Here is a 284,512-nt window from a genome sequence, read left to right on the forward strand (position 1 = left end):
CCATGTTTACCACTGTGTGGCATCCCCTCTTCTTTTTATAACAGTCTGCAAACGTCTGGGGACTGAGGAGACAAGCTGCTCAAGTTTAGGAATAGGAATGTTGTCCCATTCTTGTCTAATACAGGCTTCTAGTTGCTCAACTGTCTTAGGTCTTCTTTGTCGCACCTTCCTCTTTATGATGTGCCAAATGTTTTCTATGGGTGAAAGATCTGGACTGCAGGCTGGCCATTTCAGTACCCGGATTCTTCTTCTACGCAGTCATGATGTTGTAATTGATGCAGTATGTGGTCTGGTATTGTCATGTTGGAAAATGCAAGGTCTTCCCCGAAAGAGACGACGTCTGGATGGGAGCATATGTTGTTCTAGAACTTGGATATACCTTTCAGCATTAATGGTGCCTTTCCAGATGTGTAAGCTGCCCATGCCACACGCACTCATGCAACCCCATACCATCAGAGATGCAGGCTTCTGAACTGAGCACTGATATCAACTTGGGTTGTCCTTGTCCTCTTTAGACCGGATGACATGGCGTCCCAGTTTTCCAAAAAGAACTTCAAATTTTGATTCGTCTGACCACAGAACAGTTTTCCACTTTGCCACAGTCCATTTTAAATGAGCCTTGGCCCAGAGAAAACGCCTGTGCTTCTGGATCATGTTTAGATATGGCTTCTTTTTTGACCTTTAGGGTTTTAGCCGGCAACGGCGAATGGCACAGTGGACTGTGTTCACCGACAATATTTTCTGGAAGTATTCCTGAGCCCATGTTGTGATTTCCATTACAGTAGCACTTCTGTATGTGATGCAGTGCCGTCTAAGGGCCCTAAGATCACGGGCATCCAGTACGGTTTTCTGGCCTTGACACTTACACACAGAGATTGTTCCAGATTCTCTGAATCTTTGAATGATATTATGCACTGTAGATGATGATAACTTCAAATTCTTTGCAATTTTTCTCTGAGAAACTCCTTTCTGATATTGCTCCACTATTTTTCGTCGCAGCATTGGGGGGATTGGTGATCCTCTGCCCATCTTGACTTCTGAGAGACCATGCCACTCTGAAGGCTCTTTTTATACCCAATCATGTTGCCAATTGACCTAATAAGTTACAAATTGGTCCTCCAGCTGTTCCTTATATGTACATTTAACTTTTCTGGTTTCGTATTGCTACCTGTCCCAACTTTTTTGGAATGTGTAGCTCTCATGAAATCCAAAATGAGCCAATATTTGGCATGACATTTCAAAATGTCTCACTTTCAACATTTGATATGTTATCTATATTCTATTGTGAATAAAATACAAGATTATGAGATTTGTAAATTATTGCATTCCTTTTTTATTCACAATTTGTACATTGTCCCAACTTTTTTGGAATCGGGTTTCCAATGGTTTTAAATAATCTTGGCTCAGTTTTATAATTTAGGTTATTTTTTAAACAATTAAGTAAAATTAAATAAAATTGAATTTAAAAAAATTGCAATTGGTTTGTAAAAGATGAGTTTGCACATTCACTTTTTACACCGCTTTAACCATCAGGTGCCGCCAGCCTGTGGTGAATCATTTTGCAAAGAAATCAGTTAAAATGATTCCTAAACAGCCGTTTTATGCAAATTACAACAATACAGAGAGCGATCTACACAAGAATTACCTCTCTTACCTATCCGACAGAGAAGCATTTTGGGCGTCACTACTGTCACAGTATTTTCTCCATCAAACCTTTCCACTTTGTGTTTGACGTACTGATGTTCAGACTCATTATTTTTATTTATCTGTCTGCTTTCTGTTGTTTGAGCTTTTCTGCTTCAGGTACTGATTCTCCCGTTGTCTCCGCCGGTATAGTGATGGGAGGCTTTGAAAACTTTGCGAATCATTTGTTTTGAACCAGTAATTCGAAGCGCGTATCCAATAGCCAACGTCACATGATTTCAGTAAATGAGGCTTTGTTACGTCATGTTTCGAAACTTCAGTGGTTCGCCGATAGGGGGGCAATGATCTCTGTGAGACGCAATTTTCAAAGAGCGGAAATTGTCTAATTTTCAGTCTTAGCGTCAGCAAACAACACTATGCCACTAGTGTACTTACTGAAGCAGCAGCCAAAGAGCAAGGATTTTCTCTGATGCTTAGTCACATGGCAGTGAACAGGTGATCCATAATATATATAATTAAGACACTTTTTATAGAAAACTATTATGAGTACAATCTTCATTTCATGTGAAAGTGCACTGTTCAGATGGCCCTAAACAAAAATACAATTAATGGGTCAAGGGCATCATCACCTCTCTGCAGCCCAGAATGATTCTCTCTCAACAGGTTCTGGTTTATCTTGTCTTCCATCCACATTCATCTCAGGATCTGAAATTAGCAGCTCTGCATCCATATGGCACACAAGGACTTGTGTGTGTGTGAGAGAGAGAGAACAGATTGTTGTGGAAACCTTCAGTCCTGCCCTCTGAACCCCAATGCCACGGTCACCAGCAGGCGGGCAAAACGACTGCTGATAGAAGGGCAGCTGACACTCTCACACAGCTTTTAAATACACACATGCTCCAAAATTAACTTTTGCCATATCTGCCAATGGCTGGCATTACATTTATTCATTTAGCAGAAGCTTTTATCCAAAGCGACTTACCAATGAGGACAAAACAAAGGAATTCATCCAAATGAGGGAACTGATTACTCCAGTCTTCAGTGCCACGTGATCCTACAAAAATCATTCTAAAATGCCATCATCCTTCAAATATCATTCTGAAATTCCATGATCCTTCAAAAATCATTCTAAAATGCTGATTTGCTGCTCAAGAAACATTTCTTATAATTATCAACACACACATACACACATGCATCACTGGTGTGATATGATTTGAATGATATAATTAAGGATAACAACTAAAAATGTGTTGAATAAAAATACCATAATTGAGAAATTTTAATTGAGTCATTAAATCCCTCACACTCCTTAATTTTCAACAAGTTGGAATCATGAGCAAACCTTTTTATGTTTGTATGTGTATGTGGCAGGAATGCTCAAACAACTGAGAGTGCCCTGTTCTGAAGCTGCTATGATCCGTCAATCAATAAGAGTCCCTGTGTTTTCCCTTCAGTCTGGTTTCATACAGGTCGATTCACACACATACTGTATATTGACAGCTGCCATTCAAAAACATTTCAAAATCTTTGCTCTGTTTGAAACCTGTCCCAAAGGCCACATTCATGTTTTACTGCTGAATAAAATCCAACATTTTTTCTGTGGGCAGCCCACTGTCATTAAAATACACAACCACCCTTTTAGAACAAAAAAAGCAAAAACTTCCACAACACACTGAATGGGTTCATTGGACCTCAAAGAATCTGTACCTTGCTGTTTGAGTTCTACTTCATGGGTAGATCCTAATTTGGAGAGGAGGAGTGTTTCAGTTACATCAGATAAACACTGGAGTACCTCAGGGTTCGGTGCCTGGTCCTCTCGTCTTCTCAATATAAACAACAATGTAATTATATTCTTTTTTTTCTGTAATAAATTCTCTTTCTAAAGTGTACTATAGTAAATGACTGCAATGAAAAGTAAAAATGCAAAATTACTTTCGCAGCAAGTCAGAATTTCTTCATATATATTATTTGCTTCGTTCAACATTATGTTCAGCTCATACAAATATACTGGTTGTTTTAAAATCTCCAAATTGACTAAATAAAGCAAAAAAAGTGAATGAGTCATCCATGCAGAGACAAAATAACTGACATTCAATAGAGGTTTTCTGAGGTAGCGATGTTGACATTGCATAAGTTTTCATGAAAATTATTATAAATTCAAACAACAAAAAACAATTAAAATGTATACAAATTATAGACATTTAAAAAACCAAAAAGTACTAAAAGTGACAAAAACACAAAACAATTACTAAAACCAAAATGAAAAACAAAAATGTTAATATCCAAAAATATTATTAAGAAATATAATAGTACCTCAACGATGCTAAAATAACACTGCTGCTGACTGTGTTAAAAGTGCAGTATGTGATAAGTTTGTCCGCTAGAGGTCGCTAGCAGCCTATTTAAAACAAAGGCGTAGCTTGATGACGCCAAGTTTAAGAGCGGAATCTTGAGACATCGTGGTCTCCATCTCAACGGACGGTGCAAAATAATAGGGATTGGACTCGGGAACAAATCATGTTCATGGATGAGATTATTAACGTTACTGTAGTATGAAGCAAAGCAGGATCGAGTGTTGTGTTAGCTGAACGAGGCCGCTGGAGTGATTGCGCAACACACGCCTCATGAGCAGCAGGACTTTTATTATGACACAGTCGCTGGCGCCACTTCCGCTTTTCCGGTCATGAGTATGAGGTAACACAGCTCTGTTTATCATATTAGATTGAGAGTGTTGAAAATGATGTTCTAACATTACTCTGTGCGTTCGCTCGGCAGCTGCTGTGAGACACTTGTTATGCACTGCAGTAAGATCGATTAGAATATCATATTAAATGCTGGATGGCTTTGTGTTGATATGACACGATTGACAGGCGACTCCTCACACATCCCGGAGCCTTGGTTAAAATAGCAATTTTCTCACGATTTACAAATAGTTGAAAACATCTGGGATATTGTAAGTACTCAAGTGAACAAAATATATTACACTGGCCTAGTGGTTTTTGGATACTTTACTGCAAAAATATTACATATTTCACCTTTGATACCACTGTACCTCTGAAGATCTGCCCCCAGCTAACGTAGTTAGAAAAACCTGCTGCTTCCTCAAACTGGAGCTTTAGTTTGAGCAGCTGAGAAAGATGTGAAGTAAGCCATGGGTCTTGTGGAGTGAAATCAAGCAATGATAAAGAGAAAGAGCATGAATGAGGTTATCTTCTTTCTGCTGAGTGAGGCCTGTTCCTACATTGGGGGCCAAGTCTGACGCCTTGCTAGTGTGAGGACAAGGATCAGTGGGATGGTAGTTTGTTTCTTGACTCTCTGGCTTCTCATAATCCACAAGATAGTGGATAATCATTGGTAAAATTACAAATGTCTTTTAACTGACCTTGCAGAAACTGCTCATTTGAAATAATGACATACAATTTTCTAATTGACAGAGATTGCACCGTGCGATGCACTTTAATATTTAATAAAAGCATAGTCCTGATGAATAATAGATCACATAATTAAAATGATTTTTCTTAAGAATTAATTGCACTGATGTGGTCCTTGTGATATCATTAAAGCTGCAGTGATTTACTTCTCGAGCAAGTCTGAGCAGTGAGTAGGTGATTATTCAGTGTATAGCTTCATTTTTGTAATGTCTAAATTGTTTTCCTTTGGTGTCTTTCACCAGTTAAATGAGTGTTTTAAAAAGAGAGAAAGTCTTTTTTTGTGTTTAAAATACTTGATATGTAATTTAGCATGATGACCAAAATAGTCATTCATATAATGATGTTACTGGCTCAGTATCGATGTGATTTAACAGTTGCCCTAACAACCAAACATGTTCTTCACAAGAATCATTTAGAATTTGAGTTCAGTCAGTGAATCATTGCCTGCAGTGTGTGATGCCAATTAAAAAACGATTATTGCCAGGACGGTCAACACTAGTTCTGTATAATTTACCAAACCCTGCTATAACTCCAAGACTAAGGATCTATCCAGAATCTCAAATAATGAATTGAATTCAAATACATTTGTATAGCGTTTTTCATTTTTCATTATACAATGATGCCTACAAATCTCAGAGAGATAGGCAAAAACTCAATTTAACTGATGTGTGAGGGCTGTTTCATGTTGTGTGGAGGGTATTTACAAAAAAAAGGTTCTTAAAAATTGTATATATTTTTTTACTTTTTCCTCCTTTCTCATAATATTTCCATTTCCAGTTTTGTGTTCGCTCCCAAATTGCAAGGTTTTTAGGAGAATTTTTTTTTTTAATTTTTGCATTCATCCAAAAGTTTCTTTGGGGGACACACAACTTTTTCATGTAAACACAAAACCATTATAATATATATTATATACATATATATATATATATATATATATATATATATATATATATATATATATATATATATATATATATATATATAAAATACACACACACACACACACACACATATATATACAGGGCTGGATTGGGACTCATTTTCAGCCCTGGAGTTTCATGCCTTAGACCGGCCCACTTTAATTCACGACTGACTATATTAAAATAATGTAATTAAAACCTCAGTATATAAGTCTGCAATAGTGCACTGTTCTCTACAACCTTGTAAATAATTGTATTTTTCAAAAATATCTTCAAATACCCATGACAGTACAAATGATAGTACAAAAAATGCTAAATCTAGTCTAGTGGCTGTAGTTGAAAATTCATGTTATTTTTTAATTTTAACTTAATTAAGTGTTTGATTTGTAGATGGCAGTAATCGTCCACTTAACCCAGGCACATTTTTCATGTCTATCACTTTGAATGAAATTTAGAAATGTAGATCTTTATTAAAGTGGACTTAACATAAAGTTTTGCTATTTTATATAAATGTACATACTTAAATTATTACAAATTGAGGCAAATAAATAACACAAAATACCATAAGTCATACAAAATTGCACAATTTTACAGTAAAATATTAAAGTAGGCCATTACGTTTGTTTAAAAACAAAAAGTTACATGTTACAAAATCACATTTTACTGTCTGGTTAACCTAGTTGGACAGAAAAATGAATATTGTTGGCCAATGTGTAGTAGCATAGCAAGCAACATAACATAAGTGATAGGCCATATTTTATTATTTGCCTGCTATTATTACGATATTAGTAAGCTGCATACATGCCTTTATATTTTGCATGTTTTCCCCTCTTCCTTTTTATTTATTTACGTTACTTAAATCGGCCTCCGGTGGCTTAGACCTTTTGCCTTACCATAATTTAGCGTTGATTTAGAACTTGTCCTGCTGTCCCTACAGACGTCACCTCATCCCTTCTTCTCGTATACTTTTGAGTGAGTTGTCTTCTCCGAGCGCACACTCCGAGTCCCTCCCGACCCTGTTAATTTACCCACCGAGTGACCTGATACCATTGACGTTGCGTGCAAATGAGCGGTAAAAATCGCGATCACGCATTCGTTCGTTTGTTTTTTTTTTCTTGCGCGGGTGCCCCGTGCCGCCCTGGGCCGTCCAGGCCTAAATCCTTCACTGAATGTTTTTTAGGAAAAAGTCATTTGGACGCGTCCACAGTTTCTAGAACATCTATATTTCAACCCAGTGCCATGACAACAACAGCCCTCGCGGCCAAATAACTGACCGGCCCACCGGGAATTCTCCCGGTGCTCCCGATTAGCTAATCCGGGCCTGCATACATACTAGGGGTGTAACGTATTCGTACCGAACTGTTTCGGTACAGGGCTTCCGGTGCACGTGTGTGGTGAAGCATTACATTGCAACATTGTAGCCTAACCACCATTTAACCACCAATAATCACAATTAGCTCTGCGTTTTGTTACTTTCGATAAGAAACAAAGTGTCATCCTTCAAAAAGAAAATGCCGTTTTGACGCGTTTTGATGCGGCGTGACAGATCACTGTACAGGCGCCTCAGTTCAACGGAAAGTTCGGCGGAAAGACATCAGTGAAAGCTTGTAAACAATATCAGCATTTAGGCCTACCTCAGAAAAACCATTCAGTGTCCAAAGTTTGTTAGTTCACTAGAGAAATGAACTCTTTTGCTTAATATATGCACTGTATTAGCCTATATAATCATTATATTTTACCTTTTAGTGATTCTGATTAGGCTATTTAATGTTTAGTTTTCTCTCCATCTGCTGTAACGAAAACCGTACTGAACCGTGACTTCAAAACTGAGGTACGTACCACACTGTGAGTTTTGCGTATTGTTACACCCCTAATATATACACTATATTGCCAAAAGTATTGGGACGCCCCTCCAAATCATTGAATTCAGGTGTTCCAATCACTTCCATGGCCACAGGTGTATAAAATCAAGCACCGTCTGCTTCTGCAAACATTTGTGGAAGAATGGGTCGCTCTCAGGAGCTCAACATGGATGAGCAAGTTTGTTGTGGAGGAACTTGACTGGCCTGCAGCTGGGCTCTTGACAATAGTATGCATCATCAGTAAATTTGCATATATTATATTCGCTCTCATTTCAACTTTCTTCTAGTCGAGACTTTGTTCTCACTAATGGGTAAGTTAAATGCAACCCTGGCCACCGTCTAAACATCAGCTTACAGGAGCTACAACCCTCCTTTGTGTGACTATAGGCCTGTTTGAGTGGCTTCACAAAGTCTCTTCCTCTTGATGGCATAGACCACAAGCATATGCATTTTTACTCCATAGATTAAAAAGGTACTGCATTACAGGAATGACCCCGCTTGAAAAATTCTGCTCCTAGTTGGAAGTTGTAATGTAGAACTTCAATAAAATGATGTTCAAGATCATAAGTGAGAAATGGAGAGAAACAGATGAAGTTAGTGACTGTAGTAGGAAAGGTTGGATTTGTGAAATGAAACTCGGAGGCTCGGCAAAGTGTGCAAATGTTTAATGTGTGTCTGTGCATAAAGCAATAAGCAGAACAAATATCTGAGCAACAGACTCACAGGATCATGGGAGTGCATACAAATGCAGAATAAATGGCAGGATTAAGAGTGGAAATCTTTTGTGTGGTTTGAGGTAAAAATGTTCTCATTGCATTTCATGTTGCATATATCACATCCCTCTCTGTCCTACTGAAGAGCTTCCTATAGACGCATCCAACAGTCTAAAGCAGTCATTCCTAACCACAGGTACATGTACCCTTAATGGACAAAACTGATTTAGATTTTTGCTGGTATAAACTGACAACACTTTACAATAAGTTTCCATTTGGTAGTTAAATTGAACTCGCAATGAGAATTACTTCTAAAGAATTTATTAATCTCAGTTAATGTTAATTACAACATTAAAATGAAAAGTTGTATCTGTTAATATTATTTAATGGACCTGAGCTAACATTAACTAACAATGAAAAGTTTAGGTATTGGTAGGTTTAAGGGATGTAGAATATGGTCATGCAGAATAAGGCATTAATTTGTGTTTTAAAAGTACTAATAAATGGCCAATATCCTAGTAATATGCATGCTAATAAGCAACTAGTTAACAGTGAGAACTGGACCCTAAACTAAAGTGTAATTCTTCTGCAAATGTGTTGCTTAATGCATTAACTAATGGAATCTTATTGTAAAGTGTTACCTAAAAACCTATAAAACAGAAAATATGACTTACGGTATAAAATAAATATACTTGAGCCTTATTGACGTGGTAGTACAGGTGCATAAGACAGAAAAGGTTACGAAACGCTGCTTTAAAGTGCATGACATTTTATCCTGAGATTCAAAAAGCAAAAATCAATGCATGTGGTCTTTCAATAAGTACAACTGACAACTAGAAAATAAATTGATAATAAAGCTGAAATTTCTCTCCGTTCTTCCTCCCTGGAAATATAAACCCCAAATCACCCCAAAAATACAATGTGATTTATTGATACAGTACACAATGCAATTTTAAATACATAATCTCTTAGCATTTAAATATTTTCAGTAAAAATATGAAGTTGAGCAGATATTTCATCATAAATTCTTTGGATAAAAATATTGTATAAAAAACGACCCCTGAGTTTTTCCTAAAGGTTTTCTCTCTGTTTCTGGTTGGACGTTTTAAACTAAGTCATCAAATCTTGGTGGCCTACGTGATTAAAATAAATAAGAAAACATGATAAAGTGCCAGTAACTGCTGGTTTGTGCTGATTGATGTTTGATTCATGTTGTTGATGTTTGTATCTCATCATTCAGATCCACGTCGTTCTCAAACACGCAGTCCTCTTCATCACGCTGCTGCCGCGCGAAACTCACAAAAACCTGAGAGAAACAGAGAGAAACTTGTCAAATGATGTCATTTAAATGTCATGATCTTATTATCGTAAACTAAAACTATTAAAAACATTACTGTAAATTGAAATAAAGCTAAAAAAAAGAAAGAAATGCTGCCTAGTGTAAGTTTAATTACCAAAATTATTAACTGGAAATAAATAAAAACTAAAACTAACTAAAATAAAATGAAATGAAATAAAATTAAATAAAATAACACTGCTTTATAGTTATTTTGCTACAATTGCCTTTTTCTTCTGTGACATTTCTACCCTATAAAAATAGTAACTTGATCTGTTTAACATTATAGCTCCATTTCTTTCAAATGCACTACAACGAAATCAGTTCTGTGCAGTGAAAGTCACAGAATGTTTCATTTTATTTGATTGCACAATTTTTAATTCCGCAAACTCAATTTAGTAGCCATACTGACTGCATGGTGAGTGAAAAAGTTAATTCCAAACCCTGCTAGTAACCCATCAAGTGCCAGCTTTAACTGGGTCTTCCTGACATCGTCTTCAGTTTCAGTTCATTATGACTCACAGTTCCCAGCAATAGATTCATTTCTCACAAGACGTCGGATGGCAGTGAGAGACCTGCTGCATATCCCTCTCAAAAGCTCAGAAAACCAGAGATAAAATGTGCTCGGATAGAGAAGGAAGTGTTAGGGATCATAATCAGAGTTATAAAGATTGCACTAATTTTAGCTGCTTATGAGTATGATGTTCATGGATAGTCTGTACTTCAACGGTCCAGAAACAGTGCCATCCATAGAGTGTTTTTTCTGGATATACTTGCTGCTTCTATGAGATACATACAGTATGAGCAGAAACTGCAGATAGTATCTCAGGTAAAGAGAAGGATTTCACAACGGCAGGATGATTTACTGGAGTCGACGATTGTTTACTGTACAGTGTGTGGTGAGTCTGAGGACGGCAGATCAAGGAGTTGAAAAGAGAAGCTGGAGGCCTGGGTTACACTCAGACACGGCACAGGACAGAGATGTCAAGTGTGTCAGTCACATACACACATGCTTAGTATTTTCCCAGGAAAAACACCCTGTAAATTCATATCTATTTTGGTAACCAAACAGTTTGACTTCTATTGTGTGCAGAAGAAAGAAAGTAAGGCAGTTCCTCCAGTTTTTCGAAATCAACCAAATGACAATTTGCCATTTCACCTTAAAATAATAGCAAAAAAAAATCTGTAAATTACCACTACAAAATCAGTCATTTTGTTCTAAAAAATAAATACAATAATAAAATGGCTAAATCCTGGTGGGACTGATGCCAGAGTGATCATTTTGGGTGAACAATACTTTTAAATAATCGGAATCATCAAGTAAACCTCTGCGAAAAAGAAGTGCACTTAATTATACTGAATGTGCACTTGTAATGTATTTTTTCTGTTTATAATTTTAACTGTATATCAGTGTTAATTTTGGCAGCCATTTTTGATTTAGTCTAAGTCTTTATCTTCAGACGAAAATGCTCATATTGTAGTCATTTTAGCCTTTCAAATTTTAGTCGTTTTAGTCGACGAAAAGTCGTCACATTTTTGTCAAGTCTTAGTCATTACTTTTAGTCAAACTACAGTTACCAACATTAATTTTGATAGCTATTTTATATGTAGTCTTTAGACAAAATAGTCATCATAATTTTTCTCTTTAGACCAATTAATTTAAGCTTATGAAAAATTTGAATGAAGGTAACAGGCTGTATTGACGTTGCACTCTTAGCAGTAGCACTTGTGCACTTCTGCATATCCTCTTTCGGTGGTTCTCAAACTTTCTAGAGTGTCGTACATCCTTCTGTGTACCCTCTTTTCCACGTACACTGCAGTTACACATTTTTTAAAACACATTTTTTTCACACTTTATAAATACCTTTGGAAAATAAATAATGCCTTAAATACATTTTTTTTAATTCAATAAATACAATGATGATAAAAATGAAGTGATACTTTTAAATATTACATTAAAACCGCCAGTAGGCGGCCGTAAGTCACTGTTTTTATGAGTGAATCATCGAGTCATTCATTCTTTCAGTATCAAAGCAAGCGGCTGTATTTATGAATGGTTCATTGAATCATTGACGATTCGTTCAAAGCTGCAGCTTGTGTGCTGCAGTTCTGCTGTGGCTTTAGTTGCAAAAATACTGACAATACTTTTTAAAATGTACATCACCTAATATTACCCTTTTGTTTGTTGAACTGTATAAAAACAATATTTGGGAAATTATATATTATATTATATTATATTCGGGCAGTATTCTTGCTGGTATAATATGATCAACATTAAAAACAGTAACTCGCAGAAGGGTATGTTTTTGTATCGAAGAGAGTTTTAATCTTAAATCTACATACAGTCTGTGTCTCTGTTTTTCATGTTAGTAAGTGCTAAATCCCCACTTTCACAACATTATATTGTCGTGAACAGCACTAATGTAGTGCGATGCTGGCTTATGTGGGTGTAGTCAGTTTTGACCATGAAAGATGAGGTAATTTGATTGAATGTCGTGTATATACGACATTTTACCTGCTAGAAATACATGTTCACTTTTCATGTTATTTTAAGGTGGAGTAGAATAAAATGAATGGCACTTTTCATGTCAGTTTGAGAACCATTGCTGGATATCAGCCTGCATTTTGGTCTCAGATTTAGTCAGTAAACGAGCAGCACAATATAGACACTTTAATTTAAGTAGAAAATCTCAAATGAAGAGCGCTGAACTCCAGCATCGTTAAATGAAATTAGTGTAGTCTCTCATCGTCTCGTCTTAGTCAGGGAAAAAAAGGTTGTTAACATTTTTCGTCATAGTTTTCGTTAACAAAATTAACACTGCTGTATATATGTTATAATGGTAAATAATGTGTTATTCAAAATAAGGTAATATATACAACTTTTTTTTGTTGTTATTAAAAAACAATGAAGCAAGCCCAGCTCAGGTGAGAAAAAGTAATGCTACTGTAATGTAACGCATTACTTTTCATAGAAAGTAACTTATGCAATTAGTTACTTTTTTTAAGGAGTAACGCAATATTGTAATGTATTACTTTTAAAAGAAACTTTCCCCAACACTCAAGTCCTATACTAAGTGGGTCAATAAAGCATTCTGCAATAAAGCATTCTGCATTACATTTTCATTTAATTGCAATTAACATGCAATTAAGTGTATGAAAATATTATATTCATTATATTCTTTCTGTAATAAGTTCTCTTTAAAAGTATGCGAAAAGTGTACTTGTTTTTCACAAAAGGAGTCAGAATTTAAAGCAGAATCATTATGATATAATTCCTATCCTTACTTGCAGCTACTTTATATTACTAAAGATGAACGTTGAATGACACATGCATGCCTGTATTTATTTTTCTTTTGGTTTTTTTTGTGTTTGGATCAGAGATGTAATCCTCATATGTCAGGTAGGTAAGTGTTTTACCTGGTCTAGTGTGGTCTGTGACACAGAGTAATCTTCCACCTGCAGCATCTGCTGGTGTTTGTTGAGCTGGCTGAAGATGTGCGCGAGGGTTCCCTCTCCCTGCGGTATCTGGTACTGCAGTGTGTTGTGATGTTTCTCTTTCAAAGTGCTGCCAGGAAACGTGTCCCGCACAAACGACTCCACCACGCACATGTCGGCATGATCGGCACACACACGAACAATCAGTGTGTAACCTTCCCCGAACCTGCAACACACACACACACGTGCATGGAGTTAAAGCATTAACTTTATTCACAACATGGATTCGTTAGAGATCAAAGAACAGTAACCACAGATCATTTCATGCAGGTTCAAAAAAAATGGCCACAAACTTCAAAGAAGAATAAGTTCCTGGGATGTGCCTGCACACGGTCTGATAAAAGCAGGGCTATTTTTACTTTTCCTTTCTGTAAAGCATGCAATGTGTTCAGTTCTGAACTCTGCAAACAAATGAAAACAACTCACAATTCAGACTTTTTTTTTGTCTATTACACACAACTCTGAATTTATTTCTCATAATGTTAAGCTTATAACTCCCAATGTTGTGGTAATATTTGTGGTAATAACAATTTTTTCTCAGAACTGCGAGTTTATATCTCACAATTATGACTTTCACTGTTGGAATTCTAAATTAAAGGATTAGTTCACTTTTAAATAAACTTTTGCTTATAATTTACTCACCCCCATGTCATCCCAGATGTCCATGTCCATCTTTCTTCAGTCGAAAAGAAATTAAGGTTTTTGATGAAAACATTCCAGGATTTTTCTCCATACAATGGGCTTGAATGGGCACCAGACAGTTCAAGGTCCTAAAGACAGTTTCACTGCAGCTTCAAAGGGCTTTAAACTATACCAGACGATACCAGACGATGAATAAGGGTCTTATCTAGCGAAAAGATCAGTCATTTTTAAAAAATTAAAAAAAGTTTGTTTTATAAGCACAAATGTTATCCTTGCTCTGTTCTCGGATGCGCGTTCGTGACGTCACGTAATACGCAATTACGTTGAAAAGGTCACGCATGACATAGGTGGAAGTACAGATTCAGTGTTTACAACTTGAACGTGCAAATACTAAGTCAAACGCCGTTTACAAAAAAAGGTAACGTTAAAACAACAATGTTGGACGAGGATAAGATGATTTTTTCGCCTGCCCTACCTTTTTGAACCGGAATACACAGAGGAAGAAATTAGGCAGATGGAAGAGACTGCTGCGGCGACACACACCTCTCAAGCATCGGGCAGACGAAGATCTAACGAGACGTGGTGGTGCACATGTGGCAAATGCCAACCATTGCCAACAGAGGAAGAATCTAGATGCTGCTACGACTGGACCATTTCAATCCCGCCATTAGAATCAGTCGGTGAGTCCCTGTTTCCATCTCGCTGCATTACCGGACAGAATTTCCACCGTTACTGAGCAACAGCATCATAAGGGGGTCGCACACTGGACGCGAAGCTCAGCGCAGAGCCACGTCTTTAAAATTTGTTCGCATTGTTTCCTATGAGTGTAACTTACACACCGGCGGCGACATTCGGCGCCTGTCCGCGGCACCCAGGAAGTTGTTCAAAATCCTACAGCGCCACAGAGCGCCATGTACATTGTTTACATTAAATGTATATTATATTTCTCTCAAATCGTCGTTAATGTACATACTGACTTCACCCTGTGCTGCAAGATACATTAGTTTTACACTTTAACAGCTTGAATAAAGTCTAAAAATGTATAATAAATGTAGCCTTTTCTTTCTTTTTGCTTTGTTGTGCCATTTGTCCATGTACACTAACCTCAGTGTGAAATATTAAAGCATATGTAACGTTTCCCTGTTGATGCAAAACACTCCCATTGTGCAGCTCTTCTATCAGGAGTCGAGTCAAAATTGAGCTTGCGCGTATATAATGTGCGCGTCCGGTGTGCGACCCCCTTTAGAGGTGTTTTTGTTCTGATGGAGAAGGGTATGACAGTCTGATGGCACTGACAACACAGGATGGAAGAACCATTAGTTGTTTTACCTTGTTTTTGTTAACGGCGTTTGACTTACCGTGTGTCTCAATCAGCTCCCTAGTTCAGTAGTCAGGGCACTGATCAGGGAATCAGCCACATTCACTTTCATACTGATTCACGACCTAGGGAACTAGGGAGCTGATCGAGACGCAGGGTTTAGTATTTGTACGTTCAAGTTGTAAACACCGAATCTGTACTTCCGCCAATGTCAAGCGTGACCTTTTCAACGTAATTGCGTATTACGTGACGTCACGAACGCTCTTCCGAGAACAGAGCAAGGAGAACATTTGTGCTTATAAAACTTAAACTTTTTTTAATTTTTTAAAAATGACTGATCTTTTCGCTAGATAAGACCCTTATTCATCGTCTGGTATCGTCTGGTATAGTTTAAAGCCCTTTGAAGCTGCACTGAAACGGTCTTTAGGACCTTGAACCGTCTGGTGCCCATTCAAGCCCATTGTATGGAGAAAAATCCTGAAATGTTTTCATCAAAAACCTTAATTTCTTTTCGACTGAAGAAAGAAGGACATGGACATCTTGGATGACATGGGGGTGAGTAAATTATAAGTAAAAGTTTATTTAAAAGTGAACTAATCCTTTAACATCTTGCAATTATGCAATTATGATTTTTTCCTCCTCTGAATTCCCCCTAGCAATTCCGACTTTTAATTTTCTGAATTCTGAATTTTCTGAGTTAATATCTCACACTTCTGACATTTGTTAACAAAATTCTAAGTTTGCAATTCTGACTTTTTTTCTCAGAACTGCGAGTTGAACCTTTCATCCACTGAACTAGGCTTCCCTTAAAAGAGATATGAATTCAGAATTCAGAGAGGAATATAAGTCAGAAATTCAGAATTGTGAGATATAATCTTACAATAGAAAAAATGCAAAATTGCAAGCTGATGGCTCAATATTGTAAGAAATAAAGTCATAGTTGTGTTATAACAACATGATCACATGAGAATGCGTATCAATAGTACGAGTTTGTAATCTTGTAGAATATATACGGCAAAATGGGTTTTGGCGTGCTTATGGTACACGGTTTTTTGCGTGCATATGATACGCACTTTATGGCGTGTATATAACATGCTCTTGGGTAGGATGGGGGTGGGGGAGTGGGGGTTTCGTACGTATAGTACGCCATAAAGTGCGTATCATATACACGCGAAAAATTGCGTACATATATATATATATATATATATATATATATATTATATATTCTACGAGATTACAAACTCGTACTATTGATACGCATTTTCGTGTGATCGGGCTCGTTATAAACTCAGTTCTGCAAAAAAGTCAGAATTACGAGATGTTAACTCAAAATTACGAGAAATAAAATATAGAATTTTATAGAAATATAGAAAGTTGCAACTCTGGGAAAAATTCTGAATTACAAAATTCTAAGTCAGAATTGTGAGAAATAAAGTCGCAATTACTTTTTTATGGTGTAAACTGACTTTCATAAATGGCTTCAGAAGACATAGAATGCATAATTTCAGAAAAAATAATTTGCATAAACAACATTTGTAGTTCTTCAGTTCACAGTTACTTAAAGGGCAGCTTTTTTCAACATTTCTTATTTTGAATTGCATGAAAGAAATAGTCATATGGGTTTGCAGACTTGCAGAGAGAAACAGCGTCTACATTTCAGCCTTCAAAACAGTGAATCTGTGAAAAGTAGATGCAGATTTATAGTCTGTGTAAAGTGTATTGCAGTAGATTGTTGCAAAATGTAGCTGGTCTTATAAAAACTTCCTCAGCTCTTATCATCACTGGCGTATATTAGAAGCACTCTAGTGCTTTCATCCTTCTTGTTAAAGAACAAAGACACAAATGTGTGAGATCAATACACACACACAGACAAACACTGTGTGAATTGGATGAAAAACTCACCCACTAAGTACGGTGACTCTAGTAATGTAGCGATTTGATTGGTGACTGACAGGCTTACAGGTGCTTTTATTGGACGGCTGTTTAATTGTGTTTGTTTTGGAACTGATGAAGGTGTGTGTGTGTGTATGTTTACTCTAGGTTTGTGTTTATGAACACACTCAGCATCAATATGATTTTATCAGAGCAACCACTCGCTCTCAAAATAATAAAATAAAAGCACACAATGATAATGGCCGGTGTGTGTGTTAGAATGGGAGCTTTTCAGCTCTTTCAACTTCTCAGTGAAGAGATGTTTTTAGCCATTTTAGTGAGATGCCTTAATGCTCATTTGGCAGTTCACTAGACGTGAACATCAATATATCACAATTTAGCCATCAGTCATTGCGCACATCAGCACTACACAACACTTGGGTAAGTTCACCCAAAAACGAAATTTGTCATTTATTACTGACCCTCATGTAGTTCCACACCCTTAAGAACTTCGTTCATCTTCGTAACACAAATTAAGATATTTTTGATGAAATCTGAGTTTTTTTTTAATCCTCTACTGAAAGCAATGAAATTACCACATTCAAGGTCCAGAAAAGTTGTAAAAAACATTGTTAAAATAGTCAACGTGACTAAAGCACTTCAACATTAATGTTATGAAGCGACAAGAATACTTTTGTGTGCAAAAAAAAAATAAAATAAAATAACAGCTTTATTCAACAAATTTGCCTCTCCCCTGTCATTCTGCTAGTTGAACAAAGGTCTTGTGGGTTTGGGACGACATGAGGGTGAGTAATTAATGACAGAAATTTAATTTTTGGGTGAACTAACCCTTTAAACTATACATAGTGAAAGATTTTTTAGGACACATGTATGGTATATATTACGCTAATGTATTTTAATATTAAACAAACAGTCATTTATCAGAGCATTTTGATTATGACAATCTGCATTACTAAAAATATGAAACAAATGTTTTTTTTGTTTTGTTTTTTATAAATACAATTTAATTCTATATATAAACTATATATAGTTATTCTTCAAATAGGGACTCTTCCAAATATATGAATTCTTGATATGAAATAAATCAAATACATTGAAATATTGATGTTAAATTTCTTAAAAACTGTTTAATATATCTACCATGATGATGAATAAAAGATATAATTCATTACTGTCTCTGTATCAACATTCAAGTGAATTTTGATCAAATGTGTGTTATTGGTATTTTTGATGTGTGTAATTTACTCTTTGGACATTTTTTTTTTTCCTCCTCAGACAAGTTTGTTATAAGTCTTTTGATTTTTTTTTTTTTTTTTTAAATCAAAATATTCTCAAAATCAGCTTTCAAAATCTTATCTTTATATATTTAGACTACCATTCAATAGTTTGGGGACAATAAGATTTGAAAAAATTAATACTCTTATTTAAGCAAGGACACATTAAATTGATCAAAAGTGACAATAATGTTACAAAAGATTTCAATTTCAAAATGTATCATGATTTCCACAAAAATGTGAAGCAGCACACCTGTTTTCAACACTGATAATAATAAGAAATGTTTCTTGAGCAGCAAATCAGCATATTGGAATGATTTCTGAAGGATCACGTGACACTGAAGACTGGAGTAATGATGCTGACAATTCTTTGCAACACAAGAATAAATTACATTTTAAAATATATTCAAATAAACAGTGCAATTGTCAGGGTTATGTCTTGATTTTTTATGAGTTTGAGTTGGTTTTGCTCTGTTTTCCATTTCCTTTGTTCCTTGTTCTCACTTCTGGTTAGTCTCCTTGGTTTGGATAGTTATGTCAGATGTGTCTCATTACATTGATTAGTTTGTTATATATACATATATATATATCCTGTGCTTTGTTCAGTTCTTGGTTCATTCTTGTCTTATGTTTGGTTGTTCTGTTCCCATGGTTCAAGACCGTGATTAGAGTATTTTGTTTTGTTGAATAAAGAGAAGTCTGCTGCAATTAAATCCTGTACTTTTATTTCATCTTGCTGCAACCAGATGTAACAGCAATGATATTTCACAATATTACTGGTTTTATTGTATTTCTGATCACATAAATGCAGCCTTGGAGAGATTTTTGAAAACCAAAAAGATCTTATGTGAATATATGAGTAACTGAATAACATTGGACAAACAATCAGATAAGACTCTGACTTGCTATCAAAACAACTTTATATATATTTTTTTAATAAAATGGAACAGATTTTCAAAATCAGCTCTGTCATCTTCATACTGTCACTGTATTTGTTTTTAAAAAAAATGAGGATGGGGAGAGCAAGACGAGCATAACTCATCCACTTACAAAATCTACAGCACACTCACTATAAAGATGAATCAACATTAAAATGTCAGCAGAGACAAAGACAAAGTTGTCCTCGCTTTGCTGTATCAATCATGTGAAGAGTGGAGACAATATGAGAGTTTAGATCAGCACTCAGACAGCAGCACTGACACCAACAACACCGATTGCTTTTGGAAATATATGTATCAAATATTCTTGTGATCGACCGATATGGATTTTTTGATGGTTGATGCTGATATCTTGGCTGATATAAAAAGTACACTATTTAAAAATAGCAAATAACACATGCATAACAATTTCTGCAATTGGTAACACTCTACAATAAGATCCCATTAGTTTATGTTAGTTAATGCATTAATGATAAAAATCGGCCTTGGCAATATTATAAAGTATTTAGAGAAATTTATTTCCTAAATATTGTTCAGGTCAAATACATCCAGTTATATTTATTTACATGAGCATATCATGCACTAAAAACATTCAATGTGTGCAACTCAAGTGTTTGTGTTTGACAACATGAAGCTAAGTGTTTCTCCTGCTGAGTGTGTAGAGAGAAGTCAACACTGCGACCCGCGAACGCAGCGTGAGTGCCGGCGTCCTACAGATGGCAGCAGAAACACGCCGCAGGAAGAACAACGAGATGAAGAAAAGGGAAGAGACAGAACAGAGGAAGGACTAAATGAAGAACGGCTGCCGACGGAGTGAGAATCGTTGGCTGATGGAGAGGTGTAGATCTTGTCCTACTGCTTTGCTCCATTAGACACACGGAAAGAAAAGATAAAGGGGAGAGAGGGAGGAGGTCGATCAAGGGAGCAGTTCTTAATTGCCTCTTCACTCATTAATGCCCACACCTCCACAATCATTAATTACAACCAAGAGAGCGAGAGAGCAGCTAAATTCAGGCACATATTAAATGTAAAGCCTGAAACAGACTCTCAGATTTTACATTGGACATCAAAGGGCGAGTGAATGCAGTACCAAAATTGTTAATTGTTCACATGGACTACTTTTATGACATGTGTGGGGCTTTTGTGTCCTTTTAGAAGCTTAAAAGCTCCAGTTCACATTCAATTTATTTGCAAGGAAAGTGCAACTAGAAAACTATTTAACATTGATTTTGGAACGACAAGAGGGTGAGTGAATTATGTTGGAATTTTAACTTGTGAATTATTAATTTATTAAATTATGAAAATGTATTATGAATATTATCAGGACAGTCTGTGCTGCATACACTGTCATTCAAATGTTTGGGGTCAATAAGAATTTTAATGTTTTTGAAAGAAGTCTCTTATGTTCACCAAGGCTGCATTTTATGATCAAAAATACTGTTTTCTATTGGAATATATTTTTAATTGTAATTTATTTATGTGATGCAAAACTGAATTTACGGCATCATTAGTCAAGTCTTCAGTGTCACATGATCCAGAAATCATTCTAATATACTGATTTGCTGTTGTGCTGCTTCATGTTTTTTTGGAAACAGTGATACATTTTATTTAGGATTCTTTGATGAATAGAAAGATTAAAAGAACATAATTTATTTGAAATTGTTTTGTCTTTACTGTCACTTTTGATAAATTTAATGTTTAAATTGTGGGGTGCTGCAAGGATCTGTGCTAGGCCCTTTGCTATCTTCAATATATATGCTGCCACTTGGTAATATTATAAGAAAACATGGAATTAGTTTCCACTGCAATGCCGATGATACTCAGTTATACATTTCATCATGACCAGATGAAAACTATCCAAGTTGACAGAGTGTGTTAAAGATATAAAATGTTGGATGACTACTAATTTCCTTCTATTAAATTTAGATAAGACTGAGGTATTACTCAGAATACAACTTGCATTTAGAAGGATGTACTGTTACGTCATCCTCGACAGTAAAACACCTGGGTAGTACCTAGGATATCTAAGTCCACTAAAGGAGGGAGAGCATTTTCACATTTGGCTTCTAAACTCTGGAATAGCCTTCCTGAAAATGTTCGGGGCTCAGACTCACTCTCTCAGTTTAAATCTAGATTAAAGATGTATCTCTTTGGCCAAGCATTCACATAATTCATCTCATATACTTGTACTCCAGTTATATCAGATCAAATGCACATTACTATCTTTGCTTAATGTTATGAACAGCAGCTACGCTAATTATTCTCCATTGGCTTTTCTGTTTTATCTCGGAATGCCCATCCGGAGGTGTGACTAGAGAGTATATCAGCTCCAGTTTGGATCCAGCCTCTTATGAAGACTTCAGATGCCTGAACACCTGTGAGGTAATGACCCCAACCTCTGCGAGGACTTCAAAAGATGCAAATTCTGGATGTATGTATGCACCACTCCAAATTTTGCTATATATCCTAATCTTTGTTAACATGTATTTATTACTTCAATGAGCTAATTGTTTCTGCCTTAAATTAATACACTGCAAGCTAACTATGTGATTTGTATATGTACATTTCTGAAATTACATAATTTGGACACAGTCACCTCTGATAACAGATTACTCTAAATTGTAATGTTGACATGCATTTTCTGTAAAGCTACTTTGAAATGATATGTATTGTGAAAAGCGCTATACAAATAAAGGTGAATTGAATTGAATTAATGTCTATGCTTAGATAAAAGTGTGTATATATATATATATATATATATTATCCAAACCTTTTGAAATACTAGGTCCAAATTACTGTAAGCATGTCAAAAGACTAAAACACATTTGTATTAATATAAAAAATAAAATGACTAAATTCAGAGATAAATGTACTTGAGAAGCAAAACTGAGATCTCTTGAATTGTTTTTTTTTTTTTTTAGAAACAAAGGAAATTCCTGTGACTGTGTTGAATTCCTTTGAATTGCAATTCAGTAAATTCCATCATTTCATTTACAATTCTGATTCAACATTCCATTTGTCAATTCAATTCAAATTCACACTCATAAATTGAAAATTGAAAGGGAGCCTTAATTTCTTAAATTATGAATTTTGGCCAACCTGACAGACAGACAAACAGACACACACACACACCCTCACCTGCTCTTAAGGTGCTGGATGCTGCCCAGGCATTTGAACTGTCCATTCACCATGATGGCCATGCGTGAGCAGAGCGCTTCACACTCCTCCATACTGAAAGCAGACAGACACATTTATTTGCACACATGGCAGCATTAGGAAAGGTTTCCACTGACTGTTTTCATCTAATTCTGGCCGTTCCTCAGCATGAATCTCTTGAGAAACACCTTCAAAGCATCAGAGCTCAGGAACCGCTTCCAAAAACATTCAAATGAGACTCATTATGAAGCACATGAAAGCCTTTCACCTGCACAGCCAGCCAATGAGACCGAGTCAGAAAAACAAACTAATTTGCTGCCAAATTGTGAGACAAACGTACATTAGTTCAATCTCTAAACTGTCATTTTGCCAGGAATCGACACATTGCATCGATTAGCGAAAGATGTGACATATAAACGTATTAGTAATTTGTATGATAAAGGTTCATGTATGAGACGGAAGTCAAACACGCTCTGAAAATTAGGCATGAAGATCTGAACTTATAAATCATACATACATAAATACACTCATAAATCAAGTTTATTCAAATTTAGACCAGGAACAAGCTAGAGCAGAGGTGAAATGCACAGAAGAGGGTTTTATTTTGTTTTGTGTTATTTATGTAAAATAATGTGTGATTTGCATGTATGTATTTTATATACAGTAGTTGACAATTTAACAGATGAGCCCAAGCCTCAATCACTAATTCAAAAAACGGCACTTTAGAACTAGTAAGGAAGGAACGCTGAGTTGCTTCATTGAAGTTAAGCTATTATATTTTTACTTATACCATGGTCTGTCTGAATACTCAATTCTGATTGGCTGGAAGGTATGCTATCGTTCTTGCATGTTATCAAGTGGAGTATACTTTAAAAAGCGACTGTACGCATACACTAGGGTACACATAAAATAAATAAATAAAAATAATAAAAAATAATTATACCATGGGCTTTTCTGAAACTACTTTTTAGTTAGTTCTTCCCCAACACTGACCCAGAAGTGAGCTAAATCTGGGCAAAAAAACTTCCTTTTGACATTTTTTTTAACAAATGACATCCTTATTTGTAAAAATGCTAAACTTTTTTTTTTTATATAAAAATGCAGAAAGATTTCAGTTAGTGTAGGTTATAGTAGCTGCAAAACAACAGAAGTCTATGGAACGGCCCATTTAGACAGCTGAGAGTAAAGGTGTGAGATAATTACCTGTGTGAGGTGAGAATAACAGATCTACCCTCCTTAATGACACTGAGGATACAGTCCCACAGAAAACGGCGGGCCTTGGGGTCCATACCCGTGGTGGGCTCATCCTGCACAAGCACAAACACACACACACACACACACACACACACACACACACACACACACACACACACACACACACACACACACACACACACACACACACACACACACACACACACAGGACAATGTACGATGTGAAACAGTATGCATTAAACATCAGTTTACTACAGTACAGTGCTGTCACATGTCCTCATTATGTTGCATATTTAAAGTGAAGTCAAATTGATTGGTAACACTTTACAATAAGGTTACAGTTAACAGTTACAAACATTAGTTGTTAGTTCATATTAACTACATTAGTTAATATGAACTAACAATGAACAATAATGCAGCATTTATTAATCTTAGTTAATGTCAATCTCAACTTTTACTAACATATTTAAGATCAAAAGATATATTTTAAAATTAGTTAATGCAAATTTTTAATTAAAAACGCACTTGCTATTTAATCAGGATTAGGGTTTGGTTTAGGGTTAGTTGCATGTAATTATGCATAATTTACTGTTATTACTACAGTAAAAACATGTAAAATATAACAAGGACACTAAAAAAACGGGTAACACTTTATTTTACAGTGCTGTAGTTACACATCATTACATGTACTTACTATAGAAATAACAGTAAATTATGCATAATTACAAGTAACTAACCCTAAACCAAGCCCTAACCCTAACTCTATAGTAAGTACAAGTAGTTAATTAATAGTACTCAGTACTTATTTGAGTAATTACAATATAACTACGGCACTGTAAACTAAAGTGTAACCAAATAAAGTGTTACCAAAATGTACATACTACACAGTACACATGCTATTTATTGCACTAATTATAAGATAAGCATGTTAGTATGCTATTCCAAACACAATGGAAATTAGCTATAGAAATGGATAACGTGATCTCTGACCCTGAATCACAGAATCATTACATGACGACATCCCTCTGTCCTCTGCAGTGATTCAGAGCAAGACGGACACGCTGCGAGCACCTGCCTCGTAATTCCGCCTTTAATTAGCATCCGCAGAGAGCGAATCAGGAGTTATTCTGCAGGTTATGAACGCGGATTATTTCATATGAGCCTCCGTCAGGCAGAATGAGATTTTAATGCCAGCAAACAGAGGCGCGTGTGTGCGGAATGTAAAATCTCGCTTGAAAATACATTAGAAATGTCCCACGAGTGACCTGCAGTCCTGTGTTCTTTTCTTCTTTAATCTTTTCTATCGTTATTCCGCTCTTCATTTTATGTTTAATCCTCAAGGACGTTCTCTCCCGTCTGTGTGTGTGTGTATTTATTTTGTGGATAAAACTGTCCCTAGAAGTGAGCTACATCTGAAAGAAAAATGTCCTTTCAGAGACAAGGTAAAAATGATTATTAATACAATTCATACCGATCAAATCATAGTTTCATTAAAGTTTTCAGTCACACTTTACAATAGATTCTATTAACATTAGTTAATGTGTTAGTAAACATAAACTAACAATGAAAAAGCATTTATTAATCTTGTTAATTTCAACATTTACCAATACTTTATAAAAATCAAAATGTAATATTTAATGGACCTGCGCTAACATGAACTAACAATGAACAGTCTTATTTGTATTAACCGACGTTAACAAATATTAATAAATACTGTAATCAATGAATTGCAAATTATTAATGTATTAACTAACAATAACTCATAGGTCCTTATTTTAAAAAGTGTTACCCATTTTACAATAAGGTTGCATTTGTTAACTGCAATAGTTAACATGAATGAACAAGTGGCATTAACTAAGATTAATAAATACTGCAACAAATGTATTAAAGGTGCCCTAGATTAAAAAATTTAATTTACCTTGGCATAGTTAAATAACAAGAGTTCAGTACATGGACATGACATACGGTGAGTCTCAAACTCCATTGTTTCCTCCTTCTTATATAAATCTCATTTGTTTAAAAGACCTCCGAAGAACAGGCGAATCTCAACATAACACCGACTGTTACGTAACAGTCGGGGTGTACGCTCCAATATTTGCAGATGCCAGCCCATGATGTTCCCAACACTATAAAAGGCATTTGACAAGGGCAGCCAGTTAACGTCTGGAGTTGCACACAGCCGAATCATCAGACTAGGTAAGCAAGAACAACAGCGAAAAATGGCAGATGGAGCAATAATAACTGACATGATCCATGATATCATGATATTTTTACTGATATTTGTAAATTGTCTTTCTAAAAGTTTCGTTAGCATGTTGCTAATGTACTGTTAAATGAGGTTAAAGTTACCATCGTTTCTTACTGTATTCACGGAGACAAGAGAGCTGTCGCTATTTTCATTTTTTAAACACTTGCAGTCTGTATAATGTATAAACACAACTTCATTCTTTATAAATCTCTCCAACAGTGTAGCAATAGCTGTTAGCTACGGAGGACAGCCTCAAATTCACTCAGAATAAAACTTTTAACATCCAAATAAATACTTTACTCACATAATTCGAAGCATGCATGCAGCATGCATGACGAACATCTTGTAAAGATCCATTTGAGGGTTATATTAGCTGTGTGAACTTTGTAAATGCGCTGTAATATAGTCGACAGCTCGTGTGGCAGGAAGCACGCGTCTTAAAGGGGCGGCGCCGAGTGTAAATCAGTGCATTGTTAATGGTGCCCCAAAATAGGCAGTTAAAGAAATTAATTTAAAAAATCTATGGGGTATTTTGAGCTGAAACTTCACAGGCACATTCAGGAGACACTTAGACTTATATTACATCTTGTGAAAAAACATTCTTGGGCACCTTTAAGCCCCGTTCACATCGCCAGTGACACGCAGCGACAGGATCCCATTCATTTCAGTGGAGCGCTGGCGACTTCCGGCGACAAGAGCGACAGTGACCTTTAGTGACAGAATGTAGGCGTGTCAAGCGACGGGAGATGCGACAAAAGTTCAGATATTTTAACTTTATGCAAATTAGGAGCGAATTTCGCGAGCGACAAACAACAGGAGTGAAGGCTCTCTGGAACTCATGTCACTGTCTCGAGTGCAGGCAAGGCAGACAGGAATAGTTCCGGAGTGATTTCACTGTTTTATATGATTTGACTGTACATACATGGATATCATAAAATTATGTGTGGAAAAAACAACTGTCGGCATTCTTGTGAGTTTGATTCATACATTTTGTGTTGTTAATTATATGATGCTGTGAGCAGTTTAGCACTGCTGCAGTTCATATTACAGGTTCCCCTGCATAGTGTTATTAGGGACAAAAAAAGTATTATTTGTCAAATTCGAATGACGTTTTAGTATGAGTGAGCTTAATTTGTTGATAGAACGATCGTTAATCTAGTTAATGATTTAATGCATTGTATTATTTTAAGCCTAATTACTATTCAAATTACAATGATTTCGTAGTTTTATATATCATTTGTGATTGCATTTTCTATATATATGGCCAGACGTGCAGTCTACCAATGACATTAGAGCGACAGCACTAGAAACGCCAACTTCACAGTACAGAGACTAACGACATGAAGCGAAAAAGTCGCTGGCGGTGTGAACGGGGCTTTACTCATTGTTAATGTTAGTTACAATAATACATCAACTAATATTAACTAATGGGACCTTATTGTAAAGTGTTAAGAGGTTTTCTTCTAGGTGTAGGGTTATGTGTGTTGAATAGTTTCAAATCCACAAATGATTGTAAGGAGCCTCACGAAAACATAATGAGATTTGTGTTTCTACAGCATGAAGGTAAGATCTTACAGATTTTGTTTTGAAATCTTCCCAGTCTACTGACATTTCTTATGACATCCGCTTCAAACATTAATGCTCATGATAACTTTCGTTAACTCTACAATAAGTAAATCTAATTGACCAGTTAATTACTCTTCGACAGCGCGCCATAGAAATATACAGAGCTACCGCAAAAACAGAAGTTCAAACACAATATTCTAAAGATGGCTGCACACTTGTTTCTCTGGCACATAAGGTCTATAGATTCTGAAATTTTCCTGCATAGAATTTCATAAATGGAATGGGCTCCACCCATTTTCTCCCCCAGCAAATCAGTTCAGAGCTTTGAGCTTATACCCACATGAATCTGACTATATAAACCGACAATAGAGTTTGGAACTCTAAATCAGACTGAATGTCAAGGTTTGTTTTGCTTATGTTTGCTGTTAGATGTGTTTGCACTGTTAGCGCTTACACCAGACAGAAACTGTAAAGTCTCTGGAGTCATATAATCATTTCTGTGGGTGTGAATAAACATTAATCAGTGTGAATGAATAATCTAGACAGCCTGCAATGGGTATTTACATTAATGGGCATCAAATTTCCATATCTTGATAATGGCTGAAGCATTTATCATTAACTATATAGCAAGTTCAAAGATATTTGTTTGCTTTGTAGTTTGTATTATTATTTTTATTTGTTAACAAGATGCCAGCGAATCTAAATTTCTCAGGATGTTGAAAAAAGTCCTTATTGTAAATACACTGCAAACTTTTATTGTGTATATTTTAGCTCTATTATTTTTTTTCACATCACTAGACTATATAAACGACACAGAGTTAATGATCAATGTGCTGCTATAAGTTATACATGCCTTTAATTCTTGTCTTATAATACAGTAGCTAAAGGAGAAAACTGAAGTAGAAAGACATTTATGTTCTTTGTTAAAGACAGAATATATGATTATTTTAGAGTAGGAGAAATAAAAAGACTGACACTGGGTGTTAAACAGACCACTTGTGTTATTATCACTGTGTCATTTATTATGCTTTTATGCATTCATAGCATAAGATGAACTGAACGAACATCCTGTATGACATACAGCTGTACTGAAAGCACAATGAGCTGCACATTAGCTAAGTACTGCCCTAACTTTAGAGAGACTGTCAGGTTTTGATAATATGCATGCTAGATATTTCTGCACTATACAATTAACTTTATATAAAGTAAATATTTTCCAAAATATCTTGATTGCTTTGGCTTTAATACTATTACTATTTTTCCACACAGTATATGGGTCTTCATAAATAAAAAAATATATATATAAAGTAGCTGCCACTTTAATTAACCAGTCTAACTTGTTCATTATTAGTTGTGTCTTATACACATTGTAATTCAAAAGTTTTGGGGTCAGCAAGAATTTATGTATGGATTTACAATTCAAATAAATGCTGTTCTTTTGAACTTTCTATTCATCAAAGGATTCTGAATCAAATGTGTCACAATTTCTTCAAAAATATGAAGCAGTGCAACTGTTTTCAACACTGATAATAATAAAAAAAATAGCAGCAATTCAGCATATTAGAATGATTTCTGAAGGAGTAATGATGCTGAAAATTCAGCTTTGCATCACAGGAATAAATTACATTTTAAAAAATATTATAATAGAAACCAGTTATTTTAAATTGTAATAATCTTTCACAGTTTTTACTCTATTTTTGATCAAATAAATATAGACTTGGTGAACACAAGAGACTTCTTTCAAAAACATCACAAATCTTAACAACCCCAAACTTTTGAACGCTAGTGTATCTATTCTGTCATACTCCCATGTTAGTATGTAAGTTTTTTAGTAAGCCTGTTTTCTGACTGCGCGAGTCAGATTCTGATTCTGAATCTCTTACCTGTTTTATTGATTTGTGTTGGAGACTTTACTCCTTTGAACCGTTCTGTCTGGATTCTTCTGTTTGATTTCAGTCTCTGCGGTTCAGAGTTTTCTTATAGGGATTTTCACTTTTAAACAAATCTCACTTAACTGTCTTCCAATATTTTTCTAGTCATACCAAGCTCCAATATATATTTTTGGGTAAAAAAAAAATGAGAGAAAAATATATATTTTTAAAAATCCCTATCCAGTAAATCACGAATGACTGGAAATTTTTTTTTAAATATTTTGTTGGTAGGAATTGTGAGGAAAATATATATTTTTAAAAATCCTTATCCTTTGAATATTATTGTAATAATGGGGGGCTTTGGAGTCAAAAAGGATGAGAAGCAGAGTACTGAAGCCATATCACCCTGTGGCCCAAGACTGGTTGCCCTCTAAAGCTAAGCAAAGTTGAGCCTGGTTAGTACCTGGATGAGGGGCCTCTTGGGAAAACTAGGTTGCTGTTGGAAGAGGTGTTTGTCCTGTAGTCTGCGTGGGTCCTAATGCCCCAGTATATTGACGGGGACACTATACTGTCACAAGCACCGTCCTTCAGATGAGATGGTAAACCGAGGACTCTTTGTGGTCATTAAAAAAAATCCCATGGCACTTCTCGTAAAGAGTAGGGGGGTAACCTCCATTGGTCCTTATCAATTATGGCCTCCTAATAAACCTCATCCACTGAATTAGCTCTATCACTCTCTCTTCTCTTAACCTATAGCTGGTATGTGGTGAGCGCACTGGCGCCATTGTGGCTGCTGTCGCATCCTCCAAGTGGATGCTGCACACTGGTGGTGGTTGAGGAGAGACTGCCGATTTGATTGTAAAGCGCTTTTGGTGTTCCACAGTACATAAGAAAAGCGCTATATAAATTCATTCGTTAAAGTAATCTGCTTCCGTTGGCACTACGATACTCACTTCTGTACATAAATTTACATAGATGCACAATTAAAAAAATAGAAAGACTGAACAAGAACACATCCTGTGTGTTGAGCTTCTATTGTAGCTTGTGCTGGATGTGCGTATTTGAGTGCAGACAGAAGAACAGACGGAACTAAAGACACGTTTATCGACTCGCTCAGATGAATCAGTGCTGATTGTCTGAACAGTGACAAGAAGGTGAAGTGATTTGAAGTGCCAGGTGTGTGTGTGTGTGTGTGTGAGTGTGTGAGAGTGATGGGCGTGCCTTACCAGGAAGACCAGAGGAGGGCAGCCAATCAGAGCCATGGCAGTGGAGAGTTTGCGCTTGTTGCCGCCGCTGTACGTTCCTGCAGATTTCTCTGAGTATTTCACAAGGCCGAGCTTCTGAATGCCCCACTCGGCCACCTTGAAAGAGCAATAGAGAGAATATCACTGCATATCCATCAATTCATATAAACATCCACCCACTGAACACTAAAACTTTTATTTATTAAAAAAACAAAATACAAAATAAACTAAAAATCAACAGATGGCAATATGACATGTGACAATACCGATTCAAACCCATTGCTGAAAACAACTAAAACTATACTGAAATTAAAGGTCAAATTAAAAACATTATATATACATTATAGTTCAAAAGTTTGGGGTCAGCAAGATTTTTTTTTTTAATTAATTAATAATTTTATTCAGCAAATAAAAAAAGTGACAATAAAAAAAAATAAATTTATAATGTCACAAAAGATTTCTTTATCAAATAAATCTGTTACTTTGAACTTTCTATTCATCAAAGATCACGGGTCCACAAATATATGAAGCAGCACAACTGTTTTTAACATTAATAATAATAATAATAATAATAATAATAATAATTGTTTCTTGATCAGCAAATCAGCATAGCAGAATGTTTCATAAAGGATCATGTGACACTCAAGACTGGAGTAATGATGCTGAAAATTCAACTTTGCCTCACAGGAATAAATTATCATATTTATTTACATATGTTTTATAACTTTTATAACAGTAATACTGTTAAAAATTATTACAACATAATACAACATCATTAATCTGTGATGCAAAGCTGAATTTTTAGCATCATTACTCCAGTCTTTTCATGTGGAGACTCCGAGGTACCGCACAATTTTGGAGTTCACACCCCATTTGGAGATCTCCGGTCTACAGCTATATATACTTAGCAGTTTCATAACTGTAGCAGCAGACCAGCAGCCACAGAATGGAAGTAAGGAACAGAGCTTGTACTTTTCTCAGAAGTGAACTTGGTAACACTTTAGTATAGGGAACATGTATTCACTATTAACTGTGACTTTTCCCTCAATAAACTCCTAATTTACTGCTTATTAATAGTTAGTTGTTAAGTTTAGGTATTGGGTAGGATTGTATAATTAAGAATGTAGAATATGGTCATGCAGATTAAGGCATTAATATGTGCTTAATAATTACTACTAAACAGCCAAAATTCTAGTAATATGCATGCTAATAAGCACCTAGTTAAAAGACCCTGAAATAAAAGGTTACTGTGAACTTTATAACTCACAAATGCAGGTTTATATCTCACAATTCTGAGTAGGGCTGCACAATATTGGGAAAAAATTACATTGCGATATTTTTTTCCCAACAATATATATTGCGATATTGAGAGGCATCAATCCAGGCTAAAGTCAGTAATTACCATTCCATGATATTAATAATTTCACTAATAAGCAAGCTTCATTACAAGTGACAAAAAGGTCACTTAATATTTTATTCCAAAATTAGAACATTTCTGTAAACACAAAAGCAGAACACATTTTTAAGTAAAACAGCAGCTTTACACCAACCCGCCTGATTGGTTTACAACAATATAACTTAAAATAAATATATTTTTTATAAAACAACTTATAAGCATTTTGGTTCACAATCTTTTAAGTCAACTTTTCTTAGCCAAAGTGCCAAAGTAAAACAGTGTTGGTGTTGGTCATCATAATCATGGCTAAATATATGAAATAAAGAAAATGAAATAAAACTTTAATATATTTTGTATTATATCTTCTAAACAGATTAGAGAACATATTCCTGTAAACAGAAAAGCCAAACACATTTAAACAGCAGCTTTACAACACCAACCCCCCTGATTGGTTCATAACATAGCTTAAAATAAATATATTTTTTATAAAACAACTTATAAGCATTTTGGTTCACAGTCTTTTGTTTTTAAGTCAACTTTTCTTAGCAAAAGTGCCAAAGTAAAACAGTGTTGGTCATTATCATAATCACGGCTAAACAAAATGAAATAAAACTTCTAAACTGAGTATTCTTTAGCATGATCATGACCATGCATGTTTATGTATGCTGTATGAAAGGCTTCAGGGCTTGACATTAACTTTTTTGCTCACCAGCCACTGTGGCTAGTGGTTTTCCGAAGTTACTAGCCACTCAGCATTTTCACTGGCCACAATTTTAATGTTGGTAAATTACATTTTATATGATTAAAGTTGACTTTGTTATGCTTAAATTACTTTGAGTCATTTTACTTGATTTAGAAGATTTAAAACCCTTTCAAACATTTAAATGCAGATTGACCACCTAAATCAAGACTACGTTGTATATCAGCTGGTATGTAGCCTACAGGTGGGCAAGAGGTGGACAATATGAGCATTGGCTAATATGAGAAAATTGATAAGTTATTTGTGTTAGGCGATATAAAAGAACAAAGCAAATTACAAAAACAATAGTAAATTAAAAATAATATTTTTTTCAGATACAGTATGTTTATTTAACATATAACTTATAGCCTACATTTATTTAACATCGTTTGTTGTTTGATTAACATTAATGACAGACAGGTAGGCCTATTTAATCGAGCAGCTGAATGCATGAACGTAACTTATGCATATTCAATTATTACCCACCTGTTTACGTCCACTTAAGCCATAACCGACTGTATTCACGCGAGATACTCCACATGATGGACATTTAGACATCTGTGTGCACATGTATTTGACTATTCAGGCGCGAGGAGAACTGATCGCGCGCGCAACAGAGAGAGAGAGAGAGAGAGCGCACGCGAGAGAGTGCTTCTGTTGTGTGTCATCCAGCGCAATTCTGGTGCCGTTTTAAGTGATCAGACAAATTGGTGGTGTTTCCTTGTTTTGTGGCCACAACTTTATGTTGGCTGTGAGCGGTGAGCAGCGGCACAGCGAACCAATCACTGTGCAGGCACGGGGGACGTGCATGTCACCCCAGCAACAAGCCATACAACAAACTCTTGATTGTGCTACCCTGCTGCTACCGTTCTCTTAATACACCATGGGCTACTACCCTTCACATCGCATGTTCCGGCGATGTGACTATCGCTCACGCGCACATCGCGATGTCGATGTTAAAACAGAATATCGTTCAGCCCTAATTCTGAGATATAAAAGTCAGAATTGCGGGATATAAACTTACAACTGTGAGGAAAAAGTCAGAATTGCGAGCTATAAAGTTTTTTTGGCAATTATGAGTTTATATTGCACAATTCAGATTTTTTTTTCTTGCAATTTAAACAATTTGAGAGAATTATGAGGAACAAAATATATACAGTAATACAGTACTCACAAATCATTTGCAAACTATTAGTTTGTAGTCAATTCATTTTATACGGTATATTGTAGTCTCTACATTCTTAATATATCAATTGGCTTCATTCATTGTCATTGTAATTAACAAAATTATTATTGTTTAAAAAGCTCATATGTAAAGAGTTAGATAATTGTTTTTTATGCTTTATAAATACCTTATTAAGCGTAAATAGTTCCCACTTTAGATTAGGTCACAGATAATCAGAAAATGTCAGTAATTAAGTGCTTTAAACCAATTTTTATTGGACATTAATTGCATTGGAATTAAGTGTTCCTTAAGTATATATCCTTCTCTAAAACAGTTTCTGGCATTTTCTCTAGATATAATGTAATGAATGAATAGTCAAACTCTTCTCCCATTATCTTTTCAATTTCAGCCTCTACTTCTTGCCAAAAAGGTTGCATTTCCGGGCAGCCCCTAAAACATGATTAGCCATTGAGGTTCCAAATTGCCTCCAACAAAAGCCCCAACTCTGTAGTACTGGGAGTTATAAAGAATCATACTATATTCTTCCATCCAAACTCCCTCCAAGATCTTGAGTTTGTAGTATTTGCCTGTCACACATAAATCTGGCCAGTATTCTTCTGTTGTTTGAGAGTCAGATGACTCCTCACATATTTGTTTAATGTATTATGATGAATGCATCTTAGAGGCCTGTATACATCCATCTAAACTAAAAAACAGCCTTTTGTTATCTTCTAACATGCATTTAAAAAATATTGCAATGACATTTTAATCTTCAGTCACTATACTTTTTTGTTAAAATAATCTCTAACTTGGAGGTATCTATAGAAATCCTGCTTTTCTTGTCCAGTGTGTCTGAAAATACCTGATAACTCTGTAGTTTTCCATTGGAAATGACTGAACAGTAAGCCTCTCCAAACCCACTGTTCAAATCTCTCGTCCAGCCCAGCAGGTTTAAAACCTGGGTCAAATGCTATCTAATATAATACTCCAGCTTATTTCTCTAGTTTTAATTTCTTCAATAGCCTAAACCAAACTTCACTGTGAATATAGTCCAAGTGTTTAATCTGTTCAAGCTCCTTTCAGCTTGATTTTTATTTTCTATTATCAACTATACAGGTGTATATCTATTTGTGAAATTTCTAGGGTTTTCCATTTTGATTCATAACTTGGTATACACCAGCATACTAAAGGTTTTAATTGTGCTGCATAATAATAATAATAATCCTGAAGATGGTAGAGCCCTCCCCCTCTTCTCTTTCACCAAATGCAATGTCTTAAACCTTATCCTAAGTCTTCTACTCTTCCAGACAAACCTTGACATCGATATATAATTAAAGCAATTAAGCAGCAGGTGTTATTTGGGGTCTAAATATTTTGTACCATTCAGACGAATAACTGTCTGTGCCCGGTGTCTTATTTGCTTTAAACTTTGATATAACACTATTTAATTCTTCTATCATTATTTCAGCCACCAGTGCTTTATTCTGTTGTTTCCCTATTGCTGCAAAATCCACAAAATCTAAAACGTTTTGGAGTGTTGTTGAATATTTAAATTTATTTATAAATAGAGTATATAAATAGATTTCTGAATGTCTTTTAATTTGTTACATAAACTTGGTTTTTGATTTTATAATTTGTATTTTTTTGAGTGTTGTTTTCTTATCCTCCAGGAGAGAATTTTCATTGCTTTGGGTCCTGTCTCATAGTACCTTTGTTTAACAAATTTAATCTGTCTTATTTCCTCATCATATATGCCATTTAGGTCTTGTTTAACTTTATTTAATCATATCAGTATTTGTGGGTCTTTTTGTTCAGTATGTTTGATCTCCAAACTTTTCTTTTCCTCTTGTAGCTCTATTACTCTTTTCTGTTTCTCTTTTTTTAAAGAAAGCACTGACAGCAATAATTCTGCTCTAAATTACAGCCTTTGCAGCATCCCAGGGTACATGGAGACACTTCTCCATTATCATTGCAATGGAGATACATTTCAAATTCATTCTCAATCTGCTTCTGTATCGTTGTGTCATTCAAGAGTATCTTTCTAAGTGGCCAGATATATCTCTAGTCCCTATATTACAGTTTTTGATTCTATGCTGAATTATATTATCTGAATTATAATTCCTGAATACATAGAATGGCATGCTGAAGTAAAAATTTTTTTTTCCCTTGGGTGAACTTCTCTACATATATCATACCCAATTCTTTAAACATTCTTTGAACTATTTTGGGATTTGGATTCTTTTTTTTTTGTTGGAAGGATTAGTTGTATCCAGTCTAGACTTAAGCTGAACATTTAAATATCCACTGCTGTGGCTACTGAGTCAAATATTTTCTTAAAAAATGATTTGGTGCCTTTTAGTGAAGTATACACATTAAGTAACGCCACTTCTTTATTATCTTTTATCTAATTTGCATCCAACAAAATATATATCTTCCCTCTTTATCTTTAATTTCAGACATAAATTCAAAATTCACTGAATAGCCACTTCCCTCCTGTGTCCTGATTTATGAGATGAGTAATAAGTATTTTTATTTCTGAGTCTCTTTATTTTCTCATGTTCTAGTGGAGAGAGATGGGTCTACTGCCAATAAACGACCTGTATTCTTTGTCCTTTCATTTTTGCAACCGTTTGACTCCTTTTGAGTTCAGATATTCATGCAACAAAATATTCTGGTGGGGAAAGAGCCTGTGTATTTAAGTACTATTTGCAATAACATGAACATGAAGGAAATAATATTAGGCTATCACATAATACAGTATAATGGGAAACACTTTTTACACATTTATTAACTCTTTCCCAGCCAGCATTTTTTTTTAAAGCTGGCAGCCAGCACCAGCATTTTTTATCTTTTTCACAAAATGTTCATGGCCCCCAGAATATTTTATTGTACGAATATCTGAACTAGAGACTTGCACTCCCGTGGGATTCACGGGACCCAACGCAACAGAGTGTGGGGCGGGACAAGATTTGATGGGCGCGTGCGGGCGGTGATACACTACTTGTGTGTGGGTTGCGGGAGAATCAAATGATTTGCGGGACTCCCGCAAAATAGAAATATCTAAACATAAAATATCTAAAAATTAATAAATTGTAATTCATATATTGCAAAAAAGCAATAAGAACAACTAATATAAAATAAAAATGATTTTCATTCCAAAGCATATGCAAGATTATATTTAGAACTTGTGTTTGCAGCGTTGAGCAATGTAGCCAATCACAGATTTTGCGGGCGAGAGCGGGACAAAACATGAATGTTGCGGGCGGGACAATATAATTTTTTGCGGGAGCGGAACAGAATCCTGCGGGAGCGGGCAGAGACGGATTTTTCTGTCCTGAGCCTGCCTGCTCCCGCAGGATACTAATCTGTACATGCAATATATCAAAAGAAAGAACAGCCTCTTCTTTAAAAAAAAAAAAATAAATATTGCTTCCATCAACACCTCCACAGCTTGTACAGTCCTACACTATAACTCTTCATGTGTCAACATTTCTTTCTGTAATATTAGGCAGTTTTGATTTATATGCACTTTAATGTTTGATGATCATGTTATTTTACATGGGCATAAAAAATGCTTTTATTGCTTTTTTTGCTTCTGCTTCATCTGTGTTTTGATCCGGAGATAGAGATTCTGTACTCTTTCAGAAGATGCATAATAGCACCTCCTATCATGTAGCAGTGAAAACATGATTTGCCGGAAAAATTCCTTTAATGGCGGGGAAGTGTCATAAATGATGGAAAAATCCATCAATGGCAGGGAAAGAAAACATCAATTAACATTAAACATGATTTGTACATAATGTAAATTGTACATAATGATATCCATGGGCGACATTTGACTCTCGAGTTGGGGGTGCAAGAAATTTATTTATTTTTTCGAAGAAATTTCAAGTAAACAAGTTTAAGTTTGCTTGTTTATTTACTCATTTATTTAATAATTCACTTAATTTTATTATCACGGGAAATGACGCAGACGATATGTGAATCATTGTTCATCATTTTGAAACAAGCGGTGAAGAAAAATACCATGTCGCAATACTGAAAATATTTCCATTTCAAACCATGAAGCCGAGCTAATGGATATCACACAAACAATGTGCAAATTTTGTGTGAGAATTATGCAGGTGAAGAAGTCTCAAATGCCAGTCAATTATTCAGTACAGAAACTGAAAGTAAAACTGACTAAACTTTTGGCATCTGTCGCTGCATTAATGGCGCATATTCTCTTGGAGATGATGCGAGATTAATCTAATTTACTTTGTTAATATTTCTCTTGTGGCCCATAGTGAGAAAGAAATTTTCGTGAATTGAGAAGTAATTCGTGTTAGACAAGTTGTTTTTAACTGAGCAATATCTAATATTTTATTACCCTCGCAGCACGTCGGTTATGCGGTTACAGAGGTGTCAAGTAACTAAGTACAAATACTTCGTTACCTTACTTAAGTAGAAATTTCGGGTCTCTATACTTTACTGGAGTAATTATTTTTCAGACGACTTTTTACTTCTACTCCTTCCATTTTCACTCAATTATCTGTACTTTCTACTCCTTACATTTTAAAAATAGCCTCGTTACTCCTATTTCATCTCAGCTTGTTTTCATTCCGGCTTGAAAAAAACAAACAAACAAACAAACAACTATCCAGATAAATAGCGCCCTCCAGATAGAGTGAATTTGATTGTGTTTGGATGAGAATAAACATATACCATTCGGTTTGTATGCGATCCAGCGCACATGCACGTCACAAATCACGTCACACTCCAGCAAGGAGGACATAGCCAGTGTTGGGGTCGTTACTCAAAAAAGATTATTTCTTAAAAAGTTATTAACGTTATTTCTCCACTACTGGCTCATTTAGGCTATTAAGCGGGTGCTTTCTCTTCGTCCTCCGCAAATTAAGATATGTAGTTCGGTAGAGTTTGACTAAATTAGCGTATACACCGGTTTTTAAACTTTTTTTTAGCGTGACCCTGTTTATTTATGTGACCCATAGTCATATACAACCAGGTAGCTAAACAAGCCAAAACTAATTAATTTAAAACGAAACTGAAGGTAAACCTGCGTTGCTCTCATGGTGTTATACCTCTCTCTTTCACTGAAGTGGAGCAGTGCTCTTGCTGAATGGCACGATTGCACTATGGACTATTGTACCTTTTATATGTTTTTTTTTTAAACTGTATTTTATTTTTTATAACCAACAAGCTGTGATGTCACGTTTCCAGTGCTTTGTTGTGTGTGCGTGAGGTGCGGGCGCGATCAAACAGCTGTCTTTGCAGGGGACTTGCCTCATCGTCATGGCAACGGTTCATGGCCAGGTCAGATTACGTAAGGCACTGCGTTCCATTCGGAAGGGCTCATCCCTATGCCCTAATCCCTTCAAAGGGTTTACCCTCCGGAGTGAGAGCTTCGAAGGGATGAAGGGTGTAGGGGTCAAATTACTCCTTTTTTTGGAACGCACTTCTGCGTCATTTTAACGAGACAGTCGAGGAGGATAGATTGCGCAAGCTGCGCCCTTTGTTTAACGTTAGTTTATTTGTTTATTTTTGGTTTATCGCACCATAATGTATATTGTGTCTATGTATTTGAAACATTTGACTGGACAGATAAAGGGAGCTCTAAAGTATTTTTTTTTTTAAGTACAATGTCGATTTGACCATAATAATGTACTAAATCTAACTCGTATAAATATTACAGTAGGCCTATATAGAAAAATACATACATTTATAGGTAAAATTGAGCTCCGAGCCTCCTGAACCCATTCTGTGATGACAAAGAACTTCCCTGTGCAAAGGATCATGGGGGGCCCGAAGTGTCCATCAGTTGTACCCTTCGAAATCTTTCATTCCGAAGGGCCCTTTGAAGTGGCCAGTTTTGAAAACTTCGGTATGGAACAACCCTTCAATATGGCGGCCATGATTGTTTTCACTCCGAAGTGCTCTTCAGAGGGCGATATATCCCGTTTGGAATGCACCGAGAGTTTGTTGCTGTTTGTTGGATGCTCAGACGACCAAACAAACATTATTAAACATGTTCAGTCTGGTAAAAACAGACTCCGACCAACGCCAACAGGGTTATCACACCTATCCAACAAACTCCAACAGTCGAGTTTGTTGGCATTTGTCGGAGCGGTGTGAACTGAAACGGCTGAAAACTACCCACATTTGGCAGGTTGGCGGGTGTTAATGTCAAGCCTGCCCTGGGTGCACCAAAACTACCCGCATTTTTCTTGTCTGTTGCCCTCACAGATTCCTGCAGTTAAGTTTGGATGTACATTTACATTCCAATAAAGGTTATTGATGACATTTTGAGGAGGTGGAGTGCACAATAGACCCCTGTGGCACGGCCTAAGCTTTTGTCCTTAATGGCATTTTTTCCCCTACATTACTTTTACTTTTATACTTTAAGTAGTTTTGAAACCAGTACTTTTACACTTTTACTTGAGTAAAAAGCTTGAGTTGATACTTCAACTTCTACAGAAGTATTTTTAAACCCTAGTATCTATACTTCTACTTGAGTATTAAATGTGAATACTTTTGACACCAGTGTACGGTTATATGCTATGATATCGTGGAGCAAATTAATTGCAATATTAATTTAATAATAAAAGTAGCATGATAATAATAAGAATAATTTAATAATCCTGCGTGCCCGTCTGTTATACGCCACTGTGAAGGGATAAATGGCGTTCACCAGGCACGGCATCAAAGTCATTAACTGTTTTATCCAAATCCACATGAACAAGAAACTTTTACTAGACTGTGGACTAGCTTTGACTCTCTGAACAGTGGCAGCCAAATTTTTATGACCACGGACAACAGCGTGTACATGCACCCCCCCTCCCCCCAATGTCGCCCATGATGATATCTTATGCATGTACGATTGACTGAAAAGTAACCTTATTTAAAAGTATTGTAGATTTTGATCCAATCAAATTCCATGTGAAAATAGCTCATATCTAATACAAAAGTATGTGTATAGGTAGCACAACTCCATTAAGACTGTATAAGCTCTGCCTATAACTTCTGTCATGTGGCTGCTGGTCTGGTGCTGCTGTTCTGGTGCAACTGTAAATGATTAGAGAGCAATACTGCCTGTCTACAATGCGCAGAAACAAGCGGAATTCTATAGATGCTGATACAAAAGCTGAATGCTGATACTGGTGTATATCGCACTCCTGGATCACCCAATCAGATTCGAGGACCAAAACTAACTGTTGTAGAAATATTTATAATCTAATAAAAATATTATTGTATAATAATATTTTAATGTTATATTATGTGCATATTAAAATTAAATGTTACTAATAGAATAATAATATATTGAAAATGAAAACAACAAAATAACCTTGGTGTGTGTGTATGTGTTAGTGTGGATTTTGCACAAGCTAACCAGTTGTAAGGGATCAAAGACTTGTGAGACTATAGGCACACACTTTGATGGTTTCGTTGCTGAAAGGCTACAGAACCACAAACACACATACACCAACATGCACATACACATGTACACACACACAGATTCCATAGACAGAGAGTGAATTTTAGATACAAAGATTAAGGGTCTACAAAACAAAGACCGCAGGCTGTGTTACCATGGAAACCTCCTTTTCCGGAACCCCTCGGAGTCGAGCGTAGAACTCCAGGTGTTCTCTTCCCGTCAGAAGGTCATCTATGGCATCAAACTGCGGACAGTAACCCATATTCTGCTGCACCAACTGCATTTCATTGCGGATGCTGAAAAATTAAACAAGAAATCATTCTTAACACCTTAGCAACTGCATAACAACACTTTCTAGCTGGATCAAGCAGTTATTTAGTATCAATGAGATACTATTAGTTTTTGTAATATTTTGAATTTTTTTTTGTTGAAGTTTTAGTAAATTTGTTGTTTTTGTTATTTTTATTATTATTTTTAAATATGCCTCTATAGTTTTTTAAAACTTTTATTTCAGTTATGGAAATTTTACTTTCTACTGTAGTTATTTTAGAAGTTTGATGCCTCTAGTAAAATCGCACAATTCACATTTAAATGTAATTTACATATTACACTCCACCCCTTTTTTGATTTAAAAGATTAAACTGCATCCCTTGTGATTTATCTAGAGTTACTTAAAACTTTCAAAATGAGCCAGTGTGCAAATCAGACTGATTCACACAAGGAGCCCCAGGACAATAGCTCTATTTGTGCCAGTGTAAACTGCGGTATCTGCAAAGTGATTGGCAGCTGCGGTTCTCTCCACTCGAATATGTCTCGAGTTTCACAGATGACTGACACAGAGATGGCATGTGTGTTTCGCACAGATTGAATAATGAAGAGACACAACTGAGATAGAGACAGACAGGACATTCCACAAAAAAGGTACATTACTCACTAAACCATTTTTTTGTTTTGAGAATAGCTATAAGATTTGTAAAAGGGGTCTTACATGTTCAACTCCAATGAGAGTTATTCTCTGTATCAGTAAGCACCATTTGTGAACTCCCTTAAACGCCTTGTTTGTAGTCTTGAGTATTCTTCTAGGAATGCACACATCACAATAGTCCTCATTTAAATAATTCCCACCCAAAGTAGACAAAAAATAAAGGGTGAGGTCTGGTTGAGTTGCGTTATTAGAGTATTGACTCACGGTTATGGTAAGGGTCACAGTGTTGGGAGTAACACATTACATGTAACTTGAGTTACGTAATCAGATTACTTTTTTAAACTAAATAGTAAAGTAACACATTACTTTAAAAAAAAAAAAAAAAAAAAATATCCGAGTTACTTTTTCAAATATATTTTTCCCATTTATTGACCTCTACTATACATATATATATTATGGTAATATTAAGTTTGACCCTCTGAGACTGACAAACATTTGAAGATTAATAAACTCCTTTCACTGACCAATTGTGGGTAAAAAAAATAAAATAAAAAAAAATGTATTATATGACTACATTTTTACAGTAGTTTCATTTTTTAAGAGTTGCTATTTCACAAAAAGATGAGAAGAGCAACAGGAGATGCAGGTGAGTTAGGTTTGACAAAGTTAGTAGCTGAACTTTAGGGGTTTTTTTTAACCAATTTTGTAAGACTTAAATACAGCTTTATATGTAATTTCTTAATTACTACTATTGCTTTTATACAGTGTACCTGTATCCATTTAAGAAGGCATCTCCTGCTGTTGGGCTGATGTCTCCAGTCAGCATTTTAAAAGTTGTAGTTTTACCTGCACCATTTATCCCCAACAAACCAAAACACTGCAAACCACAAACACACAATGATTTAGTGAAAACATTTTTTCCACAGCAATAAATAAATAAAAAAATAATAAATAAAAGAAAAAATAATTAAAACTCAATTTTCATTCCAGTGATGACATATTTCATATCACACCACATTTAGTAGCTTTCAAAGAACTTGTGCTTTTTTTTTTTCTTTCAGCAGCCTTTAATTTGCATCACAGCAATGAATCTGTTTCTTGCTAATGATAGATGGTGGCAGGTGGTATCAGGGGAAAATACATTCTTTAGTTTAAAAAGGTAGAAATGTCTTTCTTTTTTTATTGCTGTCAAATTTTAAATTCATATTTCAAAGTAATTCCATGGGGTCTTTAGAGGCTGAAGATATTTAAAGACCTTTGGCATTATACTCTTATTAAAAAATAATGAATTTTGTTTAGATACGTTCATCTTATTAGTGCTTAAAATAAGTTTCCAGTGTGTGTCACTTACCTCTGCAGCAGGAACACCCACACAGACTTTATCCACGGCTGGAGTGAGCTTCTTACGGTACATCTGAAGAAAAAAAGTATAATCGTGTCATGCCTGTTAAGAGCTTTATTTTTTGGTAACACTTTATTTTGATGTTCCCCTTTAGACATTCTTCTAACTAGAAGTCACTTTGTAACTACATGTCAACTTATTCTACTAACCCAATCCCTACCACCTAAACTCGATAGTACAGTCAGCAATACGAGGTTGGCAATGCTAGAGCTATGTAAACAGGTCGCGTGCAAATATTTATGAATATCCAGAATTAATTGTTAATCCCGGGTTAATTATGAGTAGTGTGAAACGTGAAGCAAGATAATCCAGGATTCTGTTTACCCGGGGTTTACAATGACCCAGGGTTAACTATTCGAAGTGTGAAAAGCCAAAATGTTTTAGGTTCAAGAACAAATTAAGCGTTATATATAGCATATGTCCATCATCACAAAAAATTATTTCAATTTAAAGTGCAGCAAAGCAGTTTGAAAAGTAAAAATACATAATAAATAGGGCTGTGAATCTTTGGGTAGACAGCGATTCAATTCGATTCACGATTCATAGGTGTTCGATTTCAAATTCAGAACGATTCGATTGGAGACGATTCACATTAAAATTCAATGCGATTCGATTAATTCGATTCGATTCTGCATTTTAATATGCATTTATAGGGATATTGAAATGCTTCCCTCAGCGTGTCTTAGTCAGGGTGTGAATTACACAGCGGCCTTCAGGAGGTCAAAGAGTAAGGGCAAAAACAAACAAACAAACAAAAAACCCTTTTGTCCATTGTTAATGTTAGTTCTCAATGATGCTACATAACTTTATTTTAACAGCCTATAAAAAATTGGCACATGTGGAAATTTACATAAGCCAAAACTTAAAAAGGGCTTTACAAGTATGTTTAGGCCTAGTTCATGTTAAATATAGTGGAGGATAGTGTTAAAGAGATGAGAGCTGTGAGGGAAGGTGCAAAATGATGGCGCACAACGTCTCCATCAATTTGCGCATGTAGTAATTTAATGATTATGTATTTTAAAGCACTGAATCACTATAGAATCACGATTAATCCGATTCTTTGCATTTTACATCGATTATCGACCGAAATAAATGATTCACGATTCAAAAAACATGTTTCAAGATCAATGCATATGCATCGTCAGGGTTTGTAATCTGCATCGAGAAAACGAGTGAATCATTACACCCCTAATAATAAAGCATGTTGTTTGAGCTATAAAGTTCATTGTGAAAATGTAAAGCAATTGTTCTCTTTGTATATTCTTTGATGAATATTCTCTATAAGTTTGGGAAATAAGTGACACAGACCAGTGAGGATCTCCTACATTAAAGGGATAGTTCACCCAAAAATAAAAATTCCATCATCATTTACTCACCCTCAGATTGTTCCAAACCTGTATACATTTCTTTGTTCTGTTGAACACAAAGGAAGATCTTTTGAAGAATGTGAGAAACTGAACAGTTTTGTGGCACCATTGACTTCCATAGTATTTTTTTCCTACTATGGAAGTCAATCGTGCCCCAAAGCAGCCTGGTTAAAAACTTTCTTTAAAATATCTTCCTTTGTGTTCAGCAGAACAAAGAAATTTACACAGGTTTGGAACAACTTGGGAATGAGTAAATGATGACAGAATTTTCATTTCTGGGTGAACTATCCCTTTAACACCTGTCCGCTCTCAGCCACAGACTCATGAAGAGCGGCGCGTGATTCATGTCACACAAACGCCGTTTCTTGAGTAGAGACAGCTGCTCTCTGCCAGTTTAACAGCGCTAAGAGACGTCTGATTACAGAACAGGACAAATCAAACTCTCACTCTTAATCAATGGACACTCCCGTGAACATCTGTACACTCACACACCTGGAACCCCGAGCCTCTGTCCTGAATATACAATTCAGGGAGGAAGCTGGATTGCTGGTCTTAAGCCCGGGATATACTGCACAATTTTAGCAATCCTATAAGATCATTACTTTATCACACTGTGTGACATGGATCTATTAAACTTGGGTATGACATGCATGTGAACTGTACGATGTTGACTCGTAGGCTATGATGCAGGTTTCTATAAAAAAATAAAACGTCATCAGTATGCGCTAGTGGTTAACAAAAAGACCATGTTGAATCACACTTTGGCAGGTGTAGTTTTTGTGTGTGCTGAAAAAAAAAGAAAGTGGCAAAAGAACAATGGCTAGAGCTTTGAGGTATGCAGTTTTAGTGCCATGTCACGTTGATTTCACGTCACATTTTTATTGGCTGGTCAGTAGACGTAGGTCGTAGCAGCAAACACACTGTGCGTTGATCATGCTGAATTTCTGACACTGTCAGAAAATGATCGTAAACTATCTTTGGTCGCAAGACCGGGAAAACGTCTTTGAAACTCTCTCACTGCACGACATAGGACCACCGTTTAAGAGCCACAATTGTTTCACAATGCCAATCTTTCGTCTGGGACAGCCAAAAATCGTGCAGTGTATCCCGGGCTTTAAACTATCAATTATCTGGTTGACCAGCTGGTATCCAGGACTAATCACCAGATACTGTCCACAACTATGGCACTTTTGCAGTATGAAGCTGGTAATTCAACTTCTGGAATGAATGGAATGCAACACCACACCTCACTGACGCCACAGGAACAGGAAGTACCTTAGTGAGGTCACATATTTGGAGCAGGTCATTCTGAGCTCTGCCCTGGTGCACCCGTTCACGCTCACGAGCCACATCTTCATCCTCTCCCTCTAATGATGTAGGCAGCGACTTTATTGACCTGTGTGTAAAGATGTGTGTACAGAGCAGCCATCATGATCATGTGTTTGTGGCACGTCCTGATTTTGGTGAGTTAGACAAGTTCCTGGGTCATATTTTGTTGACCCTGGAACAATGTTCCATTAGGAAAATTTTGTCCTAACCATATCTCTACCCCTAAACCTAACCCTACCCATAAGTTATCCTTAAAATCAGAAGGAAATTATATATAAATAACAGTGATGTAGAAGCACCAAATCCTGATTTTAAGCCTAAACTTGACATAATCTGTAAACTTGTCCCTCAAATCTGACTGGTTGATTGGTTTGATGTTGTTCCAGGATCAACAAAGATGTTGACCCAGGAACATGTTGAACTCGGCAAAATCAGGTTCTGCTGTGTGAGTATATATTAGAGCTGCACGATTAATCATTAAAAGATCACTATGTGGATTCAAACACCCACACAATATTATTCCTAAATGACAACGATTTGCCTATGTCTATTAAACCTTTGACAAAAGCTGAAACATTCAAATCTGTGTTGATGCTGCCGCTGACCCAGAGAGAGCAGTTGTCATGTATAGGTATGAAACAGCTTCACAAACAGTCACAAGGTGCGGATATACAGTAAACACTGATGTCCCTTTCCACTAGCATGAACCAGGTGCTAGTTCAGAGCTAGTGCTAGTGCCAGTTCGGAGTTGGTTCAACTGACGAGCCTTCTAAGAACCAGTTTGCCTTTCCACAGGCTAGAGAGCCACCACAGAGCCAGGTCTTGCGTCACTGTATACGTCTCATATTTCACAGCTAGTGCCAAACACAAACACACCAGGCTCGTTTGAGATGCATCGGTTTCTCGCAAAGCGATCGGCGCATGACTTAAAAGCTCCGCGAGAACGATCCAAAAGTACAAGGAGTCATATGCTCTACAAACGCTCCCGCGGACCCGCGGCACTCGCCAAATTGGTCCGCGCTGCTCGGATGCATCTCGAACAATCCTTCTATCAACACTCGCGGATGTTTCACTACTGTTGATGCTCATGGCTTTGCAAACCTACATCAGCATCCAAACACGGCTCGCCGTAATTTGTATATAGACGGAGATTACGATCGAGCTGCTATTAGCTCGATTAGCTGCTATTTCAAAAATGCTGGTCACAAATTTCTTGTTGGTCACGGTAACCCCGCCCCCAGGAGCTGGTGCTTTGTGTGTCGAAAGACAAAGAACTGATTTTAAACTAGGCTCTGGCTCCGAACCAGCACTCAAACTTGGTGGAACAGTCTTGGTGGAAAAGGGGTATATGATAGTGGTCAAAATAGAGCAAATCACCTTTTGAAAGTAATGCTGGGTACACACAACAAGATAATCAGGCTGATTTTGGGCCTATTTCTCCCCTTCCGACAATCCTAGGTAATGTCCTGATTATCTTGATGGTTCTACAGATTATCTTATCAGATTTTCCTGTGGTGTGAGGTGTGTTAAGAGTGACTAAATCTGCTCGGAAGAACGTTGGAGTCACCCCCATCGCGAATCAGAAATCCTGATGTGTGGGTGGAACCCCGAGGACAAACACGCACACGCTCTGAAGATTATCACGTGAAGCGAAACAATATCCAATCAGAAAGCGAGCTGAGAGAAGAAGGAAGCATAAAAAAAGCTCCCGGGGTGAAGCACAAAGTAAAGACCATTCTCCCGCTGTCTCCGTGACTTCACCTAAACCATTTTCTTTTTTTCCGTGAATTTTCTGTCCAAAATCATTCCAAACACCATCATCGCAATTTCTTCCTGCTTACTGTCCGCCATGTTTATTCTGAAATCTCAAGAGATTTAGCGAGATTTTCCGTGTTCACAGTCGGGTCTCTGGTTGAAAAACAGTTAAATCTAGGATCTTTTGTCCTCATGTTTGTGGTCTCTCACATTTTGAAAAACTTGTAAGATTGTAAAAATCTTTTAGTGTGTACCCAGTATAACTTGGCGCTTCAAATAATGATTGTATCATTACATTGTTGTGCCACTAGGTGGCGAAAAGAGACAATGTTTTTGTGTTTAAATCATTCATTCAAGTGATTTGTTCAAAAATGCTGATTCATCGAGTAATGAAACAAGTATTTATGAGCGAGTCATTGAATCATTATTCATACTGATTTTTAAAAATAATATATAATTCATTCAAATCAATTAAACATTTTTAAATAGACTGCAAAAATTAACATTTTGCCAGAACACTTTTGTTTATTTGTCTGTTCAGATTTCTGGGAGAATCATGATCTCTATTTGAAAAGAAAAAAAGAAAAGAAAAAGAAAGATTCTCACGTTATCCAGAATCGTGCAGCTCTATACACTATGAAGAGTAGTGTTGTCAAAAGTACAGAGTTCGGTACCAAGTCGGTACTGAAATTTTAATAATGTGGCACTTTTTGCGCCATTGAGTGGATTCGTAAACACCTCTGATTGGCCACTGTGTTCACACGCTCATCAGATATGTCTGTGATTGGCTACAATGATAAACCTTCAAAAAATTGTTGTAAATACACATCAATGACTCTCCTCACTGAGTGCTTACACAGCTCGGCTGATAGATGCCTGCTTTCAAATGCTTCCACTTTCATAATGCTTTCAAATTCAAACACTCGTGTGCTTTCAAATGCTCCGTCTGTTGTTCACTGTTGCCAATCACAGACATATTCGATGAGCATGTGAACACAATGGCCAATCAGAGGTGTTTTCGAATCTGCTCAGCGCTCAAAGCGTCACATTTTTAAAATTTCAGTACTGACTTGATATTGAAGTCTGTACACTAATGAGGAGACATTCATACATCACCAGTCAAGTTATTTTTTTCTTTAAGTTTGTGAAAGAAGCCTCTTATGCTCACATTTATGCTGCATTTATCTGATCAAAAATACAGTAAAAACAGTAACATTGTGAAAATTATTACAATTAAAATTGCCATTTTCTATTGTAATTTATTTTAAAATGTAATTTATTCCTGTGAGATGCACATTACTCCAGTCTTCAGTGTCACATGATCCTACAGAAATCATTCTAATATGCTGATTTACTGATTTATTATTATCAATTATCAATTTTTGTGGAAATTTCAGTAACACTTACAGTGTTCCTGTACACATCTTACATGTACTTACTATAGTAATAACAGTAAATTATGCATAATTACAAGCAACTAACCCTAAACAAAAGCCTAACTCTGATTAGTAAGTACATGTATGTACAATTTTAGTAAGTACAATTCATATTACAAATAGTACTTACTTGTATAATTACACTGTAACAAGGGCACCTTAAAATAATGTGCAACCAAGACTTCTTTCAAAAACATTAGAAATTTTTAATTATTCCAAACTTTTGACTGGTAGTCTAGGTGCCAACAGATTTTTCTTTAGGTGTGAGGTTTTTAAACATGTAAAGATTTCTTACATTGATTTGCAGAAAAACTTGTACTGTATGAGGAGGGTCAGGGCGAACATAACTGCCCCCTGAATGGACATGGCAAACAGATTCTTGCCCACCATGTTCCAGTTGAGAGGATTTTCAAAGCGGTCTTCACCTGAAAACAGAGAACTCACTTACTGTACCACAAATATCAGATTTCAACACTGAACTACATGCTTCCACATGTGTCAATGTCTTACCCAGGTTTTTGTAGAGGGTGGCCATTGCCTGGTTTTTGGCCATGTCCATCAGGCCTCTTCCCAAACAGAAATGAGGAAACACCAGCAGAGCCTGTTTCACTATGTCATTGATTTTTGTTATATTCTGGATATAAAGACAGATGAGACAGAGAAAGGCAATGTTAGATTGGAAACACGATTCTTCAAATACACATTGTTTAACTGATTGTGACATGGTGACATGGATGGTTTTATAGTTATTTTCTAAAAATAAAAGAACATTAATTTTATCATTGTAGACTATTATTATAAATAAATTAAAATGAGCTGATTATAAATTGTGAAATATACATTTGAACTGAATACATATGTCTACCCCCGATTTTCAAAACAAAACAAAACACCCAAGAATGAGAGCATGATGCTCAATACTTCTGGCTCGCAGCTCTGTATTATTTTTGAAGTCCATAAAGTCAACAAGTAATGTCAACATTATTTTGTGGTGACAGCACATATGAGTGATTAATAAAAACTGTAATTGTGAAAAAACATAACTGCGTGTTTCAAAGTGAAAACGTGGCTCATAATAAAGTGTTCTGAGTGGTTCCATTCACAGAAAACCCTTTCCAGGTGCTTGGAATTTGGATTGCTTATAAAACGCACCACTTTCACTTAATTTTCATATTTTAAACAATTTTGTGGATAGAAAATTATAGCATTTGACCAGTATTGAGAAGCTTATTAAAAACTGTTGTCAAATGGGCAGTTGCTTCAATCGGTATTCAGCAAAAATTAAAGCTTGTGGGTTTATAGTCGACCTATGCCACATATAATATTACTGCATTAAATAATTTAAATATCCATCAATAATGCATATATATTAAGAGGAAAGTGGGTGATAGGAGTCATTTCCTTGTGTGAATGAAGTGGAACTGTATCCTCAACCTCAATCTGAAATCTAAAGTCGATAAAACATTGTTCTGATAGTCAAGCTGTCTCCAGCAGTGTGTGATTCATCAAACACACTCTCACACAGCTGAAGAAATCATGCAACAGTTTTCTTGACAAATATTGTACAAGCCTCATGCTCATACATCATCACAAACACCAGAGATGGGAAAAATCACACAGGATTTACACTGACCCATATTCTCTAAGACACACGTCCGCCATCATACACAGTTCAACACACAAACGTGTTTAGAGTTCAGCTTTAAAAACACATCTGAGAGCCTTCGTTCTGCTCCATTCAGCTGCATCTCATTCATGAACAAACTAACTGGGGCATCTAGTTCAACATTTCATGGCATAAAATCTTTGAAATGTAGCAGTTTAGTGCAGCTAACAGGACTAAATAGCAAATTTTATTGCTGTCTTTTCAAGGTTTCATGAAGATGGCTGCGCAATTATTTGTAACTATTTGAATACTCATTTATTATTTAGTACATTTGTGTACACTTTAATGTCATATATATATATATATATATATATATATATATATATATATATATATATATATATATATATATATATATATATATAATTGTAATAAACATTTAAATGAAATATTTTTTGTCATCTTTTTCTTATTTTTGTTAACAATAACCTTGGCCTAAACAAGCACACACACTCATGTATAATTCAATAAAACACCATTATTTTGATTCTCAGAAATGAAAAATGACAGATCGAGGCAGCTGTAATCAGACTGAACGCGAGTGTTAAACGGACTTTCATTACTGAAGATGACACTTTAACACCAGAGACTGTCATTCCTCATGTCTTTATCTCTCAGAGAGAGACTTCTTAAAGTCTAATCAGCTGTCTGTGAAAATGTCTGTGAAATTTTATTGAAAAATTGGTAGAGAAAAATATAGAATATTACATATGGTTACACTTTAGTTTACAATGCTGTAATTACATTGTAATTACTCAAATAAGTACTGAGTACTATTAATTAACTACATGTACTTACTATAGTGTTACAATTAGGGTTAGTTGTAATTATGCATAATTTACTGCTATTTCTATTGTAAGTACATGTAGTGACGTGTAACTATGGCACTGTAAAATAAAGTGTTACCTTATATATTATATAAAACTTTTGAGCGGTATACACACTTATTACACTACCGTTCAAAAGTTTGGGGTCAGTAAGAATTTTTATTTTTTGAAAAGAAATTAAAGAAATTAATACTTTTATTCAGCAAGGATGCATTAAATCAATCAAAAGTGACAGTAAAGACATTTATAATATTACAAAAGATTAGATTTCAAATAAACGCTGTTCTTTTGAACTTTCTATTCATCAAAGAATCCTAAAAAAAAAAAAAAAAAAAATTGTACACAAATATTTTGTACAATTGTAAACAATAAATGTTTCTTGAGCAGCAAATGATTGCTGAAGGATTATGTGACACTGAAGACTGGATTAACGATGCTGAAAATTCAGCTTTGCCAACACAAGAATAAATTACATTTTAAAATTGTAATAATATTTCACAATATTACTGTTATTACTGTATTTTTAATTAAGTAAATGCACCCTTGGTGAGCAGACGAAACTTCTTTTAAAAACATTAAAAATCTTACCGATCCCAAACTTTTGAGCGGTAGTGTGTATATATAAACACAGCTTTAACAAAGATTAATCTATATTGTATTTATCTATGCTTGTAATTTGTGTATTTGTTCTTGTTTTATTATTTACTGTTCACTTGTCTTTAATAATGTTTAAACTTTTATTTTGGCTAGTAGTTTTAGCTGTGGTATTGAAGTATCAAAGCCAATCCGTGACTCAAAAAACATAATATGGTTTTGTGATCCGTTGCACCCTTAGTTATCAATAAAATGTATTGTTCTTTGTGTGAACAAATCCTAATCATCAGGGTGGGCTGAAAGAAAGCTTTGCATGTCACAGCTGACAAGAATAACACACTCTCCAGAAAAACTAATATACCCATCATGATACCCATCATATGGCACACCTTACACATGCCTCAAGGTAAAGCTGTCAAATTGTCAGTAAATAAAGCAAATAAACAGAAATAACACAATTTATGTTTTCCACTGCAGGCTTTCAGTAAATTGTGTGCGTGCTGGAGTCTCACCGGGTCGTCAAAGAGCTCCATGACGAATGTGGCTACGCTGCCGTTGATGCCGATGAAGAGGTTGATGCAGGTCAGAACCACATACGCTGTGCTAGGAACGCTGAACAGGAAGGAGGCGGGATACATCATCGGAGTGATGGACCACCTGCGAGACAAAAACACAACTCACACTCACAAACACACTCAAACTCCAGGCAAAAAAACAACAACCACCACACACACTCACCCGTACAGCACCAGCAGCAGTATGAGTGCAGGCAGGTTGGGTGGAGAGACGTAAGATTTTTGTTGGAAACACAGGAAGATGATGATGACGATGATACATGGGATGACATAATTACACTGAAACACACATTCAAAAACACAACTGAATCAAACGTAATCCTTAAAGACACCCAATAACAATCACAACAAATGAAAAATACAATACAATAAACTTTTACGTTTATTTTAACTTTTAAATATGAATGAATCTATTATCGCAACACACTTTTGTGTTTGCTGAACAATTCATAAAAATAAATTTAAATAAATATATGCGCTGCACATTTCAGAGTGAAGCGTGGCACTGTGTTCTTTTATACTCGAGCAGCTTATGATTAGTTTTTTCATTATTTCGCCTTAATTTCTGCTTCACATGAACTCCATCTCAACTCACTTATAACGTGCATTTTAAATCATAACATGCTAAATATTTCACCAGATTTCAATGAGAAGAGTTTATAAACCTGCTGCCAACACAGAAGTGTTAAACTTGTATTGTATCTATCTAATAATAATAATAATAATAATAATATATGTTTTAAATCTTACTTTAAATTGCAATCTCAATTTTTATCAGAAAATTGCAATTATGTTTCTTCCCCAAATCATGTTGTCCTACTTTTGTGTGCATTATTTCAAATGTATCATATTTACTAACTAGACATTATCTGTTTTTTATAAATACAACTATTTTATATATGATACCATGCAGCTAGACTATGTATGCAAATAAACAGTGTTGTCCACCGGTGCAACTACTCATTTGTGGGTTCAGCACACAATACAAACTTTGTATAGATAATATTTTATGCCACATAATTATGCAGCATTTCTTTATTAATGTAGCACTCACAGTTTCAAACAATGATAAGATAAGCATGAATGAACAAATATATAGCATGTATAGATTATAAATCTTACTGTGCTTTTTGTTTTTGCAAACGTTATATTGTAAAAACTTTTTTTTTTTGCCTTGCATATGTTGCAAAGCCCTTTTTATCTCCCTTGACACTAATTGATTTATTAGCAATTTATTAGTGAAAGTGAATTCATCTCTCTCCACTGAGAATGTAACATATGACATAGACCAATGGAGGCTGTGAACAGTATTCAGCTGTAAATTGATAGAGTTTTAATAGAGTTTTAATTAGCTATCTCAGCTCCTCTTTTTAGTTCTCGAGCGCCCTTCCACTTTCCATCCATCTTTCAGAGCAGATAGAACATTAGAGGCACAGTAGCGACAACACAGTGTAAAGTGTTTCACATGTACCATGTCCCAGGCGAAGTTGGCCAGCCAGTAGATGGTAGGATTCACGCCGCTCACAAACTGCAGGTGTTTGGCCTTGCTGACGCGCTCCTGGATGAGGAAGAGGACAAAGCTGGCAGGGATGAAGGACATGGCGAAGATAACGCAAATCGACACCACCACATCCGTAGAGGTCGTGGCCCTATAAGAAATGAAAACATGATGTTGTGAGATTATGACTATGGTGAATTTACACAAGCATGTTTATATTCACATTAGTCAAACCTTAAACACATTACCATGGTTTCCACTGAAAGGCCAATCAGATTATCTCAGAGTCAAGAAAATATTTTAAGAGACTTAGGACTTTTTTTTTTTTGTCATAAAGTCGATTAAAAATCATGGAATACAAGTTTTTTTGGACTTATTTCCAGAATACAGTTCCATTTTTGGGCATAATATCGGTGATAAAGCAGATTGTGCATGCAAATAAACAGCATTCTCCACTGGTGCAACTACTCATTCCTAGGTTCTGTATGAAACAAATGTTGGCAAAGCCTTTTATGGCACATCATTAGATAGCATTGCTTTATTTATGTAGCCCTCGCAAATTAAAAAATATTGATATTGTAAACATGAACAAACAAATATATACTTATGCATTATTATAGCACCATTAAAATGCCAGTCAGGATTAAATTTAAGTCTTGTTTTGTCAAAGTCGATGCAAAGTAAATGCAATTATAAATTTACTAACTGGAAATAAAACAAAAAATAAAACTGAGCTAAAACTGAAAATAAATAAATAAATAAATAAAAAATAAAATAAAAACCTAAATAGTAATATTAAAACAGAAAAAATAATAAAAATGACAAAATCACATAAAAAAATAAAATAAAAATAAAGTATACAGGCTGTATAAGGCTGAAATACTGGCCAATATTTTGATTTTTTTCTTGATATTTTTTCTGCATTAGCTGATATGTTTTTGTTGTTGTTGTTGTTGTTGTTTGGCTGTTAAGTGTCATGAGTGGGACTTTTATTTTGATACATACTGTCTTTAACAGTTTTGTCTAACAATAGAAAGGCAAACTCAATAAGACTTTTTTTGTTGGCATTCAATTCAAAATATTTTTTTTTCTCTCTTTTTAAACATTTTCAAATAATTTATTTCCAATTATTTAAGTAAATATGTAAATATAAAAAATAAATATAATGCAGTAATTGTTATGCTTGTGCTATTTAATACTGTTCAATTAAACAGTCTGATATCATAGAACAGCTTTATATTGGCCAAAACTGCTTGTTGCCATATTACATTTCTGGGAAAATAATCACCAAATCCCAAACCAACACACTTTTCAGAGAAACAGGTTTAATAGGTAGATTAATAGGTAGGTATGTGGTTTTAAATTGAGATGCAATGAGGGTTTCTGAGAAAGGTCTTCAGTGTGTTAGAACTTACTTCGAATAAAACTCTGACTATACAACATCCACCTCACACAGGGCATTCTGGGAAATTGTTACGTTTCTTCATTTTTTTTGACACCCTGCCGTTTATGCCTAATAGATTGAATCTCTTGCTCTCTCTTCACTGATATTTAGGTGAGACCTGGTGCTGAACACACAATCTCTCACACAGTGAAGGTGATTGAGTCTCAGCACTGTATTATTCATGATTAGAGGGAACTGATGACCTCATTACAGACAGGAAGATTGTCATTTAACCTGGATGTACAACACACACACCTACACACACACACAAATCCAGCAGATAATCAGTGTGATGCTTCAAACTATGGTTCATTTTTGTCCCCTTGTTTCAAACCATTCATCTTCATACAAATATTTTGCGATCATCGTGCCATCACAAGCTGGGCTTAATTATGCATGAACACACAAAAATCCCTAAATACACATACAAACACAGGTGCGCACACACATTCAGACAGTGAATACATCTAATTTTTGCAAGGAAATTGTGTTCATCAAAGTGAGCTGTAAGTTACTTTTAATTTAATTGTTTTTGAAAGAAGTCTCTACTGCTCACCATGGCTGCATTTCTTTGATCAAAAATACAGTAAAAAAACAAAAAAGATAAATATTATAATAATTTACGTGGTCTTCCACTTCCTGGCTGAGTTACTGCTGCTCCTAAACACTTCCACTTTCCAATAATACTACTAACAGTTGATTGTGAAATATCTAGCAGGGGTGATATTTCACAAACTGTCTTATTGCAAAGGTGGCATCTTATCACAGTACAACGCTTGAATTCACAGAGCTCTCCAGAACGACTCATTTTTTTCCATAAATGTTTATAAATACAGACTGCATGGCCAAGTTTTTGAATTTATACACCTGTGGCAATGGATTTGCTTTAAAAATCTGAATTCAATAATGAAGAGGTGTGTCCTTTTGTCCATATAGTGTACATGTGTATTATAATTTAAATGCTCTAGTCGTGTGGTGTTGTATATGTCGTTGTGTATGTGTGTTTTGTGTCATACTTACAGCGCTGCAAACGATAGCTGTTCTTTAGTGAGATTAAGTGGGTGGTTGAATGTTGTGATGCCGTAGTCGCCTGCTCTGCGTCCCGCTGGCAGGTTTCCTCTGAGAATGCCATTACTGGCCACATTCAGGAACGATACGATGGAATGCCAACCCTGATTATAGAACCACACCTACACACACACGTTCATTATTATTGATAACTGAAACTAAATTAACAATCATTTTTGTTAATTGAAATAAAATAAAATATAAATATTAGATGGAAAACCTGCCATGGCAACTACCTAAAATAGAACAAGCTGAAGTTGAGGTACTATCATTACTATAGCTAAATTAAACTAAAATAAAAATATAATTTATAAAAAATAAATAAATAAATAAATAAATAAATAAAAAAAGTAATTAATGACAAAAGCGCATAATTACTTAAATTAAATTTAAACTAAACCTAAAATTAAAATTGAAAATAAAAAATAAAAGTCAAGTATAAAATAAAATATTTTATAAATATACTATATAAATAATACTAAAACAACACTGGTTCCCACTGACAATAAACTGTAATATAACACTAACAATAACATTAAAATGTATTTATACGTATATATTTTTTTTCTTTATTTATTTTTTTTGTCCTGATGACATTTTTGCTTTAGCAAAAACACATTTTACATGTTTAGCTGACAATGTTTTATTAAAAAGACTTTAAACTGTGCCCTCTGGTTATACTTCAACCCTGCTGCCATCATAATGCCCCGTTATCAAATGACACCATACTTTAAGGAAGCAAACTTTGAATGCATTAATAAATGTCTCTATATGATAAATTGATTCCTGAATCAGATTATATATAATCAGTATTTTCTTAGAAAAGGCCCAAAAGGATGATCATTAGACAAAAGACATTATTGTTAAAAGCAAATAAGTGGTGAGACAGGTCCGTGTAACGCTTCACAATTCAATTTTCAGACCATACAATGCAAATGCAAAAATGAAACCAGACGTTCATTTTTCTTGTTTTTTGGTTACCGTGACTACTGCACTGTCCTTGCTTGAGAATTCAGTCATTGAGACAGCAGGAGGAGTGGAAGGAGGATCGAGCGGGATTTTGTGTTGCTGTCGATTTGCATTGTCTTTTTATTGATAGGCCGTCCGCATTTGTCAATCATCCCCGCTTGCTATTTTGGGAAATGGACCCAGTGCTATAATTGATCAAACTCTTTCTTTTGCTGGATTTGAGCACTACGCGTGCACAGAGGAGTCACCGGGTTTTTGCGTAGTATAGAGTGACAAATCGTACCAGCGTACTTTGAGGTCAAAATGCGTACCCGCTATGCAAAATGCGTACATGTTGGCAGGTCTGCAGTAGACAGCCATAATTATGCCCTTTTACAAAGTCTTGAATTTATTTTTAGAGTCTATTAGAATAGGTTATCATGCTCAAATATTCCAAAAAAAAACTTTTTTCACATATTTGACATTGTTGCAGCACCTCTTTTCCCAGTCTGTTAGTAACGCTGTTTAGTTCCTGTCTCTATGAAACCCCTCCTTTCGAAAAGCACAATACACTCTGATTGATTGACTAGACCAGTGCGTTTTGATTGGTCAACCGCTTCGAGCGTTTTGGAAATGTCACGCCCCTTACCATAACCACGAGTTTCAACACACTACTAGAGCAACTCAACCAGACTTTGCCACATTATTTTGCATATATCTTGGGTGGGAATTATTTAAACTGAGGAATACTGTGACGTGTGCATTCCCGGAGCGTTTAAGGTAGTTCAGAAAGTGTCCTTACTGTAAAGAGAATAACTCCCTTTGGAGTGACTTTGTGCTTTGCAGCTTTGCAGACCTTTTTCATGCTCAAACAGCAGCATTACACACTAAAGAAAGTTGACAACGTAAAAAAAGCATAATAGGACCCCTCTGAATTGACAGCTAAAGTTAATATGTATTAATTAAGCATGAACTGTCACAATGCAATTTGTTAAAACTTAAAGACATTGTCACCTTTTCAAAATGGCAAAGTCTGGTTAAAATAATGACTCTGATGTACTCCTGATCTGATGTACTCCTGCTCCTGTACTCTGATCTATTCTAACATACTTGGATACTGTCTAAATATGGCCACTTCTGGCTGCTTACCTTCACATTGTCTCTGGTGCCTATCTCCAATAGTACCAACCGAATGGCCTGGAAAATTTGGTCAGTCTGGTTATACTGGACAGAGAAAAAAAAAAAAAAAGAGAGAGAGAGAGAGAGAGAGAGAGAGAGAGAGAGAGAGAGATGTTACAAAGATTTATATTTCAAATAAATGCCTTTTTTGTATTTAACTCTCTATTCAACAAAGAATCCTAAAAAATAAAAATCACAGTTTCCACATAAATAGGAAGCAGCACAACTGTTCAGCATATTAGAATGATTTTTGAAGGATCATGTGACAATGAAGACTGAAGTAATGATGCTGAAATTTTAGCTTTACATTTTCTTCAACTCATTAGAATAAACTTATTTTAAATTGTAATAATATTTCAAAATATTTCTTTTTTTTTTCTGTATTTTTAAATAAATGCAGCCCTGGTGAGCAGAATATTTGGAACTGTAGTGTATTTTACATATTTTTCACTGTTTTACTTCCCTTTTACACACACACACACACACACACAGAGACACACATATTATATATATATATATATATATATATATATATATATATATATATATATATATATATATATATATATATATATATATATATATATATATATATATATATATATATATATATATTTAATCATAATTACATTTAACTTCAGCACACATATTAACTAATACAACTGAAATTTAACACCCTTCAAACCATTAAACCAACAAAAGGCCAGAACAACTGGAAAGCACTTTCTCACTGTAATAAATATTGGCTGAATTTGACAAAACTTCTGAAAATACAGGCACACAAAGTGTTTTTTATCAGTCAGCCTGAAAACAAAGTTATATTTATAAGGTGCCAGTCAGATAAATTCCACTTCAGACAAAACAATGGAGACTGACATATCCGATATAAATGATAATGTCTAGTGCTCCCCAGGTGACACTGTAAATACACGATGAACACTAATAACTCAAAGTGAAGGTGCCAAAAACTCTCCAGTGCCTGTTTGAATGAGAGGGAGTCCTAACGTACTGCTATTAGCATTACATCCGTCCATCACAGAGCTAAGCAGCATTAAAATCCCATTAGAGGGCACAGACACTGGCACGCTGCTGGAGAGACTCGTTTGCACTCTCAAGTACAAACTCTACTCATCCTCATGGATCCAACGGCATTACATTTTGAGTCATAATTAGGGTTGCTAGTGCTAATGCTGAATGTAAATAATAAAACACAACTAGTCATAAAATTATGCATTGTTAGGATAGCAACATTTCAAAATCCAGCTTAAAAACATTAATTTATAGTGTTCATTGTTAATATCAAAGACCATGCTTTTTACTTAATTTTAAATAATTTTGTTTAGAAGTAGTACACTTATTTTGATGTTTTGACTAACATACTAAAGCACTTGTAAATAACTTAATTATAATTTTAAATGTAGTGTGTTATTTGATATTAAATTAAAAGTTCACATGTTTTGAATGTACAAAATTTCAACTTTATCCAATATCCTTTATCCATTTAAATGTGTGATTACAAATTTATTTAAATACATAACAGACAAGTTTAAATAGAAATGACAGTATAGTATAGTACATTTCAGTTTACCATAAATGCTTGTCAGTACATTTAGCAGTACATTTAACCATATTTCAAAGACAATATAAGTAATTATGAAATTACAAGTGAAGATGTACTTAAATGGGTAAAAAACACCTTGGTTATGACTGTACCAATTGGTTCCCTGAAGAGGGAATGGGATGTTGCGTCTAAGTTTACGACACTATGGGAACGCCTCTGTGTGATTGTATCTTGAAGTATGTGTGAAATCAGTCCAGTGGTGTGACACAAAGTCATAGGCGGGTGACATTATGACCAAGAAGGTATAGAGCACCCTTGAACCAAAGAATGTCAACTTCTGATGCAAGTCAGTCACATGCGCACCGGAAGTATGGCAGGGCGATGCAGCGTCTCGTTCCCTCTTTCAGCATCTCGTTCCTTCTCCAGGGTTCCCTTTCAAGGGAACTCGCGCTGCATCATAAGGGATGTCCAGCACTGCCCAAGCTGTCCAGCACCTGTCTAATGTGAATCCTGTTTGGAGCACAAATAAGACTGCAGCACCTGGGAATTTGGAGTGGAGCCCAGGTCAAGGTCATAAAGCCTGATGAATGTGTGCAGAGAGGACCAGCCCACTGCAGCACATACATCATGAAAAGAAGCCCCAGAAAGCAAGGGTTTTAAAGCTGCCATACACCTAGTAGAATGGGCTCGAACAGCTAAAGGAGAAGGCTGACCGGCCAATTCATAAGCAAGAGAGATACCCACTTGGTCATTCTCTGTTTAGATTCTGGGTACCCCTTTCTGGATGACCCAAAGCATACAAAGAGTTGATCAGACTTACGCAACGTGGCAGGTCTGTGAAAGAAAGCATCAAGTGCCCTAACTAGGCCAAGCAGATTTAATTTCCCTTGGTCTGACATATGAAGGGGCAGAGGACAGAAGACCTGCAACACTAGCTCTGGCCACATTAGTGGGGACCTTAGGAACATAACCTGGCCTAGGTTGAAGAACAGCCTTTACCATACCAGATGCAAACGAAAGGCCCTCCAGTACTAAGGCCAAATCCCAAGTCAGAACCCTTGTGTGAGCTGCAGGCCTGAGCCTCAAATTGCCAGGGAGGAAACAAGATACTAATGGGTCCCTCCTCAAAGATACACCACCCAAAAGAGTGTTATAAGCAGCTATGGCTGTCACATACACTTTTAGTGTAGAAGGGATAATCCTGCAGAGAAACATTTCAGTACTGTACCAACCGGGCAGTTAACTGGGTTTAAATGACGAATCTTGCACCATGAAGGGAACAATCTCTTCTCAAGTTTCCTTGTGAAGGGAGTTCTGGAGTAGAGAATGGTCTCAACAACCTCAGTTGAGAGACCAGCCTCTATGAGTTGGGCCCCCTCAGGGGCCATACCAACAGCTTCCATAACTCTGGGCAGGGGTGAAATATTGAGCCCCCTGCCTGAGATAGAAGGTCCCTCCTGATTGGAATCTCTCAAGGGGAGCCATTGAAGACTGAAATGGACAGATGGACACTCTCCCGACGAATTTGCTCATGAACTCCCGGGAGCAAAGTGATCAGGGGAAAGCATATAGACATAGCCTCAGCCATGTCTGCACCATGGCATCCAACCCCAGTGGAGCTGGATGCATTAGAGAGAACCACATGTAATGGGGTTGGCAGAACAGCCCTGAGGGCATCAATGAGAAGTGGCATTCTGTACTGAGGTGTAAACCACTTCCCCCCGAATGGGCTTGCCCTCAGAGGTCGGATGTTGGCATTAGGACCTCTTAGCTGAAGCCTTCAAGGGCAAGGATGACATTCCTCAGATTTGTTTTATCATTGCCAGGCTGAGGCTTCGAGCATTTTTCCGGCCCCCATTTCTTACTGTGGGGGAGCTTGAGAAGCAACCCTCTGTTTTTGTTTCGTCCTGTGTGCAAGCTGGTGTGCAGCTGGGGCTGCCCCCATCCAGTAGCCAGAGACCTTTGGTTGACGAGGGAGAACCTGCTGGAACGCCACTGCTTGCTTTTTAGCCTCATAAAACCTATCAACAACTGAGTTGATGGCGTCACTGAAGAGGCCATGAGGAGACAGAGGGGCATCCAGCAGGAAGGACTTGTTTCTCTCTTTGATGTTAGATCAAATTCATATTCTCAGAGCTCATGGAGAATATCTTTTTTTATTGTGTTTACAACGTCGGTTATAATTAGAGGATTCACGAAAAAAAAAAAAAAAAAAAAAGGATTCTGACCAAATTAAAAGATAGAGGTAATAATTAATACTAATAATACAACCTTTGTAAAATGAGCCTGAGTATAAATAGGCACTATAAAATGTATTCAAAAGGTGCAATGGAGTATAAAGAGTATAAAAATTAAGCAACAGCCAGACCTGAAATCTATTATAAACTATTAATCCTTTTTAATGCCTTTTTTCATGTTCAGTGACAATTTAAACAAGACAAACATGAAAGGACTAGTAAGCCTTAGCAAGATAATAAACTGCACTTCAAAAATACTTCAAATTTTGTCTTAAAGGTACAATTTGTGATATTTTTTTCTGCTAGAGGTCGCTAGAAGCCTATTCAAAACAAAGGCATAGTTTGATGACGCCAAGTTTTAGAGCGGAAACTTGGGACATGTGGTCTCTATCTCAACGGACGGTGCGAAAGAATAGGGATTGGAGTCTGGAAGAATTCATGTTCGTGGATGCGATTATTAACGTTACTGTAGTATGAAGCAGAGCAGGACCGAGTGTTGCGGGAGCTGAACGAGGAGCTGGAGCGATTGATCAAAACACGCCTCACGAGCAGCGGGACTTTTATTATGACACAGTCGCCGGCGCCGCTTCCGCTTTTCCGGTCATGAGTTTACGGGAGCTGTCCTTGTCGACAGAACCAGTGGCAGATGGTAAACAGTAATTATGTTCCATAAATAAGTAACACAATCCACCATAAAACATGCAAGAAGTAAATAAGGAACTGCTTGAAGCAAGCTAGTGGTTTGCTGGACACTACTTCCGCATTTGTCCACGGCACTGTTGTCATGTGGTTTCTACGTCAGTAAAGGCAGTAACAAAGGTAACTGACGTCATTGACAGGCGACTGCACTGCCCCGTGTCACTGTTTAGAATGGGAATTTTCTCATGATTTACAAGTAGTTGAAAACATTAGAGATATTGTTTGTAATCAGCTGGACAAAATATATAACACTAGCCTAGTGGTTTTTGGATATTTTACTGCAAAAATTTTACATATTGTACCTTTAAGTAGGCCTAAATAAAAGTCTTACGATCCAAGTTATAATATGTGGCCCTTTGCATTTTATGTGGTTTAAACGCAGCCCTCTTGGCCTCTGAACTTGAGTACCCCTGGTATAAATGATAAAAGTAACGCTGACTTCTCAGCTAATGATTTGAATTTGTTCTTTGCATGCTTTGAGATTCATGATTTAAGTGCTGCACTTTAGAGTTTAAACAGACACGGAGTCCCTCTGCCCCTCTGAAACTGTATCTCCCTAATATAACTAAGCAGCTGAAAGCTATACATTTTATTAAGCTCATGGACCAGATGGCATAATTATGTGTTAGAACCCTTAAACACTGTGCGGAGCAGCTCAGCATGGTGTTTTACACACTGTTCAAGCCTCACTGGATCAAGCTACAGTTCCTCAGCTATGGACAATTTCTATTGTAGTTCACATTCCTAAGTGAAAGAAGTCCTATTCTTTTAATGATTACTGTCCCATTGCGTTAACCTCATTAGTTATGAAAACTCTGGAAAGGGAAGTCAAGTCACATCTTATGAATGTAACTGATGAGAAATTAGATCCTTTACAGTTTGCTTATCGCACTAAAAAAAAAACATTTTGTGTGTCTGAAAACATTGCATTCAATTCACACTTATGTTCTTTTAATACGGCAAATGTCAACAAGGATAAGTTGCACAACATGCCTTCATCCCCCAAAAATATTAAATTAAAACATTTCACTTTTTTAATAAATTAATATTGTGTTGTGTTGGGTTGACAGTGACTTGATCTCAAATGTAAAATCAGGGACCTGAAGAAAAATTAGTAACACTTTACAATAAGGTCCTCATAGTTAACATTAGTTTTCATTGTTAGTTCATGTTAACTTATGAACAAATGGAAATTTATTGCAAAGTGTTACCAAAAAAATAAAACAAAAAAATGATTGAATTAAAAGCCGATGTGAAATTCACAAATAAAATCCTAACATATGCTTTGGGATTCATAAGATGTTTTGTAACTGTGTTTAGCAGGTTCAGTACAGCATCATATGTGCCTCTGTTACTCTTATATGCAAACTGAAGTGGATCTAACCTCGAGGTCACAGTTGAAGTTAGATGATTAGCCAAGACTCGCTCCATAGTTTTACATAGTATGGAAGTTATTGCAATAGGCCGGAAATCATTTAATATACTCACACCAGATTTTTTTGCCACAGGCCTTATTATTGAATATTTCCATAATTTCGGCACTGTATAAGTGTCTAAAAGAAACTGAAACAGCTTTGTAAAAACTACTTTTAACTGAGGAGCACAGTCTTTAAGAAGTCGGGCTTTCAAACCATCTGGGCCAGTGGTTTTGTTTGGCTTCATTTTACTAAGACTTGCAGTAACATCAGCCTCATTAATAACTATTGATGTTCCTACAAGGAGATATATTATTGCATATCACATCACATTCTGTCCTACCATTCACAGTTTCAAATCTGCCATAAAAGTTATTCAAATCATTAATAAAAGTTTGGTTTTTACTCACAAAACTATCATCCTTTTTGTTAGACCTACCCATTAATGTATTTAATCCCTCCCATGCCTGTCTTATATTGCCAGTTAAAAATGGACCTTCTATCTTATTTTTAAAATCAAATTTTGCTTTAAGAATTTTCCCCCTCAGCTGTCTCCTTTTCTCACACATTAAATCTGTATTACCGGAATGGAAGGCAATCCTCCTTTCATTAAGACAGCGTTTTAGCTGTTTCGATACCCAGGGCTTATTATTTGGGAAATTTTTCAGTTTTAATTTCAGACACAGTATCGTCACAAAAATTAATATATAACGTAATAGTGTATGTGAGTTCATCAACATCCTGACATGACTGAAAGAAAATGCCCCAATTAGTTTCCTCAAAGCAGTCCCTTAGTTGCTCTTTACATCTATCAGACTACACCTGTATTTGCTTAACAACAGGCTTTGCCCTCTTCACTACTTATATTTGGGCAAAAGATGAATTATATTATGGTCCGATTTCCCAAGGGGGGGTCTGCATACTGCTTTATAAGCATTTAATATATTTCCATAACAGAGATCAATAGTCCGGTTTAGACGCGTGGGACAGTCCACATACTGCTGAAGAGTAGGCAGATATTCCAATAAGTCACATTCATTCAAATCCCCAAGGAAATTATAAATGAAAATCATATTTTAGTTATAAATACAGTAAGGTCAAAAAGATTTAATAGAGAATGCAATTATACAGGACCTTTTCAAACCAGCTTTTACTCGCTATTTAAAAAGACAACAGTATATGAGGGAATATTTTAATGGGAAGGAATCAGCTATCTGAATTTAAGCAACAAATGTCCTTTTCTAAGTAATAAAACATTCAACACAATTACACAGAGGGAGAAACATTATCTCCATATTTGATAAGTAAATGCTAAATGAAGAGCTGGTGGGAATTTTCACATCATTTAAAAGGCCTGAAAAGCTTTGCATGCCATTAAAAAACAGTAAATAAAGCACACTTCACATCACCGACACAAGCTCAAGCTGCTCATGCATATTTAAATGGAGATTTTCCACCATGTTTTGATAAACATATATGCAAATGTAAAAATGGTAGATACTACTTGTTAATGAAAATGAATATGATGTTACCAACATCAGGATAAATAAAGCTGTCAGTAATGAAATACACTTTGTTACAATAACTACAATAAAAATGTGATAATTTGGCTTTAATCACCACTGTTATCAAAAAGAAATGACACTAATATTCTAAATTTGTTTAGACTAGGCATTTAATAAATATTGTTCATATGAACACCACTATAAGTTATATTATGCACTGCTATTTTACATTATTTATGAATGTACTAATAATAAAATGTGACTTGTCTGTTAAATCTAGGATTTGTTTGTCCTCATGTCTTATAAAATCTTTTAGTGTGTACCCAGCATAAGAGTCTTAGAAGTTTCAGAACTTATTTTCTGAAAAATACAGTAGTACAATACAGTACTACAAAATTACAGCATAATACAACATTACAACAAAAGATGTAAGATGTGCAATTTCTCTGTAAAAACCTTAAAATAACAAATCCTCATAATTGGAAAAAAGCCAGAATCAGACTGCAATAAGCTGTAAGGGTTTGGAATCACAGAAACTTAACTCTTCAGACTGATGAAAAAATTAAATCTGAGAGTCAAAAACGCCAATAATGCCACTCTTGACCAGTCACTTCTGGAGAGCATGATGTCAGTAATGTCGTAATACAGCAGCACTCTTACCTGTGAGATGTTGAAGAATAATTTGAGGTCGTTGATCACTGCTGTAATGTCAGACTCATTCAGTTTGACCTGTGAGTTCACACCACCTACAGAGATTCCTCCATATCTGCACACACACACGCACGCACAAACAAAAATTATGCTTGTTTGATCATAGTTCTGCACATGCTGTGAAATGAGTGTGTCTCATTACCGTATTTTGCCTGATTTCTGGTAGCTCTTGAGCAGGAAGTCGGTCATGTTTCGGGCCGTGATGTTCTGGAGGGTGTCTGTGCTGTTCTGAGTTCTCTACAAAAAACACACCAAATAAAACCATTAAAAAACCCACAAACACTGTAAAATGTTTTGTCAAGTAACATAAACATAAAATGTGTTAATAGTAAATAATAATTAACTAAAACTAAAATGGTGAAAAACAGTTTTTTTTTTTTACAGTTTTCGTTAACAAATAAAATAAGATATATCAGAAATTAAACTTGTCTTATTTTAGCTAGTTGCCAAAGCAACATTTTTCATTTTCAACTTGATGTACTAAAATAACAAACTAAAACTGAAAAATAAATAAACAAATGAAAACTATACAGAGGTTTAACAAAAAAAATAAATAAAAATAAAAAAGGACCAAAACACACAGCAAAATTACTAAAACTTTAAAATTGAAATGAAAACAGAAAATAAAAAAATCTCAATGATACTAAAATAAAACTGGTTGACATTTAACTTAATTAAAATAACTTATTTATTAAATTTGACTGAATAACAGTATTGTTATTGCTAACATAAATGTTTAAAAAATTGTTTTTGGTAATTTCAGTACTTTTCATGAAAGCTTAAATAAAACAAAATATAAACACTAGATGAAAAATGTTGCCTTGACAACTAACTACTGAATAAGTTTAGGATGAAGTAATAAAACTACTAAAACAGAAAATAAAAACTGAATTCAGGTCTATTTTTTTTATTATTATAGTTTTTATTATTATTTTGAATTAGTTCTTATTTTTAATAATTTCAATTAAAGTTTTAGGAATTTTGTTGTGTGTTTTGTCATTTTTGTAATTCTTTTTAAAAAATATGCTATTGTTTTTCTGGTTTTGTTTTTTCGGTTTTAGTTATCTTAGTACATCAAACTAAACTAAATGAATATGAGAAATGTTGTCTTGGCAAATTGTTAAAATAAAATAAGTTTAAGATTTTTATACATTAATTTAACTTAATTCAATTAATGCTTATTTTATTTCAAGTAAAAACAAATTTCCCTTTCAAAGTGGAACTTCAATGTGTGAAAACACGGCAAAATGTATTGGCTGAAAACAGCCAATGACGTCATTTGCGGAGTATAAGAGGGAGCCTGTAGTACACATCATCAACTCTTTGTCTGAAAGAGGCACACAGGCAGGCGCAAGGCATGGCAACAAGACACTAGGTGTGTCCCAATTCGCGTACTTGTACCTGGATGATACACTAAATTAACGGAAAAAACGAAGTGTGGAATGTTGGACACTTCATGCACTCAACTGTCACAGCTTTAATTACGTTACAGAGGGGGAGGGGTTATCAGACTCCATTGTTAAATGACAAAATAGCCTTATACAATTCATGCACTACATGAATGAGTACATAGTGCATAAGTACAAAGTGTATAAGTGCATAGTGTATAGTGCATCATTTGGGACGCAACTACTGTATCTCGTTTCCCTTCTCAGGGAATCATGGTTACATTCATAACTTGAGATGTTATTTTCTATGTTTTAGTTAATTATAATAAACACTATAAAGACTTGTAATAAAGTAAATATTCTGTTGTATGGACCTTTTTATGGCACTTGTCATTTTAGACCTTGACAGTTCCAGTCCTAATTCATTTAGAATTTTCTCCGAAATGTCCACTTTCATGTTCATTTCATGTGTGGCTTTGGGATGACACAAGTCTGAGTAAATAAAGACATAATTCTCATTTTGGATGAACTATCCCTTTAAAGGAAAATTCTATTATTTACTCCACCTCATGTTGTTCCAAACCTGTATAAATTTCCATGTTCTGCAGTACATAAAGGAAGATAATTGGAAGAATGTTTGTAACCAAGCAGATCTTGCACCCATTGACTAGCATTGTAATTTTTTTCCCTACTATGGGGAGAGATCTGCTTGGTTACAAACATTCTTCCAAATATATTCTTTTGTGTATAGCAGAACAAAAATGTTTATACAGGTTTGGAACAACGTGAGGGTGAGTAAATGATGACAACATTTTCATTTTTGGGTAAACTATCCCTTTAAATGCAACAACTGCACATTTTCATTCTTAACAGTTCATTAGATTGATGCATGCACACGCACACACAGAATCTTCCATAATGACACATCAAAACAATAAAACCATACATACATTGTTTCTTCAATTCACTATCAGTGTGAAGTTAATGACACTGACTCAGATCCACAGAAACTAGCCTAAATGAAAGAGCTCTGACACACGCACAGGGACAGGGTTACACTGTTGGAGGCTTGTGACAATGAACATCTATTATATGCTGATTCACAGAGTGGGAACAGAACGATTCTTAAAAATGCTTTTTCCTCGAAATCAAAACTGTGGTTTTGTGGCTTTTAGTTCATGTCTATCAAACCAAAATTGTCCCCTTTTCCATAAACAAAAATAGTTGCAATAGATGATGTTGACTGTATATAGAAACAACATTTTATTTTATATTTATTGCAAAATATGCATTTATATACACATAGTTAAGTAGTTTAAGAGTGTAGGGAGACTCTATTACATCATTCACATTACTTCATGGGAGTGGGTGGAGATAAATAGATATTTTGGCAGGATATGCTTCTTGCAATTATCTGGTTGGTGGAGATTTATTTTCAGAATTGTGGGTAATGTAGTTTTCACCAGGAATAGGTTGAAATAAGCTTAATTTGGTCAGAATGAAATAATACATCCTACAGTACCTGCCTTTCAACGTATGATTTTACATACCCTTGTACACCCTGCTTGCACAGACATCATAAGTCATCAGCACACTCTTTCATGCTATGCAGAGTTTATACAGACAGACCTTAATCATGGAGCACCACAAACAAACAGCAGACACCTTTAACAGTTCCTATCAAATCAAAACAACAAGCTTATGCTGCTCATGCCATAACTACCAAGAGATGGCAACCTGTGACGTTAGTAGTTGGTTCAGTCAGACTCGGAATTATGCATATCCATGTCAACAGTATCAACGGCGAAATTAATCTGCAGCAGTCAGGTACAATCTCTCTAAGTTGTTTACATTCATTAATGTTGTAATATTATGTGCTTTAAGACACAAGCTAGTTGGCATATCTTGTGACACTTTGCTGAGAGCAGCTGTGTCTTTGTGCGTCTTCATGAGTTTTGGAAGAGGCGTGGCTTTGGACGCCGATTTGCAGGGAGATTGGAATCATATGCTTTCAATGCTAGCAAGCTAAAGTTAGAATTTTCCAGATCACCTACTGCACCTTTAACAAAGGCATATACCATCGATTAACAACCTCAAGGCACACAGTACGGCTGTCTTTAAAGGTTTATAAGTTATCTTTAAAAATCAATTCCCCTATGGAGAAAATGAAAGGTTTTATACTTCCAGAACCCAACTGTTGCACTCTATTATCATACCAGCAATATCAAGCAACAAATAGTAACATAAATGCTACTGAATATTTAAAATCAAAGGTGAAGTTTATTAATATGTCCTGTATCAAATCTGAATAGGAAACAGAGTATGTCAACACAGGAACAAAAATGATCATCAAATCATTTCTTGGAGTCTTTTTTCCCACCAATTAGCTCTCTTTCCCAACCCTTGTAAATGACTGCAGCCTGCTAGATATCACATCAAATCTTCATCATCTGTCATTTACTCCTGTTCTCCTCTCCGCAAAATTAAACTGGAGCTTTGCCAACAAATCTTCCAGCCAAAAATTAGACAGAAGCTGGACTACTGTAGCAATGCGGATGTTAATGAATGCAAATACATGCAAGATATTGTCAGAAATAAGTAAATTATTTACATTATACACAATATGTAAAAAAAACTTTTCTGATCATATTTTTTTTCCAGGCACATCTTACCAATTCCAAACCACATTAATCTTAATAACTACTATTCATTTTGTATTTAATAATTTATAAGTGATATATAATTGTTCATGAAGGTGGAAAAGAAAAACTCAGGTGTGCAGAATTATTAGGTACATTTTCTTTAACAGATAAAATGACCCAAAAAAATACATTTTACTCAGACTGAAAAGCCAAAAATTATTAACCCCTTAAGCCCTGAGGGTATTTTCAGAGTTTTTTTTTTTCTTTTCTGAGTGACAAACAAAACTCGTAACTTCAAAACTGTAGCAAGGAGAGTCAAAAGGTCAGTATCATTTGAAAGGAAACTTTTTAAATTAAAAAAAAAAAAAAAAAAAATTAACTTGGACATTCTCATGCTGAGAAACTGCAAATAAACAACAAAAAAAAAAAAAGTGGAAAAAGTACATATCTTTCTAATTTAAAATGGAATATCTCGTGAAGGAAATAAGGTAGCAGGTTCATTCTTTTTTGGTGATGTTCCTCTATATATGAGCTCAAATTTTGTGGATACAATTTTCTGGTGATCACATGAAGAAATCAAAAGTCACAGCATTTGGAACAAAGGTAGGTATTTTTATTTATTTTTAAATTTAAAAAAAAAAAAATTCTGAGTGACATGCACAAAAATAATGACTTATAACTTATAATGACTTATAAAAACTCTAGCAAGGAGTGTCAAAAAGTTTTTTACATTTAAAAAAAAAGTTTTTAACAAAAATTCTTTACATATGGGTCTTACGGGGCATCACATACAAAAACTGGCTCAAGTTTAGTCAAAGCCCAAAACAATTATACACGTTGTATTCTACTCAGTGAGACCTTTCAAATGACATAACAAATGATTATCTGAGCTGTATGATGCTTTTGACACATTGTAGTACATTGTACAATTTTTTTCATAAATTATGATTTTTTTATTATTATTTTTCAGCAAATAACTCAGAAGACTGTTATATATATATATATATATATATATATATATATATATATATATATATATATATATATATATATATATATATATATATAGGCTTTATAGTGAGACAGATTGAGAGTGACTCTTGAAGGACCAGCACCACTCTTATACCACTGTTTGAAGAATTTATCTTTCAGAATCTGACAGTAAGTTTTGGGAGTTCATTTTTAGTTCATCTCCTACCCTGAAGTCTGTTGCAGAGATGGACTAAAAATGAACTTGAGTCACTCTCAATCTTTCTGTCTATAAAGCCTATAAAAAAGCAGTCTTCATGTATTGTACAATACTTCAGCTTGTGATTCTTACTAAGTGGGGGTCATTTTTTAGGATTCTTTACCTAATCTAAGTCTCTGAGATCCTGACACCTTGCATTTCTGGAGACTCCAGGTAGGTTACAGTTCAGGGAAATGGTGGTGCTGGAGACTAAAGGGTTCTTTATGGTTTCACACTTAATTCTTCACCTTAATTCTTAATTCTTTTGCAGTTAACATGTGTCTTTTCTTTTCCACCTGTTTTTGTCTGACCCCGCTGACCCATTGAGCATTTTACTGTCCAATGGTCATGCCTTAACTGCAATTTCTAGTATTGCATTAGTATTGCATCCTTCTCATGGGCATTTAATATTTATTTATTTTTTTACTTTTCTGAGTTAAATGTCTTTTATATACGGCGTTTTTCATTTCCAACCTTCATGAACAATTATTTATTCACTTATAAATGATTAAATACAAAATTAATAGTAGTTATTTAGATTAATGTGGTTTGGAATCAGTAAGATGTGCCTGGGAAAAAAAATATGATCAGAAAATCAACATACCTAATAATTCTGCACGCATTATATAATATACAATATTACTATCACATTGTTTTGGCAAATCTCCAGTTGTTTTCTATGGTATGATGTGTAAAGCTGTGATAACTAAAATAAGTCTATATTCAAATTACTCATGGCTTCGCTTTTGTGATGGATGACAAGCGCGAAAGAAGAAAAAGAAAGAAAGAAAGAAAGAAAGAAAGAAAGAAAGAAAGAAAGAAAGAAAGAAAGAAAGAAAGAAAGAAAGAAACAAACAAACAAAGAAAGAAACAAAGAAAGATGTGTGAAAGTTGCTGTGGATTTTTATACCAAAAAAAACACAGAAGTGCACTAAACAGCAGACTGATTATTGCGGCTCTCTAAAGTGCGACAGTCCTGCAGTCAAAATTAAGCTAACTCAAACTCATTTCACAGATTTAACGAACAGCTAACTACACCACTGACCTGTCATCGCCATGGAAACCAGTGTTTCATTTAAAAAACCCATGCCTCATCTCTTATCAAGGACACAGATATAAAGACAGTAAACTGAACAATGAGTCTTTACTGACTGTCTGATAGTCGATCAAAGAAACCGCTTGTGCTTGTGTCCTGTTAGCGCTACAGATGATGTCTCCATGACCGGATGGTAAATAATATATAATCAATCAAAATGCTTTCATGGGGCTGTTTGCAGTGAAATACAGTTTACAACAACATAAATTGCCCAGTAAGTGCTTAATGCAGACACAATGGATGTGAAAGATGTTTAAAAAGGTTGCTGGGCTAATGTGATGCCATTTAGCAATTTAGTGCAGTGATTTTCAGAGATACAGACGAACAAACAGGAGCACAATTAAGTGGCACAATCTGGACATTAATTACTAAAAGAAAAAGATTTTCAGTAAAAAAAAAAAAAAAAACTGTTCCAAAAAGCTATGACTTCAGAACACTTGCAGTATAGTGCACAAGTCACATGGACTATGGGAATTCCATGGGAGCTTCGAAGAATTGACAGATTTTCCTTGAACAGTATCTTAAGTGCCCCTATTATGCTATTTTAAAAGTTTTTTTTTTTTTTTTGAGGTCTCTTAGAACAGGTTTACGTGCATCCAAAGTAAAAAAAAAAACAAAAAAAACAAAAAAACACTTTAATCTTCACATAATATACATTGCAGCATCGCCACAGTGTCTGAAATGGTTCAATCAAGGATTTGGTCTTCTTAACCTCTCCTTTACGACAGCTGACTCTGCTCTGATTTCAAAACACTGCTTCGGAGCTTTGTGAATCGAATCAGTGACAGAAGATGAATGAAGGCCTTACAGGTGTAGAACAACATGAGGGTGAGTAATAAATGACATTATTTTCATTTTTGGGTGAACTAACCCTTTAATATACTGCTGTTCTAGATTTTCACTGCTGTTCTAAAAATCTTTTCACCATTACCATAAACAAGCTATGTAGCTGTTGAATCTGAGTACAGGAGCTCTAGGTTACCATAAACTAGAGGTCTAGTCTACGTGATACGCAGGTATACGCTGTATACCCACTAGGAAAGGTCAAGGATATTCTGTATACCCACGTAAAAAAACGCGAGAATACGTAACCATCCAATAAATCACAATATTTGTGATTTGTGGTTTGTAGCTTTTGACATGAAACTAATTCTCATATTTCTCAAAGTCTCATATTTCAGCCATTTTTCGGAATAAAAAACAAATACCGTTTTGGCACTCTTTAACGTGAACTGATCCTCTCCTCCGCTTTAATACCAGTTACAACGCAAAATAAACATGAATGAACATCTCAAGGTATGATAAAAGATGCAGTACAACTTACCGACATCTGTATATCATGTCTTGTATAATCGCTTAATCAGCGTTTCAATCGTGGAAAGACGTTATAATAGCTTGTAAACAATGTAACGTAACGTCACATTTACCTCAGGAGAACAAATATTCAGTGACCATAAACTCGTTAGTCAACTCTTGAGAGGAGCATATAGCTAAATATATCAACCTGGTCTCATGGCAGAGACGTACCAGTGGGCACGTAATTACGTACTCTACGCATTTTGCTTTTTTTGACCGTGACCAAGCTTGCTCGGTAGCTCGGCCGATACGGAGTCGGACTTAGGGCGAGGAGTCGACTCCCCCTGCCTGCATGGGTACGAATCCTGCGAAAAGCGACTGACCAAAAAAAAAAAAAAAAAAGAGCTCAAAGAGAGATCTAAACGAGCTGAAAAACGGACACTTCTTACGTCACGTTTGCTTTTGTTAACACTATCGGGTAGGTTTAGGCGTGGCGTCGGTGGGAAGTTATTTTAAAACGAAACGGAGCGCAAATGTCAAATTGAGAACCGTGGCGATTCGTCTAAAAAGTAGGGATGGGCGATCGATCCTAAAGTATCAATACTTTCGATACTGGCGTGGTATCAAAAAGATCGATTATCAAATGGAAGTATCGATCCTATCTGTTTTTTGTTTTTTTTGTGATTTTGGGATATTTTAATAATATTAGTACGTATTTTATTTACAATTAACTTAAATAGGAACGGCGATGGGAACTACATCTTCCGCTGTATCTCTGCTTGTCGAGACAGTGTTCGCTCACTCTGTCAAAGACAAGCAAGCACGCACAGCGCAGGATTTTAAAGGGAGACGAGTGCGTGGCTGCGGTCATGACTGAAAGAAAAAGAAGCATAATCTGGAGTTATTACACTCCAGTTAACAATGAAGCTTCGTGTGACGTTTGTCAAAAAACAATACACCACACTTTTTTCAAAAGCAAGAGATTTTGATCAGTCAAAGAAAAACAGGCTGAAGAGGAGAATGTCAACATTCACTTTGTTTCATCTCAAAAACCTATAAAGGGAAGAAATGTAGAAACGTGACAATTATTGAGAAAACGTTTGTGAGACATGTTACATTTTTTTTGTTATATTTGTTATATTTTGTTTTTAGTCTACAGTGATATCTTTGTTCATTTAATTAATAATGTTCAGTATTTTTAATAAATGTAAAAAAAAGAATCATGTCAATTGCAGTTTATTTAATATTAATGATGGCTATCAAAAAACAACATAAAATCACTCACATGAAAATATTTAATTGGAGTATCGTTATTGGTATCGATATCGTCGATACTTGTCTCGAAAGTACTTGGTATCGGATCGGAAAGAAAATGATTGGTATCGCCCATCCCTACTAAAAAGCAACGTCATAAAAACGTACCGCATTCACCCTATTATCTGCTCCGGCAAAAAACAAAACAAAAACACGCTTTTAGCGCTGCTCAGTGTACATTTCAGAGCGAAACTGCAGTGATATGTACTCACTGGTACGTATTTCGCGACTGGTACGTGCCCACGGGGACGTTTTCGTCATGAGACCAGGTTGAAATATATACACCATATTACCTATTAATTATAATTTTTAATGTTCTTCAATAGATTATATTATGCATGTTTGAATAAATCCTTCAAGTTGACAGCCACCATTTAAATGTTTACATTTCAAAAAACTAATTTTAGAGTAGAAATAATTTTAAAGTTAGTAGGCCTATTATAACTATTTTTATAAAAAATTCCATAAATGTAATTCAAGTTTGTATACAATTAATTTTAACCTTCAATATTAATGTAGTACCAACTGATTCCCATGTATATTATACAAATTTTTTTTTTCTTGAGAAAATTTGCCATGAACTGTACCTGATATACAATATATCCAAAATAACTGATATCGAATCGAGCAAGTTAGTGAATTGAAATGCATAACTATGATGACAGATTGGCAGGAAATGGTGCAAAACTGAAAACAAAGTCCAAACGGGGTGATACTGTGTGTAAGAACTGTGGACGAACCAGACAAATGAATCATTCAGATGATTCTTTCAAAACATAATTCTAATTCAGAATTGAGGTTCCGGCTCCGGTCCGTCTGCAGATAAAGCCAGGCTGATTACTTGTACGACACATGCTTGCTGATAGCAGAAGCGACATACCAAAGGGTCACCCAAGAAGACAGAGAGACAATCCAGACCCTTTAGTTTCCTTACTTCACAGGAAAGCCAAGGAGACTGTTGAACAAATAAATCTGCTTCAAAATTGTTCCAACAATTTTAACGGACTTATCAAACATCTTTTAACTACATACATTTTGCATTATGTGTCCACAAGTACTACCTGTAAACAGTTAGGCTTTAGAACACTCACAATTCGTGTAAATGCGTTAACTCTTGACTGAATGACTGGAAGTATGCCTTATTTGGACTTAATTTGATTCTTTCTCCCTTTCCTATATTCTGACTTGAATGAAATCTGTTTAAAATGTATTGTATCCCATTTAACAGCAATTATGTTAAAATGGCACTCTGCTAAAGCAGAGACAGACCGGGATGTAACACTTATGTTTTATTGGGGGCAGAGGAAGGCCCTCTTGAAACAGGACAATGTCTGATTGGCCAAGACTCCTCAGAGGTGTGACAAACAACTAAGTTTAAATGATCATATGGCAAGATAGTGAAGGAGAGAAGTTGGTTAGTAAACGAACTGGGTTTGGTTAGTTCTGGTAAGAGAAACCATGACCAGAGTACCAAGAACAATGGAGTAAATATAGCTGCAAGCAGCAATTACGGGGCCAAGCACAAAAACGGCACAAGAAGCCAGCCAACATGGCCGTGAGCATCAGACCAACAGCAGCAGTGAGCAATTAGAAAAAAAAGTTATTAGCATTTTTGTCAAGTTTGTTATAACTTTTGAGCACGAGGTGGCGCTGGTCCGAAACTTCTCAGGCTGCTTCAGGGCATTGTCCTGATGACCCATACCAAATTAATGAATTTTGGTCAAACCCATCAGAAGTTATAAGCAAAAATAGCCATTTTTCATATCTCCACTCCAGTAGGTGGCGCTGCGCCGAAACACTGTATGATGCCTCAGGTCATGCTTGTGATGCCACGTACCAAGTTTGGTCTGAATATGTCAAAGCATTGTAGAGATACAGCTTCAAGAGTAATTTTTGCATCATCTCTCAAATTCTTTGCTCCGGTATACGAAAACGGTTTGACTTATCAACTTGAAATCCATAACTTTTTGTCGGCATGGTCTGAAGATGATACGGTTCAATTTTGGTGAAAATCGGAGCAAAGGTCTAGGAGGAGTTTGAAAAAGTAGGTTTTTAAAGAAAAACAATATGGCGGACAGGAAGTTCAGCTGAATATGGCAAATTTGATATCTATGTTCTCAGCATGACCCAAGGAATCTATTGAGACCAGTTTCATTACAATCGGTAGATATTATCAAAAGTTATTAGCATTTTTGTCAATTTTGTTATAACTTTTGACCACAAGGTGGTGCTGGTCCGAAACTTCTCAGGCTCCTTCAGGGCATTGTCCTGATGAACCATACCAAATTTATGAATTTTGGTCAAACCCATCAGAAGTTATAAGCAAAAACAGCCATTTTTCATATCTCCACTCCAGTAGGTGGCGCTGTGCTGAAACATTGTATGATGCCTCAGGTCATGCTTGTGATGACACATACCAAGTTTGGTCTGAATATGATAAAGCATTGCAGAGATACAGCTTCAAGAGTCATTTTTGCATCATGCCTCAAATTCGTTGCTCTGGTATACGAAAACGGTTTGACTTATCGACTTGAAATCCATAACTTTTTGTCAGCATGGTCTGAAGATGATACGGTTCGATTTTGGTGAAAATCGGAGCAACGGTCTAGGAGGAGTTCGAAAAAGTAGGTTTTTAAAGAAAAACAATATGGCGGACAGGAAGTTCAGCTGACTATGGAAAGTTTGATATCTATGTTCTCAGCATGACCCAAGGAATCTACTGAAAACAGTTTCATTACAATCGGTTAATATAGTCAAAAGTTATTAGCATTTTTGTAAATTTTGTTATAACTTTTGACCACAAGGTGGCGCTGGTCCTAAACTTGGTATGCTCCTTCAGGGCATTGTGCTGATGACCCATACCGAGTTTCATAACGATACGCTAATGCGTTCGTAAAATACAGCATTTTAGCACCAAATTTAAAATGGCCGATGGCCAAAATGTCCAATATGGGAAAATTGGATATCATTCGACTCGGCATGATTCCCCGAATCCAACGAGACCAAATTCATGATTTTTGGCCAAACCCATCAGAAGTTATAAGTAAAAATAGCCATTTTTCATATCTCCGCACCACTAGGTGGCGCTGCGCCGAAACGCTGCATGTTGCCTCAGGTCATGCTTGTGATGACAGTTACCAAGTTTGGTCTGAATACGATAAAGCGTTGCGGAGATACAGCCTTATGTCTATTTTCGCAAGCACTACGTACAATTCGTTTGCGTGTTTTTCGAAAACGGTTTGAGAAATCAACTTGAATTCCATAACATTTTGTCGGCATGGTCTGAAGATGATCTGGTTCAATTTTCGTGAAAATTGGAGTAACGGCCTAGGAGGAGTTCGAAAAGTACGTTTTTCAGAAAATTCAAAATGGCGGAAAAATTTTCATGACGGAAAATGACGTCATATGGTGCAATCGATTCGTCTTGACCCAAGGAATCAGAGGAAAAAAGAATTTTGTTTCTAGCCCTTATGGTTCAAAAGTTATTAACATAAACATAAGTGCAACTTTGGACAGCTGATGGCGCTAGAGGGATTGAGTTAGAGACTCCAAATTTGCTATGGACAAAGGTCAGACTGTCCTCTAACTGTGTGCCAAATTTCACAACTTTCCCGCAAGCGGTTCTATGGGCTGCCATAGACTTCAAGAGCGGAAGAAGAAGCGGAAGAATAATAATAAGCGTACGGAACGCCAACAATAACAATAGGTGCCTAAGCACCTTCGGTGCTTGGCCCCTAACAAGAAGAACAGACCAGCCGCTCATTCAAGCCATCCAACCTTCACTCACTTTTCTTTTCTTTACTTAATTTTCCTTTACCGCTGAAAGTCTCGTGTCCTACGTTTCGCCGCAAAGTTTAACCAACGACTTTTGCCGCTTCAACTCCAGCGACAAAGAGACTTCCTTCATTGTTCCACACAGACCTGATCTGGACCAATCATTGACTTGGGAAACCCCTCTCTGCACGACGAGGGAAATTCACCTTTAAGTCAACGCAAGCAAGTACCTCCAGATGAAAACTGAACTGGTGCATAAATGAATGATTCATGGTTCGTTCTGGTCCTTGAAATGCATTGATAGGAATTCGGTTAATCAGATCTCTCTCTCTCTCTCTCTCTCTCTCTCTCTCTCTCTTTCAAAACTCTTTCTCTCTCATTTCCTTCTTACTGCAACGCGTATGAATGTGTGTGTGTGTGTGTGTGTGTGTATGTGCGTGCCTTTGTGTTAGATTAGTTTGTGTTAGAATAAATAAAATCTCTTGTAGATTTTAAAAGGAAAGTGTCTTGTATTATGTGCTTTATGATTTAATGTCTTAAACTGTGATCAAGTTACCGTGCTCTAATCAGTGTTTTCACGATTGTTGGATATTTATATCCGTTATAAGAGCTTATTACGGCTCGAGCAAATGAACGCTGGACGAATCAGTTGCTCGGTCGTAATCTAAACAACTCTTTATAATTCCCTAAATATTTCATTTGAGCTAATTTTACTTCCTAGGGTGTTTTCCCTACATGTGACATACTGATAACCCATCTTTCCATTATTCCCACACTCTAAAAAATGCTGGGTTAAAAACAACCCAAAATAGGTTGGAAATTGAAAATCAGACACAATTACTACAGGCAACAATAATAATTGTATTAATAATTTAATAAATGTTTATTGTTTAATTATTATATTTAATATTAATAAATGTTAATTTCCAACATATTTTGGGTTATTTTAAGCAAGCAATACAGCAATGTTTGCACAATAGTTGGGTTAAATAAAACTACCCAGCAGGTTAGGCAAACATTTAACCCAACCGCTGGGTTAAAACAACCCAATTACTTTTGCCACCTTTTAACGTTGTTTTTAACCAAAAAATTTTTTATAGTGTAATAATAGTTGCAACTTGCACCCTTAATTGTGCAATGAAACTTGCCAGCTGATAAAATATGCACCAGGGACCATAATCATATAACATCTAAGGCTATCTTAACTGGCTCAGTTAGATGGTGATTGACACTAAACAGTAGAAAATCAGTCCAGAGTCTCTTCAGCTGTAAATGTAATTGGCTGTTAAAGTCTTTTGTTGATTATAATAAATTGACATTTTGATAAAACACACATTAGCAGTCTTTCAGAATGCTCTCAATAATATGTAGCCTAGATCAGATGCATACTATATGCATTAGTGAGTGTGGTGGTGCTTATGGGGTGTTGCTCTGGGACAGTTAAGTATGAGGCTGGGAGGGAAAAATCACAGTATACTCACTACAAAAAAACTAGACTACACCACTGCCATAAACAAAAGTGGTCTGCCATTGATTGTCAGCGTAACACTTGCAAAAAGTAATGAACACGCAAAGTTGTACTTTGGCCAGTACAACCTGAAATATATTATTATTCTTAACTTTTCAATAACTTCGGTAGGCTGTACAAAAAAGGAGTTGTAACTGGCTGTTTTCTCTACAGAAAGCTGATCTCTAGTAATACGTCTAATTTTTTATTGATCATTTGATAGTAAAGGGAGGAGACCTGACGAACCACGGTCAAAGACTTTCTGCCAAATAACCAGTTTTTGTGCTGTTACACACATCAGAAAAAGTAAATAACATAGAAATAGAGTTGAGATTTTTTTTTTCACACCTAATACTTCAGGGACTTCATATGTGTGTGTTTGTGTTTGCTGCTGATCTAATTAAAGCAGCATTTGATGTATCTGAAACCCTGAGGCATCAAAAATGCCTCCATCATCTGAACACATCCATGTTTATGTTTTAAGACAAAACATCTTCTGTGTGTTTAGGACTTTACTTATGAAGCTCAAAAATCAGAGCTCAGTAAAATGTAAATATTTGCAAACTGGGTCAGCTCAGCGTGTGCGTGTATGTGTGTGTTTTCAGCAGTATATACTCAGACAAAACTTGTTTACCGAGAGAGAGAATCAGAAGAGATTCTAAGTTTAAACTCAGCGTTGTGGAGGAGTGATTTGCATATCTGCTGATACGACAGTCGCAGAGAGAACTGTGTAGTCTGTGAGATGTTACAAACTAAATGTATACATATGGTATGCATGCATGAGTTATGAGATCACCAGGATGAATCATGCTGTAAAACTGTTAGATCAGAGGCCTGTTGCATGAAGCTAGTTGAACAAACTCTGAGTTTCAAAGTTTGGAGTTGACAAATCTATATAAATCCAACCTGGATTGATCAGGCTCAACGGCCTCACAACGCTTGGTATAAACTTTCTCGTTTAATCCAGAGTTTGTAATTAACCCTGAAAGTGTGACACATCCGGCAAACAGCATGGAAGATGGAGAGCGTCCGTTTGATTCACATCTCGTGAGAGAGCCGGGCAATTCACTTCTCTTCGGAAGATTAAGAGATCGTTATGAAAAATATCATGAAATTAAATGCATTTTAAAAGCAGGAATAAACACTGCTGCTGCAGTGAAAGTTTGAGAAGGCAACTGAATGAAAATATCTGACTATATCAATGCATGTGAATCAAGCAAATAGGCCTTATAATTAATATAGTTTCACAAAGACCTCAAAAGAATACATGTAAGCTTAACTTGTTTTAAAGCTTTAAAGTTTTAAAGGTTTATATATTAATGCATGTATTATATTCATTTTAATTGGGATATTACCTTTCATGTAGTGTGTAATATAGATGTTTGACAATGTAAAAGGTCTGCAAAGTGCATGACAAGTCACCAGGAATTCCAGTCTTTTTTCCTGCACTAACCTACACAGGTTTGTAACAAATCTACATAATGCCAGCCTATGGTCTTCACTGGCCTGGAAAAGTTTTGTTTGTGTTGTCGACATGACGAGAAGATACTGTTTCCTGTGTTGCCAAAGCAAGTCTACTTTGATGCACTTCCAAAGGATGAGGACTCAGCATGGAATTGATATGGTAAAACCAACGCAATTGTTACTGTTCATATCACTGTGTATCAAGAGCTTAGGAAGAGCTGAAATTTAGATATGGTAATGGAGGTTTGGTTTCCGACACACGCTTTAAGCTGTTGACCAATCACAAAAGCCTGGGCCACCTGACCAATCAGAGCAGCGGAGGCTCTTGGAAAGGATTGGTTTAGAAAGACCAGATCCTTGATCTGTTTCAGACACTGTGAGAAAAGAGCTGATGCTGCAATGTATGATGAGAAAATGAAAGTGTTTTTTGATGTAAAACTATTGTAAAAGACCTGCAAAATAAATTCAAGAACTTTAAAATAGCATAACAGGGGCACCTTAATTTAAATGTTTCATAATCCAGGCCGATGAGATTGCTAATGTGTGGCTGACCTGTGGTGGTGGTAAACCCCCGGCTCCAGGCGGGCAGTCCGGCAGCATGATGCTCCTCTGCGGTGTGCTGCACTGGCATTCAGGCGACGGGTTCTCCATGCTCCAGTTACCCTTCTCAAATATCTCACTGACGGACGGATCCACCGCAGGAGTGAACCAATCAGTGCCTCCCGCAGGGTTACAGGGTAATTTACTGAAGTAGGAACAGGAAACGCATGGTCAGCTGCTACACCACACCACTTTTGTGTGTAATAAATGTGTGTGTTTGTTGCTCACGGTATGGGGTTGGTGCTCATGCAACGTGTTCCAAATCCCGGTGAAGTGAGCAGAGCATTTGTCACTCTCTTCACCTGATCTACACCAGGATCATCAAAACTACAACATACAAACAAGATTTGTTATCAACCAGGGAAAGTTTGTGTGCCGAATGTAGTCACCATTTACAATTAATTACCTTTAAAAGTTTGTGGTTGGTAAGATTAAGTGTCCTATGTTCACCAAGACTGCATTTATTTGATTAAAAATACAGTAAAAATAGTAATATAGTGAAAAGTTATTACAATTTAAAATAACTGTTTTCTATTTGAAAATGTAATTTATTCCTGTGATCAAAGCTGAATTTTCAGCATAATTACTCTAGTCTTTAGTGTCACATGATCCTTCAAAAATCATTCTAATATGATTATTTGCTGCTCAAGAAACATTTCTTCTTATTATTAATGTTGAAAACAGATTTTTGCTACTTTATATTTTTATAACTTTACTTATACAATAAAATTATTTTATAACAATAATTATTAATTAACAATTATTAATTTCTAACAATAAGCAATACATTTGTTAGTTATATAGTTCAATAATATGGTGGCACATGGTGCTAATTTAACATGCTCACCTGTAGAAGGTATTCTGTGGAGCACCGTACATCCAGGGCTGAAGCTCCAGATTGGGATATTCCACAAATGGAGGAACAATCAGAGAGAAGATGAGAGCCAGACACACAAAGAATGCCGGCATCACGACCTGATACACACACACACACACATTTTTATTTTAAAATTAGAGTTGGGGTTTTACATCATCAATCTGTGACACGTTCGGTGTCTGCGAGCTGCGTTATATGTGAAATAGAAATGATGGCTAGCAAAGAAAAAAAAAATCTCTGGTGTTAATTTTGTTAATTCATGCATTCTGACTTGTGTACACTGTTAAAGAGTTGCATTCTCATGCTAAACATGGCCAAAGTTTCAAAACAGTTGGATGTATGACAAAGTATTTCTGTGCCAAATACACACCTTCCAGATTTGGATACATTTCGAGATGGTCCTCACTGCAGCTGCAATCGGTGCGCGAGTGCATATAATGTAAACAACATGAACTTTTTGTTCCCTTTTTATTTATAATGATGTCGCAGCTTGCAGACAATCGCTATGCAAAAGCTGCACATGCTTGTGGCTCTTTAGCTCTGCCCACGGCAGGCACACCTCCAGGAGTTCAGCTTTTTTCGGAAAGAGTCGGTACAGCGTATTTATATTTTAAAAATATGACAAAACTAAAGACTTTTCAGAGATTTGAAGGATGCAATACTACTGTATAGGTACTCAAGATTAACATGAGATTGGCAGAAACTGTGTGTGTTTTTGTACCCTTTAAGTCTTGCCAGTTTAAATGTTCAAGTGATTTTAAATTGTTCAAGCTCAATAAGACACAAAAGACAATTGAATTCGGTACTTGCACGCTGTCTGAGACGGCGCATAAACCTGAAGTGTGCATGCCTTTCGCATCTTAATATGTTTATACACAGTGAAATACACACAAAAATGTCTTGGTGGGTATTCATGTAAACACAGTCGTTTGTCTTAGGTTAAACTAAAAAGTTTGGGAGGAGGGGTGTGGGGCGGTAAATCGGTGTCAATATACTGTCCATTAAGTCTTAAAGTGTCTTAACACCTGCTGCTGTTTGTGTCATTAATGTTAATCAAACAACAAAATAACAAAGAGAAAAACAACTCACCGATCTTGACTGAACAACTTAGTAGCTTCAATTAGAATCAATGCATATTTAATTTACACAGTGTAGAATATGCAGTGTTTTATTTTCACATTTGATTCCTTTATTAAATGTCTGTAGTATTTCATAGTTGACCTACCTGAAAAACTGGTTCATTCAATTTGTAGGCAATATATTTGATCTATTGTATTTATTTGTCTTATTGCTTGTAATTAGCAACTGTTTACATGTCATTAGATATTTGTACTCACAATAGATAGGGTTAGTTACAATAGATAGGTTTTAGTTATTGCTGCAGTATTGAAAAATCAATTGTTTAAATCTTCTAATTTTGAGACCAAAAGAAAAATAATGTTTCTAACTACTTGGAAGCAGTAGGTCACATCAAAATAACAAAAAACTGTTTTATTTATTTATTTTTTTTTAATTAACTAATTTATTGTAGTGGTGTTAGTTAAAAACTTAGTGTGGAGCCCAGAGTCCATGTCCACACTGTGAAAAAAATATATTATTATTATTATTTATTTATCATTTATTTATTTTATTTATATAATGATTATTGCTATAGCGTTTTACTATATACTTTGAAAAAAAATGGTTTATGCAGGTGTGGCTTATATAGACAGAGGGGCAGAGCTCTAACAAAATATTCATAATTTAAAAAAAATAAATAAAAAAACATAAAATAAACTGCCAATAATGTAATGTGTTAACCATAAATACATTAAAAATGCTAAAATGTCATATATATTTTTAGACACAAATGAAAACAAAGCAGTATAGGGATAGAAGTACAGTGTGTTCAATGGATTGTACAATTGTTCAGATAACAAAACATCTTTCCAATACATTTTTAGTAGATCAAAACTCAAAAAACAGTTATGAAAGTTTTGAGTTTTGAAAGTTATTTTGATCTATGACCTTTATACACACTGCCATTGTAAGGAATCTAGGTCAGTCCCTCACAACCTCATTTTTATCCACATAAAATTCAATATGGCATCTACCCTGACCAAGGACTATAGCAAACCACCTGTCATATAAAACCCCCACAAAATTCACAGCCACAAATGTGGAGAAAATAGGTGCATTTTCATCTTATCAGATACCAACATGCTGTTCTCATTCACCAGAGTAACCTGGTTACCGGTTAAATTAATATCGATGGATACAGTCAAGTACCGTTATTTCGTTTTTCACATTAATTCAATTTTAACTCAGTTTATTGTTGATTGACAACTATTAGTATGCCATTTATGGATTTATTTCCTCCAAAAGAGCAAACATTGAGCCCCCAGGCACTATCAAAACATTGAGAGTGGTCAGCTCTGATCTGTCAATCACTTTCCAGCTCAACCTATCACGTGAGTTTGGGGTGTGGCTATTTTAGTGTGGGACCATCACGAAAGCGTTACATGGCAAAAGACATTCAACTTCGGGTACAGGAGTGCAAGCCAAATGTCACTGCATTTAGACTATCAAAGATTTAACAGGTCATGAACATGTCAAAGTGAACAGTGTAGTGAATGCTACGATAGACACTTCAATACAATATCATCATGTCCCCATTCATAAAGACAAATGTACCAGTTTACTTTGATGTGTCCAGTGTAAACAGCCTCAAACAATTGTGTGCAATTTCAAAAACTGCACCTAGTGCAGACACGTTAGGGTCTTATTATAAGTGAGACGCTTACGTTCGCTCTAGACAAAGGTTGCATCTGAAATCTTAAAAATGCTGCTTTCGGGGGATACATTCCAAGGTAGGAAGGCATCAAGGTCAGGGTTGCCAGGTTTTCAAACCAAAACCCACCCAATTGATCCTCAAAACTAGCCCAATCGCATTTCAAGGGGGGGTCTCAGAGTAAAATTTGTGTTTTTCAAAAGGGTGTTTCAAAGTATGCTTTATTTTTGTAATTCTACTAGGTGCCACTAGTGTCACAGAAACTACTGTACATACTTCACTTATAAAAGGAATACAGGTTTAAAAATGAAATACACACTACTTGCATTATAAAATAGCATAGAACATTGCATAAGTACATGAATTGTGATGCACCTATTGAATGTTTATGGCACAGTGCTATTTAAGAACATTTAACATCTGGATTGTGGTTGCTTAGTGAATAACCTGTGTGTTTGTGTGCAGAAAAAAACATGTACCGAAGTGGCGCAAGTTTTAGTGAATTGCCCCTCTCCCCCATCTCTCTTTGGCAGACAAGTGTCATGTGCTTGTGTTGGCTTAGTTAAATGTGTAAAAGGGTTCAATTAAACACTTTCAAAAACTGGCACTGTCACCCTTCATTCCCAGCATAATTAATTTCTCTCTATTCTTCCACTCTGCTATCTCTCCAAATGTTCTCCTTTCATTCCATTTCTCTGCTGACAGACGGAGCGAGACCAGTGCACACAAAATCTCAGAGAGAGAGAGACAGGCTGCATAGGAGTTGACGACACGGCTTCACTCCAGCTGATTAATTACACTCCATGATTGTCCAATTAATTCAAACACCCAATTCAAACACTCTCTGTTTACACTGAGGAAAATGTAAATGTGCCGGAGACGGAGAACGCATCGGGAATAATGAAGGAGAAAACAATGGAACATCTTTCCCCTGAGAGAACCAGGGTGAGGAGCAACAGACAATACAGAAAAATGGAAAATATGCACACTGATGGTAGCTATTTGACCAAGAGCTGAGAACATGGCCCGTATTAACATACAGCTTTCATAACGGATATAAATTTGTTGCTGGAATATTTGATTCAGTTTTTGTCTCAGTCATAGAAAGTATTACTTACATATACCTCTTTATTCTCCAACCAAAATGATATAAACTTATTCGTTGCTAAAGAACATATTCATGAGCTCACAGACGATTTTTTATTTATTTTTTGTATTTTGATGGGTCAAAGCATTTGGTGGATTCACGCTTGGATTCACGCTGTAGTTCAGAACTGCCTAAACCTATTAAACAATCAATTCGCACAGCTGCAGAATGTAAAATATAGCGAGATTGACTAAAGGAAGAAAAGGAGTGGAAGAGGGTATTTACAGTGTATTTGTGCTGATATGTTTGTTGGTTTTACCTGAGCAATGATTCCTCTCCGGCTTCTACGGCCATGGTGGAATCGTTTGATAAAAAGAGCTAAAAACTGCTGCCTGATCAGATGCCAACCCATGATGACGTATGAACCTTTGCCATTCACACACATGGGGCGCTGGGTGTCTGTAATGTAAACAATAAAATCACATGGGTTATTACAGCTATTAACTATTAAAAATTATTTCAGCTGCTTCATTATTATAGCCGGCTCACTGCTACGCCCGTTTTACACCGCAAGCGTGAGCAGCACGTCAGCATATCTACATTGTCACTGCATCTACAGACTCGTGAGAGTATTCACACTGGAAGCGTTTTTGGAGTGTCACAGCAGCGGCTCCAAAGCTACATATAAGGTGCATGTCTTTACAAAGATAACTATAAATTTGTTTTTAGAAGTTGGTCGTTTATAAACTAGATAGTCTTGATAGTTTGTTAAAGGTGCTCTATTTCATTCGGAGTAACTTCCTGTTGACGTTCGAAGTGTTGTCAAACAAAATAGAAGCTAGCTAGACCCTCCCTCCTCCTCCTCCTCCTCCCCCTCCCCTCCGTGCTTCCTGAAACAGTCATGAACGCACATTTAAAATCATTCTTGTCTGTTATTGACTGGAGCATGTTTATTATGATTTGTGGTCCAGGCTGCACCAGTTTGTTTTTATTGCCATTTTCGGAGCTTGTGGCGACTACAGAGGCCGCATTTTTTTACAGTGTGTTCAGGGGACAGGCAGCTAGCGGATAGTGAGGAAATGTTTGCTGTATGTGACGAAAAATGTTTTGGCCTAAAAACGCGTGACATCACTTAGAGCACCTTTAACACGGGGAGTGTACAGCATTCGCATGTAAACTGTAAATAACAAATACAACAAAGAAAACAGCACTGATTAGCCATTTCAGTCATACTTTGATATAGAACGTGCTGTTTACTTAATTTTTTTATTATACACCATACGTTCACCCAAACTGAATAACTAAAAAAAAAAAAAAAAGTTTAAATTGAATATTTTTGATTCTTCATTTTCTTTTTCTGACATTCTTGTTAAAACACACTAGACATGTTTATTCTGTGCATTTTGAGCACTTTTTTGGTTGGGTGGGAGATGTGGTGTTCGTTTGTTCTACCTCGGTAGAAATCGCATTCCGGGGGGGAGAAATGGGAACGCGGGGGCACCGCGATGCGACCTCAAAGGGCACTTTCACTTTCGCGATCAAAGCCCCCACTCTGTGCACGCCACTGGCCACCTCACTGTTACAGCTACATTAAGTATTACAGCCACCTTACTGTTACAGCTACTGCAACTATTACAGCCACATTAACTATTACAGCCACTTCACTATTAGCTACCATAACTATGACAGCCACCTTACTGTTACATCTATGTTAACTAATACAGCCACCTCACTATACCATTATAATAAGTAGTATTGTAGTCAACTTATATTGTTTGGATGTGTTGTTATTGCAGGGCCTGTTGTGTTGTATTAATACTTTACAGTTTATGCATTTTCACAGAAAACTGAAGGACGAATTTAATTTGTGTCAAAGTAATGTCTGCAATAACAAATGCAAGCACTCCAAATTTATCCAGGCCCCACTAAAATCCACTGAACCATCACGGCAAGTGCGCATTTGCTCATTAAGAGACAGTTTGCTTCTTATATTCCATATGTGTTATTTTGTTATTATTGGTCTTGTGTACACATGCATCAGACAGACATTATGGCCGCTGTGTCACATCTTATTGTTTTTACAGCATATAGGACAATGCAATGTGCATTTTAAGATGCTGCCATGTTAAAAAGAGTGCCAATGCTGCATGTATTATTTGTATAATCTGAGCCACTCCATATCCAAGTTCAGCTCAAGTGCTGCATATTTACTTCCATACATTATGGTATCACTGTTTGGAAAAAACTGTGAAACAGCCATTAGTTTGAAGCTAGAGTACCGCAATATTACAGTAGGACCACTAAACTGTGCATCACCAGTTACAGATAACCAGTTAACTCACTTTTAAGCCCACCTCACTATTACAGCTTACAGCAAACTTAAAGGTTCTCTAAGCGATCCTGGGTGGAGTAACTTCCTGTTGATGTTCGAAGTGTTGTCAAACAAAACAGAGGCTAGCTAGACCCTCCCTCCTCCTCCTCCTCCCCCTCCCCTCCGTGCTTCCTGAAACAGTCATGAACGCGCATTTCAAATCATTCTTGTCGGTTATTGGGTGGAGCATGTTTATTATGATTCATGGTCCAGGCTGCACCAGTTTGTTTTTATTGCCGTTTTTGGAGCTTGTGGTGACTACAGAGACCGCGTTTTTACAGTGTGTTCAGGGGACAGGCAGCTAGCGGATAGTAAGGAGATGTTTGCTGTATGTGACAAAAAATGTTTTGGCCTAAAAACGTGTGACATCGCTTAGAGCTTTAATAATTAAAGCTGCTTCACCACTACAGCTAGCTCAGTGCTACAGCTGCCAGATGTCGATCATGTTTACAGATGGAAATATGGAAGGACTTTTACTTACCCTCTACACGACTAGTGAATCTAACCTTCACATCTGTTTCAAAACAAGGGGAAAAAAACAGTATAGAGCAGTGATATTAAACAAAGTCATTATTTTTTCAGTTGAATTTTTTACTTGAATTTTTTTAAAAAAAGATTAGTTTGTAAATGAAGGGGCAGTATGTTTTTCTTTTCTTTCTCTTTTCATACACATATAAGTGTTTACAATTGAGCATACCATTTTTCACAGTGTTTTCATCTTTGGATTCCAATGCTGAACTGATAGCCTGTATTCCTGATATCCTTGAGCTGCTTCTGGGCTTTTGTTCAAGATTTTCTCTCTTATCTGTAAGACATTAACACACACACAAACACACACACACACACACACACACACACACACACACACACACACACACACACACACACACACACACACACACACACACACACACACACACACACACACACAGAGACAGCAGAGGTTATTCTGGAGAAGTGCGGGTGCGATACTTTCAGCTTATTCATCTAGCCTGTTCTTATCTGAGGAAGCATTAACACACGTTTACACACAATCACACACACTCTAAGGTGAGACAGAAGAGTACAATTGCAACACTTCATCTCAGCTCTTATTCGAGTGGACCGTTCTTATCTGAGACGAACCATAAGGCCCTTAAATAGACCGAATAACGCTCTGAAGGATGCCACTGTTAGAAATAAGAGGTTTAAGATTATTTTTAACGAGATCCCAGATAATTTCAGTCTGATCTTAACAGTTTGAGTGACACATTTCAGTACAGTTGTTTGATGAAACTGCCACCATAGAGTACATCTTTGCAAAGAAGCTGTTTCTGAAGGATGAGACAGTTAAAAACTATATGGAACTGAAAATCAAACTTGTGTGAGCACAGCTAAGCACTGCTTATTTGACATGCAAAAATATTTAGAGTTTATTATTACCTATTTGCATCCATTTATTTAAATAATCATTTTCAAAATGCATTTGCTCAAATTCAACAAAGCATGAACATGGTTAAAATATGTCTAGTTTCTGGAACAAGCAATATTAATTTAGTTAAAATGCTTTAGATTGAAACAAATTTGACTTACTGAATATTTAAATACTGAAAATCTAAACCTGGTAATTGTGTTTTTTTTTTTTTGTTTTTTTAAATTAGTTAGTACGATTACAGAAATCTTACCCTTTTCATTTATGCATGACTGACACATATACTAATGCACAACATTAAGTTTATTAGATCATGTTATTAAATTTTGTAAACCAAATTGATGAAAGTTTTATATGCAATTCAAAAAAAATAAAAAATAAAAAAAATAAATAAAATAAAATTAGGCCTAAATATTTTGAGTGCATTCACACAGACATAAAATATGCCAGCAAAAATCTGATTGTCTGCATATTTAGATTTTATCCAGATGAGTTTTTCTGTCTGCACTATTAATTGCAAGTGATCAAATAAGATATGTTCAGACTAGTGTTGTCACGATACCAAAATTTTGACTTCGATACGATACCTAACTTAAATATCACGATACCGATACTTAAACGATACTACGGCAAAAACCTAAAACAGCAGGAAAAGTAAATAAATAAAATATGACAGAACTTCAACCATACCTCTCGTTTCGTCACCATAAAAGCAGTTGTGCAGTTGAGAGGAATAAACACACACTCAATGTGAAGCAGCGCACTGCACGCACACTGCCCCCTGCTGTCAAACATTAGGAAATACAACTGGCACTCAAAGTACCGGTACTAATAAAATGAAAAACCGGACCGTTTTTAAAAGCAGGGTATCGCGTTACCTTTCTAGTACCGGTATATCATGCAACACTAGTCCAGACTGCAGGCTTTTGTAATGACGTAGAGTCATTCGACATGAGTGACGGTGCAGAGCTACTCCATTGCACTACTCCAAAGAAAATTTCGGCAACAGAGAAGACTAGTATACTGTATATTGTGATGTTTCCATTCTGTAATTACAGCTGGCATTGCTGTGCAGCGAGGTGTGGTGTTTTCATCACCGGTTTTGACGTTATCATTGTGTGTCGTGCTAAGAAAGATGCAAAAGACAATTTGAAATCCGATTTGAGCAGCCAGAGTGTCCAGAATGAGAAAAAAAAATCTTATCTGTAAAAATCTTATTTGAATCACATTTCAAACCACCTCCAAATGCAGTCTGAACATAGCCAAAGAGAGGGTGGAAAATGGTCTAAAGCCTTGTTTAGACTGTTAGTTCAAATCCGATCTGATTGGAATCTGATCACATATAGTAAGTGCGAATGGCAAAAATTCACATGAAATGTGATTTTTACAAATCTGTATTGAGCTACATTCAAATGTGGTTTGAAATCCTATTCAAATTGCATTTCTGGAAATCTGTTTCAGTTTGATTGCTCTAATAAGATTTTGCGTGGTTTAGTTTGCGTGAACATGTCAGACGGTGTTATAGGAAAGAAAAATGCCAGTCGAGCAGCAAATTACAATATAATGGAGACATGCTGAATTATGAAACCACCAGAGATGACAGCATGGAATAAAGCCACACATATCAGATTCATACGTTTCTGCTGCTGCCTCATAAGACGCAGTAGTCCAGCGCGGTTGCTACACATCGTCATGTTGTAAACAAGACAATATCTGTATTGCAAACCCCTCCATGTTGCTGTTGTTGTTGATTTTGGTGAATACATACCTACACAACATCACTGCCATAGAAACCAATACAGATACAAACAAAAAAAAACAAAAGCGCCATGGGACACACAAATCAGATCAGAACAGTTGCGATACACAGTGTGGACAATAATTTAGATCAGATTTCAATCCGATACACAAATAATCAGATCTGGACTGACAGTGTGAACATAGCCTAAAATATGTCTTATACTGTAACTTACTGGAGATTGTGATACTGTATGTTAAAGTGAAAAATGGAATGACTATTTAGAAAGGATGTTACCATGAGATTCCACATCAACACCTGTGTCTTCAGCCACCTTCAGAAAGATCTGTGAAATTAAACATTTTGTTATTCCACAGCTTCATCTGGACATTTATACTACTGTTCACAAGTTTGGGGTCAGTAAGATTTTATTTAATTTTAAGAAATTATTTATTTTATTCAACAAGAATGCAATAAATTGATAAAAAGAGGCCGTAAAGACATTTATGATGTTACAAAAGATTCTATTTTAAATACATGCTGTTCTTTTGGACTTTCAATTCATCAAAGAATACTGAAAAAATAGGCAGCGGCACAACTCGTCCCCTTGAAATTATAACGTTCTGCATTCTGAGCAGTTTTGAGATATTGAGCTTCAAAGATTTCATATTCGATTCAACTTTGTACATAGAACCTTTTTGTTTTCTAAATAAAAATGTTTAAAAAAAGCATCACATAATGTAAATAAGTTGTTACAGAATAAGATTATGTGAATAACTTGTAGGGTCAAATTTTGACAAAAATGTCAAATAGAACCATATAATTCCAAGGGGACAAACTGTTTTCAACATAGATAATAATAAGAAATGTGATGCTTTGCATCACAGAAATAAATTACATTTTAAAATCACATTTATTCACATAGATAACAGTTATTTTTAATTGAAATAATATTTTACAATATGACTGTTTTTACTGAATATTTGATCAAATAAATATAGCCTTGGTAGAGAATATTAACAAATCTTACTGAAAACTGACAGAAGTTGAAAAACTGGATGTTATTTTATATAGAGTACGTTGGTAAGCATTCCTCCCAGCGCTATGATTTTTTTAAATCATGAAATTTGATATTAAAGAAAATAATTTTCTGAGGTGACCAACAGCGTTGAGCATTAAAGGGCACATATTATGCCCCTTTTTACAAGATGTAAAACAAGTCTTCGATGTCTCTAGAGTGTGTATGTGAAGTTTTAGCTCAAAATACCCCACAGATCATTTTATAGCATGTTAAAATTGCCACAAAAATTGCAACAAACAAACAGGACTATCTCATGCACTGAAAATCTCATGCATCTTGCTTTTATCCACTATTAGTAACGTTACAAGCCTGTTGTAGTGGACCCCGTCTGAATAATGCCCAAAACTGATGAAAGTCAAATGTGAAATGTAAACAGATACATATTAGATGCATTGGAGAAACTTCCTCTGTATTAGATATATGCCCATTGCATAAAGTGTTGGCCACATGAGTAAATGTCACCTATGTGACCTCTATGTGTACCTCCTCCAGGCTTGTGTCTGATATCCCGTAGCTTGTGACGCCCAAAGTGCTTTTCTCCAGGTCCAGCTCTTTAAACAGGGAAGCGAAGCTGCCGTTTCTAGCGCCTGTGTATGGCAGCACGTACACCAGCTCTTGACCCACGGCCTCCAGAAACTCGGCCTCCGGCACATGCCGCCGCACCAGTAGACTCAGATCTGCCACATCTGATCATGTGGAACATAAAAATACATTTATACATAAACATAATGGCACGGTGTGTGAATGTGTGTTTATTAGAGTGTGTGTGTGTGAGAGATGTAAACCTGGTGGGTCCAGACTGCTGATGCTGTCACTGCATATTCCCTCATCCACACTGAATTTATCACACTACAAAAAATAAAATGCAAAATTAAAAACTTACATTTCTGACCATGCTAAACTCACCACAACTATACTAGAGTATTGTGGTCGGTTGTTAGTTAATTAGTCATATCCCATCCCTACTAGTTCATCTAGATTTATTTATTTATTTTTGTTATTTCAAGCTGACAGTGTGCGGAGATGTTTTTGACAGTTTACAAGGTAAAACACTCTAGGAAAAGCTATACTTTTAAATGCATGCCATTTGAGGCTTATAAATTGTATCCTTTCATTTAATTGCAAAAGTAATTATGGTAAATCAGAGATGTCCAAACCAGGACCTGGCCTGTGATGACTTTTGATTTGGCCTGCCTTGCCCTATCATAAGGAGGAGGAAATAGAGGGAAAAACACACACTTGAAGCATATCTTCATTTCTAATTTATCTTTTTATTTTAATGTTTTTTTGTTTGTTTTTTCACATTGAAATGTAGAGAAAATAGGCAAATTTGATTTTTTAAAAATGTACGTTTTAATATAATATAGCTTGATATAATCCAAAACGTTTGGGCCACAGCCCTCAATAAAGTTTGATTTTTGATCCTTCATAATAATTTTTTTTGGCATCTCTGTGGTTAAAAAAAAAAAAAAAAAAAAAATCAGTGTTGTTACTGTTAACTAAAACTATTAAAAATTGCTTTAGTTAATTTGAATACAGATTAAATAAAATCAAATATAAATATTAGATGAAAAACTTTTATTTCAGTGAGTTGCCAAGGCAACATTTCTAATTTCTAACATTTAAAATATTTAAATTTCTAAAACTGAAATTAAATAAAGCTAAATAGAAGTTTTAAAAAAATGTATAAAAACGGCAAAAGCACAATTACTAGAACTTAAAATATTTTAAGTTTTAATACATAAAAATGTATTAAATATTTATTTATTATTACATTATTACATGTATTATTATTATTTCAATAAATATGCTAATATACCAAATACTATGATAGTATATAAATAATACTGTTTTGTTTTTTTTTGGACTGTATGGTGAAAATAAATATAACTAGTGGCCGTCATGCATGCAAACTCAATAATCAAACAAAGCTAAACCTAAGAAAAGGATTCACCTAAGGAATTGATGTACTTTTTATTAAATCTGTGAAATATTACTAATAAAGAACTAGTAGGCATTTACAAACGTTTGATTATCGTGTGAATTTTGAGTGTTGTCAAGGCCAGTTTACCTCTTTAAACCGCTGCGTGGTGACTCGATCCTGATTGGCCCGTGCAACCGTGAGATAATAGCCTCTACCATATGTTTTCTTGAGGAAAAGTGAAGAACCGCAGCAGCAGACGCGCCCATGCGAGATGATGGCAATACGATCACCCAGAATATCCGCTTCATCCATGTGATGGGTAGACAGAATTATAGTACGACCTGGAAGAGACACACACACACATCAAACAAACATACATTCAGTTCAAAAACCATAAAAATTCAGCTGAAAACGTGAATTTCTGAGGGGCTCATTCTCATTTGAATGGGATAGGATGTGTTTGAAGTGCAGGTGCACTGGAAAACAGGGTGTTCTATATATAGGCGCTTTTAAATGTGTGTGCCACTCAGATCTCAGTCTTTCGCTCCCTGTACAGAAAAGTTTCCTCTCTTTTGTATTTGCTGAAGCTCGAAGTGAAGCCAGACACCCGTGGGGTTCTACGCCGACATTATTTTTGCTCTGCCTGTGTGACGAGGCAGTGGGAGTTCAAGGCGTCTGTCCTTTGACTTGCCGAGAGCAGAAATATCATGAAATATCATGCATCTGCGCTTCTCAAAGGCAGAGAACGCAAGAACCTGGCAGAGAAACTTGTGTTTATATTGAGAGACGCTGATGTTGGACCTTGTAAAGCAACGATCTGGACACAATGAGTGACTGCTGACTATAAAACCTGACTGATAGTTGATATTGTTGGCCAAAAGTGATGTCTGACCTAGGAAAATTGACATCTTCACCCTGGTTAAATATTTTGTAAGCATATTACATAGTTGTGCCTTAAATAAATAGTTTTATTTGTGATAACGCAATGAAACATGCCAAATTGTGAAGACATTATTAATGGCAAGGCTGTCATACAAAGAAATTATGAACACATGTAAAAACAAGGGAGAACCAATGACATATTAGTAACAAAGTCAATGTATGCTTTTTCCTGTGACCTTTTTTTTTTTTTTATGCATTTGTTTTCAGTAAAATAAATTTTTTAGCTGTAGTTTGCCTTTTTCTTTTTTTTTGCCAAAAAATAGGTCAGATAAATACCTTGACCAAGTTTAGTGTTTTGTTCTTTCCTCATATTTAAAATATTCAAAACATTTTATTTTGATGGTTTAATTGAACTTGTAGGGTCAAATATAAAACAAATATCCCCTCCGGACATCACTTTTGGCCACCACTTTATGTGAAGAATCTGAAAAGCTCAAAGAAATGCACAGCTTTTTGGTTTTACCAGCACAAATACACACAAATCACACTGTATAGTCAGATGGATCTGTCTCAACACACCCATTCAGTGTGACATTCAGATAACAAACAGCACTAGAGAGCGTTGGACAGATAGAAAGAGAGAAGTAGAAATATAAAGAGAGATGACTGGTTTGATTTGTGTTGCTTTGTATTATGGAACAGTGATCCATCAAAGAAGGCAAAATGGCACAAAAAACTATGAAACAGAAAATAACAAACAATTCAGATCACTAAGTACATGCACTTTAAAAAGTTCAATTTCTGTGGAACTAAAGAAGTAACTTGCCTTTTTAAAATGTCAAGTAAACGCTCTAGTCTAACTGAAATCATAGTGGTTTTCGTGAAGTCGTACCGATAACGTGATTATAGCCTCGTCCAGCATGTACTCAGACAACAATGGACCTCAGTATTGTGCACTTGCTTCCCAAAGACAGACGCATTTCATTATTACACTACCATTCAAAAAAGTTTGGGGTCACTAAAGAAATTAATACTTTTATTCTGCAAGGATTTATTAAATTAATCAAAAATGGCAGTAAAGATATTTATAATGTGAAAAAAGATTTCTATTTCAAATAAATGCTGTTCTTTTCAACTTTCTATTCATCAAAGAATCCTGAATGTATCATGGTTTCCACAAAAATATGAAGCAGCACAACTGTTTTCAACATTGACAATAAGAAATGTTTCTTGAGCAGCAAATCAGCATATCAGAATGATTTCTGAAGGATCATATGACACTGAAGACTAATAAGTAATGATGCTGAAAAGTGAAAATTCAGCAACATTTTAAAATATATTACAGTTTTAACAATATTACTGTTTTGCATAAGCATACGTGAGCATACATAAAAGACTTTTCAAAAATTCTGTGCTTTGGCTTCATATCCACAACCTGTGAATGTAGTTGGTACAGCAGCAACCAGCTGAACTCAAACGATACAGCACCGTACAATCCACATGTCAACACTACACTCTTTGCATTACACAGCAAAAGCCAAAAAACCCTTCACCAATTTGTGTGTGTGTATGTGTGTGACAAAGAAATAGCCACTCTCAGCCCAATTAACTGCACTAGTACACATCATTTCGTTTCCTAAATTATTAATCAGACAATAATCACCTTCACTAATCAAATAATCATCAGCTGCTCTCTAATTACACATGCAATCCAGCTGAAATGGGCTGAATATGCTATTTCAGTCCCCTGAGGACTGCAGGACTTATTAGTATTGACAATAATTATAAATTGAATGTTTAACATTTTTATCACTGATTAAACAAGCTTCTGCAGTGTAGAAGAGTTTTACACTGACATCTTATGATGTGCAACCACCTAAATAAGAGAAATAGGAAACTAATTGCAAACAATATGACAAATAAATATAAAACAGAACAAAGATACAAATGAAATAAACTTTAGCTTTTTCTAAAATTTCTCGTCTACACTGAAATAACGTACGTAGCAGGTACGTGGGTAAAAACATAGATATGTATCTATAGGTGCAATATGTGTCACATGATTAAAGGGATAGTTCACCCAAAAATGAAAATTGTCATCATTTACTCACCCTCAAGTAGTTTCAAACCTGTATGAGTTTCTTTTTCTTTTTAGCATTTATTTTTCCTACTATGGTAGTACATGCGGGGCAAGATCTGTTTTCTTACTGACATTCTCCCAAATATCTTCCTTTTTGTTCAACAGAAAAAAGAAATTCATACAGATTTGGAACTATTTGAGGGTGAATAAATGATGACAGAATTTTTATTTTTGGGTGAACTATCTCTCTAACATGCATCATTCTTTGTGAATACCTCAGTTGTCACAGTCCACACTACAAATTTCAAATTTATCCACTTTGGCGAGCCTTTTCATTAGCTCTGGAGAACTGCACTGTCCTGGTGTGGATGGAAGGCCAAAACATTCATAGAGGTCTGTTTTTAAATGTATCCATATTAATGTAAACGGAGACCCAGGCAGAGTTTGTTGGAGCTAAACTCTGCAGAACATTGGCGCTCCAGTAGCAGGATTGGACTCCCATTTAAGAACGAGACATTTTCACAACCTCACCAATATAGTATGTGGGCATCAAATCATTCCTCAAAACTGGAACAAACACTGTCACAATTTATAAGAGAAAATGTGACAGGCAGAGGCAGCTGTGGCATCTCAGACAAGGTACTGGTGAGAGTCATGATGTTCTGCTCCAGTGGTCTAACCCCATATATCCTGAAAACATCTTCAGAAAAGATTGTTCTACCTCTGTTTGACACCATTGATCACCATATTCTCTGGACTGTGATGGAAAGTGTTGCCAAAGTTCTTCACATTCTGCAGCAGATCCATGATTGCATTCAAGTTTGTATGGTAGCAAGTAAGATTCAATATCTCTCTTTCTCTGTTAAGATGGGAGGAAACAAGGATTGGAACAGCTCCCATCAACTCTGATTTCTTCCTAACAGTCATAACAGTGTTAATCACCATACTGCTTAAGGCTGGAATACACACAACTTTTGTACAAGTGTTTGCCCCAATTTGCAGTCTGGACCACTGTCTGAAAGTCAGACCCGGTCTGCAGATTTCAGTTGACAGATTTCAAAGAAAATCTTGTAGCATATGATGGGAACAGTCTATGATCTTTAGCTTCAGACTTTGATTCCATCCACTCGAAGGATTCAAACACGTTTTATATTTTGAGACAATTTGAAAACATATATTGTTTACATTTGTCATGAGTCTCCTTTTTCTATTTGTGATTGTTGTGTTTGTAATGATTTGAGTGAAACAGTAATAATTTATGAAATTATTTATAGGCCTAATTTTAACTGTATAAACTATACACCGATGAGCCAAAACATTATGACCACCTGCCTAACATGTGGTTGGTTCTCTGCGAGTTGCCAAAACAGCACCGACCCGCCGAGGCATGGACTCTACAAGAGCCCTGAAGGTGTCCTGTGGTCTCTGGTACCTATGACGTTAGCAACAGATCCTCCAAGTCCTGTAGGTTGTGAGGTAAAGCCACCTTGGATTGAACTTGTTGGTCCAGCACATCCCACAGATGTTCACTTGGATTGAGAGCTGGAGAATTTGGAGGCCAGGGCAACATCTTGATTTCTTCATCATGTTCTTCAAATTATTCTTGAACAATGTGTGCAGTGTGGCAGGGTGTATTATCCTGCTGAAAGAGGCCACTTCCATCAAGGAACATCACTGTCATGAAAAGGTATACCTGGTCTGCAACAATGTTTAGGTAAGTAGCATGTGTCAAATTTATGTCCACATGAATGGCCAGACTCAGGACATTGCCCAGAGCATCACACTCCCTCTACCAGCTTGTCGTTGTCCCATAGTGCATCCAGGTACAACACACTTCACCAAGTAAACCCGAAAACACATACAAAGCCATTCACGTGATATAAAACAAAACTGAACTCATCAGACCAGGCTACGTTCTTCCACTGCTCCAAAGTCCATTTCTGACACTCACGTACCCATTGTAGGTGCTTTCGACGGTGGACAGGGGTCATTATAGGCACTCTGATTGGTCAACGGCTACACAACCCCATATGCAGCAGAGTGCGATGCACTGTGTGTCTTATGACGCATTCCTCCCATAACCATCATTTAAATATTGTGTGACTTGTACACAATAGTCACAGTAGACAGTAGACCTTTTGTTGGCTCAGACCAGACGGGATAGCCTTTGTTGCCCTCATGCATCGATGGGCCTTGGCCACCCAACACTCTGTCGCAGGTTTGTCCTTCTTCGAACCACTATTGGACAACTCTCACCACTGCTGACTGGGAGAAACCCACATGCCTTGCCATTTCAGAGGTACTATATAATAAAGTACAGTCTGTTTGGATTTAAATAGCCACTTAAAAGTCTATGACTGGATCATTTTTGCTGTGATTATTATGTTTCTAATGTGTTATATGTTTGGTAACAGTTCTTTTAACTCTTAAAGATGGAGTGTGTAGCTTTTCATTTCTTAAACAACCATGTAGGAAGACACATCATGCACAGCCATATTCCAGGATGACAAAGCTAAGATTCATCAAGCTCAAATTGTGAAAGAATGGTTGGGAGGTAACATGAAAAATCATTTTCACACATGAATTGGCACCTCTGAGTCCAGACCTTAAAATAATTGAAAGTCTTTGGGATGTGCTGCAGGAGACTTTACAGAGTGCTCGACTCTTCATATACCAATATATAATACAAGATTTGGATATACCAATACTAACAAGGGGGGGGGGGAATCACTTTACCCATATTGTGGCAGTTTTCATTATAAACAAGCCTGAAATACACAAGTACTTTTTATTTTGACATGTCTATGTTTTACTATTGCTGCTCATCCAAAAAGAAGAGGGAGATAAAATATGCACTCTTTAAGGACCCGCAGGGACTTTTTTTCTGCACACATGCTGCTAAATACATTTTGCAGTTTGCACAAATCTATTTTTTGTTGCAAATGTGAGTGAATTACTTGCACCATGGAGCCCTGTGTTTACATTTGTTCATTTCTGTTACCTTTTTTGTATTTGAGCAGCAACTCCCAGATGCCTCTGCGTGCATAGGGATCGACTCCTGCTGTTGGCTCATCCAAAATCACAACATTCGAACCACCCACAAATGCAATGGCAACAGACAGTTTCCTCTGCATCCCACCTGAATGCATACAACAGAAAGTTGCCAAATCTCCAGTGTTAGTAAGCATTGTAAGCATAATATGTATGAATGCTGCTGATGCACACACACACACAAACATAAACACACACACACACACACCTGAGAGGTTCTTGGCAAGGTCTTTGCGTTTGTGAGGTAGACCTACGTCTTTAATCATTTGATCAATTTCCTTCTTCACCTCTTTAGAGCTCCGTCCCTTCAGACAGGCATAAAAATAAATGTGTTCTTCTACTGTCAGACTGAAACAAACAAAGGGAACATCAATATACACATACAAACATAACACATGACAAATACTCACTTATAACAAACACAGACAAGAATGTGAACATAAGAGTCAAGGCAACATTTCTCACACACACACACACACACACACACACACACACACACACACACACACACACACACACACACACACACACACACACACACACACACACACACACACACACACACACACACACACACACACACACACACACACACATGTTTGTTTTTGTGAATTGTGGGGACTTTCCATAGACTTCAATGCATTTTACACTGAACAAACTGTACATTCTATCCCCCTACCCTGCCCCTACCCCTAAACCTAACCCTCACAGGAAACTGTGCAAACTTTTACTTTTTCACAAAAACTCATTCTATATGATTTATAAACCCATTTACATTGTGGGGACCGCTGGCTGGTCCCCACGATGTAGGTGAACTCAGGTTTATATTACATCATGGGGACATTTGGTCCCCACAATGTAATATAAACAAAAGCACACACACACACACACACACACACACACACACACACACACACACACACACACACACACACACACACACACACACATATATATATATACTGTATATAACCTGTAAATTAAAATAACAAATATTAATAGTTTTAGTTAACAATAACAACAGGTTAATTCAAAAGCATCACTAGTTAGGTAATAGTGAAGCTGTTGGGATAATAACTACAAATATTCACATTAGCAGGTTATCTGAAAATATTTACATGAAGAAAGCCTTTGTCATGCATGATGTATATCTTATGTTTCTTATGCATACGCATGCTGCATCGTGACAGATTAATGTCACAGTTTTAGAATAAAACTCAACTGAATCTGTGATAATTTCTTCATTGAAATACAAAAGCCGAAAAAAATAAGCAGCTCTACACTCAATGGTTTGGCGGTTCAAGTAAGTCTTAATTTCAGTAGCATGACAGATCTGGAAAAGTGCTTGAATTTCTCTTAAAAGCCTGTAAGCACCCAGTCTTCTGTCAGAATGAATTGAAGTGAACTGTGATTGCCTGAAGCTTTGAAATTTTGAGTTGAACTTTGATAGTTTTTGAATACTTGTTTTGATGTTTTTGAGTTGAACCCTGCTGTCTTCCTGTTTTTGAATTCGGTTGTTTGAGAACTAAACTGCTCTCATCAGCTTTTTTATTTTTTATTTTTTTTAATAGTTACTTATCTTGTGAGACTTTCATTAATTGTCAAACCTTCTTGTTAAGGGTGCTCCGATCAGGATTTTTGGAGCCATTCACCAATCACAGGAAGTAGCATCGGCTGATACCGATCACGGATAACAATGATGTTGTCTATTTGAAGCCTCGTTTTTTTTATCATGTAGCATTGTTTATAGGGATGTTCTGATCAGGAGTTTACAAGCATTACTTTAGGGCTTTAATTTTGTTTTGTAAAATGTGGGGAATTCCTCCTAAGTGACTCTTTTGGGGGGGATTTCCGACAGTGATCAGTAGCCGATCCATCGAAGCACCCCAACTTTCTTCTGATTTTTCAGATGTGCCAGTGCTCGGGGAACCTGAACAAATAATAATGTTTATGGACCCTGTGATAGAGACAAAGAAGATGAAAGGAGGTTTTACTCATTGAAGAGGACGTTGTGTTGTGGACACATTCCCAGGTGTGTCCTGATGGTGTCCATGTCGGTGCGGATGTCATAACCGTTAATATAAGCAGTACCAGAGGTGGGAGCAAAAAGACCTGTCAGTATTGACCTGATGAAACAACAAGAAAAACATGAGAAAATATCTGAAAATAAACAACCTCAAGAACTTAATTGTGTCTAATGTATGGAATTCAAGTTTGGGTCATGCATGTCTCTTTTTACTTTGCATTATTTTGATCTGAACTGTGGTATGTTTGTGCATAATATACACAGTTAAACATTAAAACATTTCACACAATGAAGTTTGTTAGATTTCAAAATATAGAAAAATAAATATATTGTTCAAAATGAAAAGACATGAGTCTTAGACAGTGGACAAAAAATTGCTTGTGTTTTTAAAAAACTACTCCACAGGTTAAAATGGTTAAAAACAAAAAAAATAAAAATAAAAGATTTATTTTCAGATTTGTTATACTGAAAATGGATTTTTGTTAAAGGGTTAAATGGATGTTTGTTAGTTCACCCAAAAATGCAATGTATAAAATTAAGTATTCACCCTTAATGTTGTCCCAAACCCGTAAGACCTTTGTTCATCCTCGGAACACAGATATTTTTGATGAAATCCAGTGGTTTCTGAACCACATATTGCACCCTTTGAGGTCCAGAAAGATAGTAAAGACATATTTAAAATAGTCAACATGAATACAGTGGTTCAACCTTAATGTTATGAAGCGACAAGTATACGTTTTGTGTGCAAAAACAAAAATAAAATAACGACTTTATGTAACAATTTGAACTGCCCGAACGCCAACTCATTATTGGTCGTGCTGCTCACATGTACAGCATCGGCAAATACTCAGCAGGCGTTTGGATGTAGAACAGAAGCCTGCACTGCGTTCACTACATCAACTGCGCACGACAACAGTTCAAATTGTTAAATAAAGGCGTTATTATTTTTTTTTTTTTGCACACAAAAAGTATTCTCATCGCTTCATAACATTAAGGTTGAACCACTGTAGTCCCGTTGACTATTTTAACAATGTCTTTAGATACCTTTCTGGACCTCAAAATGTGCAATGACGTTGCTGCATATGTGTGGTTCAGAAACCCTCAGATTTCATCAAAAATATCTTAATTTGTGTTCAGAAAATTAACGAAGGTCTTACAGGTTTGGGACGACATGTGGGTGAGTACATAATGACAGAAATTTCATTTTTGGGTGAACAAACCAGTAACACTTTACAATAAGGTTCATTATTTAACATTAGTTAACTACATTAGCTAACATGAACTAATTATGAACTGTAGTTATACAGCATTTATTAATCTTTGTTAATGTTAATTTCAACACTAATACATTACAAATTTTGTTAACATTAGTTAATGCACTGTGAACTAACATGAACAAACAATGAACAACTGTATTTTCATTAACTAACGTTAACGAAGATTAGTAAATACAGTAAGAAACGTATTGCTCATGCTTAGTTTATATTAGTTAATACATTAACTAATGTTTAACGAATGAACCTTTTTGTAAAGTGTTACCAACGAACCCTTTAAATTTTTGCTTTAAGAAGCATCTTGTAGTTTCACAGTCTTGAGCTTAAGGCTTGTAATGTCTATAGACTGTAACTGTAAACTTTTCAACCCTATATTACTATTGAAAGTGATGTGAAAATGCTTGCCACTTCTGAGTAGACCATCAATAGGAAATTTATAATGCTATAATATGCAAATTATACATAATAGTATCTGACTGCAAGTTCAGTCAGGCTGCATTCAAAGCAACTGTGATTGCATTTCAAGAAACGGTTTGCACAGTGAACTTTCAATTAAATAAACTGAACTTTGACGAGGTCCACACTAAAAGTATTTATACATAGGGCCCTTGATCAAGGTGTGAATTATGTATTTGATGATAATATGGTTGAGAACGTGACTGCGTGGATAAGAATTATACACATGCTTGTGTAAGAGTGCGTGAAAACTCACATGGTGGTGGTTTTTCCGGCTCCGTTATGTCCTAAAAACGAGGTGATGTGATCTTGATAGAAGTCCAGACTGAGTCCATCCACAGCCAGTTTATTTCCCGTCTTATATACCTTTACCAGGTTGCGGATACACACACCAGGTTTCATTCCAGACGGAGCCTTTTCCAAGTAGCCTGCAGCGCACACATTCATTTAGAAGTTTTGATAAAGAATCATTATTAATATCTGTATGCGGTGTGTGTGTTTGTACCTTTCTGGTCCTCCAGCTCATGAATCAGGTCGGGTTCAGTATCTGATCCCACCCGAGTGCCACACCAGTATGAGGAAGTAAAAGGAAAATACCAGGGCTTTGGGATACCATACTGACCTAAAGAAAGATGCAAACAACTGTTCACATGCTGTTAAATCAAAGTAAAACCAGTCTAAATTTTGGATATATAAGTATGCCCAACTTTATCAGCATACATACAGTCCAATATACTACTTACACACTACTTGTCAAAAGTTTGGAATAATTACAATTTTTTTTTTATGTTACCAAGGTTGTATTTATTTGATCAAAAATACAGTAAAACAGTAATGTTACAATTTAAAAGAAAAATTACAATTTAAAAGAATTTTTTTTTTGTTGTAATATACTGTAAAATGTCCTTTATTCCTGTAATGCAAAGCAGAATTTCAGCATCATTACTCCAGTCTTCTCCAGTCACTCTTAAGAAACATTTCTGATTATAATCATTGTTGAAAACAGTTTAAAACCCTTTATATTTTTTGTGGAAACGGTGATATACAGTAGCCCCTCACTGCAGAACACACAAGATCCAGGGGGTGGAGATGGGTAGGTTAAGGGATATGTAAAGTGGGAGGAGCTGCATCCAGATCCAGGGGGTGGAGATGGGTAGGTTTAGATCCAGGGGGTGGAGACGGGAAGGTTTAGATCCAGGGGGCGGAGAAGGGTAGGTTTAGGGATATATAAAGTGGGAGGAGTTGGATCTAGGTCCACGCCCCTGGATCCCATGTTCTGCAGTGAGGACCATCTTGTGATATACTTTGATGAATAAAAAGTTCAAAAGAAAAATCTTTTATTACATTACAAATGTCTTTGTCACTTTTGATCAATTTAATGCACGCTTCTTTTAAATATTACTTACCCTAAACTTGCAAATGATAGCATATTATGATTTTCACAAAAATATTAAGCAAAATTAAAAAACAAACAAACAAACAAAAAAACTATGAAAACATGTAATTTAAATGTAGTGTATTCTATGCTGTACCTGGAAAGACATTCTCAATGTACCAAGTCAGTATCCAGTAAATGAGAGCGTCGAACAGCATCATGAAGATGGAAACGATAAAGGAGTAGCGGTCGTTCTCCTGCGGACTGACCCGGATGTTGCTCCACTGAATCCCGATGCCTTGCTCTTCATAACGGGCAAAATTCTCACAGCCGTATCCAAATGCAACACACGATAGCAGGCTCTATTGGGATGGAGACGGATGGATCAGAAACTGCCTGCACCCTCCAGCCTGCCCCATGCCTTTAATGTAAATATAAATGTTTCCCTCCCATGTGCATTTTTACTCTGGTATGAATATGACATCAAAACAGTAGCATTGCCACGATCCACAATTTCAAAGTAAACAGTACTGCTCACATTAATGGGTCTGCAGGCTCATTCATCTAGCCTAGACAGAGGCGCCTGAATGCCAAGACACACACACGCACACACGCAGTCTTCTCTCTGGTAAGAGGAAGACATCCACACACTGCTGAATAGAGCGAATATCTTCGCGTGAGATAAAGGTCATTCTGATTGGTCACAATGACGGAAGTGCAGCTGTAAGTCATTTAGTTAGTCTTTCTCTTTCTCAAAGGGCAAAAGTGCTCCTTCATTGCTCTTCTCTTCAGGTGTGGGGTCACCGCTATCACTCTCTCGCTAAAGCACATCCTCACTGGAGATGAATGGAGCTCCAGGATGAGCTTTTCCAGAGATCTGAATCTGCTTCTGTGGATTTGTACCTGAAGAGGACTTGAGTGCTTCATTCACTCTGTGTGAATTAAATGAATGTACAATTTAAATAACATTGTTTCTCATTCTTTTGTTTCCTCTCATCGTGTTTATAACTCTCTCATCTCATCCTCTCCTCCAACCTGTTCTTGTGAAAAAGAAGCACACTTTGACATACTTTAAAAATGTACTAATCACGGAAATAATATACTTTAAAAGAATATACTTAAGTGTGAACAATATAATGTTTTCAGACACTGAATTTCATGTGAAATGCAATTAAATGAAAATGTATTATAGTTTAAATTTAGATTGAATGTAATTAGCTAAACTTTAGTGTTTTTTAACTACCTTATCTAACATTTAAAGGGTTAGTTTACCCAAAAAAAGAAAATTTTGTCATCATTTACTCACCCTCACGTAGTTCCAAACTCTTAAGACTTATCTTTGGAACAATGAAGATTTTTTTTTTTTTTTATGAAATCTGAGAGATTTCTGTCCCTCCATTGACAGCTATGCAACTACCACTTTGACATTCCCCAGTTTCTCTCGAAGCCAATAAGGAAGTGACTTAAACTGCAATTCATCGGCCTCTAGGGACAGGCTCCAAAAGAGAGCAGAATCTCATTGAGTCCCATGTTAAAATGCCCAACTTTACAGCAGAAAAAAAAAATTAAAAATTACAGCATGGTACAATTTGTGGTTTTGGTCTATACAGCTAATTTTGCTAATCAATCAATCAATCAATCAATCAATCAATCAATCAATCAATCAATCAATCAATCAATCTATCTATCTATCTATCTATCTATCTATCTATCTATCTATCTATCTATCTATCTATCTATCTATCTATCTATCTATCTATCTATCTATCTATCTATCTATAAAAATAAATAAAGACACCGTAGATTGTCAATAAACCTTTAGTACTTTCAAATGATATAACTTGTTATCTTTATTAATATTTTAGATAGTGTCTAAGATAGATACTGTAGCTTCTTTAGCCTGCTAACATGATCACATCACGCTAGGCGAGTGTGGTTTTAGCAACCGGGCACCTCAGTTCCAACCACATCCTGCCTCTTTACCCATTTTCTGTTATCCGGGAGTGACGTGCTCTACAGAAATCTACAGGTGACGTCACGGACACTACGTCCATATTTTTTTACACTCTATGTTTTGAACTTTTTGAAGCATCGAAGTAGTAATTGCACAGACTTTTTTTTTTTTTTTTTTGGTGAACTAACCCTTTATCTTTATATGTAATTTCATGATTCTATTGTATTTGAAATATGGTTAAAGTGTATTTATAGAATATATATTCAATAAAACATTTGCAATGATGAAGTTGCTAATTAGTGCATTTAAATGTAATATTGAGTAACACACTGCAGTTAAATTCTAATCAAGTACACATTTTAGTATGTTAGTCAACACATCAAATGTTATCATACATGTTTTAGTATGTTAAGTACACATCAAAGCAAGTATACTTCCTTAAAGCAAGACAAAATATTACTAAAACAAGATTTAAAAGGCATTTTCTTTAAAACTTGACATTGTTCTTGTACTTGCACTTTTTAAAATTGTACTTGAGTGTATTAAGAAGCAGTCATAAAAATGTACTCTCATCAAGTGCACTTAAGTGACCTTTTATTTAATTGATATTATATTATATGCAAGTACAGTTATTTTAAAATATACTTTTAAAATTTGAAGTGTACTACAACAAAAGTAGACTACTTTTTTGACACGTCTGGACTCTAGTGTGGATCTATATTCAGCATTTGATGATTTAATGTATTAAGACATGAATTCTCCAGGCTGGAGTGGAGGGGTGTTGAATGTCTCACCGTGGCGATCTTGGCACCAAAGCCCAGGACGTCCCTCCAGGCATAGCAAAGCACATGAGGCAGGTAGAGCAGGAAGTAGATGAGGCCCCCACAGGCAGCTGCCAGATTCGCCCGAGAGAAAAACACACTGATGAAAAAGCACTGCATGACAGTTGCCACGCAGAAGACCAGGAGGAATACAAAAATCACAGAGGGGTCACTGTATCGCAGAATCTTCCCATACTGAAAGAAAGAAAGAAAGAGAGATAGAAGAGAAAAGAACAATGATGGAGCCACATTCTTGTAGTTATCTCGTCAAACAGTTGTTGAGACAAATGAAGGATTTGTCTACAGAGCTACAGAGCTGTTCAGCCATAGCAGCAAGAAAGCTTTTCGGAGCCGTTAATGAATGCTGTGTTTGACTTTCCATGGATGCGTCAATAATGCAACCTGATAATTACAAAGCAGAACAACACACATTGAAAACCCACTCGTCTAAAAGAAGGGATTACATCTGTCAAGAGCAGCGATAGAGAGGCAGAGCTGATTAAATGGCAGATCTGTGATTAAATAAGTGGGCTGAGGTAAACAAATCATGTCTGTGTTCGGATATACAGCAAAGAGACATAACAGAAGCTCATCTGCCATGTGCTCAAACCTGCTGGTCCCACACAGAGTCACGCTGCCCACCGCAAAACCGCTCATTCACAAACACTGCACCATCTGATCCTAAACCAGCTTTTACACTCAAGAGCAGTGGTTCTCTGTATGGATGTACTTCAGAGTACTAGAGAGCTAGTAAATACGTGGCTTTTGGTAGCACATTATGGAAAATTATGATTGGTGGAAGAATAATATATATATATATATATTTTAAGTGTTTTAGTAAAGGGAAAGGCCTGTTAGTGCTTTGCTACACATTAAGTTACTTCAACTCAATATAGTTTGTTGGTTGAACATAATATACTCAAAAATATTGATGCAAACTATTAAAGGTGACCTAGAACCAGTTTTTACAAGATATAGTATAAGTCTAAGGTGTCCCCTGAATGTGTCTGTGAAGCTTCAGCTCAAAATACCCCATAGATTTTTTTTAATTAATTTTTTTAACTGCCTATTTTAGGGCATCATTAACAATGCACCGATTCAGGCTGCGGCCCCTTTAAATTGCACGCTCCCTGCCCCCCTGAGCTCTCGACTATAATACAGTGCATTTAGAAAAGTTCACACAGCTAATATAACCCTCAAATGGATCTTTACAAGATGTTCGTCATGCATACTGCATGCATGCATCGGATCATGTGAGTATAGTATTTATTTGGATGTTTACATTTGATTCTGAATGAGTTTGAGGCTGTGCTTCATGGCTAAAGCTAACATTACACTTCGATGGAGAGATTAATAAAGAATGAAAATGTGTTTATGCATTATACAGACTGCAAGTGTTTAAAAATGAAAATAGCGACGGCTCTCTTGTCTCTGTGAATACAGTAAGAAATGATGGTAACTTTAACCACATTTAACAGTACATTATCAACATGCTAACGAAACATTTATAAAGACAATTTACAAATATCACTAAAAATATCATGTAATCATGAATCATGTCAGTTATTATCGCTCCATCTGCCATGTTTCGCTATTGTCCTTGCTTGCTTACCTATCTGTTGATTCAGCTGTGCACATCCAGACGTTAATACTGGCTGCCCTTGTCTAATGCCTTGAACATGGGCTGGCATATGCAAATATTGGGGTCATACATATTAATTATACTGATTGTTACGTAACAGTCGGTGCTATGTTGAGATTCGCCTGTTCTTTGGAAGTCTTTTAAAAAAAATGAGATTTACACAAGGAGGAAACAATGGTGTTTGAGACTCACTGTATGTCATTTCCATGTACTGAACTCTTGTTATTCAACTATGCCAAGGTAAATTCAATTTTTGATTCTAGGGCACCTTTAAGTTAATTATTTTTATTGAGCCAAAACAATTTTTTTTTTTAGAGTGCACATAAGCTACTTGCTGCCAAAAAAAATATCCCTGGTGTCAAATAAAATGTTTATAATTGCTATGAACTGACTGAAAAAAGGTAACATCTAAATTAACTGGTTTTATTCAAGTCAAATATATTACTTAGTATCACTGAATCAACCTAAATACAAACATTTATAAACAAAACTCATTATGAACCACTACTAGAGCAAAGCCGAGGAAGCTCACTGATCCAGTAACTTTCAGATCAGATCTTGGATCCAGTGTACCGCAGTGTTTGTAAATGGCAGTTAATCAGCATTAATCACCTTGAGAATGACAGTGAGGAGCGCAGCGCTGACAGCAAGGGGCAATGTGCTGCTGATGGCCCAGCTCAGCCAGTAGATGGAGCTCTTCAATCCCATCATCCTCACAGTCTCCTTCAGACGCGCCTCCTTCTCCTGAACCACACCCTTGACTATCAACGCAACTGAGAAGATCCACGCTAATGTCATATATAGAGGCAAGGAGCGCGTCAAAGATCGCAAGAACCTACACATGCACATACAAACAAGCAAGAAAACTGACTCAATAAAAGATTTACATATACACAGTTACACACACACACACACACACACACACAAAAACATCTTCCCAAAACATCATGTTTTCTCTAAAGCATTTAACATGGACACCACAGAGAATATGCTATCTGTCACTCAAGCCCTGCGGCTGGCAAGAGCTGCCCGCAGATCATCTGTCCTTATTTGACTTGATCTGTCTGCAGTCTAAATCACTAGGTAGTTTTGTCCACTGGGCATCACAGGAACTTCACCCCACTGGCTTGAGATCTACTTCACTGCTAGATCTTTCAGGGTATTTTGGAAAGAAAGAGTCTCAGTCGCATCAGCCAATCACTGACGTACCTCAGGGTTCGGTCCTTGGCCTGCTTCTCTTCTCGATTTGCACAACAATACTAGAAACAATCATCCTTTTACATGGATTTTCTTACCACTGCTATTTCTTGTTACAGCCTGACAACCAGACAGCAGGTGTACAGATTTTGACTTGCCAAGTAGACATGTCAACACCATATTACCTCCCTCCAGAAGTCTGCTGTCAGTGAGTGAGTGGCACCTCATGGTGCAAACACAAAGAAGCACATGAACTTTCCTGTACTTTCATAGTCACTGTATCTCAATAGTGGAAGAATCTGTCCTTTCTCAATTTTTTTTTAAAGTTATATTTATGGGCTTTTTGTGCCTTTATTAAGAAAGGACAGTATAGAGAGCAGACAGGAAAGCATTGGACAGAGAGAGGTGGGCAGAATTGGCAAAGGACCTCGAGACGAGAATCAAACTCGGGTCATTTGCGCTATATGTCGGCTGACTAACTACTAGGCTATCAGCACCGACCTTTCTCAATTTTAACAGAGTTTTCATATCAAAGACATATCAAATAATAACACTTCTATGGTATGGACACCTGATTCCCAACTATTGCAAATGCAATCTTAAAACAGTGTTATTCGATGGATTCATATGCAGGGCATAATTTTAACTGCCAAATCAAGCACAAGCCATCTTACAAATTTTATTTCGTATACATCTTTCAATATGGATGCTAAAGTCTGGGGCCCCCAACAGGGTTTTTCGAAATCTCACTAGTTATCATTTTGTTTTGTAGTTTGATTTCAAAATTCAGTTTAGTTATATTTTATATATTATATATATATATATATATATATTATATTTATATATTATTATTATTATTATTATTATTATATTATTTATTTATTTTTTAGCCAACACACATGTTTGCAGTTTTCAAATAAGCCTGAAGGACTTGATTAACTGGATCAGGTGCGTTTAATTAGGATTGAAGCTAAACTCTGCAGGACTGTGGCCCTCCAGGAGCTGAGTTTTGCACTCCTGATGTAGTATTTGCTGACATACATTAAATATGCTATGTCTGTTACATTAGTAAAGATGAAAGTGACGTGAAGGCAAGTATGGTGTCCCGTACTCAGAATTTGTGCTCTGCATTTCACCCATCCATGTGCACACACACAGCAGTGAGTACTGAACACACACACACCATCAACACACACCTGGAGCAGTGGGTGCTCCCAGCGATTGGGGGTTAGGTGCCTTGCTCAAGGGCAGTGCATTCACTCCTCCGACATACATTTTCTGCCGGTACTGAGACTCCAACCCGCAATCTTCGGGTTACAAGTCTGACTCTCTAACCATTAGGCCACAAATGCCCCAAACATTTATATGTAAATTGTAACTACCTTTACTTTAACCATGTATTCTTCAACAGCATGAACTGAATCAGATCAGGATTGCTTCTCACTCTCCAAAAGTACAGGTCTGTGAGGGAAGTGAGCTGACAAAAGATGATTTTCCCATCACTACACAATGCAGTTCTCACTTTGAGTGTGAAAATGCAGAGCAAATTGTACTGACACAAAGAATGAAATAAATGAATTGACAAAGAGAACAACATGATTGAGCAGTTAAGTTCAGCATGAGGCTAAAATCGCCTGTGGCAGCTGTGAAGCTGTGTGAATGATGCTAGTTTTTCATCATAGCAAAAGTGCTGTTGTTTGAGTGTGATGTTGCTTTTACCCTGTGACAGCCAATGTGGAAGCAAAAAAACGTATGATTGTGAAACAGGCTAATCCTCAAAGCAGAGAACATACACTTTATCTCACTGCAGAAGAACACAAAATGCTCTGAAAACAGCAGAAAAAAAAACAAAAAACAACTCCTCTGTAAAAAGTCGATGGAGGGAGGCGGAGAGCGATACGTAGGAGGTCGGCTCTAAATCATCAACAATTTGATGCTGTGCATAACAAATTAGCATAATAAACCAATTTAGAGGAATCAAAGTTCAACCAGTTTCTGCTTGATTTGCTTCAATTTTGGAATAATCATTTCCCTGTAATTATTTCCACTGTGATCACAAGCATCAAAACCACAAAGCACTTTGACTTTATGAATGTGCATCCTCTCAACACAAGCACCTTCCTTTCTTCTATATTAAACAGATCATTGTGCCTTTTAGCATTACATTTGAGCTTTTCTAACTATTTTTCTTAATGACTTTAAATGTATTGTAGCTCAGCTTGGTTTGAATTCAAAAGGGGTGCAAACAAAGAGTTACAAAACATATCAAATTTGTTGAATTTAAAGATCAGAATGAACCAATGTGTCAATAAACAAATTTGTATGGTTAGGCAACTATACAGTTCACACTCTTTCCTGTGAACTGACAGTTTACAGGATATAAATACTGATACATTTTGATTTCATTTTGGCTTTTAATGAGAATGTGATTTTTTGTGTTCTCAAAATGCTTTGTGATCATGTTAAGTGATGTCTGTTTTGTCTAATCTTTTGGTTTTGATTATTAGGCCCGATTTCTGATTAGTTTGATTATTCGGTTTGATTTCTTTTTTAAGGGATGCAAACTTATCAGTACAAAAAAGATACAAATTTCCTAGAGGGTCAGCAGAGTTGCTTTGAAAAAGTGTATTTAATTATTATTATTTTTATTATTATTGTTATATTTTTATTTTATTAAAATTACATAAAGAAATATTACCCATTTAATAAAACAATACAATAATAATTCAAATTATTATTATTAAATAATACAATTAAATGAATAAAGGATTTTTACCCATTCAATAAGACTATACAACAATTATTCTTATTCTTATTTAAACATTTTTATTCTATTGAAATATAAAAAAAAATAAAATAATGTATTATTCTATTATTTATTAATAACAGTACTGTACTGTAAAATAACAATAATAATTACAATGCTAGTATTTACGTCTCTCTTAATTACTTTGATTTCAAACGTTAAAATGCAGGAAGACCTTAAAGGGATAGTTCACCCAAAAATGAAAATTATCCCATGATTTACTCACCATCAAGCCATCGTAGGTGTATATGACTATCTTCTTTCAGACGAACACAATCAGAGATTTAAAAATGTCCTTAGTCCTCCAAGGTTTATAATGGTTGTGAATGGGGGGGCACGTTTTGAAGCCAAAAATAATGCATCCATCCATAAAAAAAGTAATCAATACGACTCCAGTGGGTTAATAAAGGCCTTCTGAAGATGCCTTTTTGTAAGAAAAATATTATAATACTGATTATAAATTCAAATAACAAGCTTCAGGTGGAATCATGGGATAATTTTAATTTTTGGGTGAACTATCCCTCTAAACCTTCTCTTTTATTGACAAAATATTTAATATACAAAATACACATTAATATCAAATACACACGCTTACATTACATACAGAAATGGAGTTTGTGTGGAAAGCATTTATTTTAAAACAAGATGCTCTGAGATACTGAAAAACACCAGATCATGAGCTTTCCACTTGGGAATTAAGAGCTAAGCTCTCATTTCATTTCCTGTGACTCCATGCTGAACCCTGCAAATGCCAGTTTTCACCAAAAGTGATAAGTTTGCATCCTACCTTTTTTTTCTGTTTATGCATTCACATTTCTGTTTCTGATTTTTCAGTGTTTCGGCGACACTAACCTTCACCATCAAAGAGATCAAAGCACAGGGAATGGTCAGCAGAACCATGTTCTCTATAAACCAGCAGAACCACATTGAAGCGTTTCGAACCCCGACAACCCGCAGAACCTCCTTCAGACGGTGCTCCTTTTCCAGAACCAGGCCTTTGATGGTCTGGCAGGCAGTGTAGATGAACGCTAGCACCAGGAACATGGGCAACATGGTGCCAATGGACGAAACAAAGCTGCAGGAATGACCAGAGCTGATCTCAGAACATCCAAAAATCATCATCATTCACTCACGTATTTTTACAGAAAGAAGAAAGAAGAAGAAGAAAACATCCTGGTTTGGATTGAGTAACTTAATAAATCAAAGAATTTACATTTGTGGGTGAAATACAAAGTTATGTCATGAAACTCTAGATGGCGCAAGCTGATAGGTCCTTAACTCAACCTGCTTGCAATCACATCATTCTCTATTGGGCACAGCTGATTGATTCCTGCTGTATCAGTAGCCACTGAGCTCTTGTGCTCAACCTTCAAATACTTGGTCTAGCATTTGCAGCTTGCATTCAGAAACCCTCCACCTCGCACAGCTCCACCTGTATAGATCTACGACAGGTAATTCATGAACGCTATATTGTACAGCAGCAGCATGTCTTACTTGTTCACAGCAGCCTGTTTTAAATGTACTGTATTGGCAGTAGCAAGTCCCGTACTAGTTCTACAGCAGCAGCAATAACCAACAGAAACAGCAGCAATAAAAGCAGCAGCAGCATAGCTGATCTATTCCACCAAGACCAAACATATCAACACTGTTATACCCATTACCAGGCCAATACACTCCGAGACTTGTCATGACAAAACTAGGGTTATTTTAGTATCATTGATATACTATTGTAGTAATACTATTAATACTGTAATACTATTGTATTTATTTCTGGATTTTGTTAATATTTTAAGGCCTGGGAGCATTATAAATCAGTGTATCGAATCATGAATCGGATCGTGGTTCAAACCCGCCAAACGGCTGAAATCACGTGACTTTGGCGCTCCGAAGATTCAATACACAGATTTACTGTGCTCCGATGCTTCCTGAAGCATTGTTTTGAAATCGGCCATCACTAAATAAGTCGTTATTTTGTTTTTTTTGGCACACCAAAAATATTCTCGTCGCTTTATAATATTAATATTAAACCACTGTACTCACATGAACTGATTTAAATATGTTTTTAGTACATTTATGGATCTTGAGAGAGGAAGTGACATTACTCCCTACGGAGGCCTCACGGAGCCATCGGATTTGAACTAAAACATCTTAATTTGTGTTCCGAAGATTAATGAAGGTCTTACGGGTGTGGAACGGCATGAGGGTAAGTAATAAATGACAGAATTTTCATTTTTGGGTGAACTAACCCTTTAAGGCCTGTCAGTGCAAGTTGCTTTCAGTCAAAAAAGCTCAATGATGCATTTTAGCCTGGGACTAGGCTTATGCCTTGTCTGTAAGACCAGGGCTAAATTTGATTGTACTTTCATATTTTCTGTTTTCTGAAAACCACGAGGACACAAGGATACTGTATGTATGAGAGAATAAAGTTGGACATACTTGTATATCCAATTTTATATAAACAGTTATGTGATAATATAGTTATATTTTGAAACAAAATACAAGTCAGGCAGCTGAGATTTGCTATATAACATATCATAAGTATATTGTATGTGGCTAAAGTTGGATATAATATACATTCCAACTTTATAAATTTGTAATTTTATTCGTTTTTTGGTAACACTTTATTTAAAGCCTTTATGTATAATGCATTATATAGTAGTCAACATTTGAAGTGGATCAAAAAAGTTAATCAAAGTTGTCCTAAGAACTAAGTTGTCCTAAGAGGAAGGTTTTAAGACAACTTTGATGAAAGGTTTTGATCCACTACAAATGTTGACTACTGTAGCTTTTCATAAATACATGTAAGCAAAGTTACAGTAACATGCATTATAATATTTGCAGACTGCTTGTTATATCTGAAATTGTTTTTTGTCATGTTTTAATGCATTAAGCCTTATTTACACTGCACGCGTCTGTGGCGCATTATGGCTCCGGCAAGGTTTTGTTCCGTCCTCTACGTGGTGTCAACTGAAACCAGAAGCATTTCAGAGGCGAAGCGGCTGGATTCGCAAGATTTGCCTATCTATTTTTTTCCTTTTTTTTTTGGTGTTTTTAATGGCTAAATGGTTATATTTTGTCCGGTTTAATTGTGCTTATTGCTATGTCATACTTTATTTTACTGTTGCCTACAAACGAAGTTAATACACTTAAAAGTCCAGTTATGGATGATAAGAACAAAACATTTTCAAGTTTTTCAACTTCGAATCTCTTGTCTTCAGTTTCTGGCCTCAGTGATGTGAAATATGAGCGGGAGTTTACACAGGGTGATTATTTTGACTTTATTTTGTATTTGAGCTGCGTGTCTTGGACGTGGTGTCCGTCAAAAATAGGCGGCTGGTGTAAACACAACCATTGATTAGAGTGGCCGCGGATCAGCCCCAGTAGCCGTGTCGCAGCCGTAACGCACCACAGACACGTGCAGTGTAAATAAAGGGTGATACTTTCTAAAGGTGCAACAATAAATAGATAAGCATTATAATGTATTATAAATGTGGATACATATTATTGCAATCATCAGATGCATTAAAATGTTTATTACAACGCATTAAAAATATGTTATAATGCATTATAAGTAAGCAATAAGATACAAGAGGTTGTGTTGTATCGCGAATAAGTCACGGCGCGATGACCATGAACAGCAACAGAGGTTACATTATTAGGCCATGAGATGGCAGCAAAGATGAGTGTGTCAGTCAGTAGCGAAGACTTTAACATTGAAAAGACTGAATTGTTGTGAACACGGAACAAGATGCAACTGACAAATGCTTTGACTAGTGCTGTCAGTCACGGGAAAACACCTTTACTGTTAAAAGGACAGGATAATACATCGGAAATTTAAACAGATGTTTTATTATGAACATAGGACTGACCTGAAGGAAAATGCTAAATCTGAATGCAGCTAATAAACTCGCTCACTCAATCATTTTCTCACAATACTCTTTTACATAATACAGTAAGCTTCAATGAACAATATCAATTGAGAACATTCAGTTTACGTTGCTAAGAGTGGTTGCTAAGGGTGTTGTGTATATTGTATATGTCTGTATAGTAATACGTTTTAGTTTGTTTAGCTTTTAGTTATTTTAGTAGGCCTACTTAAACTAAATGAAAGTGAGAAATGTTACCTTGGCTACTGGTTGAAATAAAACACGTTCCAGTTAAAGTTTATTTTATTTCAAGTAATGATTTTATGCTTTTAGCATTAGTTAACAATAATAACCCTGGGGTGAACTAACAAGATTGGTACTGTAAACCTCTGCTAGTCAAGGTGCTGCTGATATTGTTCTGAATGAATCACGCTGTGCTGCATGATCTTTACACCCCACACGGAGCTCAGCGTCAGTAGGATTCATCATCATTCAGTGCCGGTTTGATAATACAGTAAGCCTGTATTAAAGTACTCTCATAAGGCCAGTAAAATGTCATGTCAATATCGGAGCAGAAGGTTCTGGAAACAAAGTGCTGTCTGTGCTCAATTAGCCAACAGCTCAAATATATCATGTGCTCTCAAAATATGACAAGCTATAGATTTCACATATCAGTTCTGCTTACCTTTCATAAATACAGTTGGGGAGAGACGCCACAATACAATTAGAGCTGACACCAGAAACAGTCAGGGGACAACGATAACAAACTCTTTAAAATGCATTAATTCAACATCACATCCCACTCAACTCTCTTCGGTTACGTTCACACAGTAGCAGAAAGATTAAAGGTGCCCTAGAACCAGTTTTTGCAAGATGTAATAAGTCTCAAAATACCCCATAGATTTTTTTAAATTCATTTTTTTAACTGCCTATTTTGGGGCATTAACTATGCACTGATTCAGGCTTTAAATCGCATGCTCGTTAATACTGCCTGCCCTTGTGTAATGCCTTGAACATGCGCTGACATATGCAAATATTGGGGTCATACATATTAATTATCCCGACTGTTACATAACAGTCGGTGTTATGTTGAGATTCGCCTGTTCTTCGGAGGTCTTTTAAACAAATGAGATTTACACAAGAAGGAGGAAACAATGGAGTTTCTGACTCACTCTATGTCATTTCCATGTACTGAACTCGTGTTATTCAACTATGCCAAGGTAAATTAATTATTAAAATGTAAATCCATGTATAAACTAAATGTTAACAGAAGTCTCCAACCAGGGTTAATGTTCACAATAAAATAGCAGATTGTTTGAATTGCATCAATAAGCTCATGTTTTAATTCTATAGAAACATGTTGGCTTTTACATTTCAAGAGAGTGAACATTATGTGAATAAATGACTGAGATCTTGAACACAAACCCAATCTAAACCACACACCTCTGCGTGGATTCCTCTGTGGTTTGCATGTCAAATAAAATCAATCATAATCTTATGTTTTATGTATCATTATTTATTTATTGCTTAGTTTCAAATAGAGTTTTTAATTGTTACTTATTTATACATACTAATTTTATGTGAGTGCGCTGTATAATATATATCCAAATTTAGAAATGTCATTTTATTAGTTTATATAGTATGTCTATATAGTTTTAATTACATTTTAGTATTTAGTTTTTTAGTTTATTTAGTTTTAGTATTTCAACAATAATTTGTTTTTGTATCAGTATTTATTTATTGCTCCTTATTCATTTTAAATAGTTTACAAAAATGTTATCTTAAGTTTTTACTATTTTTCACATTAAGTTTGAAGGCTGCTATTGGATCAGTTAAGGGTTGATAACATAAATCCTTGAGACAGAGATTCACTTAAAGCATGGTACTTTTCTTATATAAGAAAATTGTACGAATTTATGGCTGTAGTTGATAAGCTGTTTTTATCCAGCCAGGCCAGAATCTTCTGGAATACTTACTGAGGCATTTACAACATGAAACTCTTTTGCCCCTTATATTTAAAATTTAGATTTAGGCTTTTGGTGTGGTGAAAAATGGCTCAACACAGACACACACACTGAAAAGCAAATTAGCATTCTCTCCATTCTCTGTCCCTCTAATGCATGAATAGAATTGGAGTTTTGGGAGTTTTCAAGTGGAACTAAATGACGCTGGTCTGACTGATTCTGCCGGGAGGCTGAACAGTGCATCAGGATTACAGAGATTTAAAGACCTTAGAACACACATACAAAGCCTAAAACAAACGCACATTATGTTACATGCATAAACAATTAGAAGCAAGCAATACAAAAAAAAAAAAAAATAGGACATACACTACTGTATATATACACTGTAAATATTATTATAACTTAAAATAACTGTTTTCTATTTGAATTCTATTTTATCTGAATTCTGTTTTCAAATGTAATTTATTCCTGTGCTGAAAAGCTGAATTTTCAGCATCATTAATCCAGTCACTCAAAAAAAAAAAAAAGTTTGTTTCATTCCTTCTGACAGCCAGAGACAGTGTTATTATTGGATAATTGCAGAGCCAGCCAGATAGGTCGAAAAACCAAACATAAGCTGGGTTCCCTTTCGTGGAAACTATCGACGCTGCGTGACAACGCATTGGGAACCTTCTGCGTGATGTCGTCACTGAAGCACTCATGTATCTAACCAATCGCGTAGCGAGACGTCAGAGACGGGTGACGTCACGGACCAGGAAACTATAAAGCACACCCGGATGCAGAGCACGGTAGCTTCTGTGTCTTCAGCAAGCACTCTATGTTATCGTGTGTCTTATTTGGTGTTGTTTGTCTTATTTCATATAAACAAGTCACGATATCTTTGTCTGAGGACAAGAGTATCTCACACCAATCCATATATATATATATATATATATATATATATATATATATATATATATAAAAAAGACACGTATTATGGCGAGAAACAGCAGTTGAATGGGAGTTGAGTAAGCCTGGGCAGCTCTCGAGGGAGCCGTCTGTGTGCACTAAAAAAAAGAAAAAAAAAAAAGAAAAAGAAACTCGCTCTCAGAATACTGTGTTCCAGTGTTCCCCGCGGATCGCGGAAAAGAAGCCATTCGTGGGGTTCACAAATGGATCTGACAGAGGGGTTAGAGACGGGCGTTGCCCTTTCTCTGCCCTTACCTGCCAGGTTCAGTGCCGTCTCCCAGGTGGAAGCACGCTCTGCGGTTTCTTCCCCGGGTTGAGGCACCGGTATTTCACATGCCAGCTCTGAGGAGGTGGATATTGTGATATCGATCTGAGGACTCGCCACCTCACACACATCGTGTTAGGGAGTGGAGCATGCACGTCAGTTCAAAAACAAAGCAGCTGACGGTTCATTCATAAAAATGTCCCGGAGTGTAAAAGAAATGAACTAGCGGGAGTTTTTATCTCCACTCCTGTTGGCTTTATTCTCGAGGGAATAAAAGTCTAACACGAGGCTTAGATCTCGCGTTTGCCGAGGCAGCGCGTGGATTAAGCCTGCAATAAGGAATATATAGCTCGAATCTCGCGTTTGCCGAGGCAGCGCGTAGATTAAGTGTGCAACAAAAAATATACGGCTCGCTCGGATCTTGCGTTTGCCAAGGCTGCGCATAGATTGCGTGCACGTAGTATATATTGTATATAATGTTTATACATAATATATATATCTGGAGGGAACTGAGCAGACGGGAGTTTCCCTTTCTCTCTTTCCCTATAATACCTTGCAAACTATTACGAGCTATAATTCTCTTTGTATTCTAATATATTCAGCCTGTCATTTTTGACTGTTTTGGGCTGCATTTAATTTAAGGATTAAATGAAATATTGAATACATTAAATTCTGAGGAATTTAAAGGAAAAAAGGGTGTCACCACCCTTGCTCCCCCACAGAAAGCTTGGGGACCGGGACAGGTGACACAGCTGAAGTCCTTGTGAAGTAGGACAGATCTGCGGACTGTTATTACCACCAAGAAGGCTTCAAAGAGGTCCTGACATCTGTGGGCCAGGATCCATGAGGGCAGCCCCCTCCGGAGGGGGTCCTGTGTTAAAATATCTGACACCCGTCCCCCTTTGGCGCCCTCAGGGGGCCGTTATGCTAACCCTGCCACCCAGTGTGCGTCAGGGCACAACGGTCTCCACCGACTCTCCGAGGAGAGCCGGTTATGACTTGATTCGTCTGTTTTCTGCCGGTGCGCCGCTCCAGAACGTTGAATCGAGTGCTCAAAAACACCAGAGGTCAGTCTCGAGAGACTGGTTCCCTTAGTAGATTTTATGGTAGAATGGAAACTTCTACCGAATATATCAAAATGGATGCTGCTCATCAGAGGGTTACAGGGTCTCGCCCGCCCAGATTCAATGGGGTCTTTCCCATAGTGGTGACCCCCAAGCAGTCTCTGGTTATGGAACAAGAGGTTATGACACTCTTGCGAAATGGAGCTATAGAAAGGGTTCCTCCTCCCAGCAAGCTGTCAGGATTCTACAGCCGCTACTTCATTGTTCCAAAGAAGGATGTGTCCTATCATAGATTTACATGTGTTAAATCACTCAATACGAAAGCTCAAATTCAAGATGCTTACACTTAAACAGATTATCCCACAGATCAGGTCCAAGGACTGGTTTGTGGCGATAGACCTGAGAGAGGCATACTTTCAGGTGTCCATCCATCCTTCCCATAGGAAGTTCCTCAGGTTTGCTTTCGGGGGCAAAGCTTACCAATACAGGGTTCTTCCTTTCGGCCTGTTATTATCACCCCGCACATTCACGAAGTGCGTGGATGCAGTGCTGGCTCCACTGAGACTCCAGGGCATCCGCGTACTGAATTACATAGAAAGTGATTCTAGCTCAATCAGAGCAACTAGCAGTTCAGCATCGAGATGCTGCTCTGTACCACATGAAAAGGCTCGGGCTGAGGCTCAATGCCAAAAAAAAAAAAAAAAAAAGAGTGTGCTAGTTCCGGCTCAGACTACCACTTATCTAGGTGTAGTTTGGGACTCCACCATGATGCAGGCACATTTGTTTCCTGCTCGTGTGAGTTCCATTCTCGCAGCCGTGAAAGGGGTGAAGTTAGGCCAGTCACTCACTGTAAAACAGTTCCAGAAACTGTTGGGTCTTATGGCAGCTGCGTCCAACGTCATACCTTTTTGGCCTTCTGCACATATGACTCTTACAGTGGTGACTCAGGACCAGGGGATTTTCTCCGAGGGGAAATCCTTTTCGCATGATCAAAAGTCGCGCGGCAATGCCTTCGTGCTCTGGCCATGTGGAAAGATCCCTGGTTCCTGTCCCAGGTACCCGTGCTGGGGATTTCTGGTCGTCATGTAATGCTTACGACAGATGCCTCCCTCACGGGCTGGGGGGCGATCATGAATGGTCGCTCAGCTCAAGGTCTATGGGAGGTCCTGGAAGGTGTCAGACAAGTTCTTGACACTTAAAACTATCTTTCTCCTGGCCGTCTCTTCTTTGAAGAGAATTGGTGATTTACAAGCGCTGTCAGCAGTTTGCACCTGGTATGGTGAAAGCCTTTCTGCATACCAGGCCGGCACATAAATCGGTTGGAGATGATGGTGGTGTTTCTAGCATTAAAACACTTTCTCCCAGACCAGAGAGGCCATCACGTGTTGGTCCGCACGGACAACACGGCAGTGGTCTTATATATAAACCATCAGGGGGGTCTGCGGTCTTGCCAACTTTACTACTTGGGAAGCTGCTCTCTCTGAAGCCAGCTTTCATCCTGGGGTATAAAGGGAGCAGACGCCCTGTCGAGGCAGGGGCCGAGGCCCGGGGAGTGGAGACTCCACCCAGAAGTGGTGGATCTCCTATGGAAAAATTTCGGTCGAGCGGAAGTCGACCTATTTGCTTTGGGAGAGTCAACCCAGTGACCACTCTGGTACTCCCGAACACATCCAGCACCTCTGGGTCTGGATACCATGGTACAGACGTGGCCGAAGCTACGTCTGTATGCATTTCCCCCGATCACCTTGCTCCCGGGAGTTCTGGAGAAAGTACACCGGGAAGGGGTCAGCCTAATACTGGTAGCCCCCTTCTGGCCAACCAGAATATGGTTCTCGGACCTAGTGTCCTTACTAGACGGCTCCCCAATGGAGCTTTCCCTTAGACAGGACCTCCTGTCGCAAGCGGGCGGCTCGATAATACATCCCCGCCCAGAACTGTGGAAGCTATGGGCCTAGCCTCTGAGGGGGCCAGGCTCATAGATGCTGGTCTTCCAACTGAGGTTGTGGAGACCATCCTTAACTCCAGAGCTCCCGCCACAAGGAAGCTTTATTCCTATAAACGGAATTTATTTTCTGCTTGGTGCAGACAGAATAATATGGACTCTGTCCACCCTCCTATCAGCTTTGTGCTAAGATTTCTCCAAGAAAAATTATCGGAGGGCCTATCGCCTTCAACCTTGAAGGTTTACGTTGCGGCTATCTCAGCCTTTCATGCTTCCCTTGAGGGTGGCTTCTCGGTGGGTCGAGACCCCCTCATTACTCGCTTCCTCTGTGGCACACTGAGGTTGAGGCCAGCCTGGGACCTGGCTGTGGTATTACAAGGGTTAGCTGAGGCTCCCTTCGAACCACTCTCACTTTAAAACAGTTTCAGAGACTGTTGGGTCTGATGGCAGCTGCGTCCAACGTGATTACTATTGGCCTTCTGCACATGAGACCCTTACAGTGGTGGCACAGGACCAAGGGGTTTTCCCTGAGGGGAAACCCTTTTCGCATGATCGAAGTCACGCAGCGATGCCTTCGTGCTCGGGTCATGTGGAAAAAGCCTTGATTCCTGTCCCAGGGACCCATGCTGCCGCCACGAGGAAGTCGCATGCCTACAAATGGAATTTGTTTTCTACCTGGTGTAGAAACAATAATACGGACCCTGTCCTTTCTTCTATTAGCTGTGTGCTAAAATTCCTCTAGGAAAAATTCTCGGAGGGCCTATCTCACTCAACCTTGAAGGTTTACATTGCAGCAATTTCAGCATAACATGCTCCTCTTGAGGGGAATATCTCGGTAGGTCGAGACCCCCTCGTCACATGCTTCCTCCGTGGCACATTGAGGTTGAGGCCTCCAGTGCGCACAAGGGTTCCGGCCTGGGACTTGGCCGTGGTCTTACAGGGGTTAGCTGAGGCTCCCTTTGAACCACTAGAGGAGGTTCCTGAGAGGTTCCTCACTCTTAAAACAATTCTTTTTTTTGGCTATCACTTCTCTGAAGCGGATAGGAGACTTACAAGCACTTTCTGTTGCTCCTTCTTTTCTTGAATTTGCTCCGGGAATGGTGAAAGCATTCCCGTATCCTAGACCGGGTTATGTCCCAAAGGTCCCTACCAATGTCCCAGGCCCCATTGTGCTTCAGGCCTTCTATCCTCCTCCATTTGAATCTGCGGATCAGGAAAAATTTAATCTGCTGTGCCCAGTAAGGGCTTTGGATGCTTATGTCCACAGAGCTGCCCTGTGGCGTAAGTCAGATCAATTGTTTGTCTGTTATTGGTCCCCTAAAAAAGGCGGCCCAGCATCGAAGCAGAGAATGAGCAAGTGGGTGGTCGAGGCCATCTCACTTGCCTATGAAGCGGCCGGACAGCCTTCTCCTTTGAATGTTCGCGCCCATTCAACTAGGGGTATGGCGGCATCAAAAGCTTTGATGTCAGGAGTTTCCATGGGTGATATATGTGATGCAGCTGGATGGTCATACCAGCACACATTTATTAAGTATTATAACTTTGATATCGGCTCCACCCTAGGGTCCTCCGGGTTGTCAAGATAACTTTGACAAGTGTTTGAGCTACGGCTCAGTTGGGATTGCGTTCCCAATGCGTTGTCACGCAGCGTCGATAGTTCCCACGAAAGGGAACGTCTCGGGTTACAGATGTAACCCTGGTTCCCTGAGTAGGGAACGAGACGCTGCGTCTCTTGCCGTACCCCTGCACACTTGTGAGTGCTTGCTTCAGACTTATCCAGAAGCTACCGTGCTCTGCATCCGGGTGTGCTTTATAGTTTCCTGGTCCGTGACGTCACCCGTCTCTGACGTCTCGCTACGCGATTGGTTAGATACATGAGTGCTTCAGTGACGACATCACGCAGAAGGTTCCCAATGCGTTGTCACGCAGCGTCTCGTTCCCTACTGTAGCAAATTAGCTCAAAATAAATATGAATAATTAATCATAACTAGTTATAATTAATTATTAATATTTTAATCAGTTAATAAAATTAACTTAATGTAATAAAATTAATATTACAATCAATTAACCTGTTGTTCAATGAACACACAGTGTTAATTGTTTATTAACTAAGAAATGTTCATTTCCAGGTTATGGGAAATAATCTTATTCTACTAAAAGCCTGTAGTCAGGACCGACATGAATAGGGACTCCCGTATATGAGCGCAAAACACGGACAACCTTACGTGTGACATGAACAAGACTTTATTAACTAGACTAAACACTTAAACTACTCTAACATTCACACACATACATGCATACAGTTTACCAAGAGAGAGAGAGCTAAAGCAGAGTACAGGAAGCAAGAGGTTACAGCATTGTTGGACATTCAGCAGATCACCAGCCTTGAGCAAACCATCAGTTTTAATTTTAACCGGCCCTTCTTTAAAAGGGGTAAGGATACTCAATGTATCCGATAATGAGACTAAGTTTGATACTTGCATGTCTCTCCAAGTTGAATTAAAGTGTCCTGATGCAATTTGTGGAGGCTCCCGTTGAATCTTTGCTGATATTGTCTTGATGCAAGAGAACCAGTTGGATTCAGAGGATCTTTGGTGAATGGAAGGTCTAGGCCGAGGCCTGGCACAAGCTTGGGGTTCCTTAGAAGCTTCTAGCTTCTTAAAGCATCATCTTGACGTCAGCATTTGTCAGTAAAAGAAAAGAAGAAGAGGAGGAAGAGCAGGAAGCGAGAGGTTTTATCTTGTGATCCATGAATATAAGGGGTGGAGACATCACACCCTCTTAAGGTGTCTGAGCCAATAAGGAGTTCCCCCCTCGGAGGGAAGTTTTACGAGTCTTTGTTCTGTAGCAAGATATTAGCATAAGACACTGGATTGGATGTTTGAGAGAAGAACCCTCTAGATTCTTATAATACTAATGTGTCACAGAGTTAGTAACATGTAACATAAATTACCAAATAGGAAATGAAAGTTGGAGTCCGTAGATACCAAGCATGCTGCCAATGTGATCTCAGTTAACTATACATTTGCAACTATGGAACATTAATACCAAAATAGTTCAAAAGAGAGAATTAATACATAGAATAAAGCCTATAAAAGGAAAGTCATGAGATGGGAAACTTGGATACATGTTTATACATTTCCCAAGTGGTTATATAGAGAATACGTAGGATTAAGAGAGTTTATTTGTCCTTCTCAGGAAGGATGAGTCACTAGTCTCTACAGCATTCTTATGGATCATAAAAGTACCATATAACTGTAACAGGACACCTTGTTGTGCCTGTGTGCTAGCTACACTTGGGATGTTGGTTGCAGTTTTAGGGGGATGAGTTCAGAGAACTTTGATAGTGAGAGTGAGTTTATGGGTAATTCATTAAATACCATGAATAATTGTGTGGCTGATTGGTCCAGACGCTACACTACTCAGGGAACCAGGGTTACATCTGTAACCCGAGACGTTTTCATCCAAATGTGAAGCGAATCTTTTCAAAGTTCGCAAAGAAAAAAGACGAATGTGAATAAGGTGTGTTTCCATCAAGCTGCTTAAGTGGATAACATGGTATTGGTAACCTAGTAACCAACAAAGCACTGTGCGAGCATTCGTGAAGTGTTCGCCTAAATACTTATGAATAAGAAAACAATAAACGAGAGCCATCTGAACTCTTCTTGACGGAGCACTTATCAGACTGCAAAAGTCACGTGATTTCAGTAAACGAGGCTTTGTTATGTCATAAGTGTTTCGAGATTTCAATAGTTCACCCCTGGGGGGCGTGACTTTGGCAGTTTGATACGTGCTCCGCACCACTGATTCAAAACAAAAGATTTGTAAAGCTTCGAAGCTTCATGAAGCAGTGTTTTGAAATTGCCCATCACTAGATATTGTTGAATAAAGTCGTTATTTTGTTTTTTTGGTTCACAAAAAGTATTCTCGTCGCTTCATAACATTAAGGTTGAACCACTGTAGTCACATGAACTGTTTTAAATACGTCTTTAGTAGCTTTCTGGGCACTGAAAGTGTTAATTGTCTTGCTGGTAATGCAGGCCTCACTGAGTCATCATATTTTATGAAAAATATAATTTGTTCCCCGAAGATGATGGCTGTGGAATGACATGAGGGTGAGAAATTAATGACAGAATTTTCATTTTTGGGTGAACTAACCCTTTAAGAATTTTGAAAAAAAAAAAAAAAAAATTATATCATGATATATTATTATAAAATAACTCATATTGTGATGTAAGATTTTGGTCAAATCGCCCACCCCATATGTAACCATGGTTCTGTGAATTCCGGATAACCACCAGAGTTTCCTGTCACTCGGAAATTCGAGAGGCACTTCAATGCGGGGAACTGAGCTGCAGGGGCTTATATTCCCTCAGCTCAGCTCACGTCACTATGTGACTTTAGTGGTATATGTTATTTGACCTTGATCTGGCTGGTGCAGTAATTATCCACTAATATGACAACTCTGGCAGCCATCTGGAATTCACAGAACCAAGTTAACATATATGTAGCAGAATATTTAGTTTTATAGATCATTATGTTTATGTAAACCTCTATTCCGTCTATCTGATCTTTGACAGTCCTCAGCAAGGATCTGTAATTATCATTTCATCTCTACTAACTAATTACAAGTAATGAACTAATTATTGTGAAACATGCATCACTTAATTTTATATGTAACGGGGGCCATAAAAATTACGTTTTTTAATTTTAGTGCATATTCTATTATTATTATTATTATTATTCCTCCACAATGACTTATGCACAATGTAGGCAAGTTACCACAACAAACAGGCCTGCATGCGCACATCTATCAAAAATGTCTGGGTGTGCGCATGTTGTACATGGTATCAAATTAAGATGCATGGCAATAAAAACACTTGTATTTGAGAATATCACCTGGCTAGAGTTTGAGACCCCAGGCGTGATGTCTCAGTTTCATGAAAGCAGCCTCACTCAAATCTATACAACACATAGCTTTTCACACAAATCAATAAACACATTAAAACAACACAGTGCTGCTCTGCAGTGGCTCTGATGTCCATGTCACCACAAATAAACAAATGCACACAAACCCCCGCTGATGGATTTTTCAGGCCGATGGAGAGAGAGAAAACCAATCAGAGCCAATATTAATTTGACATTTACTTCAGCCATGAATCACAGCCGTTGATTATGCTGTAAGATCGACTGAAAACATCCCTTTCCTCTCTGCATGATTTACCATCCCACTCTCAACACCAAACTATCATTTAAACATGAAAACACTGACCATCAGTGTTTATATAATTTCTCATATTTCACAGTCACGGACAATACGCCTGAACAAGGGCAGTTTTCAGGTGATCACTCAAACACACACACGCAGTTTTGCTTACGCGTCGTCCATGTAACATGGGTATGGCATCTGTTGTGCATATACTCCGAGCGTCTGATTGACTCCAGTCTGGACCTTAATGATTCCTCGATCCACCATGTCCTGAAGGTACACGAACCCTCCCCTCACATACCGCAGGTCATTAAATGGGTTGCCGCGGGCCGTTGGGGACCAGGACCTAAAACACACATGAACACAAAACCACATCTCCAGTGAACCCGCTGCAGTTGCAGGACGTGCTTACTGATCAGTTTCTACAGTATGGTACAAATGCACTGGAATGAGAAAATTACTTTTCATTTTCATTTTAGTGTCAGTTTTAGTAATTGTGCTTTTGTTATTTTTATTATTACTTTTTAAATATTCCTATTTAGCTTTAATTTATTTTTATTTCATATATATAACTTTCATATATATATGTAACTTTTCATTTATTACATAGCCCACATTAACTACTCCGATACCACAGCCGAAACTACTAGCCTAACTAATACATTATTAAAGGCAAGTGAACAGACTGTAAAAAGAACAAATACTGTACACCAATTACAAGCATAGATAAAAACAACAAAGTTACAAATAAAGTATAAGGTCTAACTGTAGTATTAATTTTAATGTACAGAAATGTAATAATTAAATATAAAATGACAGTGTTCACTGTATAAATTTAATATAGATTAATCTTTGTTAAAGCTGTGTTTTGTTGTTTGATTTACATGACAGACAACAGCAGGTATTTATAGGTTGCTATCACTTTAAGAGTAAGAGTCCATGCACGCACACATCCGAATTCTCACCTCGTTCAAATAAGACATAACTGAAAGTATTTACGAGAATACTTGCCGAGAGGGGTATTTTGACTGACATAATGCGTGTATGTGTCCATCCATGTGCATTGAGGACGCAAAAGAGAAATCAATTTGGAGCTTGCGAGCTATCTGAAACACACCTCTCTCTGTGTGTGTGTGTGTGTGCGCGCGAGCCTTTTGTGTGCGTCTGTGCGCACAGATAACAGCGTGGCATGCGATCCCGAAATCCACTTTTGCCTCTTCTAGCGCTGGAATAGTTTTATATCTATAGTAAACTAGCAAGACAAAACACGTGCAAATGATAACCTTTTACTCTATTGCTGTGAAACTTGTAATTGACGCTAATCACATGCGTGCCGAACCGTGGGGCTTGGTCCGTACAGATCACCAACGATCCGTTTAACCACTAATAAATATATAAATATATATAAATATATAAATATATATAAATATATAAATATATATTATATATATATATATATATATATATATATATATATATATATATATATATATATATATATATATATATATATATATATATATATATATATATATATATATATATATATATATATATATATATATATATATATATATATATATATATATATATATATATATTTATTGTCCATGGCATTCTAAAATGCCAGGGACCATAAAGATTTAATTTCATATAAAATGTCTTCACTGCCCCTCAGCTTCATTTATCAGCTGTCGTATGGTGATGTGTTTTCTGTTCTAACCTCTCCTTGATTTTGTCTGTTCTTTCGGTCTCTTCGATGTCCATTCGGATCTTGTATCTGATGTGGGTTGGAGGCTGGAGGTCACTGGGGTCAGAGAGATCCGTGAAGACCAGTCCGGCCCAAAATCTATCCTGAATCATGAGCTTCAAAGACTGCTCAACCAGCACAGTCTCACTGCTGACACCTTCAAACTTATCCAGATCAAAACACTGAAACACACACACGCAAAATTTTCAGCACCCATGTTGCATCTGAATCTGACAGTGACGAACGAGGTTCATGTGGCTTACGATGAACAGAAGCAGCAGGCAGAACAGAGAAGCATCTGCAAAGGAAATTCAGGATTGAGCTCAGCCGTGGAGAGACAGAATATGAAGAGTAAACAGAGCAGAGAATAAATAAAAGAGAATGAAGGAAACATCAGCATCCAATCAAGCTGAACCATAAAGAACCATAAAACATTTCAAGACTGGACAACATCCACTGACAAAATGTCATGACTTTGAGAGCCCAAACAATTTGGGTTTTTGGGGACCAATGCCGATATTAGGGAGTAAAAAAAGTCTGATATCGATATATCGACCGATATTCTTTATGTGTATATTATAAGGGTGCAACAGTTCAAATTACTCATGGTTTGGTTTTTATCATAGTTTTAGGATCATGGTTTTGGTACGATTCGCTATGTAATATTTGCAGGGAAAATAGGACAACTGTGAAATAAAAATCAAGAAAATAAAAACAAATAATCAAACTACAAGCAACAGCAGGTATTTCAGGTATCTAACAGTTGTTTTCAGGTACAGAAAATGAATAAAATAATCAAACATAAAAGAACACTGCATATTATCTTCACTATAAATTAAGTAATTATGAATCATTATTGAAGTTACAAAAGCTATTCAGTCAAGAGCAGTGAGTGATTTCTTTGTCATCTGTTGTTTTATCAACATTAAAACACAGACAGCAGGAATATTATGCTTCTTTCCCTTTAAGATATAATGCCCGATCCAGTACATACAGTCAAACCAAAATTTATTCAGAGAGCTTAAACATTTCATTCATTAATACAGTTTATTCACTATAGTTTTAAAAAATGGTAATAAAATATGACAAGATCAGTTAAACTGTGTCAGAAAAAAATAATCTTAATTATGTCAGACAACACTTAAGCAAAACATGGTCAGGTCAAAGTCTCTGAATAATTTTTGGTTCCAAATTATCATCAATTTTACTGGTAGTCCACTGTTTGAAGAATTTTTGGGTCTAATATGTCACAGTTTACTTTATTTTGCTATCCTCACTTATATAAAAGAACTATAGTGTCCTGCACCCACTAGTAAAAATATATATATAAAAAAAAAAAAAGTCTGAATATTTTTTGGTTTGACTGTATACTGTTAGACATGCGTTGTATTTCTGGACTGATCACTTTAGACATAACCGACTATGTTTGTTAGGGTACTCGCCAAAATGGGCATGTTGACATAATTTTTGTGTGAATTTGTCAGTTCAAGTACAAGCCTTGTAAGAGATCTCAGTATTGGCATGCTATCTAAGATAAGCGTGTGCGTGCTCCGGATGAGGGCACACACAATTCTTCTTGCGGCGCGTGCGAGTTGTCTTGAAATGTTCAATTAACAAGACTTAAGTTTAAACACAGATAGCAACGTGTGCTGTTCAAATCTCACCTGCGCTCGCATGCTATCAACACCCGCGTGATGACGGCGTAAACGAGCGCTCATATTCGAGCATACGGCACTCGCACTGAACCAAGCTTACAAAGAGTGACTTTTTGATCATCGCTGTTGTAACGTATTGGGAAGTCAGAATGCATATTCATCGACTGAAACATACATTAGCTGAAATCTGTCTGATTTAGATGTTGCTATTTTCAACAAACCATATTATACATGTGTCGTCAGAATTGAGATGAAATGTGAAAACTGGAGTAGATTTTATATTTAATTTTTTGTATATTAATATAGTATTAATATTTTAAATGTATTTTTCTACTATGTTTAATGTTGGTACAGCCAATTTAAATTTCTGAAAGAACAGTGTAACTACCTCTTTAGTCATTTATTGGATGCATTAAACGGAGTTAAAGCAATTATACGACTTATTCAAGGCTTGATCACTTGACAACACAAATGTCATGTGCTTTGATTTCCGCCACACAGTATTTATCTCTGAATGTCATGACAAGTATTCAGCGTTTTGTTGTACAACCCAATGCATCTAGATCTGCACAGGATCAGTCTTTCTTCTTTTCTGTTTTGATTCTTTGATTGGTTTTGATCACAAAATGATACATAATGGAAATTAATCACTGTGATGATTGGCTGCACTTTCAGCATTACAGTGCAACAATGCAGCTTGACTGTTCCCTCCACAGAGTTGGATGCCTTGGGGAATGTTGAAGTGAATAATATGAAAGGGCCTTTAGAGTGCACTCATTACAGTTTCAGTGTGCTTGAATCAGACGTTCAGTGCCTCGATATTTGGCTCATGGATCAACTTTTGGAAGGCTCAAACCTGTAACTTTTTGGTTGCAAGCCCAGATTGTTCACCCCTAGGCTACACCATGCTGATCTTGCCAAAATTTCAGACAAATTGAGAATAAAAGAGGCAAGAGCTGGTTTCTCTGCACTCAAAGCGCTTTACATGGAAGGAGGAATCTCCTCAACCACCACCAATGTGCAGCATCCACCTACCACACACCAGCTTATTGGTGGAGAGGAGACAGAGTGATGAAGCCAATCAGTATATATGGGGATGATTAGGAGCCCATGAAGATGGACTGAGACCAATGGGCACATTTGGCCAGGATGCTAGGGTTACACCCCTACTGTTTTTTGAAGGACATCCTGGGATGTCCTTACCACAGAGAGTCAGGACATTGGTTTAAGGTCTCATAAGGAAATGAGACATCAAACCTATATTAAAAACAACATTATGATGTTGTAAGAACATCAAAACAGAGATGAGAACAGATGAATAAACAAACCAGCTTTTGTTAGAATTCAGAAATTAGATATTGGATAATATTCAGTTCATGAGATCATAGATTTTGAATTGAGTAGGCAACATGCTTCACAGAATGTTGAATCGGAATTTGAATTGGCTTTATTCTTTTTCCAATGGCATGCTGGGAAATGTATGGCCTAAATAACATTCAAACTTAAATTAATTTTTCTTTATTAAGACAACATTCAAAGTTTGTCTTGAAGAACTTAAGAAAGCCTATTTGAAAATTACACTTCTGGCAATTTCTTTGAATATCAATTCATTCTTCTTCCTTAAATTTAAATTCGAATGATAAATTCTGCATCATGTTTGCTACCTCAGCTCAAATTCAATTCTAATTCAACTGAAAGGCAAATAAATTGCATTTCCTATTGAATTGTGGAAATTGAACAAACTAAGTAAATAACTAAATAAATAAAACTTTCTCAAACAAATTATAAATAAGTTTTTCTGGAACTTAAAATTCTAGGGGGAAATACAATTTTTCCAATTTCTTTGTATTTCAGTGATTTCTTAATCTCAATCGACAAATTCCGCATCCTGTTTGCTACCTCAGTTCAAATTCAATTCAAATTCAGGAATTGAAAAGCAAAGAAACAGCATTTTCCACTAAATTCTGGGAAATATAAATGTCTATGATAACCTTTAAACTTAGTAAATAAATAAACAAATAAACAAATAAATACAACTTTCTTAAGCCAACATACAAAGTTTCCTCAATGAACAAACTCTAAGTGGAAAATTACTTGTTTTGCAATTTCTTTGACTTTCAATTTTCAACTCTGAATTACAGCTCTGTATCCTGTTTACTACTTCAGTACAAAATGAACTGAAATTCAGGAAATGAATAGAAATGCATTCTCTATACAATTCTGAACAGCCCTGCAACAAACTACAGTGGATGTAGAAGACAGACCCGTAGAATCTGAGTGAGTTGCTGTGCTACTTGGCTGATGGCGCTGAAGACGTTACGCCAGTCAAAGGCTGGCATTCCCGCTTGGCGCTGGGACTCTGGACCGTTAAACAGGAAGTTGCTGATTAGCGATGTGGACAGACTAGTATCCTCCAGACTCTGGTCCAGAGCTACTGCAAGAATAGGGTTCTTCAGAAGACCCTGTAAAAAAACAGAACACATTCACAGGGTTACGCAACACAACCGATGTACAGTATGCTGTTCAGTTCACACAACATGTAAAACTAGGGTTTTGACAAGCCAAGATTTTAGATGTTTCCATTTGCCAGTGACTGAAACTACCACAGGTTCATCCATTTCATCATACTCTTCCATCTTGTTTAGTAAAACATCTCTTAAAACAGGATAAAACTTGCAGCTCAACAACTGAAAGCCGGCTCATACGCACACCGCCATTGATGATGTAATCATATGATTCGATTTGTCTTGTGATTGGTTCTGTGAACATAGAGGTTTTTGCTGGCAAAGGGAAGTGGCGTTTAGAGGTTTCTGCCAAAGAACTGGTATTTCTGAATAGGCTGAGGCCAGGATTTAGTGGGTCTGAAAAAAAAAAAAGTATTTGATGAACATATACTAGGGCTGCACGATATATCGTTTTAGCATCAAAATCGCGATGTGCGCATCTGCGATAGTCACATTGCAGGATATGTGATGTCTAGTATAAGGATCATTAATCTGTACTGACCAGACACCACGGTTCAAAACGTACGTTGATTCTCTAAATAACTGCAAAGTTTGACCATCATACAATGAAAGTTTGAACGTGTTTCAGCTAAAAAGCTGCCCTCATCACTTTCCTCCTGACTGCTCTTCTCACTATCTTCTTTTCTTTCGAACATGGAAGTTTTTTTTTTATTTTACTAACATTAATGACAGACAACAGCAAGAATATTAGGCTGCTGTCACTTTAAGAAGGAAAGCACGGACTGAATAAATGACACATCTGGTTTCTTTCTCAACTGTTCACTTGTGACATAACCAAGAGAATACTTCCTGAGACAGGTATTTTGACATCATTTTATGTGTATTTGTCCATCCAATCGCAAGTAAACGCAAAAGAGGAATTAATTCGTTGTTCAAGCGCTGTCTGACTCTCTCTCTATGCTTGCGCGCATTTCAGGGGCGTGAGGCTGTGTGCACAACAGCTTGCGAGTCACGTTTTTCGCCTCTTCTTCCACTTTTAAAATTGTTTGAATGTGTTAATTGGCATGACAAAACATGTCCAAATGATAAAATTTTACTCTATGATGGTTAAATTTAGTAGGTAATCCACGAATCACATGCGTGCCAAACCATTGGACATTATCCGTACGGACCACGGATTAACTGCGATCTGTTGCATACCTAATAAAGAACACACTTATCATCATGATTGCTATCTTACCATACCAGAGATGGAGAAAAATCCTACTCCAGTAAGTAAACGTTTCCCTGTGAACCAGTCCTCAAAAATGTTGGTACTCAAAAGAGCTTCCCTCCATGTTTTCTGGTACGCATCCTTTATTTTTTTTTACTGTGCATGCACATCTGCGTACCACATATGTGCACCCCTCCTCATATAAACAGTAGCTGCATAAAACGTGAAGATCATGCGCACTGAGAGGAGCAGAAACTAGTTGTCAGCGCTGTCCTGTGATTTATCACTAAAGTAGCTTAGAAACTCAAAAGTTATTATAGCACATATTTTTATACTTTTGAAGTAACTATTTTACAACCAACAGCTTCACAATTAATAGAGATGGTATGACTAATTCACACATGCAATCGCTCTCATTACGTAATTTATTTTTTTCTGATTTACAACGAGCAAAATTTGTAAGTAATGTTACAAACAAAATAATCGTTATCGAGGTAAAATGTTCAATTAATCAAGGCATAATCATCCAGGCCGACTGACAGGGAAGAGAAGAAATTGTTGAATAAAGTCATTATTTTTGTTTTGTTTTTGTGCACAAAATGTATCCTTGTCACTTTATAACATTAAGCACTGTATTCACGTAGACTATTTTAACAATGTTTTTACTACTTTTCTGGGCCTTCAATGTGTTAATTATGTTGCTTTCTATGCTTTCTATCAAAAATATCTTAATTTGTGTTCTGAAGATGAACAAATGTCTTACGGGTTTGGAATGACATGAGGATGAGTATTAAAGGGTGTTGAAACCCCAGAACACATTTTTTGAGATGTGAACAGATATGTATAGGCTACACATCATTGAAAACACTAAAGGTACTCATTAATTTTATTTATAATTTGAAATTAGATAATTTTGCATTTTTCAGAGCGATTTCTGTCTTCCGGTTTGAAAAGCAAAGTCGAAAAGCAACGTCACAAAATCTGACGTCATCGTGTACCACCGGCAAGATCCGGAGTGTGGGCTGTTCGAACATGCTGACATCAACAGTTTCTGCATTTATTCATGAGAAAAAGCAAATTCAATCCAATCACTGCGCTGTAGTATGCATAAGATTATAATTGCGGTAGTATGCATGAGGAAGTATCAGTTCTCTTGCCTCTGTCTCTGTTGTCATTCAGAGACATGGATCATAGGTGCTCATTTCCTCAGTGCTATAGCAAAACAAAATGTGTTTCCCTATGACGCGACCAGAGCAGAAGTTTGGGTGCATGTGGATTGTTTTGCTGTAATCTACCAGCACAAATGGAAACGGAGAATTCAAATGTCACAAAAGTGCTGTTCATTCACCTCTGCGTTTGGACACGCGAGACATATGTTTCCCCCAGCACAGCAGCACATGAGTGTTGTTTGTATTTTGCCCATGATGCGTATTTCACACATTCTCCTGCACCAAACATGAACCAGCACGGTGTATGCACACATATTTCATCAAGTCTTCTTCAAATGAAATATATGTGCAAACTGGACACTGATACGTGTATCTGAACATGATGACACGATTATTCTGATGAACAAAAGACTTAGAGAATGGACAAAAATTAAACAATGTCTTTATTCTTTCTGTGTTAAACTATGTGTCGTTTATCATGAGACTGCAGTGCTTGTAAACGTAATGAAAGTATTATTAGCCCTTTTAAATACGCTTTCGCATTTCTCCCTTGTGCTTGGGAGTTTGTTGTCATTTTTCTCCGTGCTCATATTCATTATTCTGTATAATGAGTGTGTTGTAGGTCTCTGTTTCATTGGTTGTTCTCTCTCCACATCCCCCCTCTACACTCCCACTTTTCCAGAGCTTTACACGCCCATTTTTACAGAGTTTTTCCAGCTCAGAGGTGTGAACGACCAGGCTAAAACAGGGGGGTTTCATGACCCTTTAATGACAGAAATTTAATTTTAGGGTGAACTAACCCTTTAAGTTGAAGCACTAAAATTATTAACTGGAAAAAAATATATAAATACACATTATATATATATATATATATATATATATATATATATATATATATATATATATATATATATATATATATATATATATATATATATATATATATATATATATACACACACACACACAGTGGGTACGGAAAGTATTCAGACCCCCTTAAATTTTTCACTCTTTGTTATATTACAGCCATTTGCTAAAATCATTTAAGTTCTTTTTTTTTTTTTCCTCAATATACACATAGCACCCCATTTTGACAGAAAAACACAGAATTGTTGACATTTTTGCAGATTAATTAAAAAAGAAAAACTGAAATATTACATGGTCCTAAGTATTCAGACCCTTTGCTGTGACACTCATATATTTAACTCAGGTGCTGTCCATTTATTCTGATCATCCTTGAGATGGTTCTACACCTTCATTTGAGTCCAGCTGTGTTTGATTATATTGATTGGACTTGATTAGGAAAGCCACACACCTGTCTATATAAGACCTTACAGCTCACAGTGCATGTCAGAGCAAATGAGAATCATGAGGTCAAAGGAACTGCCTGAAGAGCTCAGAGACAGAATTGTGGCAAGGCACAGATCTGGCCAAGGTTACAAAAAACATTTCTGCTGCACTTAAGGTTCCTGGCTGTCCACCAACGTTTACCATCCAACCTGACAGAACTGGAGAGGATCTGCAAGGAGGAATGGCAGAGGATCCCCAAATCCAGGTGTGAAAGTTTTTCTTTTTTAATAAATCTGCAAAAATGTCAACAATTCTGTGTTTTTCTGTCAATATGGGGTGCTGTGTGTACATTAATGAGGAAAAAAAAAGAACTTAAATGATTTTAGCAAATGGCTGCAATATAACAAAGAATGAAAAATTTCCGTACCCACTGTATATATAACTGAAATAAAAATAAATTAAACCTAAATAGCAATAATAAAAAAATAATAATAAATGACAAAAGCACATAACGAAATTTCTGAAAATTACTCTACAGTTAATTGGTATTTGAACATTCTTGCAACCACATTACCGCACATGCCATGAAAAGCAAATACAAACACATCCAAGTCTTCCAAAGCAGCTGCCGGTCAGTCAGCCATCGGTACTGAACTGATGAACTGCTCAGCACTACAATTACTACAGAAACACCCATACTGTTGCAGTTTCTATGTACGTAAAAGTATTTTCACATCCCTGTGCTAAACGCATGGCAATTAAATCCTGCAGACATTCAGTGAGCATATTGTATTCCCGGTACAGCCAGGCAATTAGTGTGTGCACTATCCTCTCTCGCTCTCTCTTTTTAAGCTAGGTGGCACTGTTGCTCTTCAGCGTTGTCTGGAAACAAGCTCAGCACCTAAAAAGCCTCTTTGTCTCTGTGTTTCTCTCATACACAGACACACTCACACGTTTTTGTCATAAATTGCAGTTCCACCCCTCTCCTTTATCATTCCTTGTCCTAACCTGCAAGGATAAAAGCATGTCACTCCACACAGGGGTGCACAATACACACATACATGGAAATACAAACACACAAACAGCACACATGTAGTGCACAGACATGCAAATATTAACAGAGATTCACATGTATATATATGAAAACCTACACACACAAGCACTCCACGTACATATTAAAACAGGTTAACATAAACATACTAGCACACATAAATACACACAAATGCATCATGGACACACACACCTATAAATGCACATATACAAACACACAAATATAAACACATCCCACAAACATACAAGCACACTTAAATGCCCATGAGTATATCACACACACACACACACACACACACACACACACACACACACACACACACACACACACACACACACACACACACACACACACACACACACACACACACACACACCCACAGACTGAAATGCTCAGCAAACAAACATATGATGAATTCAAACAAACATATACAAACACACATTTGTTGAAAGTCACAATTCATATGTAAATCAGTGCTTGTGGATTCTTTTGAAATCTTGAGTGTGTGCGAGTATGTGTGTGTGTTAGAATCCATGTTTAATGTGTCCATAGTAACATTCACTCCTGCATCTCATTTTGCTGAAGCACCTAATAAAAGAGTGACATCATGATTATTCAAGTCTTATTACTAACCAATATAATTGTATTAAAAGTGCCCAAATCTGTTTAGCACATCACTGCAAAAAGGCTGGAGGAAGCACTGCAGGAAATGAACAAACTGGTGCGCATTCTTGTATGAAGTGAAATATGTAGACAGACCGACAAATGTAGGATAGATAAATATGTAGACAGACCGACAAATGTAGGATAGATAAATATGTAGACAGACCGACAAATGTAGGATAGATAAATATGTAGACAGACCGACAAATGTAGGATAGATAAATATGTAGACAGACCGACAAATGTAGGATAGATAAATATGTAGACAGACCGACAAATGTAGGATAGATAAAAATGTAGACAGACCGACAAATGTAGGATAGATAAATATGTAGACCGACCGACAAATGTAGGATAGATAAATATGTAGACAGACCGACAAATGTAGGATAGATAAAAATGTAGACAGACCGACAAATGTAGGATAGATAAATATGTAGACCGACCGACAAACGTAGGATAGATAAATATGTAGACAGACCGACAAATGTAGGATAGATAAATATGTAGACCGACCGACCGACCGACCGACCGACCGACCGACCGACAGAGAGATAGATAGATAGATAGATAGATAGATTTTTATGTGCTGAGTGTCACATTAATACACTCTTCTTAAGATCACCCATTCAAAACCACTGGCACCCTATTTTCCAATAAAACGCAAAGCTCTGCTTGTTAAAATGCTAAAATGTTTTCAAATTAAGCAGTATTAAATGAACGCATTAGGGCACTGCAGCTAATGGAGGCCACCATAAAATATTTTAGCCATTAAACATAAATTATTGTGCCAAAACACCTGACTATAAAATGTAATTTACACAGACATCAGAAAAAAAAGCCTCTTGACAACCAACCAAATAGTTTAAATAGAAACAGACAGAGACACTGACTCTATTTAATAACCCTAGTGGATACCATCTCCTCAGGAATCATTGTAATTGAAATGGAGGATGCATGACTGATTTGGAACCCCTCTACATAGAGATACATAACATTATACAGTACATATAGCACTCATCATCATGTGAGGTACATGTAACTGATTAAGGAGTGTAACTGTAACTGATTAGATTTCGCTTTAAATGAATTCATTTTGGCGTGATGTTTACAGTATATACAGTGCTCAGCGTAAATGAGTACACCCCGTTTGAAAAGTAACATTTTAAATCTCAATGAACACAAAAACAATTTCCAAAATGTTGACAAGACTAAGTTTTATATAACATCTGTTTAACTTATAACATGAAAGTAAGGTTAATAATATAACTTAGAGAACAAAATGTTCAGTTTTACTCAAATAAGGGTGATGCAAAAATGAGTACACCCCACTCAGAGTCTCTGGAGCAAAGCTAAATTTTAGACTACAAATGTCTAATTTAACAAGAATTCAACCACAGATGATTCTAATTATTCATAACACAGGTGTCCAGCAGACAGTTGACTATAAAAGGGTGTTAAAACCCCTTCCCATTTCATGCCGTCAGCAATGGCACCACATGGAGTAAGTCACAAGACCTGAGAAAGAAAATAATTCCTTTACACCAGAAAGGTGAAGGCTACAAGAAGATCAGCAAAGCTTTACTTATCAGTCAGAATACTATAGCAAAAGTGATACAAAAACTTAAAAAAGATAGAACTGCAACCATCTCACAGAGACGTCCAGGTCCATGGAAGTTAACACCTTGACAGGAGCGTATTCTTAAGAGAAGTGTTGAAGAAAATCAGCATGCAAGTTCACTGCAGTTATCTAAAGAGGTAGAAAGCCAAACTGGGGTAACTATTTCCCATGACACAATACGGCATACACTGCAGAGGAATAGCATGCACGGGTGTCGTCCACGAAAGAAGCCTCTCCTAAAGCCCAGGCACAAAAAAGCCTGCCTAGAGTTTGCCAGGGCCCATGCTGACAAAGATGAGGACTACTGGGACTCTATACTCTGGAGTGATGAGACCAAGATAAATGTTTTTGGAACTGATGGTTTCAAAACTGGATGGCATTGCAAAGGTGAGGGATACAAAGTAAAATGCATGGTGCCTACAGTGAAACATGGTGGTATCAGTGTCCTTATGTGGGGCTGCATGAGTGCTGCTGGTGTCGGGGAGATGCGTTTCATTGATGGCATCATGAATTCAAAGATGTACTGCTCTATACTGAAAGAGAAGATGCTACCATCACTCTGTGCCCATGGTTGTCATGCACTTTTCCAACATGACAATGATCCTAAACACACATCTACGGCCACTGTTGGATTTCTGAAGAAGAACGGGGTGAAAGTTATTCAGTGGCCAAGTATGTCTCCTGATCTGAACCCAATTGAACACCTAAAGAGAAGAGATAAGTTGAGCATCACTCTTCATCCAGCATCCAGTCTCTAAAAGAGGTAATTCTTGAAGCATGGAAAAAGACAGATGTTACAAAATGTCGCCAACTTGTTCATTCCATGCCTAGAAGACTTGGTGCTGTCTTTAAAAATCATGGAGGCCATAAAAAGTACTAGATATAGTAGTTTTTGTTGTGGGGGTGTACTCATTTTTGCATCACCCTAATTTGAGTAAAACTGAAAAATGTGTAATCTAAGTTATATTATTAACCTTACTTTCATGTTAAAAGTTAAACAGATGTTATATTAAACATAGTCTTGTCAACATTTTGGAAATTGTTTTTGTGTTCATTGAGATATTGTTTAAAATGTTACTTTTCAAAGGGGGTGTACTCATTTACGCTGAGCACTGTAGCTACTTGTATTTTTGTATTCTTGTTTTATTCTGAATAAAAGTTCAATTTAAAGGATTTGTTGTAGAGAGATGGGAACTAAAATAGTTAAGTTCACTGTGTTTATGTTGATAGTGTTTATATACTTATATACTTATGCAGCATGTCTTTACTGTCAGTTAACAGTTAACCTGTGTAACACGTCTAATTGTTTATTCAGCATCCCACACTATAAGTGTTTTAACATGCAGTGTATATCATATGATATAGTAATGGAATATCACAAGAACGAGTGCCATTTTTATCAAATATCATCATAATTGCAAATGTGATATTGATTTTGTACAACTTTTCAAAAACAATAAGTTAATTTTGTGAATTCTGTTTTATACACAATATTGTTCATGTTGTCTGTTTTTGCTCTATTTTGACAATGAAAATAGCTCCAAACAAAGCCACAGCAGAACTTAGAGCAACACACAATGGTGCTTCATTCCTGAATAATTCAGTCTTTTTGAATGAATCGGTTGAATGGATTCAATGACTCAATCATAATTACAGTGACTTGCTATCACCTACTGGTGGCTTCAGTTTCATATTTAAAGTATATATATATCAATATATATATTTTTAAATCCATATTTCAATAATAATTAAAAACAATTTAATAGCATTATGCAATTGTAATACAGTACAAATGCATTCATGTCACCTCACCTGCATTAAAGATTCAGAGTACCGTATTGTACCGACTATTAGACAACCCTGATTATAAGACAAATCCCCGCTCCCCTTTTTCAAGATGTACCTTTTGGAAAAAGGCTTTTTGAAGACCAAATCTTGTATTATATAAAGAAGAAGAAAAAAAAAATTAAGAAAAAGAAAAGTCTTCTATTTGAAACAATACAGTAAATACACTAAATGCCACATTGGATGCAGCATTTTATGTTTTGTTAATGTCACACACCCCTAATTGTGAGTGAATCTATGCTGCCTACATAGGCAGCTTGCAAGATTTTGGTCAGACATAATGGACCGTGCATTTGTGTAAAGGTCCCGCACAGGGTAATGAGAAAGTCAAAACAAAGTTCACTTCTTTTCCACACCATTCCTCCATCCTCATCTTTTCATCCTCCTCTACTCGATAACCTCATTCAAAATGACACTGATGCCATGGGGGAAGGGGGGGAAATGGAGTGATAGTGGGTTCGTCTGAAGGTGTGCTGTTGGTTAATCCCTTTCCTGCTGCTGGTGAAAATGATCCTGCACTTATCCATAATTACTTTCTCCTTTTATGCACCCTATCACAGAGGAGGGGCAATAAACTCTCTCTCTCTCACACACACACACCTGCAAGCGAGATGGAGGGTTTAAGAGCTTTTGTGTCAGTCTTCATTCGTGAGGGGTGTGTGAGACTCTCTTTCATTCTCAGCTGAGGTGAGTCATCCATAACAATAATGGACACTGAACTACATTCACAATAGAAGATAAGTCCTGTGTATCTGTCAACCAACTAATAAAGCACTTCCTGATGAAATACTGCATATTAACTACTTGAAATTCTGGCTAGAACCTTTTTGAACATATTTGGGGTGCTGAGAACTATGGCCTGGTGCAGTAGCCAACAACCTTTGGTTGCACAAAGTGCCATTTTATTTTTTGTTTAATGTTATACGCATTTATTGTAGTGATCGACCGGTATTGATTTTTTTATAACCGATACCGATTATTTGCATGTTTATGTACCTAATAACCGATATGCAGAACCGATATTTATTTATTGTTATACTTCTGGTTTTGACAATTATTACAACAAAAATGAGCTGAACAAACCATTTTATTTATAACAATCACTCCCTCCTTGTATACAAAAACAAAAATCTTTATATTGTCGGTCTAGATCATGAAATGCTTTCTGACAAAGTGCTGTAACTTATCTATGCATTTACACAAAACTATAAATTGGGCTACTCAACCGCGATCGCGTGTGGAGATAATAAATAATTTCAACAGAGCTGCATTTATTTAGATTTGTATTAACTAAATAATGGTTATGTAGTAAATCAAATGATTATATAATCTAGGGTGCTTAAACGAGATAATCTTGTCAAAAATTTCATACAGTGGCCGTGCTTGAGGCTTCCTGATCATCAACCCATTCAGGTGCTGAGCAATATGAACAAACTTTTTTTTCCCGAGGCTATATAAAGTTAAACAGCACTTGTCAGTTGGCATTTTATGATCTAAATTTAATCTAACGTTAAATCATGAAATGCCAACTGACAAAGTGGTGTTTGACTATAACTTAATCCACCGCGATCACGCATGAAGATAATAAATAATTAATTTCCACAAAGCGGTAGGCTATATTTATATGTGTATTAGCGAAATAATTGTTATGTAGTAAATTATAATATAATCTAGGGTGTTTAAACAAGATAATCTTGTCAAAAGTTTCATTCAGTGGCCTTGCTTAAGCCTCCTGATCATCCGTCAGTTGCTAAGCAATATGAACGAACTTTTTCCTTCTAGACTAATGGTGACCAAATACAACAGATAGAGAATTAAATTCAGCGCTTTTATTTTCAACATGCACTCATTCATGTCTGTTTTATTTAATTCATGTAAAGTTACGTCTTTATTGGGGCAGGACATGACGAATTACACTACGTGACTCAATGAGTTAGTCTCAATTGTTTAGAAACAAGCTGCATAAATTAACTATATCAGGAATTTATGTCTCAGATCTCATTTGTGCATGTCTGTTATGTTAAATAAAGTTGATTAATTAAAGCAAACCAAGTAGAACATATACTTTACCTGTGCACTGAGTTGTTGTTGACTGATCTCCTCAGACGCCCGGGCTGCAATAGCGGAAATCTCTAAACGGCCACAAGATGGCGCCGTAAATCGGCGAATCCGATATTACAATACCGATACCCGATTATGGAACAATGCTTAAATATCGGGAAAAATATCGGTAAACAGATACATCGGTCAATCACTAATTTATTGGTTAGAAGTTGGAAGATTTAGAGAATTAATCCACAGGTGTGATTTACCCTTTAAAGTGTCCAGAATGGAAAATGGGAATTTTATCATTTCAGAACTGCAACAAAACTAAACAATGTTGTACAGGTTAGTTCTCGTCTATATATGAAGCGAGGAAGAGAAGATCCTCACATTATTAGCTTTGATAAAGAAGATGAATATGATAAATATATATATATATATATATATATATATATATATTAGTGGTGGCCCGTTATCGGCGTTAACGTGCTGCGTTAACGTGAGACTCTTATCGGGTGATAAAAAAAATATCGCCGTTAATCTATTCTCAAAGTTGGGTTGGGAGCTGGGTCTATTCTACGCAAGCTATGATGACTTTCACCTTGATCTTTTAGCGCGGATGTATACCTAGCCGAATTGACCCTTCACAAAGCCGCCTCCCTTAGTTACTGTTGCTTTGTCCGACAAGCCCTGGCGCTGTCACTCACGCCACACGCAGTGATAAATGCATCACGGAGCAAAGAGGATACTGACAACACGTCGACAGACAAGACAGAGCAGGTTACTTATGATATTAAACAAAGTCCCAGCTTTAAAACTGTGTACTTTTTTTAAGAAATTCAAACAATAAAAACCGTTTTGTTGCTCTTTATTGTGTCGTGACCATGGTCGTGACAGATTGCTGTAGCGCCTCAGCTCAAGAGGCTCGTAAACTGGGATGTTTCTTTCTGGGGAAGAAAGTAGAGATGTATGTTTCCTCACTTTGTGAACTGCTAATTGTGAACTTGGTGACAAGACAGACAAGCACATTCACCACCATATAGAGGTCAGAGTAAGAGCCACAAGACTTTCAAATGAGTGCTTGATATTGCCTGAGACACATTTAGAAGAAACAAGCAATGCATGCTAGTTTGCAAACTCTGGAAATGCCAAGTGAGCTCATCCAGCAAGTCACCAACAGAACTCCCAAAAGGCATGCACACATAAGAAGGGGCAATGCAGGAAGCTATGCAAACCTAAGGAACATTAGAACGTGCAAGAAATCAGCAATCCAAACACAAAAGACATCCAATAAAATAAATGTGATAAAAGAGGATACTGACAACACTGAAAGTGGGAGAAATCAGAGGACAAGTTCTTGGGTGCAGTTGACAAGGAAACAAGGCAAGTGCATTGGACTGACTGCACGATTGAAAATAGGTCAGACACCACTTTCAGAGTGATACATGAGCTGAAGCATGTGTGACAAGTGAGGAGACATTCAAACAGCCGTCACCGAAAAAAAAAAAAAAGAACAGCTCCAGTTGAGGCTTCACACGCAGTGGTCCAGGAGGATGTGAAAGTACTATTGTTGTAGTTGAGACCAGCTCATTCGAGTCCAGGCCAAGACCTGAGTAGGTTGAGTCAACACTAAAATAACCTTTTGTGTAATGGAAAGGTTCTATGGATGATAAAGGTTCTTCATGGAACCATCAATGCCAATAAACCTTTATTTTTAAGAGTGTTCAAAAGACACAATAGCACATCATATGCGTCGGCACAAAACATATCTGTCTCAATGTCATATCTAAATGCTCCAGAGTGCATGAAATTATGGCATTGGACTCAGACTGTAAATAAGCTTGAGACAGAGACAGGTTTAGAGAACTACAACACTGGAATGTACTTTCAGGGAACAGAGCCTTCTGAGTCAGGCAGCAGCTACAGAGATGGGCCTAGTTGAAATTAATTAAAAGATGCATCTCAGCAGGGTGGAAAGATGATAACAGTGAAAAGAGAAGGTGAAATCTATGCCATGCATGCAGCACATCAAATACCCCTCGTTCTGCTACCCAAAATAAAAGCTGAACTCCTCCGTGTGAAGCAAGAAGGGCCTCTTGATGAAGCAACAGGACATGGTGGTGTGCTACCATGGTGTCGGTAATCAAGTCCCACAGAGATGCCCCCATCTGTGTCAATTAAGACAGTGAAGAGGGTGAAATTCATTCGTCCCACTGCAGAGGATGAAATCGTTAAACTCTATGGAGCTGGTTTATTTAGTTCCTTAGACACAATCATGTGGGTTTTACCAGATTCCTCTCGATGAAGAGACACAAGCTGACCACTTTAATCACTCCAAATGTTCCCCATTTTGAATTATCATAAGTCCAGAAATGTTTAAAAGAAAAATGACAGAGCAGCCATGTGATCATCTAAGGGCACAAAAAGGAAAACTTGACCCACCTACTTAATATCACAACATAATAATAATAATGATAATAATAACAACAAATTAGGGATGTCCCGATCACGTTTTTTTGCCCCCGAGTCCGAGTCATTTGATTTTGAGTATCTACCGATACCGAGTCCCGATCCGATACTTCTATAAAGAATAAAGAAGAGCGAAAAAACAGATCCAGGAACAGTGCTTTTCAGGTTTTTCAGGTATCTGACAGTCGTTTTCACGTACAGAAAATGGATAAAGTAATCAAATATAAAATATCACTGCATCTTTACTGTATAAAATATAATATATAAAAAAGATTAATCATTATTGAAGTTACAAAAACTATTCAGTCAAGAGCAGTAAGTGATTTCTTTGTTATTTGTTGTTTTATTTAACATTAAAAACAGGCAGCAGGAAAAGTTTTTCTCCCTTTAAGACATGCACAATCCAGTATACCTATACTGTTCCACATGCGCTGTCTTTCTCGACTTACATACGTTCACTTAAGACATAACCGACTATGTTTGCTAGGATACTCGCTAGGACGGGCATTTTTAAATAATTTTTGTATGAATTTGTCCGCTGAAGCGCAAGACGTGAAAGAGAACTCAGTATTTGCGCGCTGACTGGAATAAGCGTGTGCGCGCTTCGGATGAGCGCACACAAATCTTCTCACAGCGCGTGCGAGTTCTCTTTCGCGACTTGTTCTTGAAGGTTTAAATTAGTTAAAACGAATAGTTTAAACACAGATAGCAACGTGTGCTGTTCAGGTCTCACCTGTATCAACACCCGGGTGATGACGGCGTAAATGACTGGACATTAGAGCAGACGCAACTTGCAGTTAACAGTTTACAAAGAGTGACTGTTTTGTCCACGCTTTCTGATTATCGTTGTTGTAACGTTTTGAGCATCCATCGAATGAAACGTAGCTACATTATTTAAACTCTGTCTGTTTTCCACGTTACTATTTTAAACAAACCATACGGTACGGTTCGATTTTTTTTTACCGAAAACCGTTGCACCCCTAATATATATATATATCCGAGTCCTGATCGGGAGGTAACGTCCGATTCCGATCGAGTCTGAAACCACGTGATCGGGCCCGATTTCCGATCACATGATCGGATCTGGACATCCCTACAACAAATTGTTGTTAGTTATTATTATTGTTATTATTATTATTATAAAATACTAGTTTTATTTGACAGTACAATAGTAATGTACTGTATTTGTGTATCGTTTAATTCTTATAATTAAAATGAAAAATAATTTTAATAATAATAGTATTAATAATACATTTATTTTACAGAATAACAGTAACATCACAGTACTAATATTTATGTCTCAATTTCTTTGCTTTCAAAAGTAAAATAATATATTACAGCATTGATTTTGGCAAGAACTTTATGCTTTACTTTTGTTGACAACAGATTTGTTAACAATTCTGATTACAAGTTTGGGAATTTTGGTTGGTGCATGTTGGGTTTTCAAATGCATGTTATGAGCAACCCAAACTAACAATCCATGAATTAAATAAATTTATTTAAAAATGCAACAATTTTTCTCTGATTTACGCAATTCACATTGGCCATATGAAAATCCATACAAATACAGAAAACACACATTCCACTGCCAAGAATTTAAAGGTGGCAGAACTTTACATTAGAGCTGGGTTAAAAATATTGATTTTAATCAATTCTCATTTTGAAGATCCAATAGTGATTTGTAAATCCCAAGAATTGATCTTCCAGTCTTGTTTTAGTTAATGAATGAACAAAGCTTTGCAGCGTACCTCCCACCCAATAAATCACAATAAGCTTTGTGCTTTGTTACTTCTGATTAGGGGTGTTGCAATATACCGGTATTGACTATAATCGTGATATTCAAAGCATGAAATATAAACACTGTGTTAATTTAGGCTGTGACAATATACCGGTATTGGCGATAACCACAATATTTAAAATGAATAGGACTCTTATGATATCATGACACGTAAATACTCCAGCGCCAGTACCTGGTTGACCTCTCAGCTGACAGTATTGCACATTAACGCAGAAAAATACTGTCAAAGAAGAAGAAGATGCAGCACAAGCAGCTATAGAAGAAGAAGAACCATGTCGTCCGTACAGAGAGTAAGAGGCTCTGACCACACCCGAATAAAGTAAGCTGATGGTATGGGAGTTTTTCGGCTTCAAAGAAAACACTCTGCAGAATTTGCCTGGCTACATCAGTGCAAAGGGTGGCAACACCACCAACCTTTTAACACATCCGTGTCCATCACTCTGCGGATTACACCATTTTACAGAGAATAAGTTGCGATTATTTCACTAGTCATGGAATGGGAAATGTTAGGCTATATTAACCTGCAACAGCAAATTGAACAAATCGGCTGAATGAATGAATGAATGAGCAAACTCATTAAGTCAGTGACTTGCTGCCACCTACTGGCAGTTTTGTTTAATATTTAAAGTACATTTTAATTAAAAAGTTAAAATTAGAAATAATTCCATATTTAAATATTGAATTAAATTTATGTAGACAAATTGTAAATACTGTGTAAATATATTAATGCCACTTCTCATTCTGTGTCACCTCTGTATTGCAAAGATGGATTTTGATGATAATGATTTCATTTGATTGGTAACAGCCATAATGTATAGGTTACTAGGCTAGAATTAATTTTTATTTCTTCAGGTCTTAAAAAGTCTTAAATTTGACTTTTAAAAAAATGTGCAGCAACCCTGAAAAAGAAAAAACTAAATAAAAAAAAAAAAGTAAAAATTAATTTGACTGATATTTTTTTTCCCCCCAAGAATTCTATAGATATCGCGATATATCGATATTGTGAATTTTTTGGGCCACAATAACCGTGGTGTGAAAAATCTAATATTGTGACAGCCCTACTTCTGATATAAAACAAAGTCTTAGCTTTCAAATTCTGTCAATTTTACTGCAAAATTTAAACAGATACTGTTTTGGTAATCTTTAAAGTAGCATGACAGATTGCTGTAGCACATCTGTTTAAGCGAAGCAGCAGCATGGAGCACATGTGAATGCACTCTTCAGCTTTACTAGTTACAGCAGAAAGTACCCTACAAATTAGTTCATTTTAACCTTTAATAATATAGTAAGTGCAAATCTGCCATGCACTGTACCTGATAGAATGAATTAATCAATACTGAATTGAATTGAAATGAAATCTAATTTAATCACAAGCTTGTAAATGCTGAATCAAATCGTGAAATGTATGTCAATGCCCAGCCCTACTTTGCATGGATAAAGTTCTTGTCTTTACTGAAACAGAAAAAGACCTCCTGAATAATAAAGACCTTGGTAACGTACCACTTGAGTGTCAAAGGCTCCTGATCAAGTTCATGCAGTTCAGTTGCATTGCAGAGCTTGATCCTGAGAAGAAACTGTCTTTAGCTGAGGCTCTCTCATGGGGCCCAGATCACACAGCAGAAAGCACTGGAAGCCACAGTGAGATAACTACATAGGCTGCTTCTGCCATAAATAACTCCTCCGAAAATGAAGCTCACCAGGGTGAACACTCAATTAGATGCCACGCTGCAGCCAGGATTCAGGTTCATCAGAAACGGGTGGCCAGAATATACAGTGAGTACATCCAAGGTCATCGGAGGGTATTTTCAGGTCTGAACACAAAAGTATTGTTCAAGCTAAATGTTGTTTAGCAAAAGGTTCTTAGTACAGATTTTTGTTAGCTGGGGTAGTCCTTGACAAAATTCACGATAAACATCAAGGCTTATGCAGGTGTCATGAACGAGCTTGGTGGCCGTTATTTCACAGGACATTAAATTCTGTGTGCAGACACGTTCATGCTGCAGCGAGACAAGGGCAGCACCACTGATCTCAAGAGAATTACCCTGTGGACCGGGGGAGAAAATAGTGATAGATCTGTGTGAACTAGTAAGATTAGATTACCATTCCAGATACATTGAGATCCTGACACTTGCTACTTTCTCCAGCATCCAGGTCACTGAAAACACGTTTGCTCTTTTGACATTGTTTCCAAGTTTTTTTTTTTACTCAAGAATGTAGCCCACTGAATCCACATACACTGTAAAACATGATTTTTCAAAGTTGTAAATAAAACAAAGGTTAAAGGGATAGTTCACCAAAAATGAAAATCTTTTTTTTTTTTCAGAAGGCATTTATTAACCCCCTGTGTGGATTACTGTTAAGATGGATGGATGTTCTTTTTTGAAATTCAAAAGAAATGGTACCATTCACTCCCATTATAAAGCTTGGAAGAGCCAGGATATTTTAACTCCAATTGTATTTGGCTGAAATAAGAAAGTCATATACTGTACACCGAGGATGGCTTGAGGGTGAGTAAATTAATTTATCACTATTTTTCATTATCCATTTAATGGAGTATATTTTAGAAGAAAATACTATTTCAGTCTTTCTACTTCAAAATTTCACATTTAAAATTTCATATTAATTTTTTTTTTTTTTTTTTTTTTAATAAATATTTTTGAAATTTACTAGTTTAAGGGTGGTTTCACTACAGTGTTTCAAGCTGCAGGATTGCCGAACAACTAAAGAAATGTTATCAGCAAGATGGTATAAAACAATACATTTCTTACAGAAATAAGATCAGTTAAAATAGTAAAGCATGGGGAGAGTGTTGCTATAGTGTGACGATATTGCAATAGGTTAATGTTAATACTGGATCAGAACTGGTTAGCACATAATTTATAATTGAAATGGTTTAGTAACAGTATTTGGTTATGGTTACACCCAGGGATGGGCAGTATTTCTGATACATGTATTTCAATAGTATTTTGTAATTTGTGTTTTATAGGGTTGATGAAAATGGCTTCGTATTTTGTATCAAAATACTTTAGTGTTTTGAATTTTTGTAGTTTTAAAATACTGTAAAATACTTTGTAAGAAGTCTACATGATGACATCATAAAAATACAGCCTCTGATTGGTGCCTACTCAGTAGTTTGCCCAGACTTGTTGAGATCCGAACAGAAAATTGATCCATATGGGAAAAAAAACATACATCTTTTTTTTTTTTTTTTGCAGAAATTGCTAAAATATTTAACAGTTCATGTTAAGATATGGTGTTTGTTTTGGTAGCCTACATAATGTTCTTGAAAACTATAATACCGACAGCAGCCCCCTATATTTATAATTAACAATCAAATGATTACTTAGGCACCATTAGTTCTCTTCTTATAAATTACTTTATCATTGAGTCAGTGTTGCTGATGCAAAGTAGGCCCTTTTTTACCAAACACCAAGTAAATTAATTAGGATACAATTATATGGGTCATTCACAACTGTTAAACATTAAACTGTTGGTTACTTTAAAACTAACCTTAATTTGGGAGATCACAGGGATATGTGAATATTTGATTTGTTAAAGCCACGATATGTACATTTTTGCCACTAGAGGTCGTTTATTCAGTCGCTTATCCTTGATTTTGCGGAATCATGGGATGTGTTGTCTTCACGTCTACAGCCGGTGGAAAAGATTCAGGATGGAACTCAGTCAGAAATCATGTTCATGGATCAGATTATTAACGCTACTGTAGTATGAAGCAGAGCAGGGCCGATTGCCGTGCGAGTAGAAACAAGGCTGCTGGAGCGACTGCTAATGAGAGACGAGCGCAAACACGTCTCGAGAGCAGTGAAGCTTTTATTATGCCACAGTCGCCACTTCCACTTTTTTCTGGTCAAGCGTATGTGGAGTAAAGCAGCGCTGTTTATCATATTAAAGATATTAAAGATAGGATAGATCAAATAGGCCAATTGATGGAAGGTTTGCAAAGAAATTTCAAGCTCCCTTGTATTTTGATACATTTAAAATTAAGGTATTTGGTATTGTATTTTAAAATACATTTTGATGTATTTTTGCCCAACCCTGGTTACACCTGAAATAGTTATTAACGAGATGTATGAGATGACAAAACATACATTTAAGTGTACCCAAATTGTTACTTGAGAGATTAGATACAGTAAGTAGAGAGAGAGAGAGAGAGAGAGAGAGAGAGAGAGAGATGTTCTAATTTGTTACACTGTTTATTTAAGTTTAAGTTACAGTAGGTGGCCATCCAAAACGGTGTTTCTACCGCCGCGCCTGCCGCCGCTGCCGCGTCACAAAGTGCATTTGCAGCTTTTGACCGCTGAGTGGCGCTTTAACCACATGTTATCCAACAAATGCATCAAAGCACATTTATCTTTATGCAAAATGTAAGTTCTTACATATTAGGCCTATATTTATCACAAATACATGTTTTATTTATATTTTAAACTCCTTTAATAAAACAGCATGGATTTTTGACTCGCACATACTTTGTTATTCGTTACCTGTTCTTTATTCGACAGATAACTACTTAGGAAAAATATAGCCTATCTGTTTGGACACTGATTAATAAATTGTTGCGTGTTTCATGAATTATATCCCTTTATTTTAGTAAAACGTGAGTCACTGAATAATTTCGCTCCCATTATTAAGGCACGATTTAGCTAAATCATTGAAACTAAAAAGAATGGACAGATTAATAAAATGTCATAAAAACCTGCAACTCCTGCAGCCGCATTTAAATGCAGGAGTGTAGCCTATTCTATTCCTTAAAATATCAAAAATCAAATTCAGAAACAACACATTCCAGCGGATACATCACCTCTTATTTAACACAGACCTACGAATTTATTATCGAATTGAGATATTTCTTTCTTTTTAGGTAATTATTCGCTGAGTTTAAGTTACGTTTCAGTTTCTCGCAGAGAGACAGCTAAAAGCTCACCCTGTTTTTATTTATTTTATTGTACTAAAGCACAAGGTTTTGTTGTTGTCGTGAGCGCACACAAATAAAAGTAGACCATTTGTGGTCTTGCACTAATCTGTAAACTATCGCCAAAAATGATGGAAGGCCTGTTTTAAGTTGTTTCTGTCATGAGGAGAAAATCCATCAGAACGCTCCGGCGCTTTCGTCGACCAGGGGTGCGTTTCCCAAAGCGAACTACGGTCGCAAGTTCCGTCGTTACCAATAGAGTTCAATGGGACTTACCACCATGGTTCACCAATGATGCTTTCGGGAAACGCACCCCAGAGGGATAAAAATGTAACCAATTTAGTTTCATATTTATATTTAAATATTGGGCTATAGCCTATTTTTTTTTTTTTTTAAAGATATCACCAATGTTGATTATGAAAAGGGAATAGCATGACGGATGCGCAATGTCGGGAGACAAATACAGCGGGTCAGACATAAGTTCGACCACTTCATTAAGTTTTGTTTTATGTAAGTCTTTCTTTAAAATGAATTTCGTTTTGTAGAAATTGTATCTTAATTTCAATCAATGTTTCATCAACCAATTGCCTATATTTAATTAGGAAGAAAACCAAACGTAGGGTGTGGAATGGAAACAAAACCATGTTTCCGCGGCCTTTGAAAAAGGCTGAAGCAATAGAAGTTTTTATGTTTTTATTAAATTTCTTAAATACATCCATGTCTTTATTACTTAATTAATTGATAAGTTTTGGTCTAACAATATATTTTAGCTGCTCTAAATTCTAAGTTAGACACAAATTTCAAAACTAAATTCATGTATTTACAGTAAAAGAATAAAGACATAGCCTAACTCTAGACTTATATGCTATTTACGTTTGGGCAATATAATAATAATAATAATAATAATAATAATAATAATAATATCTCGGCAAAGACCGAACATATTTATTTGTCTCGGCACACGACCTTTAACAGTAACACAGTGGCACAGCGCATCAAAGCTTGCTGTTGTCTTGGCTACCTTACAAACGGTGATGGAAACAACAGTGAATTTTTCCCCCTTTTGTGGTAATTTAGCACTAGTTTCTGTGGTATTCTGCTTACATTTTTGGGCTTCAGTTGGATGCTTTATTTTTATCTTTAGTCAATTGAGTTTAGTTCTAAAAAAAAGCAAAGGCTAAATAGTAAATAATCTGCGCCGGGGCCCATCATAGGGTGGGGGTTAGGGTTAGGCCTATTTATTTATATCAGCAGATCGGTTGATTCAGATCATTTCAATAACTGCTGATGTTGCAAACTGTGGTTAAGCTGTAAAGCAGCTCGAAAGAATTGACCAAGATATGTAACATTATGGTTCCGTATATTTATTAGAACAATAACTGTACAGAATCTGCCATCCAATGTTCCTAAAAGACAAAGAAATAAAATAAAAATGTTAAAGAAAAACAAACAAAAACAACAAACCGATTGTGTTCCATTTATATATCAATGTATAATTTTTTACATTATCTTGTGTGTATAAAAAGCACTCACCCAACCTAACAGTGCTTGACAAGTTTGAGATGGGGGAAGGGCGCTTTGTTTAAAATGTTTGTCACCAAAGCCATTAATCTAGAGGGCGGGAGACTCAAAATATTAGCCTAAGCATGCGCGTGACTGACCTTTTTGCAATCTTGGTGCTTTTTGTTAATTTTAACATCCTGATCTGATCATATGAAATAAGCTGACGAAATACACAATTGTTGGACTCTGTTATGAGTATTTGCAGTAAGTTTCTTTATTTGTTTGTATTATGGAGATTTGCAGTGTTTTGCAGTGTTTCACGCTCCACTCCAGAAGTTTGAATGGGATCGACCCTCCCCCCGCGCGTTTGCCAGCGTCTGCTGCTGCCGAGCAGAGTATGTGCGAAGTTTTGACTGGAGCGAGGAGGGATTTTGTAAAAGTCGGAGCGTCATGTTTTTTCTTTTGTTTGTTTGTTTGTTTGTTTGTTTGTTTTTTAAATCTGCAAGAAATGTTTGGCATGTGGTAGGAAAAAAAAGTTTGCACAATAAGCCACTACGCAAATGTGTGTCTAAGTAGACCAGCTAAAATATATTGTTCGACCAAAAACATCATGTGATAAAGTAATAAATAAATTTAATTAACACTAGAAGTCCCAGAGATTTGTAACCCTCCTTTAGCCAAATGGATGCTAACTGGCTAGTCTTTTGGCTATCATTAGCATCAATTCATGTGTAAATATGGTCATTACCTGAGCAATCTGCAGGGGGGTTGGGGGTGTGTGTGTGAATGGTTGCTGGTGGCTTGTTTGTATGTGTGGGGGAGGGAGGGCTGCTAAAAGCAGAGAACTTGATTGACCATGGGCCGGTTTCAGAAAGGAGGTTTAGTGAAAACTCTGAGTATGTTAACCCTGAAATGAGGGAGTGCAAGTGATGTTTAAAAAGTTAATTCACTCATTCACACTGCAAAAATGCTTTTCATACTAAGTATTTTTTTTATCCTATTTTAAGTAAATTTAAAAAAAAAAAAATCTTAAATCAAGATGGATTTTCTATATGAGAAAATTATATATGATATTTAGTCTTGTTTCCTGGGGGGATCTAAATTAAGTGCATTTTACTTAAGTAAAATGATCAATATCTGCCAGTGTGGTAATAAAAATAATCTTAATGCAAGCGGAAAGTGTTGGAGTGTCTACCCAGGTGAAAAAAAAGTGCAGTAAAATACACTTTATTTTAGTACACTTTTATACTTCCATAATGTACAGTGCTCTATTTCCATGCACTTATTTTGTACTTAATATACTAAAAGCTCTTCTTTAGTACTTCTTAAGATAATCTTAAGAACATCTAAGTGTACTCAACTGTGCTATTTTGAGACACCATGAATTTGAACTAAAATGTGCTTTTAACATACTATCTCTGTATAGAAAAATTTAGTTAGTTACCACTTGTAGTACACTTGAACCCATCTTTCAAACACTTTTAAAAATGGACTTATGATGTATTTCAAATATAAGATTAATATATAATGAATATATACAAAATGTATTTATAATATATTGCCAGGCAGTGCCAGGATTGTGAGTGATTGCTGGAATGTACTCACTCACTTTTTAATATTATTTGTAAATTTGTGTACAAATGGTTGGTTTCTTTATTTTATGTTGTACTATTTTTATCAATAGATCTCAGCAACAAAGGAAAAAAAAACATGTGTGTTGATTTCTCCCTAAGATGGCAAAGTGAAACACAAGTTTCCTTGAATTGGCTCAGCATGGCCCCACATTGTTTACATAACAAAAGCAACTGTTCACAGCTGATTAAGGATATTAGACAGAAACAGAAAGACGTATATTGAAACATGGTTTCGTTTCCATTCCACACCCGACGTTTGGTTTTCTTCCTATTTATTAAATATAGGCAATTGGTTAATGAAACATTGATTGAAATTAAGATACAATTTCTACGAAAATTCACTTTAAAGAAAGACTTAGGCTACTATAAAACAAAACTTAATGAAGTGGTCAAACTATGTCTAACCCGCTGCATTTGTCTCCCAACATTGCGCATCCGTCATGCTATTCCCTTTTCACAATCAACATAGGTGAAATTTATTCATTTAAAAATAATAGGCAATAGCCCAATATCTAAATATAAATATGAAACTAAATTAGTTACATTGTTATCCCTGCTCTGGCCGACGAAAGCGCCGGCGCGTTCTGGTGGATTTTTTCCTCATGACAGCTGAAACAAAAACAGGCCTTCCGTCATTTTTGGCGATAGCTTACAGATTGATGCAAGACTACGAATGGTCTACTTTTATTTGTGTACGCTCACAATAACAACAAAACCTTGTACTTTTGTTTTGAATAATAAAATAAAATAAAACAAACAGGGTGTGCTTTCAGCTGTCTCTCTGCGAGAATCTGAAACGTCTCAAAAGTGAACTTAAACTCAGCAATAATTGTACCTAAAAAGAAAGAAATATCTCAATTCGATAAGATATAACTGTTAGGTCTGTGTTAAATAAGAGGCAATCTATCCACTGGAATGTGTTGTTTCTGAAATCATGGCCATTGCTCGTTGCTGCTGTTATCAGTTCTCTTGGCGCTCGTGCACACGCGCAGTTTCACACAGACAATCGAGTGTTTCGGTCTGGTAAAAGCACAAAACAAAATGCACACGTGTCCTTGCTCTTGATGTACAATCACAGATGAACACCTTTGGTTTTAATTAGTAAATTTGCCTAAATATTTATTCCTGACGGTATTTTAGTCTGCGACATCAAAATCACTAAACATTACATAGCATATATAATAGCCCAAAAAAATATATAATAATAATAATCAAGAACAATTTAAAAAATCAAGAACAATAGCAGTAAATAAGAATTATTGCTATTAATGCGGTCTTAATGCTGGACCGTTCAGAATGAAAATATTACAGAATGAAAATATTAAATTTATAATCCGTGTGTGTGCTCCTAATATATATATATAGGCTATATATGCCTAATGACTGTTTAATGACAATAGCATGCAGTAAGACTTTGTGTAAAGGTCTTTCTTTTAATTTTTGATGCATAGAGTAGCCTAAGACTATCCCACGTTTTGAAATTAACTCTCACTTTAAATTTTCTAATGGTTTTTAAGGATGTTAAAAGGTTATACTGTGATGTTGTTGTTTTACTTCGTCCTTTCATCTCCATTTACAAACCGACATTTTATCATCACAGTCACTTTCCAATCCGTCCCTTAGCGCCACCTGGTGGTATTTTTTTACACGCGACTGAATTTCAGTTAACGCCGCGGCCCTGCGGCGGCGGTATGCGCGGCGGTAATACCCATTTTGGTTGTCCACCTACTGTATGTTAGAATATTTTCTTCTATTATTTTGATGTTTTTATTATTGTTTTATGTATATATGTATTCCAAGCTTGGCAATATTGTATTATTTACAGTCATGCCAATAAAGCAATTTTGAATTCGAATTTGAATTTGAGAGAGAGAGTGAGAGAGAGAGAGAGAGAGAGAGACGGAAGGGAGAGCTCAGGAAGAGAGGAAGAGCAAAGCCCCCAAGAAGAAGAGACAAGGAAAAGAGGAGGCAACATAAGAATGCCCCAAAAAAGGGACCCAGAGGAAAAGAGAGCAAGCAACAGTTACAATCTTCTTTTCTCCCTTCCTTGACCATGTGACAAAAACGCAAATGTGAGACATTCAAACTGATGACAATTAGCAGACCTTCTATGTACACACATCTTAGCCTATAGGCCTTGATCACTATCAGCACCTCTTTGTCTTTAGGACTTCCAAATGGAAAAGATGTGGTTGGAACTAGAAAACAAAAGTCTTTGTTGATTTTCATCCTTACACTAGCAAATTCTGAAAAATTTTTTTTTTTTTTTTAAATGTAGAAAAATCCAGATCACACTACATACACTGTAGAAGAATCTGAAACCAGCCTGGACAGAAGAGCAATAGTCAGAATTAAAAAAAAAAAAAAAATCACAAATATTACTGTTATTTTTTATAAGGGAGACAATTCGGCCATTTTGGGCTGCAAAAATCAGAAGAAAAAAAATCCTGCAAAATCCTGATGGGAATGACAAGGGAACATTGTGTTTTATTAGCTTTGTTGTTAACTTAATTCATGTTGAATCGTGTTGATTTGTGTTTGATGTAATTCATAATCCATGTTACCTAGGTGATTTAATTGGAAACATACAGAACATAACTTCAGAAATGTTTCTGTATTCTTGGTCCGCACACCTAGATAACATTTTTTTTTAAGATATTAATCAATTCTTTTATTTTTTTTTATTAAAAGTTACAGTATTAATTATAAATAATTTATCAGTGGACTTCATTATTTTTTTAATTCATGTGCCATCATAATATTTAATCAACAAGATTTAAGTCACATTGCTAACTTGAATTTAAATCTGCCTTCATTTAGTTTGTCCACAATGCCCACTTTCTACAATCCAATAATTTCCTGATGGACAAAATCAAGTCCCATCCAGACCTGGCTTCATTGTTATATAATTGTATTCACTCATATGCTTCAGTAGATGTCTAACATTCCATTAAAAATGTTACCGTCACAATAAGCCTCAGTGCTCACACAGGTGACACGGGCAAATTGCATAATTTTTCTGTCCAGTTCACCCCTCTTCTGCCTGATGCATTTGCCCTCACTACAGTTTAGACTGTGAATAGAAGTGCATCAAAAAAGTGATGATCTCACCCTCAGTGCATTGATCTGTGTGCTGCTGTTGAAAAAATCCCAGATCACATCTTCATTCTGCAGCCATGCCTCTGCCAGTTCGCCAACTTTAGCCACAGCATCAAAGGTGCGGTTGGCCTGGTGACAAACAGATTTAATTACATGCATGTGAAACACTGTTCAAAACACTTCGTGTAGGCAGTTCATTGAACAGTATTGAACAGTCAAATATTTTTATATACCTCTATATACACCACTACCACTGAATATTTCAGCATTGCTGTTGTCAAAAATGCCCGACTTCAGTACTGACATTTTAAAAATGTGATGCTTTGTGCGCTGCTGAGCGGATTCGTAAACACCTCTAATTGGCCATTATGCTCACGTGCTCAACAGATATGTCTCTGATTGGCCAAAATGATCAATGCACGGAAGAGTTTGAAAGCACACAGAAGCGTTTGAAAGCATTTTGTAAGTGGAAGCATTTGAAAGCAGGCGTCTATCGATAGCTCTCTTTAAAGGCCTAATTGTGACCTGACGTTTGGCTTAATTCGAAATTTAGTAAGAAGTTTACAAAAATAAGTCAAATAGGGACCTTGTTTTTAATTTACAAAATAATTTGAGCACCAAAAGCATATATAAGAGCACCAATTTAAAGCACACACATAGATAAAGGACACAAAAAAAGAAAGATTTTCTATTTAATATATATCTGAGAATTTCTCAACAATTGCATTTAGGAACTTAGAATGTATCTAACAACATTTCTTAAAGTGGTACCACTGGCAAAATAGGCTTTCAATGAAACTTGGCAACCTATGCAGTAGAAAAAAAAAATTGCCTGCTATGGATACGCTTGAGCAGAGTCAAATCCGCCTTGCTTTAGAAGGAAATACCTCTTAGCAAACTTTTAGTTATAATTGGTGCCGACTTGTTCCCAAGTGCAGGAATTTAAAGGGATAGTTTATCTGCTTACCCCCAGCAGGTGAGTAGGTGACTTTATTTCTTCAGTAGAACACAAATGATGATTTTTAACTCCAATCGTTGCCGTCTTTCAGTCTTATAATGCGAGTGAATGGGAACACAATAAGAGTCAAAAAAACTTGCATAGACAAATCCAAATGAAACCCTGTAGCTCGTGACAACACATTGATGTCCTAAGACACGAAACAATCGGTTTGTGCGAGAAACTGAACAGTATTTATATCATTTTTTACCTCTAATACACCACTATGTCCAACTGCGTTCAGCACTCGGTTAGTGAGGTTTGATCGCGCTCTGACAATGGCAGTGATGTCTCATGCTTATACTTCAATGAGTGCTAGAGTAATTAGGATTTGTCTATGCAAGTTTTTTCGACTCTTATTGATTGTGTTCCCATTCACTCGCATTATTTGACTGACAGATGGCAACGGTTACAGTTCTACTGAAGAAACAAAGTCACCTACATCTTGGATGTGCTGGGGGTAAGCAGATAAACATCAAATTTTCATTTTTGGGTGAACTATCCCTTTAAAGACTAAACATTTAGCTAGAGTGAGTTATTTTTCATTTCCAGTGAAGGATCTGGAGCATTGTAGGCAGTGGCTAAAGGCAGCAAAGAATGGTATTTTGTTCCATGACCAGTGACACAAAAATATATAAGTATAATCTTTTTTTCTTTCTTTCACGAAAACCCTTGCTGACAATTAAACGTGAATTTCTCGGTCCAGGTAACACGTAGAACGAGTAAACATTGTTCATTTACATACCCACATTGTAACAATACAAAGACAGATAAAAACTGGCATTAAAGTTACACTTTAACTTATTTATTATTTTCATGAATCCAGCAGTAGCTCATCCATGTACATCTGCTAAAAGTAGACCCGGCCCTATGATAACTAACTATAAAGAAAACTAATGTGTTCTCTTTATTCAGGCTAAATCATGGCCATGTTTTTAAAGATGCAGTGCATTAACTTTACACTGGCCTCTGCTCTTCTGTGCCTACAGTATGTTCATGTTTGTGTTTGTACCTCTGTAACGATGCTCCGTGTAACATTTGTGTCGGGCGTGTAGAGGATTTTTCCTTGCAGAAAGGGCCTGAAGGTTTTCCAGAACAGACGTAGGCCGGCCGAGCTCTCCAGTGTGTCCGTCAAGTTTTTACAGAACTCACCTGCAAAGACAGAAGAGTGGATATACATTAAAAAAACATTACTGAAGAAGCAGGTTCAGATGCACACAGGCTCAGACTCTAACTTTGACTCCAATAAGGTTCTTCTCACAAGTCAAGCAAGCACAGTTGAGTTTCTGTTCACCATATTTCATGAGCTCCATGCATGAATGTTGATCAGTGTGTATGAAATGAAATGAAAATCTGTTCATTGTATAAAGTGGGGGATTTCCCCCCTTCTGGTCTATGTATCCCTGCCTCTGCTGAATTATTAAAAAAGTACCCCCCCTACTCCACAAACCACCAACAGAGCATATAAAATACCAAAAATAACAATCTTTTTTTTTAAAACATCGCCAAGTAAAACGCTGCGTTTATATAGAACTGTCTCTTTACGACCACAACAAATGGGACACTTTCAGACACGCACTCCGACATCGCCTCATCGCCACGTGCAAGTCAAACAAGCGCGGAAAAGGTAGGCTACAGGTGACGACGAGAGAGCTTCAGCTGAACAACAGTGAACTGCGGTCAGAGTATGTCAGTAAAACTCAGAAAAATTAACATGACTGTCCAATCAGCCATTATACTGTGCACATGGCGCGCACTCAAGAATTGCATGCGCAAATGCGCCAGCACATGCTGCATAATTATTATAGCTTAAATGAAGCAAAAAAGAAACTGCGATCAATGACCGTCGTTTTTCTGTTGTAAGTTAAGTCATGAAATGACCAAACATGCGATTAAAGCTGCCTCAAAACTGTGCATGCATGTATTTGTTGACATAGTTTTAAAGCTATTGTTATCTAATTTGTTAGCCTTAAAACGTCTTAAAAATGCACATATGTACACCAGGGAATTCTAAATTTTCTCGGGGGAGCATGCAATGAAATCTGAGGTAAACGTGTATTTCTACAAATGTTTATATCAGAAATTAAGAATTATTAGTGTCATTGTAGATAGTGTTGCAAATATCTAATCTATCTAACACTTCAAATCTCAAGGTTAAATCAGAAGATTTTTTGTAAAAATGTTTCTTTAACAGCTGCCAAAAATAGTATATAGCTCCACTGTGGTTTTTAAAAAATTAAAAAAAAAAAAAAAAAAAAAAAAACCTTTTCAAAAAAACATCCCCCCTCTGTTTCTTTTCACAAATCGCACCCTGTGTATATTATATATATATATATATATATATATATATATATATATATATATATATATATATATATATATATATATGTATATATAAATAATGTAAACTAATTTAAAATATGAAACTAAAATCTCCAATAAGCATTTGCAATATGTTTTTTCTTTATATTTGCTCAGAAAAAAAGTTGCCAACAGTTTAGACTTCATCTTAAAATCTGGCACAGATTCCTACTGGAAGTCAAGATCAGACTCAGGTTTAACCCTCAAACCTCTGCACTTCAACGCCTTCATATAGAGAAGGCAGAACAGCAATAATAAAGCATTTCTGCCCAGTCAGATACACTCTTCCATGTTTTCCCTGTAGAAAAGCAATAAACAGCCTGTGCTCTAGCTATGCCAGAAAACCATTGCTTTAATTTGACTGAGCGAATTTGCAGCCCTGAGGTGAGACCTCAATCCAGGTAAGGCATTTCAGTGTAAAATTCTCCTTTTTTGTTAGTGCTGAAAATCTGCAGTGATGTAATGATCAGGGGAAGGATTTATAAAATACACAAGAGTAAAATTTTCACATAAAATGTGCCAAAATAAAAGTAATTTTACTCTTATTCTTACAATTAAGAATTACCTTTTAATGTAGTAATTAAAGTAACACATTACTTCAGAAATGTACATATTAATATTTGAGTTACTTTAAAAAAAAAAAAAAAAAAAAAAGTAATGCATGTTACTTTTCAGTTTAATTAATTTTCCTAACACCCTGGGGTTGACGAACACTCTGACGCATTTACTTGTGTCATAATGGTGGAAATAACTTAAAATACTCCATCATCCATAGTCACTAATGCCTCCATCCGTCATTAATCTCCCATCACCTCGATAAAAACAAAGCATCAAACATCATCAGGTTCATCTACTTTTCATTGTTTTTGGAAGAAACTCCATTGTGTGGCTTGATCCAGTTGAGGATATAATTTCTGACAAGTCATTTATTATTACTTACATTTCTTACTTGTACATAATTTATTAGTTGGGCTTTTCCCAAACTATATGCCTGACTGAAATATGTGAAATCAAGTGAAATATACTGAATTATAGCAGACAAGAAACCTTTCAGTTCATCTAAATGTTGTATGAAACAAGGATCTTTATATGCTCTATTATATAATAAAAAACATAACATGATATAAAAGTAATATAATGTGTGAGTGTTTACATGATGAATGTTACAGAATGTTTAGACTAGGAATGTGCAAGAATAGTCGAAATTACATGAAAAAAAAAAAATATTGTTCAAATTACTGTCGTTTTAATGTTACTGTGACGAGCAGAGAACAGCCTAGAGCCTTGAAAATGGAGCAAGGCTGATGGCGCAAGTGTTAAATGAACATCAGTATAGGTCTCGCGTCTCAGGAGCTCCAGAAGGATAAAAGGAGTAACGACAGTGGAGGAAGGGAGAGGACCAGGCCTGGGACATTTAAGTTCTGTGTTGTTTATGTATGTGTGGCAGTCGGCCATAATGCACCTGCAATTTAATTTAGTTTTATTTATTTTGTTAAAAAAAAAAAAAAAACACATGTACATTTACAGTCCGCTGGTTCCTCCTCCTTCTCTGAGCCCTGAACTTGGTTACATTTATATTTAAAGGCATTTTAAATAACACATTAAAATAAAACACTGGGGAAAATAATACCTTAAGAGGTATTTTAATTTACAATTTTAATCTAATTTTTTTTTTTTTTTTTTTTTTAATTTTACCATGTGTTTTCTTCATGTGAGACAGGAATGACCACTCGAAAGACAAGCAAGGCATGGGAGAATTTGGACTCAGAAAAAAAAACCTAAAAAAAGTTTTATGGAAGCTGTGAGACATCAAACTGGCATAATTCCACTGGAGCCATGCGTGACCATATTCAGCACATGGATGTAGGTGTGATAGTCGAAGCAAGCAAATGCCCATCGAGTCATTCACTTCAACTCTGAAAATAATATCCCAGAGACGACAGCAACAGACATGTTCCCACTCAGTTTTGATAAGGGAGAAGGCATCTGAAAAGTCACAACGCAAGGCAAGCATACTGCATATTTATGACCTGTTTTTGGTGCATTAATTATGGGATTTGACAGTTTGATTGTTTCAAATGGGTCATATATACGCACAAGCATTTAGGGGGTTTCTTACTTTATACTAGTTGAATAGTTGGTTACAAAACTTCCGTTTAAATGACTGTCAAATTAGTCGCAGCACACATCTCTGGTTTAGACCTGTGTTTAATGTAAAATACTGTGTTCTCGAATCTGCTCAAACGTAGATGCTAAACAATAATATAGTTTCTAAAATATACAATTTTGTGTACTGTGTGATATGTTTTGAATGTTCATCTTTGACTACAAAAATTGCTTTTTGTTATGAGAGTGGACAATTTTAAAATTAGTGATTGCTAGTGTTAATAATGTTGCCCCTGATATCAGCTTAGTCTGAAAGGCCTGGAAGAGAGCGAGTTAAGGAAGTAACTTAACACTGTAACGCATTACTTTTAAAAGTAACTTTCCACAACACTGCTAATGACAATAGTCAACAACATAGTTCATTATTGATTGATATGCACAATCCGAACAACCAAACTAGATTAAGATACCTGCTGGTCTGAGCTGAAACCTATTCTTAACTGTAAATAAGAGCAAAAGGTTCAGTCTTTGAATTCTGAGAATCTTTAGGGTAAAATTTATAAATATTACCTTAGGTCAATGTGAATAAAAACCGATTTGCTTGTTTTGTATTTTATTTATTGAGTTCTACACTCTTTTACCTTTTCAAATGCTTTTCTTTTGTCTGTTCATTGCACATTGCTGAACTCGCTTCACAGAAAAGCCTTGATCTCAGTGGGCCTAAACCTCTTGAAATAAATGCAAAACAAATGAAATGCATCACAGGATGACAAATCACCAACTTCAATCTTAAGCTACATCATGACATTCCCAAACCACTGTTTGTGATGTGAGCACAGTCTCAATCCCCGGGCTACTGACTATAATATAATCAGTTATCCTCAAAACTATATGATGTTACATTAGCCTGAGCATCAGCAAAAAACAAAAGAACAAAAGAACAAAAGAACAAAATCACGCAGCAGACACAAAAACCTATAGAATATCAAGCACACAGTGCTATTTCAGATTTATTTATATACTATTATATTATGTATTATGTATATTTTGAGCTTTTATTTTTACATTTTCAGTTTCCATTTTATTTTAAAGGGGACCTATTGTGCAAAATTCACTTGTATAAAAGGTGTTTGAACAAAGATCTGTTTCCACAGTGTGTGTAAACAACCAGCCTATGATGGTAAAAATCCACCCACTCCTTTTTTATAATCCCCATAAATCTCTACAAATAAGCAATTCCAGATTGCTCTCTACTCTTACGTAACAGTAGGGGAACCCCCCTCCCACGACTGACAACGGAATCTGCCCTATTAGCTTAGCTCCTCCCCTGATTGAGCTGTACACAGTCCACCAAGACGTTTCAGAGAAATCAGTTTAATACTCGCAGGATGCACCGTCTGACAGCCAGCTTTCTGTGCGCGTGCTTCGGACGATGTGCGCTTAGAAAATCATATATCTGAAGTTGTTATGGCCTTAAAACGCATGCAAATAATTATTCATGAAGAGGAAGAATTGCAATGTTACGTGGAGGTCAATCAAAACCAAACAGATGTTTTGGTTTTTGGCAGAGTATCTGATGCACGAGTTGTACAAGCTCCGCCCTCTTCTGGATAGGGGGTGGGGAGCAGCAGCTTACTTGCATTTCAAGATACAGGAACAAAAACTGCATGTTTTTCCTTCCACTCAAAAATTACAACATGGTATATTAACTGATCTGTGGGGTATTTTGAGCTGAAACTTCAGACACATTCTGGGGACACCTGAAACTTATATTACATATTGTAAAAAGGGGCATAATAGCTCCCCAAGTTTTTCATCTAATATTTATACTTTATTTCACTAATGATAATGATTTTTAACTATTTTACAACACTATAAACACTAAAATAAACACCACTAAATAATGGTTCAAACTGTGCAAACCTTAATCTGATACTGCCACCACACTACAGGAAAATATTTTTTTTTTTTTTTTTTTTTTTAATAAGACTCTTAATAAAACTAAAAAACTAAAATATACATGCCATTTAAATCACTGGCTCCATAAAACAAACATTTCACAGTCCCAGTGTATGCCTGATATGTATCTGAATGAAAAACAATCACTGCTTGACTGATATAAGTGCATTTGAGAATTAAACAGCATTTGAGATGCAATCACTTTGATTCCCGACATATGACTTCCGTGGCACTTACTGATATTTTTTTTTAGTGCAAGAGCATCCAACGACACACCAGAGAAACGTTCTGCAGATTTACTGAAAGATCAACTGCGTACCCGAATCTCATAAAGGCGTTAAATTCCCCATTATGTACAGCTGACACACAAACGCACAATCTGTATTTCATAATGCATCTGTTTGCACTCCCACCAGAGAGACGTCAACGCGCCTCGTCAACTGACACATTCACTGTCTGGATTCCCACCGACGCTTGTGTACAATCCCAGCACACAGAATTCAGAGAGAAAGCACGATCCCATTAGCATGCAAACAGGGCCGAAAAGCCATCAAAACAGAATAGAGCACAATGCAACATGGTTTTTGTTATTTGTGGTGTCAGAACAACAGAAAGCCACAGCAGGCCGAGGCAGCGCTCGGGGAGAAACAGCCAATCCTATTTACTGGAGTTTCAAAAAGAAGGTAATTAACGGAACAGCCCAACAGAGTCACTAATTAACTCAGTCCTCCTGATATTCAGCCACACAGATGTGCTCTGTACAAACACACTAGCACTGTGAGAAACGAGACATTGTAAACAAACAAACCGCATCAGAAACATCAACAGCATCCGCTGATGCGACTCAAACCTTCTGCTGAGTCAGAAAGTACTGTGGATTCATTTGATCCGGTTCTCAAGTTGAAGTCAAATGATCTTGTGGGAATGGAACAGCTCAACGTAGTGGGAAAGTATCACAGAATAATGGCTTTAATTTTGGTTCTTACATAAAGCTTCACAATCATATAATTTTAAAGTACAGAAGTGCAGAATTTTCATTTTTGGGTGAACTAACCCTTTAAGTCAGGGGTACTCAACAGGCGGCCCGCGGGACGCATCCAGCCCGTCAGCATTAAATTTGTGGCCCGCATCATGCTACATATAAATGCATTTTTATTATAATTTGCATTCAAAATTAGCGGGAATATTAACGTTATTTCATTTTTTTACACGTACACTAGGGTAGGCGTACAGTGCGTGTGACGCTGTAATTATCTGCAGAGAACGCGTACAGTGTACGCGTGCAGCACAGTTTTTCTAACCACAAAGAACAAAATAAACTGAAAGCACTTTTCACGCGCATTGAATAGTTTTTGCACTAATTTAGTTTGTCCACAAGGTGTCAGCACTGAAACGGGCTGTTGTTTCAGTCTGAAAGGAAACGGAGAAGACAGAACAAGAGTAACAACAAACGACCGTGTTGAAGAGCGCTCGTTTGAGGGGATTAAAAGATACCAGCAACTCTAAATTTTAAACAAGTACAAAGACATTTTATTGTAACTATTTGAGCGAAAAAGACTAGACAAGCATGAATCTCTCTAGTGCGCATGTGTCGAGCACTTGTGTTCGTGAACGCCATCAAAGGCTCGTGACTGTGCGCGCAAGTAAAAAACAAAGTAACCTTATTTTTCCATGATGAAATGCAGTTGACATTCCCCAAACTTTTCATCATGAAAAACAAACCTTTTATTCTTAATGTCAAATGTGTTATAAACAGAAAGCAAGCAGAGAGCGCTCCCATTACAGATCTGTCATCACATCATTGAGCTCACGGAGAATATCTTATTTATCATGTTTACAACATTGGTTATAGTTAGATAATTCATATTTGAGATAATTCATAATTGTGATTGAACATTAAAAGAAAAAAAAGATTTTTGGATTCTGACCAAATTAAAAGGTAGGTAATAATAATACAAATAATAAAACATTTATTCTCTGAGTATAAATAGGTGCTATAAAAAGTGTTAAAAAGGTGCAATGGAGGATAAAAAGACTATAAAAAGTGCAATGTTTTCGTCTTATGGACAAACTCTTATCAGCCAGAACAGCCAGTCCCTAAATTTCTTGTGAAAACTTTGTTTTTCTTTATGCATTTGTACATTAACAATACAGCGAGACAAGTTATTAATCATTTTTTAAATGCCATTTACCATGTTCAGTGACACTTTAAAAAGGACACCATACTATTAAGACTTAGCTAGATAATAAACTGCACTTTTGGCAAATAAACAGTAAAACTACAAATATTGTCTTATTAAGTAGGCCTAAATAAAAGTCTTACGATCCAAGTTATAATTTGTGGCCCTTCGCATTTCATTGGGTTAAAATTCGGCCCTCTTGGCCTCTGAACTTGAGTACCCCTGCTTTAAGTAGTCTATTAAGTATTTGGTGCTGTGATGAACACCAAAGCAAATGCTAAAATCTGAATGGCTGTTTGCTGTTCAGAAACAGAAGAACCGTAGCTGCTTTTGTTAGTGGGGTTACAGGGGTAACGGCTGCATGTCTGCTGTTCCATTAGCGCCACCTACTGTCAGAGAGTGAATATGCATTTTCATTCAGCGTGTCTCCTTCACTTGTTCCGTTGCCATGCTTCTCATCTGTGTTGTTGGGTTTGTTTCAGAGTGTGCATGCACATTCATTATTATTCTTATGCATGATGAACAGCCTCGTTCATATTTCGTCTCTTCACATTGAAAGTTACGAATTACAAGGAATCACATAATTATAGCCTGTACTTTCAACTAAAAATAGTGAAATTAAACAAAAGTCTATTAGTTTGCATCCCTAAATATTTCTGTTGGCCGTTTAACATTTCTATTGTAAAACAGCTGACAAATATTAAATGTTGATTTTAGCTACTTGCATCTTATCTCTCACTTTATGACCATTTACTGAAGTGTCATGCTGGAATTCATGATCAACATTCAGCTTCTGCGAACATAAAGCCTGCCTACTTTAATTTGAGTGGTCATTGCAAACATTTTGACATTGATGAACAGAGTTTGACCGCTAAAAGCTCAGATGAGGTTAATACTTTGTTATATACACCTCCGAAAATACTGAGGTCCTGACCTTGGGGACCTCAATAGTGGTGTGGTGAGCGGGGCGGGCGAGAGCTGTGAGGGAACGGCGCGAGGCCGGTGACACGAGAGATAATGAGCTCCACCTGCGAGGTGCACCGGCCTTGAGTCTCTCACGGAGGAGCTCCGGGAGCATAAAAGGAGGAGCGATGACAGTGAAGGACGAGAGAGTACCAGACTTGGATATTATTGTATGTTTTATTATGTTTGTGTGGATTACTTTTGTTTTGTTCTTTGTTTATTTTATATTAAAGTTTTGTTGAACATTCGCCCGTTCCCGCCTCCTTCTTCCTTATCTACGAACTTTGTTACAAGTGGGTATGGCCCTGAATCGGGTGTGCCTCATACATCCTGAAAAGTGAAGCTGCGGGGCTCTTTGACCACCCCCTGGTGGCTGGATGCAGTACAGGTCATAAACCTCACCCTCTCCATTCAAAAGAAAACATAAAAATAAATTACGCTTCAATTAAAATTTACCGAAAGATGGTTTTGGTCATTTTTAAGTAGTTGTTATCACATTGATATATATTCAATTGTTCGTTTTTGTTTGATTTTGAAGTTTGATTTTAGCTAGCAATTTGATGCCATAGAAACGGGGCGTGTCTTCATGATTGACAGTTGTGACTGACATCTTCTCTGAGGACTGTCGGAGCTTCGAGGGGAGATTGAAGATATATAAATATAAATTTTTGATTTCTGTGTTATTTCATACTGACAATTGAGTTGTTCAGCAGTAAATTGTACTAACCAACCTACAGGATCTGACGGATCACTGAACCTTTTTCGGGAAAAAGTTAAATGTGGGCTTCATAAGCTAATTAATAAATGTTATTAGTTAAGATAACACGCCTAACGTTAGCCATGACGGGAAAAAGCAGGTGATCGTTATCTGGCAGTTACTAATTCTTTTTATGGGTATAAAATAATAATTAGCAGGACAAAACTAATGATAGCCTACTCTAATTACAGCAATCAATCTCCTGTAACTTTAGTTAAACTTGATTTAAAATGGAAGGACCATTTCTGACATTTTAGAGTAGTTTCTAGTGGCATATTATATTGAGTTTATCTACTGAATTTGCTTTTTCAAAAATATTATTGCTCTAGAAACAGAATAGCCTATTATTTTATAGGTAGAATTTTAAATTGTGTATAATTTATATAGCCTATTTAAAATACTTCAATGATGACAGATGTCTTGGCACAAGTTTGATACTGCGACTCCGCCTCCGGGCTCCACTGACAATTCTGCGCAAGCCCAGGCTCCAAACTGAAATTTTTGCGTAACACGTCAACGCCCATCATCGTACGTTTTACATTCAGTTCATTATAATGGAAGGAAGCGGCATCGCGGCTTACATCTTTTTTTTACAGTCTATGCCCTGAATTTGTCACACAATGATTGTTACTGGTAAATGCGTAATCTGATTTAAACTGTCGTGTTAGATTTAAGAATCAGCTCTTACTGGTGTTACTGATGGTTGTGTTGGTGTTGTCAGCTGTTGCGGCCCGTGTGTTCTTTTGGTCTGATTTTGTTGACACTGTCCACACAGCAGCTCTTCTGGTGTTATTGGATGTTGTGTTAGAGTCTGTTCCACACATCAGCTGACTGAGGCTTCCAAATGGATCAGACCTGAAGTCCAAAGTGTCCGCTGCACTTAACAGTTCTGAAAACCCAAAATTAGACATCTGTGTGGAGAAAAAAAAATACAAAAAAAAAAAATCATAAAACACATCTCCACATATACACATTCAGAAATGACTCTTATGTTCACCAAGACTGCATGTTTAAACCAAAAATACAGTAAAAACAATAATGTAAAATAGTATTAACTCTTTTGAATCTATTTTAAAATATAATTTATTCCTGTGATGCAAAGCTGAATTTTCAACATTACTCCAGTCTTCAATGTCAAGTGATCCTGCAGAAATCATTCTAATATACTGTGTTTTTACTGTCACTTTTGATTAATTTAATGTGCTTTTGCTGAATAAAAGCATTTATTTCTTTTTAAAAAATAAAATAAATGAATGACATACATTTCTGAACAGTTGTGTTATTTTGCTTTGTTTTTTTCTATATGAAGCATTTACATCACACTATCTGTGACCCATAAGCAGCACAGACCTGTGAACCATTGTTTATTTGCAACACCGTTTTTGTCTTTTTGTCTGTACAGGAATATGCAATAAAAACAATCTTTAGAAAGTATACTGCATACACACTTCTGGCGAACATTTGTCCATCTCATAACTGAATATTACGGTGTAATGACATTAATTAATGCCATGCATGTCTAGTTCACGGCATGTCTGCATAATACAAGTCCATCTGTGTTTTGCATCTGTTGGCCTGGCGGCAAAGCCCACTAATCCCAAACCATGAAAAGGTGAAATGGTTTTTGGTGCGTGATTAAGACAGCACCTTCATAATCGAAACAAAAAGCGTAAACTGTGTTTCAGTCTCACTTAATGAGCATAACAGACATAAAGCCTGTTCACTCAGAACGGAGGTGACAGCTGTTGTGTTAATACCAAATGAGACGGTATATTACTTTCCAGCAAACGTCCAACAGATTTTATTTATATAGCCACTTGCATGCAAACAGTGTAATGGACTGCACAGAAGCATGGGTAATAGAGCACAACAGTGATGGCCCACTTTTTCAGTGCCCTTGGTTCCTGAAGTATATTCCCATTCATTTTTCCACATTCAGAAATGTTTTCACTACAGAGCTCTAAGCCTTGAACCGAACCAACCAGCTCTCAGATGAATAGCACAATGTATACCTATTGACTTAAAAGGTATTTAGTATAATGTTTTATAATACACAATAAAATATATGATACATTTAAAGTTTATTGTAGTTTGAGAGTGTGCAGAGATTTAATTTGCAATGCTATATGCAAATTGCAGTCACACTGATTTGCAACAAAGTAAAGTTAAATATAGTACCATACACGACTACTTCAGTTGTTAAAGGTGTTGAAGGTTAAAGGTTAAAGGTTCTTCATGGAACCATAAGATGCCAATAAAGAACCTTTATGTTGTTTAAAAGACATAATGCGCTCAAGGTATTTTCGAATCTGACTCAGAAAATAGTTGAATTCAAGCACGCTTAATAATTTCGGGTCTGCACTACCGCTTTCAATTCAATCATGGAAACTTTATTGGGTTCAAGCTCTATCAAATCAATTAATATATCCGGATTACCGAATATCCAATTGTCTGGTAATAGTATAGAAAAAAATTGCACTGCGCATGTGTCGAACTCTGTCATCCGCACGCATCCTTAGTTTCGTATTCTTTGAAAGGCGTGCGGACGCAACTGCGGAAAGTGAAATATACCCGGGGCTTTAAGGTGTGCCTATATGTTTATATGACGGCTTTTCAGTCTGATTGAGTAAATTGGGAAAACTGGTGCGCTCACTGGCAATCATCTGAACCCACTGGAGGTTATGCTGCTCCATTTCGTAATTCGCAATGGATTATGGGAGTGCCGTTTGCAGAGCACTTCATGCACAATTCCTGTATCCATGGTAACCATAATTAGTAGATTTCTCTTCAGAATTATATTCATTTGGAATATGAAAATTCATATTGACTTCTACAGGAGAATGTGCTACTGATTAACAGCTTCATGATAGGTGTGTCTTGAACAATTTTTGCAAACGTAATTTTCTTTATGGAGAAAATAACCTGAATGTTATGCTCTATAGCAATAGAAATGACATAATGAAGTACCATAAAAAAGAGATAATCAAAGAATCATGTCAAAAATGTTTTGCGTTTTCCACAAAAATATAAAAAAGCAACCGTTTTCAACATTGATAATAATAAGAAATGTGAGCAGCAAATCGTCATATTAGAATGATTTATGAAGGATCATGTGACACTGAAAACTGGAGTAATGATGCTGAAAATTCAGCTTTGCATCACAGGAATAAATTATATTTTAAAATATATTTCACACACTACAACACATTTTAGTTTACAATAATAATCCAAATAAAAAACTAAGATGTTTTCTATAAATTATTTATGAGCTTTACAATTTCAGCAAATCCTGTTAGCAAATTATAGGATGTCTAAATAAGTGTATTTGAATTATTATTAATCAAATAACAAAATTATTAATTGTTCTTAAAATAAATAAATATTTTTTTATAATAAATATAAAAATCCTTATAAAAACAGTGGAAATGGAAAGCGACTACAGTATTCACTTATCTTCCAGAGAGGGTTTAGTTGGGAAGATACGTTTGTTTATCCAACATCCAATATGTTTCGCAAGACAAATCATGGGATTTGTGCCTCTAATGTGAAACTTCATGGGACACACTATATCCTATTCCTGGATAATATTTTACATTTGTAAAAGATGGAAAGCAAAGTACATTCATCCAAAATATAAAACTCACCACTGTCATTAGTGGAGCGATGTGACCGCTGGTTTGTGCCATCAGTATGGCCGCCTCAAGCCGGTTCAGACCCAGTGCTAATGGAAGCTGAATCAGAAAAAGGAGAAGAAGAAAAAAACTCATTTTAGTACTACTGATTTTTTTCTGAGCTTAATTGTGTATTACATGGGTTCTGCCTCACGGAGCCAAAGATTAAGACTGTATTACTGAACTGAAGCAAAGTAGGGTTCAATCTATAAAGATCATTAGATTTTCAGAGTTTATTCTCAGAGCCTGGGATGTCAGGCAGTTAAAACAACCTTAATAAACTCCCGTTCACTGGCCTCTTAGCCAGCACTATCTCTGTGTCTATCTCTTTGACCTTCACACACTCAATAGCGATTACTTTAGAAGGAAAGGGAGGTTCAAATAGAAGCAAAAGGGAAGGGGGAGAGAGAGAGAGAGAGAGAGAGAGAGAGTGTGAGTGAGTGAGTGAGTGAGTGAGTGAGTGAGTGAGTGAGTGAGTGTGTGTGTGTGTGTGCGCCTGTGTGTGTGTGCGCCTGTGTGTGTGTGCGCCTGTGTGTGTGTGCGCCTGTGTGTGTGTGCGCCTGTGTGTGTGTGCCTGTGTGTGTGTGCGCCTGTGTGTGTGTGTGTGTGTGTGTGTGTGTCATTGTGTCATTGTGTGTGTTGAAGTATTTATCTGTTCAGGGGATTACGCTGCAAATGGCTTTTTCTTCATTCAGTCTGGAGAACATTTATGCTCTCAACTTCTCATCCGCAAAACCAAACCAGAGCTACAGCGAACCCGAAGCATTTCAGAATGAGAGTGGATGATAAATGTCTTAAATGTGAATATAAGAACAAATGGTTGAATACATAGGAAAGGCCAAGGGCAGCTGTAACCTTTCTATAGTTTCCTTCATAAATCACAAACTACTACAAATCTATCTGACATCTTTTGGTATGAGAAACATGCTTGTGTCAAATGGAATAGTACCACTGAAATAGTTGAGAGAGATCATAATGTTGAATTTAATAGCACTGGTGCATTCACACCATGTTGTAATTACAGCAATTACGTGATTTCAACTTGTAAAAAGCATTCATGTCCCCATAGAGCTCAAAATTACAGCTTGTAAGATGGGAGTTTTCTGAGGGAAGAAAAAAAATCATAGGGCCCTATTACTGTAAAAATTAATAAATTGTTAAAGTTTTATGAATCCAATTGATTAGATGTGCTTTTTAAATGTATGCTTATTTAAATGTAATTAAACCATTAAAATGGAATCCAGAAAAAAAAAAAAAAAAAACAGAATTTGGGAGAAAATAAAATAGAATTTTTGAAAAAATAAACAATTTCATAGGGCCCTAAAAATCAAATTGTTGTTTAATAAATTGTATAAGTTTCAGTATTTTAATTAATTATATGTGCTTTTTGATTACTAAAATCACTTAAAACAGAATAAAAGAAAAGTTAAAATGGAAAAAAAGAGAAGAAATAAAAAAATAAAAAATAATAATAATAATAATAATTAAATTTTTTCCCCCAGTATTTATATACATATGTCATGATATATGTATATATAAACCCATACAACAAGACCAATTTATTTGACTTCAATATATATTAAGAAAATATCCCTGGACATGACCTTGTTTCATCGTTCGATCTAAAGCAGATGTTCAAGTGTTCATACTGTATACTTCTGAAGCAGTGAGTGGCTGCCCTTCCTTGAGCTCAGCGTGTATATCGGTCACATTCACCACATAACACAGTTATTTAACATCCTTCCAAGTCCCTGCCAGACCTAAAGACGCCTAGTGAGTCTCTGCACTCCTCTCAGAGCCGCACTCCATTTAGTCCCATTTCTAGCTGCAGAGCTGCAGAGCTTCACTTCTGTTAATAGTTTTATTCTGTAAGAGCTGCTGAGAGCTTTGTGTGTGTGTGTATGTCCGTCTCTCTAAGACGCATACAAAAGGTTATGAGGACAGATTCAAAAAAATATTTTTAACAGAACATTCTGAACTGCAGAAAATAGAACCTCGTGGATGTTGTAGAAATGTTTTACTTACGCTGGATTTAGTGATAATTTAATAGTAAACAAATATTTTTTTAGCTCCCAAAAAACTTTAACTGAAAAAAGTTTATTAAATATGTGGTTACTTAATTATATAATCAAAGCTAATAATAAAAATTGATTTGCATATAAACATTTAAATTACATATAAGGCTGCTTTAATGATAACTTTTTAATGATTTAATTATGTTCATACAACAATTCGTTGTTTTAAACACTTAAATAGTGACTGTCATAACTTGCTTTGTGAAAGATTCAAACATATTAAATAAAGACAACAGATTAGGTAAAAATATAACGAATATTAATGGCAAAATGCTCCTCTCTAGTTATTTATCTACCTAAATAAGTTTATGAACACTGACTGGCGTTTCTGAGGTAAATGTAACATTACGTGACATTGTTTACAAGCTGTTTTATTGACATCTTTCTGCGGTTGAAACACTGATAGAGCGATTACAAAAGAAATGATATGGATTTCAGTTTGTTGCACTGTATCATTCAACATACCTTCTGATGTTCATTCAGGTTTATTTTCTGCTGTAACTAATAGTAAAAGACTGAGGCCTGAGGTGCCACAGCAATTTGTCACTCCACATTAAAGAGTGGCAAAAATTGATTAATTTAATATTTTGTCATTTTCCTTCAAGTAAATTTAATGTATCATGTTTTAATGATTTTTTTTTTTTTTTTTACTAGCAAATACAAAAAATACTTTTGTATTTTGATTCTAAACCATGTAAATGTAGTCAAAAATTTTTTAAAAGTCCATCTCAGAAATAAAGGAGGTTCACTCACTGCATTTAGTAGTTTCATGTTGTCAACATTCTGCATGAACACTCGTCTGGCTTGAAGAAGCTGATTGGCTGTCAAGGAGCATGTGATGTTCTGAAACTCAGCTTTCTGATTGGCTGGATTAAACTCCAGGATGCGATCAACCGATTCACTGCAGAGTACCGACCGCAGATCTCCCTCACTTGAGAGTGCAGGCAACTACACAACAGAGCAGCACAGTTATAATATCAGAACAAAACTCAGATGCACACCAGAGACACACCTTTGGGGTATTCCAGAAAGGTTAACTTATCGTCGCATATTCCCTGAACTCTGTTGATTAACCCAAACCTTGCTTATTCAATGTATGCAGGTTCCAAAACCGCAGTCTGGACTAAGTTTGTTCAAGCAGAGTATGAAAGTTAACCGTGACTACACCAAGACATTCTCAACCGAGCTCCAAACCCAGGAGTCACCATAGAAACGGACGCTACGGCCCCGTTTACACTAGTGCGTTTTTGTTTTAAAATGAAAATGATCTTCGTCTACACTGGTGTTTACACTGGCGTTTCAGAAATGATCTCCGTCTACACTACACGGCGGAAAACGGATGTCAAATGACCGTTCATGCATACTGGGCATGTGCATACAAATGTAAACACTTGCCTCTGCACAATGGCTGCTAAAAATTACAACAAAGCCAGCAAAGATTGCAGTTCAGTCTCCATGTTATTGTTTACACGGTCATCAAGGATATGCAGAGCGAACGTGGGCAGCCACGCCATCGTTGTCAAAAGTCTGTTTTGGTCCGTTTATACTGAAATGCAACCCCAGACTCTAAAGTCTCCTTTTTCGAGGTTCAAAAACAGCAGTGTAGTGTAAACGACAGGCGTAACCATAGCAAAATGTATGTGTTTTAAAACGAAAACACACTAGTGTAAACAGGGCCTAAGAAGAAGCCCTTTATGGCGATTTACTTACTTAGAGCACATCCCCACCTACAGGGCAATTGTGCCATCATTTTAAATCTTATCTTTTAATCTTTAATCAGTTTAATCAGTAATCTTTAAGAATTATATTGTTTATTTGATCCTAACTATATATATAAAAAAAAAAAACAACAACAGATTGACTGAACTGAAATGTTTGTCCTTGCAAGATAATATGGCTGTATAAGTTTTTTTTTTTTTTTTTTTTTTTTTTATGTTTAGCCATTTTGCTTCCACATTTCACATTCACATTTCATGTAAGATGAGATGTATCACATGAAGAAATACATTATAATGTAGAAATACATTATATAGACATCTTCAAATTGCAAAACAAAGTGCAGATCCATGATGAGTGAGATGAGAATGAGTAAAATAATTAAATATAAAGTAACATAAGCATTGCTTTATACCCTGAGAGTTCCCTTAGGTATTGGAACTGAAAGTTTACGTTATTCGCTTAACCTGAGGAAACCAGGTAAGTCGCAAAACCTGTTTCTGGAATACCCCCTTGGCATCATCTTTGAGTTTATATAACATTTTGAAAGATAAATATAAAAGGCAACATTTTTGTAATGAGGTGCCATTTTCAGTTTTCTTAGTTAATCACTGGGTTACAAACAAACACACTCTGTTTTGTCATCACAAATGAATACTTCACAGTTGAAACCTGATCATCCATGTTATCTCAGATCAAGAATCACAAACATCAACTGCAGGGGGTTTGAGATTGGAGGAGAAGCCAATACTTAAATGTAAAAGTTAAAATAAATGTTGCTGCACAATTAAAACCGAAATGCGATATAGATTAATGCATCAATAGCTGCAATTTTATTTCAAACTTTTTGAAAAAAGTTTAGGAATTGCTGTCATACATCTATGATCCATCACAAACTTGCTTAGTAACAGAAATGCTCCCCTAAACATTTTTAAGTGCCTTTTGAGTTATGCTTTTGAAGTTTAAATGACATCTGCTTGACATTTTGCCACCACGTGAATATGGCTTTAAAAACAACCTTTATTGCTGAGGTAAAACACAGGGCTTTGGTGATGTGATTGACTTCCTGTAGAAGCGTCTGGACTCTCGGCTGATTTTTCATTAAGGCATATTGGATCTCCTCCAATCTGCACTAAAATATACAGCTTCTCTTTATCTTTCTGGCTCTCCATCTGTCTTTGTAGATGACATACCTGGCCAAGCCGAACTCTCACCCTCATCAGGCTCGTGGCTGTTGTGTTTGGCACAGAAAGGCTGTTCGTCAGATATTCTGAAAACGTCTCATTGGTTCTCAGCAAACTGCGAAGTGGAATGGACTGACCTAACAGAGAAATTGGACATGGAATGTTAACATAATTGCTCTTAGCTTACATAGGTTTCGTTCAGACAGTCAGAAAATAAAATTTTTCAAATCTTAGTGGGTTTCTTTGTCTAAACAGCAAAAATGAATACATTAAAGTATTGGTTTTTTTACATTTATCTCAGAATATGTTTTCAAGTGGAGGCCGAGACGTATTGCGGTGGGCGGCTATGTAAATGCTCTGGGTAAATTGAGGTAGTGATTGAAAGAGAGGATGTGGCTTATTAAACATGTGTTAGCCCGTTAAAGAATCATTTAGCTATAATGCAACATACTGTTTTGTCATCATGCAACTGAAAATTCCTCCCACACACTCGCACAAAGGCCATGAAAGCCAATTAGGCATATGAAAGCTTGTGTGTTTGCACATCAAGGGTGGATGGAGGTCTGACTGCGCCCTAGAGAGAGCTGTTGTAATTCCCATGAATGGGCGGCTGTGTTTGGGAATGTAAAAAAAGAGAAACCTGACCCGGCTAATATGTATAGAGCTGTGCTAATTAGCGGCCTGGAGCTCGACGAGTATCAGACAGCAGTGCTGATTACCGAGGGCACGTCATTACACTCTGAATCTTATCTGCGTCTTTGTTGTCATCTCGACAATCCTCTTCAACACCAATCAGGTAGGTCGCACACAGACCGGCTTACGCACAAACACGTATGCGCGGATAAGCTCTGTTTGAGAGAGATTGGAGTCGTCACCTCGCACCTTAATCATCTCCGGCTGCCATCGCGTCACCCTGCACTCACATTGGCCGCTTTATTCCACGCTCGCTCTGATTGGCCACTTCTATCGGTGAGTCTCTGGCAGCGTTGTGAGTTAATTACTCTCTCTTAGATCTCCTGATGAATTTAATCTTGTATAATAGAAGTTCTTGGCCCCAGAATGCAAATCGCCCTGCAGCGGTGACCACGTCCTGACAACACGGCCTATTTGCAAATGAGCTTCTGCAGAAATCTGAATATCATTAGACTAAACGGTATGAACAAACAACAGCAGAGCAGCGAGATATATGACCTGTACCTACCAACCAACAACTGCAGCTGTAAATTGCCACTGTCGCCAATATAAGTGTGCGTCCATTCTGGATGTGCATGTCATTGTGTAAGAACAGCAAGGGCAATGTTAGTAGTAGTATAGATTTTAATGCATGTCAGCATCTGAGGATATCTTCATTTAAAAATGTGAGTTAAAAATATGAGTAGCGTAAATACAATAAAAAGAAAAACCAAACAAAAAGAAAAATACAGCAGTTAAATGATGTTTTATATTTCTATATGATAAACCTTACCAAAGTCCTTAAGTGAGCTTAATACATAAAAATGTTGTCTGCTGCATTAAAAGTGGAACAGTCTAATAAAATGTTTATCAACAAGAGCAGAACACATTTAACGCTGTAAAGCCTGACATATGAAATAATCTAATTTTAGATAATAATAATAATAATAAAAAAAATCAATTTTTTTGAAACCAAATAGTTTATTGAACTTTTAGACCAAATAAAATAAATAATTTAAAAAAAAAGAAAAAAAAAAGTGTTTTATGTTTAGTATCATTTTTGATGCATCAGACTTTATGGCTAATATAGTAAGATTTAGTGAGAAATGGAGAAAACAAACATCTCTATTTTATTCAGATCACCAAACTGAGCAAAAATATGTAATTTGCTGCAAATGCTGATATTTTTGAGCCCAAAAAGTATGAAATTCTGATAGCTTGCAATGTAAATCTATGGCCCTGTCCCAAATGGCACATTCTGGAATTGTGTACTTCCTCAGAGTCCACACTTTGGTGACGTCATGTAGTGCCGACCTATCCGCTTGTTAAGTCATGACGTAAGGAACGCCGTTTCCGGGTCCAAGCCTCGACTCATTTCACTTGAGATTGCCATCAACGGCTGTTGAGCGCTATTTATTCATAGTAAACATCAATCATTTAAAAAAGTAAAACATTTTAAATAAGTTACTTACAGTCTACACAACAGTCTCCGTGCTCACAGCGTCACAGACATTAATATTTTAACGATTTATAAAAGATGAATCATTGTCTGGCCATCTGGAATTTTGGTATGGAGATATAGGTTATGATTATAATTTTTTTGTAGTATTACACCACATCATGTGTGTATATTAGCACCATTTGTTGTTTTCTTGTGGTATGAGATAGAGCGTTAGGACCCGGAAGCGCTGCCGCGTGACGTCAGACTTAACAACCGAATAGGGCCCTTGGTGCGAGTCCACAAGGGTGCATTGAGAGGTATTTTTGGGACAGACTCGATCGTCACGCGGGAAATAACGGTCTGGTTGTTTTTTGACAGGAGCTGCAGGTTCGGGGAATATGCTGCCTGTTGTTGTTGTTGTTTTTACCACTGTGTTTGCGAGATGACTTGCCATGCAGAGAAATCATATTTTTGCGCTCCGACATCGTACTAGAAAAGTCCCTTTATTAGATAAATATCACAAATATCTTATACAAATATAGAACAGGTTTCTTTTCTTTTGCAAAATATTATCTCCATGTCAACTACACAGCCTGCTTTTGCTTATGCCACCTGGGCATTAGACAATTTATACATGCTTATTTAAATAATGTATACAGTTGTAATAATACATAATGTTCCATTTGAACTAAGATTACAATTTTAACACATAATAAACATCTGCGTGAGTTTCAGATGAATTTCCAGGTTTAAATATAAGTACTAGGTTTACTTGGTTTATTTATTTAATGAATCATAATTCGATCGTATTATTCAACGTGCTATTATTATGTTTGAGATATCAACCACTGGTCGATGACCATATTGTTTGTATAAACTGTAGGTAACAACTGGTAACTGTAGGTAATTCCTGGGTAGTTAAAGTGTGCGGAGCCTGCATCTATGTGGGCTTCGCGGAAGACCGCTTCAAGGGTACAAGGGGGGCGCTGCTGAGCACACTTCAGAGCGTTAAAAAGCTGAATGGGACGGCCTACGGACTCGTAGACTCGGCGAGCACGCGCAATTTAAGTCCACGAGACCGAAAGTCCACATGAAGTGCGCCATTTGGGACAGGGCCAATGAGATCTTTATAAAAGTTGTTACGACCTGGCGTGGCTCCTGTAATTAAATTTGACTGCCGCTAGGTGGTGTTCTTGTCCTGTTTTGTCTATGTCTCGTTGTATGTTTTCAAGGTGGAGTTGAGCGACAGGTGCCATGGATTACTGGTGATCAACAAATGGATAAGAAGACACTCCTTTTTCCAGTTTGCGGGCTTGGGCTGGGACTTGTTGCCTCTCCTCCACCACAGTTTCTTTTCTTTTTTTTTTTTTTGTAATTCTTTTAAGTTTGATTTCTGTTGTAATTGTTGACCTTATCATTTTTTTCTTGTTACTTTAATAAACATGTATTTTTGAATTAACTTAATTTGCGAATGGCTTCCCAGTTAATTGTTACGCCGCTTTAAGCCATGCGGGTTGTAACACAGTATAACAGACTACTTACATAAACTGCATATAATAAATATCACTTGTCACTCTATATCTGCAAATAACATGTCTTAGTGAGATCATATTTAAATGCTTAGTTGTATGGTCAAAGCTCTGTAGTTTTAAAATGTATAGCCCAATGCAATGCAATATAATAAGAATTGAGAGATGAACATAAAAATGCTCCTCAAAAGCCTAATGGATCATATTTTATACTCACATATGAAGATGATTTTTCTAAAAAATTATGTATAGACAATCAAGTAAACCAGTCAAGTAATCAAGTTGCTTCAGTCCAGTAAGTGTTCATGTTGAAATATTTCTAACAATATAAAAGTTATTCTTACATTTACTTCATAAAAATCAGTAAAGATTTCACATTAAAAAGACACATGAACCACAAATAAATAAATAAATAAATAAATAAATAACATTACGATGTCCAGAAATCAAGTTCAATAGTACACTAAGTTTAACTTATCACTATAGATCTCATGTTTACATAATACATTTTGTTGTTCGTCCCGAGATTAGTGAATAAAGTTATAAGTGTTTGTGAGTTCTAATGGTCTGGCAGTAGAACCTTTGTTAAGCGTGCCAGAGGTTCTGAATTATACTCTGCCCTCATATAGTTTTTTTTTTTCTTGTTAAAATCAAAGCTATTCATAACTGATTGTATATGATTGTATATGATTTCAACAGTAGGAAATCAGTCTCTGCAGTCTCCGCAACAGTTAGCGATAGACTGAAGCGCTCATCTGGGCATGAGCCAGCTGCGGCTCGTCTGTAAGGGCAAGTGGGGCAGAGCCAAGGCCCTACCAAAACATCCATCCAAAACATAGACCGCAATATAAATGGAATAAATAATAAATTGTAAATGTGCTCAGCATTCTGTAACAAATATTTTCAGATTTTTTAGACTATTTTAAGTCGTAAAGTGAGCAGGATTTATTAAAATTTAGCATACAGCTTCAGCAGGCATGTATCATGATACTAAGTGGGGTGGGCAGTGGGTGCCTGAGCCCTGCCCAGCTCTACAGTACCCAAATATTTTACAATGTAAATCTGGGGTAAATTTCACCTCGCTCCAGACTAAGATGATATCCATAAGCTTCAGCTATGTGTATATTAGTCTGCATCAGGTCAGTAACTAGTTGGCATGTCTCTTCATCGTATCAAATGAATGAAAAATTAAACATGCTAAAGTGAATAGCCTTTATTGTGTTTGTTTTATTTTTGTTCTGAGAATAGACATGACTTTCTTTTGCTCACTGGAATTCCTCCACAAATTGTAACATTCTAAAACAACATTCAGAGGAAATAAATACTATGTTAAGGCAATAGTAAGACAGAATTCTATGCATGCCTGTCACTAGAAAGTTTTGTATCAAATATGATACAGTAGGTTTTACAGGGTTAAACAAGCAAGGAGACAGAGTTTTCACCAAATACGCACATCAAACAAGTGATAATATGCTGTTAACTAATATATGCCTTGATTTAGATTTGTGCATTTATAAAAACATGCAAAAAGAGTGTGAAATGATCTACTAATCTCTTTTAGACACTATGCTGTGCTTGTGGCTAATCTGGATTGCTGACAAGGATTCATGTGAAATAAAATATTTTCTTAAGAGAACTTTATTCATAGCTATATTTGGAGCATAAAATCATAACTGAATTTCGAATTATTCAAATCAAATCATTTCAGCATTGCTTTTTAATTAAATTAAATGCCTGCATATCATATCACATTAATAGGCCTAACACTCATATATACATACATACCACTCAAAAGTTTGGGATCGGAAAGATTTTTAATGTTTTTAAAAGAAGTTTCAGGCTGCATTTATTTAATTAAAAATACAGTAAAACCAGTAATATTGCGAAATATCATTAAAATTTAAAATAACTGTTTTCTATTTGAAAATATTTTAAAATGTAATTTATTCTTGTGTTGGCAAAGCTGCATTTTCAGCATCATTACTCCAGTCTTCAGCGTCACATGATCCTTCAGAAATCATTCTATTATGCTGATTTGCTGCTCAAGAAACATTTATTGTGTACAATTGTACAAAATACTTGTGTACAATTTTTTTTTTTTTTTCAGGATTCCTTGATGAATAGAAAGTTCAAAAGAACAGTGTTTATTTGAAATATAATCTTTTGTAACATAAATGTCTTTACTGTCACTTTTGATCGATTTAATGCATCCTTGCTGAATAAAAGTATTAATTTAAGTATGAAATTAAAAAAATAATAAAATAAAAATTCTTACTGACCCCAAACTTTTGAACGATAGTGTATAATGTTACAAAAGCTTTGTATTTCAGATAAATGCTGTTCTTTTGAACTTTCTATTCATCAAGGAATCCTGAAAAAAAAAGTATACAACTGTTTTCAACATTGAAAATAATCATAAATATTTCTTGAGCAGCAGATCAGCATATTAGAATGATTTCTGAAGGATCATGTGACACTGAAGACTGGAGTAATGATGCTGAAAACTCAGCTTTGCCATTACATTTTAAAATATTTTAAAATAGAAACAGTTATTTTAAATTGTAAAAATATTTCACAATATAACTGTTTTTATTGTATTTTTAATTAAATAAATGCAGCCTTGGTGAGCAGACAAAACTTCTTTTAAAAACATTAAAAATCTTACCGATCCCAAACTTTTGAGAAGCAGTGTGTATAAACAACAAACTAGCAGTATATATACAGTACTATTTTTAGGCTGTGAATCGAGAGGAAAAAAACAGTTTTCTGTGATTAATCATGATTCACTGTGTTAGGTATCAGAAATATATTTGCAGAATGAATCAACATAAAAAATATCATATCATATTATATATTATATATATATATATAATATGGGGCTCTGAAGTGTTTATGACAATAGTCCTACCTAGACAGGAAACTATGTATTGATTTGAGATGAACTTGCTGGGGGGAAAAAAAGGTGCCAACAGGCGAATCCACTCAGATTTTATTTAAAATATTATCACAGTTATAAAAGGAAACATAGATGTTTACCTCCAGCTGGGTTGACATTCTGCAGGACGGACGACCACTGGCCAATATCATCAGAGATCAGTTTAACATTGCTGAAGAGGGCAGGATCTGCCAGGAGCGACTGAATCTCAATCAAAACCTTTGTTACTCTAAATAAACGTAAAAAAGAAGAATAAGGAACAGAGCCAAATAATGTTATATATACTTACATAAAGCTTATCTAATATATTAACTAATGTTAACAAATGAAACCTTATTGTAAAGTGTTACCAAAATTATTATGCTTTAAAATTATTATTTTAAATGTAAAAATTATCATGCTTCCTATAAGTTGGGTCTGTATTTATTTGGGGATTTATTGTGTAAATATATATTTGTGGTTAATCACAGAAAACTGTATGATTAATGTTAAGTACACAGAACACGCTGCATTGGCATGAAAAATCATTCTGTTGATTTGACACTCACGTGGAGTCGTTGAAGTTGTTCACCTGTCCAGGTGCTTCACCAGGTGTGGGGTAATTGACACACGGGTTCTGCATGTTACACAACATGCCCTGTATCCATGGCAACACACCTGCTGATGGGAGGGGCTTATTGGGGTAGTGGCCTGAGAGGAAGAGATGATTCACAATTCAATTAGTGTTTTCAGCTTTATATCCAACTTGTAATTTTGGTCAAATACAATAGATTCTCTCATTCTTTTTCACTCAAGAAGCTTGTGTAGCTCTAATGTAACAAAATGAACGAGAAAATGATATGCATTAGGTCTGTAACAGATTCTTTATCAAATTATTTTAACATTTCTGTGCTGCCATGATCTCACAAACCCACTAAACAAGTATTTTCTGGCAAGCTGAATTGCTGTTGTGCAAAATTTGTACAAACTACATCTGTCAATTGAACATATTAATTTAGCCATTCACACTGCACATATGCAATAAATCTGATTAATTTATCATGTAGTTCATTCATTTAAAAACTGCAATTACAGCATATTATGATCAATAGCAATTAGCTTCCACTGTGATTGTGACGAGCAGGGCGGGCGAGAGACGTGAGGGAACGGCGCGAGGCCGGTGACGCGAGTGATAATGAGCGTCACCTGCGAGGCGTGCCGGCCTCGAGTCTCTCACGGAGGAGCTCCGGAGGCATAAAAGGAGGAGCGACTACAGTGAAGGACGAGAGAGGACCAGGCCTGGACTTTATGTTATGTTTTATTATGTTTGTGTGGCCCGGATGCCGTGCTCCTGGGACGAGGTGGGGTGGCTGCCGTCCAGGAGGGAGCGGAGGAGTCGCCGCCGTCCGCCGTGGGCCGCAGCCTGCTGCCGTCCCACCTTTCACAAGGCTCCAGCACCACCGCCTCGGGCAGCCTCTCGCGGTCTACACACACTGCCCGAACTCCGCAGCACCGCGATCCCCCTCAGCAGCGAGGGCTCTTCGACAGCATGTCCCTCCTTCCTCCCGGGTTTCGGCACCAATGTAACAAGGTTAGTAGATGTGGGAAGAAGGAGGCGGGAACTGGCGAACATTTAACAAACTTTAATATAAAATAAACAAAGAACAAAACGAAAGTAATGCCGGCACACAAACATAATAAAACATAACAAAGTCCAGGTCTGGTCCTCTCTCGTCCTTCAATGTAGTCGCTCCTCCTTTTATGCCTCCGGAGCTCCTCCGTGAGAGACTCAAGGCCGGCACTCCTCACAGGTGACGCTCATTATCACTCGCGTCACCGGCCTCGCGCCGTTCCCTCACGGCTCTAGCCCGCCTTGCTCGTCACAGTGATTCTCTAACTTACATACTCCCACACATAAATACGCACATCAATACATTATTTTTCTCAGAATGTTTGACAAAAAAACATGCACATACTGTTGGAAAGTGAGGATTCTGGGAATAACTGAAGTTGAGCAATACTTACACTGGCTTTTATAAACAGGCTGATTGGTGGATCTGACCGCCACAAGAATGAAGAACAGAAACAGAGGCCAAATCAGCTCCACCAGCAACCGCACCTGAGCACGAGACAGAGAGAGAGAGAGAGACTCTTCACAACATTGATCTCAATAGCAAAGCAATTCATCTCACATCTTCTGCCCCCCATTAGCTTCAGATCGCTTGCCCTGAGCAGAGCTGGTGCTTTTATGCATCTTTGATTCTGTTATTGGACCTCTAAAACATCAACACAACTATATGAGTCTCCTCAAAAGCCCTTAAAAGTTTCTGACAACCTCTAGAACAAACGCACAAACCATATGAGATCTGCCAAACTGTTTGATGTATAACTTTTCAATATGGCAAGCTCCAAACTATGTAATAAAACAATTTTAAACTGTTTAACAAAACTGTTTAAACTGTTTAACAATTTTAAAACAATTTTAAACTGTAACTGTGACTTTTTGTAAGTAAATAAATAAATGAAAATGAGTAGGTCAGCAGGCGAAATCTGCCAATTTAAATCTGGGATTTTTCCCGGAGGGCCAATCCAGGTAATAATTTCATGGATGAAAGGATCAGCCTGGATCACAAAATGCATTTTGTTAATGAGCTAATCATTTTTATATTATAAGTCAATTAGGTGTTAGTATAAGTGATTATAAGGTTATGCGTCTTAACCTGCTTTTACAGTTATTTCTTAGTTGTTCCCCATACACGGCTTTACTACATGGGTGAAAGGGCATTTTCATTTTATGTTCCAAAACGGTAAGGTATTTTTAAGAATGTAGGTAACAGACAGCTGATGCCACCCATTGATTTCAGTAGCATTTTTTTTCCTACTATGGAAGTCAATGGTTGCCGTCAACTGTCTGGTTACCAACATTCTTTAAAATATCTTCTTTAGTGTTAAACAGAAGAATGAACACATACTCAGATACAAATGTATAGTATAATGCAATGTAAGTCGCTTTGGATAAAAGCGTCTGCCAAATGCATAAATGTAAATGTAAATGTAAATGTGAAACTCATACAGGTTTGGAACAACTTGAGGGTGAGTAAGTAATGACAAACTTTTCATTTTTGGGAAAACTATCCTATACATATCCTATATCCTAAATACAACTATAAGTAATTAAATCACACTTGTAGCCTTTGGGATTTCACAATAGCACTATGCTATATTATGATTTTTAAATGGTTTTAATATATCGATTTGTGTAGCCTTTGAAAACGGTCTAATAGTGTGGTTCATGGATTCACATTAGCCACTTCCGTAATTCAAAAAAAAAAAAAAAAAAAAAAAATTCTGTAAATTATCAGTAAATAAATAAATAATCCCCTCCTCGAACCGTCACCTTAACGTGGTGGAGGGGTTTGAGTGCCCGAATGATCCTAGGAGCTATGTTGTCGGGGGCTATATGCCCCTGGTAGGGTCACCCAAGGCAAACAGGTCCTAGGTGACAGGTCAGACTAAGAATGGTTCAAAAAAGCCCCTTATGAAAAGATTTCCACCAAGATCAGTTATGTCGCCCGGTATGGCGCAACCGGGGCCCCACCCTGGAGCCAGGCCCGGGGTTGGGGCTCGCATGCGAGCGCCTGGTGGCCGGGTCTTACCCCACGGGGCCCGGTCGGGCTCAGCCCGAAGCAGCGACGTGGGGTCGACCTCCCGTGGGCCCACCACCTGCGGGAGGGATTGTAAGGGGCCGGTGCATTGTGGATTGGGCAGCAGTCGAAGGCGGGGGCCTCGGCGACCCAATCCCCGGACACGGAATCTTGTGATAGGGACATGGAATGTCAACTCGCTGGGGGGGAAGGAGCCTGAGCTTGTGCGGGAGGCTGAGAGGTACCGACTAGAGATAGTTGGGCTCACCTCCACGCACAGTTTGGGCTCTGGAACCCAACTCCTCGAGAGAGGCTGGACTCTCCACTACTCTGGAGTTGCCCGCAGTGAGAGGCGGCGGGCTGGTGTGGGCTTGCTCATAGCCCCCCAGCTTAGCCGAAATGTGTTGGAGTTTACCCCGGTGAACGAGAGGGTTGCTTCCCTGCGCCTTCAGGCCGGGGATAGGTCTCTCACTGTAGTTTGTGCCTATGGGCCGAATTGCAGTGCAGAGTACCCGGCCTTCTTGGAGTCTCTGGGAGGGGTGCTAGAAAGTGCTCCGACTGGGGACTCCGTCGTTCTACTGGGGGATTTCAACGCTCACGTGGGCAATGACAGTGACACATGGAGGGGAGTGATTGGGAGGAATGGCCCCCCTGATCTGAACTCGAGTGGTGTTCTGTTATTGGACTTCTGTGCTAGTCATGGCTTGTCCATAACGAACACCATGTTCAAGCATAAGGGTGTCCATCAGTGCACATGGCACCAGGACACCCTAGGCCGGAGATCGATGATCGACTTTGTGGTTGTTTCATCGGACCTCCGGCCGTATGTATTGGACACTCGGGTGAAGAGAGGGGCGGAGCTGTCAACTGATCACCACCTGGTGGTGAGTTGGATCCGATGGCGAGGGAGGAGGCTGGACAGACTCGGCAGACCCAAACGTGTTGTGAGGGTCTGCTGGGAACGTTTGGCCGAGCCCCCTGTCAGAGAGGTCTTCAACTCCCACCTCCGGCAGAGCTTCGATCGGATCCCGAGGGAGGTTGGAGACATGGAGTCCGAGTGGACAATGTTCTCAGCCTCCATTGTAGACGCGGCCATTCGGAGCTGTGGCCGTAAGGTCTCCGGGGCCTGTCGTGGCGGCAATCCCCGAACCCGGTGGTGGACACCGGAAGTAAGGGATGCCGTCAAGCTGAAGAAGGAGTCCTATCGAGCCTGGCTGGCTTGTGGGACTCCTGAGGCAGCTGACGGGTACCGGCAGGCCAAGCGGACTGCAGCCCGGATGGTTGTGGAGGCAAAAACTTGGGTCTGGGAGGAGTTTGGTGAGGCCATGGAGAAAGACTATCGGTCGGCCTCGAGGAGATTCTGGCAAACCATCCGGCGCCTCAGGAAGGGGAAGCAGTGCCCTGCCAACACTGTTTACAGTGGAAGTGGGCAGCTGTTGACCTCAACTGGGGATATCGTCGGACGGTGGAAGGAATACTTCGAGGATCTCCTCAACCCCAGCGACACGTCTTCCTCTGAGGAAGCAGAGGCCGAGGGCTCAGAGGTGGACCCGTCTATCACCCAAGCTGAAGTCACCGAGGTAGTTCAGAAGCTTCTCGGTGGCAAGGCACCGGGGGTGGATGAGATCCGCCCTGAGTACCTTAAGTCTCTGGATGTTGCAGGGCTGTCTTGGTTGACACGCCTCTGCAACATCGCGTGGCGGTTGGGGACAGTGCCCATGGACTGGCGGACCGGGGTGGTAATCCCTCTTTATAAGAAGGGGGATCGGAGGGTGTGTTCCAACTACAGGGGGATCACACTCCTCAGCCTCCCTGGAAAAGTCTATGCCAGGGTACTGGAGAGGAGAATTCGGCCGATAGTCGAACATCGGATCCAGGAGGAACAATGCGGTTTTCGTCCCGGTCGTGGAAAACTGGACCAGCTCTATACCCTCTTCAGGGTGTTGGAGGGTTCATGGGAGTTTGCCCAACCAGTCCACATGTGCTTTGTGGATATGGAGAAGGCATTCGACCGTGTCCCTCGTGGCACTCTGTGGGGGGTGCTCTGGGAGTATGGGGTCCGGGGCCCCTTGCTAAGGGCTGTCCGGTCCCTGTACGACCAGAGCAGGAGCTTGGTTCGCATTGCCGGCAGTAAGTCAGGCCTGTTCCCGGTGCGTGTTGGACTCCGGCAGGGCTGCCCTTTGTCACCGGTCCTGTTCATTGTTTTTATGGACAGGATTTCTAGGCGCAGCCAGGGGCCGGAGGGAGTCCGGTTTGGGGACCATAGGATTTCGTCACTGCTTTTTGCAGATGATGTTGTCCTGTTGGCTCCATCAAACCAGGACCTTCAGCGCGCACTGGGACGGTTTGCAGCCGAGTGTGAACTGGCTGGGATGAGAATCAGCACCTCCAAGTCCGAGGCCATGGTTCTCAGCCGGAAAAGGGTGGCTTGCCCCCTTCAGGTTGGTGGAGTAGTCCTGCCTCAAGTGGAGGAGTTTAAGTATCTTGGGGTCTTGTTCACGAGTGAGGGAAGGACGGAGCGGGAGATTGACAGGTGGATCGGTGCAGCTTCTGCAGTAATGCGGTCAATGTACCGGTCCATCGTGGTGAAGAAGGAGCTGAGCCGTGAGGCGAAGCTCTCGATTTACCGGTCAATCTATGTTCCAACTCTCACCTATGGTCATGAGCTTTGGGTCATGACCGAAAGAATGAGATCCCGGATACAGGCGGTCGAAATGAGCTTCCTCCGTAGGGTGGCTGGGCGCTCCCTTAGAGATAGGGTGAGGAGCTCTGTCACTCGGGAGGAGCTCGGAGTAGAGCCGCTGCTCCTCCACATCGAGAGGAGCCAGCTGAGGTGGCTCGGGCATCTGTTCCGGATGCCTCCTGGACGCCTCCCTGGGGAGGTGTTCCGGGCATGTCCCACCGGGAGGAGGCCCCGGGGAAGACCTAGGACACGCTGGAGGGACTATGTCTCTCGGCTGGCCTGGGAACGCCTCGGGATTCCCCCGGAAGAGCTGGAGGAAGTGTCTGGGGAGAGGGAAGTCTGAGTGTCTCTGCTTAGAATGCTGCCCCCGCGACCCGGCCCCGGATAAAGCGGAAGAAAATGGATGGATGGATAAATAAATAATTATAGAAAATAATAATACAAATAAATAAATAAAAATAAATAACACAAAAAAAAAAAAGATCACTACATTACACTGAGATCCGATCACAATGAGTTCTCGAGTACCTCTGTACCAGGACACACAAGTCAGATAACAATCCAATCACAAACGTCTTTTCAGTGTGTATGTGGACAACCTCCGAATACAGGTCGCATGTTAACGCCAGGTGCAAATGTGCCCCATGACCCACACAATCTGAGATTCAGCTCACAGCATCAAACTAAATGATGGAACTGGGACCATAAAACATTTCAACAAACATTGTGGTTGTTGTTTTTGACATTATATTGACTTATTTGGTATGAGTGACTGTGGTTTTAGTAGTTTGTTGTTTTTGGTTTGGTTTGTTTTTTTACACTCAACAGTGGTCTACAAACACGGTGCTGATCTGGGGAGAAAGAATTCTTACTGTGTTTTAGGATTTAGAAATTAAAAGAGGCTGATTTGAAAAAGTGCAGCTGCACGTGTGTGTGTGTAAAAGAGTGTGTTGTGTAAGGACTTTTCAGAGTTCTGAATAGGAAAGTGTGTTCTGTGACTGTCTGCTACATTATTTATACTGTAGTCTGCAGGCGGAATGAGAGAGAATACTAGATCACATCAGATAGTGTGTGTGTGCGTGTATTGGTTCAAGACAGAGAATTACAAATAAGGCACTCTCTCTCTCTCTCTCTCTCTCTCTCTCTCTCCCTGTGTGTGTGTGTGTGTGTGTGTGTGTAGGTGTGTGTGTGTGCTTTTGTTTATATTACATTGTGGGGACCAAATGTCCCCATGATGTAATATAAACCTGAGTTCACCTACATCGTGGGGACCAGCCAGCGGTGGGTCTATAAATCTATATTTGGGTTTATAAATCATATAGAATGAGTTTTTGTGAAAAAGTAAAAGTTTGCACAGTTTCCTGTGAGGGTTAGGTTTAGGGGTAGGGGCAGGGTAGGGGGATAGAATGTACAGTTTGTTCAGTGTAAAATGCATTGAAGTCTATGGAAAGTCCCCACAATTCACAAAAACAAACATGTGTGTGTAGGTGTGTGTGTGTGTGTAGGTGTGTGTGTGTGTGTGTAGGTGTGTGTGTGCTTTTGTTTATATTACATTGTGGGGACCAAATGTCCCCATGATGTAATATAAACCTGAGTTCACCTACATCGTGGGGACCAGCCAGCGGTCCCCACAATGTAAATGGGTTTATAAATCATATAGAATGAGTTTTTGTGAAAAAGTAAAAGTTTGCACAGTTTCCTGTGAGGGTTAGGTTTAGGGGTAGGGGCAGGGTAGGGGGATAGAATGTACAGTTTGTTCAGTGTAAAATGCATTGAAGTCTATGGAAAGTCCCCACAATTCACAAAAACAAACATGTGTGTGTGTGTGTGTGTGTGTGTGTAGGTGTGTGTGTGTGTGTAGGTGTGTGTGTGTGTGTGTGTAGGTGTAGGTGTGTGTGTGTGTGTGTAGGTGTGTGTGTGTGTGTGTGTGTGTGTGTACAGTAATTTACCTCCAAGTTTAAATCATACCACTGGGAAGTCTGAATCATTATAGCAAACTGGTCTGGACCCTTATGAATCAGTTCAAAGAAATTATTGCTTTGAGTCACTCACATGGCATTTTACTTACAGTAATTTCAGTAGTGAAATCGGTTTTTAAAAAGTTGTTGTTTATTGTTACAGCAATTATCGCTAACAATTAACAAAAATCACTCCCAATATTATCCATGCTAGTAAAGCATTTACACGAGCAGTAATCATATGGCCATGGCATTCATACAAGCATTAATGCATACCATCACTTTTATAGAAAAGTTTAATACATGAGAAGTTAATATAGAGAATGCAAACCTACGTCACGCCGCGTTGCATGCCGGGGCAGTGCTGCCATTATGGAAGGATTGCCCTCTGCTATTTACACTGAAATTAATATGGATACTTGCTTACCTTTTGTTTTGATTCTGCCATTAAGTGGAATATTCACATTCTTCATGGTATTGTTTGCAGGGAATATAAGCTATTTTATCGCATTGCATGATAATTCGATTTTTTTCACTGAAGTTTTGTAGAATTTCGTTTAAGTCAAGTCAAGTCACCTTCATTTTTATTGAGTGATAAGCATTGGGTTTAATCAGTGCCATTATTAAAAGATTTGCCATCCGGCATCTTCTCATCATATCCTCGACCTACTTCCCTTGGTGTTTTTAGATGTAGAAAAGGCAAAAAAAAAAAAAAAAGTTTTTCATTGTCCAGTTTTCTCTCAGAACGATGTTCTGAGTTACTATCGCCATTATCGATGCAAGATTCATGACATACAAATGTTGACATTTTTCACAATCATTTCAGAAAACAAATTACTGCATTAAATTATATAATGGAAAGGCTGTGTGATCCTTCCAGCATGGCGGATAAACAAAGAAGTTACCCAGAACTGCGGCATGATGTCAGATTCGCATTCTCTATTAAGTAACTTACATGTTAGACATGATGTTGCCAGTTGTTTTGTCTGATTTTGTCTGCTCTGCCAACACAAATACCCCAGCAGAACTGTTGCAACACCAATCAACACATTTCGTTTTACTTACAAATTTTTTAGTTTTTTAACTAATCGGGTGAATGAATGATTCAAAGGGCCCTATCTTGCACCCAGCGCAATTGACTTTGTACACCGATGCATGTGTCATTCCTATTTTCCACCCGCGCAAAGCGCGCTTTTCCCTCCACAGAAGCACGTCGCTAAACTAGTGAATGAACTTGCGCTCCCTGGGCGGTTCAGCGCAAACAATCCCTGGTGCTATTTTGCTGTTCCATTAAACACTTGCGCCACTGACCAGAAAAAACCTAGTCTAAAGTCAGTGGCGCATTGCGCGGTGTTCATTATGCTATTTTAAGGGCGCATGCTTGACCATAATGTATAGCGTGCACAACGTGCATACACTTTGCTCATGTAATCTACACAGATGCAACAGTTATTTTTGCAAATCATAAATTGTTACACTAAAAAAATATTAACACATGAGATGACGGAAATCATTGTGGTGTGCCACGAAGATGTGAAAAAACCTGTTTAACCGACGCTATTTTGGGTGGGTTTCTCCCATCCCCATACAACACAACTTCTCTGTCTTTCACTGCTCTTACAAGAACATCAGTATCCTCGGCTGTGAACCGCTCCTGGCGTGCGCCTGGTAAATACGCCATAATAATAGCAATCCATAATGGAACTTGCGCACCTGCTTTTAAAGGGAATGCTGGATGACGCTCTGATTGGTTTATTTCACGTTACGCCCAAACCACACCTATGAATAATGAAGCTACTTCAGACCAACCCATTTTAGATTTGCGCCGGGCGCAAGAGCCATTTATCCCGCCGGGAAAATAGCAACAGCGCCGAGACCCGCCCACAAAGTTACTTGCGCTTCGCGCTTTGACACTTGCGTTTCAGATCGTTAAAATAGGGCCCAAAGACTCCCAGCGACACCCATGCTACGTCTCATTTCGAAGGCTGCATACGTCACCAAGGATGTCTTATTTAAAGCTGCAGTCTAACCTTTTTGGTTAAAAATGATCCAAAATCAATTTTTGAGCAAGTACATAACCAGCCAGTTTTCAAAACTATCTAATTATCTTGTCTCAATTCATAACGGTAAGCTTGTAATAATGTTTTATAATAAGAGCGACATGGTGGATTTCCGCGGGAAATTCGAGCATGCAGCAGTTTGTCTTTGCGTCAGTACGTCACGTCCATAAACAGAAAGGAAGGAGTCCTGTCCAGACTAGTCAGTTTTATCACGTGAGGAAGCTGCTGGTAGCGGCACATTTATAGTCTTTTCTCACAGCAGCTGGAATAATTAAACTTATCATTTCGATGGCGGATTGTAATCCAGAAGGGTCCAAATGGCAATCATTAGCTGTGTGAACTTTGTTTATGCACTGTATTATAGTCGAGAGCTCGGGGGGTGGGGAGCGCAAGGATTTAAAGGGGCAGCAGCCTGAATCGGCGCATTTATAATGATGCCCTAAAATAGGCAGTTAAAAAAATTTATTTAAAAAAATCTACGGGGTATTTTGAGCTGAAGCTTGACAGTCACATTCAGGGGACAACTTAAGACTTATATTACATTTTGTGAAAAAACGTTCTAGGGAACCTTTAACAATTTGAGAACAAAGTATAACAGTAATAATAATTTGCACAGTTTGACGTGATCCGAGCTAAGCGATCGTTAGATTTAATCATCATTGGCAGCGCGATTTATTGTAGGCCTAATGCTTTTGTCCTCAGTTGGTCAAAACAAAAGTGGCAGAAATGTTACTTACTTGTTCAGAGGATATTTTCCAGTGAAAATTCTTATATTGGTCATACTTTCAAGATGTAGAATCTGTGATTCTAAAGTGCAGTATCCACTTGCTGCGGTGACTGACAGCAAACATTAGATTCATCCGCACTGACATCCGCATATGCCTGCAATGCAGGTTTCAGACAGAGATGGCGACAAAGAGGAAAAAATCGCGGACTGCAGCTTTTAAGAAAAGTAACCATTAGAGCAAAGAAAGAAATTACAATATTTTACACCTCATGGGGAATAACATTTAACTTTTCTTAAATAAGACATCCCTGATCACGTATGCAGCCTTCAAATGTGACCTCTGGAGGATGCAGCCTTCAAAATGAGACCAGACCAGACTGCCTTCACATGCTATCAGAAATGTCCTACTTCCCACTTCTAAAATCGTCATTATGAGTTTGTAGCATTCAGGCGCTTTGTTATCGGAATTAAAAGGGATCACTAATTATCCCCAAGCAGTGTTAAATATGATTTGAGAGGGCGTTCATGTCCAATTTTTAACCAAGAAACTCGTATTTGATATACAGTATCACGATAGCATGTGATGGAGGCATACTGAAGGTGCCCAAAATCAAACTAAAGACAAACTACAGACCGGAAGTCATAATTTTCTATTTTTTAACATGCATATAAGAGACGTTTTGGTTCCGATTGGTTGCGGTGAAATATTTAAACTTTCGAAGACTAGACGTATGTGACCACCTGACTAAACTATGAACGTGAGGTAAGAATTGCCAATATTTTTGCATTATATTTTGGCACTATTACTAAAATGTGCAGCTCCCAAATAATTATTATTTTATAATTATTACATAATTATTTATGTTTATTAGCTCTAGAAAAATATAGTTTAAAAAAAAAATGGTGGTCATTTGTGTAGATGTATTCATACATTAATTATTAATTAATTTTACCTAAGAAAAAATTATTTATTAATTTACCTAAGGAAATAACTGTCCTTGAATGGCAGCAAAGGAATAAGTGTTACTTTTCCAAGTAACTTAACGTTGGTTAAGTGTAAATGACATTCTGCATCAGAACACATTGATGTTGTCATGACACTCAACATGTGGCTTGCTATTTGTCTGCTGTGCACAAAAACCAACACACAAGGTGACAGTCTTTAGACACAAGGAAGACAAGACCAACCACAATACAATCAATACAAATAGATCAATCAGAATTCTAAATGGAAATCATTGCATCTCTTACATCAGGGGTGCCCAATCCTGTGAGATCTACTTAGGCTATGTTCACAAGTGTTCAGATCTGATTTGTGTGTCCATGCCGCTCTTTTGTTTTGTGGGATATCTGCATTGGTTTCTATGGCAATGATATTTAGTTGGTAGGCATACACCACAAACAACAACAAATACAACAACAACAACCGCAGCATGGAGGGGTTTGCAATACAGTCTTATTTACAACATGACATTGTGTAGTCGCCCCGCTGGACTACTGCAGTATGATGAGGCAATGGCAGAAACGTAGGAGGCTGGTATGAGTGGCTTTATTCCACGCTGTCATCTCTGCCGTTTTCAAAACATGTATCCGCTATATTGTTATTCTGCTTGTCTGGCACTGTACAACACAACCTTATTTCTTCAGCAACCTTCGGCATGTTTTCTATAACAATGTATGATATTTACATCTTACGTGGCAAACCATGTGAAATTCAGTCAGAGCAGTCAGACTGAAACAGATTTCCAGAAATTCAAGCTAAATAGGATTTTAAACCACATACTGTTACCACATATAATTTCTGTCAGTTACTCACCCTCATGTTGTTCCAAACCCGCAAGACCTTTGTTCATCTTCAGAACACAAATTAAGATATTTTTGATGAAATCCGAGAGATTTTTTATCTCCCGTAGAAAGCAATGAAATTACCACATTCAAGGTCCAGAGAAGTAGTTAATACATTGTTAAAATAGTCAATGTGACTACAGTGGTTCAACCTTAATGTTATGAAGCGATGAGAATACTTTTTTGCGCAAATAACCCTCTGGAACATTTTTGTTTTTTATCATTATTATTCAGTAAAGTGAATGTATTATATTTTAGTTCAATAATGTTGAGCATAGACCTGAAAATGAAATTTCCAGCTTAAACTGTTTTACATCTTGAATGCTTTGGAGCACAGACTTAAGTTTGGAAACAAACGTGACACTCTTTAGAAAATATTATTAACCTGTTCGGTTATTTTTGAACTAAAAAGTTTAAAAAGTTTTTTTTTTTTTTTAGATTTTTTAGGTTATTTGCCGTTTTAAGTATACTGTATTTTATCATGGAGGATATAATTTCAATGCTGTTTTCTTAGCGTTTGTAATATAGTAAAATAAGAGAAAAGTCTCTCACATTTTTAAGCAAGGCATCCTATTTATAATGATTTTCAAGGAAGTAACAGGAGAATGAAAGAATCACTAGTTGGCTCCCCGAATGATGTATTCATGGATTAAAATTTGCATACCTTTTATTGTAGGTTTAATGCATTTTTATGGCAATTATGTTGCATTTAGTTTGGATTTATATCACAATATTGGAGAGCGATATCACAGCTGTGATTAAAGTGCTATACTGCTGAACTGACTTCACGGACTCAGAAATGCAAATTTTGAACATTTATTTTCCATCAAGACTTTGATGTTGTGAAGTTTGGCTCAGGATCAGATGAAGTCTGAAGTTACTGTATGCAGCGATTTGCTCTGTCTGCCAGTCAACTGTGCGAGTCGATTTGAACGAGACCCAGAAACAGAGTTTGGCAACATGACAAGATTCTCAACTCAATAATCTGTAAGATCTCTGTTTTTGCCAGAAAATGCACAATGGAAGACTATTTGAACAAAAGCATGAAGTGTTCACTGCTGTAAACAGTAGCACAACACAGACATATAGATGTTATCTCTGTTCCTAAACCGGGTGAACTGCACTGCTGTCTACTGCTTACATAAACAGCGGTCTTCTAAAGCAGCATCTGACTGTCATTGAAGCCTCATAAATGACTGATTTGAAAGGTTCTACATAGACAGCTGCTCTTTAAATGACAGCTTTGGTTTTGTCACTGAAAATCTGACTGTTGTGTTAAGGGTGCAAAAAGTGGTGATATATACAGTCACTTTCTTTAAAAGTGAGCAGTGCAACACAACAAAGCTTCTGAGCATGAACAAGAAGTCTCTTATGCTCACTGCATTTATTTGATCAAAAGTACAGTAAAAACAGTAATTTTATGAAGTAATATTACAATTAAAAATTTTCTATGTGAATACATTGTAAAATGTAAATTCCTGTGATGCAAAGCTGAATTTTCAGCATCATTACTCCAGTTTTCAGTGTCACACGATCCTTCAGAAATCATTCTAATATGTTGATTTGCTGCTCAAGACACATTTATTATTATTATTATTCTTTTTTTTTCAGGATTCTCTGATGAATAGAGAGGTCAAAAGAACAACATTTAATTGAAATAGAAATATTTTGCAACATTATAAATTATTTTACTGTCACTTGTGATTTATTTAATGTGTCCTTATTTGATAAATAAAAATATCATTAAAAAAAAATTTATCCTGTGGTGAAAATCAAGTTTTTAATCTGCTTTAAGACAAACCGTGTGCAAATTCATCAGTCAACACCATTGCTGAGTATTTTCTCTTTAAAACTGCAGTGATCTAAATCGATGGTGATTCTGACGTCACAAACTACCTTATAACTAATCACATCAACGTGCCGGCAGGCTTTAGCATATCATTAACTGACCACGCAAAGGGGTCTCAAAAGAAGGTTACCCCGGTATATTTGTCTGTTGAAATTAAAAATCGTGTAGATTTAGCAATATGGTGGGTGTATGATGTATATTACGATGTTATGATAAACTATATGCCTTTTCTCCACTAAAGTTCATATTAATTACAGTTATGTGTCTGGCGTTGTAAAAAGCGATACCATTGTGCAGTGTTTACCTCAATAAGTTGACCGGGTGGATCTCTGAGCTCGTGCGAGTGAGCGGAGGTGGGGCTAATTAGCATATTCATAGATACGTGTATATTAAATAAGGCAAGGGTTTAGCATGACCCGATTTTGCTGAGTTCAACATGTTCCTGGGTCAACATTTTTGTTGATCCTGGAACAACATTCAAATCAACCAATCAGATTTGAGGGGCAAGTTTACAGATTATGTCAAGTTTAGTCTTAAAATTATGAATTGGTGCTTCTACATCAGTGTAATTCACCTATCATTTCCCTCTGATTTTTGGGATAACTTATGGGTAGGGTTAGGTTTAAGATTAGGAATAGGGTTAAGACTAAAGTTTCAGACTAGAATGCTGTTCCAGGATCAACAAAATATGTTGACCCAGGAACGCATCTAACTCAGCAATATCAAGACGTGCGTAGAGTTACATTCAAGTTATTTTAAGGCATTAAGATTTTTTTTTTTTTTTTTTTCCCCACAGGAAATATGTCATTTTGGTGGTCAAAGACGAGTTTTAAGGGAAAAAATGGTTGACTACAGGGGGACTTTAAAATAAAATAAATGTATTCAAATAGATTTATAACATTACATTCATAAAATAAATTTATTATAACCCCTTCAACAGATTTCATAAAGTTTGTTCCATGAAGTATTCATCAGATTAATCATATAGATCAAACTAGTGACTAGTAAGTCTCTTTAAATTACTCATTAAAAGCACCAGCCATTTGTTTGCATTTGTGTTGGTGTATGTTTTCATGCAGCCCACAACTGAACAGAAAGACTTGATTGAATAGCTATCTGATTATGAAAAGGCTAAATGTCAAGGCCCTCCAAGGCACAATAAAAATGCAATTCAAAAGCAGCTGCACTTACGGTGTCATTTTACATGCAAACTGTGTCTGCGCTTCATCACTTCACTGTACAAGAGCATAATGTTCTTAGAGAATTCACCTTTTTTGTTTCATGCAATAATTTATATCCGTTAAAAATGGCATGAGCGTGAAAATTGAATTTTTTGAATTTTCAGTTTTGGGTGAACTACCCAGATTTACATGGTTATTGTCTTTGTTTTCTCATTGTCTCACCTGCAGTCATCAGGCTCCATTAGTCTGAGGATGTCTCATTAGAAATGCATTAGACAGGTGAGCATGTCAACGGGTGAAACGTTAATGACATGGATGTGGGGAAATGGTTAAAGGGATAGTTCTCCCAAATGTGAAAATTCTGTCATCATTTACTATCAAAGTCAATGGGGAGCAGAAACTTTGGTTACCAACATTATTCAAAATATCTTCTTTTGTGTTGAACAGAAAAAAGAAGCTCATAGAGGTTTAGAACAACTTGAGGGTGAGTGAATGATGACAACATTTTTATTTCTGGGTGAACTATCCCTGTAAACTCACTAGTTTACATGCTAAACGTCCTAATATGACTTAAACCTTAGTGAAGTCTTTCATCCAACATCATCATATTTCTGCTTTTTCGACACATTAAGCACTTTGCTTTCAAAAAGCTGCTCTTTCATACACATAGATGTCTCTCAATATGTCTGTCTCTCTTGTAATTGCAGATCAGACGATCAGAGAGACCATTAGAGCAGCACAAGTGCTCCAACAGAGGAGTCTCCGCCCACCCGGAGCAGCTCACTGAGCGCCGGCTCTTGACATGAGTGAGGCCACTTAAATACCCGACGTTCTGCATAAAGTCAGTCAGCCTAAGTATACTCTGTTCAGAAATCAGCTCATCCAATCACATGTTCTCTCAAAATGGCTAATCCAGTGACACACGCCCTCCCAATGTCTGTCCAATCTAAACCATATTTCAAAGACAACAGAAGTATTGGCAGATAATATAATATGACTAAAATAAAAGGCCACTATAAGTGTACGTAAAGAGAGCACACCATGACTGTTTCTTGACACACTTAAGGACTTAAGGACTTAAAAAGTGTGTTCTCTTTAAGTACACTTATAGTGGCCTTTTGTTTCATTCATTTTAAAAATTGAAATTAATAGTTTTACTTTCAAGTACATTTTAAATAATTATATTTTTAAAATAATTTGTCGTGCTTTAAAAAAAGTACACTATTGTGATGACTAACCTATGCCACTCCCACACCATATACACATCAAAGTAGCCGGAGCAACTTTTCTCTATTTACAGATATACTAAGTAACACACAGGCGAGTGATGCATGTATACAATTTCCTGCAAAAAAACATCCTCACAGGTCTAAAATATAAACACTTTTAAAAGGAGACTGTCCTCCAAAAAAAACACAAAAAAAAACAAAAAAAAACCCATAGGTCATAACCACCTTATTATGACCTATATTTATGATTTAAAGTCATGCGCCCTCTAGCTGGCGTAAAAATAATGACAGTGTCACGTTACGTCTGTTGCCATGAAATTACATATGACTGTCCTTACCGATCAAAATGCGTGTTCATTTAAATGCAATGTGTGGACATCTTACACCATTTGTCCTATTTCCATTTAGCAAAAACAGTCGTTTAGTCGTTTTTAATAACGACTACACCCACCCCATCCCTAAACCTACCCCTAGTGATTTATAGTGCATATACACTTTATGAGCACATGCGTTCCCTGGGATCAAACCCACGATTGCATGATCACATATTGTTATATATTGCAAAGCTCTGCCAATTAAGCCATGCAAAACCCAAAATATGATGCGGATAAAAGGGAACATTGAATTAAAATGAATGTGTCCTGTTGTCGATGGGGCACAATTTTAGTAAACTCTCCTATGGGTTGTATTTCAGGGAAGTGACTAACGATCTATATAGGAGTATTGGTTGGAGAACATGTTGTATAATAGCCTTACCATAGAGAGTCAAAAACACATTTTGTAAGAAGGATTAATTGTTCATTAAAAAAAAAAAAAAAAAAGAAAAAAGAAAAGGTTACATAGTGTACCTTTAAACCCTCAAGTTGTTCCAAACCTGTATGAATTTCTTTCTTCTGATGAACACAAAACAGGATATTTTGAAGAATGATGGTAACCAAACAGTTAATGGGCCGCATTGACTTCCATAGTATTTATTATTTTTTTTTTTTTTCTTATATCTTTTGTGTTCAGCAGAAGATATAAATTCATACAGGTTTGGAACAACAGAATATTCATTTATGGGTGAACTATCCCTTTAAGTGGGTCACAAAATCACTCTAAAGTTCAACAAATTGCATTTAATATAAAACTATAATATGTTTTCATTTAATTGCAATTAATATGTACATTCAGTTCACACAATTCTTTTAAAGTATAATATTTTTGCAATAAGTACTCTATTTAAAAAGTATGGTAAAGTGTGCTTCACTTTCACAAAGGTGTTGCGCAAATTGAGCCTGTCCATTCCCACTGTGATGGTGAAGTAAGTTAATTCAGTGATTTTAAGTGCCATTTTCTGTGAAACTTGTCATGTTGGGCTGCTCAAAAAGAGCATTAGTGTTAACCATTTTCAGGGAATCAGACTAAGAATGGCTTATTTGTAGTTTCTGCACATTAAACTGAGATTATTTAACTTCCAAAAATGCACACAAATCACTTTTAAATAACATGAGAGACAAGGGAGTGTCCAAAGATTTGATTATTTTGTGTAATTGGATACATTGGATACTTTATTCTGTGCATTATTCGCTCTGCTTGACCATCGCTATCTAATAAATACATTCTGGCATGAAACTCTAATGGGCAGGCTAATAAGTCCTTAACTCAACCTGCTAATAACCACATCATTATCTATAGGTCACAGATGATTGGTTCCTGCTGTATTAGTTGCCAATGAGCTGTGTGCTTAATATTTAAATACATGAGTTAGCATTTGCTTAGCAGTGCAGCATGCTTCAGAAACCCTCCACCTTCCCCAGCTCCACCTGTATTGATCTGCTACGGGTTATTCTTGTATGCTATATTGTACAGCAGCAGCATGTCTTACTTGCTCACAGCAGCGTGTCATGTATGTATTGGCAGTAGCAAGTCCTATACTTGCTCTGCAGCAGCAGCAGCAGCAATAATCAACAGCAGCAGCAGCAATAAAGTAGCAGCAGCGTAGCAGATCTATTCAGCTAAGACCATACATATCTACATTGTCATACCATTACCATATCAAACACTCCGAGAGTTGTCATGACAGAAATAATTTCACTATACACTTTTACACTGCCCCCCAGGCATGTTTATTACTGGTGTAACAGAGTCCAGCTGAGCTGTGCAATCTTTAGCGTACTAGTTGCACGCCTGCCTGCATGCCATGCCAGAGACGCAGGTTTGAGTCCCGCTCGGGGTGAGTAGGACCAGAGGAGTTACACTGGCATTACCACAGCAGATTATTAAACACAGCCAATAATCATTAGAGGGGTGGTTGATTGCGATTTAACTTTTTTAACTTTAGTTAGTGTGTAATGTTGCTGCTTGAGCACAAACAGTATCTAAGAAGTTACAGCGCTGAAAGTTCAATGCTAATGGAGATATTGTTATGGCAGTTTAATGCCTACAAAAACAAGCGGTTTGGACTACAACGAGCTTCTTCCCGGGTTGGTGACATCATAAACCCTGCAATTAACATAAATATTGGCCCCAGGAACACGCAAAAAAGTGGGCGAGGCCATGTCGCGTGCATGCAAGTCTTCTTCCTAGGGACGCTGGACTTCGGGAACAATGTTTAAAATTTATGTTTAATTCTGTTCCTGACAATTATAATTTAGCTGTATGTGCTGCACATTTTACGGAAGACAGCTTCCAGAATCTACACGAGTTCAACGCTGGATTTACACAAAGGCTATTACTGAAAGATGGAGCAGTTCCCACTTTAAAAGCAGAAGCTGCTGTTTATGGGCCCCAACCTGTAAGTATGTTTTTTTTTTTTTTTTTTTTTCATAAAGTTATATAGTTTCTGGGATCTAAACAAAGCCCAATGCGGTTTGGCTTCACTAGCTAGTTAGCTAAATTCTATTAATTTTCTCCAACAAATGCCTACAAACACCAACAAACTTCTATGTAATCACACCAGCGAACTTCTGTTGGTGTTTGTTGGCATCAGTGTACAGCATTGTTTCATTACGGCTTTTATGTTGTTTACCCACATGCTTGTGTATGCTATAAATTAAACAATACCTTTACAAAAATGCTACTACTCAGTCATGTATTTAGCTACAGTAAAGCTTTAATCAGAACACTAAGGGGCAGCAGTAACATTTACAAGTGACAGCATATCTAAACACTTTGACACAAATACAAACAAAAATACTAACATTCATAAACGTCCATTAAAAGCCGTGCTTGCAGAGGTTCTGCTTGACCCTCATCATCATTACTGGGTCTGATTTGGGCTCAAATTTATACGCCAATATTGACGCCATTATTTACATTTCCACCGAAGCAAAGACTGGACTTTGACCGAAGCACATGCGACTTTTGCCCATAATGGTAAGACGCGTGTCATTTCCGGACAACGTGAATTGTGACATCGTATTTAGGACAGCGATTCACAATACACAGAGCCAGCTAACCAATCTCAGTCCATTGCATATTTCTGAGGGAAGGGCTTCATAGAACCAGGAACTCAACGGAGCGTTTTTAGGATAAGGGAAACAGCGGTGTAGAATAAAGGTAAAATATATGAAAAATGCGTTGTTTTTTTTTTTAAACAAAGCATTAAGATATGTAAAGATGCGCCCCATAAACACAATCAAGCCTAGAAAAAAAAAAAAAAACAGTGAACCACCCCTTTAATGTGTGATCTCACTCTCTCATTCTCGTCTCGTGAGTTTCCTGTCTTTGAAGAAGTGACATTCCTCATCAATCATTTTCTCCAGAGGAGCTCTGAGATGTGACAGTCAGTGCTGTGCTGCTGTTCCTCCAGGTGATGAATAATCCCAAGCGTACGTCTAGCAGCCTGTGTGAAGGTGAGACTGTTTTTCACTCTCTAAAGACCAATGAAATCTGCCCATTCTTACGCACACCTGTTCTAGGTCAGATAGAGCCTCCTCTTTCTCCAAAAACAACAGATCACATTGTGTATTAGGGCGTTTCTTTAATGGGGACTTTTATGTCATTTTGTTGTTGTTGTTGTTGTTATATGAAGGTCACAATAAAACTGTATTAGAAACTTTTTTTTTTTTTTACCATGCCTTCCTCATTTTATTTTGGCAACTTTTGAAACACCTTTTACAGATTTAATCGTTTTACTCTTGTCCCACACCCTTTCAATCTTAAACCAGGAAAATTCATCATAAAAAAAAATTAATTACGTTTTTAAAACTGTGATAATTAAAAAAGAGCGAACTATTTCATGATTTCAAGAAAGTAGGTAAAAACAGTGCTATAAATAATAAATATTTTATTTATTTTTTGTTTTTACTGTGATGGGAAATCATCCCATTAGACTGAATTTACTTAGTAAGTTTATGTGTATTGTATTATTCATTAATAAAATTTCAATCGAGATGCCAAATATGAGTAAAAATGATGGCTTTAGTGATTAAATAAGGCCAACTCTCCATTTAGTTGTAACTTTATTGGTAACTGTAACATTGAATCATCATCAGTGATGATCATTACTGAAGTAAATTACATCAGAGATGATATACAGAATGTCTACTAAAGAAAACATCTGCCTTTTTTATTCCTTCAAACGATCAGCAGGACAAAAAAAAAATGTTAATATTATTGGTAGTTTAGAGTTTTTTCACAATGACTGGCGTCAGATGGAAATTATACACTGTTCATTTGTTGGCCAGAGGAGAATTGCTACAACGGAAATGAATCAATACAGAACTTAGGCTACTTAAGCTGCACAATGACACAATTATCTCCTAGAGATGCTTTACAGACAAAAGTATGTTCCTGATATCACTGTAAAGCTGCTTTGAAGCAATTTACATTGTAAAAAGTGCTATATAAAGGTGACTTGACATAGCAAAACAGGTATTGCAATGGCCGTTGTGTCCAAACTGGTTCCATGGGCTTTGCTTCCAAAATGAAGTGTTTATGTGTGTACCTTCTGTCTCCTCCGTAGAGTAAAGTTCTTCCACAGTAACAATCTGAGTTGTGTCAGGAGACTCATTATCAGCAGTTGATAAGTTGCTATGGGAATATGAACTGTGTTACCCCTGTGGAGAGGAAAAAAAGGAAATTTATTATTGACAGACACTTAATTAACTAAATACATAACTAATCTTGGTCTTTGGTGCATTTAAACGTGAGTTCTTGCAGAGGAAAAACTAGTAAAACTAGTATTGCAACATCCTTTTTTTTTTGTGTGTGTATCGGAAGTGAAACTGTATCAGCTCCTGCAGGTTCAATCTTATTTTAGTTTGTCAAGGAGAATAATGTCTAACAACCGCCAACAGCCATCCTGATGGGAAAACCATAATCACATCATGCAGTTTGAGAGGGTGTGTGATCAATAAGTGGAGTTTCTCATTACACTGATTCACTCTGGTATCAGATTCACATCAACATTGTTGAATTCAGATGTGTCTAGTATAGCAGCTATCAGACCACACACTCCGATTTCCATTAGCATCCACAAATAAATGATGTGCAATGCAGCACTTTTGTTTTCTCAGTGGGACTTGATAAAGACGTCCAACTCCATCCTCATGTCCACTGTTAGCCCTGTTAGTTTGTGTTCTCCTAAAATTTGACTAAATAAACTTTCTGCAGATACAGTACACATTTAAAATGTCTTTCTGAGAAAACAAATCAAAAACAGACCATTGTCATCAATAAAAATGTAGCTTAAAAAAGTTGCCAGCTGGCACTGACATTTTTTATCACTTTTTTTTAAGACTACATCCGAATTGTATTCAGAACAATGATCAAAACATACAGACTGAGTAGAGCAAGTCCATCGATACCCCTAAAGCTTGCACAGTCATAAACCTCTCCACGGGTTCAACATTTCATTCGGTAACTTCAGGCAGTTTTGATTTATATGCTGTTTAATGTTTGATGATCACATTATTTTAATTATGCAATGATTTATCGCTTGTTTCTGCTGCTTCTTAGCATGTTTTTGGATCCAGAGATTCTTCACTATTTCAGAAAGTGCATAGCAGCATTCCCTACTGCATAACAGTGAAAACATGGATTGCTGAAAAGAGTTAAAGGGTTAGTTCACCCAAAAATGAAAATTCTGTCATTTATTACATTTATGCCGTTCCACACCCGTAAGACCTTCGTTAATCTTCAGAACACAAATGAAGATTTTTGTTTGGTTTTTTGGCGCACCAAAAACATTCTCGTCGCTTTATAATATTAATATTGAACCACTGTACTCACATGAACCAATTTATATATGTTGTTAGTACCTTTATGGATCTTGAGAGAGGAAATGTCATTGCTTCCTGTACAGGCCTCACGGAGCCATCGGATTACAACAGAAATATCACAATTTTTGATCCGAAGATTAACGAAGGTCTTAGGGGTGTGGAACGGCATGAGGGTGAGTAATAAATGACAGAATTTTAATTTTTGGGTGAACTAACCCTTTAAAAGGTGTGGTATATTATTATTATTATTATTATTATTATTATTATTATTATTATTTTTTATTTTATTTTTTTTACTGTACTAAAGCATAAAAATACCATAATATGTTTGCACAGATTTAGTAAACATGCTAAGGTCAAATACTTGAAAAACAATGCTAATTATTCTACTTTGTAATGTGCATTCCAGGTCAAATATCTGTTTTTTTTTTTGGTCTGTGTGATCCCGCCCACTGCCAATTTACCCAATAGGGTTTTGACAACCTGGGTTGCCAGTTGGTGGAAAACACAGTGTATTGCAGCAATAGAAGCCAGCAAACAGCATGTCTCATTCCTGTTGCATGTCCTCAATCTGGCAACCCAAGTGAGTGTTGAGTCTTTGGAGGAAGAGGAGGAGGAGGGGGAGGGGGCAGGGGAAACAACTCTTTCCAGTATTTTGAATTTGGACTGCAGTACCCATTTCAACCTCTAGTGCACCTTTAACTAGAATGATGCAATACAATTTCAGATCAAATAAAATTGACTAAAACTAATGAATATGATGTGAGAAAATATTGACTGTCTAAAGGACATTTTAGTTGAAAGACAAACTATGGCTAACACAAAAGTGTAAAATGTGACACTGTGCTCAATTTCGACAGGTTGTGACATCCTTTTAAACAAGGGATATGTGCAGTCATTAAGTTTTTAAGGAAACCCTCCAGGGTTAGTGTTCACACACTAACTCTCACCCTACCCAAATAACAATCAGTTACACACTCACACTCCACAGTCTACACTTCTTCACACCACACAGAGTTGCGTTCCTTAGTCACCCTAACAAGCCTTCGCCGTTTCACACTGGAAACAGTCGTTAAAAGAAGCAGAGAAGTGGTTATCTACCTTCTAATACACTGAAGAGCTCTTAACAGAATGTGTGTTTGTGTGTGTGTGTGTGTGTGTGTGTGTGTGTGTGTGTGTGTGTGTGTGTGTGTGTGTGTGTGTGTGTGTGTGTGTGTGTGTGTGTGTGTGTGTGTGTTTGTGTGTGTGTTTGTGTTTGTGTGTGTGTGTGTGTGTGTGTGTGTGTGTGTGTGTGTGTGTGTGTGTGTGTGTGTGTGTGTGTGTGTGTTTGTGTGTGTGTGTGTGTGTGTGTGTGTGTGTGTGTGTGTGTGTGTGTGTGTGTGTGTGTGTGTGTGTGTGTGTGTGTGTGTGTGTGTGTGTGTGTGTGTGTGTGTGTGTGTGTGTGTGTGTGTGTGTGTGTGTGTGTGTGTTTGTGTTTGTGTGTGTGTGTGTGTGTGTGTGTATACCTAGGGACCTGAGTGTCATTAGCAAACAGAAGAATAAACCTGACTCTGAGGGAGTTTTAATTGGTACTACAGGGAAAGGTGGGTGTCAGGGTCACCTATGCTTCTCTGGAAATGAACACACAATCATCCTCAAACATACGCTCTTCCAGGAAGACTAGATTCTAGATAAGAGAGAGTTCAGTAGAGTTCATGACTCTAGTTAGGAGGAGCTTTCATTTTTTTTGTTACATAAAATAGTGCATTATAAACTGCACACTGCATACTAAGTTACCGATAGTCTTACTGATCTGACTGGTCTGCTCTTATTTCAAATTCAAATTTATTTAAAGATTAAGAAAAAGTACTGGTATTTACCAAAGTGCTGTACAACAACAACAACAACAACAACAACAGCAACAAAAAAGACAGCTCTTGATAGTGAGTAAAACATCATAGAATAAAAGTATGTTTTAAGTCTAGATTTAAAAACAGATGTGTTTGGCCTGTCTAAGGCAAATTATTTCTAAGTTTTAGCGCTGCAAATGCAAAAGCACAGTCTCCCCTGCTCTTTGCTCTTGGAACAGCCAAAAGCAATGGCCTGAGTACTCTTGATGGGGCAGCTGATTGTATTAAATCAGAAGTATTTTGGAGCTTTCCCACTGAAAGATTTTAACACAAGCACTAAAAACTTAAAATCAATGCTTAAATAAACCAAAAGCCAATGAAGTTAGGCCAATATGGACGATGTGTTATCTTACTTGCGTGCTCCTTTTAAAAGAAGAGCTGCAGCATTCTGAATTAGCTGCAAGTGTGTAAGAGAGGACTGACTAAAACTGACATAAAGGGTGAGATCAGATTCATTGGTCTCACTTGTCACTCGTCTTGCTGGTCTGATCTCACTGGTCTTAATGGCTTAATCTCAGTGGTCCAACCACGCACTGTGAACTTGCTGATCTGACCTTAATGGTCTGATTTCACCACTGTGGTCTTACTGGTCTGAACTCACTGCTGAGGTCTCAATGGTCTGATCACACTGGTTTAACCTCACTTATCTGATCTCAGTGGTCTGATCACACTTCTGTGGTCTCACTGGTCTGATCTCAATGGTCTGATCACAATGCTGTGGACTCACTGGTATAATCTCAATGTCTGATCACACTGTTGAAGTCTCCAATAGTCTGATCACAATGCTGTGGACTCACTGGTCTGATCTCAATGGTCTGATCACACTGCTGAGGTCTCAATGGTCTGATCACACTGCCGTGGCTTCACTGGTTTAACCTCACTTATCTGATCTTAGTGGTCTGATCATACTGCTGTGGACTCACTGGTCTGATCTCAATGGTCTGATCACACTTCTGTGATCTCACTGATCTGATCTCAATGGTCTGATCACACCACTGTGGTCTCACTGGCCTGATCTCAGTGGTCTGATCACACCTCTGTGATCTCACTGGTCTGATCACAATGGTCTGATCACAATGCTGTGGACACACTGGTCTGATCTCACTGATCAGGGGCCTCATAAAATGTTACATAGATTTCATCCTAAAAGTCCAATTTTGCATACGCATAGATTCAAAGTTTTCAGATTCATAAAACATACACCAGAACCTGTGCCAAATTCCCTTTAGAAATCCTAGTCAGTGGAAGATTGAACGTACAAGCATCCCTACCCTGTCTCCTCCCCGAAGTAACCATATATTAGAGTTTACAAAACTGTAAACATATACAGTGGAATTAACCAAATGAAATTAGATTATTTCACTCAAATATCACTGTACTTTATAGAAAAAGTTGAGTGAACTCAATAACTGATTATATTAAGCTGAACTTAAACTTTGCATCAAACTACATAAGCAGAATAAATGTTGAAATGTGTTTTTGCACAAGATATGGAGAGATATGTTAATGTTTAATCTTCTGTTATGTTGGGATTTATAGGGATTTCTGTTATATTGCAGTTTTGAAGGTTGTGTTTAACAGTAGAGCCTGTGTTTAGGTCTAGGACGGACTACAATATTTCAAAACTATACATGGCATGTTGTGTACATGCAAATGTATAGCAATAGTCTCTTTGATAGATATATTAGCATATGCAAGTGTGCCATTGTTAACTAGCAGCTAATTGTGAAATATTTGAGTTAATTCGATCAACAAATAACATGCCTGTGTAGTATAAAATTACAAAGTTTTACTTAATATTGGAGTTTGTTTGCCTCAACTTTTTTGAGTTCTGACAACTTAATATGGTTTACAGTGTTGTTTTACTATGCATATCCTCATCTGTATATTATTTTAAGTTTGCATATTCCCATCCATGTTATATCCATTTGACCATGTTTAAAGGATTAGTTCAATTTAAAATGAAAATTACCCCAAGATGTACTCGCTCTCAAGCCGTCCTAGGTGTATATGACTTTTGAACGGAGATATATTAATAAATATCCTGACACATCTAAGCTTTATAAAGGCAATAAATGGGAAACAATGAGTATGAAGCTGAAGAAAGTGCATCCATCCATCATAAACATCCTCCACATGACTCCAGGGGGTAAATAAAGGCCTTCTGAAGGGAAGCGATGCATTTATGTAAGAAAAATATCCATATTTAACAAGTTATCTTCTGCTAGACCGCCTTCCATATTCAGCTTCGGAAGAAAGTGTAACGCCTCTTGCAGTTCAAAACGAGGGGGTGAGTAATTTTCAATTTAAAGTGAACTAATCCTTATATGAGATACATACTGTAAATACTGTTTATGCCATCACATTACATTTATAGGTCTTGTTTGCCCAAAAAAGTAAAAATTTTAGGTTAATATATATATATATATATATTTTTTTTTTTTTTTTTTCATAGGCCTTACTAGTTTGATCTCTCTCTGACTGCCCATACTATATCTGCAGTTAAAGTGCCATGTTTATAATATATGAAGTAAATTGATATAATAGAATGAAATGGATCTTTTGCATGTAATATTTTTTAACATTCATTGTAGTTGTGTGAGAAAATGTTGGTTGAATGAGAACATGTTAAATGACAGAGATTGTTTATTGTGGGCAGGTTAAGAGAAGCTATGCGAGATTTGTCTGCCCTTACGGAATACATCTAAGTTAATTAGCTATTTGTCTTTTCCAAAGTGACTTACAGTACAATTATTATGGGGACAGTCCCACTGGAGCAACCTGAGGTTAAGTGCCTCGATCAAGGACACAATGGTGGCAGGGGAGCTCGGTAACTCTCCAGGTCATGAATCGTCCCTTCCAGGATTTTAACCCACAACCTTTTGGGTTACTAGCCCAGATCTTTAACCATTAGACAGATAACTTACTCTTCTTCTTCAAAGGTCATACTCCTTCTGTTAGGGTGCATATTCAGTTGTCAGAACAATTACTCCTGTTCATGTGACACATTGTCCTTTAGCGAAGGACATTTCCATTTCTAGAGTGCGTCTCCTGTTCGGGATATATATATATATATATATATTTCTTTTCAGAGGTCGTATCATTTTCTCTATGGAACAAATTCTTCAGGGGACAAGTTCTGCTTTAAAGTGCCCAGATGGGAAATAGTTTCATGTTTAATTTCACACTACACTTTCATTTAACAAGACTACAAAATTTGTTCATTGAAACTCCAGGCTGCCTGGAAGAACAAGTGCCCAATGTCTCCCCAGCTAAACAATTCTCCTTATACAAATTGGGGGGAAAATGGCAACATCTGTGAAAACAAACTATATTTTGTCATTCTAGAATATGGATAGCCTACTAAAGTGAGACCCATTTTCTGTTTGTGACTCAGAAGGAGGTTACAGTGTTTCTATGGCCACACTGGCTCTGTCTTTCTCTAGTAATTGTCTCTAGTTACAGTAAATATTTCATCAGGCATCAGCCAGAACATCGTGCAGGAAAAATGGCCAACACAGGAACCTTGTATGAAATATGCAGGGAGTAATTTCCTATTTATGAATCACTGTCTGTCATTGCTTTTCTATTCTGTCAGAATTTATTTCTGTGGGAAATGGGGCTTTGCATACACACACACACACACACACACACACACACTTATCTCTAATTTTAGAGGCCAATTACCCAAAAACGCACAAGTGGAAGGTGTGTGAGCGTGTCGTAGTAAAAAGGTCAGAGAGCAAATTGAAGGCCGTTATGGGATCGGCAGCATTTGCATACAATGAAAAGCCAGCAATATATTTTTCAGAGATTAAAATGTGAATGGGATATTAAAATGTCTCTCCAGGAAAGTTCTCTGCAAATTTATATATTGCGCACATTAAACATCATGGGGGAAAAAAAACTTGTATGATGATTTTGCTATACAGAAAAGAGTGTAAATAGAAATAACTTCAAACAGCTCCAATAATACACTGTAATTTTTTTTTTTGTACAGAAAAAGACAGTAAAAATGCTTCAGTAAAATTGTGTTAATTGTTCAACAGTAAGTTACTTTACCATATGCAGTGAAAAACTAAATTATTAACATAGCATTATATGTAATTGTACAGTAAAATACTATGGTTTTTTGAAGTTGTAAACAAAAGTGTACTGAATTTCTACCCTTTCTACCCAAAAATTCACATTTAATGTGTTGTTTGCCATTTCTTTGTAATTATTTGTGTAATTTACTGGCAATTTCTGAGTGAAAATTGTTTAAAAGTAATTCCTACACTTTTTTTTCAGTGTAGTTCACGTAAATGATATAAAAAGTATATTAGCATTAGATCACTTAATGAAATATATGGTTATTGTCATGCGATGCTGCAGTCTTTATTCCAATGAGAACCAGAATACTCAGAAGAACTAGCAACAGTGTAAAATTCAGACGACACATAACAATGAAGAGGAAACTATATCTGGGGATTACAGCGCTGTTGTGGGCCAGTTATGGCTAATTTTTGAGTACATTGTAAAGTTCTGGGTGAGTTTTGGTCTGCTCCCAGCATTGATCTGGTTGACTTTTGGCAAACAGCACCTGGGCCAACCTTGGGTCGTAATTCCATGCAATATGTGGGCCAAAATCTCTGCCGAAACTCAACCAGACCCGGCCCAAAACCAATTTGCTATCTGGGATCTTGCTACAGACGGTGCGATTTCTGCAATCCTATTACAAATCACACTGTACAACATGGATGTTATAAACTTGAAAAAATAGTAGGCCTATAGAAAACTAAAAACGTTATCAGCATGCACTAGTGGAAGCAAATGGAGCAAGATGAATTGCACTTTGGCAATTGTGGTTTTTATGTGCGTTGAAAAAAAGAGGAGAATATGGACGCAGTCATGGCTAGGAAAATGCAAATGGCAAATAAAGCTTGAGGTAAGTAGTTTTAAGTTTTAGCACCATGTCACGTTGATCAATAGGCCATTTCATGTTGCATTTTTATTGGCTAGTCAGTAGATGTGCATAGGAATGGGCGATACCACTTATTTTGTTTTCATTACGATACCGATAATTTCAAAGGCCAGTTTTTTTTACTGTATATTTAATGGGATGTTTTTACAATGTAGATTTGCTAGAACAGTTCATTCAGGTATAAAACGTATATATTAACAAAATTTGCCATTTCTTTGTCAATTTAATAGAAATTTAGTAGTAGTAATTTGTTTCCCAAAGTGTGACAATGCTGTTTATGGACAGCACTCGCCACAACAGTGCCCTCAAGCTTGGCATCAAGAACCATTGACTCCAGTCACCCAATCCACGTACTACCGTCTCACTGCTACCCTTAGACAAATAATACCAAAGCATCAGGTTCCACACCAACAGGATGCTTTTTCCTTTAAGCCATCAGACTGCCTGAACTCTGCTACCAACAACTGCCACACATTGAACCCTTCAGCGCTGGACTCCTGCACTTTTATTAGTCTCCACTGGAATCTCAAAAATACACTCTGGGCTCTGACCAACATAGTGGCAGCATGTAAATGCTAATGTTTTGCCCTCCAGTACCACACACTGCACCAATCACTGCCTATGTAACTGATATTCACTGATTATTCACTGATAATTACAAGATTTTATAAGATTTAATCCTGTCTGTGCATTTGTATTTTGACATCGAAAAAGTTAATACTTAAACTTTAGTGCACTTAATTGAATGTGCACTTGTGTACTTCAAATTTGAATGTGTGTTTAATATGTATGTTTGTAATAAACTGTACATGATGAGATTAATTAAATAAAAGACCACTTAGAGTGATACGTTACACTTTCATGACTGTTTCAAGTGCACTATGTAAAAATGTCCAATTAAAAGTTTTACTTTAAAGTGCATTTTAAATCATTATGTTTTAATAAACTTTTGTCTAGTTTTATAGTACACTTATTTTGATGTGCTGACTAATGCACATGCAAAGTTCTTGATTATAATTTTAACTGCAGTATGATATTCGTAAACTAATAATTTACTTTATTTTAGTTTACCATAAATACTTGTCAGTACATTCAGCAGTATATACACTTCTTTCAAAGACAATAGATGTGATTATGAAATTACATAAAGATGTACTTACATAATTTTTAAGTTCAGCTAACCTTAAATTAATATTAAATGCATTTTCATTTAAAGTTGCAATTAACATGCAGTTAAGTGTTCAAAAACATTACATTCAGAATTCATACATGCAGTTAAGAATCTTCATTTAGAGTATATTATTCTCATAATAAGTACTCTTTTTAAACATATGCTAAAGTGTACTTCTTTTTCACAAGGTTAAACCTGACTTTATGTTAATGTTTGGATTTAGACTGCTTATTAAAGCTAAAAAGTTATCCATCCAAAAACCTGTTAGTATTCACTAACACCCCATTTGGTATGCAGGCTTTTTACACTTCTGAAGAGAATGTGTTGTAGATGTTATGCATACATAAATCAAGGTTTAATACTGTAAATTAAAAAAATAAAATAAAAATAAACAGACGTCAGTAGGTGACGTTTAATTGACACTCCTGCACTACACCCTATGAATCTTGCCTTCTGTTTTGTATGAAACCACTAGTCACCAGTTCATTTTAGGTTTTGGCAATAAAATCTACAGAAAAATAAACTAGTGTTTAACTAGAGTCATTACCTGCCTACAGAAATACAGTCTCACTCATTGTCCTACAGTGGCCACAAAATATATTTGGATACTTCACACAAAAATGAAAATATACTGTCACTTTTTTCCCTTTGAAAAATAAAATGAGACCAAAGGCAGAACATTCAGTCTTCCGTTTTGCATACAGGAAAAGTAGATAGTGATTTATACTGCCAAGCTCCAAAAAGCTGCATTAATGTCCGCATGTATTGCAAGTCTTCTGAAGTCATACGGTGGCTTTGCACGAAGAACGCTTCTAAAGGCTCCATTTATTGAAAACAAGCGTGAAAAGCGAGGCATTGTGCCTGACATCTCATTTTGCGTTTCCCAAAAGAAAGAAAATAATACTGTTGAAAAGACATGAAAGTGAGAGAATATTTCTGGCTGAACTATTTCTTTAAGCCACATTTAAATGTTTGAAGGTCATCACCTATATATTATCCTTTGAAGCCTTGCTTTCAGTCAGATGATCTCCGGTTTTGAAATGAACACTATTTTCATATTTTTTTTGCATAATATCTCAATGTATTGCTGAATGCAAAGCAGGCAAACATCAAAGCGCCCACTGAGAAAACACTTTTATAATGGCCTAACACACATGAAGTCTAAAAGTTGAGCAAGTTTGACTTTCAACTATTTCTGTTGGTCAGAGAGAACTGAGTTTTTACATGATCTCGGATTTTAGAATATGTATTTGTATAAGGGAATGTGTTTAGTTGAGAATAAATGCTGTAACTTTTCAAAACATTTAGTTGACCTCTTCAGTTCTTTAGTTCATTTCATTGGTCGTGCAGTAAATTAATTTTTAGAAGTATATATACGATGAATATGAGCTCATTAAATCTGCATTAAAAAAAAACTGATAAGATAGAAATGCTGTTTAAAGTTGTTTTGAGGAGTTTAACATTGTCACATCGCAGGACTTTCAAGCTGTTTCTTCCAACATTTCGAATCCCATATGCCTCATCCACACAAATAATTATAGCTTTCACTTATTTTATGCATATTAATTATGTCCCATTATGTGGAGGTAACACAGGACTGAATAAATGAAGAAGCAGATCCCCATAAACATTACCACATAAGTTTAATTAACAGCAGGAGGTAAAACTCTCGCTCTTCTACACTTCAAAGCTTGAAAATGACTTAATTACTTCCTGTTGGGGTCCTGATTAGCAACATTAGCATGAGGATCCCCATGAGACTGGCCAATTAGCATCAGATATTGTGACTCAGTAATTGATGACAAAGTAGAATTGCCTTTTTAAATTTTACATTTTTTACATTACTTGTAAATTCATGCCCAGCCATTTGAGTTAATGTCAATATATTTCAACAGTAATTCTATGCACATTCGTCAGTTTGATTTGCTTCTTTGTTTTACAATTCACGTTAGGGAGGATCACACTACGTGAAAATGTCTACAATTTTAACAAAGATAACGGTTACAATTTATATTTTGATAAGGCAATTTCCTCTTGTCTCTATAGACCTTTTTCACACTTCTGGGTTTTTGGCTTCCGGAATTATCCACGCCGGGTAAAAGTTTTTCCGGTTACAGTGATAGATAGCCTCGTTCAGAACCAGCTCAGGAATCAAAGTCGTTTTATGAATTAAATGTCATGAAAATGTTTGAAAGTTCTTGGTGAATTATTGGTGAGACTACATTAAGAGCTACATTTAATAAATAATTCGAAGTGATTAAACTGGTTATATTCTTTGTGTCTGTTTGGCGCAGCTGTGCATTATCGCGCTTCATGTGCTGTAAAGACAGTGCCTGCGTCTCAACGTGCATACTATCCATCCTAAATAGTAGTCTATGTGACATTAGTAATATTCAGTACTATTTAGAGTGGATATGCACATTGGAATGTACAGAGTGTTTTTAGTCGACGTGCTGGGGAAATCAGCTGGCAGCTCCCTTATCACGCAAGCCTGATCCTCTGATTCATAAAACAGGATCGCTCGCACCCTGATATTTCGGGATATAAACACTTCAGTCATTTCTCGCTCACATTTTCCAGTCGTCATCATCTCAAAGTGTGTATTATGCACAGTATTGTGCTGTTGCAACATTAATGCAAAGACTGATAGTGTGGTGTTGGAAATTAATTATGTCTTAGTTTAATCATTTTTATCGATCAGGATTAGTTATAACATATGCTTGAATGTGGGATGTAATGCCATATGAGATTAACATAACATTAACAGAAAACATATTAAATGACAATAGGCTATCTCATGACTTTATATCCCCCACTTAAGTATATATTGGGAGTTTATTTATATAATTTATTCATTAAAAAAATTATGTTCGTCGTACGTAATACGATCGGGGAAGCTGCTGAATGAGGAGCCGTAGCCTAAACTGTATGACAGCTGGTAATCCACCTGCCAGTAAATTTGAGCAACGGTCTGAGTGGCCGTATAAGCTACAAACATGTAGAAAATAATTTCTTTGTAGTTTATACAACAGCAACTTGGAAAACAGAAAAGGTAAGAAGCGATATTTGAGAAAAGAGCATATCAATCTAATAGCCGAAGACGCATAGCGGAACTAACTTTAACCTGTGTCACGTGATTTCCGATTCTTGTGAAAAAGGTCTATTTCTAAACCTAAAAAAAAAAAAAAATTAATTTGAAATATTCAAGTAAAGTGTGGACACTTTTTAAATTAAACTCAGTTAAATGTTTTTTTAAGTATTTTAAAATTTTGACAGAGTACCCATACTTTAACAACTTTAATTTCTGATAACACTTTATTTCATTAGTCCACTTTATACATTCTACTACTAATGTAACATTGCAATTAAATGTCAGTCATTATTAGACTGTATACTTAATATCTGCTAACACTTTCTTTTGATGCTCCCCAACAGACATTTTACTGACAATAACTTTGCATGTACATGTCAGCTTATTCTACTAACCCTAACACAACCCTAACTGTCTACTACAGTCTACTACTTTAATGACTGGCAGTTGACATGTAGTTGCAAAGTTACTTATAGTTAGTAGAATGCCTAAAGTAGACATAAAAAAATAAAGAAATAAAGTATAGCCCAATTTCTCTGTAATTTTAATTGTGTTGCGCAAAATACAGCAGAATCACACTCAAAACATTAGCAAACACTCACCTGTGTTTTAACTGGAGCAGATTTTCCTGTCAGCTCGTCATCATGAGTGTCCAGTACGATCCAAACACCTGCACTTACTCTACACAGCTAATAATTCTACCAGCCACGCACACGAACAATCAAATCAACCAGCTGACCTGATACAGACGATCTGTTTCTTACACTCTTTCTCTAATATACCTGTCTCTCTCCCTCTCTTTCTGTCTCTCTGCTCGGCCTCATTCCCCAAGCAATAAACTGCAAATGAGCTCTGTGTCTATGGATACAGGTGAGACGGTGTGTGTTACACAACAGAACACACCCACGTGAACAGCTGCACTTCTGTAATCAAATGTTATGTGTTTGTGATATAATTTTGCTTGACATTTACGCAGTTCAGAATGAATCAGATTCAAGTATGGCGAGTTAATAATCAGCTAAGACTGAGAGCAGAAAATAGCGAGCGTCTATCAACTGATGAGTTTTACAGCAGCAGTAAACGAACCTCTGGGTGAAAGGCCTGCGACTGTGAAAGAGACACGAATAAATCTCTACATAGCCTATCTTAATTAAGGCTGTCAATCAATTATATATATATATACATTTTTTAATCACATTTTTTTTACATGAAATATCTTCCATATGAAATTATTCACATAAAATCAATATTTGCTAAGAAATTCCCCCAAATGAAGATTTTTAAATATATTACATTATTGTGACAGACTAGTAAATAATTGAAAAGATATTATAAAAAGTGACTTTTGAGGTTTGTTTTATTTCCATATCATTAAATGTAAGTCACTGACCTTCAGTCCATTTTGCAGTTGTGTTCATCTGATTGTCGTTCAAACAGGACACATTCTTATATTTTACATTTTTAACTATTGGTCTATGTACACATGCAGATGGACTTATGAATTTATAACAGATTGATGAATTTATAACAGCTAAGGGGCATTGTTAGGCACGACGTGGAGCGTTATAAATTCACTGTATACCACAACTTCACGGCGCTTATTGCTTTTATAAAACGGTTACCATACAATACTAATATTAAAGACAAAAAAATGTATCAATGCAACTTTAACGAAGTAAAATCACTAAAAGCCTTCCTTGCGCTGGAAAAAAATGTCACTGACCGTTAACAGAAGTTACGTTATTATGTCTCTAGAGGGCGGGAAAGATTGTCTTTATGAGCGAGTCACTCAGTCGCAATGACTTTTACATTGAAACTTGTTATGAACACGATCACTCAATATCTCTCTCACAATACTCTTCTACATAGTAAGCTTAAATGAACAATATCAATTGAGAAAAAACATTTTTTACTTAGCTAAGAGTGGTTGCTAAGGGTGTTGTGCAGTACTACACAGAACACAGCTATTGTCCAAACTGAAACTAATCGTTTTATAAATAATAAACAACAGTTACTTTTCGTGAAATACAATACATGGAATTGCAGCAAAATACTGTTGGGTAAATTGGCAGTGGGTGGGATCACATAAACCAAAACAAAAACATTCTGACACGGAACACACATTTCAAAGTAACTGGCTGTGGCATTTTTTTTTTTTTTTTTTCAGAGAAACAAGTATGTGAACTCATGTTCCCTAAATCTCTGAAAACATATTATGCTATTTTGATGCTTTAGTAAAGAAAAAAAAAAGAAAAAAAAGAGAGATGCAGCACTTTTAATCATTTTATTTAATGAATAGAATGCAGGAGGCAAGATATTATTTTATTGAAAATGATATAATCCAATTAGTAAGAGCAGTAAAATATATGTATTTAAGGCAGCTGTGACTAGTAGAACGGGCACTAGCAGACTGTCATGATCCCAATGCTATGTGTTGTGTTTTGTAAGGACTTTTATGTTAAAATGTATTTTCAGTTCCCATTGTTTCTGTGTTCACTTCCTGTGTTTGGTTCCTGTTTTGCTTTGTACCTTGTTTGTCGCTATAGTTACCCTCATTAGTTCCCATGACAACTAATCACCAACACCTGTCCCTAGTCTAGGGATGCAAACATGTAAGGAAAAAAGGTGAGGGCTGCGTCTGAAAACTGAAAAATGCTGCCTTCCGAGGACACATTTCAAGGTAGTAAGGCATGAAGGCACGTCCGAATCCAATGTTAGCTTCACTTCCTCTCTCATGAGATACCTTCCTCAGATCGATTTTTGAAGGAAGCATAGATGTATCCTTAGCTGCATTTGATATCACACAATCCTGTGCTTTCCATTCTTTGACAGTTGAGCTAGAAAAATAAAGATGGCGTCCGAAGGTTGCGTTTGCTGCTCAGTTTGTGTATAAATGTACGATTTTGATCAACATATTTCAATTTTGATATAATTTCTATCGAGAAATTACTACTGTAGTAATTAAATATTTGTTTAGTTCTCACCAAAGCTCGCGCTATATTGCTGTAGATCATTAAACTGTTACACTGCCTCAGAAGTCTGTCTGAAATCAATTTCGTGAGGTACCTTCATGCACAAATGCTGCCGTACAAATCATTCTCTTATAAGATAGCGAGGCAGCAAGACAGCTCTCTAGGTTTTCGGACGCAGCCGAGAACAGTGGGGCGGGGACATGCTGTAGTTATTTGATTTACATGCCCATTTGTAGTTACTTACAGGGCAATAAAAATAAATGAAAAAAATCCCCTAATGTCCAAAACTGTAATTTTTTTTTGTGCAAAAAAATTAAAACATTTTTGCAACATTTTACCAAAAATCAACATTTGGTTAAAATCTCATGTTATAAATAACAAAATGCTATGCAGGATATTTAAGACAATATTGGCTGATTAGACTGCAATACTGTTTGCCACATCACAGACCTCTAATACAAAAATTACCCATTGTAGGCATTTAAAGTAAAGAGTAAAGGAAACACTGTACAGTACTTATTGAAACAACCAGTTCTTTATTTACCCTTGTAAGTTCCCAAGTACCCTTGTAAGACCCCCCTACCCCCCATAAAGCACTTTCTCATTGGATCTATGCAAATCCCATAGGTGACCTATTTTGATCTCAAAAAGGTGAGTTCTCAATGAAAGGTGAGGAGTTTGTATCTATGTTAGTCGGCCCCTTTTTAACCTCTCAAAACCTTTGTACTTCAGTTGTTGTTTGTCGGTCGCAGCCAGGGCGTGGCCAAAAATCGCGGGCGCGATTGCTAATGAGAGACAGATATGAGTGCCACATGCGAGTCCCGGGGGATATAAAGGAATGAGGACATTTAACGTTATTCATTCTACCGAACTACCACAAGTGCTGAATATACAGGTCAGTTTATTTGACGAATTAAAATTGTGAGGTAACGTAATGCAGCGCTGTTTCACTTGATCTAACCTTACACTATCATACTAAACTGCATTTGAGTGTCTTGAAAGTTGTAGCCTAATGTTGTATTAGTTTGTTGGCTGTATGAGACTTAACAGTAAGCTATCAACGTTAGAATATCATACTGAAGATATTCTAACACTTCATCGTGTTGAGCTAACATATATTAGTCTTATGTAGCCAACATTTGCTTACCTGTCTAATAACGTTCAAGAGCGGCGTCTCTGCCAAGTCGAAGTTTGTCGCAAGGCTCTCGCCATCTCGGAAACGCCACGTCGATTATCCTTTTGTCCCAACGTTTGCTTGCCATGGTCCATAATGTTTTGCCGTGTTTTTCCCAACCTTCTACCCCTGGCCCTGAAAGTGCACTGGAACGGCAGTCAAACCCGTGACTTCTTCCCACCTGTGAACTCGTACTAGATCGACGTACTCCCAGTTCCGCGCTCTGACGTCACATAGCCCGCGAAACAACAATGGCAGCCCTTACGGATGCGGTGTTTTAGCAAGTGCACTTTAAAATAAAATGTATAACGGCTTCTCCTGCATTATGCGCCGTTTTTCCTCCGTTTCCCTCAAATAAGCAAGCCACCTTTTGGTCGTTTATAGAAATAATTGTAAATGAGCATAAGCCCCGTCAATGACAGGCGACAAGGGAAAATTTGGAAACATTTAGGATAATCTAAGTACACAATTGAACGAAATATATAATACTGTGCAAGTGTTGCTTTTTTTTTTATTTTTTTTTTTTTTTTATATATATATATATATATATATATATATATATATATATATATATATATATATATTATATATAAAAATCTTTTATTGTGCCTTTTTAATACTACTAATTTGCACATTTTGCTCACCCATAGGCTATTTATAAACCTCAATTTGGACGATGACCACTTTTTTTTTTTTTTTCCATCTTGGAGTGATTCTCCTTGTGGCCTCTCATGTATGGAATTACTTTTGATCCAAAAATAATGAACGTAACTTTTCAAAAAAACTAATAAAAATAGAAATTGAAACTGAATAAAATGTCTTTGAAACTTAAAAAAAATAAATCGCAGGCAAAATGTTTGACTTTGTTTTTAATACACTGCATGTTTTGCTAACAGTTTCTTTTCTTTCTTTCACTGATCTTTACTTACAAAAGCATTTCCAGAGTTTTCATTTATGCTTCTGAAGTTTTCGTTTACGATCCCAGAGTTTTCGTTCGTCTTTCTGACACACATCTCTCGCGGGGGCGGGGCCAGCAGTGGTGTGTTCTCATTGGCTTACTGAGTTTTTGATTGACAGCTTCTTCTTGACCTGGAAGTGAAGACGTCAGCGTTGTGTTTACAATTACATGTGTGGAGGTGAGCGTCTGTAAGCGGCTTCTTATTTCATTTTAGTGATGTAAAGATAGGTGTTTTTATTATTTTATCTGTATCTGCTGCTACTATAGTGAGATGATTTCTTAGGCCTAGCACAGACGAATGATATAATCATCAGTCATCGTCGTTATCTGGATACTCGCGGTAAGTTAGTATTTTTTACGTTTACAAAATCAATATAAGTAACATTACTTGCTTTTGCTTTTTCAGATGGAGAGGTATTTTAGAGCTCATTTAGAGCCCACTTTATACAGCAGTGTTGTCTTGATTTAACCCAGTCATTACAGGATCTGGTTATGTACTGTACATACAGCCTTGGATTAGATCATATTTAAAGGGGAAAAGGTAGTATTTAATAATAATTCATATAAAGTACTGTGCAAAAGTCTTAGGACACCATTAGATGTTGTTTTAGCAATGGTATAGTGACCATGTAATTTTTTTTTCAGTCTTCTTATTAGAATATGACCAGGAAATACTTTAAATTTGTAAGCATTATCAAAAAACAGGGAAAAAAAGACTTCTACAGGCTAAAGTGGCAAGTATTTAGTGACCTCTCCTTACACTTGAGTAATAGTGAGAACCTGGCTCTCTCAAACCTAAATGGAATGGAAAATGTCTGGAAGGCCAAGAAAACTTTCAAAATCTGATCACAAGTTTCTCCTTTGAAAAAACTGGAAGTCTATTAGGTCACATTAAATACTGATTTTTGCTTATAGAATCCATTTTGTTCTGATTTTTTTTGTGTGCATATTTCCTGTTTTTTATGTTTGCATTGTAATAAAGACCAAAAAAATAAACATGGGTGGTCATTAAAACATTGCTAAAACAACAAAGCTTAAGACTTTTGCACAGTAGGCCTACTGTATGGCTAAATGCAAAACCTAATACATGAAAGTAATTATGGCTGAAATTATATATAATTTGTTTGAAATAAATATTTTAAGTCTGCATAATTTGTTATGTGGGAATTCAAAGCAGTTTGTATTGTTAGATTATAATACATCTGATTTCTTATTTTCCAGGGAGTGGAGCAAATTTTCCATTAACAAAATTCTGATGCTGACCCAGAGGAGGGAGTGGTAGCCCCAGAGATCCACTGTCCCCATCAGACAAGAATCTTATTTTGTTCAGACACATCACCTTTGACTGACTGGGATCTTGATCTTCAGACACCTGATATTATGCAAATATTTTAATTTTTTTGGAGCTCTAGATTAAAACAAGACACAGTTCACAAACACACAAGAGGTTGTACTTTATTCTTACTAGTCCATACTGATCTTGGATTAGCATACCAACAACATATGAATGTTAAAGTGATAGTTCACCCCCCAAAAATTCTCATATATTTTACTCACCCTCATGCCGTCCAAGATGCGTATTACTTTCTTTCTACAGATAAACATGAATTAGGATTTTTAGGAAAATAATATATGTCTGAGTCCTAAAGACACATTAATCCATGCGACCCCAGTGGATGAATCAATGTCTTCTGAAGTGAAACAATAGATGAGAAAAATACTAATAATTTAAACGGTTTTAATTATTAACAATCGTTTCCCACCAACCATCATACGTGTATGGGTTACAGTCCACTTATGAGATGGACACAGAGATGGACTATTTTCTTAAAGATATTTGTGCTTATGTGGAGAAAGTCATACAGTCAAACCAAAAATGTATTCAGACAACATGAACATTTCATTCCATTCATTAAGTTTATTCACTATAGTTTAAAGAAATGGTAATAAAATGAATTTTATGAATTTTACACATGTATTCTATAATAGGTGCTTGTGCATTTTTATAGTAATGTACTGTATATCATGAGAATACTGCATTACATGAATATGCAGTTAGTGTTTTGTGGCTTCTGGTCGTTCTTTTCACAACATAATTGCATCCAACACTTTCACTTTTATACTTGTGTATGCTGTAGTGACAATAAAGAATTTAAATTTATTTGAATTGATTCATATTTTCATTTATTCAACTGTTTATATATATATATATATATATATATATATTATATATATATATAAAGTCACAATTGAAACTGTTGATGATTGTTAAAAAAAATCTACTTTTATATGTTAGATGATAATGTTAACTAAATAAAATTATTATAATGATAAAAAAATGGCAACAAGATCATTCTTTATGTGGAGTACTGAAATGCCCTTTGAGGTCTATACCGTCTTACAGCAAGCCACGACTGTTATTTTCATATTTGAATCCTTCAGAATTAAGTGATCATTAATTGTGATGGTGTATGTGCATATGCTAACAATGGGTAGAGTGATGGCCATGGTTGCCAACCTTGATTACCTGGTTGGAGTGAGACTTTCTTGACGGCTGAATATATACATGTATATGATACTAGTACTATTCTCTTTAAACTGTAACAGCACAACCTAATCAGACCCAACAATAGAGAAGAATCATCAGAAATAATCAAATATTCTCCGAAAACATTGGACATTATGCAATATTTTCAGTATTATAACCTTTAATGTACAATTACACCTAAAGACATTCATTTTCTCTCGCGTTTGATCTCTCACGCTCCTAAAAGTTTATGTGACAAAGTAGAAGCCGCAGATAAATACAGATAAAATTAAAAAAAAGCTTTAAATGAAATAAGAAGTCGCTTACAGACGCTCACCTCCACACATGTAATTGTAAACACAACGCTGACGTCTTCACTTCCAGGTCAAGAAGAAGCTGTCAATCAAAAACTCAGTAAGCCAATGAGAACACCCCACTGCTGGCCCCGCCCCCGCGAGAGATTTGTGTCAGAAAGACGAACGAAAACTCTGGGATCGTAAACGAAAACTTCAGAAGCATAAATGAAAACTCTGGAAATGTTTTTGTAAGTAAAGATCAGTGAAAGAAAGAAAAGAAACTGTTAGCAAAACATGCAGTGTATTAAAAACAAAGTCAAACATTTTGCCTGCGATTTATTTTTTTTAAGTTTCAAAGACATTTTATTCAGTTTCAATTTCTATTTTTATTAGTTTTTTTGAAAAGTTACGTTCATTATTTTTGGAACAAACGTAATTCCATACTCATGTAAGGTCCTTATCCCACATCCAAATTTGCTAAGTTTCATGACAATCTGTTTTATACAATAAATTCCATTTTTATAATTCAGTCTGTGTTTTCATAGGGTCCTAAAAAGTACAGCAGTACTGCAAAAATGACAATTCTTAATTAGTATATTTGTCTTTACCACCTAATGGAAGATACTAGGCCATGCTTGAAAGAAAAACACTTGAGAAAATCTCAAACTCCTGAAATGTAAATTCAATAAGCACTGAAAGTGTCCAGGGATCAAGCTGTGAAAATGCTGTCTCGCATCACTTTCCCCAGACTCAACGCAGCTCTGGTGTGACTGTATTTAATCAAGTGTACATTTGTTTCATCATGTGCATTATTGTGCTCCGTATATATTTGCAGCATTTATGTACACAATCTTGAGAGGTAACTTTTTTTTTTTTTTTTTTTTAAACCATTTCGGTTAAAAGGGTGAGCTGTTGTTGCATGTTAAAAGACATTTAAGTGATGCACAGGACATGTTTGTCCTTATATTTTATGAGAATACATAACCTGTGTCCTACATTTTGGAAAATTATAGTTCCTGTTATGAAAAGTCATAATGGTTACTGAACACACAGATAAACCTGGAAAACAAAGCTGTGTCATAAATGCTGTAGAAGTATTGTGTATACAAGAGTGTTTCAGGGACAAAAGTCAAGGTCATCATGGGAATAGCCTGAACTTATGTAAAATCACCTGCTAGCACAGTGACACAGCATGCTGTAGTGTGATGCAGCAAAAATCATTACATCTAATTATACTAATAGGACTAATTATAATTATTGTAATACACTTAAACTGCACTATATTTTTCATGTAGATTGAGGTACTTTGGAAACACTTTACAATAAAGTTCCATTTATTAAAGGTGCCCTAGATTGTTTTTGTTTTTTTACAAGATGTAATATAAGTCCTAGGTGTCCCCTCAATGTGTCTGTGAAGTTTCAGCTCAAAATACCCCATAGATTTTTTTTTTAATTACTTTTTTTTTTAACTGCCTATTTTGGGGCATCATTAACTATGCACTTTTTTTTTGTTATGTGTTATGTTGAGATCCGAGTGTTTTCCGGAAGTCTTTTAAACAAATGAGATTTACATAAGGAGGAGGAAACAATGGAGTTTGAAACTCACTGTATGTCTTTTACATACACTGAACTCTTGTTATTCAACTATGCTGAGGTAAATTTCAAATTCTGATTCTAGGGCACCTTTTAACATGTTAATTACATTAGTAAACATGAACTAACAGTAAAAAATGATTCGAAAGCACTTATTAATCTTAATATCAACATTTAATAATATATTAAGACCAAAAGTTGTATCTTTTTGATATTTAATGCCTGAGCTAACATGAACTGACAAAGAACATTTGTATTTTTATTAACTTTAACAAAAATGAATAAACAATGTAACTATATATATATTGTAAATCCTGTCGTTTGCTGGGTCTGGTGTCAATTAAAGCTTTCATTGGACTAACAAGGAAGTATGATTACCTCTTATATGTCAAAAGTTCAAGGAAAATCTGATTTCTCAGTTCATCACCCCTTTAAGTACTCTATTTGTGATTGATTGTACTTTTGTACACAGACGTAATTTAAATATTGTGCAGGAAATGGAAATCTGATTGGTTATCCAGAAATAAAGGTCAAGGGGCGATTTACACAACACCATTTTCAACTATAGCGCCATGACCTGGTTTCAAATGGGGCGGCATTTAATAGACAGAGCCGTAGATCACTTACAAGCCACGCAATATCATGCTCATATCGCAGATGAATCGCCTTCGATAATGAACGCGATATTTCGTGGCTTTTCAGTGAACTACGGCTCTGTCTATTAAATGCCGCTCCATTTGAAACCAGGTGATGGCGATTTATTGGTAATCAGGGAACCGGCTTTACTGACTAAATGCGCGTGACAATCTCATGCGATATATCGTGCAGCCCTACTAAAAACACAACTTTTTATGCGTTTTTGGCCATTCATTTACACGACAACATCGTTTTGGTGGCCTGAAAATGCAAAGTTTCATAGAGCAAGTTTTTTAAAATGGTCTCCCTACAAAGAACAAAAACTTGTATCTGTGAAAACGATGACGTCATGCACATGCGCATTACATGTTCAGTCTGTAGTTTTTCATCGCCATCTAATTCTGCCAGCAGAATACAGCGTTTTTAGTCATTTTCATGGATTCGTATGAATGTGGATTGTTTTGACAACAGTCATCTGTACGCAGAAAAATCAAAGGAAAAAACTTCTCAGTTTTAAGCATATCGTTCTCATGTAAACATACCCTTAATGTGAAAAAATGTAAATGTGCTGTGTCCTGATTGGCTAATGATCCAATCTGCTTGATCGGATCAAGGTGATCGCATGTTAATGCCAAGTGTAAACAGCCATGAGTGACTGAGAAGTGTGTGCTCTTATACTGTGGTTGATGAGTGAGCTGATGAGGGCAGTGTTGCCAACTGCTTTCAATTAAAAGTAGCTAAAACTGGTAGCTAAATATCACTAGATATCACGCAAATTCAATGATCCATATAAATATGAGATTAGTCAGCAAAATAAGAATCTAGACAACGTTTGTCCAAGAAGTTGCTAGATTTGTCCCTAAACTTTTGGAAAAAAGTCTCAAAGGGTTGGGGGAAGTCACTAAATCTAGCAACGAAATCCCTAAATAAAAAGCAACTCTGGATGAGGGACAGGTGAAGGTGATTAGAATTCTGGTGAGAGTGAGCACTGGGCGTGTGTGACGGAGGGGCCTGCTGTCAGCCACAAAGTCTTAGAGCTACACCTGGTCACTTAATGTGTTTTTATTGGATAGCTATCTGATTTGTTAAAACGGTTCCATTTACACTTTGCCACACAAATGTGTCTCCGCAAAACAAATATAAATCCAATCTTTAATTCCCATGCTATATGCAAATTTAATGGAGTTCACGTCAACGAAAGCAACAGATAGCTGCATTTTATTTATTATCGGCTCATTTCAAGATCAATGACCGCAATAGGAGAAAGAGCAGCATCAGCACTGGGAATCATTTAGTCTCACTACATTTAATAAAGATGATCACGTTTTGAGCATCTGCGACTTACTTTCATTTGCGGCAGTTTGTGCATTGGCTTGCTGAAGGGATACTCAGCTAATCATCAGCAATGGGGTTAAAATTGGCTATATTGTACGTTTTAATGGATCACGCTACAAACATAAAGATCTTATAATACATGATGCATTGCTGTGTCTGTTATCGCATAATTCCCACTTTTGGACACTTTTGCTTTAAGGGACATTAGACAACACTGCAAAATCAAGCTGTTATATTCATATATTTATTGTCCAACATTACCAATTTTTCTGATGCATGTCCTTAATTTAATTTCCTATGTTGGTATTAATTCAGTGTTTATAATGCTAATACTTGAACTTCAAAGAATTTTAACCCAAACTGACTGGGTTTCTAGAGAGCAAAAAGGTTTTGTGAAAAAGTGGAAGACTTGAACACAAAATCTGTAAAATTAACTGTTAAAAGGATTTAATGATCACTAGTGATAGTATTTTATTCTGTGTTGACATCATTCAGGTTGGATTTCTGCTTTAATGTACCACTTTTTTTCTTTTTGTGTTGCAATGGAACGTTCTATTGAGTTTCGCTTCTTTTTAGTGTATATTCTTTGCCGGGGATAGTTGTAACACGGGTTAATTGTAACCCTTCCAATTTCTCCATTCAGGAACAAGTTACAAATCACCTGATTCACTTCACACATGCTCGGTTTGGTCCTTATTCCACAACTGAGAAAGTAGAGTCCTGTGGCAGACACAACAGATTTTAGAGGAGGAAAAAATTATTTTGATGTAAGAAAGTTCCTTTTTTTTTTTTTTCTTTTTTTTTTTTTTTTTGATATGGCAATTCATGTTTTGTAGTTAAACTCATCCAAGTTAAATTATGTTTATTGTGTGTCTGTAGATATTTTTCATGCGCATTGTTAGTGCTAATGTTTTGGCTGTTAGCTGTAAGGTGAGCTAGTTCATGGCTAAGACTCTGGGTTAGTTGTAACATCAATGAAACATGTTCCTACCACAAGTAAATTTTGTTTTATTTAAAAGGCTTTTTTTTTTTTTTTTTTATTTATTTCAGTGTCCCAACTCGGTCCTGGAGGGTCACTGTCCAATCAGCGTGAATAAGGAAAATTATCTAAATACATCGTTTTGGCCAAATTTTGAGAGACCATCCCATGTATCCTTTGTTGCCATAATGCATTGCGATTAGTTCACTGAAAAAAAAAAAAAAAAGATCCGGTGGTAGACAGTTGAGGAAAATGTTCATTATAACCAGGGTTTATGGATGGTTCCTAGTAAAATACAAACCCAGACACTGTATGATTCTGTATGATCTGCTTGATAGAGTAATTTCTATGTAAATTTGCATCACTCCTAGTGTTGTCACCTTTCCCAGAAAAAGTGCAATTTCACATGCTGCCGCGATGCAGATGGTATACACAGATCTGAATGTATTATTATTTCTATCAGTTTCTGTGTGTAAAAGGGTGAATATCACAAATCCTGCAAGAATACAAAGAAAGAAATTAGAAATTAGATTTAATATAATAAAGAAGAAACCAATTATAAGCACTTCCTATTGCCACTCATTATTTTTAGCAGCTTATAAAAAAGAATCCAACTAACGCTCTGTTAACGGATGATTAAGGGTAAAATTAAAACAGAAAATCACATCAGAGCTATAATCTCATTAGAATTTCATTCATGCATATCAACATAATATACAGATAATAAACATTTCATATTTCACATCACAAAGCAAACGTATAATAAATGAGGAGATGCAAAACTCCACATTTCAAAACTGACTAGTGTCTTATATTAAGGGAAACCCTGAATAAGTGGTAGTGGCTAGTATTGGGTTCACTTCATCTGATTAGACATCCTACATGAAGACCCTTTAAGAAAAAAATGTTTTTGTGTTCAAAAACCACTGAACACCCTTGCCATCTTATACACTGCAAAAAAACAAAAAAAAAACACTTTTTGTCTCGTTTTCCAATACAAATATCTAAACATTCAAGATACATTAAGTCTTGTTGGCCCTTTACTTTTAAGAGTTTCAAAAACCCACTTAATTTAAATAATATTTTCAGAAAACAAGACAATGCTTATGGCGCAAGATCATCAAAAAACAGTTGCAACCAACAATCAAAGGCATAATTTATACCAAAGGGGAATGTACAGGTTTTTTTGTGTCAGATGAGGGTGCAGGTATAGAGGCAAGCACAAATTTGCAATGGGCAAACAAACAAACCATGTGCTCACACAAAACACATGGCAAGCCAACACAGGCCATGTGCTCCAATAGAAACTACAACACACAAGACAGACAGATTGTGTACATGAATGTCAGCACGAAAACTGAACCTGAACGAGACCAGTATGTCAGGATCCAGACACCAAGCCCTGAATGCTCAAAACACAACACAGACAGGAGAGTCTTGCGAAACATTGTGCTCACACAAAGAAGAGAACAAGACAGTATAGAAAATGGGTGTCAGGATACTGTCACTGAACTATAAACATGACCAAAAGATCCTGACATATTTGTGTGCTTTGATAGATGCCAAAACTTGTCACAGTGACCGCATCTAAAGGGTAAACATGTTGCCATGTAACTTTAGAGATTGAGTTCATTGATACTCTGCGCTCTTTCTTCTCATATAATAAAATATTTTCAATTATTTTTATTTTTTTCATATTACTTTATTTATTTGGTATGTAGCTGTGTAATAAGCTTGCCCATACCTATAACTATATGAACTCCATGAAATCAATGTTCTGTAAACATTTCTATATATCCTCATTTGTTTCATATATATACTCTAGGGCCAGATTTACTAACGGCTTGTGCCAGAGCAAACCCTCTTTTGACTACTGGGTTGAAAAAATAGCACTGAAAAGGCATGGACAGTTGTTTTTGCGACTGACCTTATTTCATATGCATTTGTAATAGGAGTTTTCCTTTCAGATGCAAAATTAATGGAAGGAGAGTATTTAAATGAACCATGCAAGGTGATTTACTAAGGTTTGTGCTAGTCAATTTACTGGTATTTGCTTCATTATTTACCAGCCCAAAAAAGCATGTGTTAAACCAGACACTAATTTGCACTGCTCTTGGTAGATTGTGTTGGTTATAATTGAAATGATCTGGCTGCATCTTTTTTTTGTTGTTGTTGTTGTTTTTTTGTGCAACATCAGTATCACGTGCAGAATTTTCCACTCCCATTGGCGCTTTTTTTTTTTTTTTTTTTTGAATTGTGGTCTCAGGCTAATTTGACTTGTTTAGTAAATATGGCCCATAGTCTTGTGAAAAATAAGTGTGCTGTACTGTATTGAATGTGTATTATTATTATTATTATTATTATTATTAATTAATAATAAATATATATTATAATATATTATATTATAATATTATATTATATATTATATTATATTATATTATATTATATTATATTATATTATATTATATTATATTATATTATATTATATTTTATATTATATAATATATTATATTATATATTATATTATATTTCATATTATATTTCATATTATATTTTATATTATATTATATTATATATTATATTATATTATATTATATTATATTTTATTATATTACATTATATTATATATTATATTATATTTTATATTTTATATTATATTATATTATATATTATTTTTCATATTATATTATATTATATATTATATTATATATTATATTATATTTAAAATAAATATATATATATATATATATATATATAATTTATTTTTATTTTTTTTTACTTAATAATGCACATTCAATATTTTCTTTTTTTTTTCCCAAGAAGTGCACTTATTTTGATGTGTTTACATGATGTGATTTGGTTTGTTAGTCAAGTATTTGATTATAATTTATGATTTTTTACACATTTTGAATGTAACACAACTGCAGCTTCATCATTACAAAAATATTTAAATACATGACACAAGTTTCAATAGAAATTAAGTCTAAAGTATATTTTAGTTTAAAATAGAAGATACACTTAAGTCCTACTTAAAAAAGGACTCTAAAGTTCAGCTAATTGCATTTAGTAGAAGTGTAAACTATAATACATTTTTATTTAACTGCAAATAACATGAAATTAAGTGTCTGAAAGGCTTACTTTCAATTTGTATTTAATGTATTTATTTCTGTAATAAGTACTCTTTTTAAAAGAAATCTTCTTTTTAATGAGTGTATTCATAATTGTTCCTCTTCTTAAAGAAACAGTTTTTCAACCTTAAAATAATGTCTCTAAAATAATGTGGTAGAACAACTCTTATCCGGACAAATTCTTCTACCACTGCTACCTGAGCAGCCTCCTAGCGGCTACAAGCAAACTCTGCAAGTTTCATCTTCTGGCCGTTACACACAGCCCCGCCCATAGGAAGAGTGTGACCTGCTTTACGGCATACGTCACATTTTACTCGTAGCCTGGGTGGAGTTAGCCAACAGCTAACTATAAGACAAAACAATCTAATATGCAAGTCTCTAAACAAACGGCATGGCAGAGCCAGCAAAGAAACCAAAGAGGGTTTTGTCAGAGGAAGCGAAGAAAAGAAAAAGAGAGAGTGATCGGACATGAGCCCGAACACAAATCAATATCAGATGGGCTTACACTCAGTGGCGCGAACTGAAAGAGGCAACGGGTTGTAACACAGGCTACTTTACCAGTGGACATGGTTTCCAAATGTGGTTTCTGCATTCACCGGTTCCGTCAGCTTATACAGTGACAGTATTTACAACATTGGTAACAGACAATTGTGCTTATCAACCTCATGGGGGAACCGTGAGCAAATGTTCCATGGTGTTGCTTTAATTTGAGTTGGCATTTTAGATGTTGTCATTGAATTGATATTGGGTGTTCAGTGCCTGTAAAAGTGCTAAAACCACATGAATACTAATGAGGTCCTGTTGGGCTGCAAATATTTACAGCCCATCTCAGTGGGCACACAATGCGCTGGATTTCAGGATGTCTCTTTGTAAGAGTCTCTAGTACAGCACTCAAGCACTGAAACTGTCTGATTAGGTGCAATGGACTATATCTGAAGCCTGAACTCCAGGCCTCAAACACAAATGCATTATGAAATGCAATAATAAAGATTAAAGTTGCTCTGTTTTGAGTGAGAAAAGATCTAGCAGCACAACCCATCAAAACAATAATGCCTGAGCGAGGCTGAATGAGAGGGGGAGAGAGAGCTGCCAGTTGTCCTGCCATCTCCATCTTAAAACAGACTGAAATTGGTTAGATGTCTGTGGAGAGTGGCGGAGTGCCACTCCACTTTTTCATCTTTCTCTCTTTCATCTGAGGAGCAGATGGCAGAAGACTTAGGCGCTTTGAAAATCGAAGATTGCAAGCCAGCGTGAGGTTGCACTTGGGGAAACGATTTGGACTTTAAAGTTTGTGGGGAGTCTGAAGTGACTGGCTGCATAGGCACCGTTCTGTTTGTGCTAATTTGCTCTTTAGTGGAGGAGAACATTCAGAGAGCAGCCACTCCACCACAGCCTGAATGCGACGGGAACATGGCAGTTTGTTCTGAAGGAGTGTTGAAAAGGAAAGAGGCCTTCCTCAAAATGCTTCTGTCATAGAAAGTCTGAAATAAACGATGCATGAGCCATTCAGAAGACTTGAGAGAACGTTCTGGACCGTGTCTTTACAAAGTTACAGATCTAAGCACACTTTAGTGAAACCGTCACTCAGTTTTCATTGTCACCGTCAATTACAACTTCAGTTTCTACTATACAGCGCGCTCCAGTGTGTTCATGGTTTTTATTTGCTGACCTCAAAGGACTGAACAGAAGAAACGAACAGGAAGATTTCCATGTCAAAGAACGCGGAGCCTCAGAGCCATACCTACCTATTTCAGAATGAGCACAGACCAATGGTAGTTCAAAAGTGTTTATCAACAGTTTGTGGCAAGCTGTTTCAAACTCCTGAAACGAACTTCAAAATGATCTTCATTTTAGCCTGATTTAGACCTTTACAACAACCAGTGGCCCAAAATTCTGAATGTGTTCAAACTTTCTCCCTGTGAGAACTTAATATCAACTGGTGAAATTCTTCAGATTTTTAAAAAGTTTTTACCCAATTTCTTAATGTGTGGTGAATCTCTTGAGATTGAGAAGCTCAGATCAGAGAACAATTTCAAGGCAAAATTTTGCAAAAAATTGTTAAAGTCCCCCTGTAGTCAATAATTGTATCTCTTAAAACTCATCTTTGATGACCAAAATGTCATATTTAACTTTTTTTTTTTTCCTGTGGGGAAAAAAAAAAAAAACACGTCATGCCTTAAAATAGCTTGACTGTAACTCTACACCCTTGCCTCATTTAATATGCGGATCAATGAATATGCAAATTAGCCCCGCATCCACTCGCTCACGCCAGCTCAGAGATCCACTCGGTCAACTTACTGAGGTAAACGCTGCACAGTGGTATCATTCTTTACAACATCGCACACTGGTAATTGTAATTATGGTAATTAATGGTAATTAATATGATTAGCCTTTTGCTTGACTATGTTATCAAACAGCTAATAATGTGTTGTTAATGTTACACAAACCATGTTCCTGTTCGCCATGTCCGAGTCAGACAGCTGCCTTCTAACAATCAGTATCCTTAGAAACACTTTGAACAACTCAGAACGTCAGTGGAGAAAGGCATATAGTTCATCATAACATCGTAATGTACACCATACACCCACCATATACACGGTTTTTCATATCAACAGAAAAAATATACAGGGATAACCTGGCATCTCTCTTGAGACTCCCCTGCTAGTTCGCTGTTAATGACGTGATTGTTTACTAGGTAGTTTGTGACATCACAGACATCAGTGATTTCAAACCATGGGTTTGAGACTGTCTCTTTTTTTTTTTACTGCAGTTTTAAAGAGAAAATACTCAGCAATGGTGTTGACATATGAATTTGCACATGGTTTGTCTTAAAACATATTAAAAACATCACATAGACATATAAACAACATTAAAAACTTGATTTTCACCACAGGGGGTCTTTAAATGTTTCTAGTGAAGCAGGCTGAGGCATAGCGTTGCTCAGTGGTGCCACTATCCTGCAGAATTTAACTTGAATCTTAAAGGAGTCCCATTATGCTCTTTCCTTCATGTGTAATGTTGCTGTTTGAGTAGTAATAATGCATACTGTGACTTCCTATTTATATTTAAATTTGTGTAAACAATGTTGAATTGAATTATTTGTATAAGAGCAACAAAAAGTTTGCACACAAGAACATTTGGTCCTTGTTACAGTGTAATTATACACCTGACTATATACTTACTATAGGGTTAAGGTTAGGATTAGGGCTTGGTTTAGGGTCACTTGCATGTAATTATGCATTTGAATAAATAATGTAAATAAATTTTTAAAAACAGTAACAAATCATACCAACCTCAAACTTCTGAATGGCAGTGTATGTTGCATATTTTTGCAGTTTTATTCCAATACTCACCACAGCATTTAATTCAACAAGTGCTTGTTGGTCTAAAGAATTTGACTCCATTTCATCGAATGACAGGAAGGCTGTTCACTTGCACAAAGCCACAATGTCAAAAAATGGATCAAAGTGATTTTCAAATATCCTTGTCGTCCTCACCAGGACTGCTGAAGGTCAGCTCCGTAAGATGCTCAACTCTGTTCATCGGTCTCACCGGGCAGCAAGCACACATTCAGCAGCAGCGAGACATGTATTATGCACTCGCTCAAGAGCACACATGCAGTTCTCACACGCTCAGCAGTGGTTATACACACACATACAAACTTACTGGCTGGCTCAGAGAAATCTATCACATGCTCGAACACACACTGACACAATGCAGTGAGAAGAGCCGTGACGTGGACCGCAGTAATTTGAGCCCAGAGGAGAGTCTGTCAGCTGGCCGAACCTACTCGGATCTGGCCAATAACGAGTGTTCGCTTTCGCTTTGAGAACAGCAGTGCCAGTCTGACCTTCTCTCGGTCTGTGTCAGTCTGAACCGGCTCCGCTCACCTGCATGTTCGCAGGGATCTGTGTGAGATGGTGTGGATCAGATGAGCTCTGTGCTGCTTTGACCCGCCGCAGACCCATTAAGAACCGTCTGACTGACCCAAACATCACCAGAATCAAGATTGACTGCGGGTCACGACCTTGACTGGATTCTACTGTAGAGTACTGATTTTACAGCTCATGTAATCTTACTGATATAAATACATACAAGTAATGTCATATTACATAAATAATTGTCATTGCACTAACTAATAATGAAAAGTTTATATAGAGTAAGATGGGGAAGATACCCAGTGAATGCATTTACTTTTAAATTGTAACATTTAGATACAAATTTAGAAATCGCATACTTTCTTGAGTAGAAATTTATTTTCAATAAGTAATTACTTTGCGATGGCTTCAAAAGGATACTTTATGTAGTATGAATGTAATCCAGACATACTTCATTCTGCAATTTGTCACTATCATGTGACCTACCAGCTTCACTGCCATTCACAAATCCTCTCCCGTGCCCTCATGGGATAGTAAAGTGTCCATCGTATGCACACTTCTCACTGGATGTAGTAGGTTATCTAGGTACTTTTTGCATACTCTTTTATGAGTACTGTAAATTCAGACATACTACCCTTGTCACATACTGTTTTTTGCCTACCTATACAGTAGGAGGTATGCATTTTCAGATGCACAAATTAAAGGGTTAGTTCACCCAAAAATGAAAATAATGTCATTTACTTACCCTCGTGCCGTTCCACACCCATAAGACCTTCGTTAATCTTCATAACACAAATTAAGATATTTTTGTTGAAATCCGTTGGCTCAGTGAGGCCTCCATAGCCAGCAATGACATTTCCTCTCTCAATATCCATAAAGGTACTAAAAACACATCTAAATCTGTTCATGTGAGTACAGTGGTTCAATATTAATATTATAAAGAATATTTTTGGTGCGCCAAAAAAAAACGACTTATTTAGTGATGGCCGATTTTCAAAACATTGCTTTAGGAAGTTTCGGGCATTATGAATCAGCGTATCAAATCATGATTCGGATCGTGTGTTAAACAGCCAAACTTCTGAAATCACGTGACTTTGGCGCTCCGAACCGCTGATTCAACACGCTGATTCATAACGCTCCGATGCTTCCTAAATGAGGCCATCACTAAATAAGTCTTTTTTTTTTTTTTTTTTTTTTTTTGGCGCACCAAAAATATTCTCGTCACTTTATAATATTAATATTGAACCACTGTACTCACATGAACTGATTTAAATATGTTTTTGGTACATTAATGGATCTTGAGAGAGGGGATGTCATTGCAGATTTCAACTAAAATATCTTAATTTGTGTTCCAAAGATTAACGGAGGTCTTACAGGACCTCGACATGAGGGTAAGTAATAAATGACAGAATTTTCATTTTTGGGTTATTTTTAAGAGTGTATTTGCCACCTACATATCAAACTTGTCATGGTTTGGCAGGGGCTTTTGTATGTCTACGGCATTCAGATTCTAAACCAGATCGATGTGCATTACAGGGAAAATTTAAATCTGCAGTCTGTAAGTTTTGCCTCTTTGTCACCATCTGTTTGAAACCTGCAATTGCAGTTATTTGCAGAATTTCCATCTTTACTTGGGTTGTGCGTCAGCACGGCTCCTCAGCGTGGATGAATCTAATGTTTGTTGTCAGTCACCACATCGGTATGGATACTGTACTTCGAAATCACAGATTCTACGTCTTGGAAGTAAAAAATAAGAATTTTCACCGGAATATGTCATCTGAACAAGTAACATGTCTGCTACTTTTTTTCTGACGAACTGGGGGGGAAATGCATTCAAATAAATTGTGCTGCGAATTGAGATTAAATCTAACAATTGCTTATTGCTTACCTGTAGATTTCAATGTCTGTAGCCACTTCGCACTCCGAAGTCTTTTGCTTTTGACTATGGGTGAATCTCCAGTTGTCACTGATGATTGTCATTTGGACCTTTCCGGATTACAATCCAAAATCAAAATGATATGTTTAATTATTACAGCTGCTGTGAGAAAAATAAATGATCCACCATCCTCACATGTGATTTAGCCTACTAGCTGGGACTCCTTCTTCATGTAAACCAGGGATGGAAAACTCCGGTCCTGGAGGGCCAGTGTCCTGCAGAGTTTATCTCCATCCCTGATAAAAACTCACTTGCCTATAACTTTCTACTAATCCTAAAGACCTTGATTATCTGGTTCAGGTGTGTTTGATTAGGGTTAGCTAAACTCTGCTGGACACTGGCCCTCCAGGACCGGAGTTGTCCATCCCTGATGTAAACAGACGTGACATAATGACGCAAAGACTAATGGCTGCATGCTCGAATTTCCCACAGAAAAAAAATATCACAAGCTTACCATTGTGAATCAGGCTAAGGTAAGGAGATAGTTTTGAGTCCTGGGTCTGGGTCCAGGTATTCCCTATGTTATGTGGACCAAATATCCCCACAAGTATAATAATACTAGTTCATTTCAACCCATCATTTTCATTTTGTTCATTTTCATTTGACCCATTTTTTTGGTCCCCATGAGGAAACAAGCTTATAAATCATAGAGAATGATCTTTTTTGAAAATCTAAAATAGCAGAAAGCGTGATTGGTAGGTTTAGTGGCAGGGTTAGTGTAAAGAGATAGAATATACAGTATAAAAACCATTACGCCTATGGAATGTCCCCATAAAATATGGAAACCCAACATGCACACGTGTGTTCATGAGACATGCATACCCAGATGAAAATGACCAGGAAACATGCAGGCAAAACTCCAAAACTGTGTTTATTAACAATTTTGGCAGGAACACAATTGTAAAACGGGTAAGTAATGATTCTGGAGATTGAAGATGGAGAGAATAGATGTTATTGTTAATTTTGAGACTTACAGAGCACACACACAAGGGAGACATGTTGAGACAGGATGACTGGATAACAGTACTTGCTGATCCTGAGGTGAATGAACTGAGTGGAGACCGACTTGGAAGCCGTAACAGGATTAGATATCGAGTAGCAGGTAAGTGGTCTGTAAAATCTACAAGGCCAGACAGTGGCTGAGGATACGTCTCAATTAGCTCCCTAGTTCAGTAGTCAGGGCACTGATCAGGGAGTCAGCCATTTTAAGGGCTGTCTCAATCGCAGAATACTTCCAGGGAATTAAAAAGTTTGCTGTTTAAAAAGTCCCACAATGCACAGTGAAAATCAGGGAGCATCGATGCTCACTATGTTCCCTTAACGGAAGTTCTGAAGCTCAAAACCAAAATCATGTGAGCCACCTCACTACACATAACACACGATAGATGTTTTTAAAAATACATACCATTATTTTATTATACTTCAGCATAAACATACATCGCTAGATGGTAATGAATATAATCTAGCTAACATTTATAATTTATTTACGGCTGAAATTTTGCACATACAGTATATGTAACAAGCAAAGTATATGATGACTTTAAATGGTTAGTTCACCCAAAAATGTAAATTCTGTCATTTATTATTCACCCTCATGCCGCTCCACACCCGTAAGACCTTCGTTAATCGTTAATTTCAGCGGTTTGACGCGATCTGAATCATGATTCGATGCACTGATTCATTATGCTCCAAAGCTTCATGAAGCAGTTTTTTGATATCGGCCATCACTAAATAAGTCTTGTTTTGTTTTTTTTTTGACGCACCAAAAATATTCTCGTCACTTTATAATATTAATATTGAACCACTGTACTCGCATGAACTGATTTAAATATGTTTTTAGTACATTAATGGATCTTGAGAGAGGAAATGTCATTGCTTGCTAATATGCAGGCCTCAATGAGCCATTGGATTTCAACAAACATATCTTAATTTGTGTTCCGAAGATTAACAAAGGATTTACGGGCTTGGAACGGCATTAGGGTGAGTAATAAATTACACTTTTTTTTTTTTTTTTTCATTTTTGGGTGAACTAACTGTAACGAGACGGGACTCAGGGTAGGATCCATCTGCAAGCTTTTATTAACAGATGCGTAGTACAGACAGGCAGGGGTCATACAGGAGCAAACAGGTATGGCAGAGAGCAGACAGAATCGTAGTCGAGGAACAGGCAATGGGTCAGGGCTGGCAGATAACAATTATAAATCCAAAACCGATCAAATAGTCCAAAGGGCAGGCAGCAGCGAGGATTATGGGAAATGTAGTCCGGAAATGACTGAAAACATGACACTAACCCTTTAAATAACATTACATGTAATGTCAGAAAGATATATCAGCTCTGCTGATGTTCATAAATGCCAGTAGTGATCTTGTACAATGAAGATGTAATGTCATCGTAAATAGTTATAAGTGTCTCAATGTGTAGTGAGCCAGTGTCCTTTACTGTCCTTACCAATGCCCAAATGAATGAACACAATACACCGATTCACAAGCTAGGGAGCTGACTGAGACACACCTTATTGACTGTGTGTGCTCTATTTATAGTGCTAGTGATGAGGTCTGATGGTGTGCGATTGGGTGCCAGGGAGGATGTTGGGAAATGTAGTCCACGTTCAGTATTCTGGTATGTGTGACGATGGGATGAGTGAGGGAGAGCCTAGTGTGATTGTGACTGTGCACTAATGAGTTTTTCTACTAAAAATAACATGTTATGTTATAATGTTATTTTTGGATGTTGGTTCTTCCTGTTCGATGAATTTAATTTAAACTCTGTTACATATTTTTCATTAATGTATATGCAATTTCTGTAAAATGAAGTGATACTTAATTTAAAATATTTTAAAATCTGTGTATGTGTGTAAATGAGATGATATACTATGTACGATTAAAGGAGTGCACTGTCTAAAGTAAGACTTCATTAAAAGGAAATGAATTTTGCTTTTTTTTCCCCGTTGTCTTTTAATATTCTTTTACAGAAAGAAAATAACAGTATCTGCAGACCAATTATAAAGAGAGAGAGAGAGAAATCGAGTGAGCCTCTTTTCTGTTAGTGAAAGAAGCAATTATATGATTTCCCACAATTTCAATCCAGCAGCAGCCTGCCAGTCAGGTTGGACCTGCATCACTGCATTAGTAAATAAATGATGTGTCGCCCAGTCATGGTTTAGACTTTATGAATGAGAAGGTGCAGACTAGACCAGACCAGAACCTGCATGTCCCTGTGTGTAGGATTGCCAAACTGACTCAGCCACATGACAACTGAGACTCTAAACTGTAGGATTTTTCTTCACAGAGATTTAAATCTTTTAATTTAATTTACTAATTTTTTATTTTTTTTTCTCCATGTTTGTTTACTAGGGGTGTAACAGTACACAATAATGATGGTTCGGTACGTATATCAGTTCTGAAGTCACGGATGGTACAGCAGAGTGAGAAAACAAAACTCTTTTTTTTTTTTTTTTTTTTTTTCTTTTTATTAAACAATGTTTTACTGAACCAACTGTCTCTCTGTCTTTAAATTTATTAGATTAAATTTTTTTTTAAGGATAAAAAAACCTATCTCTGCTAATGCTGTAAACTATTAGGGAGCCCTTACTTGCACATTACTATAACAAAGGTTACAATTAACAACAGAGCCCAAATTATTAAATTCAGTTGCTATTTATTTTTTAGATATGATAATCAACAGTCAAATAATAATAAAAAATGTATGTATTATATACATAAATTCCACATAAGGCAGATTTTGCATTAACTTCTATTTCTCCAATTTGTTGCTGAAATATAATCATTTACACAGTGGCTGTCATAACTTGTTTTCATGATGGATTTATTGAGGCCTTACATAACAGGTTAAAATATAGTTAATATATATATAGGCTAATATAGTGCGTTAAATGTACTACTAAGTAATACTAAGTGACTTATTGTTTACAAACTGTTTTACTGACATCTTTCCGCGGTTGAAACATTGATTGAGCGATTACAAGAGATATGACCGTTTCAGTAAGTTGTACTGTATCTTTCAACATACCTTCATGTTCATTCAGTAGTAGTGAAGAGGAAGGGATGATCGCGTTCACTCGCGCTCTGCGCTGCCGTTTGAACTGAGGTGCCTATACAGCAATGTCACGCCACATCAAAAAGCGTCAAAATGGCATTTATTGTTTGAATTTTATGATAAATTGGACAGAATTTTAAAGCTGGCACTTTGTTTCTAATCAAAAGTAACAAAACACAGAGCTTATTGTGATTATTGGTGTTTAATGCTGGTTAAAGTTGGTTAGGCTAAAAAGCATTACTGCGCGCACCCCTTGAATTGGAGTGTGGATCACCTGTGACTGCATGAACCATGACAGTTCGGGACGAATACATATACCGTTACACCCCTATTGTTTACTGATTCAGTCAATAACTATTTTTGTAGGTTACTTTAGGTTATTACATATGTAGGTTGTCTTCAGTGATAGTAAGGGATTGAATCATTCACACAATAGATTTGTTTAAACATTGTTCATTACTGAAGCAATTATTTTTATCGTATATTGAAAATTGGCATACAACTTTTAGCGTCTTGATTTTTATCAGTTCACAGCTGTTTTGGAACTAAGCAGTCATAGTCACTATGAACTGATATAAATGTTAATAATAACAGAATTTAGTCTAGTTTATGGGTGAATTATGAGTATTTCCCCCCAAAAATTAAACAAAGTATTTGTCAAAACTTGACTTTTATCAATATAATCAATGAGATATATCTAAGTAAATTAAATGTGAATTTCAATAATAATATTTGTGATCATTTTTAGACATTCGTGAATAAATCACCATATATGTATGGAAGCTTATTTCCACCACAGAATAAAAAAAAATCAAATGTATGAAAAACATCAATATTTGGTATAGGGTTAGGATAGATTTGTGAGAGAAGCTCCGAAATTAAAGGTTCCCTAGAATCAAAAATTGAATTTATCTTGGCATAGTTGAATAACAAGAGTTCAGTACATGGAAATGACACAGTGAGTCTCAAACACCATTGTTTCCTCCTTTCTTGTGTAAATCTCATTTGTTTAAAAGACCTCCGAAAAACAGGCGAATCTCAACATAACACTGACTGTGGGATCATTAATATGTACGCCCCCAATATTTGCATATGCCAGCTCATGTTCAAGGCATTACACAAGGGCAGGCAGTATTAACGTCTGGATCTGTGCACAGCTGAATCATCAGACTAGGTAATCAAGCAAGGACAATAGCGAAAAATTGCAGATGGAGCAATAATAACTGACATGATCTATGATTGCATGATATTTTTAGTGATATTTGTAAATTGTCTTTATAAATGTTTCATTAGCATGTTGCTAATGTACTGTTAAATGTGGTTAAAGTTACCATCATTTATTACTGTATTCACGGAGATAAGAGCCGTCGCTATTTTCATTTTTAAACACTTGCAGTCTGTATAATGAATAAACACAACTTCATTCTTTATAAATCTCTCCAACAGTGTGTAATGTTAGCTTTAGCCATGGGGCACTATCAAACTCATTCAGATTCAAATATAAACATCCAAATAAATACTTTACTCACATGATCCGATGCATGCATGTAACATGCATGACGAACATCTTGTAAAGATCCATTTGAGGGTTATATTGGCTGCGTGAACTTTGTTTATGCACTGTATTATAGTCGAGAGCTCGGGGCAGGTAGCGCTCAATTTAAAGGGGCCACAGCCTGAATCGGTGCATAGTTAATGATGCAAAATAAAACAGTTAAAAAAATTAATTTAAAAAAATCTATGGGGTATTTTGTGCTGAAACTTCACACACACATTCAGAGGACACCTTAGACTTATATTACATCTTGTGAAAGAACGTTCTAGGGCACCTTTAATAATATTTAAGACATTGTATTTCATTATTGTGAAAGACAATTCAACTGAATAGAAATCACAAAAAGTGTCTTTATTATTTGTTTATTTCCATATCATTGATTGGCTTCTCATTCTGTGCTGCTGTTAAGGCTTAAATTGCCTTATAATAGAATTTGCATACAGGTCAAAGCATGATTAAATATACTTATTTGTTACATGTTATGTTTTATACAACTGAAAAAAAAAATGGTGTAAAACAATTTTCACTTAGAAACGAGTAAATTTCACAAATAATTAAAAAAAAACACAGGACAAATAACACATTGAATAATGCAATTTTAAAAGTTAAAGCACATGCAGAATTGGTAAACATTTTCTGCACATTATGGGAATCATGTAGCCCAATATTTATGATTGTCGTCCTCGCTCAGATGCTCATCAGATATCATAAAGCGCTCAAATGGTTGGAAAGAGGTTTGATTAAACAGACAGAACATCCTGATCCTTGTATTAATTGTTTAAACAGATGGATGGATTCTTGTCCTAACTTTCATTTCGGAGCTGTCGCTCTCACCTCATGTTCAAGGTGTTTCATGCATACTAATGCATCTGAGAACACAGTTTATTATCAGCTTCTCTCTGTCTGTCTCTTGAAATACCTGTATTTTTTCCATACATGTAAAGGAATAGTGCACTAAAGAATAAAATGATGACATGTGTTCATCGTCATTCAAAACCTTTATTTTAGCTCAACAAATCAGGATCCTAAAGGGCCACACTCTTAATTTTTAGAGTAATTATTAGTAACACTTTATGTATAATGCATTATAAAGGTATTCATTATGTACGTTGTAGTGCTTGATATCTCTTCATATATAATTGTAACCAAAGATAAATGCATTATAATATTTGCAGATTCCTTGTTACATTTGAAATCAGTTGCTTGTCATTTGTTTATTTATATATATATATAAATTTTAACAATGTAGAGACTACAATATATTAACTATGAATTATCTATAAACTAATAGTTTGCAAATTACTCACTGTACTTATTATAAAGGATTACCCATATTCTCCTTTTGTGCTTCAAATAATAATAATAATAATAATAATGTGCAAGTTTGGAACAACATGAGCCAGAGTGACATCAATTTCATTTTTGGGTGAACTATTCTTTTACCAAATAACTTTGGGATCATAATAAAAGGTAAATGTATAATAACTCGGCTGAATGAGATGGAATTCATCTTAGATACAACACAGGATTGAGGTTAATCATATATATGAACACAAAGTAAATCATAATTTGATATCTTAAGGCATTTTGACATGGGTTTGATCCTGTGAGAGATGAAATGAGATGGTCGACTCATTCAGGCAAATGATGAAAGCCTAACGTGACCTGGTTTCGTATCTGGAGAGAGCAGTCATAAATTTCACATGCAAGAAAAATGTTAAAAACAACTCATTTCTTCTGCCAAACACATAATTCGCTTGGCGACTCGCTTCTGCTGCCATGAGTAGCATATAACACATTGATATGACTTTGGATCAGCCCTCATGCTGGAGGTGTGTTATAGTCCGAGTGTGTTTGATGAATTCTTGATGACAGTGTTGAGTCTCTGAAGCCGACAGTGTCACTCTCGTTTGCTCTGTCTCCTCCCTGCAGAGTGAATCTCCTGCCATGTCTCACCTCTGTCTGTAGGTCTCCGCCAGCAATCTTCCTTCTAATTTCTGGTCCTGTAGCGCAAAACCTATTTCCAGTGTAGATACTAAAATAGTTTACTGTTATTTGATTCAACAGATGTTTTTGTTAAAGAAGAAAAAAAATGAGCTTTGCTCTCCCTGTTTGTTAAAGAAACAATATGTAATTTTTTTTTATATATTAAAATATGCACAAACCACTTGCACAGTGTTATATATATTGTTCAATTGTGTACTTATATCATCCTGAATATTTCCAAGAATTTGTAAATTCAAAGAAATTTAAATAGTGCCCGTCCCTTGTCGCCTGTCAATCACGTAATATCTGCCTGGTTTCCGCTTGTTCTGCACAGTTACCATGGCAACAGACGTGGACAAGTCTAGCGGCACGCTGTTGTTGTTTCATTAAAACATTATGGACCATGGCAAGCAAACTTTGGGACCAAAGGAGAAATAAAACGAGGATCAATATCTGCATGGTGTTTTTGAGCCTGATCACACAAAAATGCGTATAAATAGTATGAGTGTGTAATCTCGTAGAATATATATGCCAAAACTCATTTTGGCGTGCTTATGGTATGCAGTTTTTCGTGTGCATATGATACACACTTTATGGTTTATTATACTTACGAAACCCCCACTCCCCCACCCCCATCCTAACCAAGAGCGTGTCATATAGGCTACACGCCAGAAAGTGTGTATCATATGCACGCGAAAAACTGCGTACCATAAGCACGCCAAAATGAGTTTTGGCATATATATTCTACGAGATTATACACTCGTAGTACTACTGATATGCATTCTCATGTGATCGTGTTGCGTTTTTAAAATGGCGAGAGCCTTGCGACAACTTCAACTTGACAGAGACTCGCTCGTGCACGTTATTAAACAAGTAAGCAAATGTACATAAGACGAATAAATGTTATATAGCTCAACATGATGAAATGTTAGAATATCATCAGTATGATATTCTAATGTTGATCTAGCTTACTGTTAGTCTCATACAGCCAACAAACTAAAGAATAACTTTCAAGACGCTCAAATTTAGTATGGTACGGTATACCAGGTACAGTTGGTCCAGGGGTACGGTTGAAACACCTTAAATAACTTGCGTACGCAACAAGTCTGATCTGTGAAATTTATCACATGCGTATTAGCGCCCTCTTTGATCGTGGGAAATTTGAAGTACATGCACTTCTCTAGTCTGAAGATATCAAGTGAAACAGCGCTGTGTTACCTCACAATTTGAATTAATAAAAAAAAACGACCTGTATGAGTAATATTTCAGCACTTGCGGATAGTTTGGTAGGATGTCCTCGTTCCTTTTTATCCACCGGGACTCATGGCACCATATCTGTCTCTCATTAGCAATGGCGCCCGCGATTCTCAGCCATACCCTGCTTCATACCACAGTCATGTTAAAAACCATGAATGCATTCACTTATCCATAAACATTATTTCCCCATAAACATTATTAGATCCATTGGAATTAAGTTTTTTATTATTATTATTATTATTGACATGTAAAAGCAAATGTTACAGGTCAAAGAATTTAACAGCAATAATAGAATTATAAACAATAAACAAAAATGGTAAACAAAAACTAATTAAAGGTGCCCTAGAATTAAAAGTTGAATTTATATTGGCATAGTTGAATAACAAGAGTTCAGTACATGGAAATGACATACAGTGAGTCTCAAACTCCATTGTTTCCTCCTTCTTATATAAATCTCATTTGTTTAAAAGACCTCCGAGGAACAGGCGAATCTCAACATAACACCGACTGTTACGTAACAGTCAGGATTATTAATATGTACGCCCCCAATATTTGCATATGCCAGCTCATGTTCAAGCATTAGACAAGGGCAGGACATCTGGATGTGCACAGCTGAATCATCAGACTAGGTAAGCAAGCAAGAACAATAGCAAAAAATGGCAGATGGAGCGATAATAACTGACATGATCCATGATAACATGATATTTGTAAATTGTCTTTCTAAATGTTTCGTTAGCATGTTGCTAATGTACTGTTAAATGTGGTTAAAGTTACCATTGTTTCTTATTGTATTCACGGAGAAGAACCATCGTTATTTTCATTATTAAACACAATTGCAGTCTGTATAATTCATAAACACAACTTTATTCTTTATAAATCTCTCCAACAGTGTAGCATTAGCCGTTAGCCATGGATCACAGCCTGAAATTAATTCAAAAACAAATGTAAGCATCCAAATAAATACAATACTCACATAATCCGACTCATGCATGCAGTATGCATGACAAACACTTTGTAAAGATCCCTTTTGAGGGTTATATTAGCAGTGTAAACTCTGTTTATGCACTGTTTAAGGCAAGCACAAGCTCCGTAGGTGGGGAGCGGGAGCATTTAAAGGGGCCGCAACATGAATCGGCGCATTTCTAATTATGCCCTAAAATAGGCATGTAAAAAAATGAATTAATAAAAATCTATGGGGTATTTTAAGCTGAAACTTCACAGACACATTCAGGGGACACCTTAGACTTATATTACATCTTGTAAATAAACGTTTGATGGCACCTTTAAAAAAAATAAACAATGGAAAGGGGAAAAAAAACAAAGGTAATATAATTTAATGTAAATTAATATTGAAAAAAAGGAGAGAAAGGTTCCTTTTTTTTCCTTTTTCTTCCTTGTACATCATAAAAAGGCATAAATGTTATACTTTGTGCACAATGAATTGGACTCTAGGGCTTTGAAATTGCTGAAAGAGGAGATAAGTCTTGGCAAAAAAAATTATAAAAAGAAGTTTAACAGACAAAAAATTACACTTATGCATAAAAAACTTGGCTAGAAAAATAAACAGATTTATGAGAAAATACATGTTTTTTAGATTTTTATCAAAGTTATATAATCCAAATAATACATCTTTAAACACCAAAGAAAATTTTTCAAAAACAAAAGAAGTGTGTACAAATAAACAAACCTTCTTCCAAAAAATAGCTACATGAACACACTCCCAGAAAAGGTGAGGGATAGACTCATTTTGATATAAAGATTGACAGGGTAAAAACAGTGTAACAACTTAAACGATACCTCTTTAACCGTATTAGTGATTAAATATTTGTTGGGTAAACACCCAATTTCTTCCAAGGAATATTATTAAAACAATTACTCCAATAAGATATTACAGAAGGGACAGTAATGATATCGTTCTGAAAGAGTTATCTGATCCTTCTATTCCTGAGAGAAAGACTGGACAAAAAAAAAACCCAATATTTCCTAATTGCTGTCTCACAAGGATGAGCCAAAGAGGTAGAAAAAGGTGAAGAGTTTCCTGAGTTTTTTAAAAGAGCAACAGCACCACTGGGGATGGCATCCATTACTATGGCAAAGTCTTGTGGGGTGACAGGAATACAATATTTAGTTAAAAATTCAGAATAAGAAAACAAAAGACCATTTGAATTTATAAGTTGAGAAACCAAAAGAATATTATTAGTAAACCAATCTGGAAAAAAAAAAAAAAAAAAAAAAAAGAGTTTTATTTTTATATTGGATATCATGGTTATTCCAAATAAACTATCTGTGGGGACTAAAATTATGTTTGTAAATTTAAATGCCAAGCCAAAAGCATCTGCTTATGAAAATTTGTTCATTTGATGGGCAATTTAGAAATATTGTAGTTGCATACTAAGAGAAAGGGGTGACCACCAACTTTAATCAATTCAATTCAATTGATCTTAAATGTATTGTTTAAGGAAGCAAAGTCAAGAAAGTTAAGACCCCCCTGATCAAAGCTATTTATGACAACAGATTTTTTTAAGTAATGTCTCTAGTTTTTCCATAAAAAGTCAAAGAGCATTCTATCAACCTTCGCACAAATTGACTTATCTACATACAAGGAAAGAGCAGGGTATAGGTCAATCGAGAAACACCTTCGGCTTTAGCGAGGAGAACCCTTCCTCGTAAAGACAAGTCCCTTTGGAGCCAGGAGTTAAATTTTTTTCCTAGCTTTATTAATTACTGGATCAAAGTTTAACTTTCCTCGCATATTAACATCTTTACAAATGATCACACCCAAATAACAAACTTCAGTCTTAACAGGAATACTATGCAGGAAAGAAGCAGAACAAGACTTTAAGGGAACGAGTTCAGATTTATCTAAGTTCAAAAATAAACCGGAAGCTTTAGAGAATACTTTAATAAGATCAAGAGTGGTAGGGATCTGAAAGTCATTTTTTAAGAAGAGTGTAGTGAATGAAGACAAGTTCCAATGATTCCATGCTCATTCACTGCGTCATCAATCTACGCCTTTGTTATTGTTTTGAGGAGGTTAGCGACCCCTAGCGGAGATAAAACCAACAAAACAACAACAACAAAAAAAAAAAAAACAGATTGGGCCATGTTAAAGGGATAGTTCACCCAAAAATGAAAATTTGTTGTTTATCTGCTTACGCCCAGGGCATCCAAGATGTAGGTGACTTTGTTTCTTCAGTAGAACACAAATGATGATTTTTAACTCCGACCGTTGCAGTCTGTCAGACATATAATGCATGTCAATGGGAACACTACGGTGGCCCAGTAGTGCAAAACACAACGAAATTAAAAAAGCAAACATAAGTTCACAACACAATGGAATCACAATGAAATAAAGCCACAACACAACGAAAAATTCTCTTGGGGGCCATTTGAGGGCTTTCAGGGCTTGGTTATGTCGACAGTCACAGTCTTACAAAGATATTAATACCATGATTAGTTTTAAGTATGTAAACATTGTATATCGACATGAAATATTAATTAAAAATCAACTATGTGCACAATAGCTTCATATTTAAACCTGTGAATGATTTGACGCGCTACCACGGCGTATGATGAAGGGAACGTCAGCCATTTCCACCAAGTGGTTAAAACATATAATTTGTATTCATTACAATGACTTTGTTTAACATTTAAGAACAGACATGTTCAAATTCCAAAGCTTGTTAGTAATTTGAACATGTCTGTTTTTAAATTATAAAAGTCATTTTAATGAATACAAATTATACGTTTCAACCACTTGGTGGAATTGGCAGACATTCCCTTCATTTGCCGTGGTAGCGCCTCAAATCATTCACACGCATAAATATGAAGCTATTGTGCATGTAGATTTTGAATTAATATTTCATGTCGATATACAATGGTAACATACTGTTGAAGCTAATCGTAGTATTGATATCACTCTCTAGAACAATGGCAAGGAAAACTAACTTTACCGAGCTCTGAGAGCCCCCTAGTGGTCGGGAGCATTTTTGTTGTGTTGTTGCTCAATTTCATTGTTTTGTGGCTTTATTCAGTTGCGTTGTGAACTTATGTTGGTCCCACTTTATATTAATTGGCCTTATCTACTTTGTACTTACATCAACAAATAAGTACAATGTACTTATTAGGTTCATATTGAATTGCAAAACACATTTGCAGCTATTGAGGTGGATACAGGTAAGGTTAGGGAAAGCTTTGGTGGTATGGGTAGGTTTAAGGGTAGGGGTAAGGGTTAAGGGATGGGTCAACAGTGTAATTATAAATTATAAATTGTAATTGCAGAAATTAATTACAGATGTAATTACATGCAGGTGTTTTTAAAATATAAGTACAATGTAAAAACATGTATGTACACAATAAGTGCATTGTAGTTAAGGCCACTTAATATAAAGTGGGTCCCTTATGTTTGCTTTTTTAATTTTGTTGTGTTGTGCAATACTGGGCCACCGTAGAACACAATCTATAAGAGTCAAAAAACATGCACAGACAAATCCAAATTTAACCCTGCGGCTCGTCACGACACATGGATGTCCTAAGACATGAAACGATTGGTTTGTGCGAGAAATTATAATCAGTAATCAGTAATTATATCATTTTTTACCTCTAATACACCACTATGTCCAACTGCCTTGCACACAGCATACGGTGCGTGAGGTGTGTACGTGCTCTGGCGTAGTTTAAAAGATTAGTCCACTTTCAAATAAAAATTTCCTGATAATTTACTCATCCCCATGTCAGACACCGAGCACCATAACTAAAACAGCAGCCACCTTTTACAGTTCCACCCAAACCAAAAGAACAAGCTTATGCTGCGTTCACGCCATAAATATCCATAATTTGGAAGAGATGGAAACCTGTGTCGTTATACTCAGAACAGTTTGTGACTTGAATTTATGTGATTCAATGACAACACTATCAACGCCGAAATGAGTCTGCAGCAGGCAGGTGGTAGGCAGTGCTCTTTAAGTTGTTTATGTTCATTATTATTGTAATGTTGTGTTCTTTGAGACATGAGGTAATTTAACTCTGTCTTTCTCAGACTTTGGTGTACACGTTCATGTGTTTTGAAGGCGTGGCTTTGGAGAGCGCGCAGAAGAGAGGGTGGGATCTCATGCTTTCAAAGTTAGCTTGCTATTGCTACTCCGAAAATTGGATACCCCACCTTTAATAGTAACATTTTAAGTGTCACGGCCATAGTTTCATTGTCTTGTTTAGTTTCTAGTCACGGTTTTGATTGTCTCTATTAACCTGTTCTAGTTCTTCATTAGTTGTCATGGTTTAATCATCTAACCCTGTGTAGTTTAGCCCTCTGATTGTTCTGTTCAGCGTTCTGCGTTAATGTCAGTGTCAAGTTGTGTAGTGTTTATGTCCTTGAAGTTCTATTAAAAGTATTGTTCATTCTGTATCACTCATATCTCTCTTGAATTCAACTCCTGACAACAACTGCACACTCAATACAATTAAATGCAATTTTTCACAAAGGATATATTCATCAACTGCTGATGGAAAAGTTAACAAAAGGTTAGGTTATGCTACATATAAAGGTTATGCTAGAGATACATTATTATTACATGTAACCACATTGAGAAATAAAGGAAAGCTCGGCATAAAAATGCTAAATGTGTGTGCAAAATTACCTCTGTAATGAGTTTTTCTGTTCTTTGCTTTTAATCATCTTTGTTCTTGCTTGTATAGTTCATAATACACTATTAGGAATAATTACATATTATCACATAAAATATGAGTTTCATTTTATGGGTGAGAGGTAATAATTTCCCAATCTAATTATTCAAAGTGAGAATTTGTGTATTTGACATACAAGGATGAGACAGTGTATAATTTTTATATGATTAGAAAATATGCCCTCATAAATGTAAAAAATGCCCCTGAAAATCAAGTCCAGGGGGCAAAATAAAAGTTCATTTCTGACACTGGATGTAACCCTCCAAGAAAAGCCAGCTCATAAAGACGAATTACAAAAATACAATTCAAAATGGTTTGCAATATTCATCCTCGACCTGCAGCCTCCACGTTCAAAACCGAATCTCTGCACAAACACTTTGCATGTGCAACTGACTAATAATTTTATTATGTACATTAATGCTTCAAGAGAAAACAGACTCTGTCAGGGCCCTTAATAAGGGCTTGGATGTGGATAGTCAGTAAAAGGACAATTTGCTAAAAAAAGGACTTGTAATATGAGAAGATATCCATTAATCATGCCTATTTTGTCTTTATTTCTAGCAAAATGACTATTGTGCTTTCCTTGAGCATGGAGGCATTTGTATTCGGATGGCACTTACCTCTTTCCCACTATATTGTGGAGTTATTAAACTTTCATATAATACTTGAATATAATTGATATCAGTGAATCAAACACAGAAGAACATTAAAGAGGATGAAAACGAATAAAGGCCTGCAGCAGAGACCATTGATTCATGAATATGAGTGAAAGAACAATATATGAAAAAGATGATCTGTTTAACGTGCAGTGTCAGTCTTTTTAGTTCCTACAGCCATTTAAATTTTAATATACAGTATATGGGTTCATGGAGTATTGCAAAGCAGATGTAAGTCATTATACTGAATTTATTTAACCATTATACAATCTCACTGACTGATGGTTAATAAGACTATAAACCACAGGGATGGATATATATTTATAAGATTTACTCATCTTGAAGAATAAATATTTACTTGTTATGTATAATGTGTGTTCTATAATGTGATGTTGTCAACATACCTTTGCAGTTGTGTGATGCGGTCATCTTGACTCTTGTTTGCATTTAATGTCCTGCATCCATAATATTGACATGATTCTGTAGACATAGTTTGCAAATCTTATTAATTTGCAGCGAGTAGAAACAAGGTTTGTGGGAACCACATTGTGCGCATTCAGTCCACACATGCACGGCTCAATAGGAAGATTATCCAAAAGACTCCCTGCACACAGACCAGGCAGAATCGCTGTCAAACGCTGCATCCGCTGGCCTGCAGTCTGATGTCTTCACATCACTCTCTACAGATCTAACAATACGAGGACACAGCCTGAGCACAAGCACCATCTGCACCATCTCTCTATTGCTCTCTCTTTATTTCAAGCCCAGTGGACTTCATTCACAGCTCGTCCTTTGAGAGTCAAATCAGATAATAAGATCTTTGTATGAGGGTCTGGGGTTAGATAGAGGGGTGCTCTGGACAGTTTATTCTTTAAATACGAGTTCTGTGTGTGTGTGTGTGTGTGTGTGTGTGTGTGTGTGTGTGTGTGTGTCTTATGGGTCAATATCTAATTAGAGCTTAAGTGCTGAGAGTAATAGATCAGAAACAAACTAATCATAGCTGGGCATCTCTGCATGCAACCAGGTCACAAGGGCGAACACAAATTCACAAATGCAGGTGGCCAATATTATATTCTTAATTAAAGTATAATGGATATTAATTTCTATAACTTAGTTGAAAACCATAAGTGACAACAGTAATACTTTACAATAAGTTTCGTTAGTTAACATTAGTTAACTACATAAGTTAACATTAACTAATAATGAACTGCACTTATATAGCTTTTATTAATCTTTGTTAATGTTTTAACAAACCGATTTACTAATACATTATTAACATCTTACTGATGCACTATAAACTGATATGAAAACAATGAACAACTGTATTTTCATTAAGTAAGGTTAACAAATATTAGTAAATACAGTAACAAATGTATTGCTCATGGTTAGTTCATGTTATACATCAAATAATATTTAACTAATGAACCTTATTGTAAAGTGTTACCGTAATACCGATGTGATGAAATTGTACAAACCATGAAGTGTTTTTATGTGTGTTGAAGTAATTTTGCAAGTTAAAGTTAAAATAACAGTAATATTGTGAAATATTACAACTAAAATAACAGTAACATACTTTATTATTTATGTTATAAAATAACTTATTAATAAAATAAGTAAGCTGTTTTCTATGTGAATATATTTTAAAATGTAATTTATTTCTTTGATGTAAAGCTGAATTTTTTAGCATAATTACTTATTGTAATATTTGCTGCTCAAAAATATTTCTTATTATTGTCAATGTTGAAAACAGTTTTCCACAAAATAGGAAGCAGTACATTTTTTTCAAAAACATAAAAAAATCTTACTGACTCCAAGTTTTTGAACTCTAGCGTATTTTGTTAGAATGTTTGAAAAACACTTTTTAACACTTTACAGTAAGTTTCAACTTAATGCATTAAATAACATGAACTATTAATTTATTTATCTAGATTAACATTCCTTTATAAGTATATGCAACTATTTTTCATCAGTAGGTGTCACAGTTATGTTCTGTTAGTTTCACTTTCATGGACTTTTATAGTTATTTATCGTCAGTTTTCTGTTTCCTTTGTTTCAGTTTCCCGCTTTTCTTTAGTTTCCATGGACACTCATTAATTATCACAGCTGTTTGTTATTATTTCCTCACCATTGTGTATTAAAGTCCCTCTTTGTGCACTCTTCATTTGTCCAGTATTTTTTGTGTTATTACATGCTATATGTTGCCTACTTCTCACTACTGGATTACTTGAGTCTGTTATTATAATAAATACTTTGTTTGGAAAACTTTTTGGATCATCTTCATCTGGATTATAATGTGACAGTAGGCTATGTACTTCATATTAATTTATGGTACCAAATGCATTAACTAAATTTAAAGAATTGAACTGTACTGCAAAGTGCTACTGAAATGTAAAGTTTGGTCTATTTTAGTTTAACATGATTTATTTTCCTCTACACTCTTAAAAATAAAGGTTTCAAAAGTTTTTTTTTCTTTTTTCAGTGATGACATAGAATAACCTTTTTTTGTTCCCCAATAAACCAGTGAACAGTTCTCAAAATAACCTTTTTTTGTTCTTAGTGTGAAGGACATTTTAATAACCTAAAGAACTTTTTTTCTGTCCCTTTTGTGCAATGGAAAGGTTCAATGAAAGATGAAGGTTCTTCGTGGAACCAACCAAATTAAGACCTTTATTTTTAAGATAAGACTTAAGAAGAAAAGGTTCTATATAGGATTATTTCACTTCATAATTAAAATTTCCTGATAATTTACTCACCCCCATGTCATCCAAGATGTTTATGTCTTTCTTTATTCATTTGACAAGAAATTAAGGTTTTTGAGGAAAACATTCCAGGATTTTTCATATAGTGATCTTCACTGGGGTTCAACGGGTTGAAGGAAATTGCAGTTTCAGTGCCACTTCAAAGGGCTCTACATGATCCCAGCCGAGGAATAAGGGTCTTATCTAGTGAAACGATCTGTCATTTTCTAAAAAAAAAAAAAAAAAAAAAGAACAAAATTAAATGCTTTTTAACCACAAATGCTTGTCTTGCATTAGCTCTGTGATCCACACATGACCACGTTGGAAAGGGGACATAGGCAAAAGTACAGATCCAGTGTCTACAAATCAAATGTGGAAAGACCACGTCAAATGCCCTTTACCAAAAAAAAAAAAAGGTAAAACAATTTCGGATAATTTTGAAGTTGGAGGAGAAAATTAGATATTTTTTCATCCTACCACAGTATGCCACGTGTGACCTTTCCAATGTGACATAAGGTATATACATTTATTTATTTATTTTTTTAGAAAATGACCAATCGTTTTGCTAGACAAGACCCTTATTCCTCAGCTGGGATCGTGTAGAGCACTTTGAAGCTGCACTGAGACTGCAATTTGGACCTTTAACCTGTTGTACCCCAGTGAAGTCCACTATATGGAGAAAAATCCTGGAATGTTTTCCTCAAAAACCTTAATTTCAGTTCGACTGAAGAAAGAAAGATATAAACATCTTGGATGACATGGGGGTGAGTAAATTACGAGGAATTTAATTCTAAAGTGAACTAATCATTTAAAGAGTTCTGTCAGGCGCTTCATATATAGAACGTTGTAGGGGCTCCCATCATGAGATCATTTTTATGGATTTAGTTTTAATTAATTTTATTTAAACTCATTTTTCAACTCATACTTTATCACAAGAAACCCATCAAATCGGGTGAATTTCAGAGGGGTGTGTAACACAGTCACCCCCACTAGCCACTTGGTGGGTTGAATTTTATATTCAATTAAATAAACATATGCGCTGCGGGTTTCAGAGTGAATCGCAACACTTTAATTATTTACATTCATGTTACGTGTTTCTTCCAGCATCTCAGAGTGGCTCTGAAAATGCTGCTCCAGATGAACTCAGTCACTGCTTGTGCTGTTTGTTTGGGTTTCCAATATAAAGTCTGATGCACTTTGTGTTTCATAGCAAAGTGTTGCACTGTCATTTACATGCGTGGAGCGCATCTCAGCAGCTCAGTTAATAAAATCCATCTCTGCATATGATGTGAAATTGGGTTGCTTAGTTATATAAGAGTGCTTGGGGTTGCATTTTTTTGTAATACATAAGTAGAATGTTTATATTTGGTAGCCTAAAATTGCATTATGTATTTTAACAGTGTTGTTCAATAAAACCAAATGATTTCTTGGTTTTTATACTTTATTTGTACCAATTATTATTGCTTCATTGTAATTATATATGCATTTTAAGTCATTTTAAAGACTATTGTTGATTTAAGTCTATTTTTATATATATATATGTAACGGTGTTTAAAAAATAATGTATGTTAAATTCAGCATAAATTGGGAAACTCTCCATTGGCTGTGACGTCACTCGCGTTAGTGCACATGATATTGCGGGGTGGAGCTCATTAATCAGAGTCTCATAGCTCGTCCTGCTGGTAAGTCGCATAAATGTTTGCTCTGTCTTAATAATTCCATTTGGATCATTTTCAGGCAAAAGTTTGAATTATAAACCTCACAAAAGTTTGCTTGTTTTGTCTGTCAACTCCTGGTTGTGTAATCGAGTCAAATATGCATTATTTGTGACTATACGATGAAGAGTGTGTTAATTGGTCTGATTGTAATCTCCAGACTACTGTTTATTTCATTTAAGACGTTAAATGCGACATTGATGTGCTATATGCTGTTTGCTGATAAGCCTTTTGGTGCTGTTTTCCCAGGTATGTGTTTTAATCGAGTTTTGTCATGTTCTGTGTTAAAATACTAGCCCCAGCTGAGTGTTAGCTTTTAGCACATGTGCTGTATCGTCTTGCACGTGCTCTCTGCTGTGTAACTGCGCCATCTAAGGGCTGCGTTATTTTGTCTCCATTTCATTTATATAAAATATGTAAAATGATGGTTACTTGAGTTTATATTTTCCTTGTATTAATGTGAATTTATTTCATACACACACACACACACACACACACGATTACTCGATTAATCATCTAAATAAAATAATTTGCAATATTGTGTATCATCTCATAAAACCTAATTTCCCAACAAAATTGAGGCCAGTGAAAATGCTGAGTGGCTAGTAACTTTGGAAAACCTCTAGCCACAGTAGCTGGTGAGCCAAAAAGTTCATGTCAAGCCCTATTTACATCTAAAGACAAAAAAGAAAATGAACGCAGCACCACAAGCATAAACACTTGGAGAAATAAAGAGCCAAAATATCTTTGCTGTGCTGTCTGCTTTTAGTATTTTATTTTTCACTTGTGTAAAGTGTGTATAGACTCTGTCACACAGCACAACAGCTGTTTCATATTCTAATAAAGCTTTCAACATGAGTTAGTGCTCTAATTTGGTAAGTACACACTCGTAACGCGTTTAAAGGCTGCTGCGGCAAGCACGTGTTAAGTGTGAGGTTGTTAACTCCTCTGCTGTTTTTTACTCTCTAAGCACTTCAGCAAACACACACACATATTAAAGTCAATTACAATAATTGCTTAATCAATTGTTCGAGGCGGCATGCGTGTGTGATGGAAAGGTGAAGGAGAGAAGGCAGATGATTGACCCTGAAGCTTATTTGCGCTGATGGAGCCGGAATAATTCACAACTGTTTCTCCACGCTAAGAAAGGAGGAAAAAAAGACGTGTTTATTACCAAAATCTGTCAGGCAGGTACACAGCACTGACATCAGCACCCAGACGCCTGCGCGAAGAGAAAATTATGATAAAATGCGAGCAAAATCACAATATGATTATTCCCGCCAAAGTCACATGAGATCTGATTGGGCCTCGGATGGCCGCAGGAAATGGCAGACGTCCTTTGGCTTTGTCAACTACTCTGTGATGTAAAGCAGAGAAACAAGAGGAGCGATGGAGATGTCAGACAGTTTGTAATTATTAGTTTGACAGTGTTCTGACATTAATAAGGCTTCATTCACACACTTAGTGTTTGGGATTGACACCCATATTTGTGATTTTCCAATTTTCCAATTGTGCTGTTCGTCTAACAGCTCAAAGAAACCGATTGAACATAGTCTGTGAGAATTCAAAGCCCTTTCATTTTTTTGTGATAGCACGAAATGTGAATAAGGTAAAAAATAAATAAAGTCGGCATTAAGCGAAAGTTGCGATAGTCTATTGTTCCCTATTGTGACCTATATCTGATTGAAAATGCTTCTGGAACAAGAAAAAATGTAGGGCGAGACTTGATTTTATACATGGGGAATTGTATGGATGTTTGTGGTCTGCTATTGGTGGATCGTTAAGAATAAACACTACAAGATTCCATAAAAAGGGTGACTAATAGAAATCACCATACTTCCCCAGTTGATCATTCACAGTACATTATGACAATTGTTTTGTATTGCAAGTTTTCTGAAATGCAATTGAGAATTAAATATGCACTAATTTGCATATATTTCCAGAACAGAAATCCGAAAATTGGATAAAGCCAGGTTCAAAATTCTTGTTTGATTTTGTTGACATGTTAAAGGTTTTACAGCTGGGAGATTTTGGTGATCCCTTTTTTTAGGTTTCAGGTTAAATCACAAGAAAAGTGTGCTGTCTCCAAGTCAGAGAACTACATTTCTCGGGGTGGTTTGAGATTCGACCACAATGCGGGGACAACTGTCCCTGGCTCGGGTGGATTCCATTCACAACATGGCACTCTAAGTTTCGGCCAGGAGATTTCCATCCTACATGACATGGTGGCTCAAAAACAAGGAATTTCATCCCCTACTAAAAACCATGTTTAATGTAAGGGTCACGCACTGAGCTCTTCATGACCTTTCTATATGGTTTCTAACCTTTGGTCCCTCTCTAGGGGCGTTTGCCATCGCAAGATCATGATGGATGCCTCACGCACAGGCTGGGGTGCTGTCTTGGATGGATGCCCAGTCCTGGGTCTTTTGGAAAGCCCTCATCTCTCTTGGCATAGGGGCTGTGTTTTTTAGCACTAAGACACTTCCTCCCAGATCTCAGAGGGTATCATGAGTCGGTGCAGATGGACAACACGTCAGCAGTCACCAAAGTAAATCACCAGGGTGGGTTGCATTCACGCCCCCTGTTCAGGCTGGTGCAGCAGATCCTGCTCTGCTCTAACTGAGGGCAGTTTACCTCCCAGGACACCTCCATTTGGGAACGGACATCCTGCCGAAGCAGGGGCTGAGGCCCAGGGATTGTTGACTCCATCCTCAAATAGTGGTGTCCATCTGGCAGAGGTTCAGCGGAGCGGAAGTGGACTTGTTTGCCTCAGTGGAGTCAACCCACTGTCCTCTCTGGTTCTCTCTCACTCCTTCAGCTCCTCTGGTTCTGGATGCCATGGTACAGATGTGGCTGGGGCAGCGTCTATACGCCTTTCCCCCGATTACTCTGCTCCCGTGAGTTCTGCCAAGGGTCCATCAGGAGAGGTTGCGACTAATATTAGTAGCCCAGTTCTGGCCTTTTCATAAAGGCCATCATTCAGATGGACTGACCCCCGCTACCTTTATGGGGTCTTCGGTGAGTAAACGTGTCCCTCACATGTTCCTTCATGGGATCTTTCATTTGTATTATAAAAGTTGTCAGATGCTCCCTTCTAACCCTTAGAGTTAGCCTCAGAGAAGCTTCTGACTTGCAAGGAAGTTTTGCTGATTGTCATTATCTCTATAAAAAGGGTAGGGGACTTGCAGACCCTCTTAGTCGCCACCTCCTGCCTGGATAATGCCCGTGGACTGGTCAAGGTGTTACTGTACCCTAGGCCATATTATGTCCCTAAGGTGCTTTCATCATTTCATCCTGTCATTCTTCAAGCCTTCTCTCCTCCACTGTTTAAAAACTGAGGAGCAGGAGAAGCTTAACAAGCTATGTCTAGTCAGTGCTCTTAGGATTACGTCCACTGCTCAGGCCAGTGGTGTAAATCTGATCAACTTTTTGAGGTTCCGCTGCTTCCAAGCAGACTATCTCTCACTGGGGTTCAAATGCGTTTTCTTTGGCCTATGAGGCACGCAGGGTCGCTTCGCCTCTAGGAGTCAGGGTCCATTCTTCCAAAAGCATTGCTGCTTCTAAGGTGCTAGCATAAGGTACATCCTTGTGGGATGTTGGTGCTGCAGCAGGCTGCCCAGGTGAAAAAAAAGCACACTTCCATAATGTACATAGTGCTCTGTTTTTGTGCATTAACTTTATACTTAATATATTAAAAATTCTTCTTTAGTACTTAAGATAATCTTAAGAACATATAAGTGTACTCAACTGTGCTATTTTGAGACAACATGAATATGAACTAAAATGTGCTTTTAATGGACTATCTATGCATTTAAAAAATGGATTTAGTCACCACATGAAGTACCTCTGTAAGTGGGTCTCAACCCCAGGGTCTCAGGTCCTTTCGGGTTCTTCCTGTATTTACAGTTTTGTGGTTGTGCAAACTTTTCACAACCGGTGATGTGGGCATCCTCTCAATATGGCAGTATGGGTATTGTCGTTCCCATAGCATCAAAACATGATGAGGCATTGATGTTCGCTCAAAAGGGAAAGTCTCTGGGTTATATATATAGTCTCTGGGTTATGTATGTAATCCCTGAGAATGAAATTGATGTTGCATCAAAAAGATAATTTTTAATAAAGAGGAACAATTTCTCATTCCACTCATCAGAAGATGAGCATTGAAAAGCACAAGCAGGTACAAAGCATCAGCTGAGGCATTTCACTCTAAATATCTACAAAGTTAATTGGAAATTTCTTTTAATGGGGGTGTGCCACTGTTATTATACTATAAATTTAAAGTTCAAAGTGGAACTTCTGATATTGATGCTATGGGGAATGGCATCAGCTTGATAGGTATCTGAAGCATGTGTGAGTTGAGTCAGGTGTTATTAATATCAGCTTCCTCCTCTTTCCCACATATGAGTTGGAGAGCCTTTTTATCCCTCTAAGATCTCCACACTGAGGTATTGAGATAATGAATTTTTATTCAGCTCCTCTTGCAGTAACTCTCCAAGCCACTAGGGAGCGCTGTCTGCTCCCTCATGCAATGACTCTCCCAGCCATTGGTGGGCACCCCCTGCCCTTTACTCTCTGAGCTACTAGGCAGCACCACCTGCTGTGAACTATCTAGTTAAGACTGCTCATAAAGTTAATTTGTTCCACCTGTATTTTGTCCTATTTAAGTTTGGTAGTTTCATTGAGCTGTGTTCAGTCTTGGGGTCAACCCAGTATGGATTAAGCCGAGATTAGACTGCACGATTTTAGCCCCGATTTTGGCTCGCCGACAGGTTTTGAGAAATCGCAGACAAATGCCCGAATCACAGGCAAATCGGTGCTCGTTCACGCGAGTAACAATCACGCAGTGTGAATGAGCAAAGACGCGACCTGAGAGAATCGCCGACGAGTCGCCGACGCCCGTGCCATATTTGGCATACTAAATATCTGGACGTATCTGCAATTCAAAATCCTGCTGTGTGAAAAGTGTTCTGACTGAAAATTACATTGGCGATGACCGACAACCAATGAGAGAGCAAAATACAGAGCAGCGGGGAGTTCGGGGAGGAGTTATAGACCACTCTCGTTGCAGAACACACAATCCCTGCGTCTCCCCAACCATTTCCTCCTCCATAATCTTATTTTCTTTTTCTTGTTTTCACTGCAAATCAGCACACAGGCAATTCATATTGCCTTGCGGGCTACCATTTTTAATAATAATCCCAGTCTCACGTGAGAACTCCAGTCTTGTGTGATATCTTGTTGTTTCCTTGTCACATCTTGTGTGTGTTTGGTTGTTAAACCTTGTTTGCATGCCAGGGAGAGTTGTCGGCGATTCTTCCTATTGTAAAGTCATGCAGTGTGAAACCTTCTGTCGCCAATCCATCGTGCAGTATGAACACAGCATGAATGAATGCTGGCCAAGATAGTCATGCAATGTGAAAAGAACAGTGACCTGACTACTTTGAAAATCGTGCAGTCTGAACTCGGCTTTACCTGAGTTCTAGAAAAAGTTAAGTGATGTTTCGCTGTTGCCATTTGGCCTTATGTTTTGTTTTGTAAAGCTATGCCTTTCCTTCTGCACATGGGCCTTCTGAAAAACTATCTTCTCCAGTAAACCAGAGGTAGAGAAGTAGCTTTCCCTGACTGGGTTCGAGACCCACCTCAGACACACGATGTTTATTGTGACAAGCTCATATAGTCTCTCCCATGTAACTAACTATTTGCATGTGAAGAGGCTGTGTGAGCAGCGATACACAAGGACACCTCAGTTGGAGAGCTGCTTGCGAGCAATCGCTCCCCTGGTGTTGCATCCTTTTTCAAAGCTCCCGTCTTGCCAATGAAGCAAACACATTTGGTTAAAAATGTAGCTCATGGTAAGACATATGCTGAGACAATACAGGCCTCAAGGGCCTTGAACACCACGAATTCCGCTCAGCAGTGCTGCCAGAAGGTAGTATCCCCCTGAGGGCTGATGCAGGATGAACAGAGTTACGTAGGGCAGTTAGATTCCCTCTACTTCATTTACCACCCTCCCCAACTACTGTAGGGTCTTTAAAGGGAACCCCTGGTATTAAGACTTGTATGGCTTAATATAACTTAAATTATGTCTCTTACTGAATTATGTAGTAGAAAACCCATGAAAGATTAAAAAAAAAAATTAAAAATCCATGACATATTTGGACAATGGGGGGCACCATTTTGTTTAGGTGCACAGTGCAGTGCGTTCTATGTCGATGTCGTCAAATAGTTGCACTCAGTGAGCTACTGACGCTGCCCTGTTCATAATTTTTACCGCAACACAACTCGGAATATAATATACAATTCCTCAGTGAGTAACTTTTTGTTGTATTTTTTAGTCAATGAGCCACAAGAGGAGCGATGTAAGTATTTACCTCTTACGAAAAAGTATATTTCAAGTTCATTTTATCATACTTATATATATATATATATATATATATATATATAAGTATGATAAAAAGATATACTTAAAGTTCAAGTATATTTTTTTAAGTATACTTTATCAAGTCAAGTCACCTTTATTTATATAGCGCTTTTTACAATGTAGATTGTGTCAAAGCAGCTTTACATTGATAACTGGTACATTATTTTGGCTGCACAGCAGCTCTTAAAGAATAGTGTCAATGTAGGCAGATCAAAGCACTGTTGAATATTAAATGTCAAGTCAAATGTCAAGTGTCCCCAAGCCAAAGGCGACAGCGACAAGGAACCCAAACTCCAACAGGTGGCAAACAAGTGGCAAATAGCTGTTAAAATGGAGAAGAAAACCTTGGGAGAAACCAGGCTTAGTCAGGGGGGCCAGTTCAGGCCAGGGCTTTGTTACGCCTCAGGTTGCTATCATAAGTCCCATAGGATCGCAACATTCAAAGTATTTATTTCAGTGCCATCCAGTTGAGGATCGTATTCATCACGCTGGTATGGACGGTTGTTCAGGAGCTGCACCACTGGTTGTCATTTTGATGAGGCCTTCACAGTGGATGATCTAGCTGACTCAATCTCTGCTGATACTTCAGGGCTGCGTTGTGGTCGTGTCAAGGCGCAGGTCCTTGGTCTCACCTGGATACGGCCCGGATCCGGTTGACTACGGTAAACCTCGGGATAAACAGAAAGACTAATATTAGCGTAGATGCCATTCTTCTTCTGATGTAACTGAAGTACATCTGGTGTTATAGGAAGTGTTCCCGGTTCCGGCTGACCTAATTTATGTAGCCTAAAATCCTTTACCGGATATGAAAATATAAATTGATAATGTGTTATGTGTATGCCAGGTTAAAGAGATGCGTTTTTAGTCTAGATTTAAACTGACAGAGTGTGTCTGCTTCATTTATATAGAAAGTATACTAGTATCAATGTACTAGTAGTAAACTTGTAAGTGTACTATTTTGACACTGCTTAGGACTAAATTGGCCCAAATGAAGTATACATTTATGTGTACTATAAGTGTAACAGTAAGTTTAACAACTTTAAGTACACAACTAGTTCACAGCTTCGTTTCTCATTTGTACTGCATTTGTACTACAAGTGAACTGAAGTATACTAGTAGTTTACTATTTTAATACTAGTAGTACCTTTTTAGTATATAAAAGTACACTTTGAAATATACTCTCAGTAAACTACTAGTTTAGTGCATGTATACTTGTAAGTTTTCTAGTTTTATAGTATACACTTATAGTTTACTTTTTATATATAGTAGTCAACATTTGAAGTGAATCAAAAAAAGTTAATCAAGGTTGTCCTAAGAAGAAGATTTTAGGACAACTTTGATGAAAGGTTTTGATCAACTTCAATGTTGACTACTGTATTATTTTTGCACTTTAAGTATACTATATTGCTATTTACGTATTATATTTTATTCTCGAAATGCCTTTAACTGTACTTGAACTTGTTCCATTTTACAAACATTTTATTCTAGCTTTATGAATCCTTTTTTTTTTAAATCAATACTTAAATCTGGGTAACATTTTAAACAAAAAGCTGAGAAAATTGCATTTTTGTTAAAGACTACGTCCGGATGGGATGCACAACGATGATCAAACACAGGTGGAGTAGATCGAGTCCATAAACACCGCCAAAGCTTCACAGTCCTCACAGTCCACATAACGTTTGGCAGTTTTTATTTATATGCTGTTTAATGTTTGATGATCATTTTATATTTGCGTGAGTAATCTTCTATTACTTGTTTACGCTTCTTCTTTTCCTGCATTTTGATACAGAGAGTCATTCTTTGTATTCTTTCAGAAGATGCGTAACAGTGCCCCCCTACCTAATATAACCTGAAAATTCAGTCAATGGCGAGGAAAGAGGGAAGTAGATTTGTGCAATTTTAAGTATATTTCTCAGAAGTACATGGAATATATATCTGAGATGTATATAAAAAGTATACTTATACAAAGTATACTTTCTTATTTTTAGTTTAAAAGAAGTATGCTAATAACACACTTGAATAAACTTTTTTTTTTTCGTAATTGGTCTCAATTGAGTTATAGGCTGCCCACAACAGGCACGGCATTTGGTATACACTTATATCCATCGGCAGTTGTAAGCTCTTTCAGCTGTAGTCTAAGTGAAGAGAACAAAGACGGGGATGTTTAGTGAGTTTTAGTAAGTTTTATTCATCCACATTCTTAACAACTTCCCATTCTTTTCTCCTCTTATCGCTAGTAAAGCAGTGAAGACTTACATCGCTTCTCTTGTGGCTCAAAAGCTTCACAATGTGGCATCGTATATTATATTCCGAGTTGTGCTGCAGTAAAAATGGCAACAGGGTAGTGTCAGTAGCTCACCGAGTGCAACCATTTGACGTCATCGACGTAGAATGCGCTGTGCACCTAAACAAAATGGCACCCCCCATTGTCCAACTATATCATGGATTTTTTTTAAAAACGTAAATCTTTCATGGGTTTTCTACAACATATTTCAGTAAGAGACATCGTTTACGTCATATTGAACCATATGAGACTTAATACCAGGGGTTCCCTTTAACTAGGGATATACAGTATGCTCCCCTTTGTGTGGCTCTCTAGTATGACCTAGGGCACAGAAAGGCACCTCTCTTAGACAGCATTCAATAACAAATTCGGAATGTGTATGATGTTTAATAAAATTATTAAGCAAAATAATCTGTGAAAAAGAACTCCATGAGGTTGGTGCTCACGCTGACTGACATACACCCGAAGCATGCACACAGAAAGCTGCCTCTTTTAGACAGCATGTGATTGTGAATTCAGTTCTCTTTCGCATCTTATTGTGCTTGAATGGTCAGATAGATGCACAATAATACCAAAATGCTCATCGTGTGGAGTATTCACATTAACCTAGTCGGTTATGTCTTAAATTAATGTGAACAGTTGGGTGAAAACTGGATATGTGTCAGTAAATTGTTCCTCTTCATCTTGTTAATGGCTGCTCACTCCTTAGGAGTATTACCGCCACCTACTATATAGCTTACATCCTGAAACTCACTGACAGAAAGGCATCTTTAAAAAGACATTCGCAGTCCATTTTGCACTTTTAGAGAAGCTGGTCTTTATGTTGAAGTGCCCAAGGGGGAATTGCTGCACTTATCCATGCAAACCGCTGGCGAAACACTGAATGCGCCGTAGACCACCAACAAGAGGGCTTCTTATATACCCGTATGTATGAGGGAGTGGTTCTGCATGCAAATTCCACTTGCCAATTCCATTGGCCGTTTTTCTAAAACTCAGAGGTGATTAGGGCTCTCAAGTGAGAGTCTTTCGACATAATGTCTCTATTCCCTCCATCGGGGAATGAGGGTTACAGCAGTAACCAAGACATTACATACATAACTATTTTTCAAATACTGATCATGTTCATGTTGTTGTTAATAAATTATAAAGAAAATCAGCTGAGATCTATTAAAAATTTCAAATATAATTTAAAAAGGCTATCATTACAGGGATAGTTCACCCAAAAATGAAAATTTGATGTTTATCTGCTTACCCCCAGGGCATCCAAGATGTAGGTTACTTTGTTTCTTCAGTAGAACACAAATGATGATTTTTAACTCCAACCGTTGCCGTCTGTCAGTCATTTAATGCATTGAAACGGTAACACCATCTATGAGAATAAAAAAAACAAAACATGCACAGACAAATCCAAATTAAACCCTGTGGCTCGTGACGACACACTGATAGACACGAAACGCTTGGTTTGTGCGAGAAACTGAACAGTATTTATATCATTTTTTACCTCTAATACGCCACTATGTCCAACTGCCTTGAGAACCGGTTGGTGAGGTCTGAAAACGCGCTCGGAAGTGATGACGGAAGTGATCTCTCGCGCGTAAAACGTCAATGAGTACGAGAGATCACTTCTGTTGTCAGAGCACGTTCAGACCTGACACACCAGATGCTCAAGGCAGTTGGACATAGTGGTGTATTGTAATATTGTAATACCATTTATACAAATAAAATTCTTTGTGACTTCTCTTAGAATTGCCATGAGTTTACCTGCACGTAGCAATAAAGACGCTAGGGTACTTTCTGCCAAAACGTCTTGGACATGCAGCATTTATGAGAATGGGTTGGAAAAAGTGGCCTCTTAATTGTCTCCTGTGGGGCTCTGGTGGAGCGTTAACCACTCACACAACAGACAGGAAGCACCGTACCATTATTATTGGGAAAGATATTCACACACCAGTCATGCTATTCTGTACTTTATTTCTCGAGTTTAAGGCAATAGTCCAAAACAGTGAATCTAATCCCAATAGAGGCAAAAGTTTGAATTAAAGTATTTAAAAGAAAAAAACAACAACAACAAAAACAGTGCAAACTGAAAGAGAAAGTTAGATTCATATTATTTCTCTATGAAACATATTTATTCAAGCCACAAAAACAAACCTGTTACTGAATAATGCACAATCTCCTAGACCTAGGGTGAAGTCAGTAAGTACATATATTTGTCCTAAATCATTGTATTTTATTAAAACAAACTATGTGAGTGACACTGTGGTGCAGTGTGTACGGTCATAGAAAACAAGGTGTTCACAGTGTTTCTTTCAGTGTGTGACCCTCTTTATGTGTGTGTGACCTTCTTTTCGCTAATTTTTGATGCTCCTTTAAGGGGATAGGCTCTTATAGCGATGTCATGTAAAGTGATAGAACATAATTTATAAATAATAACCCACCAAATTGGCTAGTGTGTTGATAAGCATTACCCACCGCAGTGGATTTTCACCCAGATCTAGTGGGTGTTCATTTCAAACCCTGATAAGCATCAGTGCCGGTCCTAGATTTCTGGGGGCCCTAAACAAAACTTTGTAAGGGGGCCCCTATCAGTGCATTCATAAAAAACCCCAAATGAAAGCCCCAACCCCTTAATGTTATTTCAGAGCAGTTTCACTGTCAACAAATAACTGTACTATACAAACAACAATACTATACATACTGTAAAAAAAATAGTTGAGTTAACTTAAAAAGTTGAGTGCGATAAGTTGCCTTATTTTTATATATTTTATATATTTTTATGCTTTTATTTATTTTTTTTCGTTGTTTTTTTTTTTTATTTGTCTTAAGTTTTAAGTTCAAAAGATTAACTGGTACTTATCAGATGAACAAAAGTATTTAAGTTGATTTTAACTGGTGCAAATTAGTTGAGTTAACTTAAAAAGTTGAATGCGTCAATGCGATAAGTTGCCTTATTGTTTTAAGTTGCTCAACTTTATATTTTTTACAGTGCAGAAATTGAATAAAGTAATCAAATGTAAAAAAACAAAAAACACTGCATAGTCTTTACTGTCTGAATTAACTATAGGCCTACACTGATTCTTATTAAATGTACAAAATTTATTCAGTGAAGAGCAGTGAATGATTCTCTCTTTTTCTTTTGTTGTTTGATTAGCATTAAATGACAGAGACAACAAAGGGTTTATTGACTGCTGTCACTTTAAGACCAAATGCACAGATCTTATACACTGACATTCGATTACTTTCCAAACTTTGTTCACTTAAGACACAACTGACTGCATATAAGTGAAACTTGCCAAGATGAACATTTTGACCTATTTTGTGTGTATAGCCTATGTCCGTTTAAGCCTATACTTGTCCATGTTTCTCTCTGACTCGGATCGAATGCACAGAAAGCCACCTGGGGAATAGCGTCACACAGCCGCGTTACATGATTAGACTGATTTAAACGTGACTTAGGAAGGGAGACAGACCTCTGCTTTAAAGAAAAGGAATGGAGTGCAGCATCATGTGTTCATACTCATTGGAAGCCAACATCAAAAACAAAACTAAAATTATATTACTCGCTCAGCCCTAGTCATTAAATCATCTTTGAGGGGGCCCTATGCAAATGACATACTTTGCATATAGGGAGGACCGGCTCTGGTAACCATATTAGTTTATTAGCGTGAGTAAATGTAAATAATGACAAAATCATAATTTGTGGGTAAACTATCCCTCTATAGCTAGTTTTGCATGACCCTTGACCTGACTTTTTGGACTGCTTTGAAACTACAACTGGAAGTCATATGCACAAAGTGTAATGTTATCTAATCGAATGCAATCTTTCTTTCTCTTCTGTGATGTCATGATGAATGTTAGTAAGCCAAGTGTGACTGTAAAGCAGGACCATCAAGCATCTCTGATGTCTCCCAGTGCGCTGATTAAATATTAATGTCAGCACACTCCAAGGAGAATCATTCGCTCATAATTTTTACTCTAGATTGCATCTTAGCAGGGACGCTGTGCTGCCGGAATGCTTATTTTTTCAGCATTGGTAATTTCTAGACTGCTCTCAAAGAAGGGATTGTTAGTCTCTAAATCAGACCAGGAGACACTTGAATTTGTCCTTGCACGAGATGTTTTCAGTGTGAAAAACTGGCAATTGTTGGTGTGATATCTTTTTTTTCTTCTCTTTTTTTCATTTTATGATGTTTTTATCGATTTATTGGGCTCATATGCTCGGTTCAGCTGATTTGAAATAGCAGGGGTCACATTTCAGAAGAAACAAGAATTTCAATACGACACACAGCTGAAACCGAAGGGAAATGCTGCATATACTGTAAGAAGACCACTATGTATGATAATTCAGTTTACCCCACTGGGAATGACATGCAGAAATATTGAATGCATTTTCATTAATTTCATTTTCATTGGTATAAGAGAATAGAAAGTAACCAAACACCATCTGTTTTTAGAGTGGAGTTTTTAAATTTACATTAGATGTTGAAAATAATGCAAGCACTAATGGTTGCAGGTCATGAAATGCAGGTTGGTGATTGGATATTGATGGATTGTGCCAATGATTGTGTTTGGCCACTGGCCAACTGACTGACAGCATGTCTGGCAGAATTTCCTTTCTGCTTGACTGACACTATTCTGTAACTTTCCACTTGACAGGTTGCATGTACCTGGATCAAATTTGTAATCTTTACAGCAATCTGGCCTTTAGCAGTCCACAACCGAAATCACACGATAACAAGTCAATACTGCAGTGCAACAGGAACAGAGTGCAGGCACTGCAGACCTTAGGTTTAAATGATACATATAAAACAGGCTATTGAATGCTGAAAAAGAGAAAAGAAGACTTTAGTTAGGTTTTAACACAAAACACATACCAAACATGATGTTCTTTCACCATTCCTGATTTCTAACACAAAAGCTGCTGCTCTCTGTTTGTCTTTACCTTGGTTTGTGGGTAGTGTAGATCTTCGCTGGAATCAGGGTTTATTTTCATTAAAGGGTTAGTTCACCCAAAAATGAAAATAATGTCATTTATTACTCACCCTCATGCCGTTCCACACCCGTAAGACCTTCGTTAATCTTCAGAACACAAATTAAGATATTTTTGTTGAAATCCGATGACTCCTCCAGTGAGGCCTGCATAGCCAGCAATGACACTTCCTCTCTCAACATCCATTAATGTACTAAAAACATATTTAAATCAGTTCATGTGAGCACAGTGGTTCAATATTAAGATTAAAAAGTGAATATTTTTGGTGCGCCAAAAAAACAAAATAATGATAAATAATATTTAGTGATGGCCGATTTCAAAACACTGCTTCAGGAAGCTTCGGAGCATAATGAATCAGTGTATCGAATCATGATTCAGATTGTGTGTCAAACCGCCAAACTGCTTAAATCACGTGACTTTGGCACTCCGAACCGCTACACCGATTCGATACACTGATTAATTTATGCTCCAATGCTTCCTGAAGCGGTTTTTGAAATCAGCCATCACTTTATAAGTCATTAGTTTGGTTTTTTTTGGCGCACCAAAAATATAATCGTCACTTTATAATATTAATATTGAACCACTGTACTCACATGAACTGATTTAAATATGTTTTTAGTACCTTTATGGATCTTGAGAGAGGAAATGTCATTGCTCCCTATGCAGGCCTCACGGAGCCATCGGATTTCAACAAATATATCTCAATTTGCGTTCCAAAAGATTTTAATTTTTGGGTGAACTTTAACTAAAACCACTAAAAACATTTTTTCTTTACTTAAGTCGAAACAAAATGAACATTAACTGAAACAAAAGAAAATTTAATAAATGAATGATATGAAAATATCTGGGAATTTAGCTGTTAAAAATTATCTTAAAAAAAAAAATGAGCAACAAATTACAGACAATTTTATAACACTTTTACTCTGGCTGGGAGAAAGTTAAATGAATGAAAAGTAAATAAAAGTTAAAGTTCATAGATGTTAATCAGCATAATGTTGATCTCAAATGACAATTTACACGCTCATCCCTCAACACATTGGAATGTGGCTTTTTTTTTTTTTACAGTAATGTATTCTACTAGAAAGAGACCTAGTCTACATGAATGCTTGTACTCACATTCATCACACTAATGTACCTTGGTTTGGCCTCAAAGTTATGATGTGAAACGAGATCTGTGAGGGCAGAAAAGGTGGACGAAATTGAACTTGACTCCGGACCGAGCAATCGAACCAAGTGTGAAAGCCGCCTTAATCTCTCAGAGGTGAATGACCCAATCAGATTCTGCAAAAATGTCCTTCAAAGACACATTTCTTGATTTAACTGTGGCATGAAAAACTCTCCAGCCAAGGTCACCTCAATCAAGATCCTCTTCTAAAGCATTTCCAGCCTGATTTCAGCACCACACAAGAGAGAAACAAATCAGCTTTAAAACATTTTGAGCCGAGTGACAATCTACAATTACACTGAGTGGCTGAGAACAGTTTAATTCTGGTGATCCACACCCACTGAGTGACAGTCAAATTAATGTGATCTTAAAGTCTTGCGGTGTCACTGCTGCAACATTATCTAAAGGCGGGTTCACACTGTATTTTTTTAAAGAAAAGACATGACAAAATCTAACGTTAGAGATTATTTGTGTTTGCTATCCAATCAATTTGCTACCCTGCACGTAAGTGCAGCTCACAGTCACCGAATGTGTCACGGATTGATGATGTAACTAGAAAGACACACTCCTGAGAAAAAAATAATCATTAATGAAATGTTTTTATATTATATTATTTTTTATAACAATCATGTTTAATGTTTCATCTAGCTAATTTTAAGGTAATCGCTGACATGCAGTATTACATGTTGTTTCATCCTGCTGAAAAACAGCCTAAGATGGTTAGCTGGTGTTGGCCGGCCAAACAGCATTTGAAACGTTACTATAGCTGATTTCTAGGTGTTTCAGCTGTATTTTCCATTAGGGATTTCAGAAATCTACTTGCAGCACTTTTAGCAGCTTTCAAATAATATTGTTTGTACAATGATGCATTATACTGTGATGTATATAAATGTATTATAGTGTTAATTGATATTAAATGCAAATTAGATTAAATAGAGAGATAGTATGTTAAAAGCACATTTTAGTTCATATTCATGATGCCTCAAAATAGCACAGTTGAGTACACTTAGATATTCTTAAGATTATCTTAAGATGTACTAAAGAAGATCTTTTTAGTATATTAAGTACAAAATTAGTGTGCAAAAATAGAGCACTTTAAGTACAATATGGAAGTGTATGTTTTTCACCTGGGAAGTGATGTTCCCATATTGTTTGAAAAATTATTTTAAAAAAAAATAATTTTGCCTTAACATTGGCATAACCAAGAAAAGACATTTTAAAAACATTCAGAGAACATTTAGAAATAACGTTCTCATAACATGATGGGAACATCCTTAAAACATACTTTTGTTAGCTTAGAAGTAACTTGCTTGACATGCATCAGTTTCAAATAGCTTCTACACTGTATAAAAATGATTTTATGGTGAAGTAAATACTACAGAAATAACAAATGTAATTTTTACATGAAAAAGTTAATTCAGGCAAGAATTAAAAAAAAAAAAAAAAAAAAACTAAGTAAATATTAATACTCAATTTAAGCTTGTAGAAACTAAAGTGTAAATATCAACATTATAAAATAATATAATTAATGATGAATATATTTTTCACTGTTTTCCAGCTGTATTTACACTGTTTTATCATTGCTTTTGTGGTTATGTTTAGTAACTTGCCATTTTGTGACATCTGGAGTTAATTTTCTACTCAAAATGGCACATTCACAAAACGATCCATCGAATGTTACCGTCATTGTGTATTGTGTACCAAGTACTGAGGTCTCTGTGTTCAGGTGCCACATTATATTTCTAATATGAAGTTATGGTTATCTACACAATATATGGTATTATTTACTTAGATGTTTCTAAGTAAAGCATACACTTTAAAAGCATGGTTTAATTCAGTGTTATATTGTTTAAGTAAAATGTATTGCAAAAGAAACCAACTACTGTAAGTAAAAATTACTAAACCTTTTACTGGACAAGTTAAAATTACATATTTTCTTTGTTAATTTTACTAATTTTACTTGCTTAAGTATAGTTACTTAATTCCATATTTGGAATTTACTTAAAAAAACATGTGTGCAAAAACTTGCCAAAGAAAAATTGAGTTAATTTTACTTATTGTTTTTTACTAGTGATGCAAAGTCTGATTCATTTCCGCGAACCGGTTCTTCTCGGACAGTTCGGCTCAATGAACCGGTTCAAAAAGCAGATTCATAGGTTCCTGACGTCATCATACTCTGATGCCGCTATGCATTTCTTTTCTGACAACTCAGTGTTATGTTATATCAATGAAACGTTCAAATAAAGTAATTTGTGTCAACGAATATTGAAATATTAAAATATATATATTTTTTTTTTTCTGTGAATGCATATTGCTGATTATTGCCTTTCATTCACTTAAATTAATGGAGTTTGTGATCACAGTTTCATTCTCAGATCGTTTGTCTTATATGACTGACCAATATTGAGTAGCCTACATCTGCAAGTGTAATATTTAACATCATAGAAACATTTATCGATCACTAAAAATTCAGTGTTTACTGAAGAAAAGAGATCTCATACCCTGTACTGCTTGGGGGAGGAAAGGGAAGGGTGACATAATGGTTGTGATGGGACGTTCGTTACTCCTAAATGAACAGCTCATACTGATCATACTGACTGCAAAGCCAAAGGCCTGACAAAACATTTAGTCCCCCCCCCCACACACACACAAAAGCACACTAGCTAGTATTGGATCTGTCACCCTCCATTGGTTGGGCGCTGGGCCAATGTCAAACTCATTTTAGCCACGCTGTTGTTCTTCTTCTGTGTCCTCTTGTGCTCAGAGCACATCCCACACACACACAACTCGGCTTACAGACAGATTCACATATTTGTAACCTCCTAAGAATGAGCATCTAAACTCATGCATAAACATGATTAGGATAGCGAAATGAGAGGTGGCAGCCATCGCCGACGAGAGTGGGATTTTAAGCCTAGGATGTGGACCACTTACAGGTTAAGATCTCTGACTGCATTTACAAACTATAAATATATGACAAATGTATGATAATACAGTGGTATTTCACCTGTCACAATGCAAACCGTATTAATGTTCCTAAAAAGGCTTTGTCATGGAAACTTTTGTATTTTATAATTTTTTCATAACTTAGGGCATATTGGAAATACAAACATACCTATACGTACAATTGATTGCAGCTTCCAGCTGAAATGAAATCCAGTGGTAGTAAAACCCCAACAATTTTTGATCGTTTTCACACAAATTATGAAGCTGATTATCAATTAACCCTTAAATGCATACCTTGGGTCTTTAGTGACCCGGGACGTCATTCACTACCCTCCTCCTCGTTCATTTTTTAAAGTTAGAAATCATCCTTCTTGGTATTCCTCAATCAATTCATTATAAA

At 36.6% G+C, this 284,512-nt stretch overlaps 1 protein-coding gene across 1 annotated transcript; it reads right to left on the minus strand.

The window, feature by feature from the left end:
- Positions 1-8,518: 8,518 nt before the first annotated feature.
- LOC137030017 (phospholipid-transporting ATPase ABCA1) lies at positions 8,519-226,066 on the minus strand. The gene is made up of 50 exons (XM_067399929.1): positions 225,851-226,066; positions 212,859-212,970; positions 192,778-192,871; positions 191,322-191,463; positions 190,875-191,002; positions 184,206-184,333; positions 182,050-182,244; positions 179,195-179,281; positions 176,239-176,461; positions 166,237-166,376; positions 164,240-164,356; positions 137,699-137,896; positions 133,753-133,961; positions 132,199-132,375; positions 117,624-117,846; positions 111,100-111,321; positions 108,509-108,713; positions 107,482-107,598; positions 107,233-107,404; positions 105,215-105,346; positions 103,429-103,568; positions 103,171-103,308; positions 97,355-97,548; positions 96,069-96,132; positions 95,767-95,969; positions 94,500-94,548; positions 91,751-91,858; positions 91,535-91,567; positions 89,002-89,141; positions 84,796-84,923; positions 84,177-84,275; positions 83,901-84,093; positions 67,782-67,876; positions 67,589-67,694; positions 59,482-59,556; positions 57,337-57,506; positions 54,846-55,023; positions 53,538-53,653; positions 53,312-53,456; positions 50,223-50,346; positions 50,008-50,137; positions 46,468-46,588; positions 43,775-43,837; positions 43,194-43,300; positions 41,653-41,794; positions 30,749-30,883; positions 23,826-23,929; positions 22,605-22,697; positions 13,324-13,567; positions 8,519-9,876 (listed from the first exon to the last, which is right to left on the minus strand). The coding sequence occupies exons 2-50, from the start codon at positions 212,922-212,924 to the stop codon at positions 9,778-9,780; spliced, it is 6,711 nt and encodes a 2,236-aa protein (XP_067256030.1). The 5' UTR covers positions 212,925-212,970; positions 225,851-226,066; the 3' UTR covers positions 8,519-9,777.
- Between the last annotated feature and the right edge of the window lie 58,446 nt (positions 226,067-284,512).

The sequence above is a fragment of the Chanodichthys erythropterus genome, chromosome 11 (genome assembly GCF_024489055.1).
Source record: "Chanodichthys erythropterus isolate Z2021 chromosome 11, ASM2448905v1, whole genome shotgun sequence".
In the NCBI taxonomy this organism is placed as follows: domain Eukaryota; kingdom Metazoa; phylum Chordata; class Actinopteri; order Cypriniformes; family Xenocyprididae; genus Chanodichthys; species Chanodichthys erythropterus.

Bases quoted from the DNA above. Each gene is read 5' to 3' on its own strand.
- LOC137030017 (XM_067399929.1), bottom strand. From the start codon at position 212,924: ATGAGTCTCCTGACACAACTCAGATTGTTACTGTGGAAGAACTTTACT. The intron at 166,377-176,238 runs GTAAGAGCTGAT...CTGTCTTTGCAG, and splicing joins CACAACCATCAGTAACACCA to GTGAGTTCTGTAAAAACTTG. The intron at 53,654-54,845 runs GTACATGTGAAA...TGTGTGTTTCAG, and splicing joins CCAACTTCGCCTGGGACATG to TGTAATTATGTCATCCCATG.